Source organism: Cygnus atratus, chromosome 16, assembly GCF_013377495.2.
Source record: "Cygnus atratus isolate AKBS03 ecotype Queensland, Australia chromosome 16, CAtr_DNAZoo_HiC_assembly, whole genome shotgun sequence".
In the NCBI taxonomy this organism is placed as follows: domain Eukaryota; kingdom Metazoa; phylum Chordata; class Aves; order Anseriformes; family Anatidae; genus Cygnus; species Cygnus atratus.
Genome location: NC_066377.1, coordinates 4,702,628 through 4,990,985, shown reverse-complemented (window position 1 = coordinate 4,990,985; position 288,358 = coordinate 4,702,628). Strand labels below are relative to the sequence as shown.

Here is a 288,358-nt window from a genome sequence, read left to right as displayed (position 1 = left end):
TATATCCACCTGTGGATATTTTTCAATGGAAAATATATCTTCAGAAATTATGGACTTTTTTTGATAGAAAGATGCAAGAGTAAGCTTGAAAAAGAGTATCTTTTGCACATCCTGTTCAATAATATAATTTAAAAAGAGAGAGAGGAAATCCCTTACTTGTAACATTATAGATCTTTTTTTGGTTTGACTGAACTTCAGGCAGACTTTCCCCAGGGTGCATAGGTTAAACCGTAACTAGATGACGTTAAATTATATTTTATTGGAAGATGGAAACTAAAAGAAAAACTGCAAAATGAAAAGAACAGTAAAAATGGTTATATGGACTTAGAACAGTGGTGATAGACTTTGAAACAAGAAAGGGAGGTCTTTTTGCCAAAATATATATGATATATTATATAAATATGGATATATTTCATAAATAAATTATTATAGTTATAAAAGTAAATATATCTTTCAGTTACTGCATTTGTATCAGTGTCTTATTTGCTGTACAAATGATTTTGTACATTCATAGAAAATAGATTATTTATTATATGGAAAAACCTCACATATAATTTTCCCATATTTTTTAAAAGGAACCGTATAGCTCTCCCCTCCCCTCTGCCCCAAATAATCAGGCTTTGCTATGAAGAATGCTTAATGCTCATTTATAACCACTAACAGGGTCTTTTTTTTTCTTTCCCTGAATGCATACACCTAGGTCATACAGAAATTTGCCTTCTTTAAAACAGATTTATAGCTCAAAGTCTGAGAACTGAATATGTACCCCTAGCAGTTCATGTAAAAATCAATCCTTCCTGAACACAGCAAAAGAACGAACATGAGAAATAACTGTTGCATCAAACCAGGAAGGGACAAAATTCAAAGGTTACTGCAGATCTATCCAAATTAATCTGTAAAATGCAGCATATAGCCAAACAATGTATGTGATGGGTTCTGGACTGTAACTGCAGTTATTCTGTCTGAGAATAGTTTACGACCACGAGACTATTACCTACTTTTCATATGTTTATGGAAAATTTCACCACTAGCATCCCTCATGTCTCAGGGTGTCAGTCTATTTTTAATGGTATGCATGTTGGACTAATTTGAATTTAAGTTCTCTAAAAATTTCACATAACAATAATATACAACTGATGAATGTTTTAAGTAAGAAAATTTTTAAAATGTGATAAATCAAAATGATTATTTGCAGAAGCTAGAAATAAGTCTTTTCACATGTAACATTAGCATAGCTAGGTGTACTACAGAACTATTCTTCTGGGATATTGTTTTGAGGACACTACTGTATAGCTTTGTAACAACAAATTAGTTCCAGTTCTTACTCTATTCCATGTACAACTGTTTCTATGCAACTTTTCTAATTTTGTCAGCATGGCGTAGCTCTCCTTCTAGTTTCCATTAAAAAAGTGCAATTTTCAGTTGTTAATAGGAATAAGAGCAATAAATGATCAGAGGTCTAGAAAACACTCTAGAAGGGAGGCTTTGAAGAATTTCTTTTGTAAGAAAAACTAAAAAAAAAAAAAAAAGGAGGGGGGGATGTGAACACAGCATCAAACGCACAGGTCTGTGGCAGAGAGGAAAGCAGCATATTGTTCCTACGTTCCTCTAGCAGAAACAGCAAGTGTGGGGCTTACGTTACAGCAAAGCCCATCCAAGTTAAACACAGCAGTAAGAACAGTTAAGTGCCACGGAGACAACGGTCTCATGGAGACAATGGTCTCCATCACCACCTCCACTTCTTATTCCTTGGCTGTGCCCTGTGAAAGGCATAGACTTCGGTGTCAGAGTCAGAGAGGGGTCAAAGCTGCGAGTGTGGAAGGAAGTGCTTTCCTGCAGAGTTAGGTGACTACTCCCTGAGCAGAGTTCATGTTTCCTGTTCATCAGAGTAAATGGCTCCTTGCTTGCTGTGCTGGCTTTTGGGGATACTATTCTTTTGCTTCTAATCTTCCCAAAGATTACACAATGATTGTAAAACCTGGAAGCAAAGTTCTTCAGTAGATCCTTCTCATGTTAAGTTAATACAGGGGTGACTTTAAAAGGAAACTAATTTTTAGTTGACTTCACCAGGAAGTTACCCAATTTTTATTCATAAGAATAGATGAATTAAAATAGGCCATTGATTTATTCATTTCCCTTACTAAGGGTTGTTTGTAACCCACTGAAGTTTATCAGATATGTGGGTGGGAGAAGGTGGTACGTTTTAGAGTTATTTTGTCATGCAGGCAGAAGTAATTTTCTCTTGGCTAAACTGTGACAACTTAAATCATTCCTCATCTGCTTTGTGAATGTGCTAAATGGAATTTACTACATCCTCCAACTATTCATTAAATGCAGCAGAATTGAATTGTTTTTTTCTCCATAATAAAAACCGAGACTGCTGGCATGATGTACCAGCAAAGACTGAATGAAATGCTTTTGACAGTTTTAAAACCTCAAAGAAGTTTGACATAAGTCTTTCTCACAAAACACAGCTGAGTAAAAAAGAGTTTGAAAGAATTTATTTTGCTGCAAGAAAATAATGGAAATATGTTACTACAGTGCATGTAATCTCTTCATAATGACCAAAAGAAACAGTGGCCACAGTTCTGGGATGTGCCACCCAAACCCACCAGATCCACCCAGACAGATACTTTCTAGATACCCAGCACTTGAGCCTGACAGATATTCCTATTGGCAGCATCTAGCATTTTTCACATATATGCAACAGAACAACTAGGCAAAACAAACAAACAAACAAACAAACAAAAACAGCAAAAACACTAATGTGAAAGACTGCAGAGGGAAATCATGAAAATTTGGTTCAAGGTGACTTGAGATGACAAAACTATTTATCTTATAGGAGTAAAATGCAGGCTAATAAGAGTAAGACTGAAAAATGCAACTAGAAGTTATTGTAGAATCATAGAACCATTCAGGTTGGAAAAGACCTCTAAGATCATCTAGTCCAACCGTTAACCTAGTACTAAAGTCCACGACTAAACCACACTACTAAGTTCTACATCTACATGTTTCTTGAAGACCTCCTGCTCCAATGTAGCACAACCCTTTCAGTAAAGAAATTTCTCCTAATATCCAACCTAAACCTGCCCTGGCACAAAGAAACAAAAAGCCATATGAACATTAAATCTTTAAATCCACAATTTGATATCTATTGGAACAGAAATCAAGGAAAATTGTGAAAGATGAGATTGTTTCCAATCTCTGGTTTCACTACTAGAGTTTTGCAGAGGAAAAGACGTAACCTGGAGAGCTTTATAGTACAAGGAAACATCAGAATTGAGAGACTTAAAATATGTTAAGCAAGTTAAACGAAGCATATTGAGCTTTCTGTTTACATTGCATGGTATCTTTCCAAACTTCATTCAAAAGCAAATTTTCAGAAGTATCTCTACTGCCAAGATTTTCAGAAGTGCTTTCTTTAGAAGACAGATGTGCCTTGATTTGCACTCCAAAATTATCGCTATAGCTCAGTAACCAATGCTGATAGCTAGTAGTGTAACTGCGCTTCAAAAAAACTTCTGGGATGAGGTTCAAGTTCTGCCATGAGAAATACTTCACTGAATTCTTGGGCTCTTACTGAGCTCTAGCCTAAGCTGCAGTATCCACATTGCATAAAGTAGTATCCATATTGAACACATTCTCCCTCACCCCCCATACTTCTAGCTTGGTTCTCTCTTTATTTCAATATGCTCCTTATCAATCTTACAACAGTGACCTGGTTCCCAAGTCATGTCCTATATGCACAATGCTTAGAATTCTTAGTCCTTCTTTTTAAAAGGTATCTACTTTTTTTTTTTTTTTTTACCATGTGTTATCATTCAATCATCAGTGAATAGATACCTTGACCCAAACTCCCTGCAGACATCTCTGTCAACATAAATGGAATTGTATTGACTTGCAAGAGCTGAAATTCTGTCCCCTTAACAATAAGTTGATTACAAGTCTACAAGTCTTTGACATTCAAACACCATTTTTCCTATGAATATTTGAAAATTCTATGTGGACAAAGCCATTTAGACAGTAAAGGGCCATTATGTTAAAAAAATGAAATGAGAAGAGATGAGGAAATATCTGAGCAAAAGATGTTTCCTTTTTACTTGTAGTAATGGATATTCCACTGGACAAAAAATCATGTTTAACAACTATTGATTTCTGTTAAAATTGTTTCTCAGAGTGTGATCCAGCTGTCCATTAAGTTAGTGAGAGTTTACGTGTGATTCATGAGCAGCAATTTTACCATACTTGTCCAGGAATTATTTGTTCTATTGCTATCTGCTAGATTGTTTTCATTTTTATTTGCATGGTTCATTTTGAATTTGCTGTCTACTATTTTGTAATGACAATTTTTTTCTCCTAAAGTATTGACTAATCAATTTGGAAATGCTTCATTGTTCACTATGTTTCTCTTTGCGGATCCAGGCCTGGCAATTTATATTGCTCAAGTGAGAGGAGAGCGGTCTTCGGTTACCAGTACAGACCCTTGGCTACGCAAATACTTTCAATGCATATAATAAAAAGGGTTAGAGCCTTTTATTTTTTTGTCTTTAAAATAAATGTGCAAACTATCTCAGCAATAAATATATATATATTGATGGGCTAGATAGGTTTTACCATGGAGACAAACTAAACATATTTTTCACAGGTATGTCATGCTTAAAAATGCACACAGATGACAAGTGGCACTTAAAAAGGTATGGCAAAGTAAATGATGAATCATCTTTGGAGTCAGCTTGGTGCTTAAATTCCCGAGGTGCAGATTTTTAACAATTACTAAGCAGAAAGCAAGATGACATGTGAAGACAAATATATTCCATTGTAGTCTGTAAATCTCATCCTCTAAGCCTGGCCATTAGTAATCTGTACTACTGCATTCCAGAGATCTGTACTTTCAACACTGCAGAAAGCAACCGAGAAAGTACAACAGTTAGGTATGTGCACAATTTGTATCTTAATGTGTTCACAGACTCAGATACTGGAAGAGTCAGTTATAAGATTTCATCCAGAAACATGTAAAAATTGCTGATGAAGTCACAAGCAATTAAGTGTGAATTTTAAGATGAACCATCTCAAAACCATGGATGCTTTTGGTAAAACAGCCTTGGAAAAAACAGCAAAAGAAGAGGAGGATACACTTGCCTACTGCTGGCCTGATCTGGCTATTGAACTTAACAACAGCTACTTGTCATCTATCAACCCAGCTGAGATGTGTTACTGAGGCTTTCTCTAGATGGACTTGAAATACACGCTGTGGTAATTCAGCACATTGGAGCAAGCCAACAGAAGCAAACATGAGTTCATGGAGCAGCAACAGCCACATGTATTAACTCGCAACAAAAATCAAGTTTACATGAACATACAAGCTGAGCCTGAGGCAACTGCGTAGCTGGCCCACTATGCCAGCTCTCCTTTAGATAGGTAGCTCCCAAAAGAGGGATAGGTTTGACATCTGGGAGAAGTACCATCTTCATCTTCCTAATATGAATTGTAAGATATCACCTCCAGGTATCAAAGACTTTCTACAGAATCCTTGTGGTTGTAGCTATTCTGGCAAAGCTCCCTGAGGAAGACAAAGGATATCCTTACAGCAGGAATTTCTCCTGCAAGTGTAGCTACATAATCTCTTCAAAGAACACTAGCAGAACAAGCAAAAAAATGTGTAGTGTCCCCCCCCCCCCCAACTCCTCCCTTTTTAATTCTAGTTGTGTCTGTTTTCAGCACCTTTTATCCTGACAAAAATAAAACAGTTTGTGCACGATGGATGGCCAGCATTTATATTGTTCTGCACTGGATTTTGTGGGTAAGGAATCAGCATTTCTAATTTCAATTAACTAGCAAATGTAGACATATAAGTAGGTACATTAAACTCTTTGAAGTTCCCTCCAGTCAAAATTATCCTATAAACCTGAGTTCAAAAAGATTTCGGCTACTAATAAAGAGAAGGCTAGTAATGACTGAGCCCTGAATATATTGCTCATAGGCAACTGCATAGCCAGTCTCTCCTGAGTACTAAGAATCTCTGAAGAGAACAATAATCCAGTCCTCAGCCAACATTCTGCAAGTGGATCAAAGGAAATACATAAGCAGTGTAAAGCAGGTGTTAAAAACAAAGCCTAGATACTCTTAGAAGATTCCTGGAACTGTGTATATATTCATTCAATTCTGATACTATTAAGATGCAGTTCCCAAAAGATTTTTATTTATTTTTTTTTAAATTTTGTTTCCTTATATCTACCACAGAAGAGAATTCCATTAGTTTCACAAGAATGAAGCCAGTTTACAGCTCCTTTTGGTGCCAGTTTGGACAGTCATGGGTCAGCTAAGGGTCATACTGTGCAGTGTTAAAGACGCTGCAAGTACCAGATTGAGTCTAAGCCTTTGAATTCTTGAATGCAAAACCTTTCTTTATACAAATCTGATCATGAATTAAAACATTCAAAACACTTGTGCCAGACCCTGAAGTTTGTCCTTGATTAATATTTTTTGAGCAGAGTTCCAAAGAAATTGGATAATTTAGCTCTGTATTTGGGGAAGCACAGAAGAAGAAAGCTTAAGGAGAGGAAATCCTGCATTAGATTTCAATAACTCCAGAACCAACAATTCCGTGAAGGAGTCTTGGGGAAAAACAGGCTCAGAAAGTAAACTAATGTGCATAGGGTTCACTTTGTCACTGCATTTAGAAACACCTCAATATTGCAACCCCTTGTTACTAGCACCAGTAATAACGAAACATCCTAGCTGTCCACATCCAACCCATGTTACAGCATCATGTATGATCTTCTTGCATACATTCTCAAGTGCAGCATGCAACGTAGCATTAGGCCAACAGCTCCAACACATGGTTACTTGTGAAGGTGACAGTGGGAGCACTGGGCCCCCTGTCTTAAGATACTCATAAAACTATGCCACCCAAACAAAAGATTCCAGAGGAGAGCTTTTTATTGCAACAACTATTTCATCGATGTTGCAAATGTTTTCTCCTACATATCACAGAGCAAACTCAGTAAACATCATTTGCCAGTCACATGTTGTCTTAATAAATAGTTCTTAAAGCCTTTATTTCCACATATGCAGCATTAAGTAAATTTTTTTTTCTTCAAAAGACACTGCGTGTTTCTAAACTCCTTCTACTATGCCTGCCTCACTGTAAAAAATAAACACCAATTTCAAAACAAACACTGTCTACTGGAAGAAACTTCAGTTCCAATCTCCCCTTTTGTAATTTTCAAGAAATAATGCTAAAGAAAGATCATGCCCTAGCTGGAACAGAAAGGAGTCCAGCATCAGTTGCGTCCACTGCAGGAAGAGTAAATTCAGCACAATCTTTCAACAGCTTTATTGGAAAACAGCTGCCAGCATTTTTGATAAGCGTGTTTTTCTCATCTGGGCTGAATAAGCCGTAACTTTTTTTTTTTAAATGTATTTTTAATGGTGCTTTTATAAAGGGGTTGTCTAACAGTGTGAATAGGAACATTAGCAGTCCAGAAAATTCCTGAGTTAGTCAACTTCTCTTTTTCAAGTTTTCTTCTGTTTCTACTGAAGATAGTTCTCACACTTGGTTTTGTGCTTCATGTGTTTCTCCTACTTCAGATTTCATTGTTTGCAGATTTCATTCATGGATAAACAGCCTTAAGATGTTTATCAATCTTGTTTTTCACTTAAAAAACACAGGAACATTGTACAAAACATCACAACATAACTTTCCTGAAATATTCCTCTGGAAATTTTTCATTTCTCTGTCAAGCATGCATACTTAGTAATTTGTTTGCATCCACTAGATGCTCTTCTTAAAATATTATTTATACCTCGAAGATCTTTACCATCCTCGTCACACTGCTTCACATTTTATATAGCATGCATATTAACTCAATTTCCCATGATTAAACAATTATCTTGCCAAGTAGCCTCAATTGATACGGTGTCAGGACTTGAAATATGTTTTTAAATAATCTACTGTTGTAGACATAGACCCAGCAGAAAGAGATTATGCTTGTTTATTCATGTTTTCTGTTACCAACATCATAGGAATAGTATTAGTAACCACTTATTGTTCCAATTTCTCAAATACAAAACATTTTTTCTGAGCTCTACGGAGAAAAACAATTCTGCTAACTCTCCACTGCTCTATCAACCCTATTTCTAAACAAGCAAAGAGAGACCTTGTTCAAACACAAACTAAACATCACTAAGGCAAGTCTTACATATAATTGAGGTGGGGAGAAAATCCTTAGTGATATCTCTCAAAGTTTACGTATTACAGCAATATGAACACTAAACCATTAATCATATGAAAAAAAGAACTAAAGAAACCTGACATCTTGTGCTTTTAGATAAACTTTTGAATAGATTTGTACACAGATTTTCTGCTTATACCTCACGTATCTATACAATTATATCCCTTTTTCTCCTTAAAGAAACAAACAAAAAACCAAACCAACCAACCAAACAAAAAAATCCAACTTGCATCTTCAGAGGATTTTGGTAGAAACACACAGGTTCTCTTGAATGGTTACAAGAATTGGTGGATGGGATCTAGAGTCATTAAGGGCAAACTTGTGAATGGTCTTTCATTTTCCTGACAACCTGCTTATACCAAACATCTAGGCATTTAAGTGTACCTAAGATTATTAGCTTATTCACCCACTTGTCAGACATTATTATAGAATGGCTTGGGTTGGAAGGGACCTTAAAGATCATCTAGTTCCAACCCTCTGCCGTGGGCAGGGATGCCACCCACTTAGGTTGCTCAGGGCCTCATCCAGCCTGGTCTTGAACACCTCCAGGGATGGGGCATCCACAAATGCAGACATGGTTGTATGCAGCAGGAAGTTTGAAAGTTTTAAACAGACCATTTACCTAAGAGGCAAAAGTTTGCCTTCTATAAAAAAGTCAGTTAAAATGTTTGGAATTCCAAGATGTGGCAAATTAATATAAGATTATCATGTATTACCTAACTAACTAGATTTTTATGCAGTCCTTTACAAATCCTTACAAATAGTAAGTCCTACAAGTCCTTACAAATAGTAAGTGCATCTCAAAATTATAACAAAAACATTTTTTTTTTCATTTACAATTTCACAGAAAATGGCAGTTTAGTCAGCATAAAGGAGGAAGATTATGGTTGAGTGACCCTTGCAAAAAAAAATCCAAGATACATGTTTTCTCTGTAGTGCTATTGAAGCAGCAGTTACCCAAACACCTCACCCTTATAATTGCCCATAAATATGACATGACACTTTCACTGTTTGACCATCTATGTCTTGGCAGTCTTGGTCTATACGTTTATGCAAGGAATGCATCTACATTCTGGCATTTCCTTATTGCAAGGCAGGAAAAGTCCCCCAGGGTTAAATGAAGTTCTTGTGAGAGATGCCTCCCTCTATGTGACAGCAATAGCAGAAGTGTTGTAAGATGTCTGTGCTGTTCCAAAGTGTTTCATTCAAAAGAACAGTTCATGTGAATATAGTTTAATTTCTGCAGTCCATTGTCCCTTTCCTCTGACACCACCACTGCAGGCTAGTGGCAGTCCTGGTTTTGATTATGTAGATTTATTTTTTGTACTCACAGAGAAGTCCATATGGAAATGATTTGTGGTCTTGAATGATCTGATCTGGACTTAATTGATTTAGAGGTTAATCCATGAGTATCTGCAGAACTATCCAAATACTTATGTGAGTTACTTTCTTATGTTGTTACACATCACCTCACACATTCTATAACAAAAGTTTGCATAAAACCAAAACAAGCCTATTAAGACTTGATTTTATATAACAAACTTTTGGTATGCCAGTTACTAGCTGCATTGCCTGACACATCTTTTTCATCCACAGAAATTAATTAAAATGCATGACTTTTCTTGAAAATTCCACTTTTGCAGTAACTCCTGAAGGCTTAAATGCAAAGCTGAAGAGCAGCAAGACAATGTTAAATACTAAAATTACCCTCTAAAAAATACTAAAATTATTATTTAAAAAATCAATATTTAATTAAAAGCTTTTCATTGACGTACAGTTTTGAGACCATTTGAGAGCAGTCTTTAGAACAGGACAATGATGATGACTATCTTCTAGTTTTCTACTAGCAGTGATTATCCACAATTACAGTCATATTATCCAACCCTCAAGGCTTTCCTTATTAGTTTTTGTGGCACACTTTACCCTCAAAATACTCTGTGCTAAACATAAAATCCATTGGAAACAATGGCACTACTCCAGGACTTAATGTTAAAAACCTTTCCTAGTAGACCAAAATACACAGAGGAAAGTAGAAATGGCTGTTTACTAGTGAAAAGTTGCCAGAAGAGAACATACTTAGCTTCCTCAAGGATTGCAAGGATTCTACCACACAGCCTAGGAGAAAATTATTGCGTCATTCTTGCATGCCATAATCTATCCACAGTTCTTAAACAAATTCACAGAACTCAGTACCATCATTTCTGTTTCACCAACAACAAACTGAGGCTGTGAAATAGGTAATGCCTTTCCCAAACTCACCATCTGGAAATAATGCCCTTCCACCCTAAGACTCTGTTCACCTTTGCACGTGTGAGGCTAACAGCATTTTAGGGATCAGAAATATCTATCTTTTAAATATGTAATGTCTTGCAAAATTCAAGCTCCTTTTGCATACAATTCTGTATTTATAGGGAATTTCATGAACACAATTATAAGAGGGAACACTCCACAAATTCTGCCAAAGCTCGGGAAAAATACTGCTCTTGAGAAGTGCATTTTCAGAAGAATAAATGATAGTATGGAATTACTCATCTACAAAAGCAGTCTACCAAGACAAAAGGAAATAGCTGTCCTGAACCATTTTGTTAACTTCCATATCTGAACATTATGTCTGCAAACATTTCTCAGACTTGCAAGTAGTGTGGCAGCGTAGCTACAGCACCTCCACATGGACAGGGATTATGGAAAAACTCAGAAGAAAAAAAGCAAACATTAGTAAAACAGTAACCTGTTTTGGACAGAAGCTTTAGAAAGAAAAAATAATTGTAAGTAGAAACAGCTCTATTTTGCATTAATATTTCCAATGGTGTTAACATAGGATAACCAAGAATTATATCATCTCACTAAAACTCTTGCAGAAGCACAAAATCCTGTTGTGCAGTTTGGAGGGGTGTGAAGTTGGATATAATTTTACAGGTATAGCTGTGTTAGTGCCATCAATACTTTGTATTGGTGCTGTTTAGGGAATATTTTTCCTTATTAGTTTTGTACTTTCTATAGGATAGTATTTATTTGTAAATTTTACCAAAATGAAACAAGAATGCAGTTGGATAAACAAAGTGAAAATAAGTGTTTTGGGTGTGTTTTAAGATGAGAATCAACCTCTCACAAATGCAGTCATGTCCCTGCCCCCTCCCAAACCAAGTCCAAAAATCACACAAAAATTCTCAACGTGCCAAAATAAGAATGACCACTGTTTTGTTGAAGTGACTAGCAAACAACCTTACCCTCACTTTTTTTCAACAAGCCTGTTGCTGCCACTGTATTTTTTTTCTGAAAAAAACAAAAACAAACAAACAAAAAACCCCATCCTCTGGGAGTGACTACTTCACCTGTTCTTCTGAGCCCTGCTCTCATTCTAGCCTTTCTTTAACCATGAAGATTAGGGATGGATGAGAAAAACAGGGAAGTCCTTCCAAGAAAGGGCACAACCTAGGCAAAATTCTGCTTTCCTCCGTAAGGTGCAGGCTTTTGTCCAGATACGAACATTTGTTACCACGACAGACAAAAGCATCAGTTCATTGTAGACTGTGTTTACGGGCATACTGGTAAAGACATCTGGAAAATAATAGTTTAGAAATTACAATTTTGAGCCACAGTGTAGGATTTTTATTGAGTCCTATTATGACTTCCAAGAAGACATCACATGCCCTGCATTGAACTCTAGTTTATTAAAGTCTAAGAATGACCTAAAGGCTGAACACTCCTCAATTTATTACTTAAAAAAAAAAAAGTCTAAGATTCACTTTGGGATTTTTTTTCTTAGCTTTTAGTAGTTACAACAGTTTTTTTTAGTTATTTCCTTATTTCTGCAAGAATCTCAATAAGCCTCCCCACATACCTACCTACATATGCATTCCACATGTGTTTTCTTGCCTTCTCAAATGTGATTACTGCAGTAATTTTTTCCTCTTTCTTTCAAATACAGAGCTATAGGATTACACGTTGCTGCACTTTTAATTAAGATGTAGATACTGATTTGATTGACAGAACCATGACACGGAAACATTTATCAGAAGCCAAGATTAAGATTTTGACTTTTTGCATCAAAGCTGGGAAATGTATATTTAATACCGATCCACCTGGTGCCCATTCTTGGTACTGATCTATCATACCATTCTTGATTTCCCACATATTACCCTCAATCCCTAGATGCTATCCAGATTTAAGCAATTAGTACTGCACAGGGAGATTTCTGCCTGATCTCTTATTCCCATCTGGTGTCCATTAAGCCACAAACCCTGCGTGGCATTAGACAATGTGCTTAGCATAAAGCAAAAGTTGAGGACAAACACCAGGAGTACCTGGTAGCACACTCCTACTTTTGATGTGTTCAGCATCTAAACCTATTTAGGAGGCTTCCTGTGATTACTGCTTCTCTCTTTCCATCCTAGCTGTCATTTTTTATGACACAGTTTACTGCCCCTACTGCTGTGTTTATGCAACCATTTGTGGGATGACATGGTGAAACAGATCAATAGAAGGAAAATCTTTCTAAAGATGTTTTATCATGTGCTGCTCAGTTAGAATTATAAAATAATGTATATTCTGGAGAAAAACTCTAGAGATCACCTGGTACAACTTCATGGCCAGCTTTAAAGTGGAGAACATGTCAAGTTTAGTTTGTTCAGGATCTTGTTCAGTTCAATTTTGAAAATCTCCAGTCTTCCACAACTTCTGTAGGTCTCTGTTCCAGCACCTGAACACCCTCACTGTGAAGACTTTTCTCCTATCTAATCAAAATTGCCCTTGCTGTTACCTGTTTGTTTCTGCTTATCTGTGTGCCCCCATGAAGAACCAGAGGCTATTTTCTGCATATCCAGGCTGCTAGGACAGCTCCCACAGCCTCTGCTCCAGGCTGAACAAATGCAGCTCTCTCACCTCTGTGTGCACTCTAAGTACTTTAGGTCCCCAGCCACACAGCTAGGACTCACTTGAGTTCATCAGCATCCTGTGCTTGGGATTCCACAGCAGGATCCAAGCCTCCAAATATGATCTGTGGTGATCACAGGTGATGAATACAAGGAAAAAACACTTCCTTGGCCCTCTGGCAGTGCTTTTCCAAATGCAGCCCTGCATGCACATAACCTTCAGCTGCATTGGCAGAAATGAAGGAGCAATAAACTTCAAATGTGTAGGGATCCTTAGAATATAAATTTTCACTGAGACTTAACTCAAGACTTATTGAAAAAATAACAGAATCTTTCCTGACTTTACCTGGCACTCATTCAGATCCTTACCAGGGCCAAATCCTGCGTGCCCAAGGGCTTATCTGTATGAACACATTCAACTCAAGATGCATCAAAGCAAAAAAGCACTTTTTAACAGCTCTGATCAAAACACATTCAAATGAACCACCAGATTCTCTTTAGTACAAATCCTACTTCCCCAAACAGGGGTGGATTTTTCCCTAGGGATATTAAAGCGCTGTAGAGAGACTGAAGGGCTTTCCATAGTTCTTTTCGTTGCTACATCTCATAAAACAGATAATTACTGAGCATACCAGAAAGTACAGTATACCTAGTCACATACTGACCTTGGGACAGACACTGGCACATTTGCACCAAAAAAACCTATAGCATTGATAGGTTTGGATAACAGTATGGCTTGCAAGAAGCTGGAAGTAGTTCTTCCTCTTCTGCACTACTGTGTCTATGAATGAAGTTCAACAAGTAAGGAAAGAGCCTGGAACTGTGAAGATTATCAAATATCTTTGCAAATATACCTGTGAGAGCAGAGTGAAAATTTGGAAGCATTCTTCCCATGCTTCTCCACATTTTCTAGCCCAAGAATCAGCTAGTAATTTTGCAAAGTTTCTTGGATTTCTTGTGCTATGGTTCAATACTTGTCTCTTACAATCAAAAATTAAAATAACCTTTAAATTAAATCAGGTTTAAATGTTCCTCTCTGGTTTGCTTGCTTGTATGTGCATGAATATGTGCATACCTGGTTTAAAAAATATTGTCTATGGGATTATTTAACAAAATGTCTGCAGGCAGAGAAAAGCTAGTTCAGTGTGAAGAACAGTAGAAAAAAGGGGAGGGACACAGAAACAGTCCTTGGCTATGTTCAAGCTACTGCAAAAAGAAAGGCAGTAATTGATTTCCATGTTGGTTACTAAAATGGTCTTAAATTATCTGACTTGAATAACATTTGTTGTATTATTGAGGCTTCTCTCTTCTGATCTGCTTATGACTCTGGATACCAATAAGAAAGATTTTAGACTTCGGATAATCACAGGTTTATTAAGTGCAAAGCAGCTTAGTCTAAGAACATTTATACTACTATATTTTTTTAGAAATCTTTCCATCTTCCTTAAAAAGAAAGATGGCTTAGCAATGAGCCGTAAAGTATTAGTATTACCTGTTGTAAGTGGGGTTGACTGTATACAGAAGAACTGATTGGAACTGCCATGATTAAAAAAGCATTTGTCTGGACTTCTGGTTCACATCAGCTTCAGGATGACTCAACTGTGACTTCAGGGGACTGAAATGGTGAAACAGGGAACACCTGAAATAACTGGGCAGTATCTGCTATGTATTGTAATGATGCATTCGCAGAACATCTGCAAGAACAAAGAACAGCACCTCACTGAGGAGCAGGAGAGGCTTTCAGTGTGGTTTAAGTATCCTAAATGTCACACATGGAGGCTAATTTTCACTCATAAGAAAGCTTTACTTGGTAAAGCACATGTAGGTTCCTGGTTGTGTCACGTTAACTCTTCATTCTTGCCCATTTAAGTGTAGCAGAACCTCAAAAATAGCTAAAGTTTTCTGTATGATGGACACACAAAGTTTGCCAGAGTTTTAAGAAAACATCTCTATGTATGTACTGTGTGTTTAAATACTACTTTTGAAACAGAGTAAAGAAAGGAAAAGGGAAGGGCAAGGGGGAGAAGAAAACTCTGTTTTCATTATCCTTGGGTAAGTCACCACCTTACATATCCTGGCTGTACGAATGCCTGTCCTGATAACAGTAATCTAATTGAAACACTTCCCTACATTTTTCCTTCACTATGAGACCTAGCAGAATTTTTCACTGCTTAGGATGCTTCCTTGGTAAGAACTCTGATTTTTGTGCTTCCTCAGAATCTTTGTAATCCACTTGTACTCCTAATTTGTCTACCTAATCTGACATTTTATTATTTCATGGCCATCTGCATATTATGTGTATTCAGTACAAGAAGTTACTGGCCTACAGTATACTTGAAAGGTACAGTTGAAAGCTCAAAAGGAAAATAATCTTTCTTTAATGAGTACCTATTATATGATGCTTTCAAATTTTCTGGTGACAGCTCTTATCTTTTCCGTATATATATTTCTAGTAATTTTTCTCTTATCAATGTATAGAAATGTATCAGCACAGAACTGCTGGACAACCTTTGTGGTAATGACTTATCTTCCATTTTGGTTTTCATAGTGCTTTGATCCTACAGATATACATGTACATGCATATGAGTAGTCCTGTTGAAATCAATAGGAATATTTTCATGAATGAAGTTGTACACGAGCTTGGGTATTTGGAAAATGAAAGCTGGAAGATTCAAGCTGCCCAGAGCAGAAAGCTAAAAATCCATAAACAAATTCTTCAGAGATTGTACATTTCAAAATATAAAGAATGACTTCTAGAATGCAAGACTCAGTTGGAACTGAAATATAAAAGGGTACACAGATATGTAGAAAAGAGCTCTGGGATATTTATATAATTAAGTGAACACTTAGAAGTAATTTAGAATTTTAGTATGTTCACACAAAAATCCTTTCTTTCCCCCATACAAAAAATATATCCAAATTTCAAATATTTTTGTATGCTTCATTAAAAGCTGCTGTTCTCAGCAAAATCCAACAGTGCTCAGGTAAAGCCACATAAGCCCATTACTTCCTTGGCAAAAAGTTCAAAGAGAAGATAGGGTTTATTTCTTAGTTTAAAGTCAGACTATTTCACCTTTCATCTTGAAAAGAGATCGGAAAAAGAGATAAACGTAATCTGCTGAGGATATTTGAGATATTTGTACTCCCCCCCCAGCCACTGCAAGGATGTGTGTTTTCAGAAGCTTCATATATACCTCTGGAGGAAAAAAACACACCTGTATTTGAAGATATTAGAGTAACAGGAATTTCAGAAATTGTTTAAAAAAGTTATTCAGTTCTAGTGATGGCAATCTGTTTTGTGCTATGCAGTTTCTGTTGCTAAGTTCTACTGCAAATAAAATTCATGCTATCTGCGCTGGAACCTGAGTCAGTAATCCACCTCTCAGCACCTCTGGTCCTGCAGAGTACTCCACAGTACAGACAGCTGGAACTGAGGGAAGGACTTGAGAAATCCTCATGCCATTTCCTTCTTCTGCTCACAGAAATTTCCCAGGAGAACATCATGTTATCTACTAAACACTCATGGAGCACTTGAGTGCTGCGAGGAGCTACCACAGCATATTTACGAGCAAGTCCAATCACAGCAAATAATTTTATAGAAATTAAAGAAATTAAACATTTCAGAAACTAAAACAAGATAAGAAAACACAAAAAAATTTGGAGACTCACCCAGACCCAAACAGTGGGTGTGTGGCAATGATTACTTTTCAATACCCAGCAGTTGGGCAGTTTGTAAAGGCATAACAAAGGACAGTTAACAATAGCTCTGTAAGATATCTTTATTACTAGGCAGGGAATCACTTGACCAAAAAGAAAAAAAAAAAAGGCAAATTTTTAAGAATGGGTGACAAAAGTAATAATGTTCAGAACAAGCTTCAAGGGAAAAATAAAATATTTACAAGATTTTAAATTATCAAGATAACTTTAGAAACAAGCAACAGGCCATGCTGTCTGCTGATTTCTGCATATTGGAAGAAATCCACTCAAAATTTTGGAAGAGCAATAAAACCCATAGAATTTCAAAGAAAGTAATTATGTGGAATCTATTGAGTTTTTTTTTTTTTTTAAGAAAGGAAATTTAATAGCAAAAAGTATTTTAGCATCTTGAATAAAGAAGAAATAACTTCCCGAAAAAATTAAATAAAATTAAATGAAAGGTGAGGACATAGGAACATCTTACTTAAAACTTCAGCCCTCTCCTCAGGGGTGTGAAGTTTCTGAGAACATTACAGCAACACATACTGTATGTTTTCCAAATAGCTAAAAGAAAGAATGCTTCCTTCAGGAAATGAAGACATCTGAGATATTAAAAGCACGATGATAACAATAGAAGGGGTCATGTCTTTCAGTATTTCACCCCCAATCAGGAAAGCACAAGGAATGATTTCACTTTGTTCAAAAACACCTAACTTTGCATGAAACTTTAAACTGGATGTGGAGACATGTACGACTGATTGCTCTTTTCAAAATTGCTTTCTCTGAAGTGTTTTGTTTTAAATAACACGTTGCTTTTTTCAGAAACAAGATGTGGGCCATAATGCTGCACAAAATGGAACTGCAGGTGTTGACCGGACCTGCTGCAGAGATCACAGTGAACAACAGAGGATTAGAGCCTAAGGCCTCAAATGGGAACGAGTGCACTACAGAACCGTAGTAGCAGGAGGGGCGATAGCTGGAAGCTTAAATGACACACCCTGAAGACGAAAGTGAGCAGGGTCAGTGACACAATTTCTTTAGGGATTATCACACTACTGATCGATGCTTGTCAGGGGGTAGTGCAGACAGAACGCTAGTTTGGCAATTAAAAGTCACAACACTTGTAAACACTTCTGTCTTGCGATCAGCATACTGCAAACAAAAAGCATGGCAGGAGCCTGCCCTGCATGACCTGGTCCATGAAAAGCAGTTTTATGGGAAATCTTCAAAGCACTATAACCAAATCAGAAAAACTCGATAAAGTTTATCAGTAGACCTTGATAAAGTTTTACTGCCTTGTCACAGGTATTGGCACTATATCGGTTCCAAGCCATCACTCTAACAGGGCTCAGATTTCCTCAACAGATACTTTTCCATAAAAACACTCTTTCCATAACTTGATTGCCATGGTGAACCCTAAAAGGTTGATTAGGTTACAGGTTATGGATGCACTTCCCACCCTTCTATCTAGAACAAACAACTCTGACTATAAAATAGATTTAAATATATATAAAGTGGTAGATGTAGCTGCCAACACTTAATTAATCATTTTTACATTGGAAATGAACCAAACCCATCTGTGTCTGTAACAATACCTGCCCCTCCTAAAACCATAAGACTAGCCATAACTTATAACTAAGAAATACATTCATTAAAAAAGCAATAAGCAGAAATAGTTATGGAAGATTAGCTGTAATATAGTTTAATGATGAAAAAGTACCAATTTATATAACAATCTAAAAGGACTGTAGAAAAGTGTTTTTTTAGTTTTCCAGTGCCTGATGTTGTCATAGAATATGTAAAGTGCAAGGTCTTGCTCTTTCATATTTATCTGATTTTAGATTAATCTACTGAGAATCACTACCAAGCATGAGCACATGAGAAGAGCTAGCTTTGTGCAGATTAATGCGAAATAAAAGGTATTTTCTGGTACTTTGTACCGAAATTACCAAAATGTTTTGACTGGTTATGACTACTTATGCAGGAACGTAGGGTAGTGAGGGTAGCACTGGATGTTTTAGAAACTTCCCACTGGAAGATTAAATACAACCATACATTCTATCAGTCACTCAAGATACAATTATAATTTTTTTAGTCTACTTTATCATGATTTTTTTGCTGTTAATCACTACTATATCCCTAGAGGCAATGAATGACTAGAATTTATGGACTTCAGTGGGACTCCTTGTACTATGCAATGAAAGGAAGGCTCTCAAAATTTACCTCAAGTGTTAAATGCTGCAGAAGTCAAAGTTACTGTTATTTCAATGTCTTTCAGATCAGAATCTGAAAGCTGAAATCTTTGCTTTAATCTTGTATAGGAAAGTCATAGTTTAATGACAATTTTTAGTTATTTTGACCTACACTGATCACCGAAACGCCCAAATATTCTCCTGTGGAGATACCCATGATGTGGGAGGTCTGAATCAATATATTTAATTTAATTCCAGAGATATTCTGTTTTCTAATTCCTCTTCTGCACTCAAGGGGTCCTATTTAATCCAAATGATAGTTTAGGCAAATATCTATCCCTGCAGTTAGGTTCATACATGTGAGAGATGTATATAACAGAACAAACAGATCGTCTCAAATTGCACAGTGGGATTAACTGAAAAATGAGTAATAATGAAATGAAACTTCTGACATGCTGCCATTGGCCAAAATGGCTTTTAAATCCATAGTAGTATTATTATAGTTTATTATTCCAACACACAGAATAAATATCTACAGAGAATTCTCTCCCCCACAGAATTTATGCCTTATGGGTAAGGCATAAATTTCTTATGAATGAGTCCAACTTAAACCAAATGAGAAAGCAGGAAATTAGGGTCAGAAAATTATAATAGGAACAAGAAAAAAGAATGCTGTAATGTAGAGTCCACCTCAATTAAATTGTTTTTACAGATAGTCAAGGAGCATACCACTAAGTTTGAGAGACCAAAAAGTACTTTTATCAGGCTGCTGCATTTCCATCCTGCAACTTCTGGTGCTTTGGGAATCCTAGCTTTGCCAAAGGTTTGGGACTAGTTTATCTGTGAAAGCTGCTGTTCCCAGGGCTACAGGAAAATGATCTCCTTGGCTAACTGCACACATCTCATTTTCTTAATTTTGATATTTTTGGCAACATCTAATACTGCCACCTTCTTTTTTTGACTACTGAAATTAACGTTATCCATTTCAGCTTAACGGCAGTGCAAGGAAAGGAAGAGAATCTGACCAGCAACATAGTGTAGCCTTTTGTTCAAAAGTTATTTATTCTGTGGAAAAATAAGGGCTCAGTCCCATAACCTTTATGTAGCAGGACATTCTGGACTTTTATGTTAGAGTACAGATAATCTCTTCCACTTTAGACAAACAAAAAGAGTATAATAAGAAAAAGAAACACTAGACCGGAATATTAAAAGCTTAGAATACATTATAGTCACTTCCAAAGACTACATATAACCCAAGGCAAAACCATGTTATGCAATGACATCCAGTGACTTTTGTGCATTTAAACAAAATAGGTTTGTTTTACTCTGTGGGAATATTTATGAATGATGGACATGAAACAAGATAGTATTTGGCATACTGATTCGAGGAGAGAATTTACAGGAGTAATCCGACAAACTGTGAAAGTAAGAATCAATGCTAGATAATTGAAGTAGTTCTTCAGTATCTCTGGGAAACCTTGATACAGACTCATTTCACCTTAATCAGAAATGTAGTAATGTCTATACAACATTCAGAATTTTCTCTATCACCTGGAGCACAATCAAAAAAATAAATAAATCAGAGAATTCTTTGTCTTTGAGAATATGAATCTGGATAAAGTGTCTTGCCCAAAAAATTCTCCGTTGTATTTAGCAGTACAAAGAATGGGGGAACCAGTTGGTTTTAGTTGTGTTTAGCTTAAATTAAGCTTCATTTCTTTCATCTTTCCTCTAATCTTACGTGAGGTTAGCAATTAAAAATAAATAAAAAAAATTGAGCTATCTTTCCAACTGAGTCCTAGCAGTTGCTTCTTCCTTCCTGGGTCTCATACCTGGCTTTTAGAGAAAATTTCTCTCTCTCTCTCTTTTTTTTTTTTTTTTTTGTGGTGGAGTAGGTCCGGAAAAGGGATTTTCTACGTGCTTAAGGTCTTTAATTCATTTTTTTTTTTTTGGCCAAGCCTCTTAATTACATTATCTTTGTGTTTAGATTCTCATTTTTCTTTCTCTTTTCTTGAAAAAAAAAATAAAAAATCCTCTCTCAGGACAAATGCTTCATCACTAATGAAATATTCACAATTTATTACCCTGATCTTCTCCCTCCCCCTCAAATCAGGAGACTTCTGACACCTAAAAGAAATACTTTCTTTAAAGTAGACATTTTAAATTATGCCCATGCTCAAATATGCCTGCTGTTTTACCTTCGGCAATCCATAGCTGTGAGAAATCTACCTAGAAAAGACCAGATTTCACAGAACCAATAGCTGGGGGCAGATATTGTGCAAGTTACTCCACAAACCCTGATGCTCTGGGAACTAGCTTTCTAAAGCATTCTGATATTTATTTTTAAATTCTTCCTCCATTAATTTTAATGACAACCCCACTTGCTTACATTCTTCAGGACCTATTCCTCCCCAAAATACTACCATTCTTGCTCTGATGGCTTTCTACAAGGAATGAATGTGACTGTCTCCCAAAGCCTGCATGCTTTGTGATCTGGCTGCTGCTCCTGAGTAGCAGCCTCTATGGCACCCAGCAAACAACACGCTGGTGCTGGGGGACTTTGCATCACTGTGTGCACGCAGCATGGACATAGGCCGTTACCACATGTCCAGCATACATGTCATGCTTCCAAACACACATGGCACACCTTGCCCGCCTTTCTGAATACCTTACTGCCAGGAATCCAGAAAAACAGCCAGCTGTTGGATTCCCCCCGCCCCCTTCCATATTTCCCTAGCATGTCACATATGCTTTCTGTAATACACACGTGCCTTCTGGGTATCTTTGGTGGATGCCAGAGTGCCTTCCTAATTTGTCGCATTATGTAATAGAGGAATTCCTCTATTCATGCTACATCCTAGCCCTAGCTGATAGGTCATACAGCCTCCCTGAATCGTAGGCTTGGGGCCAGGCCCTGTTTGCTTATTGAGTTTTGCAATTTTTGCAGTTCTATAGTCAGCTCATCCCTTTAGGCAGTTCAAACATGTTAAGCTCTGCCTGTCATCAAGCAATTACCTCCAGTGCAGTGAAACAAAGCAGTCTTCAACTATTGCGCTGTGTCTGTGGGAGTAAGTCAGGGGTAAGCTATGGGCGTCTCTTGAAAATGAGCTGCTGCTTGCCAAGTGGGTGCACAGAGGTAGAAGTCAAGTGTGACTGAAAATATAAACACACCTGCAGCAACAGTTCTCCCATTTTATTATCTTTATCAATATTGATCAAAGTTGACAAATTAAAAGAAAATTAAAAGAAAACTTCTTAAGAGATGCAAAATGGGAACCTCACTTTCTGGGAGCATACACTGCAACAGCTGCAGTTTTAGCACACAAAAACATTGGGATGCAAGAGCTGGAAATGTGCAGGGGTGGTAAAGTGAGACAAAGACAGATTTTCTATGGCTTTTCTTAAAGCACACACTAATAGTTGCCACAAGATTATGGGACTGGCCCTGACCCAAAAAAAATCAATGGGTGACATAACAGAGCTAGGATCAGGATTTATACCTCCGTTCACTCCAGCTTCTAAAGTCTAAGTTTAGCTATCTTCACAGGAGAAGTTCCACCAGTTGTAGCAAACATCTAAGGAGACCTTGCTGAACTGGAAGTTGTGCAAGGCTATAGTGCTAGAAAGGAATGAAAAAGTACCACAAACAGCTTGTATATTATGTAATGACTACACACCAAAGTGTTTTGCAACCAATATGCAAATGTGAACTTCAGCACTGCTTTGTCTAATGCTTTGTGAACAACTTCAGTAGAGCACCCACCAGGCCAAACAATGAACAGGGCAGGAGGAGGCTCAGGAGGCTGCAGATGCTCCTATGGAACTTTGCAACTTCATTTCTGTAAAACCTAAAAACTGTTTATATATTTATAGGCTGTTTATATCATGTAATTTACACAAATTGGAATTAACATTTGAACTGAGGCACAGCTTAAACTTCATTCTTGATCTCGATCCTCTAGTAAAATGTTTGGAGTTAAATAATTGGTCTTAGATTCCTGCTAGTCTGCTGTATATGGCTGGATGCCAAGTACAGAAATATCAGAAAATATCACAAAGGAATCTTGCTCTGTCTCTGGCCTGTCTGGCAGCCTCTGCAATCAAAAATCACCGTTGTTTATTTTGTGAATTATGAAACTCAAAATCCAGACCATTTTATTAAATGATCTGGATTAAATTATTAAATATAACCTGAATTTCTTCCTTAAATCCCTGTTCCTCACTGCTTGCTCTTCTTTCCTCTGCATCTTGAACTGAAGTTTGCTGCTTTTCTGATTTTCAACACCAGCACTGAAAGATCTCTCTTCCTACTTCATGTCCTTCAGTGTTGTCCTAATAATGCACCTGCTTCCACTTCATAGATCACAATTTGTATTTTGTTAAATACATTTCATATTGCTGCTACTAATTATTCACATAAACACAAATAAGAGATTTAATGACAGCTTAGTCTTGGCCATTTATCCTCTTCTAATGTGGCTTCTGTATTCCTTGGTGTTCATTCAATGTTTGTTAAAGGAACTTCATGCAACAATCGCAACAATGAACTGGCACACGGGCAAGACTTACCAATGCAGAGTTCTGCTACAGGTACGTGAGGATTATATAAATATAACCTTTGCTACCTTAAGCATTTCCACGGAGAACACAATGAAAATTAGACAAAAATCTATCACACAGCAGTTCCTATTTGTAGATCTGTACTATTCGCTATTTTCTTTCTAAGAAATTTTAACACTTATTTTAAAATCCCATCATAGGATCATAATATGGAGAAGTTACTGCATAACAACATTATTCTCAGGTTCTCCAGTGCCACAATGCCGAGGAATGAGGCAGCTCTCCTGGGCACAGGTGATCAAAGTACAGGGGGTTATGTGGAAGTTACGTGGTGAAATAAACCTGTCCCTCAGCAGCTGGAGGAAAGCCGTCAGTAGGGAGCAGTCACAAAGCGAGCTGCTTGTTAAAGACAACTGTATGTAAGCAAGACAACTAAGACAAACTTTAATCAATGCTCACCACTCGATGCAAACCAATGCAAACCCTCGCAAAACCTACCCAACATTGCCACCTAGCGGGCCGCCCGCCTGCTCCGCCCGCCGGAGGGCGGAGAGAGAGAGCTGATAAAACGGGAAATCTTAACCTAAAATCCACTCATTTTCTAAAGATAAAAATACAATTGTGTTTTTAAAACAGCGTAAGAGAAGTCATTATTGATTCAAACTAGATACATTTCTCAATCTAGTAATATGTTGTTAATAGGAACATAGTCAACAGGAACATTTTTATGAACTAGTGGTACTTCATGGTTTTTGGAAATGTGGTAAGCAGCCCAAAGAATTTTGTGCGTAGTTACAGGTAAATAAACAACCAATAATACTGAGGATATTGAGGATATTTAGGCTGATTTCTTACTTGAGGTCTGCTTCATTCTCCCATGGAAGGTTCCATTAGATGCCGATGCTTATCATCCTTGATGATATATGCTAAAATTGCACCATCCTTTGCTTAACACAAGACAGCCCTACTGTCTGAAGTAAAGGCTACAATAAGGTTGGGGGGTGAAAGGGCAGGGAGAAAAGATTTCTGTAGAAAACCCAAGGAAGAACTCTCAAACACAAATAGAGTAAAAAAATACAGAATTTGGAGCATTTCAAACAAAACCAAAAAACTTCCATTCAATTAGTCAACATTTCCACTTTGAGATTGTCAAAGAGCTTTAGACTTCTATGATTAACCCTAATGTTATGAGGTTGTCAGCCTCACTTTCTTGAGAAAGTAGCCTATCATGGAAGAAATATATGCCATATCTTAATTGTATGGGAATTATCTGGATGCACCTTTTGCTCTGCAAATAGCTTTATTTATTTAAACTGTTACCTTCTATTAGAATTTGGAAGTCTGAACCCTTAATGACACTTTAATGTAACGAAAAATACATCTCCGAATTCTCCATATTGGCTGAAATAAAGTAGACTACGCTACTGGAAAGTTTAAGACAATTTCAAAAACAAACTGCTCAAAATGCCAGAAGTTAATAGCACAGACAATACCAGTTTGTCTGCGAGACAAAATCTTACCAAAGCTTTCATAATTCTTCCACTGCAAAGACTAACCAATAGTAATAATAATATATAAATATTCCAGCCCAGAACTGTGCTAACATTGCTGACCACGACCCATGGGAAAACAAATATTTGTTAGGATGCTTTTTTTTCTCCTAATTTAAGCTGTAACCAGCAATAAACATTTCATATGGAACAGGATGAAGAAAGAACATATTGCTTCACAGTGAGTCCCTGTACAAATCATTATTTAACGTTATGCGTTTTTTTTAAAGAAAGTTTGGATCTTAGTTTTTGAAACAACTTGAGACAATGTTTAGCACAAGTATAAATAGAAGGCTGAGAAATTGATGTTTTCTGCTGTAGAAGAACAGAAAATAGTTTAAAATCTGCAGTGATGTGAGTAGGACAAGGAAAATGACAGACCTATTCCTGTGCATCAAAATATAAACTTCATGTAATTCCATATGAACTTTACACAAAGTGAAGCAGCAACGACTCAAAAAGGAAACTTATACTTCAGAAGTTGAAGTTTTTGCAGCCCTCCTGAATATGTTTCTATTGATTATTTTAAAGTTGTTTTATTGCTTTTGAGTAGGAAAATTAGTTATGTTATATATATGTAATATATATAATATATATAATTATATTGCATATACATACTATACATAAATATTATACTTTATTTCTAGACTTTAATAACAACTTATTAATTTTTCCAATCAATCTTGTATTTTTGCAAGTTAACTCAATTTATCAAAGATTCTTTTAGGCTTACTGATAGATACAACTAGTTACAATATTAGATCATTGCCTTCCATCAAAACAAAACAGTTTCAATATATAGCCCTATCTATATTTAAGAATGTGAAATATATAAACAACCCTCAGAATACCACAGGAATACTCCTTGCCAGATTGTATGATGCTTTTAAGAATAGGATATAAGATAATTTAATTTCTTTAGAACTGGCTTCAGTGCAGATGCAAAGAATACTTTATTTCTGGTTTTGAATCTTTTGCTTGACGGATCACTGAAGAATGAAATAGTAAAGTATAACTACCAGCTGAATAAAAATGAACCACAAATAATTTCACTGAGACTGAATTCTATTTATACTATTTTACTTCAGAGAGGATACCCCCAAGTACCAGATAATGTAAATAAGATTACACAGCCAGATATGAAACACCCACTTTTCCACTTGACCAGGCTATATTTTTGTCACAGTAAAATTCTAATACAAAATGACAAGTTAATCATGTAGCCTAACAAAAAAGCCTACCATTACATATCACCATCTCTGCAGTAAAGGCAAGGTCATTTACTCTTCTCTTCCCAAGAAGAAAAGCTATTTAAAGTCGCATTTTTAGCACCATACTGTGGGAAAGAAAGGATCAAAGAGACAGTAACAACAGAGATTACACACTGCAAGTTGTTTGTTTGCTAGGATTTGATTTGTGCACCTTGTTCACACATTTTTGCCTTCTGAAGACACTGGGCTGCACTGATGCCATACAGGTTTGGCATCTAATTTAAGTTAGTCTTGTACTATGTCTTATGACAGTTCTAAGCTCTATTTCAGGAGGATTGGTTTAGGTAGTGTAAACACCTGATCAGGCATAACAGTAAGAAAGTGAAATGAATGTGCACTGTCACATAAAGGTCAGGCTACAACAGTCTTGGCACACCTTCTCTGCATCAGACCCATGTGAATTGCAATCCCCACAGCCTACACGGACAAGAAGCAATATTAAACTCTGCATCAAATACTGAGAGGCCATCATTTTTGCCTTGCAAATGCATACTTGCTATGTTCTCCCAATAAACATAGATTTTCAATGGCATCATTTGTCCCCCCCCCCTTTTTCTTTTTAGATACTGTAGCTTGACAGGACAGACAGAGAAAAGGGAGCTTTCTGAACCTTCTGAAATTAGGCCAGTAGGAAATGAATGGGAAGCAGAAAATCATAAACTTACTGACAACCGTATACATGTACCATTGTACATGTTATACATGAAGTATATAGTATGGAGTATAAGATGGATACATGTTATACTTCAGAGCTCTAAGCCCATTTTCTAGACTCTCAGCTTTCCCTCAACACTCAAATTTCAATTCCAAACATCAAAATGCAGCACAACACCTTGCTAGATGTTGATTTTTTTTTCATCTCTAGAAGTAAATTTTATTATAAAATATTCTTAAGATTAAGGGAAGGGGAAAAGAAAATTAATTGCTCCCCCTTAGCCACTACTGTGATTACCAAAGCTTGGATGAATTTGGAAACATACCCAACAAGGAAGTACTATGAACATTCTCAGTTAAGCCGGTAACAACTGAAAGCCAATAATAACAGTTAATGATAGAACTTTTTTTACCTCAAGCTTACTTTTCACTGTCTGCTTTGCAGACCGTAATTGCTGACCTTCAGTGTAAGGATGCTGCTGATCCTTATTTTCCAGCGTTCCTGGAAATGGGTATTAAAACCCTGAAGACTTTCCTAAGCCTGTGGCAAAGCTTAATGTCATAGGCAAGAGTAGTTGCTAATGAATTTCCATTTATTCAGTCTCTAAGACAAAAGAGGTACTTAAAACTAATCAAATCAGTTCTCATTTCTGCAGCTCTGCAGAGAAGGGTTTCTGGATTCTGGTGCAAGACAATGCAACAGGAGTCAGCAGCAAGCCCTTCCAGTGACAAAGGCTAACTGCAGAGTACAAGCACGGCTAGTAAGTCAAGGGAAATGATTGCTCCCCCCTACTTGGGGCATGTGAGACTGTGTCTGGGTGTGGAATATTATGTCCAGTTTTGGGACATTCATTGCAAAAAAGAGACCAACAAAGCAGAGACAGCTTAACAGATGCCCTAACAAAGTTAAGGGGCTGGAGCACAGCTTGTACAAAGGCTGAGGGAAGCAGCTTTCTGCAGCCTGGTAAAGAGGCGCAAACTGCATGCTTCACTGCCTAAAGGGTGGGGATACAAAGAAGTTGGGGTTAAACTCTTTTTAGAGGCTGAAAGCAAAAGGACAAGAGACAATAATCAGAGGTTGCAGTAAAGGAAAAAAAATCAGAGCAAAACTGATGCAGCACTGCAACAAGTTGCTCACAGAGCAAGGAATCTGCATCCTTGGAGATTTTTGAAACATAATGGGACATGGTCCTGAGCAACCCGATTTAACTCACAAAATGGCCCCGCTTTGAGCCAGAAGCTCAAAGTCTGGATAACCTCCCCAAATCTCTTCCAGCTTAAATGTTTTTATGGTTCCATGATTTCTAAAAAGGGATTAGATTAAATGAAAATATACATACACAAAGACCTTGAAATGCAGTCATAACATTGCTACTTTTACATTTCAGAGAACTAACAGAGCCAATTAAAACATGCAGCCCTTCATTGGACGCGAACTTAGAATAACCAAGCATACTTCTTTATAGGTAAATAATCACTGAAATTGTTTCAGAACACAATGTATTCTACTATTTTAAGAATACGAAAAGATAGAGCACCAGCACCTAATGCTTTCAGTTTGCTCTGAGCCTTCACTTTCTCTTACTGGTTGGATATCTCTGTAAACTGTCGATAGTCCACAATTTACAAAGGAAATAAACTTCTGAGGACTAAACAAGGTACAACTAGAACAGAACATACTCAACATACAGAATTGTAATGACAATAATTGTAATGACCTTCCATACCACAAAATGGAGAGCAAGTGCACTGCACTTATGATTCAGAGGAATATGAACTAATGCTCTCTTAACCTTTAATATAACTGATGCTAACTATTTTTAAGTGTTATCTTAATGCCACTTCAGAGAAGGAGGATGTTCTTGCAGTTCCATATGCAGATGAGATCATTGCTTCAACACAACAGAGCCTGTCAGGATGGACACACACAGAGGCTCTTGGCCACGCACAAGATATTTCACAGTGTGAGCATATTCCATGTCTTATAACCAGGACTATAGAGCCATTGCAAATACCTACCAGGGAGGCAAACCGGATCCTGTTTCCCACTTCTTTTCCACTAACAATGGCACAATCTGACTGAAATTATATATTGAAAACCTGCAGAGAAGCCTTTCCTTTCTTTACTTTTTCCTATGAGTTTTCAAGGCAAAAAGGACACAGTGTATGATAGAAGTACTACATTAAAGTAGAAGCTATCAGTGTTTTAAGTTTCTGCATAATAAAAAAAATAATAAATTATTCAAGTTAATTTCCTGCTGGTAAATTTAAATTAGAAGTAATCCATGTTTTCGTTAATGTGATGCTGTTTTTGATATAAATTCTTACTTTGTCTAGAAATTACGTTCTTTATCATCTGTCCATTTAACAGATTTACATTCATCAGGCCAATGACCTGCTGAGAATGATATACAGTAAACTCATTAGTTGAGCAGGTTTATTTTTATTATACTTTGGTTTCTAAACTAACAGCATTTTCTCTGCACGAATTAAGTAGCTGAGGTTAGGTAATCAGAACTCAACGGGTTATTGCTGGTATGAAGCACAGGAAATTAGTAAGATTTGGAAGGTTACCATGCCAAAAAGTCACTGCTAATACAAATGTTTCTTCATTCTGGGATATGAAAGTAACACAGTAATTTAGCAGTTATGGTGTAACACATATTTACGGTACTTTCCGCATCTTTTGTGAGAAGCAAAGACTAAAGCAAAGCAAGAACATTTATAAAAATCTTTTAGCTTAGTTTTGTAGATAAACTATTCCAGATACCAGATAACTGGTTTACAGGATAGACAAACACTTAAGGATAAATGTCCCATGCTTCAAGAGAGTTGCTTATGCTAAGAGTTAGGATTTGTATCAGTTTACTCCTGAGACTCCTTTCTTATTTCACAGATGGAAACAATGAACAGAATGTAAAGTAATGGTGAAATGTACCTCACAAAGCCACTGTCATCTCTCAGATGCCTCATCAATTAGCATAAGCCTCCTGGCAGGCCAAACAAAGTGGGGATATTCTACTGTGGGAAGCAGGAGGCGGATAGACACAGACCAGCAGAGAACACAGCAGAAAATGCCAGAGCTAGAAGACACAGTACTGGGAAGGCTGGGAAGGGATGAAACCCCATATTGTTAATTCAAGCAACCTCAACACTGATAAGATTCTTTATTAAAGGGAAGTCATTGTTATAAAAAGTCTAAATATAGGAAAAAAAAAGCAACAAACTTGTGGCTAGCCTTCCACAGGCTCAGCTGAGTAAGATTTAAAAGCAAATGAAAACAAACAACACAGAAGTAAATAAATAATTTGGATTTTACAATACTGCCTAGTACAACCAGAATTTCTAGCACTTGGAATTGCAGGAAGAAGATATACACTTTTAAGGCAACTGAAAACCTTAATATTTATTACTCTAAAACCCTGTAATTTTAAAAGCAAACCTATTTTTTCTGAAAGTCTTGAAAAGTAAATTGTGTTTTCTAATGTATGCTACCTCTCTATTTTCGTCGTCTTTAAAAAAAGAAGAGAATGCACCAATTGTGCTGTTCGTATATATTACCAACCCTAGATTTCTAGGCAATTTAACCAGAATTAATAAAGCAGTAGAGATCTTGAAAAAAATTGCTTTTAAATGTTTGTGGAAACCAGTTTCTACTCACAGATTCCAGAAATTAGTTTTGTGTAAGAAGGAGCACTTAAGAGACTGGTCAGAACGCACAGCATGGAAGGAACCAGAGCAGTAAGAGCTTATTGCCCATCTGCCAGTGGGGACTCCAGGGGGACATGGGGATTGAGTGGGGTTATTTTGTGGGTAACCAAAGAAAACAGGATAGTTTTTTGTAAGGGATGTGAGACACACTTGATAACGACAGGCCAGGGACCTAGGTAATGCCTTTAATGCAGTTAGCACGGGAAAGAACAGGAGTACAAGTGTACAAGAAATTACCACCACTGGTAATACCACCATGTTCAGAACAGTTTCCTGCTCATGTTGACCCTGTTCCAATTGGGATTACAAATTAGATAAATGTCAACAGAAGGAAAATTAATTGTACAGGCAGGAGGTCTACAACACAGAACTGGAGATCTGCAGGAGGAATTAAGATCAGTGACTGATAAGGTGGCCTTCCAGATCTTGTCTGTTCTGAGCAAATAACATTTCAAATGAGGGAAGCCCAAGCTTACACAGTAAGAATAAAATATTTTAATAAATATGCTCTCTGAGCATAGACTTTTCCCATGTCTCATTTAAGATCAAATTAAAGAGCTATTAAATAGAGACTCAACACAGCAAAGAAAATATTTTTCCCATGTCTGGCAAAGTGCTTTGTATCAAAATGTCTCATGCAAAATTTGGTACTATAAAAACAGATGGCATAAGGTGTCTGTAACCCACTGGTGAATGTGATTTACAGACTCCTTTTACAAGTGATATTTAGCAGTCAAGAACTTGCTATAGATACAGGTATGAAATACAAGCTAAGAAATTTATGCCCTTAGAATACAATTTTAGCACATACATTCTGAACTTTACGAACTAAGCTTACTACCTTCAACTGTTCTCCTTTTTCCTACAAAGTTTATTAGGTACATAACAAATTAAATCCTACCTTTACGAATCTCTAGGAAACTGCTGTTTTCCTGTTTTGCATCACAACATTTTATATTTTTTTAAGAGTTCTTGTTGTTTTTATTTTTTTTTATTTTTAAACAGATTTTGAAGAAATAGAACTTGGCTCATGCACTGACAATAAACAAATCAAGACAGTTCTGTGCTTTATCATGTCAGTAAACAAATTACACAAAAAAGGCCAGTTGGGCAATTATAAAAAATACAAAGCCCAACACCGAGAAGTGAGCAGAGTGTAATTTATATGCTGTCATATCATTCATCACAAGAACATTAACCTTTAAACTGTGGCTAAAGAAATTCCAATTTCATTACTCTCTAGGGGATTCACCTTGGTAATACTCTGCACCCCTCTGGGCTTTTCTGTGAAGATGTAGAGGGTCTTCCTTTGATCTCTGTCCTCAGTACCACAGGGAGGGCAACAGCCAACTCATGTTTTATGACTGACTGATGAACATTAAGCTCAAGATAATTCTGGCAACTTGCACTATGGTTTTTAATCCTATTTCTTAACTCTACTTCCTATGACTCACTTCTACCATTCATCTTTGCCTCCCCAGAAGAAAACCTGTAATCACATCTTCTCAGTGGGAAAAAAAAATAAAAAAATAATTTGCTTGAATCTTTGGGCAGGATTTAGCTATTTATGGAGTTGTCGTATCATACCATTATAAATATTTATTGTAATTTAAACATCTACACAGGCCTGCAGTGCTTTGGCAGATGACTAATGCTGCAGAGATGAAGACATGCTGCAGCTCTATCTCCCTTTGAAGAAATTAAACAATTTAATTCCTATCCACATACAAGCTACAGGTAGAAGGAAATTTATTAGCTTGTTTTCACTTTTGTACAACAGACACTTGAAGTCAGTTTATCAAAACTGAGCAGAAGAACTTCACAGAATAAATAAATTTGCCAATTTTATATGAGCATTGCACACTGTTACAATACCCGAGTGCACACATGAAAAGATGTGTCATTGACTAGCCACTTTCTTACATTATGTTGATGGTAGTGAAGACAATTGAATGAGAGTAACACAGACAAACTTCCTCTCTGATTCTGGCTAGTTGCCTCATTTCTGGGTCCATGTGGAAAATAACTTCACAAAGGAGATAGGAGAATACGGCTGGCATGAGGGAGCTTCTTTACTTCACCTTCAGCCTGGTAACAAGCATCCCTTACCAAAGTTGGCATTTCATGTTTAGGAATAAGCAGCTGTCATCAAAACCTGTTTTGACAGCATCAAATGACCACAAGGACTCTTAGCAGTTCCTCAAGGTTGGGTAAATTGGTCCTATAGATAATCTCTCAATTTTTTCAAGTTGGTCAAGGTAATAGTAATTCTGGGAAATGACACAATTGACAAATAACTATTTTAAGATTCCATCATATTAGAACTTTTTTTTTTTTTTAATATTAAGTAGTTTCTTATGACTGAATTTTGTTCTTGATTCATATATTATGTTCTTTATTCATATATTCCAGAATGTATCAGGTCCCAGAAGGATACTGGTATTGCTATCAGGTTTGGAAAGTTTAGCAAATTAAGCTGACTCTCTGGAGATCTTCCAATACAGAAGAGGAAGCAGCAAAAACAAGGGTTGCTGGAAAGTAACTCCTTTAGACAGGTATAGAACAGCATCTTCTTTTTTCTTCCTTGTTTTGGATGGCTATATGGCAAGTACATGCTACACTTATTGGTGTTAATAGGTAGATAGATTCCCAAGATATCTATGATCTCAGAAATACTTATTTGGTCTTCATAACTATATTCTCTGAGAATCTCATAGCTGTTAAAATATTTATCCTCTAATCAGCCTGGGAGGGGACACACAGACTGTCTTCACTGTAACGGAAAGCACAAACTCAAAAGCAGATTTATGCAACCCAGTCTTCTTAATCTTGTGTGTTTTCAGAATACATTACCACTTGACAGCTTGGCATAGAAACACCTACAGCAGTCGTAGCAAAAGCTAAACTTGGGATATTTGCTTGGAGACTGATCTGTTTCATGCCTGCTGTGCAGTCCTGCTTTTGGTCCATTTGTCCACACATGGGCAAAACTTCTGTTAGGACAGTAAGTGTACTTAGGCTTCTTGAGGACTTCTTGACTGGACACAGAAATGAAGATTGCAGGAAAAACTACGTCTAGAGAACAGTTACCTAGTAATTCATTCAGATATACTTGAGCTAGGTGAGGAAGACTAGATCCAACCCTTAGTGTCAACACATAAGCAATACACTATGCACAGTAACTGACTTGCTTAGAGCAAGCTACCATACTATTAATATGCCAGTGCCCTATCCAAGGCAATGCACATTCTGTGCAATTTGCCAAAGTCACACAGAAAGCCACCAAGTTTTGATTTCAGAACCTTAGAAGACTGGAAGAATTATAAACTCTGTTGTACAAATCTTATGGGATTTATATGCTGAATGTAGCATGGCATAGCCTGCTACAATACCAACTGGTGTTTGTAGAAAACAAACAAACAAACAAAACTTCGGTTCCCCTTCCCACCCCCCAGATAAACTTCAGCATTGAATTTTTATTTTATCCCTCTACCCACCCCCCCACCCCGAGGTGGGATTTTACTTGAAAAAAAAACCTGAGTTCCCAAGATCAGGTATGGAGATTCTTTCTTGTTTAAATTTTGTAGTAGTCACAATTTCAGTATAATTAATATGTCAATGAGAATTTCCATTATTTACTGAAACTAAACAGGCCATATGCCTTCACTTAACTTCCATTCAGGGAAATATTAAAACCAGTGAAAGGTTAAACAGGATATTAAAAGTTTTCCCCTTCTCAAACACACAAGGAGTTCAGCCTTTTGATTATGGTAATTAAAGTGACAAAGAACAGCTGAGCTCAACTGAACTAGCCTGGAGTATCCCACTAACGAACAGAAAAGGGAACATCTAATAGAAACCTGGAAGCGAAGCATTGCTTGCTTTCAGAGACAGTCTATTCATTTTCTTCGGAGCTTAATACAGCCCTTCTCACAGTTCGACACTGAAAATATAATCCCAATTAACTGCACATTTGAATCAAATTTAGACTAAAAATTCAAAGGTTGGCAAATCAGCCATCATGTAAGATGCTTCCAAAATGTCACAAACAATTCTCATGACATCAGACAACCAGAAAGCAGAAGCAGTTTGTGTTATGAAGCCAGCCACAAACCATGAAGGTGAACGTCACATGTAATAAGTGTTTTTGAATGACGTTCACTTACAGTGCTTCCTAAACACAACTTTCCATGTCTGAATAGGCTGGAGTAAAATGCTAAATTAATGTACTTGAGCCCAGATCTTAAAACTTAGATCCTGAAACTTTATAGGACTGAAAGGTACAACTTGCTTTAGCTTTATCAGAGATTTTTGTCTCTGAGTGGCAAGAAAACATGAATCTACCTTGCAACAGTACCCGTTGCACTTCCAAGTGCATAGGTGGTGTTACACTATTTTCCCTACTTCATGCAGAGTACGAAGGTTGGGCAGGAAGGAACACAAAAGGGTACAATGAAAACCAGATAGCATAGGCCTGAAGATGACGTGCAGGCAGAAGGAGAGTGAAGTAATTTTTTTAGACAGCATCAGTTACACCCAAATCAAGTTTTTGGAAAGAAAAAAAAACACAAACAAGGCTGTAGGAAAACATTCCTTCTCTATGCTCAGCACAGATGAAACAAATTTTAGAAATGAAAGCATGTCAGCCTCTCTTCAAAAAAAAAAATTGTTCATCTTGTTCACATTAAAATTGCCAGCAAAATTTCTTCTGAATTAAATGAATTTAAGAACTGGCTTTCAAAGAACATGGGTTAAAAATCAGAAGGTAAAATCATGGGTAAAAAATCCCAGGACTATGAGGTTAAAACTGACAGCGATCACTCTGAAAGCACCCTGCAGCAATATACAGCAAAATGAAGCTGCTGGTATGATGAAAACACAACAACAAAACCAAACATAATTACAGAAGATGAAATGGAACAGAGTGATGCTGGACTGAGCAGTGACAATTCCATTCTGACCTGCAGCTGCAAGAGTCTCTCTATACGCATGACAATGTTCCTAGAGCTTCAGGTTCTCTACTGAAACCAATTGTTTTCATATATGTATAACAGGGCAGTGAGGTCTTTGAAGGACTCTAGCTCATTACCTATGAAAAGAGAAAATACCATCTCATTTAGAAGAATCTTATGTCACAATCACTAAGTTTCAAGTTTCTGATTATTTCCTTTCAGCTGGTTGGAAAAAGCTTTGCAAGATTTCTCTACTTACTAACACAGATCTTGGTCTGAACATTTCAGAAAGATCCATAAAATACAGAAATAATCTTAGTTGACACATGAGAAACTTGGAACAGATTTCACTTGCTGTAGTATCATCACAGATCTGTAATCTAATTATACGAATTACACGTTATAGAGCTTCAGCCTCTTGCAAGATCTCCAATATCCAAGTAATCTTAAAGTTACATTCAAATTAAAGAAAATTGATGTATTTGTGCACGAAGACAGCATTAATCTCATAGGTAGTCTAAATTTCAATGCATCTGACAAAAGATTACTGTGTTACTGAACACAGCAACATTGTGATGAAAGGAAAAAAAAAGTCAAATAACTGAGTGGCTACATAGCTTGGGAAGTTATGTAATGAGAGCAGAAAACAAGAATTCAAACCCAAAGAAACACAGGGCAAGAGAAATTGAAAAATTAAAACATTGTAGTGACCAGAGTTATAACAACTTACAGCTGAGGAAATAGCAGAACTAATTTACAGGCAACAGGGGTAACATTTAACTTAGTTATTAAGCATCTTTAAAACAAAAGAAGAATATGATTGTACTGCAGATTGGAAAGTTACACATTATTCTGAAAACATCAATAACCAATAATATCACCAAACAGAATCAAAGTTAATGTATTTCAGGAAACAGGTCATATCATATGATTCTACGATATGTAATGTCTGTAATGTTGAGCAGGAAAAAAAAAAGAAAAAGCATATCAAATTTTTTTTTTTAAGTCTAAAGAAAAATTTGTGGAAGAAACAAGCATTCTGTCTGGATTGATCACAAAGAATTTGTGGCTAGGAACAACCATTTTATTAGTGATATTAATACTGATCAGGCTTCAGAATAATTTTCAAAGGTTTCCTGAAAAAAGAGAAAATTCTATGATTAAAAGAATATAAGAATTTATTACCATTGACAGAGCAAAAATAAATTCCTATTCCACGTTTATAGTAATGAACTCTTACATGTTGTAATGTGGTAAATATGTGACTGTGACAACAGATTTATGTGTAACTGACAGATTTTATAACTTTTCCTCTTCCATAATCACTCTGAATAAAACAGATTTTTGTTTCATGTTTTAGTTAGGGATATATTAAAGGAAAGCACCTTTACATAGAAAAAAGCATTCTTTTTAAACACTGATATTTTATCTAAACAACAGAAAAAATATTGCAAAGCTAAAAAAAAATTACTTTGAGGGGGTAAAATGTTTGAAAATCTCTAGTTGCCTATTTTTTTTTTCTGAAATGTTATAGATTTTCAACTAAAACAGGAAATGCTTTCATGAAAAAATATATATAGTTGAAAATTTAATTGATGGCGTAATAAAGAGACTTCCAAAAGGGTGAATGGAAAAAAAAAAAAAAAAAAACAAACCCAGAAAGATTCTTCCCTTCGCATCCATAGCACAGCATGCTATTTGGCATTCCAGAAGGGATTATGCAATTCTTCTGCAGTTAAACAGCCACGGAATAGATTCTTCTCTCCATTGGATTGGGGCAAACCAGAAGTAGCTCTGCCATCAATTCATTTATAGAAAACACTTAAATGTGTTTTACAAATCAGGCCTCCAGCTGCTATATCTAGTAGCTTGCTTTTGTACTAAATGTAATTATCTAATTATAGTTAGTGCTTTTGTCATCCTTCACTTAGATTTGCTAAGACAACTATAAAAGCTCTAAAAGGCAGAGCAAAATTAAGCCAGAACCAAGAAGAGTTCCTCTGCTGTGACCGATAACCAGAACTTTCTGGGTTTATTTCCTACTGTTTACAGGGAATGGACAAGTGGCCCCAGCTAGCTTGAATTGTTGGAAGGTGTGCTCTGGAAAAGGATGCCAGGCAATTTCAATCCACTGTTTGTCTCTGTGCTGCAGCTCATTCGGCTGGACAGTTGTTTGGATGCCTTCAGTGATTTGTGCTCTCAATATGTATTCATTATCAGATCCATCAAAATGTTCATCTCATTTTCTAGCATGTGTATTTCCCTGGGAACAAGCTGTCTAAATATTTTGTCAGCTTGTACAGAAGCTAGCATGAGAATATGGATTCTTTATTTCCTCCTTAGTCTTAAAGAGAAGGGAAACTGAAGGAGTCAGCAGATGTTTGCATTTTTCCACAGCAGCGTTTTTACATCAAATCACAATTAGTTTATTGTACAACTATATTTTGTTCTTAGCAATTACAACAAATGAAGCTTGGACCGTGGGAAGATGTCATAGCATATAAAACCTTAATAAATACTCAATTACATGTTGTTGTGCAGGAAAGAAAGGAGTGAACCAAACAAAAATAATACCAGCAACCTAACGCAAAATAGAACATGGAGTAATGAGGAACTAATGTTAATTTAAAGAACTAGGAAAAATGCATAACACATACATAATTACATTTGCATAGCAATTCACAAACCAAAAGAATTTGGTTCGGTGATAATTCCAAAGGTCACTGAGACAACAATCTATAATTCAGTTGTATATAACAACATAAATGGGAAAACAGTTGCTCAATTCCATGATCTAAAAGTTTGCACTCCTGTATTTTAGTTCAATCGGACTTGAAGCCAGAAAACTTGTCTATTTGCATATTTAGATCCCATGACTCTTGTGTGAAATCAATTAAGCCAAAATGACTTACCAGGATATCATTGTCCCCAATAAAACACGCACTTATATTTTAAAACAACAAATGCAAAGTTCAAAAGGACTCCTCTGGATATACGAAACAAGTATAGGATTTATGAGAAAATGATGGGAGGAAAATATGTTTATTTAATATCATAGGATGAGTTATTAGCCTGTCAGCTATGCATGTAACACAACTAAATTTAATCAAAAAAAATAGTGCATAGTGTTTTGTTACTTTATAAAAGGCAGCAATGTTGCAGATGATTGAAGAGAGATTTTAAATGAAAAGCAGCAGCTGGAAAAATAACTAATAAAATAGGTAACAGCACACACTGTTCTTGTTAAGGGCTAGTAATCACAACAAATAGCATACTAGGTTACTACCATAACACAAACAAGTTCTACTAGGGTATACGAAGCAATATTTTTGTACTTACATTATTACAGAATACCAATATTTTGTCTTGGAAATAAAAATGTCTAGAAGACAGTATTGGTCATTTGGTGCCTTAAGGAGATCCCGTTAGCTTTAGATGCACAATTACATCTTAGTAGCCAGGAATGCTGGATAAATTTGTAATTTCCATTGTGCTGCTGAGTCAGATTTCCTTCACAATCTGAGACAGAATAGGACGTCGCTCCTGCTCCCCCCTCCTTTAATTAAAAAAGCCAGTGTGAAAAATATAGTTTCAGAAAAATCCAAGTATTTCAGTTTTATTTTGGAAAAAATTAAATAGCCAATTGCCCAAATTCGAACAACTACTTGTGCTTGTCCTAATTCTGGAAGTAGCCTCAACTGTTCCAGAAAAGATAAGGACATTCCACAAAGTCCTCCTAAAGTTAGGCCAAGTGTTATCAGGGAGTATAAAAATCCAGACATCCCCACTTCAACCGTAAGGTGCCAGGGCTATCAAACTTATCAGTCCTTGAAATGCATGGCAGGGAACCAGCAAGTCCCATGAGCTTCCACTTAAGACAGGCTACTTGCTCTTCCATTCCAGCCTTTTGGAGAAGAATTATGGAATATTTACAGTATTCTGGCCGCAAATACTGAAGATCTCTAGTACCTTGCAAGATAATACAAGTTTGACAGACTCATGACTGACGGTTAGATGATGCGTGTTGAAACAGGTACATTTTTGCTTAACTTTGTTTCACCCAACCACTATTCTTCAATTAAATACCCACATATTTGATTTGCAAATTTCCAAGTTGCATATTCAGAATATCATAATCACATTTTTTGCTGTATCAGAAGAATCTTTGTTTCCAATTTTTCCACAGAAATATTTTTGCAGTTTCATATCAGCTCTCACTGAACTAGATTTCCAGTGAGAATCCAATTGGCCCAGTCATTTTCTGGGCAAACACCACTGATGCATTCTTACATTGCAAACCTTAAGAAGATGGCGGCTGCTTCTCACAAAAGAAAATAGATTCTTCAGAGGATTAGGAATTTCCCAGTGGTCACCTTGAACCTGGCTTCTAATTTTGCACATTTAGAGAGCCAGACATCTGCTACTCTCCTGCATCAGTGAATCTCCGCTGGCATTTTAGAGACACCTTACACCCGGACCAGAAATTCTCTAACACTCCCAGCCACCTTGCTCTCTAAATTGCAGTCCTTCTTAAGGAGCCTCTCATCTTTTGCTCTCCTAACTCATGTCACAAAAGGAGGTACAAGTACCTACCATGACACGCACATTCCCCTGCTGATTTAGTAGCATTCGTTCTACAGTTTATCATACTCCACCCAGCAGCCACTTAATTTTGAGTTGGAGGTGTGTGTTTGTTTATTTTCCCATTCCATACAAATTAATAGTAAGTGGAACCTTCATGTAAAAGGTCATTCTGGAAAACTGAACAATAAAAATAAAATAAAGTATTTAAAGAGTAGGATTCGGTATGTAGGACTGATGGTTGAGAAATTCTTAAAGTGAGTCCCTAGCATCCCTTATCAAATTGAATCTTCAGGTATTCAAATGCTAGATTTGTCTGTTTCTTGTATCAAAAGTCCACAATGCTTGGCCAAACATTCATGCATGCTCTTGTCATACAGATTTGTGTTTCCAGTGGTTTTAAGACACGATGTATTCTGGTAAACCTGGACTTTTTCCTCTTTGGGTTTTTATTTTTTGAGTTAGTCGCTTGTCTGTTTTTGGATACTTCCTACGAGAGGGGAATATGTAACAAGCTATAAAATCAGCATTCTTGCACAAGGGGTCCATATTCTTCCTCTAACTCGCACGATCTAGCCAGTAGTGAATAAACAGTCTCCTAAAACATGAGGAAGAAACCTCACAAGTTATGGCTGAAGCATGTTGGACACTTTTCGCATTTTTAATCACCTTTAAACACACTTGGTTGTCAAAAGAACTATCAGCTGATGACTCGTTATTGAAGTACAAGAAGCAGCATGTTGGTCACAAAGACTTTTCTCAGCTAGTTAAGATGCTGCTGACATTGTTCTTTTATCCCCAGTTGCCTACGGGACTTCCTAATCAGAATCTCTTCCCCATCACCCACAACACTAACTAGTCACTCCAGTAACAGCATGTTTGAACTATTTTGCTGAGGTTTAGTTATTGCATTTGAAAACACCTGCATGATACAATTTTCCATTATTATGAAACAAACTGCCTTCTGTGCTTTAGAATACAAAATACATTAAAGAGAGTAGCAGCATTATTTCTCCCATTCTTTGTATCTTATTTTTTAATAAAAAGAACTAAACTGAAGATTTTAGATGATTTTCTACACTATCACTAAACTACAGAAACAAATAGCTTCAGCTCTTTGCCACATTTTCTACATTCTTGGGCCACAATTTGCTAACAGAAACTTCAGGTATCTATACAGCTAGAAAGTATCTGGTGTTGAGACCTTTATTTCCTACTCAAAGTTCTTGATTCAGTTGGAAGGACTGGATGGAGGATAAGACTTGGTTACTTATAACAGAGCTTTTGAGATCAAATGAACGCATCACCTCAATTAACATCTGAAAAAAATTGGCTATAACTTGCTTGGAATCTCTAGTAAAATGACAAAATACATTCTCATGCTTTTTTTCCTAAATAGATGGACATTAACCTCCTCCTCAAAAATTGAAGCAAGACATGGACATACACAGCAAAGCAGTATGTTATACAGATGGTAAGTATGACCAGTAGAAACACTGGTGCTTGGTTTCCTAAGGATGTGTATCATACTGAGGTGCAGCAATATTGATGGGAAGCTTTAAAATTTCACAGACCAGAATAGGATGCAAATATCCTGACTTCCAGTCCAGAGCATGGATAGAATATTATACACTGCATATTTATCTTTGTATGAGTTCATGAGAGGATTATCTCTTACAATTTAAAATGGAACATAAACAAGTGAATATTTAAGAAGTGACATTTCTCTGTTAATCATACCTGTATCATAACTTATTTCAAAAAGTTAGTATATGTATTATTATTGTTAGTATTTAGTATGTATTAAGCATTTTAACTATTACATTTTTTTTTTAAATACATAAGCAGTACATCCATTTGAGACTAACTTTTAAGGTCAGCTGCCTAAGTTTCCTAGATTACTTTAATGAAGACCAGCCAATAGATCCAGGCTCAGGTACAAAGAACATTACGGAACATATACCAGTATATAACAGTCAAGATGTTCCCCTAAGATGCTGTGAAATCCTTATCACACTGAAATGAGGATGAACTTTAGGTATTGACTCCAGCACACTTAAGATTTCAGTGCTCTATTTTCAGCACTACTTCATTCTCATTCTTGTAAGGGAGACAATGGAAACATGAGTCACCCAAGGTTCATACCAAATTATGGGAATCCCTACATAGTTATACCATAGTGGGGAAGGAAAACCAAGAACTTGTGCATCTAATAGTCTGTCTTCCCCTGACCTGCCTGTTCAGTGGCTGGAAATAAGAAAGCACAAACAGTCTGAACACTTCTCCTCTCCATACAGTTTCTGCACTTGTCAGTGCACTGATACGTATGTGCATCTAAAATCTAAACGAGAAGAATTTGGGCATCATTTGCCCCAAAATAAGGCAAGTTTAATGTTCCAAGATTGAAAGGGCAGATTCATACAACACTTTTGGAAACAGATCATTAGCCAATACAAATCCCTGTAGTTTCACAACTGAAAAGTGATGCATTTTTTTTTTCCTCTAAGGCATTTCTTTCTATGATAAAGCAGATAAACCAGTGTCAGGTGGACCTTAGAGGAAGCAGCTGGAATACTCTCCTTCAGTGCTAAAGGCCCAGTCTATACAGTTTCCATACACGTGAAAAAGTGGCTTTCAACCAGATAGAAATAGGCTAGACACCTTAGTTATACTAGAAAACACATGAAAAAATGTATACTTTGAAAAAATACGCAGTGAAGAGGTCTTCGACTGGTTTGAAGGAAGTAGCATCACATTGCAAGTATATAACTTGATAGTGGAAAATAGGGTTAGGTAACCAGACCAAGGCTAAAAAAACAGATGGATTAATTCTTCAGTACTAGCTGTAATTTTGCTAACTTTGAAGTACCAGACAAAGTGTTATAACTTCTCATCTCTCTCTTCCAAGTGGAAAAAAAAAATCCTACTAGTAATCATATTAAAAAATTCCAGTATTACCCTCCACCCCAAAATCTTGTTTCATTCAACAAGAAGTAAGAACTTCACTGTTAATCTTGATATGGATTTTTATTTATAGTTTTTCCTTATGACAGTGAAAAACAAAACTATTTCCTTTCAGGAAAAATACAAGAAATTGGACTGGAAGACACATTTTGGAACAAAATTAGTTTAAAAGACTTGAGACCTCTTAAAATACAATATCCATTCTCTTCCAAAGTGGATTAGTAATATCCTTGGAGACATTTAAGAACTTGAGCCAGAGGCAAGCCATGTTGGGACAGAGAGAACAGACATTAATAAGGAATGTTGCCATCCCACTTCAAATAGAAAATTTTACATGGTGAGAATTCTTTTTTACAATGAAGAGATACAGAAAGATGAGAACTGTGAGCAGACCACCAGTTGAGTAGGGAAATCTTATGGACCAAGCCAGAAGACATGGCTCAAGGGAAAAATACATGGAAGGAAAAATTCTACATGTATCAGAGGACAGAATGAAACCGTTTCTTCATGGGTACCAAGAGGAGGAGAAATGTTGACAAACAGTTCTTTCTAAAAATATTTCCAGTTCAGATAAAGGGTGGTAACCAAGTCCGTGATTTTGCCATTAGCAATTTACAAAACACAATCTAAAATGCCAGTTTTGTTTTATGGTAAAAGTCAAATTAAGAAGTGATGAGCAGAAGCCTTCCTTGGAAAGTAATCTAAGGAGTTTGTCAAATAACAAACAGAAATGCCATGGCTATGTTGACTAAAACAATAATCACACATCCCTTGCTGGTTTATATCTCAGTTATATTTGAGACATTTTCAAACACTTAAATTAGAGTGCATCTTTCAACATTAGTAATTACTTCTGATGCCTATGAAGAGCACAGGCTGCAATTTAATTTTCTGACAGCGTACAAAGTGTTCTACTCCTCCCCACTCCCTAACAAAGCAAAGGAAAGAAATAAGTTCCATTTTGTTTCAGCATCTGTTCCTTTGCAGTCAGGTTGAGAGTCTTTCCAATACAAATCTCTTGACTGCAAAGCAGAATGACACACAAAAATATGAAATTCCATAGATATCATTAGCTTAAGATGCTGGACACATTAGAATAATTGAGCCAGCAAAGAGCAGGAAAACCAAAGTTATAATAAAAAAATCAGTGCAAAATTGAATAATATGTGTATACTAAGTCTCTGTAAGAAGCTCTTCTCATTTGCAAAACAGTTAATAACACTTGCATGATATTCTGAAGAAATGGACTTTTAGAGGTCAGCCTATAATGAACAGCTCAAAACATTCCATAAACCAACACACCCCTACACAATATCCAATTTCAACAGCATTGTATTAAGTCCTTTTTTGATCTCAGCAATGTCTATATGCAGCTGTCTACAATAAAAGTACTCAGGAAGCTCACAAAAAGTGTCAAGATATGTCAAAACCAAATCTATTTTGATAAGACTATGTGACTGGACAATGCTGTGATCAGCCTGAGCTAGAATCTGAAGTTGAGTCTAACATCTAGACTGGCCCAGCTCTGAGTAGGGTTTTGGACCAGATGACCTCCAGAGTCCCTTCCAACCTATATCAATCTAAGACTGTGTCTCAAAAATGATTCACAGAAGCTATTTTGAAAGGATTACATTTCTGTATAATGTCTACAGTGTTCAGAATATTTGAAAACCAGATAATTTATTTAGTTTCCTAAAGACAGTCTCAGAAACCTACCTTCACACACATTTATTTTGACATACTGAGATTGAGCATGTATTTTTTCTACTTTGCTTCTGCTTGCTACTTGATAAAAATTGCCTCTTAACCAAAATAAACCAAGGCCTCAGGCAGTTCTTCTAAAATAAGTTACACAGCATTATTGGGTCATCTTCATATAGAAGCCTTCAAACAGCAAAACTCTGAAGGACCTCTCACTGGATTTCATAAGCCTTCTCTAGTCAAGTGGCTGCTAAATAGAATATGGACAACTTGTTCAATGTAGTTGAAGGAAAGTCAGTTTTCACTGCTATCGAATGAACATTCCAATTCTAAATTTCAATTTTACAGACTCTCAACACAAAATTCAAAACAGTATACAGTTTAGACACCAACAGGCCATACATAAAGGTTTTTTCAAGTTAATTATGAAAAAATATGAAAGGAAAAAATACGAGTGTAATAAATTTATTCTTTTAAGACTACCAATCTGAAAAAAAATAATCAGAAGATACCTCTTCAGATACCTAGGTTAAACTGTATCTCAGTTTTTCCTTATTTTCATCCTGTTTTCTAGTGCCACTTGATCATCATGATCTCAAGTACTGTCACTTTCATGAGATCAGGGAGCCTTGTATATAATACAACATCTACCTTGGATTATGCTTAGAGAAAGCAAGCAATCTTGCTATGCACGAACCATGTGAACGACAGCTTTTTCAATCTACCCTCAAAAAACAAACACAATAACAACTCCAAAACAGTTCCTTCTGTGAGACCTTTCTTCAGAGATGCCAAATTTAAATGCAAATCTTGTCCAATCTTGATATTAGATACCAATTAAAAATGTCTTTAAATATATTCTGTAGATAATCCCTTAAAAGCTAGAACTGTACTCCTACAAATATTTAAATAGACTTTCATTTTACTTATGAGAAAGTCCAGTTAAACAGAATGACCTCTATTTTCATTAAGATGAAACCTGAATAATCAAGAACAGTTTGAATAATTCTAAACTGTCAATGGGGATCAGCTGCCATGAGTTGCTTACATAAGACAACCCAGTAGTTTTTATTTTGAGTTGCTCCAGATAAGACAACCTAATTTAGGTATGATTTCCGCTGCCTTTACTCTTAAAGCCATAATAACAATAAAGACTTGAAAACACAGGCAAGAAAAAATATAAGGCTGCATGAAAACAAATGAATGAGCTACACTGTTCACTGCCTTTTTTAAATTTGACAGAGAGTATCACGCTTTCACAGCTCTACAGGGGTATATACCTTTGAGGAATAACTGGGAAACAGTATTCTGCCAAGTTGTGCTTTTGCTTATATAGTTTGGTTCCTGAACAGCCTACTTTACCATATTCAAGCTTTTTGATTGCAAGAAGGCGCTAAGAATTTATAATCTGAAAATAAGGTTTCTTAAATGAACTGGATACATAAACAAAAAGAACCTCCTCCCTATTTTTTAATATATAAGTAACTTGGCTAAGATTTAAGTATATTGTTATTAAATTTCATTCTGTCCAAATAGAAACCAAACCCAAACATAAAATACTCTTAAAAAGGAATAAAAACAAAAAGACAGCAAGCATTTAGGTGTTTAATCATGCGCATAATCAAAATATGAGAGTAAAAACATCAACCTTAATGAAGTCAAAACATATTAAAAAATTACCACATTTCAAATTCTTTTCCAGCCTTTGTATGCAACTTACTTGGCCCTCACATAAACTCCCCCTGAAGCTTAGCTGTAAGAATGCTCAACGGCATGCACCAGCCATCCCAGAGAGAGCTCTACTCTGTGCAGACTCTTCTGTCAGCAAAGCCAGAGAAATGCAGTTTTGCAGTTAGCACGCTGGCCATATGCTATTCCCTAGCTCTGTCCAGAGTTCTTTTTCAACATATTCTCAAGTTGATTTTACAGGAGACTATTTCCTCCTTTTCTTTCCGATACACATGTACCAGCATGGCATAAAGCAGCCCAGTATAAATATTTAATTGCTGGATCCAGGTGTCACTTGTACCAAACCAAAGAGATGATTACAGGAAGAAATAAAGCTCATCACATTCATGATAGAGCTAAAAACCAGAGCGACCCTCACTTAGAATTACTGTGACATATAATCCCAACCCTGCCTCAGATTTAAAACTTCAGAATTTTCAGCATTTGGTGATGCACTTAGATGAAATGATGGCGTTCACATTTTAGTTTTCACAAAGCCATCCCCAGTTCTTTATAGTGTGAAACAGCTTTCCAGCTTGGTGTGGAATCACTGTCTCAAGACCGCATTATTAAGGAACTGTTTGTTCTCCTTTGCTTTATCCTGAGAATTAGAAGCTATTGAGCCTGCCTGACTATGGCAGGCTCAAGCAAAACCCCTCCCTGCAGACTTGTTCTTCTGCCATACGCTTGTCAGCTCTTCGCTATTGACAACACACGTCTAATCTTCTTGCCAGTGATGTCTGACAGTATAGGATCAGTAGCTCCTGCCTAATGCAGCAGTGTGCTGCCAGAAAACAGGCCTCAGAAGTTCTGCAGAACCCAGGTAACTTTTGTTGCTGATGTCAGATTATACTGTGGTCGGATTATACTGTGTATGAGCCTTTTTAAAAAAATCCATTTTCTTTCAGCAGCACCGGTTACTGACACTACCCAAGCATGCCCACCCTCCAGGGATAATTAGATATTCCCTCAGGTTTGAGGTTGCAAAATTCATTTCTGCCCCCACAGCTGAAATTGCTTTCTTGCTACTACAACAGAATGAGCGCAGATGACAGAGCCACAGTCTGTCCATAGTACTCCTGAAGGATATCACTAAATCTACTTCATACTGAGGATATGGATGAAAAAAAGTCGGGAGAGAAAAGAAGCTTCTAGGAACCAGGCTTGCTTCTGACATTCCTGGGTAAGCTACATCAGTCTACACCAGTGAAAAAAAAATTTACATTTCTTTAAAAACAAGCCAGCTAATCAAGGAAGATTTATGCTTTTAGCATTGTCTTAAGTTTACACTGCCTGATATTTTGCTTTTTGGCTTCTCTCCTTTGGGAGAAATAACCAAATAGGATGAGTGCAGAACACCAGCCAGGCTCTTCTGCTGGTCTTCTCAGGAGCACAGCCCTTTTCTCCCTCAAAAATGTGGGAAAGAGATGGAGAGAGTTGAAAAGGCCCAACAGGTTAAGACATGTTATGCATGCCCCTTTTGCCAAATAATCAGTGGTCAGGTGTAGCATGAAATCTGAGCCTGGGGTAAGAATGGCTATTTGGCAATACTACCAAGAAGCTGAAATATGTCAAGTTTGCACAGCTGTTTGGCCCAAAGTAACTTGTTTACGTGCCCCTAATCAAAGAGGATTGCCAGAGGTCAGTGACAAAGCCCTGTGCCCTTCAGCTAATTGAGCAATTCTTCACTATTTTGTGCCAATATTACAGTTTGAAATGCATTTTCCACAGTTCATCAGCATTACCTGATAAGTTATTTTTAACAGCTTTCCCAGAAAATAATGTAACTAACATGGGTTATTTTCAATTTGCTTTTAAGAAATTTTATAAACTCAGGACATTTGAAGAGCAGCTTTTTACATGGGCAGACAATGATTAGACAAGGGGGAATAGTTTTAAAATAAAGGAGGGAAGATTTAGAATAGATGTCAGGAGGAAATTCTTAACTCAGAGGGTGGGGAGGCACTGGAACAAGTTGCTCAGAGAAGCTGTGGGTGCCCCATCCCTGGAGGTGTTCAAGACCAGGGTGGATGAGGCCCTGGGCAACCTGACCTAGTGGGTGGCATTGCTGCCATGGCAGGGGCTTGAAACTGGATAGTCTTCAACGTCCTTTTCAACCTGAGCCATTCTGTGATTCTATGATTTCAAGAATCTTCATCAGACTGGAGACCATTTTGCTATGGCATTATTTAGAGGAGTTGTTACAGCTTCATCAACAGATGTGTCTTACTTTATGTATACTAAAACATCGTCAAGAGGCTATAAGCTTCCATCATTTTAATTTTAGTCAATATAATTGATATAAAAACAACTGGGAATTCTTGTAATACAAATATTATTGCAATCAGAAATAACTATTTGTATAATATGCCTGATTATCCCTAATTAAAATTCCTAAATAATTTTAAAAAATTATTTTGCATGTAGACCTACAAATTGAAAGACCAGAGATACTCTATGGGACAGACTAGCAGTACAGATGTGTAGTTAACGTAGCATCTGCCTTACTTAACATTTGTTATAGATAAATATTTTGTAGGCCTTCAGTTCATTTGCTATGAGATGCTTCCCATCTCTATTATTTTCTTTCTGCCAAAAAAGATTTTAAAGTAAGGTTCTTATAAAAAGGAAATAACATAGATAAAAAAATTTCTACTTGAGGTATTTGATCTCTTTTCCAACAGACCCAATTGCTGGACAGAGAAGAGAACAAGGAAATACAGAAAATGAGGGTGATGAATATAAAAGTAAACAATTTATCTTTGTGAAAAGTAGGTTTAAATGAAAGTGCTTCATCATCAAGTCTTAAAAATGACCAAGTGAGTAACTGTCTATACAAAACTTACAATACAGCTAAATACTACAGACTGTTTAGGCCCAAGGTCTGGATCAGTTGCCCCAGGTTGTGAACTTCAGTATATTTTGCCTCACAAGGCCAAACCTTCTGCTGCAGAATCTAGGCCCTGGCTACCATACCAGAAAAAAACAACCCTCAATACTGAAGTTTCAGCTACTTGTTTGTTTGGATTTCTCCCACCCCCCAGATTTGTTTAAGCCTCCATATTTTAAATTTTACACCAGAGAGGACTGGAAGAGGTCTAGTCAAAGTCCGTCACCTTTCACTACAGAAACCACATCATATACTAGTATTAAAAAGGAAATCAAGTTTCATATCAGTTTTGTATTTAAACTGTTTTTCCCTGTGTACCATTAGTGTTCAGTTAAGAATCCCACATCAAGAAGGGTAGAAGAGGACTATGCAATTGTAGTGTTTCCCTCCCCTGTACAACACGTGGGTAGTTATCTTTGTGTAACATATCTTGTAGAGTCTTTGCTTGGCCTTTTAGCTTAACTTGTTTACTTCAGGACATGTCCAAACAGCTCATACAAAGCAAAAAATGAGTGTTCTGGAATCTTAGTTTCCAGTTTGCTACTAGATTTTCCCTGATTACAACAACAACAAAAAAAAGAAACTAGATGATAGGAAAGTAATAAATCTTTTAGATCTTAACCTAACCAAATAAGTTGCAGAATTCAGTAAGAAGAACCACCTGTTTGAAACAACCGCTTCAGCAACACATGTTCTTCTGAAAAATATATTTTTAAATAAACAAGATGCCTGAGCTAAGGGAAATGGATCACTTTTGCATGTATTGTCTGAAGGTTTGTTTTTCTGCCAATAAGGATGCTATTTTAGGATAATTGGAGCTGTCTCCGAAGCAGGCATGAAGAGAAATGTGTTGGTAATTTGACCAAATGAACTACAGTTTATATGAAAGCCAGCCAGTTTGAGTAACATCATTTACAAGCATGATAAAACCAGTATTATTTATTTCTTACCTCAAAATCCCTCATTTTTCTGGTTGTAGTCATCCCTTTGACATAACACCCATTCAGTACAACATTTCAACAGGAAGCACAGAAGAGTTGCTTTCTCCTCTAACTTGTCGTGCCAGCTTTGCTATTCACACTTCTCAAATGCTGCTTGCTGGCTACTAATACCTGTGTAATGATCATAAAAGAGGCCTTTGGTAGTTTTTAATTGTACACCTTAGAGGCAGTTGAATTTCTCCTCTCATTCCCACAGTGCCTCAGTGATTGTTTCTCCTTGTATAAGGTTTCTAATACATAATTTTGTTATCAGAATCTGTCAAGAAGAATGACTCATGGGAAGCAAGGTGAGTCTGTTCAACACAACTCTATGAACCAAAGTCTTCAATTGAACTCACAGCACTATGAAGCTTTAACGGACTCCTATAGACTGTTCTCTCTGCTATCACTTTCAATAATACAATTCTATTCCAGGAGTCACAAAATAACAAATGGTTCCTTGGCTGCTTAGTTTGAGTGATGCTATAGCAAAACTTACTTTTGGCTAGTTTTCTTATACATTTTATATAAATTGACGTGAAAAGAATGAAGGAAATGGAGAAACTATAACATTCTAATTTTGTTACTGAAAGTTCAAGCTACAGACCTACTAAATTGTCTAATTCTGCAACTGTGGCTTTTTTTTTTTTTTTAAATAGCATTTTATCTTGCAGTCTTGCTTTAACTCTCTGTAGTGAGAAGCGTTCCTCAACTTGCCATTATACAGGATGACACGTCTTGATGCCAGAACATTTGTTTCTGAGTTTCCACTGAGTTAACATTGGTTTTGGTAAATGTCACATTTGTTGAACATGACCAGCTGTTGTTAAAACAGCACAAGCTGAGTTGATTGACTCCCAGAGTTCCAGAGAGGTGTGATACCATTATTCTGGTCAGCATGGTATCCCATGTGTATCATTTTTTCTCCAAAGACTGGAAAGTGACCTAAGTGGTGGCTAGCCTATGGTATCTTTTGTGCAAGAGGGGAAAAGGTAGCTTTCTCAAGTGATGATCACCTGCCAATAATTCGTTGTTAGTAGGTACAAAACACATATATTAAGAACATTTAGCTAAAAGCCAGCAGTCTCATTCTGTTAGGTATACAAGACATTTAAGTGCTCCAACATTTCTCAGGTGGCAACGGTATGTACATGAGAGCCTTTCATAGTATCAAACCCCAGTTCACATCTCATTTGGGAGGCAGAGTTTTCCAATTTTCAGCTGTTCTGTAGCAGGGCTGCACATGTAGTGATGCTTGCTGAATGACCACTGTACACCAAGGAGATAGAGATCTACGTAACACTTAGCCTGAGTAGGACCAGGCTGTGCTGCATGTACAGCATGGCCTTCAGGCATTTGCTGTGCTGCACAAGTTCCTTGGCTGCAGGATAAACTTAGCCAGCTGACTGTAACTACAGAGCCTGCAGGCAGCTCCTGCTTAGTATCAATGACTACACCACCTCCACAGCCTTGCCTTTATCTAAAGTGCAGCAAGAAGTTTGCTTTGTACAAACATCCTTTGCTTAACATTAGAAATGTTGAATAGAATTGTTTTCTTGTAAGAAAATCCTATAATAGCTCAGATTACCAAAATGGGAAAATGTCTTCTATGAGTAGGTTCACATGGTGCACTTGATGCTACTCAGCTTCCTAGCATATAAAGGGACATGTTATCTGCATTACCATCTCTGTATAGTGTTATAGCATTAGCTCTAATAAATACCATTTTCAGTGATACCTTAGAGCAGCTGAGTGCCTTTCTTACTGGGATCATAATGGACCAGCACCTCCTGGTGCAAAACATGTGTATTTGTAGATATACCTTGCTAAGTAAGGGATCTGAATAACATGGAAAAAAAATCAGTTCCTTTTTGTTCATTATGTTAAAAGATAGCTGGTAGGATTAGAAGTTTTCAGGTAGCTCTGACATATTCCATTGATTAGCCAATACCATACACTCCCTATAATCTGTTCTTGACTATTTTTCTCCTCAGAAAAGCATAATCCCTTCTGCAACAGGACATTCTGGGAAGAGAGGGCTTATTCTCAACATTAATTTAGACCACAAAAGATAACTCAGTATTGAGGAAAACAACCATGTGGTTCACACCAGTTTAAGACTCCAGAACCCTAAAGGGAAATATATAAACATTTTTTTTTTTCAAGTTCAGTTAAGGTTTGGGCTCCAGGTATTTCTAGGTCAATTAATTCCAAGACAAGTTGTCAAGTGTTTTCCTAGACTTTCAATACACTAAGCATAAAAAAGATCTCAGTCTTGATATTCCCAGAAAAGTTCTTGATCCAGAGTCCTAGAAATGCCAGGAAATCTCCTAGAAAGACCCAAATATTCCTGAAAAAGTTGTAAGCTTCAGAACTTCAAGAATGTCTGTGAAAATTCCTAAAAAGTTTCAGGAACTCCTAGAAAAACTAGGAAATTCTTACAAAACTCTCATAATTCCTAAGAAGATTTTTCAACCTGAAATACTGAGAAAGCTTGAGAACCCACCTAGCAGGTTATAAGCATTCTTAGCACAATTATAGACAACATCTCCCACCAAATTCCTAGAATGTCCTGGAGAAGTCTACTAAGCTACAGGAATCCACAGGAATGCTCTACATACAGTAGAGCAGTTCCAGGAATTCCTAGAACTATTTTAAACACCCAAGTTCCTGTAACACCCCAGGGAATTCCTATAAAACTCCAGAATTTCCTAGAAATGTCTAAAGAGTACAGGGATAATTCTTAGAAAGCATGTGAAAAATTTCTAGAGAGCACCAGGGCATTCCCGGAAGGCACCCAAAAAAATTCCTAGGAAAACATTGAGGAAATTCCTGTAAAGCTCCCCATGGGAATTCCTAGAAGTACTTATGCTAAGTCCTAAAAAGCAGGTAGGAAGATTCATAGAAAGCAATCAAAATGCATTTTTTTCTCCCCAATTAGCCATCATTTCTTCTGCTAGCCCCAAGTCCTGAACACTTTATAGATCTTGAGTAAACTCAGGTTGAGCAAAACAAACAAAACCAAAAGCAAGCAAGCAAACAAAACCCAGTATCATCAAAATTTTCAGAGCCCTTCCTGGCCCTAAGCGGCATTACCTACAAAATCCATTAGACATCATTTGGATAGCTATACTATTGGGAAATTAAGGCTAGGTTTAATCTCTCTATATTAATCAACTTTTACATATTTGCTTGCACATCTTAAAACATAAGAGTCAATTGAATTCATCTACAAATTTTAAGAATCATGATGATTCCTTAGTTACAAGTTGTGGAACAGACCATAATTTCGATATTTTCATCTACTTCTGAACATAAGAAATGGTACAGTCAGAAAGCAATAATAACACAAAGTGTATAGACACTGCCTTTTACCTACTGAAGCTAAGCCCACTGAATTCAGAAGAAAAACAATGCAGCATTTTCTCTTTAAATCACCATTTCTAAGAATTTGCTTAGTTGGGGTGGATTCACCCTATTTATGGTTTGCTGAATCATAACAATTTGGGATAAAAGTGGCATTTTCTCTCTCTTTTTTTTTTTTTTTTTTTGAAGAACTAAGCAAAAACGGAACTAGATTGATCAAAGGTTACCTACATAGCATACATCAAAGCACCATTACTCAGTCTCAAAGGAAAAATAGCTCATACATTAATCACTATACTGGTCTTACATTAATTACTATACTGGATATTAATTAATTACTATAGCTAGCGAGATAATAGATCCCTGTGAAAATCTTTACTGGGCAGGAATTGGTGAGGACTTTTAACATCAGCATATCAACATTCAAGAGAAATAATTTCATGTGCAAAATGAAAAGCCAGAGGTGCTAAAACCTCAGCCTAATATACTCTATTTTGTGCAAAACACCAGGATTCTTTTGAAATATGAAAAAAAACATTTAACTTCACGTTTTATTTTTCTGTTTGGCTACCACACCCTACTTTGGAAAAGATGCAATCACATTGTGCCCTCTAGTGGTTTGTCACTCAAAATACTCTGCATATAAAAATATGCAAAGTAATCAAACTATTCAACTGTACCTGTCATCAGCCACGACTAAATGAAAGATCAGCGCCTCTCACCAAGGGGGTCAAACCCAGTACACAGGTAATCCTGTCTGATGGCAACAGCTTGTAGAAGTGAACTAGAAAGTCCATTAGTTAAAATTGAGTTTACATTTTAAGTGCTAATAAAAAGTCAAATATTTCCTGTTTAAATGTGAATAATTTGAGCATTTTAGTATGTCTGCAGACTTTCTGACCCTGAAGCTTTAACAAATCACTGAGAAATGGGTAGTGCCTTAAAGCAAAGATTCAGGTAACACCATGCAGAGAAAAAGGTAACAGTTACATTCATTCTCTTTCTTTGCTCTTAGCATGATCATATTCCTGCATGTTTAATTGTTGCAAACCTGTTTCAGCAACAAAATTCATCGCCTTGTCCAGACACACGAGCTGGTCAGTGGATAACAGGAGAGTCGGGGGTCAGAGTTTGTAAAAATTATCTGTTAAGAAATTATCAAGTCTTGGGAGAGAGATAGCAGTTGTGCTTGCTTCAGTCTTCTGCACAGCCCCAAATCTTGTTCTTCCTTAAGGGCCAAAATTAGCCACTAAAGTGCAAGGATGGATGCGTCTGGAATTACTAAGAACATGTTTAACAAGTCTGATTGTGCTTTAGGATACTAGGTGTCACACTGATAGATATGAAAGCAGAGAACCTTTTGACTCACAAGCTCCAGCTGTGCCGAATTTCTCTCTCATCCTACAAACGGTGGTGCAAGGAGAAAACCATTCTCTTCTCCTCCTCTGTCTAGACTTCTCAGAGGAGACAACCACATTGCAAAATGGGTGCCTGTTTTGGGCTGAAACACTCATAAAACAGGCTGGGACCATCAACCTTTTCTGTCTCCCTGACGTTTTCACGTAGGAGCATCATGTGAAGACAACGCAGGGCCCAGGGAAAAATTCAGTGCATATGTAAAGTTCTGGTTCACTGGGTTGACCTCTCAAGGAAGCTCAGCTCAGCACACAGCCACCAAATGCAGCTGTCTGATACCTGCCCATACAAGTCCCAGCCAACCACAAGCCAAAAAGTAACTGTTAAAATTATTTACTTGAACTTTTTATTTGATGTAGGGATTCCTTTAAAGTAAAAATACATTTAACTGCATTTCCAAACCTGAATAGCCAAAAATTTGTCTCTAAGAATTTCACAGTATACTTCTTGATTGCCAAAAGCACAGCAGATCAGAATACCACAAGTGAAAGGCAAATTCTGGGCACCATACTTTTGATTAGTGTTGAAATACAAAATGTCCCAGACAGCTAACCCACATTCTATTGCAATGCCAAGTCAGAGTGGGAGTTCAGAGAAATGTACTCCGAAAGAAGAAATATCCTGAATTATTCTTAGAGGTGTGCAACACTAAAACACAAACACAGGACTGCTGCTGCTACCAGTTGAATTCTAACCTTGTGATCAAGAAAAAAATGAAATCCAGGAGCACTGCAGTATGATTTCTAATACATACAACTCCATTCTCTTGGCCTTTCAGAAAGCTTTTCTTTATAGCTTTTGGTAACTACGCTTTATTTCTACTTTTCCAGCTACACTGTAAGATTTGTAAGGTAAGATGCAAAAAATCCAAACCAAGCAGCTCTTAGAATAATAGCCTCACATCGTGAACCTGACAAGAAAAAAAAGTGAAGTGGAACAATTAAGTTGGATTATGTATTTTAATAGAGAACAAACAGGATAAATGGAATAAAACCATTAAAAGCCACTTTAAGGAATAAAGTGCTAGTAACTGCAGATAAGATACTCGATTTGATATTATCTCAATGTTCATACTGTCCATTTAGAAAAAGGGCTTCAGAGTATGCTCTTTTACACTTGTTGCTTATAATTACAGAGTTTCAGAAAAAATACTGAACATATGACTTCTATAGGTCTAAAAGTTGCATTTCTTTCTCTGATTCATAAAATTTCAAGAGTGGAAAGGATGAGAACAGCTTCACAAATGTTTCAAATTTGCTAACCAAACAGAGCGGGGAAAAAAAAATCCACTAAAATTTACCTTGTAAGTGACACTGCAGAGTGTAATCCATAATATGTTATAATAACAGAGTCATCCATAATATGTTGGGAAGCCTTGACTGGATTGGCACTGAAGGACCAGTCCTGAAAAAATAAACCACACAAACACAAATTCCAATACAGAACACAGGCTAAAGTAGGAAGATCTATCCACAGTATGGTAAGTACAGCATTTCTGTGGTAACAAGGCCAAAAAATTAGGGTCTGATAACTGCTAGCTATAGCAGACTAGCGATCCAGGATTAAGAAAAAATAAATAAATACAAAGACCTGGCTTCTTTTCTACTCCCTTACAAGAATAAAATGAGGGCAACCAATAGTAAGACATACAAACCACTTGTACAGGCATGAAGACATCCTTTCTCCCCCTTATGGGATAACAACCATTAGTTGTAGTAGCTGTTATTATTTAATATTTAGTAAAAGGGGCAATAATTCTCTTTCTCACTGAAGGTACAGTACGCAAGTCAACATAGAGACAGTAACTTAAGAGTATGTGTTTAATTAAATAAAAGCAATACAGTTGGAGTGGCATGAGTTAACCCTACTGAAGGATTTAGTTTTGAAGGAGAATCTAAGCGTAGACAGCACAAAGCAGAACATGAAGAAGAAGAAAAAAATAGCTTAAATTAGAAGATTCCTTTCAGACCTAGATTTTATTTTTAGGGTACTAATCAATGAGACAAGGAAGAGGCTGTGTGGTGGCTGCAGATACTGAAATAACACAAAAGAAAGAAAGCCTATCAACATATCCACTGAGTGCACCATATTATTGCAAGGACTACCTTTTCTTCTAACCATACTAGGTCCTTGCTCGCTATTATCATCAACACCTTTCACTTACTACTAAGTACTACCAATCACCTTCCTTAGCCTTCAACACCTTCTTAAGAAGCAGAATATTTGATGACATGATCTGCTCTGCAGCTGCTAGTTATCGAGAGATAATAGATCAATTGCTATCAATGGAATGGTAAGCAGCTGACTAGAGGATAGTAAATAAAATGAGCAAAATCAAGGTTCAAAACAAATGCAGTCTAGCGGGCCTTCATGAAATGGGTAACAAACCTGCAGAACTCCTTGCTAAAGTATATTGTGGATGCCAGAAATTTGCAAGGGTTTAGGGGGAAGACCAGGCAAGAATTTGGGACGGATATACACTGAGATGTACTCACCCAGCATGAGAAGATTGAAATAGCTGAGGAGTGTTAGGAAGAAATATCAGATATGCCCACCCATAATATCTGCTTGGTCTGCCTCTGGCAGGACACAGGCCTGGCAGGACTTTGTTCCATCTTGGCAGAGCTATTCTTAGTGTAATTGTCCCAGTGAAAAAAACAAGTGCTTCCACTCACTATTACACTAGAAATATAAGGAAAAAAATAAAAGAAAGACATTGAAAAATTCTGCTGCAGGTGCTACAGTTCTTGCACAATCTGAGACAGGAGTAGAGGGAGATTTCTGAACTCATTTGAATGTCTACAGATGAAGCGAGGTTGCTGCTTGGCTTGTAAAAATTACTGTTCTAATTCAATACATATCTAGGTAATTTGGGACATTTTGAAATGTCTGTCTTTAGAATCCTTGATACAGTAAAAACTCAGTTAAGTCTGCCAGTACTTCTCAACCTCCATCACGATAACTGTAGCAGAGGCCCATAATGGGTTGGGAATCCCGCCGGTACTGTTGTGATACAGAATTGCTTCTGTCATTGATGACTTTCTCAGGACCTCTGAAGTGCTGGTATATAGCAGACTGACTGGAGACTATTATCCTCTACTTGTAGTAACTGACGCATTTCCACAACCATTGGCAATGCTAACACTGCTGTTGTAAAGTGTCAATAAAAAAAATTATACTTTGATATTCATTACTTTAGATGCATTAATAAAGGCTCGATGGCAAAATTAACCTTTAAAAGAATGATGTAATCCTATGGCTCCCTGATAGGGCTGCCAATAATTTCCTGTATACAGTTATGTTTCATAGCGTATTCTCTCTACTCCATCAGATATTTATTCAGCCAAAGAAAGCACAAACCACTGAGGATAAAACCACTACTGAGTGCTTGCGGTATCATCCATTAGCATCATGAGTTTCTTGACAGCACAAAGGACTGCAGACTGCCAATAATAATTAAATAGAGTTCCCCATAGTCTTAAGCAGAGGTCCTCATTGCTTTGAAGAGGAAAATGCAAGTGAAAAATAATAGTAATAATAAACGGACCCAAGCCTGGACCAAGTAACTGTCTTTTACAGAATTGGAAATATCTCCATATACAATATTTATATGACATTTGTGTTGGGCAGAATACACAAGCTGAGACATTCTTACGTTGTCAGCTGGTCTGCTATTCAACAAGTCCAGCTGGAGGCCTACATGAAGATTTAAGATGTACATACTGTATCATTCAGATGCACACATATAACATCTTTACAAATAGAGAAAAAAAATATTTTGACAGGTTCTGTTAAAAATGCATTAATAATCAGATTTTTTGCAACAGTCACAAGACCAAGGGAAAAGAAGACAAAATGTTAAAATAATTCACGTCTTCTGAATGATTTTTGAAGAAGTAAACCTACTGGTATCTTTCCTGACTGATCTGATTAGACTTGCCATTCTCTAAAATAAATTCTGAAATATTTCCACTTTATTTTATCTGGAGAAAAAAATTAAACAAAACAAAACACACAACACCATCCCTCCCCCTAGTCTGTTAGCTCACTAACCAAGGGTATAATTACCTAAATATAAATCCCTCGGGTCATAAAATCCTTAGCTGTAGATGTATGGACATCTTCCTCCAATATGCATGCCTACAAATGAATACTGAGATTTATAAGCCATTCATGTGCATAATTATTTGCATACTTGGCCAATAATAGTGTTCAAGGTCTCTGTATTTTAAATTGGGTTAAATTAAAGCATATTTTTAGACTACACATTAATAATAAAAAACCTAGTTCTGCAACCGGACCTTAGCATTTGAAGGACATACCCTTGCAGAAGCAGTTTATAGGAGAGAGGCCTGAAAATATCTATATGTTCTCTGACGATATTAAATTGATCTTGGGAATTCTTTTCCAGTGCACTTTTTAATAACCAGACCTAGAAGGACACATTTGTATAACAACGAGAGGTGTGCAGTAGGGATAACCTCTAACTGAAAACAATGTGACTCTTAACTTGAAAGGCTTTGCGAACAAGCTCTAAATCCCACTCCATATTCCAGTTTACCCATGTCTCTGCTTTTAGTACCATTCCTTGTATTGTTTTTTGTGTAAACTGGCATCCTTCCCAATTACCTAACATTGCTGTACACTTGCACAGAGGTCACTCAGGTGGTATACAACCCAAATGACTAAAACCTTCTTGTTTACAAACACATTTGTGAGACAAGCATCTGACAATATGTGGATTTTCCGTGTTGCTCTGGCTTCACAATGGATTATGCCAACGGCTTTGAAATGCTGGAAGCAGCTGGGGCTCTTGGCCTTGCAGAATAAATTTCAGAGCCACATCCAATGTCCTTCAAATACATGGGTAGTACTCCCTTAAATCTGCTCCTCCCCACAATATTTCAGAGTGTTTCCTCAACGTATTGGGGAGTGCTAAGCCTGCTTTGTTAGACTGCTACTTTCAGTGTAATTACATGGTAAGAGGACTTTGCCAAAATCCCCATAAATTATTTTTGCACAACAGACCCTGCAGAGCTAGTAATTTGCAACCCCGCCAACTGTGCTCATGCAACTCTTCACATGACCATACAGAAAATCTGATCACTGACATAAGCCACGTTAGAAGTGGTACTAAAGGAAAAGGATTGTTTTTAACCTGGATCTTTTCATTGATTCAGTTTATACCATGGTCCCACAATTATACCGGCACAACTGAGGGAGACAGCAAACTACCCTACACAGATCAAGGACAAGGCAGAAATTCTGAAATTAAATTATTGTTGAAGTCCCCATATCATGTAACTGTTCTCTCAGACTGTTTTAAACAGATGCTCCAGTCTTAGTAAAGATACTTAGTCTGAAAGTGTTCACCTGACTACAGCCTACTGCTGTCCAGAAGCTGAGCTGACAAAGTGCATTTTACAACAGAACTGCACTACAGAGATTCCCATGATTATTTTTTTCTGATTTTCCTTATACCAATGACATAGTCTCCATCTTTGAAGTCATGGAACAGAACATCCAATTAATTCCGTCTGGGGCTAAGTTTTCTGCTTAAAAGTTTACTATTAAAAACAATCCTAGAAAAACAACCACTACCTCTGTCCACCAAATAGTCTTCAAATTGCTAAGAAGCCTGCCCTTCCAAAATTTGCAGCAAGATGGCACCTGTGCCATTAAGAAGCAACATACTAAACTGCAATACTGCAGGCGAGCAGAATGTTTTAAGATTGCCTGCTGCCATGGCAACATTTACAGCTGTCAAAAAAATGGTACTGAAAAAGTAAAAAAGAATTAGCTCATTTTTTGCTGAAGAATGATTTCTCAACATGACTTACTACATCTGCAAAAGAGCAGAAGCACAACCTCTGTAGTAATAATCTTACTGCACATGCATATTTTGCCTAAATGAGGATGGAAAACACTAAATAAGCCCTCACTTTATCTTTTAGAATACAGTAACTTCACCGTGTATTAGTAGGAATGGTATTCAGTCTGTATTTTCCTTAAAAGTAAACTAAAAATTCCAGAAAATTATTTGTAGCTGTCCTCTTTCCCTTCTCAAGTGTTCCCTCAGGAATTGGTTGAGCAGGAAATTGAATGAATGGAGCCATCCTAAAGAATACTCTATCCCAGACACACATAAAACTATGTAGCACACAGGAGTACTCAGACAAGTACAAAAGATCAAGTACCACAGAGACTGAACCACTGCATTCCTCCCCAGGGAAGCTAAAAAGGCAAGTTTAATTCTCTTAAATGAGTCCTGCATGCTGCAGCTCTGCTGCCCCTTCTGCTCCACTGGGTAACACCCGAGTAGGAGAATTGGAACCCGAGTCTGTGACTTCTGAAGAGCCACGTAATACACAACTACCATCTCAAAGGAGATATTGTGCTGCTAATTTGAACCTTGTTTATTAAGAGTTCTGATCAAGTCAATTGTTCATTCTCTCAGCTCCTGACCAATTCTAGACTTCCTGTATGTCCCCCACGAATACACGCCCAAGTTAGCTCCCAGTTATATGAGGTTGTGTCTTCTGTGAGATGCTCACAACTTCTGGCTATTATGGTCTTCATTAGATTTCAGGTCCCCAAGAACTGCAAACTGTGATTTACTGAAGGAAGCTCTGTCACTAGTTTCATCTACCACTGGCCCCCAAAGTATTTTAACTCTGCAACGGCCAAATTTCTTTTGTATTGAGGTCTGTGTGAAGAACCTGTCAAAATCAGGTGTCACACAAGAAATGAAACTGATATAAAAATGACATCAGAACGCCAGTGAAGTAAATGTTGAAACCTCCACTAACATGAGTGGAATCAGAATTCTGTCCTGCAACTAACTCTATGTTAAAGATTCCCCAGCTCTCATCCAAGTAGCACAGAACACCATGCTTCCCTTCCTGCTTCTGCTGACACCTCAAAGATCTTTGCTCTTTGAATTAAGGTGAAAAGGTTATAAATAAAAAATATTCCAGAATTGGTAACAGCAAGGTGGGACCTAATCAGAATACACTGTATAAATACAATAAATCACAAAAAAAAAAGACATCGCTGATAACAGCGCATTCCTGAAAAAAATGGGCTGTGTTGCTTCTACAATAGGAACACTTCCAACAGCAAAACAAGAAGTCTTCTTTCTGCATTTATATTTTCTAATGGAATGCCATTGACTGGCAATGCTGTTAGAGACCGTGAGGTGCCCGCAGGCGTGGTGCCACCTGCCTCTGGCACCTGGTGCCGCGGGGCAGCGGCTGTGCTCCGGGCCCACGGGTGGCTCTGGGGAAAGGTGCTGCAGAGGGGACTCCTGCAGGGAAGGTGGAATGAAGGCAGCAGGAAGGTTCCCTCCCGGGGGAAGAAGCCATTCCTGTCATCCTGGACTGTGGGTGTGATAAGAAGCACATCCCTGGGTTTTCCCACAGGAATGAGTACAGCCTGCTGTCCGAGTGATGCCGGCCATGGCTCTTGGACCGCCCATGTCTGCAGTTTTTCATAGTTTTGGATATCTGAGAAGGACCATGGAATAATTTGAGGATGCAAATGAGAATAATGAGGAACTTCCAGCTGTATTCCTTGAGAAAACTGTGCCTATAAAATAGACCCACAGAAGAGAATATTCATTCCCCAAAGGCAATGCAGAAAGGAAGATTTGGACCTGCCATGGGAGTTGTGCATACTCCCCTTTTACTCAGCTGTTTTGAAGTCTAAAGGGGAGAAAAATGGAAAATGAGACTCATCCCCTCCGAGCTTGAACTGGCAGAAGCTATGCTTCCACATGCATCGCCCCCAGCATCACTGGCCTTGACAGCACTGCGGGGGGTCCTCCCCACCTTCCCCACACAGCTGCCTGCTCCTTGCTCCTTACACACAAGTACTAGGCACAGCAATCACGTCCCTAAAACTCCCCGTGGGCCTTTGTGTGGCACAGATAGGAGTTCCCTCACCAGAGATGTGATGCTGCTGTTACTATTATAAGCTGCGCGGTTTGGAATCAGGGATACAGAGTTCAGAGTATCCCTGGGTACTCTGGGAGTATACAAAGGGAGTATCCCTGGATACTCTGGGAGATACAAAGGGAGTACAGAGCCTCCCTTTGCCATTGCACAGCGGCTTAGAAGGACTATGTGAGAAGAGCTGTTTGTCAAGAAGTCAGGCAGCAGAGCTCAGCGTCTTGCTTCACGTTTTTGCCCGCCTCTTCTTCTCCTTCACTTATAAAATGACAGACAGAGCCCTAGAGCTGTGGAAGAAAGCAAACATGAAAATCAGAAAATCAGATGGGTGATTCCTAGAATAGCTCCTGAGTATCCGAGATTCTAAATGTGAATATGTACGTGAAACAGCCAATAAACAAGTCCCTCAGGATTATTCATTTTTTATTTGCCTTCCATAGTAGCAACTACATCATCATGCTTTGGAGAAGACATCTTTCAAGTCTTTGTGCTGACAAAGTTGTGACTGCAGAATGATACTTCTGTATGCACTCAGTGATGTGCATTTATCTTCTTGACAAATAAAGGCTCAAAATAGGCCCTATGCCCTCTTTACCATGAATGCATTTGAGGAAGAAAAATACACAAACATGAAGTAAATAGAGACAAGAACCTTTTAAGCACTAGAATGCTCCTCTTTGTTGTTAGTATAAGCATACTGAACCACAACAGGCTGGCAAAAAATCTCAAAAACTAGGTTAAGACTCATAAGCCACAGAACAAATGCTTTCTTGTGCTGCATCTAAGAAAACTGCTCTGAGCAAAGCTATTTGTCCCTCGGTCATCAAAATAATTTTGACATGAAAGCTGATGCTGTTGATCCAAACATATTCTGAACTGATTTTTCTAAATAACAGCACAGAAAGATGAGAGCTATCTTCAGTGATCACATACATTCTTGAGATTGCCAACAATGAGGCTGTTTAATATTCTGCTGAATCAAGAGAAACAGTACTGACATGACACCTATTTTTTCCTTCTCTTCAGAGAATTATTTCTTTCTAACACAACTTAGGATTTCTCTCTACATAGCTAGATCATGAAACAGAAGTTCAGCTGTCTAAGAAACAGAAGACTCTAACCATGCCAACCACTTGTATCATTGCATTTCTATAAATTATCAAGGGAAGGCACATCAAGTGCATATGCATTAGTTTGCTTGGAGAATATGCATCAAGCAAAATATGTTTTCCCCTTTGTGTTCCTTATGTGAATATGTCATTTTAAGAAGGTCTTTCTTTCTTTCTTTCTTTCTTTCTTTTTCTTTCTCTCTTTCTCTCTTTTTTCTTTCTTTCTTTTTCTTTCTTTCTTTCTTTCTTTTTCTTTCTCTTTTTCTTTCTTTCTTTCTTCCTTCCTTCCTTTCTTTCTTTTTCAGCTGAATGGACTCCAATTGCAGAAATATCTGCCACTAAGCTAGAAAACTCTCATAACTCTTCATCATAAATATCAAAGGCTAGAGATCCTCTGAGAGGGAAATAAAGATATCAGATCATTGTACTTTCTTGGAAAATGTTGCAAACTTGTTTACCACAAGACCGCTACAGTCAGCAAATAAAAGGAAAATCATGTTACTACTAATAGTTGTTCTGATCCTGCAAATATTTGTGTTTGAGACATTTATGGAATATCACACAGCAAAAGGGAACTTAAGGGCAATTTTTCAAGTGTTAATACCCACAGCTAGAACCAGGCTTAATTTCATTTTAATTTGAGAGGGATTTACAAATCAATATACATACAATATATTAGTTGGTGCTTGCCTTTATCAGCTTTTATTTACTTCTGTGAAAATGCTCTGTTCCTTTTGGCATTGGTCCTTTGATATGAAGAAAACACTTTACCGTCATTTGCAATCATGCATAATTTTTACACAACAGACATTATTTAGCCACAAAGGCTTAAACAATTTAACACAATTCATTTTTTCTTGTACCCCCTCTCCCAAATGTGATGATGGCTCATTTGGAAACAAGGTGGCCTAGGGGCAGCTCTGTCAGCTGGCATGCACAATGCCTAGGATTTATTCCCAGACTGAGCCTCTTGATGCTTGGCTTGGCAGGAATGAGAGACAATGAAATGTTTTAACTAAGTTGAATCAGCAAGGCAGATCCTAGCCTTGTTTGACTGATTTCTACCTGACAATATTTTATGATCCAAGGGGACCCCATCAAGTGCCCTCTACAGAGGCAAGCAGTATGTGCGTTGGTTAAAAAACAAACATCTTGTGTGTTTCTAGAGGTTACTAATGTTATCTCTGAGATATTCTTTCTTGGTTTGAAACTATTTTAATACATTTGTCTTGTACTTATGCCTAAATCTGACGTGGAACTCCATGTTCTACACCAGAAATCAATACGATTCTTCAGTGCAGAAGGAAGGGGCATACAATTAGTACAGACAGAACTTCATAGAATTCACTAGAAACCACCAACATCTTCTAGCATGACCCAAAAGCTACCTAAAGACAAGAAATAAAACTTATGACTTTTTAGGACTAGACAGAAGATTTGGCTTATTATTTGACTATAAGGGGTAGATTTCTATCTTGAGAACTGGACCCAGTACCTGTGTCAGACTGCTCTCTGTATGCACAGAAAAATCTACTGCAAGTCACTTTGAGAGATCATGACTCCCTTTCAAAGTTGAGTCATGGTAACTCAAAAGCTTGGCTCTAGGAGAAAAAGGGTACAAAAACCATTGTAATATCTTTAAACCATCCCTTAAACAAAATGTTCTGGTTTTAATTGTTTATTTGATTCCTTGGGAATGTTTTATAGTGTGATAAAAATGGCTCATTTAGCTGTCCTTTTGGAATTATGATGAGCCATTTAACTCAAAAGGCTTGGAAGAAATTACAATAATTGACATTGAAGATGTGTCAAGATAGCAACATTACGCTCTCAGAAAGTTATCAAATACCCTTGCTGCCTTAATTTACTCCATCACATTAGGATACGGCTTTGATTACATTGCTCTACATGCTACTTTTTCCTTAGGATCTACCTTAAGCAAAGCCGGAGGGGACAGTACTCATTGAACAAGGATCTCATTAATATTTTGCTTTGAATGTTTTATTCAACTTTTTTGTTATCATGAGGTACCAAAGTTCAACTATGCCAGGAGCTTGCCCCAGCCCTGAGCAGACCCACCAGGACAGCTGTCCTGGGGCCTCACCAACCTCAGGGAACACCCAGCCCCAAAACAACTCCCTACAGCAAGGCATGCACTCGGTCAACTTTGAAACTCCTCCAAGACAAAAGGGCAAGGGTGCTTTGTATAATAGACATGACGGATTTTAAGCGTTAAACCAACACCAAACCGCTCCATTTGCCTCGAGCTTCCAGAACTGACTGAAATGAGCGCCCTGGGGCCCTCCTCCCGAGCGGAGGTGCCGTTCAGACCCCAGCCACGGCACTTTCTGAGGCGGAGGGGTGGAAGCTCCCCTCAGGGCGCTCCCCTCAGGGCGGCCACTCCAGCCCGCGTCCAGCTCCCCTCAGGCTGCCCGCGGTTGAGGCGAAGCGAGGCGAGGCGAGGCGAGGCGAGGCGGCCCGCGCGGCCCCTCCCCACATCACGTGCCCCCCGGCGGAGTGGGGCGGGGCGGGGCCGCGCGGCGGCGGCGGCGCGCACCTGCGGCTCCCTCCGCCTTTGTGCGGTGCAGGTGCGGCGCTCCCCCCCCCCTCAACGACCCCCGCCCCGCCGTGACGTCAGCGTGCCGCTCGCGGGGCACGATGGGAGAATCCCGATGCGCGGCGCCTTGAGGCGGCCCCGGCAGCGGCGCTCGGCGGGGGGGGGCAGCCCGGGAGGCGCCGGCGGGGGGCCGGGCCGGCGGCTGGCTGCCCGGCTCATCCCCAGCCCGGCCGGCGGCATGGCCCAGCCGCCCCCCTGAGGCGGCCGGAGCCGCCCCCCGAGCTGCCGGTGCCGGCGGAGGCGCCCTGCCGCGCAGCCCGCTTCGACGGCGCCGGGGAGGATGCTGCCACGGCTGGCCCTGCCCGGCTGACACCCCCCGCCCCGTCCCCCCGTCCCCGTTGTTCCCCCCCCTCCCACCCCATCCCCCGGCCTCCGCCGGCTCCATGAGCGCCTCGGCCCGCCCCTGAGCTCCCCCCGCCCGATGGCCGCGTCGGAAGAAGGCACCGGCTGCTTCCCCCCGCGGGGCAGGTCGCACAGCGACCCCAGCGTCCTCACCGAGCCCGCTGCCGCTGCCGCCGCCGGGGAGCCCGCAGGTAACGGCCCCGCGCCCCCCGCCCCGCTCCGGGCACCGGCAGCCCCCGGGGAGCGGCGGGGCGAGGCGGCCGGCGGGCAGCGGGGCGCTGCGGGGCCGTGGGGCGGGGGGAGCGGGCTGTTGGAGCGGGGTCACCATGGAGATGGGGGAAGCCGAGGCCGACCGAGGGGCTTTCTGCCCCCCGGAGGTAATTTTCGCCTCGCGGGGAGCGGTGTAATCGGCTTAGGGAGCGTGGTCGCGGAGGGGGGGTGCTGGGGGCACACAGCTCAATTGGTGGTCCGTAAAGAGGATATGGTGATGAGAGTGCTTTTTTTTTTTTCCTTAATGATGTTTTCAGCTTAACTTCACTTTGAGGTATAATTGTAAATGTCTGTTGTCGGTGACTCAGTCGTTTCACATTGTCAGAATCTAAGCAGCGATGTCCCCTTCAGAGAGAGGGGGAAAAAAACAACAAATAACAGCATCACTTTAATGTGATGTGATTGCAAGGAAAGGCCCAACAACAAGCTGGAAGGAAAGGCCCAATTCACATTGGGCCACGTGAATAGATCTTCATGCAAGAGCTGGAAGGTTTTGCTGGGAGAAAAGGAGTAATCAACATAGGACACAATGAGTGGAGTGTTGATCATCTCTGCCCATTACAATGAATAGGAAACCTAGGAATGGCTTTGGGATTTGGGTCAGGCACCATCAGCCTGAAAGAGACAGTCCCTGGATGTAGTCTTGGACTGAACTTTAGTTCTGGCCCTTGCCAGGTTACTGAGTAAATAAGATATTCCAGGTTTTTTTGATAAACCGGCTACACTGCTTCCTTCTGAGCCAATGAGAATATTAATATTTAACTATTTTAAGTTATCTCATTTATTTGTTTTCTCAAGTAATTCTGAGCACCTTGCTTTGGAGTGAAATACAAATTAAATTAAGGAAAACAATAGATGATTTATCACTGATGCCCAACTGTTCCGGTACCCTAAGTAAAGGGAACAAAGGACTCTTCTAACGTGAACTGCTCGACTCACTCCCAAAGGGGCGATCTTGCCTGAAAGGAATGTATGTTTCTGCCGTTTGATTTCTGAAAGCAGAAGTGGCTAATGAAAAGAAGATATATGCAATCTCACTTTTAGTCCTCTGTGTTATTTTCTGCTAATCAATTATTTTGACCTTTGTGAAATATACAACAAAGAAAGTACACAACATGTCTGACACGTAGACAAAGATATAAATATTCTACTTTTTGTAAGGAAAAGGGGCTATCAATACTAAGTAGCATTTTTTCCCCCTAATACAGATTTCATCAGATAAGAGTGTCCCATTGCATGGCAGAAGCTATACTAATATGCAAGAAAAGATGTCTTTTATGGTATCATTATATACATACAATACGTGGAGAGAAACAAAAGGTGATAAATGACTGTGGGTTTTGTCCAGGTAGGTATAAATAGTTGGTAGTAGAGTTAGCGTGTTTGGTAAGCTTTTCAGGTTTTCCACATACTAATTTAAATTTGTTTATCAAATAGTATTAAGCACATGTATGTTTCAAACTAATAATAAATTGAACACAAATTACTTATTTAAATAATATTTTACCCATATTGTCAGTAATCACTCTGAGTAATTTAATGCAATCAGCTACTCAAAAACCTGAAACATCATTTATACTACTGTAAGCATTCTATATGCTAAACTGTACAATTGTACTTTATTTTATATGTTATTCTGGAAAACAATTTTGTCATTAGATTATCAACATAATCATCTATAGACTCTCAAGTCAAAAGAAAGTCTTAGGAGCATTAAATGGTAAGAAGTTTGTGTTTATATCCCAATCCTACTCACGGACAAGTCTTGTAGAGAAGTCAGTTTGAACATGTAGGATTCCTTGTTCATTTAATAATGAACATAACGCATAATGAAATGCATAAACAGGCATTTTCATATACAGTTAAACCATAAAGACAAATAAGCTAATAGCAAAACAATAGTAACTGAAGGGTCACTACAGAAACAATTCAACTTCTGTATGGCCTTGGAATAATGCTATATTCTTACCAGAGATTTAGTCTTATTTTGCAACGTTGTTTTGAATGCATGATGAGGTCAAGAATCATTCTGCACCAATTCATTTGGCTACGTCTACCCTATGAAAGGATATCAAGGTTGAAAATGTGGTGGGAGATAAAGCCAACCTATCTCCTAAAGATTTTCCCGGTGTTCATGTTTGTTTGTTTGTTTTAATAGGCATAACTTATATTCTTGAACAGCAGAATTATAGTTTTTTTTTTCTTTTTTAGCCAAGCTTTATCCAGGAGAATTTTCAATGATGCTAAACTGCTAATGTATAGGTGGAAGCATATAGCTCTTAGTGATTTTCATGTGTTAATCTAAGAAAATTCTCTGATGCAATGCTTCATTTTCCTTTCTCTCTCAAAACACCAGCATAACAGTTGCACTGACTGTACAAAGCATGGTTACAAGACTTGCTGGCTGTGTTGCAAGTTCAAAAGCCTTTATCACTGGACAATATAATGTCTTTTTAGGTGATACTGAGCAATATCAACATCAGACTCAAGGAACTTAGGATGAACAGACTGCAGATGGCAAGTGTCAGTTCACCTTCCTATTGTAATCTGGTTAGCTTTCATTTGCAATTATTTGATGAACTGTTGCTTGAGGTCAAATCTCAAAGGGAACTTCCCATGTGAGAAAAAGCTTTTTTTTTTTTTTTTTTTTTTTAAGGACTCGCTCTGCTTCTAGCATGAAATAACTAAGTAACTGGCTGGTTCAAATAGCCTTAGATCTTTTCTATGAAAGGAAATAAGGTAGAAAAAAAATGTGAGAAGTTCTGGACATTCACAATCCTGACCGATGCCAGCAGCAGCTGCAATTACTCCAAGCCTTGAACAATCAAGACTTCATGATAAAGCTTATTATCCACTGTGATTTTCTTTACAAAGCAATCACTGTAGAAATGAAAAGCTATTCTATAACCTTGGTTTACTAGAAGAGATGTAATCTTTACAGACTACAGTGAATTTCATAACATGTAAAAAAAAATTAACACATTACTAACATCTTATTAAATGTTCCTGTAGTAAATAAAATAAACAAGGTGTTCAGTAAGCTAGACTAGAGGCACTTAATAGCTACTTAATAGCTACTTATTCTAAAACAGAAATACAAATTTGCTGATTTAGATTCTTCATATGCAACTTTAATTAAACAGCAGCTCCTCACAGTGACCAATTAAGACACCACAGCCGTGGTCTGAGAAGAAAATATGGACTAAGTTATCTGTGGCAGGCTCCACTGACAAATAGGTAATTTCCTCCAGCATTTAAATGGTACATATAGTTCCTATTCTTAGCATAGGGAATACTGGAAACAGTATGAGAAAGGCAGGAAAGAATCAGTGTTCCTTTGTTTTAATTGAATTAGTAATTCTCTCCTTTAAGATAAAATAATGCACTTCAGCCTGTGATTTAAGCAAACTATTTTATGGCTGGTGAGCAATATTTTATGAGCAAGCCCAGCAAATGTTGGTTTTCATATTTCAGTCTTTACTTAAGCACACTGTCGCATTGAGTGTGCAAGAATTAAAAAGGATACATCCTGAATTTGAGAAACCCACATCAAAATAGTTGTGTCGTGCTTAATTAGAGACTGGACTGTTTTTAAGAAAGTTAATTTAATTTTTTCTTATGTCGTGACTTAATGCCAGATTCACAAAGAAGAATCACAATTACCACCTTAATCTGTAAATCCTCATAGGAGAGATCTCCAAAATCAGAAGCATCTTTCCCTGCTGCCATTAAGACAGCTGTCCAAAATCCCATCATTTTCACTGAGTTCTGGAGAGGGACAGAAAACGCTATTGTATCAGATTCTAGGTGTAAAGATGGAGCTTGCTTGACTGTAAATGGGGTTAGCTCTGAGCTGAAAAACTATTCTAAAAATACCACGTACTTCCATAACTTCAAGGGGAAATTTGGAAGCAGTTATGAAAGCTTAAAACTGATAAAACATTAGCTAAATTCCAATTAAAAAAAAAAAAAAGGTGGTGGAAATTGAGTCAAATGGCAAAGGACAGCAATCACTTAAGAAAACGTAACACCAAGAGGGATATTAATTCCAGTGATCAGAGTTCTGTTTCTTTTCCTTTTCTCTTTCCCTTTTTCCATCTCTCCAGGGAAGGATCCAGAGAGAAAGGAGTGTCTAAAGAGGACAGGGATATGAAATTTGAATCAGATTTGAACATTACCATCTATTTCAGAAACAGTTGCAGGAAACCAAAATATTGCTCTCATTATATCCTTCCAGCAGTCAAAGGGCATAAAAAAGATGGACAGCCTCTTTTGATTCATAGTCATAAGAGAGGGGGCTCCACTGAATGAAGAAGAGCACACTGTGTCAAAGCTACCTGTACTTGAGGAGAGACAACAACTGAGACAATGTGAAAATATTGCCCTATCCCCCTCAATTTTGGGATAATCCATTTTAATTTGTAGAAGCATACGTTGTATTTTGCTCTCCATGTCGCTACTTTTCCTCCCTGACACCATGCGCTTAAAGAATGACTTTTCAGGAGCGGCAATACTGAGATTTTCAGTGGACATTGCCAATGGTCTACCATGGCCTCCATCCCCTCCAGTGCAGGAGCTGTACCAAGGCACGGAGCTGCTCTGGTGCCAGCAGCAGTGTTAGCTCTTGGTAACAGCTGTATTCGCACGAGTTCTAGAATGCTGGTTGGAGAAGAGTGATGGAGGCTTCTCAGCCACTACACTATGCTGTGGGGTGCTTCAAGATCTGTCAAGCTAAAGCTGCTTCAAGATAGCTGTTTCAGATATGTACAACTATTTTGTTGCCAGACACTAATTCCCTTTTTATTTCTTTTGATATCATGTGTAATCAGCAGCACTGAGCACTGAATTAACTCAAGGAGATAAAATTGCATAAAACTTAAAAATCCTTCATTGCTGTTCTTAGTTATCATAATTCAAAAGTTCTGTAGCAGGAACGTTCTTGTATTTTTTTTTTTTAGGATGTTAAGTGACTTGACGTGTTATGTTCCTCTCACGTTGCCTCTGCCTGGGCTGAAGACAGTCATCACCTGTAACCCAGCAGAGCTTCACAGGCACTATAAGGCCATCAGGCATTTAAGTAATGCCTGGGGCAGGTCTTAGGCAATAAAACATCAAGTATAGGAATATTCTGTACTAGGGCTTTTTGTTGTTATTTATTATTATTTTTAAAGCTTTAAGCCAGCCTGGATAGGTTGTTGCTCCCTTCATATGCCTACTGTTGATTCCTCACAACTTTTTAGTGTTGTTTTATGCCAATAAGGATTTTAATTAACACTAATTGCTGACATACTTATTTCTTCAACAACTTTGCTCAGTTTGAGTCTGGTGCATGGCATTAGGGGACTTGTTAGCAACTGGTATGCATAGGAAAAGCTTAGCTTCTCCTCCTGCACCAGGAAACTAAACAGGTAAACTGCGTAATGTTGGAAGCTACTGCCGGGGAAGGTGTGACAACCCCAACACATATTAAAAGTCCAGTATAGTAGGTTTGGGCTGCAGATGTTTGTAAGGAGCAAAGAGAAATGGTGCAACTGGAGTGCAGCCACAAACTGGTGCCAGCTTTTAAAATCTGCTCCAGTGATTTCTTTTTCTGCAAAACTATTCATTCCAGGCCCATAATTCAGGAAAAACAAACAAACAATCAAAAAAACCACACTTGTAATCATGTGTATAAAAAGTGCTTAAGACTTAAGGCAATTAATAGCAGAGTGAGTGTCAGGACAGAAAAAGATGCTGCTCATGCCCTGCCTGTCAGTTGGCTGGTGCTGTCATAGTTTTGCAATCATTCAGATCACTGCAATGTAAATCAGGGACTTGTAGTCTTATCTTTGATACGCTTAGTTGTTGCATAAATTTTCAAATTTGATACTAACACTTGAGCCAGGTCACCTATTAAATGTACTTTGTTCTACCGGAAATATTTTGGTTTCCATTTCATTTTCTTGTATCACCCAGTCTATTCTGTTAATAAAGTTTGTTTGCCTTGCATCGTATTTCTTCTGAAAAAAGAAGTGTGCCAGGTCTCCTACATCCTTTCCCAACAGTACTAATTTATGACCAAAATTAAATAAGCTTGGAAGTAGCTTTGCTCCAGTTTATGACTTTACCATATTTTTCATATATATGAACCTTTGTGATATTTTAAGTTCTCTTACTCAAAGTCAGAATGCTTCTGATCTAATTCAACAAAAGGGTTCCCAACTGAAACTGACTGTTCCACATATATTTAGTTCCTCGCATGATACCATAGGGACTATAATGAGGAACACTCAGCAGAGACTAGAAATGTGCAGATATTAATTTACATTCCAGCTTAATATCCCATTTCCACTGAAATCCAAATTTCATTCCTGTAAGACTCCTTAAAACATTTATTTGTCAATTGTGCAGATTTTTTATGACATAGCACCAGAAAAATCATCACAGTATTTCCAAGTAGTGCAGTGCTAGTTACCCTCTAACAAAGGAGCCATTGTGCTTTCAGGAAGCTCGTTTTCTTTCTTATCAAATCCCCAGTCCCTTACTGATCTCCTCTAACCCCAAGTCCCTGTCATGCAGGGAAGCACAGGACTCCCTCCTTTGCTCTGTCCTGCAGCAGAGCATCTCCTCCTAGCCCAGAGATGCTCCTCCTGGTTACAGAGCCCCAGTGCGCTGCTGCTCTGTTACTCCAGGTGCCTGTTTGCTTTCCTGTTCTCAGTGCTACTAGCAAATCCTTGGGGCACATAAAGGATTGGGTCTCCACTTGAGTATCAGAAGTAGCTTAGGTAGTCTGTCAAATATCAGTGAAAAGCTTTTCACTGATATCTGGTCTAGCAGTTTCTCATATCCTTTGTTTCCCTTGTAGAATTAGAATTTGTTAGTTCTAGAATGTTTTAAATATTCTGTTCTTAGTTACTGGGAATCTGCTCTCATACACCAGAAGGAGCCTTGTTATGTGCATGCAAGTTCCTTCGTCAAAGTCGTGTTTGGTGGCAGCAGCTATACTCCGGCATTAAAAGCAGCAGGGATGACATTGCACACTGCAAACAATGCAGGATTTTTTTTTTAAATTTAATATTGATATCAAACAATGCATTTGCATCTCATTGAAGAAATTTTTAGGTACTAAGTACACAACCATCAAAGCAAGCTGTATGAGGGGAAAAAAGCCTTTTTCAGAGTTGCAGTATCTCTCAAATCACACAGAGAAATATTACTGGTCTCTTCTACACTCAATACAAAAGGCATTTCTTTTTCCCTCCTTAACTCTTCAGATGTTTTTATGTATCACAAAAGAACTATCCCAGATTACAAAAAAAGATTCAGGCTCAGATTCTCCAAACACAGATTTCTGGTCTCAGTAATACCTATGGGCCATAACTGAAATAATGCACCATTGTGCCAGCTGCTGTGCAGCATATAAAGAGAAACTGTTCGGGCTTTAAGTAGTTTTTTCTAATTTGAAAAAGACATAAAACAGTGGAATAAAATAAGTGTTTCTCATATTTTTACACATGGTGAATTGAGATGTAATAAATTTGCCTTCCCTGAGTTTCCGCAGGAAGCCAGTGGCACCACTGGAGGTTGACTCTGGATTTTGTAAGGCCCAGTTCTCATTGTAAGGTTAGAGAGATTTGATTTTTTTTTTTTTAATGTATTTATTTAAAACAGTAGAAACAATAGGCAAGTACATCTTGGAAGTTGGTTGAATTAAGGAAAAACATTCTGAAACAATGTTCTTTGATGCCTAATGTTACACTGGCCACAGGTAAGTCTGGTCTTCTACTTTGAGATTTAGCACAAGAATTTGTATTTGTTAAAAGCCTTCACAAATAGAGTCTTTGTGCTGAATATTGTTTCACCTAGTAGGAGAACAAAGAGAAGCCGTGGGCTTTTTGATGAAAGTTGGAAAGGGATTTTTAATTATGTTTTAGTACATGTCCTTACCCTTTGCAACTAATTGACCTTCTAAAGATATTTTTTGATACTAAGTACAGGTAGCTGGGAACTTGACAGAGAAAAATTTAAATCAGAAAATATCTGCTGTCCACCACTTCCCCTCCCCTTTTCTCCCTGATCAGCTTTGGGCAGGCATGTATAGACCAGTTTTTAATTTAATAAGGATGGAACAACAACAAAAAGGATCAGTGAACAAGCCTCCCTCCACTAAGTTAGGCAGTATGGACACTTGAACAGAATGGAAATGCTATCACCTAGTCTAGAGAGTACTGAAACCTTGTCTTATCTTTCTTTCTTCAACATTAGAAGTTTTAAAACAAAATTAAACTGCAAATTTGATTGCATACAAAAAGTACAAGTACTCAGACTTAATTTGCGCACATAATAAATCGTGCACACAGTTGATTCTCTGTGCAAAGCAGATAAACTCATATGTCTTTCAAATATTAAAGCCTTCACACTTCAGCTATGAATGATGATGATGTTTTAAGATTAGTCAGTCAATTAATGTTTGCACCACACTTGTAAAATGTAATGAGTTACATAATGCTAGGAGTCACGTTTATCTGGAAACTGTTCACTTTATTTTAGTGGGTAGCTAAGTAACTGTTAATCTTTCACAGTCTTCAGGTTTGGAACTCTCTTTCAGGGCTGCCCAATTCATGCTGTAATTAATGGGTTACGCCATTTGTTTATTTATAACATTACGGCACTTTTTAACCAAATTTGTGGCTTTGTATTTTAACATTTAACACCTAGAATTAATTACCCTGGCTTTTCTAAGCAGGTCAGATCTATAAATACCAAAGACTAAGTAAAGCTAAATACGATACCTCCATTTTGTTTCTAAATGTAGCCAGAGTTTATATGCTAATACAATGGATTCTTTGTGCCATTAAATCCCATACTTTTGTTTGGAATTCAAGTTGATTTATGGTATAATGTATACTCAATTTATACATGCCCTAGAGAGCACATCACATAACTACTTGAAGCAGTTCAATAGCTTCATGATTGAGTCTGCATAAATATTTCAGTAAGATGATCTTAATCAAAGAGAAACTTACTGTTTGTAGTAAGGTAATATCCCATTATCACACATGCTTCATGTATGCAAACCTGCAGTTATAACTAAAAACAGTCAAGTCCTTACGCATAAAGCTCTTCTGATTGTTGTATACATATATGTATATGAAGAGACAGTTCACGTGTTAACTTCCTTATTCTAATATATATATATATATATATATATGATCATCCTCAAACCATTCCATCACTGCATAACCAGCAACTGGACATAGATCACTGCACCACGTCAAGCCAGTGAAGCCTTCAGCCTTTTCTGAGGGCTGCTACACCCCTCAGGCCCTGCTGTCTTCCCTATGCCTTGGCCATATTGATCTGTTGTGAATGTCTGTCACGTTTCATCCAGTTGCCCACAGAAGTCTGCATCTTAATCAAACAGCCTGCACCAAGACTGTTTTTTTTTTTCTTTTTTAATCCTTATAAGAATATGAGAAATGCTGTACTGGGTCAGAACAGTGATCCATGCAGTCTAAGGACAGGGTTCTTGACTGTGGCAGTAGAAGATGCTATTCAGTAATGAGGGACAGCACTCTTTCCTAGCCTTGAACTTTGACCCAGGCTGGAAGCAAAGCAAAGGTGGCTGAGTGAACACCCATGAACCCAAAATGAAATATTCATGGTCAGTCTTCTGTATCTGAGTTTGGATAACATGCAGAAGTGCTGATGCTCAGGATGAGTTTGCTCACCATCTAGAACCAGCCCTGCTTCATGGTGAAACTCAGACTAACCATCAGATGAAAGCAGTCTGCCAGAAAGCTCCTTGCTCCTGCACCTACTTTTCAGTCTTTTCATCACGAATGGTATGAATCTGGACAGAATATTTAGACAGAGCAAACCTTCCCAACAGAAAGTATTACCTACTGTTTTACAGAGGAATTATACACTCCTCCCTATTTCCAGGTCTTGCCATGTAAGAGATGTGAAGAGCTTGCTTTGCAAGTAATACCTGTATAGGAATACCTCAGCCTCCAGGGGTAAAATGCTTTTGGTTACACAAGATGGGCAGAGGAGGGGAGACAAGGGACAGAAGCTGATGATTGCAGGTTTAGGACTGGAGTCTGGAAAGTTTCCCACACAATATTTAGTGTGACAGCATTATTTCAGTTGGACCTGGGAACTGTGGTGAGTAGACCGCGAAAGGGAATAGTTAAGGAAGATTTCATCTCAACCAGCACGCATCATGGTCGGCTCTACAATGGCCATGGCTGAACAGCCACTGGAAGACCACTCAATTACTGGAAGCTTTGCACTGACATCTTCCCTGCATTTTGAGCTTGGTAGACTGAGACAGGTGGATTGAGAGCTTTAAATTTTGACCATCCTAATTTGTTTCAGGAGCAGGGAGAAAGTGATGGTAGAAGTGAAAAAAAAGCAGTCAATAAGTGTGCTTGAGTCACCTCAAATGATGGCTCAGAGAAGGGGGGGACATTTCAGGAGCTACTGCAGAAAAAGGAAAAGTTGTACAGACTTTCACTGGCATGCTTTGGGAATCCAAGCTGCTGGGATTGTTTCATGAACTTGGGTCTGAAGGGTAGCCTCCTCTGCAGCTACCTAAATCCTCTGCCTCTTTGGGTTGCTCAGAATGCATAATTAATGTAAGCCTGACTTAACTGGGCTTCTCTGAGATTTATGATTTACAGACAGGACTCTTATAATTGTGTAAACTCTGCATTTATAATGATGGAAGAAAAAAATCCAAACTAGATTTTATTTTTTTTTCTATTCTAGCAGCTATGCAGCTTTCTGGGATTGCAGAAGCTGCAAGGAGAAAGGCATCCACCCCATTCTCAGTTAGACCAGTTCAACTTAACTCCAGCTAAAATGCTTACTTCTGTCACAGAGGCTCATTTGGCTTTGCTCTATTTTACAATGCCTAGCAGCAGAGAATAAGTACTCAGAATACTAGCTATGCAGAGAAAGGTCTAGAAAAGAGAAAATGGAGCCTAGCACTCTACTCCATACAAATTCTCCACTTGTTCACCATGAGCCTAAAATGATCAGTTTCTTGTTTAACTAAAGGAAATTAATGGAAAAATCGGAACTGAGATAAACTACTCATGCCACTTCAGATTTCACATGCGAAATACTTAATTCTGGAGAACCTAGCAATCTGTAACACCGTTTCCTGCAAGTGAGTGAACTTTCTGTCATCTGGCAATCTCCTATTATTTAGGAACACAAGAAGTCCTGAAGAACGTACTATTTTGCTATAAACTACTGATATTAATTCAAAATGGAATGGTGTGATACCAAAAAAATTACATCCTCACTGAAACCATGACTCTGCTAGATCTGTAATAGCAGCAAATATCAGCCACAGCCTGAGGCTAGTTTACTTGAACCCTTGCAGTAGTGGTTAACTTAACAGATGACATGATCAGATGCTTACTTTCTTAAGGCAAACATAGGGTATGTGAACAACAGCTGTCAAGATAGATAGCAAGTAGACTTTTTGGTGTTATGGTGTACATTTTGTGCTGTAATTCAACCAGAAGAATAAACTGAAAGGAAGCCATGTAAAAAGATCATTCCAACAAGCAAAATTATAAAGAAGTGGCCTTCAAAAATCCAGAATATTGCACGTGAATGAAAATGCTTTAAGATGGGTCCTTAACCCGTAATAAAAATGTATCCTGATCTCTCTTCTCTAGTCCAAGAAAGTATTTTGGCATTCTTCTTGTCTAACTGAGTTGAAGCTTTCCTATGATCTCTTGCTCTCTTGTGAGAAGGTATAGCTTGTTGCAACTTTTTCCTAGTTTTCAGTCTGCTTTTTCTACAATTTTCATTTTTCTGCTGTCTAGTCCAAGTTCATTCCATTAGCTAGCACTTCTGCCTTAGAAAATGTGGCAGCCCCCTGCACCTCCTGAATTATTATTCTAGAAATTAGAATATCTAGAATATTATTCTAGAAATAGAATGGGTGGTAGTAATGTAACAGAGAAGCCAAGAAATCCTGCCTTCCTGTGGTTTCAGCATTTCCAGTCCTCAGTTTAACCTTAAACTGTCAAAAAATCTCATTTATGACTTATGACTGAAGCCTCTGCTGTATAATGAAGTGTCAGTCTGGCTGAAAACTATTCCCTTGGGGCTCTCATAGTGTCTCTCTATGTTGATGCCTTGCTGGTAAGCAAAGCTGACCTCACACTGAGGCCTTCCAGGTAATACTTAGTAGGGTCAGTAGTGTCCTTTTTCATGAGCTATATCCTTTGTTGAAAGTTGCCATTAAAGCTCCAAAGTTATTGTGGGTGACATGAGATGAAAAGGGATTAAATAACCCTTATTTCTGAAAGAAGAACCTAGGAGCAAAAAATAGAAGAAGCTGTGTTCAGTAACTTTCTGTTCCATTTATATTTTCCTCACTCTTGCTCTCATAACACTCCTTCTAGGATGTGTTTAGGCTTTATTCCAACACATCAAAGGCCTCTATTTCTTCTATGAACTTATTCACCCTCCCTTCCCCCCCCCCCAAAAAAAAAAAAAAAAATCTATGACATGGGGCATTACTCATCTATCTTATTCAAGAGATGATATTTAATATAATCAGCTCTCTTGTGTCCTGCACCTGCAAAAAATTCATTCTACTTCCCATCTTGGACTTTAATATTTCTCTGTTTCTCTGTCCATTGAGCATTTTAGACATATTTCTCAGTAAATCATTAAAAAAAAATACAGAAAAATGCCAAGAGTTTATGCATTCTGAGGTCATAGTTTCTTTGGCTGCTGTAATGGAGTGATTTGAAAAGAGTTAAGTTATTGAATATGCTCCTAGCAGCAACTATCAAAATATCAGTACAGTGAAATCCACCCTAAATTTTGGAATAAATAGTGTAGGATGATGTTTTCAATCTATCCAAACATACAAATCTCTGAGAAGGAGAATAGAAGGAGGATATACCTTTCTGTATTAACTATATCTATCTATCTGTCTGTCTATATGTTTTTCATCCTATTAAAGGAAATGGAAGCCTACATCTGGTAGGTTTAATTAATTAGTATTTAACACAAGAAATCCCCCTGCAATTTGCCATCAAAGCATTGCAGAAATGTTTTGTAGATCTTGTTAGATGATGTAAACTCTGAGAACAAGAACTACAGAACAGATTAATCTAAATATACATATCCTAGTAGAAAAGAAAGCAGAACTAGGTACCCTAGATTTTCAAAATTGGCTTTGATTTTAGGTGGTTTCTTGAAGAGAAAGGAGAACCTGAGGTATAGCATCAAGTCTTTTCAGAAACACTAGTTTTTAAACACCAGAAAACTTTTTTTTTCTTTTTTTTTTTTTTTCTTTTTTCTGCTCTGTGTTAACGATCTGAGTTTTTGCCTGATAGCATCTATTAAAATGAAATTTTACTGACTTGGAAATACCTCTTCTGACAGAAAGAAACAAATCTAAGCACATCAGAGCCAATGGGAATGCATACAGTTTAGGGATTTTGTTGTTGTTACAGATCATAATATTCTCATAATACAAGAGAGATTACGGAAATATGGCATAGTCTTATTTTGTCTGACATTGTACAGAAAGAAAGACTTAAAGGATTAGTCTTGATAACTTGGCTGTTCCTTTGCAATGTATTGTGATATAATAAGAAATAATGCACTGCATATCCCGAACATAAAAGAGAGCCTCTGGTCAGAATCTCGTTAATGTGAGAAATGATTTAAAGCTAGCTCACAGTCCCAGTTTTCTGTCCCAGAAATGACAACACAAAATGTAGCGCCTCTTATTCTAATACTACATAAGAGTATATCATGCATATGATTAAGATATCATTCAACATTTCCACAACTAATTCCTCAAGATTCACTGCTCTCCATTGTTAGAAACCTGAGGACAATACAAGAAAGTAGGATTAGGTTTTAGGTGGAAGCTGCTACTTTGACAAGGAATGAAACTATCTAGCTACTTTCTTTTCCAAAGTCTGTTGAGAGGGATAGACTAAAGACACAAAGTGGTAGAACTGTTTTTCACTCAAGTAAGCTAAGCACCTAATTTACACATTCATTAGACACAAAGCTGCTCTCCCTGTGCTAACAAATCACCATAATGAAGACTTTACACACCCACACACATTTATACACATGCTGTTGCTCAGCTTGCACCTGCAATGATGGTGAATAGATGTGTAATTGCATATATAAGTTGTTGAAAGCACAGCTACTAGGCAAGGTCTATATAGCTATAGTAAAGCTCCTTTTTTTTTTTTTCTTCATTTTCTGTACATTGCTATGGTTGGCAACTTTTTGGAAGCTGCTTTACCACATAAATCCTGCTCTTCCATTACACAACTCTCAAAGACTTCCAAGGAGCCTGTACCAGCTCTACGGCTGTTGGCATCGAGTTGTGAATGTGTTGGACAACTGGTCCATGGGCTCAAGTCTCTTGCAGAGTCAGGGAGCTGTGAGCCTCCCAGCTCCTCTCTGACTCTGATAAGCTCGGAGCAAGGGCAAGTGCTAGAGAGCCAAAGTTCAAATGTGCTTGGGTGTTACAGCTAACGCAAGTTTTCTAAAAGGGGTCAAAAACTGCTACTAGAAAATTTTCCTGAGAATAATACTATATGCTAAAATCTCCAAAATTTGTCCTGTGTGTGTTGCTAACACCAGTACTGTATTTCTTGGCTTAGAGCTTTCAAGTCAGATACCATGCTAATGTGATAATACCATCTTTAGAAGGGCCACTTCAGAGGCCTGAAGTCTTACCATTTTAAAAATTCACACATTTTCAAAACTTTAAAACCATATTGTGAAAATTTTAATTATACCTTCCCAAAATCACTATTTTGTTCCCTCATTTTCCATGTAACATACATCTGTGCACAAAACAAAAGCACTGAAAACTTGGATGTTTTGTATCCTCCAAAAATAGCACCGAGATTCCTTTGTAGGCATTTTACCCATACAACAAGCCTGATGAGTGACCCAGTGCTCCTGCTCTCCTCTCGTCATTTGGATAGCTTTCAGAAGGTATGACTTCAAAGAACTGCTGCAAAATAGCGTGTCTGGAGTGGTTTTAAGTAGCTGCTTCATTTCATTATTTTTCTGCCCACAACTCACTCTGCCTTCTGAGATACAAAGAAGTCTCCGTCTATTCCACTGCCATCTAAGTCTATTTGAGGTGACAACCTTGTTATTTAGGATTATTTCTCATGACAGATGGGTTATTTACAGCAATTGTTTCCCAAAGACATACATATTATCATTTCCATAAAGTGGCAGCAGCTCTGGAATCGCAAGTATCACAGTGTGTTTGTTTAGCCTTACCCATTTCTCTGCAAACCACCCAATTCAAAGTGGCTTCAATACCAGATTCCAAAACCAGAGATATTTGAATAGCAATGATATTCTTCTCTTTAGAGTCTTGTCTGAAATATAATAGTTCTGACTATAATGGGCATTTGATTTTTTTCCTTCACTGTCCATCGGTTTGTTGGACTGGGGACAATGGGAACTCAGAGTTGCACATATAAACTGGTGCTTTGCTGTGAAACTATTTGCATTATTTAAATATATGGACACTAATCTGTGATCCAGTCTCAGGCCTTGTGCTATGGTATCAACCACATCCATTGAAAATTGATTTGATACACACAATCACTATTTAACTGCAGTATCTCCTAAGAAGGCTATTTTATATAAGTGAAAATAGGAGTGGAATAATATACAGTTTTCTCTAATAAGCAAGCTTATGCCTACTTTACCAACAGGTGCTATGAAGAAGCTATTCTGACTACCCTGTCCTAACAGCATAGGGACATTCTGTATGGTGTTTCATCAGCAATAGCTCTGGTAGTTAGAGTTGGTGTGTGGTCCAGGTCCTGATGGTAGTGGATGGCTTTGGGGTTTGGTTCTTTTCATTGCTATTGTTCTTCAAATCTAATTTTAAAGTATGTAGCTTGATTCTGCTGCACTACAGCTATGGTCAGGCTCTAGGATAAGTTCAAGGACAGGGAGAGTAGCCATCAGGTTTTATTAATTTTTCAGTTTTTACCATTGTTGCTGAGAAACAAATGCAATTGCAGCCATTTTAGATGGGATGATGTAGGAAAAGGAGAGATAAGGAGAGTGTGGGAGCTGTCACCCTTTTAGGTTTATATTTTGGTGTGTTTACCTGTCAGCATATTAGATGAAAAGCACAACCCAAAGGGTAGTCTGGGTTTCCCACATTTCCCTTCTTCATTGCTTACATCACTGAAAGTCCATCAAGCCTGCAGTCACATCCTCAAACTAGTTCCAAGTGGGCTTAGGAGAAGCCAATTTAGAATGCCGGCTTTGGCCCTAATATCCATATATGAGAGGTTAAGGACTGAATTTCAGCCTATGAAGTAGTATAAGAGCAGTTTCTCTAAGACAATTTAGAATGCAGAGCCAGAGATGAAGCATTCTGAGCATCGTAAGAAATGAGAACAAAGGTTTTAAAATCAAGAGGGTTTAAGTTTGGAATAATCTTGTAGAAGTGCTTGGGCAAATCTAGTCCGACAGTCCTTAAGAAATATTAAATAACCACACTCTTTTCCCATTTTTTTCTACCAAAAATTACATTTACCGTTTTAGCACACACTCTTTTTTCCAGAATATCCTTATTCTCCCCTCCTGAAAAGGACTTCAGAAACTCCAACCCCAACCAAAGTTTGGCCCCCCCAAAGGGGAAGAGAGAGGTCGATGTGTCTGTAACTAATTTACTGGTAATGGCTTTTTGCACTTGGATCACAGACAGCATTAAAAAAAGTATACCATAGTATATAAGTGTATGAATATATTACAGAAATTTTCATTTCCATTATAAATTTATATACACATGCATATATGTATATAAAGTGCATATAGATAGTGTGTGCATATTATATATATAAAGTGTGTGTGTGTGTGTATATATACATATATATATAAAGTGTATAACAAAACAGCCAAAGTTTGAAGTGTCTCAAATTACTTCCTGATGATGTGACTAAGCCCTGCTGGGAAGGACAGCTTCACTGCTATTGCATGTGGAATTCTTGTTCTGTAAACAACAGAACTTCAGTCCTTCTGGGAATACTGCTGTCACTTCAAGAAAAAGTACACTTTGCAGTTTGTTAGTTATGATATAACGGTGTTAACTAAACAAGAGATTTAAATAAGTGACCTGGGGAAAGAAGCAGAATTTTTCAGCTATTCATAATTTTGTAGCTGATTTAGCCATTCACCTAAAACTGTGATGCAGAGCAGGTAATTACACATGTTAATGGCAATCACAATAACTATCGGGCATACTTCAGTGGTTCGCATATGCACCCATGGGATTTTTGTGCATACAAATGATTTGTATATTTCAGCATCTGATTTTACCAATTTTCTTCATTGTATGTATAAAACTCTTTTATACATTGCTGCCATGCCTATTTCATTTTGTACAATATTTTATACTAAACATTTCAAACATTTAAGCACACAATTATCATTGATATGTATTTTAACCAAATGATTCTATTTGTAACTGACTGACTGACTGCTTAAACAGATTGGGTGAAAAAGCTTTTTTTTTTTTTTGTTAATCAAGGACTGATTCATAATGTTTTTGTCTAGTTTTATGTTAGATGAAGGGCTGTCATATTTACTAGAAATACAGAAATTTTAGAAATGGAACTTTGAAAAATCCCATTATGTGTCTCTGTGCCCTTTCTTGAGAATTTATCTACCTACTTACTAAAGAGTTGATAGCACAGAGATCAGAATTTGGCCAGACTGCTTTTCCTCCTTTAATTTTTTTCTTTACTTCAATGTTCCTTTGTTATTTTAATTTTAAATTATTATTATTATTAAGACTAAGGAAGTGAAACTACTGAATGACTACCCCACATCCCTGTTCTTTACATTCTGTTTTCAGTTTCCCAACATTCACTTTATTTATCTTGCCACAGTGGACTTAAATGTGGCCAACTCATTGATTCTGAATAGGTTAAAAAAAAGGTTATCTGCATTGGTTAAGAGAGGGAGTGCTTTTTCTGGAGCTGCATACCCACAGGGTGTGATCATCTTCATAGAGCAGAAGAGAACAAAGTCATCTCATACTCATTTACAAATTTTAGTTTCAGTGACACCCACTGTGTTCTGAATGAACCAGAAACTCAGGAGCTGACATTAGGCATATCTACTTTCACTGACTCTTGGTTTGACCACACTTCAGATGTACCAGTTCCTTAGCCAGGTAGTGTTGTCCAAGAGGCCACAGCTGATATGACTCTTTGTTTGATAGGGCAAGGGGATCCAATTGAAATATAGCTTTTTTTGCCCCCGCCCCTTTTTTTTTTTTTTGTGCGTGTCTTCACTTTTGGAAAATTCTGATGAGATTAGCTTTGAGGTATCTGCACAACCCATTTCACCATGAAATTGAAAAAAAAGAAATGGCAAAGAATCCCCTAAACTCAGAGAACCAATGTACATAGGAGGACAATTCAGAAAGTTTGTATCATTTATGAAAAAGAAAGCTGTATCATTTATGTGGTTTGGCAGTTTTATAATGCAGCTAGACTTTTTTTCAGGGAGCCGAATGACTCACTGCAGAAGAGACTGAGCTAATGACGGTTGAAGAGTTCTAATGATGCCTTTTGTGTACAAAGTACAAATCCATTATATTCTGCTCTCATTTTATTAATTAGTCATTCATTACCTAATGCACTATCAATTAAGCCTCTCTGCAGAAATTCTTAGTATTCTCCTGTTTGTTTTATTGATAATAAATATATCAGTCTCTGAGTAAGTGCCTGAATTGTTAGAACAGGTTTAGAGGATACAAAATAGTCTGCTTTACAGCAGATAACATAATTAAAACAACCTCCAGTGGACAGACCAGCTTCCCACAGTAGGCAACCTGAGTGGTCTGGTACAAACTCGTAACAGTTACGGGCCAACCTAAAATCAGTCTCCACGAGTGTCTCAATGCAGTTGTCTCAGAACACCCTGAGTCAGCCTCTGCTGAAGTGAAGCATGTAGTAAAACACAGTAACAATCCATGTTTACTCAAACCGCACATAAATATATTGTAAATAGATAAAATATTAAAATTCTCACAAGATAGGTACAAAATAGTCATGTTAGTCTAAAACAATAAAATGGTTCTATCTATTCTTATTTTGTCTAATTTCCCCTAAAATTTATAGTGGTCTCATTTAATAAAATTAGGCAACATCAGTATGAAGCAAGGTTTGAATAACCAAGCATATGTTTTGCACATATGCAAATAAACTTAATTAAGAGTTGCACTCAATCGAAGAGGGAACTGACATAAGGTATTGGACAAGAACTGCGCCATGCCACTTGTGCTTGGCTGTCGAACTCATGCAATATATATTTTGAACACTTTGCAGAAATAATTTAGCAAGTACAAGTTGATGATAGTGTCAGGAAAACTGTAATTCCATCAAAGGGAATATGCAGATAGTAAGTGAAGGTGCAAATATATTACTCATCAGGAATTACTTGCTCAACTGTATTGGCTTTCATTGCATCCAACTAAAGAGTAAGGGCTGTAAAAAACAAATTTGGGTCACTCTAAAATCTTAATTAGTAACTACTAATCTTCCTAAATGTATTGCCTCCTCAGCCAGTCAAAAAAACAGTTTTGCCTCAAGTTCCCCAGACGATCTTTCTGCAAACCATCATATTGTATTTTATTTAACTGATGTTGACTTGAAACATGAACAAGTTCTGTCTTTCTCAAAAAGTACAGGGATAGCTAGCTAAAAATGAGAATTAGAGGGAAAGCTCTCCTTTTTATAGTCACAGTCTGAATTTCATGCATGGCAGTAGCTCTAAGGCACTGAAGCTATTAGATCATTTTTAGCTCTACCTATTATGTGAGTTGTTTTAAAAGGGTGAAAAAAACTACTCAAATATATTTAAAGATAAAAGCAAAACATGAAACAAAGCATTTTGAATGTATGCCAGCATCTGCATCAATGACATTCATGAGCCAACTGGATTGTAAAATAATCAGACAGAGCCTGAATTCACAGCCTGAACTGGTACAGTGAAAACTGCTGGAGTTAATGTATGCAGTTGTTTAATCTCCATTGTAGTACTGAAAGATGGCAACCATACAGCCCAGCCGCAGTGCTTTGTTGTGTCATTAGTTTACAACAGTTTTTACCAGTCACAACAGTCTAGTGTGAAGGGTGGCTTTACTCAAATAGGGGAGAGTTGTTGTAAGAAAAAGCCAGTCAGTTATATGCAGTATGGCTGGTACCAAACATACTTGGCCACCTGGGATTTGATTTCTAATGGGCTAGATTTTCAGCTGGTGGAAAATGGCTGTCCTCAGTGGAATTGGGATAGTTAACTTAAGCTGAGGATCTGGTGTATTCTCTTTTCTTATCTTTCACTTTCTCCCACATACACCCCCATTATCTCTAAAATCTGTTTTAACTGCTTATACTGGGCAGAGGAGGAGAAGAGAAGCAAGGTAGCTCCTTGTCAGAATAATTGCCTTATTCTCCGTTTGAAGCTAGATGATAGGCCTGTGCACCCTCACATTTAGGAAAACAATCTTGATTTGCTGTTGAAGAACCAGCCCGGAAAAGTCATCCAAATATGTATAATGAAACATAAAGTGAATTGGGTGCATGAAAACCACTAGCCGATTGCATTTGCGGAGGGTCATTGATTCTTAGATCAGTCCTGAGTACTGTGAGTTTGCAAACATCGCAGTGCCTGCTGCAGTTTTTGCGGAGGTCTGGGATAATAAAACATCCTCCTGAAACTAATGCTTGTTAGTACAAGCTTCTGGGCAGTGGACAATACCCAAATCAAATGACAAAGTTCTCTAGCTGCTTATTTTCTTCTCATATACGAGAGACAAATGTTTGCCTAATGAAGAGGTAAAAGGATGGTCTGATTTTTTTTTTCCTGAAGTCTCTACCAGTATTTCAAACAGTTATGCACCTTTTTCTATTACATTTATGATTCCATTTATTTCAATGGGATTTGGGGATGCCTAGCATTTTGCAAGGTTTGGTACCCAGTATATAAGAGAAATGTGGAATTTAGACTTTGGAAACCACTCCAGCTCAGTCTGTGAAACTCAGCGGGAGATAGTCTAAGAAATAACCGCTGCATATTAGCATTCTCCTGTAAGAACTCCTTGAGATCCAATATGATATTTATTTTTTATTAAGCTTTCATACCCTGTGGGTATATGGGTAGTACATATTTTATATATACTGACTATTGTTTTTAGCAAAAGGTGTTTGCTTCAAGAAGCTTCTATAGCATTCTGAGCAATCTATCTTCTCTGTTACAACTTCTGCATTGACTTAGTACACGAATGTTGTCTTCCTGCGATATTTCTTTTACCTAAGTCACACATTTGTGAAACACTAAATGGAAATGTACAGGTACTGTAACGAAGACCAAAGGAATCTGTACCCGAAAAGTCACTTGCTGGCATTATTACTGATATGCAAGAGAGAATGTAAAAATATTTTGGCCTATCCTTTGCATTGCATGATCTTGTACATAAAGACCTTCATTCTGTGGATGGAGGGAAAAGGTGCTAAAACGGATTTATTGGTTAAAAACTACCATTCACTCTATTTTTCTAATATATGGCCACCTGTGTTTTCATGAACAGAAATCACGTGTTGCTGAAGGCAAAGCTGAAAAGGTCTTTTAGTTCCCATTGAAGAAACAGTTGAACTTCCATCTACTTCAAAGAATACCTATATGTACTCCTGGCCATTTTAACGGTTCTCTCTAGTAAATCTGAAGGCTAGAAGATCAGTTGTCATGGGAACTGGCAACAGATGACTCAAAAAAAAAAAAACAAAATTAAATGTTGGCTTGATATCAACAGCTAATCTAGTGCCCTGCCAACTGAAATCACAGTTAACATGAACCATGCCTAACAAGCTGTGATTTGAACAGAGTTGCAGCCAAAGATAGAGTTTCTCACCCCATGAACAGGAGAAAATTTTAAAAATTGAAACTAATGAGGGGACCCAACAAGTCTGGAAACAGTGAAAGCTAAAAAAATATATTGATTATAATTGTTGGGTTAGAGCCTTCAGCAGCTGTAAATCTGAGTTTCTTCTTGACATCAAAATCATGATATCAAATTAATTACCATTCCAAGATCTGTCTTAGCAGTTTCAGAATCCATAAGATTGATTTGCACTGGGACACAATCCAAAAATAATTTCAACTTGTGGTTTTAGCATGTTATCTAGAAAATCCAATTTGTATGCTATGAGTTATTTTGCAAAGGAACATCCTTAGCAATATCATTTTTAGACTTGGAATTTAATTGAATATGTTTTTTCTAAAGAATCACATATAGCTTCTTTTGTTCATTATCAGTAGACTGTAAGGCTTATAGGGATACACTAAGGCCTATAATTCAGAGAACGTGTAAAAATTTGTCTTTTACAGACAGTGATGGAAAATATGGTCTCAGTTAAGAATGATCAACTAATACTTGGCTCCTTCTAGTGACTGTTAAATTAACCCATATGGAGTGTAATAGAAAATAAAGCAGTCTTGAAATATCATAAGTGTGTGTTTAGAGCTTGTTTACATAAATACGGACTATGAAAATCCATGTAGTTTCACTACATGGAAAAGTAAAGTAGATTAATTAAACTTTAGTAACATCTATGTGGATATTCATGTCCAGAATTAAAGTGAGCTCAAGTTAATTTAGCTTTGCTCTTTTCCAAAGTAAATGAACCTAAACTATTTTAATTCTGAGAGTATTCATGCAAATTTAGTGTTGTTTAATTAAGCTACTCCAAGCACACACCATTAGATAATTTGGATTAGTTTTTGTAAGCACTGCCATATAAACAAGCCATTAAATTCATTTAAAGGACAACTTCTAAACTGAAATATCTTTGTGCGCAGTACTGTATCAGACTGGTTATTTAAATAAACATACTTGACTTTTTATTTCGGGATTTCCCGTATGCATTGTTGCCATGTTCTCTCTAGTGCTATTTCATATTCCAAGTTTCCTGCCTTTGGAACATTTTCTAACCCTACTATGATTTTGCTTTCTCAGACTATGTACCAGAATTGCCTACCACCACAACACAACAACCTGTACAACCACTTCAAAGTTTCAGAAGTTTTATACTGTTAGTGCAGTTTTGTTGTCACTGGTGGATTGCCAAAGTCTTGTTCAGAACCCAGGACAAATAGTTATTTCAAAATAAAAGCACTCTTTGGATTGATATGTAATAACTCCAGTAGGACCACATTTGTCTTTTTACATATAGAAAAAGATACATAGGCCTTCTGAGTTCTCATCTCACATGCATCTAGATCAATTTAAGGTGAGGAACACATTCATATCAGTCTAATAAACCAAATGCATCTCCATGTTTCAAGTCCACACTCAAAGGAAATGTAAGTCAGCCAAATCTACACTAAATAAATTCCTACGTTTGTGAAATACTACATACATCTATTTAAGGGAGTGGAAATGTACATCTATCTCAGCCTGCATATGAGGGAGCATAGACACAATCTGTTCCCTATGGCATCCTTCTTCTATGGAAGAAGAAGTTGAGGAGTAGACGAGGAGAAGTGGAAAGCGAAATAGGCCTTTGTTGTAACAATGCAATGCCCTGATTAGTGAGTGCATCGGAGACATTGCAGACATGCTGTGGACTGCTTCTGAAAAAGTAATTTGTGACTGCCCTATCATGAAGCAAAGAGGGAGTTGTGCTAGAATATCATGTCTTCTGAGATTGTGCAATTTATGATCTTTGTTCAACACTGTGCCTAAAGGCACGATTTAGCCCATATTTTGTACATAGGCAATTCAGAGAAAAATAGATGCATGTACAGTTCACAGTTCTGGCTTTTCTTCCACCACATATACAGGTACCTGCACTATGCATTAGTAAAAGCAAAAAATGTTACAAACGTTATCTCACATACACCCATTTGCATTATATTCCCCATAGAATGTTCTATAAAGAATACAGCTGATGAATACATTTTTTTTTTTTGTAAAATCTTCTCTATCAGGATTGCTTATTTCCATGAAGTGTTATACTAATTTAATATTGCTCTCTCTCTCTATTTTTTTGAGAGTTTTGACTTTTTAATGAAGCAAGGTCCTTTTCTATAGGTTGTGTGTAGCCCTGAGCTGACCTTGGTGCTGAATAGTGGAGTGCTCTCTGATACACTCTGATAAATCACTGGTACTTCTAGTGCTGATTGATACAGATAAATGTATGTTTATGAGGATATATATCATGTTGGTATATCTTAGTCTTAGTGTCTGATTAATATAGAGCCTGTCTTAAATTCTTTAGTGATTTTTAAGGAGGCTAATCAAAAGAGACACAAAATAGTAGTCCATGAAAGCGTTGCTGAACAAAAATTCAACAATTCATGACAAGCTGATTTGGATCTATGTACATGCATAAAAATATTAGCCAGTTTTAGTCATCAGAGCAATGAAAATATGCTTTCAAGGCTATGGGCCATGCAATGTACCCTATGACAATAATCAGTTGTATAATGATTTATCACATATATGGAGGACTGAAGTCCATGTTTTCAGAACTGACTACAAACAAAAACTGTTTTCACACTGTGTGCTGTGTATAAATGAAAATGCAACACAGATTGTGAAGTGAAGCTCATACAATGCGAAAAGAGATTGTTGAAAAGCAGGAATGCTTCTTTGTGACATCACTCTTTTCACTATCATTTATGTTGGCTGGTGAAAAATTGGTCATCCATTTTTCAAGTTATCTCTGTGGTGATGAATGTTAGAAGTTACAAGGATCTTATTTTAACTGATGAGAAAAGAAAACCATATCTGATGCGATGCTATATAACATCTGTAAAGCTTCCCTGAAAATTTTATTTCGAGGTCAAACTTGCAACTTCAGTTGCAAATAAAAATGTCATCCCAAGAAGTTAATCAATACCAGCTGTTGATTACAAACAACTGTTCCATTTCTGCTAGTTGTATTTTTTGTACGGTGACAAAATGAACATGGCTTACTATTTCTTGTTTTACAAAAGTTAATGTAGCACTCTAAAAGAGTGGGTGATTTATAGGCTTCTAACTCTTTCCAACTGTGGTCAAGTGGAATTTTCTATTGTGCTTCAGTGTTTCTGCCTGAAGGTTAAAAACATACATTTGGACATCTGTAAAAATATAGGAAATAGTTGATGAATGTGGAATAATTGATGGATATGGACATGTATTTTATCTGTAAAAATCACAGGATGATCCAGGTTGGAAGGGATCTCAGATTATATAGTCCAATCCAAAGGTTCTTTGCAAGATGATCACGTTTCTAGTTTCTTAGAGGATGCTATGGCTGGAAAATAAATTGAATTATGAAGTTATATTGCGACTGCAGAAACAACAAGTGTACAGCATGATTACATTTTTTTAGTCTGTCAAATACCTTAAGGTAAGCTCTTATTCCTGTGAAAATCAGTGACAGTAAATTAAGAAATGCAGTGTTGTGTCTTTCACGTCTTTTGGAGTACTACCTATCTATAATCAACTTAGAATCATTATCCATTTTTCATTCACAGAGTAATAATACTTTGCTGTATAGATAATCACAATAATGGTCAACAGAAATAAATATGATTTAGTGATGTGAGTGAATAATACCGGCAGAACCTTCCCTTTCCATTGATTGCACCCTGATCCTCAAACATAGAATAGTATTTTAGTTTGGTGTTAAAATCAAGTTAGGAAATGCCAGAATTAAAGTTATTGTGGTAAAGCATTAATTCAGCCTCTATATACAGTGTTTAACTGATGAAAAAATCCTTAATTGCAATGTCATATGCTTCTTCCTCTACAGGTAGCTTTTGTGCATCTAACTTCGGGTTCTTTTACACACTTTCATGGTAGCTAACAAGATGTATCAGTGACAGCTTTAAAAAGTGATATTTCCCATCCACTGTATTCATTCATAGGATTGTAACGAGTATTGATAGAAAGCCTTTGAATCATGACATTAGTGCAGCTGGAATACGGGATTTATCATTCTTCACCTATGCAGTTAAGACCAGGCTCTTTGAGTTAAATAGTAGATCAGCATTACACTGAGTGGCTTCTGTTTGAAAAACTAACCATGAAGTGGAGCTAGCAATGGTATACTGTTGAAGTAATCATTTCAGACCTATGTAAAACAGATTTGCTACTATATATTCCCTGTTGGCTAAATCATGACTCTAGAGTCTCGACTGTGCTGGGAATAGGCAGCAGCTATCTCTTTCTGTACCCTAAACAAAAGGTAACTAATCTTCTCTTCCCCCTTACACCCATAGGGTTAACAAAAAGGGTAGCAATGCAAAACCACATATATAAGATATACATACAAACAGAACATATATGTAAATTCTCAGTCCTTCACCAATTCTCTCTTTCCCCTTTGCAGCAATTTCTAGACTTGGACAGGATTTTATACAATCCAGTTGCATAACAACCATTCAGTGAACCATTAAATTGCTTACACGTACAACAAATTTTTGTGACAGATGATAAAAATAAAAAATGACAAAAGGCCTTGCTGTGAAAGCAAAAGGAAATTATTACCACATTTAAAAAAAATCCTAATTAAGGCTGATCAAGAGACACGGAGATAGCATAGCTTTTGAAAATACTGTTTAGGACATTTAAAAGATGCTTCCAGGAATATACTGGAATATCTGATCTCTTTTTTTTTTTTTTTTTTTTTTTTTTTTTACTGACTGCCGCATTATTTCCAAAACAGACTAGGTTACAAATGTTAATTATTGAAATAGGAACAAAGTACTCCAAGCATGTCAAGTGTATTCAAATGAAAAAGGCTTTAAAATCAGAGTTTCTGATTTAAGGAGTAATTGTTTCCAGTCTTTGATTGCAAGGAAGGAAGACAGAAGAAATTCTCTGATAGAAGAAGGAATCAAAATTTATGGATCAAAATTTAATCCGTACACAATTTATGAGTATTTAAGAAATACCAAATAAGTTATAGTCTTAATTTCATTAAAACCTGCTTAACAGGGATTCCTCAATTGCCAATTTTTCTTCAGTGTTCCCAAGTAACTACTGATTCTATTTTGAAGAGTTCTAAAATTAGCACTCAGCATTCTGATATACAGTCAAATTTTCAGTTTTCTTTCTTTCTTTCCTTTTTTTTTTTTTTTTTCCTTGAAAAACTGGAGTCAGAAGTAAAGCACCTTGGATTTTCAAGAGCCAATTTGTCCTTACCCATCCCTGCCAAAATGGGGAAACAAGCTTGGGTTTGGTATGCCGAGTCCATGCTATGTCAACTGTTGCAGTCATGTAGCAAATGGTAGATTTGGCAATTCAACCTCTTTTTAATTGAAAGATACTTAAACAAACTGCACAATGAAACAGTAGAAAATGGAATGTTACCCAGATTCAATAAAAGGGCTCACCATTTCGTGCCAGCAAAGAATACCATATTTTCTAGTTGTAATCAAAGATCTGCAATGTGCTCGTACATAAATTAATGTCTTCTACCACAGAAATACACTGACAGCAGAAATATAGAATATTATATCCACGCAACATCACATGAAACATTTAGGACGCTTTACAAAATCCACATACCTGAAGTATGTTTACTAAAAACAGCTGAACAAAATCTTAGTTCTCCAGTACCTGGAGAACACCAAAGTGTATTAAGGGGGCTCAGATTCTTAAAGAGATATTTTAAAAAGGCATGAATTCAAATAGAGATTATTTATTCCTGCAGTGTAAATTGCCAGAGGCGCTTCGTATATAAAAGTATAAAAATCAGAGTTCTGAGTCTCATGCAAAAAGGTAAAATTGAAGTCTGCGTTAAGTCTCCTGTTAAGGAGGAAAACTTCTAAATTTTTTATGGTAATGGAAAACCTGAATCTGAATTTAATCCATTCTAAGCTTTTTGGTAAGCAAGAATATAAGACGTCAACCTTCTCAGCATGTTGATTCATTTGCTAGCATAGTCCTGTACCAAAAAATTCAACTTGCAATGTTCTCTGCAGTTTGCTTCAAAAACCCACCAGAATTACATGTGGCCAGGACACAATTCCTCCACTGGTTAACTACCAGTTCTTTTGACATAAAGAGTAACAATTTGTATAAGCTTCTAAAACAGGAAAGGTCTCAGTTTTATTTTTCAGCAAAATATTTCAGAAGCTTTTGCTAGATTTCCAAACTTGTGTACCTAAATTTCAAGTAGTCATATGCTTAGCAATGTGGATTTAAAACTCAAAGAAGCAAAGCATGTTTGCACATAAGGCATCTCACTGACAGATGAATCCTATTAACTTTGCTAAGACTATGTACTTAAATTTGAGCATATGTTTGGGAAGTTTGTTGGGTCAGATTTTTTAGTTTAATTCTGCTTAATATTTGTTATTTATATTTGAGAGTGAGCCCTTTGGTTGTCATAGCTTCTTTCCAGAAATTCAGCAAGTAAAAAGAATGAAGCTGTACACAGATTGCTGAAATAGTCATCGTCTTCTTTGTCTTTTTTCTTTAATTCATTTTAAGATATATTTGCCCTTTCCCTTCTACTTTATCTTTCACTTTTCCCCACTTTACCCAGCTGTCCAGTATTCTGACCGCAGCCTTATTTACCCGCCCAAGTTTACATTCAGGAGTCATACAGGGAAAGGCTAGTCTTGCCAGCCATAAGGTGAAGAGTCTTGCAAGATGACTCAACATACTTCTTTCTCTTATGACACAGCACACAAAAATCATTAGACTTGCAGCACATGCCTGAGAGATTATTATAGGGAGACTTGCTGAATAACAATTAGATTAATGGCTAGATGCTGATTGATGCGTCAGGATAATGCTCACTAGGCAAACTGCTACTAAATACAAAAAAAAAAAAAAAAGATTTTTGTTTTCAACTTGTCATTGCATTTCCTTCTCTAAGATCTTTAATCTCTTCTCACATTACAGACATAATTACATAAAAAATAATCAGGAAATCCAGACTTTTCTAAAAGTTTACCTTCTGTATTTTTATACTGGCTCCCTTGCTAGAGAGAATCAGAAACATCTGAAATGCAAAAATTACATTCAGCAAATTCCTTAGCAAGAACATTTATGTATATTTATCGTGTATATATATATATGTATATATACACAAAAATGTTGACCTAAGTTGCCCTTGACATTAATTAAAAGACTGCAAGTGATGTTAACAGTTATTGAAATAGTATTTCATTCAACTTTTTCTTTAAAATGTCCCTCAGAGAGTAGCAGGCTTGTTTATGACTGGAAGTCTGTGTCTCTGTTTTACATATGTTCATTGAATTAAAATAAATCAATCTTACATTATCCATACAATTAGTACACTTTTTTAAAATAGGCAATGTACCTGAGTTGAAATGTATCAGTCAGTCACGGACTGCTTAAAGTATTATGGAAAATCAATGTAAACACTTGTAGAAGATGCATAGGAAAACTCAGTAAGAGGAAAACAAAAGTTAATTTGCATTTAAATGGGCAAAAAGGCCTGATTTAGTTTAAATTTGTAAGAATTTTCTGAAATTTTCTTTAGATTTTCTCCCAGGATTTTGGCAATTCACTAGCCATTTTAAGAGCAAGAGGTATGCCTAGTGCTCAGAGGTGGGCCCGTTTGCCAGAATAGTATTTCAAGAATTACTTGACCTAAAATCTACAGAAGCAGTTACTGCTCAGTTTATTTGAGAGGTATTTTTCTTTAGAACTGAAAAATGATAACTTCAGAACATAGGTTTAATGCCCATCCATCTCTTAAGATGTAACATAATAGTGCTTGTTAGTAGGGACAAGATACTCCTGAGCAGTCAACAAAGAGCTGAAGCAGCTGCAGAATGAGATTTCAGCAGAGAACTCTGAATACTGCCTTATTTGAAAGCGTGGAAGAATTCCTGTGCCTGTGGTTTTGGCTAGGTTTGTACAGACACCTTGCAAGCAACGTCCACCTAAAACAAGCACTGTTCTTCACCTTGATATTTTCTGCATCATCAGCAGAGAATACTTGAACAGAACAGTCATTGTGGTTTTAAGTCTGCTTTCGCCTTCATGTAAGAAAGCCCGTGTTTTTAAATTTAGATGGTAATAATATGTTCCCAGTGACAAAATAATGTACAAAACCATTCTGAGATACAGCTTGCTTCAAGCTGAGAGCAATGCAGCTGTTCACGGAGAGTCATCTCTTCTTGTTTCTTTTAAATCTAGAGCATCTGCCTTTCCAAAACACTTCAATGTTAAGTCTCCCTAATGAAGGCATTTAGGATGGCAGGAAGGAAAGACTGTTTTCCTGCGTTCTGGGAAGTATGGTTAAGACTGGGTGGGGAATAATATGAAATTTAAGTAGTCTAGAAAAAATAGTAAGGGTAAAGCCCAGAGCGGGCTTTCACTACTGTAATTTAAGCTGGAATCTTTTCAAACACTGCTGAAGCAGTTTGCTGACATTGCTGTACGACAAAATTGCCTTGGGAGAAAGGAATCACAGGTTTGGTGTGGGAGCTGACCGAAAGTTAGTGGGGTTAGAGGCACTTTAAAGACCAAAACTCTCCAATGTGTTTGGTTCTGGTGCTAAATAGAGTCTAGAGGTCTCCTCCAGCATTTCCAGTGAAAAACCTATATTGGTTAAACAGTGACTTCCAGCTTCTTCTACAGGAGAAAAAAAAGAGAAACTTCTGTGACAAAGACAAGTTGGTTTGCAGATTTTCATCTGGTTCTTCATTTAGAAAACTGAGCCCAATTCTGAGCATTACGTGGGTTTTCACAGTTGCATACAGTATACTATTAATGATCCGGGCGCCTGTCAGTGAAGGCATGATTTTCATGGTTAAAATAGGAAATGTATTCATCTGTTTTACATAATATAAACAGACCTGGATAGAGCCCAAAGGGTCCATCCTTGTATTTCTATACAACTTGAAAAGAAAAAAAGTGAAGGAGTTTCAAGGCAGAACAGAGGGTGAAAGGAAATAACTGGTTTCTTCCTTGGACTGAGCTGCTGCCTTCTGTGTGCTCCGAGCAAGCAGCAGCCCTCAGAGGTAAGTAACAAGGAATAGAAGAAACGAGTAAAAAAACTGGATAAATACCTACTTTCTGCTACTGATGTCTTATTTTGTTAAACTGATATATCATATTTACTTTGATTTTTAACTGAGGTGGGTGGACATTATCTGCTCCAGCCTTGGGCATTTTTTTTTCTTAGTATTTCTGAGATTCTATATTGAGGGTATGCAGCTATGTTTTAACGTGAAGGAATTAGGATTCCTATGATATTTTGCTTGTGATACAATATCAAGAATGTGTTATCTCTGTGATCATTAGGAATACAGGAGAAAATTCCATCGGATATCTTTTAGCTGACAAACTGGGATTGTTTTTTCGTCGTTTGTGGTCTGAGAAATAATCATACATTTCATAACCATGAATGTATTCCTCCAAAACTAGGAAACATTGATGGTGCTGGCAGATTAATTTCATAACTGTCTATTACACTTGCTTGGTTTCAATATTGAAATATACACTTTTTCAACAGGGAGAGGGATTTATGTGTACAGTTATGTTGCAGAGAACCTGGGGCAGCAGGGAACAGAGGATTTTTCCCACTGCAAGTGCCACAATGCTTTTTAGTTTAGCTGTGTTGGATAGCTGATCCCTTTTCCCCGGCACTGACGGGAAAAATAGTTTTTATGAAAAATCCAGTAGTTTAAGAAAGTTTATTTCTATGAGCTATTTAAATCTGATCAGGTAATCTAACAGTTGCCCACCATGTCTATGATTGCATTTTGCTTCATATTCTGAAGATGCGGAATGTTTTTATGCTACCTAGTACTGAAGATATTGATGTATATTCATTTTCAATTCAATTTCAGTTGGAAATGAATATACATCACAACTGAAAAATCAGTTGAAAAAAGTGTATTTTGTAAAATGTGAATTTTTTCAATAGGGTATGATAAAACACATTGAAGCACTCAGAAGGAGATCCTATTTTATAAATTTGGATGTGCATTACAATTGAAATAAAGTGTCTGGTGAAATTAAATTCACATACTTCAAAAAAAAAAAAGTCAATTCCCTTCCTTTCTCACTCTTCCTACACATTATTCATCTTGTATGTGAAAACCTGTTTGTGGCTTCCACAAAAAAGCAAAGCAAAAAGAAAGCCAAAGATGTTTTAGTTAAATAATGATTATTCTTCAGAATCCTTTTAAAGCACAAAACCAAAATGTTCTCCAGATATGCAGAAAACATCACATACATAGTTTCAGATAATTACATGTTATATACCAGAAAGCCGCTATATTAAGAGCACATTATTAAGATTTTAAAGGCAAGCACTGAAAACCTAGGAAATATCAGAATTACAGTTGCCTATGCAACCATCATTTGGTTCCTTGTGCACATGCATTAAGATGCAGCCTTTAATTGCATGATCACACACATTTTTCTCTAGTGATTATGAAGGCAGAAGTCTTAATGTGTTCAGAAGCTTTCCTGTAGTGCTTATCACTCCAGTACCTCCTCCAAAAAAGCCCTGAGTAGTGTGGGGCTGGTGTGTCCACCTTACATATCTGCAGAGTGCGCAGAGGATCAGACAGACTTCAGAGCTTCTGACTTTGACTGCCTCGCTTGAGATGTACATACCATGATTTTCCAGGATCGTTTCATTAGGCAGCATTTTATATGCCTAAGAACTGTGTCTACTAAATTCTGTTGTGGGTCCTTACCTACCTGAAGATTTGTATGTGAACCACAGTTTCAAGAGGAGCACTCCAATTAAATGACTTACTCCTGTGCCCCAGGGGCAGTCTGGCAGGGGAGGAGAGAGCCCAGTTCTCCGAGGCCACATTTAATAGCCTTACCTAGGAGCTCCGTCTACCTTTCCTCACGGTTCACTGACCCATTCACAACTCCAGCAGCAAAGCCATAATACAGTTTCTCAATGAATGACTATAGACTATCATGTAAGGAACCAAATTAAGATTATGTAGGCAAGAGCATGCATGTACGAGTTCTGGCAAAGACTTCAGAATACAAATTGATACAGCCCCAGACCTTTTGCCAAGTAACATCAGATCAACATCACTATTTCATCAGCAGTATTTCAGCCAGTAGTGCTACTGCAGAGAATAACAGGGTAACTGAAATGAACCCGCAGATTAGAATGAGGATGAAGCCTTTACCAGCACCTATCAGCTATTTTCCAGTACAGGAGCAGTGGTCCAAAATCCTGGCTTCCATCTGAGACTCTGCAAGAATCTGCTCTGAGCTTAACCTTTTTTTCTTTCATTACTTTAAGTCTCTCCAGCTGAGTTTTGTCTCTTTTGAAATTTTGGCTCTAGGTCTATCTTTTCCCCATTCCTAATACTTCACCATTCCCAGGCACAATTTCTTCTCTTAAATCTAAGTCTGAGTCAGAGTTTTATGATACGTGCTTTGAAAGCAAAGCCAATGAAGAGGTTGCTCTGCCTTTAGCCATTTGTTTCCATTCCTCCCTGTAGCTCATCGTCCTGCACTCAGCTTCTTGTCCTTCATTTTGCACACTGAATGGCTTCTGAGGCAATGTTGTAACATGTAGCACTGAAATAACCCAAGTTAAGAATATCCTCTAAAAAATAAGTGAAATTATAAACATTAAAGGGAACTTTCAGTGGTTCTTGGAGGTAGCATCTTATTTAAGTTTGCCTAGATAGAATATTTTAATCTCCCTTTACATGAAAAATATGTTTTTTTGCTGTTACATTTATAGTGCTAGTCAATAGTTTGAATCTCTAACGTAATTCCTAGTAATCCACGTATCTGTAATAACCTTTGGTGGCTATATTGTAAGCATTAAACACGTTATACACATGAACATGCTAAGAAGCTATATTAAGCTTGATATTAAGAGGTGATAAATTATACTTGATTAATTTATTGCTCTCACGTACATGGAAATATTTTGTCCACCTCCAACCCCTTGTGTCTGCTAGAAACCCTGCACTATTTTGAAATTATAAAGAAACCCCGAAGTAACAGAGTGTGATTTCTGTAGTTTTTGGAGGGTTGAACAGGACTTGATTCATAGTAGACTTCATCATGCAATTTCCTTCAGCATGGTTTTGTCATGGTGGCAACTGCCCAATACAACTTCAGCCATGTGACTGGAACACTTTTCCTCACTCCCCTTGGGTGTTAGAAGCAAACAAATCTCAGCTGAGAATGGGTAAAAGGCTTCCAGTTTCACTTCGGCATTTTTCTGTTCTGTGGTTTTGACCTGAACACTTATCAGGCTCTTGTTGTAGAGAGAGTGGAGTGCAAAGCTGTTTGGAGAAAGAAAGCTACTAACCTGGGGAAATAAAAATGGTTTCCTTAATGAATGGACATTATCTCAAATCTGATTAAGCACATAAGGTATGAAAATCCCAAAGGCCCTTGTGGTGAACCAAATTAGATTGCTGTTGGATTTGTAGCGGTCAGTTCGCCTTACTATTGCAGTTTCCTTTTTCTGTTTCTAATCTCTGAAAGCGATGTCTGTGAGAGGTAACTTTTCAATGGTATGACATTTTTCATCCTTTTTTGCACTTTTCACTGAGGCAGCTGGGAAGGAACTGAATGGTGAAAACGCTGTAACTGAAGTATATGAATGACTGCTCTGATTTAGTTAACAGTTCCTAGTGTGAGCTGGGAAAATTTGTTCATTGTTTCCAAGAAGTGAAAATTATGACATAGAAAACTTGAAAATTATGGAATTTTCCATAGAAACTGAAACTTGAAATCCTATTATTATCTTCTTCTAATGTTTATTAAATCACTTTCATTTGATATATATTTTTTACTTCTCACGGAGATATGCCAAGATCAATTCTGAATCTGTTACTGGAGAGGCCTGTGGCAGATCTTCAGTTGGTATAATCAGTAATAGATCAACTGATTTATAAGAACTGTAACAATTTATTATAACACTGGTTATTAATCTGCCCTGAAAAACTTACTCATGAAAACACTTAGTTCTTTGGGGTAAGAAAAACAGCTTTGTGGTTAGAATACCGGACTAAGGAAAGGATCTGTTCTACATCCAGTTCTTCAAAACTTTGGAAAAGTCATTAAAATCTGTGCCTCAGTATGTCTGGTGAAGTTTGACTACCCTTTTTTCTTTTTTTTTTTTTAAAATATATATTTAGATTACAATTTCTTCAGACAGACAGACACTCACTAAAAATAATGTATCAATTATTTGCCTTTTTTCTTTGGTTGACTGGTTTTGTTTTTGTTACAGCTTTTATCTTGGAGTTCTTATAAGGCTACAAAAAAACCTGCTTGCCACTCTTACAAGAATAATTTTTGAAACCTAAGAGGCAAGTCACAGAAAAATTTTTCTTTTGGCATGGCTGCAGAGCCCATGCCTGGAGATAAGCTTGAGCCTTGTACAAATAGAGACTGTTCTGCTGTCAGTAGTGATCACACAATAATCATGTTATGACAGAGATCTAAAACAAGAATGAAGATGTCAGAGGTACCTAGCAGCAAATGTAAATTTAATCTTAAGATAAAAGCCTATCAAATGTACCCAAGTGGTTTATTGCCACAGATGCTAATTAGAAAAAAGTATATTATGCACACAGCCATTTGTTCCAAATGGCTCTTCAGGGAGGGGGTTAAGGAGGAGTTTCTCCTGTGTGGCTTGTTCTTGTTTACAGAGGTTGTTAATATTTGCCTAACCATCTCAGTGAATAAAATGGACTTAAGTACGACCGGAAACTTCTGTTTTCAATGAAAAGAAACTCTTGCAGCATGTCAGGAGCTGAAATTCTCATGGGAGTTGTAAATTATGGATGAGCATCAATAATAGGAGACCAAGTAAGTCCAGCATTCAGGTACTTAATTTCTAGAAAAGGGACTACATAAAAAATCAGGTTATTAGGTAAACTGGAAACCCTAAAATGGACCGTCCAAAAAGCACGATGCCTACAAGCTTTTTTTAAATTGTTAAAAATACACTCCGTTTAAAAACCAGGTGAAATATGTGCCCATAACTCAAGATAAAGCTGTCCTAAAATACCATGACTGGTTAAACGAAAAGTTAAGACGATACTGTAGGAAAAAGGCTGGTATTTAAGATATAAAGTTTACCTGAATGAGGGGAACCACCTTTCAGACTATGCATCTTTCTCATTATCCCTGTTGTCACTGTCAAACAGAGCGGGTTCCAGCCCAGGGATGTGCTGGGAAGATGATTAACTTTGTCAGGGAGCCTTAGCTTATCAAAAGCCAAAGGAACAACACAAAGATCTGTACACTGGTAATGTTACAGTGTCCAACAACAAAAAAAAAATGTTAATTCCACAATAAAACGACCAACTATAAATGTTAGCAGACCGAAAGCCCAAGGGGAGGCTCTGCATGTCAGCTGAGAACAGCCCAACTTTAGTCACTGGGACAAGCATGCAGGGCAGTACAGTTTATACAGCTCCCCGCCACATGTTTATGATTTCAGCTGCTTATATTATAGATTTGCCTTCCCACAAGATCTCTCTGGCTTGCCAAGAAGCCTTTTTGGAAGCCACGCAGCTCGGGGAAGGATGTTGCTAGAGATGACTGCCCCATCGCTATTCCCTGCTCTAACCAGTCGGTCACTGCTAAGCCACGCAGGTCAGGGGAGCGTTACTGCTGGCGTTTCCTACGATCAGAAGGTGCTGCAAAGTCAGCAGCAGGTTCACAACATCCTTTCTGCCTTTTATGCAATGCAAAACCACTAATCCCTGAGAAAGAAGTTCGGGGTACCTCATGCCACAGCAGCTCCTGGGAGCACCTCTTTGCTATTGCCCTGAGCCCCCAGTTGTGTTCTCCTACTCTGTGCCGCTCAGCTCCTAACAGGGCAGAGCGGAGGAGTTCCTCCTCTCCCCTCTATGAGACAGACAGATGTGGTGCTTTCACTTATTGTCACGGCTGTCCGTAATGTACCTGCTCTTCTGTATCCAGATTTCCAGGGAAGCTGTGCAAACAGATGCCTTAGTCCGGTGTATACATACAGCTGTGAAATTATCCCATGGGCACAATTAGGACAATTATGCATGTAAGATGGATAATGACAAAACAAAAATATCTAATTAAATGTGAATTTGCTATTATGCAGGAAGTAGAACTGTATGAACTCATAAATAGTGCACGCAGATCTCCCTTGCTGGATGACACAGGATCACTGCTGTGAAATTTGTGCAAACCTTTGAAACCTCTGCAACATTGGGCATCAGCAGGCAAGCATACGAAGAGATGATGAGAGGAGAAGACAGGTAGCTGTGACAAAAATAGAAGACTGGCCATTATGCTAGAAAGTTGAACATAATCTGCAAGTACAGAAGAACTGACAATGTGACCTGCCATCATTTAGATGGTGTATCACACTCTCTTCTCCAGCCATACTGCCTTCAGACATTTCTGTTTTAACAGATTATCTGACCTTTAAAAATACAAGTGTGGAGAGAGTTGCTAATATCAGGGAGCTTCATTTTGGTCATCTCTGCTTCTAGCTACCTCTTCAAATGTTTAATAGCTGCTTCATTCCTCTTGGCTTCTCTGAAGTGGGAATTTTAATTTATTTATGCTGATGAGGAACTTTTTGATATCCCCTTCCCTTCTTGTCACCATTACAGAGAAGAGGGCAATGATTTTTAAAGGAAGCTTTTTTTATCTAGAACATGCAAAATTAAAAAGATACTGGAAAATGCAGTGTAATTCAGGCCCACAGAACTCTAGAGACCTAGTTAAAGAATACCTGTTAGTGGAATTAATTTTTCATGCTCCACATACACAAAGGAATACATTTCAGGGAATAAATAGGACTGCAGTATAAAACCAGACAATTTTAAAAATAATCTAATGAAATGGTAGAAACTTGACCTACTGAGAGTACTGATTTGTTTAAATATCCCATGATCTGTTAACTGTGCAACAAATGCTCACCTCCACCAGTTGCTCAGTGGCTGAAGAGGAAATACCACGTGTGACTAATCTGAGAGTTACTTGTAATATTTAATGCAGCCAGCCCCATCAACTATTTATTATTTAATCTATTTATTTATAACTTTGCCACTAAGTGTTACTTTAAAACTAAGACCAAGGACAGAATTTGAACACAAACCATGGGTCGCTGTCATTCCATCTTCCCTTGAGACTGCTTGTGCCAGCTTTCTCCAGCTTTTGTGCACCGAAATCCTTCAGATTTACTTCCCTGGTTCTTCCCTGTTCTTCAATTCTTTCTTCAGAAAGTGAACCCTTCTCCCCAGAAAATCTTGAGATTCTCTTAGAAGTCATGTAACTTAAATTAAACCATGGATTATTGAGCCTTTATGACTCACTTTACAAAGCTCTTCTGAATAACCATGTGGGCCAGAAAATTAATTAATTTCTATTGTCTATTTCAAAAATCTATTAATATCAATGTCCTCAGGAAGAAATAAACTCTGTCACTCACAGAGAACTGAACTATCAGACTGCAATGTTATTTTTGCAACACTGAATTTTTCTCTAAAGGTAGATCTCAGTGTATTTTAAGATTGTCAAGGCATGATCACCAAGCACCAAACTACCTTGGTGGTACTTATCTTAGAGCTTTGGAAGATGAACAAATACATTGAACCATCAGAAACTTTTAAGAATGCACATTTCTGATTTTCACTTTTAGAGAGGAATCCTTGAAAATTTGGTCCACATGTTAAAGGTTCAAAACCCGGAGAGCCAGGGAGATCCCAGAATTTCCTATCTCCTCTCCCTTGCCCTTCTTCCACTGGGGGGAAAAAAAATGAAAGGTCAGGGAGGGGACAGAATGTAATTTTCAAGTCAGTGTTAGAACTCAAACACCTGGCAACAATAACACAGGCAAAGGACCCTTTCTCTCCCTGTGCTAGGAAGCCAGAAATCTTCTCCCTTATTTTTAGTGCCAAAGAAATAGGTCTAGGCCAATTTGTGTGGCACAGTACCCTTGAAGACTGCAAGTGCAATGTTACACCTGCACTGCCACTGGACGTCAGCTACAAACAGCTGCACAAAGCAGAGAAAAACAGCAGGATCTTCTAAGCCCTCCCATTCCTCCAGATAATGACAACTTTTCCCAATTTTTCTCATTCCTCTCAGGGTAAGATGGAAGATAGGTAATAATTCCCTTTCAATACAGCGTTTAACAATCATGGGGAAGGAGATAAATGCTATATTCCAGAGAGATTAGCACTGTGAAACCCAATTATAATGAATAAAATGAGACAGCAAGTGCAACAGTCTGCAAATACAGAGAAGCCTTGAGCTGTGTGAATACTGATATTTTACTATGCTGGCAGTTCTGAAAAGTACTTAAAAATTTCAATTTGAAAGAAACTTTCAGCATTTCATACTTTGATAAATTGAAGAAAGATGAAACAAATAGTTTCAAAATAAAAACACAAATCAGAGATTTTGGGGGGTGGAAGGGGAGCGTACTCTTCAACTCAAATGCGACACTGAAAAAATTTCTCCAGAATATTTTTCCAGCTCTAGTTTTTGCATTCTCCACTGGCTTCAATGAATTGATGACATAAGTAAAAAGCCTCTGCAGAGCTGTCAACTATTCTAATTTTATACTAAGTATCACATTTGGAATTTAGGATTATAAAATTCTGGCATTAGGTTAGGAAGTTGCAAAGAATCTTCAGAATTTATTTTAAAAGCTGAATATTTTTTAATCTTCTATTTTGAAGGCAAAATAGAATGCAAATTCAATCCATCAATTGCGTGGCTTTGGATCTCTGACTCATGAGTTTAAATACTTTGAGGTGAAAAAAATGGGTTTGGCCTTCCTTAGAATAGATGTATGCCGTGGACATGCCCTTCTGTTACTATTAAGGCAGGAATCTATACCAAAAGACACACCATATTATTTTCTTCGAAGCATACAATAGCATGGAACTTAACAAGTGCCATTGTAAATGGCAGTTGTTGTTATTTGCATATGTATCAAGATGCAAACATTTATCTGTCATTCTATAACTCCTACAGCACAGTTTGATGCCTTACCCACTGGAGTAATTTTTCTCAGAACAGTTCATTATTCAGTAAAATTCATAATAGGAGGCAAGAAATTCGTGAATAAAATTTAGATTTTAGGGACCATCTGTAAATGAGGGGCTAGTAAATGAATTGCGGTACGGCTGCATTCTGGTCTATGTAGTTCTGGCTTTTCTGTCAGTTGAGAAAGAAATCGGACTGAAAAGCAACCCTAGAAGCAACCCTTCCCCCTACGCAGACAGAGTCCTTTCTGAGAGAAATTTGCATTCCTTAACTGTACACAAATGAACATTGCCGAAGCTTCAAAAATAGAGATTGGAAGATGCTTGTGAAGTTCTCTCAATGAAATATTGAACAGGGGGGTCTAAAAATGAACACTGGTTATCTGAAGTGAATGCCATGGAAAGAAAACTAATATTATTGTAGAAGAGAAAGGAACTGTTTATTTTTTATGTTTCTGCTCATTAAAAGTGTGATTAAATGGAAGGAGGCGAGATGAGATAGACCATGTGTCATGTCTTTCCACTGAAGACATCCAGGCAGTGTCACATCTGACTTCAAAATAAATTCCCCTGTAGCTATGTGTGCTAGCAGGGCTTGATTTTGTTCAATATCATGCTAGAAATTATTACTTTGCCGTGTTTGTATGAAGTAATTACTGGTGCCACTCCATCTGTGCCTTATAACCCTCATTAGCCTCTGCTCTCATTTTCTACAAGGATTAATCTATTTTGAGAAAAATCACGGCAAGAAATTATGCTTGTATAGCAAGGTCTCATTCTGCAAATTGTAAGAACTGTGAAGATGTCCTTCTGTTTGCACTGAATCTAAGGCCACAATGTCAAAGAGAGACGATTAAATGAGTCTGCAAAAAGATGTACATTGGTAGCCCTTGGTTTGCTTGTGTAACTGAGCTGTTACATGTACATAGTCAGAACTAGCCACAAATACAGCCACCATATGATTCATATGTACAGCTGCGGCAGCTATATATCAGATCAGATCTAAAAATGCACATATTTCATGTACAGCTGCACACCACATTAATTAAAAATATTCTTCTGTGACTGTCAGGGCAGTCATTCTACATGCAATTCCAGTTTTTTTTAAAGGGCACATTATCCACATGTGCACCTTCAGCTTGCACTCACTCCAGACAGTGCTGGCCTGGCAGCTCTTGCATTCATTCATGCTCCTTGCAAGATCAGATGCATCACGCTACCGAGCATCTCCGGAACTTCCCAGGCCTATTTCTGCAGTTAGCATTTGCTTGGCTGCAGGGTTTAGCTCAACAAACTAAAAGGCAAAGTGCTGGACCAATATTCAGACATGAAGGTCCTGTTTCCAGCACTGGCTTGAACTAAGAGAGGTCACAATATATGTTGTGCTTCAGCTTTCCTCCTCTGGAAAGCACTTGGCGCTTACTAAAAATGTGTAAGATGTGGTTGTTAAAGTTACATAACCATTGGCAAACAACATACTAATACATGATACTAAGCTATTTCATGTGGGTTTTGTATCATTTAAACACCACAGACCATCCAGGTTAGTTTGCAGAGCAAAATGCTGAAAACTACCTCCTGTCTGTCCCAAGTAAGTGGCTTTGCAGTTGCTGTGCTACAATTTACTTGCTAAGTGCCAAAGTGCGTAGCAGAGAAACAGAGTTGTAGGTTTTTGTTTGTTTGTTTTCTTAAACAGTCTAAACGTAAGTTAAACTTGCCTTTAGGTAGGCTTAGCACACCCTGCAGCCTCCCGGGAACATTTTCAACAAATAAGAAAGTTTACGATTTGAAGCAGGAACATTTGATTTCTTTCAGCTGGCTTGGCCAGTTTTGGCTTAGGAGATGCTCAACTGTCAAAGCTTTACACTTTTAACGTTGACTAAATACTAAGAAGTACTACCCTTCTCCCCTTGCCCTTCTGCCAACTCCAGTAGGGAAAAAAAAAATAATGTTGAATTTGGCTTTGCTGAATTTAGATAGTGATAGTGATCATGCCACTCTAAAATCAAGTCCCAATTGCGCTCTCACTCTGACCTACGTGAGAATATAGAATATCCACCAAATTTGGTGAGGGTGGAACACACATGCATTTGCTGTGCATAAGCAAAAAGTCCAAAGCCAAAACCAAAGAAAAACAAACACGAGGAAAAGGCTGGTCTATTTTGCTCTGAAAATGGAGCATCACCCTTTTGCAGCTGCACAGCATAGGCTACGTCCCCTGAAAATACTCTGCTTGCTGTTCACGCAGCACGTGGCTGCTGTTGAAGGTTGAGGTCACTGAGCAGAAGTGATCTGTACAGACTAGAGCCACCATGCGATGTCTCGTTTTGCTTCTCACCACCAGGCCTCCAGGCCAGGGCAGCAGGCAGAGACGTCCCGTTAGTTTCACGTCACCTTCTGGCACAGGCGGGCTGTCATCGAAGGAGAGGCTGATGGTAACACCAGATCTGCGCACGATTGTTTTGACCAGCAGTACAGGTTTCATCCAGATCAAGCATTGGCAAATGATCATATTTCTGTCTAATCAGCCAGAGCTGTGATGTAGCATGTATGCCAGTTCTGTGCTTTTATGCCAGATTGATGCCAACTGGGAAGACAGACAATGCTTGGTACGGTGTGAAGCCCAAGTGGCACAGGCAAACGGTACCAGATCCAGTAAAAGGCTCGTTGGAACAAAGCTGACGGATCAATATTTTTTGAACACATTGGAAATAGCAGAATGAACTTTTACTTGATCTGCACATCGTATTACTGGGACTGGAAAGTTTTGATCTGACGCTAAATGCCCTAAAACTGGATTTATTGGATACCAGCCCAAGACTTTATGAACCAAGGCATACTTGTTCATGTCTATCTTCTAAGGGCTTGTCTACCTTGTGGGAAAGATGCTGTGTTAGGGTACCTGAGCTGTTGTGTCTACTTTAACGCCATGGAAATACATCTCTCCTTCCATCTAGCACACTATTACTTGGCAGTGCTTCTTAGCTCCCTGGGTTAGAGCCCGTGGCTGTACAAATGCCGCAGCACCCTGCCTCACTTGGGTTACTCAGAGATCTCCAGCACAATGCCTCTCTGTACGTTTTACAAACATCTCTTGTTTCCATTTCCTTATTAAACAGAACAAAGAATGAAATCATAAGATGTTTTATTTTCAGCTTAAGCATTCTGTTCTGGTTTTGGTGGTTTTACTGTGAATTGCATATTATGGGTAACATACCCATGTGTTTTTGCAAGCATGATCTCTCTGAGTGGTCCCTGATGGAAATGCACAAGACACGTAACTCCGGGGCACACTGTGAGAGCAGCACCCAGGCCACGAGGTCAGCATGTGAACAAAATCACTGAGCACCAGCACGTGTCAAAGAAGGCGGGTCTAATGGGGCAGGGCTTGAGCTTTTCAGGATAAAATGCCCTCTTTAAACTCCCAGGGAAGCATTCTGTTCGCTGATTTATTGTGCCAGGAAATCTTAGTCCTATGCCCACACGAAATGTCATCGCAGCCAGTATCAATATCATTCCTCCGCAGGGAGATCATGGGGACAGCCTAGCACCTGCTCTGCTAATCAGGGGCCGGTTAGGTCTTTAGGGTCAGGCTTCACCACCCAGCAGTGTGGGGAAGGCACGCTGCTTCACTAGCCATGCCTCCTCCTCTTCATAAACAAAGATCTACATTTTTTGGAGCTGTCAGTCCAGTCTCTTAAACTTGCTGCCCTCAGCACTAAGAGACAAGATGGGTGGGCTTGTGTGGGGAAAAGGATGGGCTGTGTGGGGAAAGCATGCCCTGGTGATCATTCTGCCTTATTTCCAAATAAACATGTTTTGTTAAACATGAGGCACTATCTGACCTCATCATCCAAAGGCTATACCGATAGCCAGATGTCAGAATCATATTTTCTTTTTTTTGTTCTTTAAAGCTTTTCCCCTGCTTTAAATAGAAGAATTAATTTTTCCACAGAGAAAGGCTCTTCTATTAATAGCACTAGGAGATCATTTCAGCACTTGAAAGGAAAAAATTACTTGAGCTTTTTGCGTGTTTTTTTTTAAATACTTTAAAAAATATTGTAAGTTACTTCATTGTGCAGGCAAGAATGCCCGCCTTCAGAATTTTAATTACTGGGAAAAAATAATAATCTCTAAGTTCAAAAAATAATAGTGAATGAGACTATGTGAAATGGCTGAAAATAAACATCTTCAAACAGTCCGGCCCTATGTGTCAGTTCGCTCTCATGCTTTGATAATCTCATCTCAGTTGCTGAAACAGACTTATACAGATTGCATAGGATGCTTGCAGGTGATTGAAAGGACTTCTGCTTATCTGCTGCAGTGAACTGCCAATAATGGGTGATATTCTGAAGGGCAGCCTCAACCCATATCCTCCCTATAAGGCATAATGGAGAAAATTTGTCCAGTTACACTTCTGTGATCTCACACTCCAAGATCTCTCCTCATTCATTTAAGAAAATGAGAGGAAAACAAGCCTTAGGCTTCTCTGCCTTTTCCAAATAAACTTTGTTATCCTCTTATGTAAAACACTAAGAGAGTAGTCCAAGTGGCAAAGAGCTTTATACACAGCTTCACTTAAAAGCAAAAACATAAAACATGTTTTGTTCTGCAGTCACAGAAATTTCAGTCATTTATTGTAATGAATGGGCGATGTCGAAAGAACATATGGTATTTTTAGCTCTGCTTCATTACCCAATGTGGTAAACCAATCCTGAATACTTGTAATGTCTAAAAGCTTTCTCTGAGAAGAAAGGTTCTTCCTGCATAGTCTTGATTAAAGTCAGACTTGTCATTGTCCAGAGGATCAGCAACTGTACTGGGCAGGAAGAGAAGGCTCTGTGCAGGGCAAGCAGTCAGACTTGTATGAACGGTGAAGTGGTAGCAAAAAAAGAGTTGTTTGTAAAAGCAGAATCGATATAGAGAAGAGGAAAGGTAGCCCAGGGAGAAAGGAAATAGTCTTTGATGGGGAGGTGTAATTTCAGAATGACAAACTGCATCTGACCTTACGTTCAGGCATTTAGGACTGAAGATCTATGTTAGGGACAGATAAACTCAAGCTAGCACGATTAAAACAGGGCATAATAGGCATAAGGCATAATACATGCCTATAAATGCAGTAGAGTGCATAGGCATATTTGATACCAATTTCCCTTGTTACCGTGTTTCACCACATTTTTGTTTTTACTGTTCTGTTTTCTGTATGACTCCATTTGACCTGCCAATGTATTTGGCTTATGCCTGTGTAAGCTGACCTTTCTTTTTTCTTTATTACTGCACTAAATCCTTGACTTGGTTTGATATGATCTGTTCAGTCTAGTCAAGCCAAATTATGAGGGATCTGGCTTATTCTCAATGAAGTGAAGGAATTTCAGAATGAAGAATGGATTTCTGTCCTGAACATCCCCTGCTATTTCTAAATACAGAACCATAGGTAGCTCCAAACAGATTTAGTCTGGATGTAACTCACACTGTACAGGAAGGAGTGGGCATGGAATAGCACAGATCAGCCTGGCAAAGCACTGAACACCTTTCCAGCTCTTATAAGAGCCTGTGGATTTTAGAGTTTCTTGGAACATCCCAGGATCAAATCCAAATTGTGCCTAGACAAGTGAAATTCAATACCATCATTACACAAAACAATCCACAAAGTCAACAGCAGCCTGAAGCCTGTGCAAATACCAAAGAGCTACAGCATACATTTCAAGACAGTGATATGGAAATCTTTAAACATCTTAGTTTTCATTACACTCACAAGTAATCAGTTTTTGGAGCTAAGACATTGGCACTTCCTCTATTAGCACCCGTGTAGGTTTCTTGCACAAAGAAGCTTCCAGGAGATTTTTGTGGATTTTTAGTGGTATGCCCCAAAAGACTCACAGGGTTCCTCAGGAGGAAGCAGATATTATAATACTGAGGGGGGGCATCTCTGTTTCCAGCTCTCCATGACTCATGGGAGCAGCTGAGAACACAGTTAAAATATGAAAGCTGAAAAGAAACTGAGTAGTTATTCCATTTCTCTTCCTCTTAGAAGAACTAAAAAATACATAAATTTAGGTCAGACAGGGTAAAAATATTCCATGTTGTTTTTCCTTCCATGATATTTGGGCTTTGTGAAACTTGTAAGAACAGGCCCATGATATGGTTGAAGAGAACAAGGCTCTTATTTACTTTTTAAATAAAAAACTCATGTTAAAACAGAAATTCAGGTTTTCTCAGAGATCTGGTCCCTTTCAAAAAAAAAAAAAAGAAAAAAAAAGAAGAAGAAGAGAAGGGGAAAGAGTCCAAGTATTCTTGCTGATGAAAGGCAAATCTTAGAGAAATATTCATTAGATGATCCCTCCTCAAAAACATGACCCAAATGAAAATCAAGAGCTGTTAGGAGACCAAAGAACTGCCTAGAACCGTTATACTTAAAAACAAACAAACAAAAAATCAAAACAAAACAACAACAACAAAAAAAACTTGTCTGTACAAAGAAGAGCAACAGAGCTTCCTTCCATGCTTTTAATTTTGGCAGTCAATTTTTGTTCTTTTGCATAGTCACTAACCAGCAAAATAGAATTGTAAGCGTGTTCTCCCGGGACACATCTTAGTATCACAGAATCCCACCAGGATTTTGTTGTTGTTATTTTTTGCTTTACACCATTATATTGTACATGAAGTCTGTAAGTCTGGGACTGGACAAGTCTCACCTGCTCAGACAAAATGTTCAGAACAGGATTTTGATCAGTAACTTCGGTATGTGTGAGAAACATGGCTCCACATCCCCCCCACCAGCCCCTACCACTATGCTCCCTTGGCAAAGCCATGGCAAAATCTATTAGTAGGGAAATCTTGTGCAACTCCGAGTTACTGCAGCCTCCCTGTCTCATCTGCAGGCTGATCTACGGTGAGCAAGACGGTGCCTGATGCATTAGCCACATGGTGACACTTTTGGTGACACGTGGTGACCTTCCAGGCACTCAAAGGCAGATGTGGGAATCCTTTACAAACGCTGCTATCTAACAGGCTTTAAGATATCAAAAAGTCAGTTCTTAGCAGCTACTATTTGTATCTTATTTTAACTCAGTATTCTCTGTATCTACTTTGTGTGCTACCTCTTGCTCTTCTGTTTATTCCAGTTTAAGGTAGTTCTTTCCAAAATGGTGTCAACACCATAGCCTTTAAACATCACAACTGTACATGCTATTGCCTAATTTTCCAAACAGTAACCATCTGCAAACAGATCGTAGAAGTTTATTATGTGGCATTTGCAGTTTCTGTGTAACATTAATTTAAAAGCCGGTGACTTTCAGTACCAACTCACAGGAATTTGCATGAGTGTTTGAGGACTTTGAAGCTCATAATTTAGTAAGAGAAATAACGAATGTCACCCTTCCTCTGGAAAGAAAATATGAGAATTCTTATTTCATCTCTGGAAGGATGGTTGTTTACTTTGTTTGGCATTTTTGCTTTTAATAATAACCTTGTTTCCTTTGCACTTCGTAAGGAAAAAGCTCGTTCTCTGTCAAGTTAAAGGGTCGCAATATTACATTACCTAACAAATACCATTCTTTTTGCAAACCAGAGGATGCTGAGTCCTCAGCACCAGCTCTTCACAAACCACTTCTAACGGACTGCACTGCTTGCTAGTGTGGACCCAGCCAATACAGCACAGTAGCAATGTTTGCTCTGTGTTTGCACATACATGTGTGTCTTTCCAACAACACGATGGATGAGAGGGTTTGTGGTACCCTGCTCTCTTCTGGCTACTGAGTACTGAGTATAATTGCCTCTTTGGAAAATACCAGCAGACAGTAGAAGAACTGGACCTTTAGAACAATGCTCCCCTCAAAGCATTCCCCACACAGATGTCTCATGCTTACAGAACGTTACGTACAGGAGAACCAGGCCTCCTCTAGAATGGGTTTAACCATTCATTCAGGTGATACGGCCTCCTAAGGAGGGTTTCATTGCAATTTACAACCCAACCAAATGCAGAAACTAACTGTTGACAGCTTTATAACAGTTTTACAGGGAGCCAAATTAGATGCAGAATCTTTAGATGAAAGTTGAATTCAGTCATTATACTTGTTTTCTATACTACCTTCCTCTGTGGCTGGTCTGTGTTTTGTCACATTTTTGTCTATGCATTTCTTCTTCCAAATCTCTACCCTATTCTGTACAACAGGCCTAGAGTCGCATCAGAGACTGTTGACTAATGCACATTTTTTTTGCCAAGGGTTGTGAGGAAAGTGAAAGTGCAAAGCAGCAGAAGTGATAAAGGAAAAAAAAAAAAGGCAGCTGCTCTTACATTTCACAAAGCAGAAGGAATGTGTCCTACCTGCACTAGTGACATTAAACAGTCAGAGCACCATCAGAGATCTGTGCTGCATTCAAGAAAGGAAACTATGCATTTAATTATGAGGGCATGAAAGTGCATAGGGCGTGAGGATTTGGTTAGTTCTCTAATGTACAAGTTTGGGGTGGATATAAAAGTGACAGCTGGTTGTATATCTGGCAGGTACAGAATCCCATAGACAGAAGAAACTAAACAGGTTGATTCTGGGGCATGAATCCCAGAAAAAAAAAGCAACACATTGTTACCTTTCAGCATGTATGGTGCTATTACACCGATGACTTCTCATGGCGTAACATCTCCCTCTAAACATAACTTCTATCAGGGAAAAGCGACAGTGAAATGAATTGGACAGTGCCTCTTGGAGACAGCAAAGAGTATGTTTCAGCTTGCACACTCCCCGAGGAAGCTATTAAAAACATCCTTTCAACAAGCTTACAGCCAGAATACAGCTAATTAAACAACTGTAGGTGATGCAACCCTGGTCCTGCAGAGGAGAAAACAGCCTTACTATGTTGAGTTTAGGGCAAAGCCTAATGCAAGTCATTCCTACACTGCCTGGGCTTGGGCTCCCATCGTTCTGCAGAACAGTACCTCTCCAAGAGACTTGGGGAAAAACCCCAGCCCTGGGAATTGCCAGCACCTGTGGTACAAAACCCTCTGCAGATGCAGGATGGATGGACAAGGCTCAGTGTGCAGCCTGGCTCCTGGCCCTCTGCTGGGACGGTGTTCATTTGACTTTATTTGAAAGGATTTTTTGTAAATCTCAGGAGATGCTCTTCTGTTGTTGCCTGAGCAAGTTCTCACTGGGTGGTGTGAAGCATGCAAATGCCAAGCTTCTCCTCTCCAAAGGCAAGTACAGGCTCAGGTAACCGAGTTAACTGTGATTATACAACAATCCTTCATTAAGCTCATTTTCTAACTGTTATTTAATTCTTCCTTATCCAGGTAAAGCATGTTGCGGGTTCCTTTACACAAACACTGAAAAAACTTATTTTGTTAATGAACTGCTAATGTCACACTGTGTGTTGTAAATGATGGGAAGTGCTGCTGGGACTCGACACAATGATCCATAAGCCTGAAAGGCTCCTGATTAATTCTTTGCACCTTGGCTCATACAGCAGTAATGCTGTTAGGTGATATGTCAGCTTCCTGAAGGAACATATTCTGGAAGAAATCACAAATCTCAAGCATATAAAGTGTATTTTTATCTAAGAGATGTAGCTGGAGTTGCCACTTCCCTGCTCTCTTTCCTTTGATAAGCATAATCTGTCTCCCATTGATTTCAGCTAAACCTGGTTCTGAAATCCAAATAGTTTGAAGGGAAGCACAGCATAACAGAATGGAAATAAACCTCCTTGGCAAGCACAGCCCCCTCCTACCACCCACAAATTATGTTTTTTTTCCTCTCCTTCAATTAAAGAAAAATGTTAAATCATAATTTAACATACTAAAGAGCATTGGAAATCAGAGAATAAGGATGCATGGCAAACATTTGAGTTTGAAGTGAAAATGGAAGCTCAGGCTCAGGAGCCCACATGAAAGGTGGAAAGGAAAAAACAGTAACTTATGTTTTCATGTGGGTAAGTGTAAAAACCCAATCAGGATTCACACTCCTTGGCTAAAAGAAAGGTGATACAGCCCAAGAAAAGCCTGTACTCTGTGGAGGCTGAACCCAGAGCTGTTTTGGGTAGGGTGCCCATAAAGGACTCCGCTCCCTTCTGCCACTTCTCTTAGTGTTTTCACCCTGCCTTCAAGTATCTCCATCGGTCTAAAGTCTGCACAAATTTTGTATGTCAGATTTTCCCAAAGGTAACTCAGTGAATGACAAACTTATGTGGCTGAACCTGGCCCACTATCCAGCTGCCTCCTTTCAGGATTAAACTATTGGGGGAGGTGAAATCATGAGCATGTGATTCTGTAACTGATAACAATTCTGAGACCAGAGAGAGAGGAATTTAAGCCAAAGCTATTTGCACTGTTGACCATACATAAACTAGAAATCTGGCCAGGTAAATGTCTGAACTTGCACCTCAGTCCTGTAATTTTCCCTACTTTGTTTTAATATTTTTCTGGTGTAACAAATATGCTGCGTTACAGCAGCAATCTGTATCATGTCAGAAGCTGTGCATCCAGAACGAGCTTATGATTGCATTCAATGCTGTACAACAGGTACCTTGCCTTCTCTAAATAAACAAACCATCATGAACTAGTTTGTCTGTTTAACAAACTATTCAGTGTAAATTTTTTCCAAACCAAAGCAAAACAACATCGAAACATTCACAGCTGTAAATACAACTGAAATCCTTCAAAAATTAAATAAATTTCAGGTTCATCAAAAGCTTTTTTCTCATTTCTAATTCTAATTTCTAATAGTCATTCAAAATTGGAAAAATCAAGACTCTGTATGTTCAAAAAACTGAAATAGAAACTTTCGAACTGGAACATTCCACTGCAGTTTTCTTTCAAAGAGTTCACAAAGAGAGCGTGTCTGCAGAAATGCAGGTGACAGAAAACATTTTTAGCACAAGGAAGAGCTCCATCACAGGAAACATCTAATGAGTGCAATAAAAAAGCTCGTCAGTCTGAATTCTGCTTCTCTGGAACATAACAGAAGTATTCAAAGGCTCTAGACACAAACAATTTGCCCCTGTACTGGAGACTCAATCGTTGTGCTCAGTTCTTCCCGCTTTTAGGATGCTGAACTAAGGAAAAGGGACTTATTCCTGCTGCTAATTCTCTCCCAAAGCTCAGGATAGTCCTTACTTTAAAACCAAGACAATCTCTCTGCCTTCTTCCACCCACAGGTTTCTCTCACTAGATAAGAAGCGTTCTCTGCACAGAGCACCTTTGTAGAGAAGTGCTGTTTCTTGGCTAACATCACAAACGTCTGGGTTGCATGATTCAGGACCGACCAGTAGTAGACGTGAACCCTTTAAAAGCTCAGCTCTCCCCATGACATCCTGCTTAGCATCCTTTATAAAGGGGGACATGAATTCTAGGCAGCACTGGAGTTAGCAGTGGCAAAGGCATGTCTATCACAGATGCTGAAAAGGTCATTTTGATTCCACTCACGGTCTCTACCCTCTGGAGGGGACCAAAGGGAGCCTCTTTTGCCTTTTTTAACTTTGTATCTGGTTGCAAAGATGGATGCAGGAACGATAAAGGGGGGAACATGCAGAGCTGCATCACAAACCAACACATCAGAAAACAGAGCACGCCTGCCTTACAAATTTGCCTGCAGCTCCTCTCTGCTGTGTTATTTTTAAACTGCCTGCAGGTTGCAGATTTTTCAGTGGCCCTTCTCCTAGAAGTGCACACAGGGGATTTAGGAAGGTACAGCTTCCACTACCATGAATAGAAGTTAAAAAATTCCCAGCACATTAAAATTCAGCATCCTTCGTCTTCCCATAAACTTCTTGTTGCAATTTGTGTATTCACAAAAGGACCTCCCAGGTCCCTCCCAGACCCTCTCCGGGGCAAGGTCAGCGTACCCCAGCTCTGCATTCCTGATGTGCCCAGCTGCCACACAGCAGTCTGCAGAGAACAGCCCGCAGTTGCTGTAATCAGCAGCCCAGGCATCATTTGACAGTCCTTTTGGCTTACCAAAAAAAAAAAAAAAAGACAAGAAGTTACTCAACTGACTGAACCCAACGTTCAGGTTCACCCCAGTGCCATCATCTCAGCACCAAGAACATCTACTGTATAAATGAAGGCTGTGTGCAGGTCTGGGGCACTCTCCCATCACACATCCTGGACCCAGACTTCACTGAATTCCTAGTAACCTTGCTCCAGTTCTGCAGGAGTCTGGATGGGACAGAGCCAGGACTTGATATCAGTAAATGGGAGAGTTCCTATGTGCAGGAACACTGCACGATCCACACACAATTCCTATAGAGAAGAGAGTAACGGAAGAGCAGTATTATTACGCTACCCCACCATTTTAAAGAAGAAAGCAATGGAGCATGTTTCAGAAGTGCTGATCAACCACAACTGCTACTGAAGTAGACAGAAGCTGCAGGTGCTCAGACTCTGAGGGGTCAGGCACCGAAGCCAAACATGACAAATATTATGGTTTCTTTCCTTCTTCTGTCTTGCCTGCTTATTCTGCAGCCCAGAGCAGCACTGCAGAGCACTACCCATCGGGTCAGAACCTCTCCCCTTGTCTGATGCGCTGTCTCGGACATCAGACCACTCACACTCCCGGCCAATGTCAGGAGCTGTAGGAATCACCCCAGCTGGCACCATGAGGAACGCTTGCCCAGCCTCATCAGACAGGCGTGTGATAGATGAGGAGTTTGTTTTGGATGCAGAGCTCCAGCACAGGAGCCTTTGCCCTCTGCAGGGTACACCAGGGACTCGCAAGTAATTTCAACAGAAAAAGCCAACAAGCGCCAGTCAGAGCTAATGCTCTGGCCCAACAGGGCTGAACTGTGTCCTTGGGGAACAGCGTGGGACTGACTGGTTTATCTCAGCACTAAGGGCCAAGCCGAGCCTGGCCTCCCCACACTGGGCTGGTGTGCTGGGGGTTAAGCTTGTGCTGACTCAGCCCTGCGTAAGGACCGTCCCTCATCCTTACACGTTACGCAGCTAGTTAAGCTGTTGCTCGTTTCTCCCTGCTGATTTGGAGAGTCCTGACTTGGCTCTTGGCTGTTTATATTTCACAGACATCCTCCATGTAATTGCATGGCCTGGCCCCAGGCTATCAGGCTCTGGGAGAAATAACCGCATTATTCCACAGAACAGTTAGCATAATTAAAATATCGACTGCAGATTAAAAAATGTGCTGAATACTTCACAGAGTGGTTGGAGGGTTGGCAAGTCTTGGCAGCTTGCTGGCTGCAGGAGCTGGCTGGTATTTAGATGCGCCTGCTCCTTCAGCATTCCCTGCTGTACGTGGGAACCGCTTTTTGTGCTGTCAACTTCTCATCTCCCAAGCAGCCAACCCACACCCAAGAAGAAAGGAACTGACTAGAAATGAGGAGCTCCAAGGGCTTTCTTGTGATTCTTATTGCCAGTGAGACCATTTCCTTGTTATTTATGACTTCAGGACATCTGTCTTACTGTGTCTCTATTTTTATTTGTGTCCATCTCTCCAAATGTACAGTGTAGGAACTGCATATGGTGAGAACGTACCAGGTGATAAAACCATTTGCTTAAGAACTGTCTGTACCATCTGAGAAAGCATTAATAAATTTTAAAAGCCAATGAAAACCTCCACCGGAACATTTGTTTTAGCTACTATCTTCTCTTTGGTGATTGATGTGTATTTCATCTGTGACCTGTCTAAGGTATAAATCTTTACATTTCCAGAGCCAGGAGGGCAGAAAGGGATGGAAGAAGCCCCATTTGCAAGGCTGGCAGAAAGCACAGAAGCATTGACCACTGCAGGGCATTTAGGGAATTCTTAGCGCCTTTGCAGTATCTCCCCCTTCTCTTTCCCAGGGGAAGATGTGGGATAACAGACATTGCTAGGGACATGCAGATTTGGGTTTGAATGGCTTCTTGGTTCCATCTAAATCCCCTCCTATCTGGCAAAAATGGTAAGGTGATCTCATGCTACATGTGGATGATACCTAAAACACTTTGCAGACACCTACAACCTGAATGAAATGCAGCAGGATCAGCAACTTGGCAAGGTACTGCTCTAAGTCAGATTCTTCTTTAACCTTCACTTACATGCTTGAGAAATTCCGGCGACAAGAGGAAGCGCTCAAGCAGCAGTGCAGCCTCACAGGCAGACAGGGACGGTGGAGCTTAGGCTGTCCTACGCCACTGAAAAAAACTTCCAGGGCCAAGGCTCTGATTTACAGTCTGATCTACAGCTCTTCTGAGAGGAGCTAATTTTATGAACATTTCCATTCCCACTCAAGGGATGTCACAAGCAATGGCCAAATGTTATTTTCTGAGGCTTCTATTACAGCTTTAAAGTAATCATAATAGCAAATTAATAGCAGATCTTCTCTGCCATTTTCCATTCTCATTGCCATCTCCATAATCAAGAGCAGCTCTACTTCTTCAAAGCTTATTTCTGTGATACTTCTTAGTTTTGAATATACAATTAGGGAAGAAGCATGATATCTTGGCACTCTAACTGTACTCTGTAGGCTACTGCCCTCCCCCTGTGCTAGTTTCTGTTCTCAACTTCTTAATATTGACCTCCAGACTGCTAACCATAAATAGCACCTTGGGTAAACATGATTATTTCAAAAACTAAAAAAGATTTTGATGTACATTTAAAAGCTATTCTAAATTAAACCCAAGATAAACTCTATGAATTTAGAGAATCTTTTGTCTCATTCTGCTACACTGAAAGAGAAATTCACTGAGCATGTACAGTGGGATTGGAAAAAAAAAGTTTCAGCTTTTCTCTGTTCTGGTAGTTCACATGGCCAGGTTTTCAGTTTGCCTCCACTGAATGATTCATCTCTCTTACCAGTATTTTCAAAATTAAATGGAAGAGGAGGAATGTGTTCATTCCCCTGCTGTGTTTAATAATCTCCCCCAAATTGTTTCCTGTTTACTTGGAAATCCCCACCTCCATGCTGTGATTTAAGCATTTTCGCCCTGTTGACTTAAAAACAAAGCCTAGAAGATGCTGTATAGTTTTTATCTTGCAGTCATAAAGCAATTTATGATAAATGTTTCAGAGAGAAATTACTTGGAAACGTGCACATGTTCATAGCTCCACATTGCTTATTTTGACTGATTGTAGGAAAAAATACAAATTGTCATTCAGTTTTTATTCGTGTACCATGTCTGATCACTTATCACAGCTGCTTTTTACCAGTCACTGTACTGGTGCTCAAATACAAACCTCAATAAAGCCACCAGTAACACCACTGATTGAACTGGGCTTCTTTCTTTCATGGTACTGACCAGCACACAATTGTGAATAGTCAGTGTATATTGTTTCACACAAGATTTGTCTATAAGCAAAGCTTTGAGTGTATTTTCAAGACAAAATATTAAAAATACCTAAATTGCTTTTCCAGCTGAAGTATTAGCTGTGAATTCCTGTGGCTTGGCAGGACAAAAGGGAAAGAATTTTCCCCTTAGCTTCCTCAAGGAATACATTTGCACAATAGTTGTAGGATTTTATTTACATAGCACATATCAAACAAACTCTTCTTATAGAACAGCATTAGCTCACACATGTCAGTGTGTTCTGTGCTAGCTTATGTGAAGAGAGTTCATTTAACAGGCAGAAATATCCTGTGCCCTGAGAACAGAAATGGAAGCTGGGAATTCAGAGGAGACCTGAGCTTTCTCACGCTCTCAGCTTTTCATAAAGGTCTAAACTTTTCTAAATGAACATTACATTTATGTGATTAACTGGAGCTTGCGTGGGCCTAATTTGCAGATGTGTTAAATTTCTACTGCTCCTACTAAAGCTCTCAGGAGCACCCAGCTCTCTGTGTTCCAAAAGGCTGTAATGCGCAGTTACACAGCCCTTGGGAGGGAGAGCAACACCGCTCCCTTGGTGAGTCCCAGGCATGGTTAAAGTCAGGGAAGAGAAGGAATAAAGAACAGGGTGTACAAATTAAGCACATCTCCCTCTCTGTGGGCCTGGATAATAGCCTAGAGAGATCGCTGAGGGACAGCAGCAGTGGAGATACTCAAGTACTTGGTATCCAGAGGGGTGCTGTGCAAGGCTGCAACCAGGAGGAAGCGCTGGGCTGGCACAGCAAGGCTGAGTGCCTCTGGCTGGCATTCCTCAGCCTGGCCACTGGCTCCAGCAATACAGTGACAAAGTCTTACGCTGCTTACCTTGGTGACTAACCAAATACGTGTTAGCTGAGGAGCCTCCATTCACCTGCCTATTTTTTTTTTTTTTTTTTTTTTTAAGACCATGCTGAAGCAATCTGTCTAACTGCTGGCTCTCCTCTCTTTTCCCTTCTCAGATGAGATGGAGCAGTCCCCTGCAATGCGTTCTGACTACTTGGTCTCAGGGATTAGAACTCCGCCAGTGAGGAGAAACAGCAAACTGGCAACGCTGGGCAGGATCTTCAAACCGTGGAAGTGGAGGAAAAAGAAGAATGAGAAATTAAAGCAGACCTCTGCAGGTACGATGAGAATGACAGTCTGAAGCTGCAGTAAAGCAAAGCTTAGCTTGGGTGAAATTTCCTTACATAGGAAGCACTAATGATGACCTGACCTAAACCTAATTCAGAAATTCCAGCATGTTAGAAACTAACGGCAGTTAAGGCTAGAAAAAGCCCATATAGGCTGACTTCCTATATAACACAATATAATACATCTAAAAGAAAAGGTCAAAATAAGAGAGTGAAGCACAAGCCTCAATACAGACTGCTTTTCATGGGCTGTCCCTTCTCCAAATAGCCTACATTTATGTCTGCAAGTATCATCACCCCTTTTATTTGGGATGAAGATTATTTAGGTCACAATAACATTATGAAAAGTGACAGGAGGGAGCTACAGCATGTGAAGTTCCTTCCCTCAAGCAGCTGTCTCTGCAGCGGAGGAGCCCAGCACACAGCACTGCGCACTCTCGCTGGTCTCCAGGGATGTTCCAGGAGATCAGTAAGGAGACAAACTCACGTGCTAAGACAGAGTGATGTGATTCCCTCCACTTGCCCAATACCCTGAGGAGTGTCACAGTGAGGGACATCACCTCCTCAGGCAGCTCTAACATCTTGCATCAAACAGCACAAGGACTCTCATACCCCTGTTATTCTGTACTCAGTGTGATTAGGCAGCAGGTTAAATCATAAATCTCAGCTCTACATATGGGTGATTTTACTATTTTAACAAAAGAAAGGGGACAAAACAGGCTGACCAGTCCATGCACCCCCAGAATTTTCTGCAGTTCTTTCCAAGCACACAGTAGTTGAGACCAGAGGGAATTTCCTCATTATAGCTCTCATTGAGATATACAAATATTCTGTTGTTAACTGGTGCTGTGTCATGCTACTACTTCTTGCAGTGCTGGAGAAGAAGATGACAGCACGACAAGGTCGGGATGAACTCATTAAGAAAGGCCTTCTGGAGATGATGGAACAGGGTAAGGAAAAACTTTTTTTTTTTTTTTTAAATCAAATCTTTTTCGGTACAACAGGAAATGGAAATCTTCAAAAGAAGAAAACTAACAATCAAACAAATAAAAGGAAGATCTTAAATCCAAGCACATTAAAGAAAAACTGCTTAATATCAAATTCTTCTGATTCCTCTCTGATGTAATCAGTCCATACAGGTTAATTTTTGATGGTTTATCACCTTGAATGCAACTCCAGCTTCACTGGATTTTTACATGGTGTGAATGCGAGCTGGTACGTATGCAATTCCTCTAAACCTAGCTAAATCTGACTGCCAAGAATGTCAGCTTAAACTGGTGTAAATATAAACTAAAACATACAGATGCATTCAGCATGGAAGCTAATGTGTACAGCCCATGAATCCAAATCTCATTAAATGATACTAATCTGTCGTTTACAGCTGTCCTTCCGGTAAAAAGAAAAGTTTGCGTCAAAGCGTATTGCCATCCCGTGTGCTTGTCATTCGTGTGGAAAAGTGAAGCATTTGGTAGTGGCATTTTAAAGTTTTCCTGAGTACAAATCAGGTTCAGCAGAAGTCACTGAATGAAAGATGATGAAGTGTCAGAAACACGCACAAAGGTCTGTGGTTCTGTATAGCCCTGCTCCAAAGCCCTGGCAGATGCTCAAGGGACACAGAGATCTGAGTGACCATTCTGCAAGACCAAGCAAGCTCCCAACATTATGGACAGCATCCCAATTGCCACTTCCACCTAAACAGAGATTAAAAAAATCCTTCTTTACTTTGAAAACTCTATAGCAGAAAGCACTGTCATGAAGACTGGCCTTTTAAGTTTGACCAATCTGGTAGATAGAAATGATGTTCTTTGAAACTAATAATTGAGTTTCTTTGTATAAAACAAAATCCGTGCCTATAAATAGGCTGTGGGACAATACTCAGTGATGCTATGCTGGAGTGTAACTGTGCAACTGGAGTCAGAAAAAAAGCATTTTAAACAGGATTTTTTTTTTCATTGCAGTAAAGCACTTATATTATTTTATTGGATATATTTTAATATGAGTTTTATGTTCAAGCTACAAAATCTATCAAACCATCAGCTTATTCTAAACTGGAAGATTTTAGAAGGTTCATTTTTAATTCCTGTCCATTGAGCTCTTTCTGTCCCTCATTCTAGACAATTAGTTGTCCTGTCAGCACATCAGCACTACCCAATAGGAAAATACACCCCGTATCTGCTAAAGGCATGGAATTTCCCCATAATCTATGAATTTGAAAGCATGAGTATGTGAGCATTATGAAACAGCAGTAAAATAAAACTTCTATAGAGCACCTTAAACTGTAATAATAATAGTGAGTTGATAAACCTTTTGTATGCATAAAGAACTGGTGGGGAGGAACACAGAGGATGCTAAGTTGCAAGATCATTTTAACAAAATAAAAATAGTTAAAATAAAAGGAACAACGATAAGCTGCATTTTCACAAAGGCAGCTGCAAACAGACTCTCCAGGTTCCTCTGCCTACCTGTCTCCAGTGAAACTGCACAGAGCTCCTGCGAACATCACACCAATTTACAGTACCACCCCGTGCCCAGAAAGGAAAGCATGGCTAACAGTCAGTTGAAGGACATTGCAGCTGCCTGCAAGATATTTTTCTTCACACAGAGTGTTGTGAATCTCCAGGGTTATTTTATTGTATTATCAGTAGAAGCAGCTTATTAACTGGTATCAAAAATTGACCCAAATAATTCTCAGTAAATGATTAGTGCCCTACTTGGACGGAGCTGAAGTGGCAGCAGTTTCACAGTTAAGTCCTCATTTATGTGGTAAGTTGCAGCTGTCAAAGCAGCAATACTATGCTAAAAAGACTACAGTAAATCCTTAAATCCCTCTATTTCATCAGGCTCTACTCCACTTCCAGAGCCCTGGCTCCTGCTCCCTTTCATTAGGGGTCCAAACCGGGACGAAGCTTTAGTCTGAGAAATGTGGAGACCTGCTGCATGTGTTCACAACAGCTGTGCCCTGCTCCAGCTTCACAGTGCAAGGTCTGTCAAGCAGCATTTTGAGCTGGGCTGCGTGGCTCAGAGCAAACCATGAAGCTCGCAGAGAATCTGCCTCAATCTGGGAGCAGCCCAGGGTGAAATTGCACTGTCCGTGCTTTGGTGATGAGTCATCCTAACAGGTTATGTCACCCTTTCTCCTCGCACAACCCCGAAACGCAGCTGCCCAGACATGCTGCGCAGACCAAGGTGCGCAGCCGGGCCCCTTCTGCCCCCCTCTCTGCTCACACAAACATCAAGCTGCCCCTTCAAATCTCCTGGATGTGAAATACGGCTTCACTTGGTTACAGGCTGTAGGGTCTGGCACACTCAATCCCAAATAAATCCCAGCCCTGCTTCTTCTGATTACTGTGCAATTCCCAGGACTATGTGCTGCTTTCCTTACCAGGGGATCTGAGGTCTGTGCTTTCTCCCACTCCCAGACTCTCTCTAAAATCAAGCTGGGAACCACTGCCAATCAAACCAGCACGTCCACTTTGATCTAAGCACAAGTTGCTCCCTTTTGACCGAGACCATCACTGCTGTGAGCCTCAGACGTTCCTCAACAGAGGGCTGTCTTCTGCTTGTCATTACTTCATTAGTCACTGCACTTCCATGGCCGGGATCCGAAGGAGCTCTTGTCTGTCTGCAGCTCTATTGTGGCACAGCTGTCAGCAGCTTGCCTGTCTGAAGGATGCGAGGAACGTGTGAAGCAGAGTTACCTTGAACACATTTAGGGAGCTTCCCCCAACATTTCTCCCCATTGTGAGCACAAAACCACTCAGATGTAGCTGTGCACTGAGAGGTAAGGACTGCCTGTCAAGTAACGCAGGCAGCTGTTAATACACCGATGATTATGTATAGGCTGCCTTCACAATGAGCTGAAATGTAGGCAATGAACTTTTTCCCCCTCCCCTTCCCTGTATCATAGCAACTGTGCTACTGCAGGGGCTATTTTAAGAACAGTAACTTTTCACCAAACGTGATTATGAGGCAGACTGAGTGAGCTCAGCGTACAAAAATACTGCATCCCTTCCGCAGCATCTCTGGGCCAAAACCCGATACCCTTTCCCCAAAAGGGCAATAAATTACTCCACAGATTGTCCAAATTGTATTAAAAAGGGGTAGCTACAAGTGCTAGCTGTTTTAAATCAATGTTCAAGAAACTTGTCATGATATCATTGCAAGAAAACATAGCCCTGTCACGAGCTTCCAGAAAAGAGTGTCTAGGGCTGAGAAATACAAGGGAGGAGGTCAGGGTGGACAGCAGACGTGGCCATCAGCATGGAGCACTGGCTGCAGTGCAAAGTAATTGCTTTGATTTGCCACGGTGGTGTTGATCTTGTAAATTCTGGGAGAGTCGTGCAGTAAAAGGCTAGTTTGTATTCTGAGGAGTCTTGCCGGAATAGGAGAATGCTAGAAAAGCTTCAGTCATCAGGATGCGTACAGCTGCAGGGATCACTGGCACAAAAATCTTTCAGAGTAAGCAAAGGGAGCAGTTTCTAGGTCTGCATGAGGAGGGATTTGAATTTCTGATCAGCTCAATCACACAAAATATGCTTTTTAAAGCTGAGTAACTAATGCTCTGCTCAAACCTACACTTCGGTAGGGAATACTAGCAGCCTTGTCCTCTGTGATGCTCCGGGATTACTGCTGGGGCAGCTGGATGGCAGCATGCTGTGCACGGAGCCTGACACAACTCGGACATGTCAGAGCAACCTGTGCCTGTGCTACACGGGAGCTCTGCTCACGAAAGGAACTGCCTCCTCTCCAGCACGCCAGGTGCTTCCAGAGCACAGTGGCCTTCTTGTACAGGCACAATGGCCATTTGCCTGGCCTGCTGGGTGCCCACAGAAAAAGATGCCTTGTCTAGAAAACAGGGTGTATATTATTGTCCAGATGGGCTGGTGTCCATGGGTTTACATTACAGATGTCAGCACTTTAGAAATCAGGTGCTGCTGTATGACAAATCTCAGTCTCCTAACCACTTACTGAAACTACTTGCAGCTTTGAAACTCTCTCTCCCAGAGAGGATAGCAGGGGGTTTCCGCTTTCACTGCTCGTGGTTTAGTTAAGATTAAATGATTTGGTGTTGCAGATACTGAAGGCAAAGCCTGCACTGGTGATGATGCCACAAGAGCAACGCAGAGTGACCCTCCAGCTCCTGTGTGCCAGGCACTTGACTCTGAAGAGATGCAGCAAGAGAGTACAACAGCAGCCACAGCAAATGTGACCTCCCTTGGTGAGGAGCTGCATTTGGATGAGCTGAAAGAAGATGCAGGTATTGGATAAAAATGTTTTTAAAAATAATAAAATGTTAAAAGATATATTTATGCTGAGCTGCTGCATGAGCAATCATATACACCAGTGGTAGACAGTCTGAGCACCTTGTTCTGCTCAGCTTCCCCATACCAGGTTAGCAATCATTATTTTATAAGTCATTTTTTTGAGACTGCTACCAAACTGAGGGACCACACAAACCTTGGTATAATGGGATTAGTTGGATTATGAGACAATCCAATCTTGGCATGGTGCCCCTTTGGTATTAGCAGTGACTGCTGTGAAGATGAAACAAGCTTCTCTCAAACTTCTGTGCCAAGGCTGAAGTTGCCTGTCGTGGCTCAAGGAGCAACGTCCATGCACAACTTGCACTATCCATCACCCTGCAAATACAAGTGCAGTTCAATGTCACGAGTACAGAAAAACTACACCAAGCTCCTTTCGTGCAAAGCTCATCTGTGAAGCAGTTCAATGGGACCAGAGCAGCCAGGGACAGCCCAGCTTCCTGACAGCCAAGAAGTGCATAGGTCCAAAGATAACGCTTGATCCTAGGCTGTGAGGAGTGCTTGCTGATCTTCCTGCCCATCCACTCTGGCCAATCTTTACGCCTTCCCCAACTGCCTTTTGTTTTCCATCCTATGTGCGCATGCCCCATGCTCTTTAGGGTCCTATTCCCCACCTGCTGGGTCTGGCGGAGTGATGCTGCCCTCACACTGCTTCAGCAGCTCAGAATGGAAGCTGTCCTCTAAAGGATTTTCATTTTCTGTTTTATCCTTTCCCATTTCTTTCTCCAGTCCTTTCCATCCCCATGACTCACTCAATTTTGTTCAGTTTTGCTGTTTTGCTTTTATGTAATATTGCACTTCTGGCCCATTTTTAGCCCCACTCCACTTTACTCTTAATAGATTTGACAACAGAAATGCTTCCCTCTCCCAAAAGGTACTCCCCATGCTCATCACAAAGACTTTTTATAAGCATAGCAACTGCTTTCCATCACCTTTGTTTCAACTATGTATTATCACACTGAGAAATATCCCAAAGCACTATATTTGGCTTCTAGAGATTTATTCTCTCGTGTCTTAAAACAGAGGAAAAATAGACAACTGGACATACACAGTTTCTACTATACATGCCTTTAATGATGTTTCCTTTCTATTTGATCTCTATGGAGTGTTTGGTTTTGTACCACTCTAAAAATTCATCAGGGTAAAACCCACTCATTTCATGTTTCTTGTTCAGTGTTTTAGAACAACCAGATCAAGATCTCGACCAGAATACCTTGGGCACTGCTATTACTAGCAGCGATACTCTCTCCTAGAGTGTTTCATTGAGCAAATTGCTCTCTGAAGTTCTAGTTATCATTGGGACAGACTATCCTGGAAAGATGGCACTAAAAATGCATCATATATTTAACATTATGGCTCTCTAAAAACTAGTACTATAACTTAAAATACACCTCCCACTGCATTCAAAATTGTGTACCGAGGCTTTCCAAATCATCCCAATTTCTTATGTTCCATTCTAATGTTAGTTCTTTTTATTGTCTCCCTGGCATAACCTTTCCTGCCTTCTACATTTCTTTTCCTCCCTCAGAGGTATCATTTCCCAGCTTCCAGAAAAATAACAGCAGGATTACCTTTTCCTGTCTCCCTAGTCTGTGAGACTACTGTTTGTTGGAAGTCCTCCTTCGATGGTGGCTTCTGGCTTTTAAAATAATTTCTGTGCTAATTTGGTAAAATCAGGTGGATAGAGGGATAATCTGATTCAATCTGATTTTACCTTAGGAGTTCGTTGGGTGAGAAGGGACTTCAAAATTGTTGGAGTGTATTGTAAAGTTTGTCATAATGCAGAGCTTATTACAACACCTGTGTCCTTGAGCTCAATCTAGGTCTCCAAGGCAGTAGGTGTCTTTCTACAAGTTTGTACAAATATTTGACCAGCTAGAAACAAAAGGAAGATATTTGCTTCATACCCAATATGCTGTATTTCATCCTGATGATGTGGCATGAAGGTCAGGAGGGGAAGAGAATGGAACAAAAGGGATTATTTGTAGAGCTCACGTTTCATTAATGCAGAAGAAGAACAGCCTAGGCAGAACCAGGGCAGTGTTCCCCACAAAACCCAGCCAATGGGCATGGGGACAGTCCCAAGGGGACGGATCCTACCTACCTGCAAGGCGGTGCTTTGACAAGTGGCTCTCTACGAATAATTAGCTACTCTGCCAAGGAGTCTAGTGCTGAGCCCTTAGAATATGTTCAGCAGGATAACATTCCTACTGCAGTACGAAATCTGTTAATAGGTTTGTGTACTCAAGACTCAGGTCTGCCTCAGACTCTGAGTCAAACGCGCTGTTGTTACCAAAAACAACCACAGGAAAAAATAGAAGCAAACTGTTCTTTGCTGGGACAGTAAAATGGACTTTTTTTTTTTTAGACAACAGCACACAATGACAGTTTGTTTCTGTGATAGCGCTCTCTGAACAGGATGCAGTTCCGAAACAAAAAGATGTTTGCCAGAGGCTGAGCGTGTTTCAGATCCGCCTTCTCTACAGGCAAGGACCCGCTATGGCTGCTCCTCCGCCTCGGTGCTGCGCGGCCCCTCGTGGCACAGGCAGGCCTCCTGATTGCAGTGAAATTACTGCCAGCAGAAAGGATCGCTCAGCTCAGGGGAAAACATCCAAATATGACTAATTTTCCTGTCACACTACTAACATCTACTGGAGCTCTTGATCTTTCTATAATGTAACCTATTAGTGACTTAATTTTTCTCTTCTCCTCTTCCACATTTTCTCTTCTATGCAGCAGGCACAAAAACACAAATTGATGTCAGACTAGAACAAAGCATTTCCCTAGAAATGTATATTTTAAAGAAAATTATTTCTTTTAATAATTTAGGCAACTATCACATAAGACTTTCTTATCAAGCCAAATTTCACGAGAATCCCTCTAATGATGTGTATTTATTCCACTTTCCTGTCTTTCTTGAATGACAAATACTCATTCCTCCACTTCTAGGCGCACTCATTAATCTGTTTGTCAACAAATTAAATGCTATTATCTTGCCAATGCCATTGTTTCCAACTGTCTAAATGCTCTGGTGCCTCCCCATGCACTGTGAACATAAGAATGCTGAGAGAGAGAGCTTGTATTCCAAACAAGACATAAAACTGAGCCAAGAAAAGGTTTGTGATGTGGCAGCTGTGGGTACGCACTTCTGTGAGATTTTCGGAGATGCTCTGGAATGGTTTGGAGGGAAACATACTTTGCTTTGACAATCCAGGCTGCTAAAGGGTGCGGGATTTACCATTTCTCCAGCCCAAACCGTTTGGACACATCACCTGCTGAGGGGAAGATTTAAACATGGATCTCCCCATTTGGAGGAGTGCTCCACCAGCTGGAGCACTACTGGGCCCCTGGTGGTTGGACATGCTGTTTGGGGTGATCTGCCCAAGTCGCTCAAGCCTGTCTGCGGCTCCCATGTACACCAACGCAAATGTTGGTGTGATCTTTGTACACACATGTACAGGGTGTGAAAGTCAAACTGTGAGGCACTGAGCAACTTTAAGCACTGCCAGAGTCAGCTGGTACCTGAGCAGGATTCAAAGGTATTAACCCTGGACCTCGCTAAAATTCCACGCATGCCCTGCTTCAGCTGCTTGCCTTTCTGGATCTGTTCCCCTGTGCCCTCATCACAGCCAGCCCAATTTGACAAACTGCTCGGTGATTCAGCCTGTACTAACTTTAAGAGCTAAGTGCTTTTACCATCTTTCAGGAGACAATCCTGAAATGAGCACTGCTTCGCCATCTCAAATTAAGGCTTTGGTGATTGAATTTTTTCTTAAGTACTTCATCCATTCTCTATTCTGCGCTAGTTGCTGAGATCCACTGGTAAATCTTTTTATGACAGACTTTTCCTGGTTATCAACTTTAGCCTCAGGAAAGGCTCAGCAGTTCTGGAGTCAGGTGCAGTAGGATGCAAGTTGAAGTCATATATTAAATAAGATAAAAACTAAATTGCGAAAATAAATGTGTACAACAATTGGAAAACCAGCTTTCATGTAATGTTACAGGGTTGACAGTCTTTGCCCTATGGCTGTATGTTCCTGGCACTCACTCAGTAACGCTGTGCCATTGCAACTGCACCACTGTAAGAAAATCTGCCATTGCAGTTCTCAAAGGTTGTTTTACCTTGCTGTCCCCGTTATTAAAAAGAGAAAAGGAAAAAAGGCTTAAGGGAAGGAATGGAAAGTAAGAGAGGCTCACCAGTTTTCTCAGGAACATCAAAACTAACATTTCTTCAATATTCTCAAACATTTTATTCTTTACCTGCTTTGGCTAGTTGGCTATTTCACACAATAATTATTTCCAGTAAGGTAAATAAGTGCTTCTAGCTGTGTACCATATGTTCTGTTTTTCTGAATGTTTCTGGCATTGTCTCCTGGCCTATCAGTATTATTAACTTCCCTTTCCATTAATTTTACTCATCTTCTTGCTAGCCAAGAAACCTTCAGCACCCATGGAAGAATTAGAAGATGCCAGTCTGCCAGCATCTGAAGACAGTCCACAAGCCTTACTCATTTCTGAATCCACAGACTCTCCCCAGAAGGGGACAGAAAGAAACCCAGCACAGCTTCCCAGCCCTCCATTGCTCCCAGCTCCACCGCCTAAGGCAATCTCCAAAATCACCAAGAGTGTAACAGGTCAGTCATTACCAGTCAGGGAAGACTTCCCCACCCCTTATGTTTTGTTCACCTACACAGCACAGTATACTATATTTTTTCTTAGATCCTTTTGCAAGCCTGTTGTTGCCTACTGTGAATCAGGCTGGTTGTGGTTGTAGCAAATGATAATGAATTTCATGAACTGAGCGGTTTGGTTGCCTGATAACAACGTGCTGATCTTTGTACTTCAAACATATATACATATTTGGATCTCCCCGAGGATTATTTAGTTTGAGTCTATTGCACTAAACACATGTAAAACAAATCAAACCAACCGCAAACATCTGCTGAATCAGATGCTCATATCGATATGCCATAAAACACAAGGAGATTTAAATGTTTTTATTACCTAGAATCCCGCTGGATAACAGTACAACAGCCACAAGCCAGTTCAACTCGATAGGCTCTGTAGAGGTTTCTGTCTGCAGGTTCTGCTCTCTAGGGTAGGCCTAAACTAAAGCTATGAAATCTGGTCTAATTACACAGAATGCACATAAGTGATACACCTGGCTCCCACAAAGCAATCCTCCATGCCAGTCTTCATTGAATGTTTCAACAACAATTCCTCTGGGCCTGATTTTCTAACATATTGCCAATGTTGCTACATTTTCCAACATTCTGGCACTACAGAAAGGGTGTTAAAGTGAATATGATTTTAGTTCGTTCCAATTTTAGGGCCCCTACATATGGTAAAAGCAGTTAACAGGGTCTTACTGCAAATTAGAATGAAGTCTTGACATCTAAATGCCAAACCTGTTGGGTATTTAGACTTTTAAATGACAGCCATTACCTCAGCCCTGATTTGCATCCCACTGGCACAAATAACAGGGTTTTCGAAGTCACCAGGAAACAAAATATCAGAGGGACACTGATATGACCACTGGAACTCATAGAAAATATCAGTGCTTTCAGTCTTTTAAAGGAACAGGTATTTGTTTCCTATGGAAAACGTCCTTATTTTGACCGTGTTTAGAAGCCATAAGAGCTTAAGCGGGACCTGGATTCAAGACGGTATCATACCAGTGCTTCCTGGGAGCTGTTGTTCAGATTGCCTCACCATTCTCTGCTCTGAGTCAGGCTCTCTCCTGCCTCTTCCATCTTGCAATGTGAACAAGCACAACCAGGACACCCCTTTAACACTTCTCGGCTGATGAGAGAGCCATGCTGTGCTTGAGATTCAGGCCGTTCGGAAAAACTAACCTGTAGAGGGTAACAAGATTACAGAACCACCAGGCACTTTACAGTACCTAAGCACTTCCTCTACCACCCAGGATATTCTAGGTTTTGGTATTTCATCCTCATCTAAATTTTCCACAAAGAACAACTCAGTTTTCTCAATGACTCCAGTAACTATAGACCTTTATTCAATAGTGATTATGTTTATTTATTTTTGTTTGGATGTGGAGGCAGTGGTAAGTTAAAACTAAACAAATACTGTCAGTGAGTGAAAGAGCATACAAATTTATGGGGAGGGAGAAACAAAGAGCTATTATAAAAAGAACAGCAAGACAAAGAGGTTGAAAAGCTCTTCTGTGTTTGGGTTTTTTCCCCCTTAACAATGCTAGAGATGCTGTTAGCAGAGGAGTGAGGAATAAGCCAAGCACCAATTAATCACAGAGAGAGGGGGAACAGGGCAAGGTGCCAAGACATCACTTTGCAAGATTATTCACTGAACAGCTGTTATTAGGATGAATAAGGTGTGATTTAGGGAAACTCTCAATATTGGCCCAAGCTGCAATGAGGACAAAATTGGCCTTTGGCCCATTCCAGGAACAAGCAAATACAAAGATAAAACAAAGTCTCCTCCCTTCCTGCTTTAGGGTTGAGCTGAATCCAGGTTTCTTGCTCTGAGAAAACACTGCAACCCTCTCCCATTGTGCAGAGGGAGAAAGTGATTTAAGAGGTGCTCTTTCATCCTCTCAGGCCACAATTTAAAAGACAACAATTGATCATAGATGTCTTCTATGCATTTCTACAGTAGCACGTAACCAAAACTCCCTTGTATGCTGAGAAAACATCTTTACTGAGCACAGGTTGGCCATCTCCTGGCTGTAGAAACTACCCTGATCACCTCCCGGCTGGGAAGGTGTCTCACTGCCAAGGCACAACACACTGGACACCTAGACACTTGGAGAAATGTTGCTGTTCTTTCAGGCATTTTCAGATTTTAAACAGGGTAACTTTTGGATCAGTTTGACCCCTGCCTGCTTGACCCCTCCCAGATGCATAAAAGAGGGATTAAACTCTGGCCAGTAATCTGGGTTGGATGAAGAGAAATGTGCAAAAATGCCTTCCAAAAATTAAAAATTCATGAGTTAGACTTCTCTTAGAATAAGCAAGGAGATTATACCATAGATGCAAATCTCTTTGCCGAAGGATGCTCTCCTCTCCACCCCACAAATGTGAAAAACAGACCAGTGTTGCTACTCTCAAATTTCTGACGTTTGAATCTGGTTCTGGCTGCAGGAGCTCTCCTCCCACTTGTGCTTTTGCTATTGCCCTCAATAAATTCTGCTCTCCGTTCTCACAGTGAAAATAGTAAACGTTCTGTGAAAACAAGTTTGTACAAGGGCTGTACAGGCTGTATCAGTTTAAATCCCTATTTACAACACTAGGTGGCAACAAGATAAAAGAAATACCCTCTTGTGTGAAGACGTCACATTGGCTTTCTACACCCAGACCGAACTGTTGCAATAAACAGCACCATGCGCCAGAAGGTTGGGCCTGGGTTATATGGAAAATGGGGAAAAAAACTGTAGAACAGAAATACTAATTGGCATCTTTTCAGGCCAAATGTTCAGGTATCTTAAGAAAGGAAAACTATCAAACTTACAATGAGAGAAATGTCCGCTTTGGACTTAGGTGCTAGAGAAATGTATATAACGAAGTCTAATTTCCAGTTAAATGCTTATGCAGCATAAAAACCTGAATCTAGAGGGTAAAAATTATATATTAGCTGGCTCTACCCTTCGTTTTCTCTTCTTAGTGCTCACTACGCCATCTATCATTTGGATTTCATTTGGCAAGTTTTGTTAGGCGAACGTTATACTATAATAATTTTGGCATTTCCTCAACTGGCATATGAAAGACAGAAGTCTAAGCTGCACAGCAATCACAGAGGAGCAGATAATAGACAGTGGTACATTTTGTCCTGACTGAGAACCACAGTGCATAAATTTTAATACTGTCTGCCAGAGGCCAGCAAAGAAAGCACTAGATTGGGAAGCCGCCGCAGCACAGGCTGTTGGCGGTTAGGAGGAACAGCACTGATGATCAAGAATGCAATGATGGGCTGGAAAAAAGAAGAAGCTGCGTGGGAAATGAGAGGGAATGGGGGAAGCATCTATTTTTCTAGATCAAAGATCTAGATCTGTGCAGTATGAGCCTTTTGAATTCAGATGGTTAATCAGCTTAACCAGTTACCTCTTAGCAAGAAGAAAACATCACCATTTTCTTCTGTTCAACAGAAGAATTAGTTTCAGTGCCAGCTCTATGCGCCAAGACACAAGCAGCATTGCATGACCTCTTTACCCTCATGTTTTGACAGCAGGAAGCGACACGGATGACCCAGCCATGAAATCTCCTCCTTCCACTATCCTGAAGAATTATGTAATTGTCGGTTCCTCCCAAATCTCAGGACAAGCTGCTCTCTTCCATTCCTCTGGCCAGAAAAGCTCTGATCCCCACATCAGAGGACAGGTAACAACGCCGACCGGCTCCCCTCACCTGGCTGCTGTCCACCTGCCTTTACCTCCCAGCAGAGTCATTGAAGAACTGCACAGGGCTCTGGCCACCAAACACCGGCAGGACAGGTACTGCAGCCTCTTGGCTATACGGGTGCATGGGGAGAGTCATTCCACTAAATCATTTTTCTTGGTAAACATCCTTCCTCTGTTATTAGCATTTTATCTATCCTACAGCTTGAGTCTGTTTTCTTCTTGATGTCATTACTTTGAACATCTATCCCTGGTTAAAGGGCTTGATTTGGCAATTACTTTAAAGTATGTTCTTCCTTCATAAAGAGGCTACTGCGACATGGAAGGTGGTTTTCAACAGGTAGAATTATTTGATAATCCTTGACCTACTGCAAAGAAACTCTCCCCAGGAGATAACAAGTTGGATAGCTAAGGCAAACAGTGCTGTAAATATGAGTACTACATAGATGAGAAATGCTATTTCACTGTCTCTTGGTTTATACACGAGCATACATGGTATTCATTTTTCTAATACAAATGCTTGTATGGGAGTATGTCGGGTATTTTATCTGGTTTTCATTATAAAATCTCCTCTGTATTAGAAAAGGACAGAGATAACCTTTCCCAACAGAGCTTTGGAGCTAAGTTGGTAACATTTCTCAGCTCCATAGCAGCTATTGTCATGGGGAATAGATTCATACAGTATCATTTCCAGGCCCTGTTAAACCTTTGTCATGATCATAAAATATCAAAATGGTAATATTTTATGCCTTGTATATTTTACATTTTGAGGACATACTGTTTTTTTTTTTTTTTTAAATCAGTACGGTATACCACATGGTTATATATCAACGACATATTAGTCTCTACCTTTCTGTACCTTATTTTTATGACAAAGATAGGAAAGTAGATCCATAATAGACATTATCAACACAGTCTTGAGGATGTTATTCCTTGTTGTCCAATACTGAACTCTCTGCTTTGGCCTTTACGAGCTACAGGCCATTCTGGTCATTTTCCTATAATGATAAGTTCCTACTGTGGCAATAAACCAGTTTTTTGTAAAAACTGGGCTCTGCACCTTCCATCCACAGCTTCCATGGAAGAGAAAGCAAAGGCTCTCCAAAAAAAAGAGTAGATGTCCGTCCATCCAGAACGTCTAGCATGGAGCGCAACAAAGAAAAGGAGAACTCACTGGGTTACAGCAGTGACTCAGAAAATAAGCGGAACTCAGTTAAAGAGTTTGATGAGAACAAAGAAAACATGATCATGAACTCAGAGCTCAAGGAAGACTCTGTTTTTTATCAGGATGAAGAAGTCTTGAATGACTCCATTATTTCTGGTAAGGGAAGTCACTTTATAATATATACTACTGTAGCCTAACGAATGCTCTAAACATGGGAGTGTGGAACAGAAAATATTGAGCAGTGTAAATTCATTCCTCTGTTGTCACATCAGCTTTTCTAAGGAATCTTAGTGAAGATCTGAAATTATGCTTAAGTCATAGGGACTGTAATCATGCCTGTTTGGGTAGGTACTGCATAATAAGATGACACAGAGTTATGCTGAGAAGTCAACGTATCAGTATGCTTTACCCTTTTGGTGACTTATCTACCCTTCGTACCGCTACATAAGAACAGCAGCACTTGCAGACATCTCACTGCACCTTTGTTTTCCAATAGCACTGTATTAAATAAGTAGCTCTTTGAAACCTTTCAAAATTAGAAGATGAGACCATAGTCTTGTTTAAAAATAACCTTACTCTCATGCAGCCTAGAGCTGATAACTCATGTGCGCAAGGTCTTTCCATCAGCGTGCAGTTTTCAGATTTGCCTTTTGCTTGATAGAAAGAACAGTAAACATACAGGAAATTAAATGTCAGGATTCAATTGAATTAAAACAGGAACTTTTGTCAGGAACCTGCAGACCAAGCATGAAAAAGGTGTGAATTTTCAAACCACTTATTGTTGACCTAGCTGAGCTGTCATAAATTGTGTAACAGGCCACAGCCAAGATCCTGCCTGAGATAGCTTGGTCATGGGACACAGTGGCATTGAAGGTGTCTTACTGACAAAAATAAATGAGGGTATTTGCAGATTCACTTTCCACTGAGATAGTGATCAGGAAGGATTTTGTCTCAGGGTGCTGACAATGGATATGGAGAAAAACTAGTTTGGGGCTTTATTTCCTTTTTCTTCCCCCCCTCCCCCCTTCTTCTTGTTTTGGTTTATTTGTTGTTTTTAATTCTGCAACATCAGATATGGGTTTCTGTAGGAGGTGGAATAACAGAACTGGCCACCAGTGGGCCAGTCAGGATGAAAAAGGACCAACTACCAAGTGTTTCCTGGCATGTCTTCCTGAAGGGGGTAACATCACTTCCCTCCTTTCATTTTGTCCAGCAGGTATTATTTTTCAGGAATTAAACCAATTGGTCAGGCATGGGGAACAGCTCCTTAGACTATCAGATCAGCTTAATCCAGATCTCTTGCATTTTTATTTGGTGAAATACCCTAAAGATTAATCAGTGCCTAGTGCATATGGACCATGGGAGTGGCTATAGCATAAGCCTTTTAGAAATCCTAACAACTGGATGAACTGAGCACGGCTTATCCTGTGTGGGTTGTATGCTCTCTGCTCCTCTAATACCACAGCAGGATTTGGGTTAAAGTTGAGGTTTATCAGAAATGATTTGTGGTTCTAATTTCACAAAGTAGTAGACTTTCTAAGTGTGCAGCGGAGCAGCCTGGGAATAGGCAGAGTCCCAAGGAACAGCTTCATTTTACTTTGTTTCAAGCAAAACATTGCATTATTCCACCTCACTTTGAAATACAAGCCTCTACGGAACACACTGAGCTAGCTTAAGTCAATGGCTCCACAACAGCTTCAAAAACTGACTTCCTGCAAAAATGTCCAGTGTTTTATCTGCAAAGCATAAGTTTCAGCTGACCTTCGATGGGATGAGGACAGTAGAAAACGTGCCCTGACCTCATCTGTGCAAATAATCACTGTGACTCTAGCCCTTGTTCTCCCATAATTCAAAGATCAGACCTAGTATGACATGGCAGGTAGTTTTATAACAGCCTCATGGGAGCAGGCTCATACCTCAGCTGTCACTGACAAATAGGAAAATAACCATTTAGGGCACATCTCAAAAAAATAAAAGTAAAATAACATGCACATGTAGATCTTCCTTGTTTCTTTCTAAGGACCTCTGCACAGAGACATTCACATGTGCTGTACGGGGTATACATATTTTGCTTTCAGTGCACCTAAGATGCACTTCAGTGCCTGTAAATCCACTCCACAGCCAGCCAGCACAAGGGCAGTACGTCCAGCATGTTCTGGAGACATCAGACCTACTGTGCATGTGCAGTCTCTCTGCAACAATCTCCTGACATGACCAAGATCCCCTTACTGTCTGTTTAAAATTTGCAGGTGAAATTGAGGGCATATGCAGGGATACCTGGGAATCTGCCAGCCCCAAACCTGTTTCAGGTTGTTTCCTGAAGGAGTTCTGTTGGTTCATGTGCTGTACAGGTTGAGCAATGCAAACACCCATTTTTCACCCACTCCGGTCCTGGTGGTAGCTTGAAAAAGCTCGACAAAGTCCCAGGCCAGTGGCTCAGTGATCCAAATGCTTCTGATGGAGTCATATAGTCATTTAGCAGAAGGCCGTGCGTGGCATCAACCAAATAATTTAACTTCTTTTACCCATGTGTTAAATGTATACCTACTGATTCCCAGAGGGCTGTACAGTTTAATTTAATTAATGTTTAAAGCAGATTTTGAAAACATTAGGTAAGGAAGGTGCTAAACAAGAACACAGCTTTCAGACTTTAAGTAGGGTTTTGTCCCAATTACAGCTTCTAAAAAGTTTAATTTTAGAACACTGCAACTGCAAAGAGACTTGCCTGTGCTCACCCTGGGATACCATATCTACTCTGCCCCCAGCCCTCCCAAGATGTATTCGTGGATATAGATTTCTCCCCTCTGTATACAGAAATTCAAGATCAATAGTGATAACAATGTAGGCCCACAGATCCTAAGCAAATAAAACCCCTACATTTGGAAATGAGAATCTATTTAGGATTTAGTTTCTTGCCAACCTCCAGAGCATACTGTAAAAAAGTAGACTTCAATCCTATTTCAAATGCCAAATAAAAACACCAAATAAATGTCATTTTCTTTAAAAATGAGGTGACCTTTCCTAGAAAAGGTGAAGCATTAAATTAAACAACAAAAAACCCAGCAGCAACAACAAAAAAACTTACCACCTTTAAAGTAAAAAGAAACCAAACCAAAAAACTATGGTGTAACTGCATTACACACCATGCTCCCAAGACTGAGTAAATGCAAGGATGTACTTGCAGTCCCTGAGTACCGTGATTACACTGAACCCCACCTGAGTGGTGCCACTCTGCATGGATTGTTTTCAGACTGCTGAAGTCCTGGACTGGACAACAGAAGGGCCAGTACACAGCAGTAGAGGCCAACAGGAGTCTGGTGTAAATTTGCTTGCCACAGCCTCCCTGTAATATGATTGCTGGAAGACTGCAGCCCTACCAGGATGACTCTGCAGCTCACTGGTTTTGGTAGCATGTCCCTCTTTTTTCCCCCATCATGAGCAACCCACCCCTCAGCAGATACAGTCTTCACCTCACACTTCCAATCTGCACTTGAGAACGAAGACTAATTTCTTTGAAAGCAGTTAAAGCTTACAACCATTTTATTGTGTCTTTCCAAACACAAGGCAAAATGGTTTTTATAAACTCAGAAGTCCAATTTTCACTTGCTTAGCGTGCTTAAGTCTCAAGAGTTACAGAAGAGAGAGAAAAAATCTGAGCTCAAACAATTCCCTGCAGTAAGAGTGAAAGGATGCTTCTAATGTCACCAGAAGGGCAGCAGCAAGGACTCAGCATCCAGCACATTAAAGAGCAGTAAACTCGTAATGAAAGCAGCTTCTGCATGTCCTCCTACGAATAATTCTTTTGTAATGGCAATGTTTTAGATCATCTTTCTTGATGGAAAACATGCATTAGCCCATTTTACAATAAGCACGACAGGTCATGCAATCACAATAAATATTTGTATTGCATTGCCCACATGTCCAATTAACTTGCCATATTCTGCAAATTGCCATAAAACACATCCTTCTCTCTCATTCCTTGGAATATTTTCCCCTACTCTCTTCAGAAGGAAAGGCCCAATGTCAGGAGTAGAGTATTGATTTAAATTTCTGTTATGGCACACTGTCACCTTGGACAGGAAGTAGGTCTAAGCAATGGCTTACATTTAATGTTGTACACAGTGTCTGCTCACAACTCTGATTCGCTACGCCTGAAAAGCACAATGACGTTAAAAAAAAAATATATATATACATATAAAAAAGTACAGTGAGCAAGCAACAACCTTGATTGTTTCAGTTACCACTGCCTGTCGCTGGTTATGCCTGCTGCTCACGCAGAGAAGAAGAGGCATATGTCCTGGCCACCCACCCCAGAGCCATCCCACCCTTCTGCAAAGGAACCACTAAATGATTCAGGAAACAGGGGTTCCTCTGGGCTACAGGGGTGCTCAGAGGGCTGAGGCAAGATGCACAGCCTTTGATTTCTAAACTAGGGATGTGAATCATGTTTCAGCTGCAAATAATTTTCACCTGAGAGCACTGCTTGCTGATAAAGGCAATAAAGATAACAGAGGAGTATGATCCTTCTGCATTTGCAAGCAGTTTTGCATCTGAGCCCTGCTCACAAGCAAAACTGTAGCACTGCTCAAACTAGTGTGTAAAACTGCTAACATAAGGACTAACATAATGCTAACAAAGGCTAACATAAAAGTCGCTGTCTCTCTATATTTTCCCATTCTTGATACATTTTTCATCTCCAGGAACTGTCTTTCTAATAACTTCGTTTTCAATCCATGCCCCAGGTACTTTGCCAAGAAAATGCAAGAAAGAACTGCTGGCAGTAAAGCTACGAAACAGACCGAGTAAGCAGGAGCTGGAAGACAGGAATATTTTCCCAAGGAGGACAGATGAGGAAAGACAGGAAATCCGGCAGCAAATTGAAATGAAGCTCTCAAAGTAAGTGTATCTAAGAATAGGGACAAACCTCCCTTTCCAATGAAATGGCCTCTGAGTATTGTCAGACGAGAAACTGGCACCCACCCGTGAGCCCATTTCCTGCCGTGAATCACAAACCAACACATCCCATTTTCAGCTGTTAATAGTCACATAAAAAAATTTAACTGCTTCTTCTGTATGGAATCCCTTGATTTCAATGTAAAACAAGACAGAAGTCACTGACTGGAGGGGATAAAATTCTGCCAGATTTACCTGCAGCTCCATTGATGTAATTAAGATTGTTGAGGTCCTCCAAGAAGGCTAGTGCTTTAACTTCATAATATAGTTATGTGTTGGTTTTGCCTTGTCAGCACCAGCTGAATTTGAGGACAAAGGCAATTTCTATAGCTGCATACTCTTACTTGAAGAAGGGAAAGCTGCTCTGTGGATTGGTGGCTGTATTTCTGGTTTAAGAAGTAACTTCAGCAGCATTGCCTGTGCATGGGTAAGGTGTTTGTGCAAGCCCAGCTGCGGGGACAGCGGGGATGGTTGGCATGGTCTGGTTTAGATCAGTAACCAGGGCAACAGGGTAGAGCTGTGGGAGAAATAGCATGACTGTGGCAGGCAGCCTAAAGCAAAGATTTATGGTGACTGTGAGGCTCAGATTGCACCATTTGTTTTATGTGCGTGTGGTTTGTTTTTTTTTTTCCCCTTGAAGAGCTACATTTGGATATCTGAAAGCATGAATATTTTAAATGAGACAAAGTGGAGTGCTAAATAATGTGTGCTGTGCCTGCCCACACTGGGACAGCACACACTGCTTGCCGCCAAAACGCTTGGAATCAAATTGAGAAACATGAACAGAAGTTCATTTTTGAGGCTTATTAAATATTAAATATCTCAAGCCTCTCCTGAAAGAAACATTTATTGATATTTAGGCTAGCTTATTCATGCGTATGCATTTGATTAAACTTTACCTCAGGGGACAGGGAATGAGACATGCATATGGATCAAAGCACGAGTCCTTACAGACCAGAGCTTACAGAAGGAAACACACTGCCATCACCACACTTGCCCTCAGCTAGGAAATGAGCTGCTGAACGAATGTAGATGAGAGTTGGGGTAAAGTTCATGATGCCCTGCAATGTTGGAGATGGAGCAATCACCGTCCTCCAGTCTCAGGAGCTGCTGTTCATTCTGTGTAGCATGGTAGCACTTCACATGCAAAGGAGAACGGCGTGGTGCGAGTGACCGCACAAGACAGAGCAGATGACAGTTCCTGTCACAAAAAATATGTACATCCTCTACAAGTAGAAAATACCACATACCAATTTATGTTGAGTTCCAAGAGTTACACCCGGAGCCAGTTATGGATGTGCCACGTTAATAGCCATCATCTTAGGAAAGAAAATAGACCTTGGTCATGGCCTTGCTCATCTAACATTGTGTATTTATTTCACAAAAATATTTCAAGCTGCACTTTGACATTGTTAATTCCAGTATTTTGGCTACTTAATTGCTTATGAAATGTCCTCATAGGTCAGGCACCTAATTTTATGTCTCTAAAACGCACAAAAAAAAAAAAAGGTTTCCATCCCACTGCATCCTTAAAAACCAGTTGGACCATCACAGCATATTCACTGAGTGAGAAGATTCTCTTATAGCCAGCCAGCCACACCTCATGTTGCTGAAATGCCTGGAAGGTCATCTCTCTCTGCAACACAGCCTGCCTTCGCCTAGTGTGAAAGGTCTAATGGAATTGCAGCTTGAGGCTTTATCATTTTCTTTTCATTTCCTATTTAACTTGCTTAATAATGAGCCTGGAGAATTATTTTAAAGGAGTCATAACTCAAGTCAAGTGTCAGTACAAGGATTTTAAAAGGAAGCTACTCTACTGGTGAAAAAAAAGGACTGGCCATCACTAGAAGCCAGGAAATGTACTGTTTATGGATAAACGCAGGAAAGATCTGTCTCTTGCAATCTTACAGAGCAAGCTGTGGTCCAGGCTATTAGTCTCAATGGTAATGTCAAGAGGATGGCTAAAAGCCACCTTTGTTCCAAGGGCTGGAAGACGGGCTTTCATTTAGCTCCTTCCTTCTGGAACATGGCAGGTTCAGCGCATCTTGGGGAACAGACGGTGCAGAGATCGCTGGGATAGCCAGGAATGGCAAAACAGATTGGAAGCAATCTCCCACACAACTTCCAGCACATATGTGCACTGGCAGAGCTCAGCTCTTAACTCATCCACCACAATAGAACGTGACCATGCAGACAAGCTCAGGTGATGGATACATGCAGGAAAATATTTACGCCAGCAAAACCAAGCACGTGTCCACAAAATAACAACAATAAATCCCAAACCTAAAAGTGGGTACTGGTAAAGGCCAAAGAGTCAAGGCACTAGATACATCCCTCTGGAGTTTCTGACTAGTTCTCACTCCCCAAGATCCAGACCACCCCAGAGCCCCCACTCAGAGCACAACCTGGCAGTAGCGTTAAAACATAACCATGCTGGGAAGAATGAAAATCCAGGATGAGATTTTGAGGTCTTCACAGTCATTCATTTAATGGTACCTGTGCAGCTTAATCTCTCTGTAGATGTGGCAACTTGGAAGTTTATAGCTAAGCAACACACCACTGAACACTCAGGTGTGAAGTACTGCCAGGCAGTTGGGACCCAAGAGCTGTGTGTGCTCTCTGTACGATTTTGCCATTACCTATGCAGATTAGAGCACATTGCTGCTGTACTGGCAATGCTTTGATAATAGCGATGGGACTTGCCTGCTGAGATATGAATCTACATGTACCATCAGGCTGCAGACCTATCGTTTCGCACAAGAGAATAGCGTACGGGCAGATTAGAGAGTTGTTATTCAATAGCTGTCTGCATAAGAACAGCAAGTAAACAGGCAGTTGTTTTCAAGATCAATATTTTACAGCTCGTTTGTAGGGATTTGAAAGCCTATAGTGGTCTAGAAAATTGCCTTTCTCACAGCTAACACAGCCTAGCTCTGTAGTCTGGAGGGAAAGCTGTGCTGACGTATATAATGTGCAAAATATACCAAATAACAGTGTCTAAGTAACATAAAAGATGGGGAGACAAAAGAATAGCATTTTCTCAAAACCACCGTATTTTTTTAAGTGGTTCTAGTTGAAATACATTTCAACAGTAGTTGAGAAGCTGGCAAAAAAGCCAACTCTGGTATCACGCTCATGAGTGCTTATGCAACCAAAGCTAAAATGCTTATTTTTCTTTACTGTCCAACCCATTCCTTCTAAAAAAGAGCACAAGGAGTTCTATTAAATCTTTTGGGCCAGATTCTACTTTTACAGCAGTGCAAGTCCACTTACTTCAGACTTACTACTGACTGACAGCACTCAGAGTACGGAATCAAGGATTCATTTATGTGCACTGCTGCTTTTCAAAAGCACATTTCCCATCTCCTGCGCTCCCAAGCCAAATTGGTCTACCACTTGTTGCCGTGGAAACATGCACTTCTCCCTCCGCCTCCATCCAAAATGGCAGTATTCCATTTTCCCCAGATTTCCCTTTCCAGTCATGTTTTCTCTTACTAATTCATGCATCCCCAGTGCCCCAGGCCTCGGCATGTGCCTGCGATATTCTACTGTGCATTAGACAACGGAGATTTGGATACTCTAGCTCCCAACAGGTCTTGTTTCCAATTATTATGTGTTCGGAGTGCAGATAATAAGCCCTCAGTGGAATTCAGTGAATTGAGAGCTCTTTGTGTCAAGAGGCAGGAAAGGCATCTGCAAGTACGATTATTTGCAATAACTGCTTTCTGCCTTATAGACTCACTTTGTTCTGGAAGGGGTTTAAGCTGAGACCTGGAGGAGTAGAATAGTTGCTAGACTGAGGAATGACGCAGGAAAAGGGGTTGTTTAATTAAATTCGGTATCTGACTGTTTAGAAAGTTCATGTTTGAAGTGCCTGGGTGGCTGATACTTCTTGAGCACGCTTTGTCTAACCACAGTTAAAGACACTCCGTTATTACTTAGTGTTTCAATGAAAACATGAATTCTCGGAAAAGATTATACTTGTAATTTTCACTTCATGTTCTGTTTCACCTCCTTGGATATTTGCATAAGTAGACACGACGCATTAAGCGGCACTTAAAAGATTATGGAGATGGGAATTCTGATACAGCAGTGTGGGCATAGAAGGAGTCGGGCAGGAAGAATGACAGTTTCGTGGACTCTGAGAGGAACCAAAACTCAAGCACCTAAAACTGAGCACAATCATATTGAAAATCCTGGCATGGACGAGCAGATGATGCTGGGGCAAGGTTTCATAGCAATATAAATTGAAAAAAGCAGTGGCTTTACTCAGTGCTTCACCACATCTGGGCATCTGTAGTTCTAGTGCTGCCCTGAGGTTCTTTGAAAGGCAAATTAGCTTGCCCAGGAACTGCAGACGTAGCTAGATGCAGACCCTGGTCTGGAGCTCAGCCTCACGTAACAAAGCGTGAAGTTCACAGCGCCTCTGAAGCCAGAACACCAAGCAAACAGCATTTCAGATATGCAACCTAATAGCATAAAGCACGAGAGTCCAGCACGGAGCAGTAATAAAGGGAAACGTTACCTACTGTGCCCTGTTCCCAGGAAGAGCAGGTGCAGTGCCATTTCCTCACAGAAACATCTCAGCACAGCTTTGCTCACTGGAAAGACATCAGCCCTCCAGAGGGAAAGTGGGCTGAATTCACAGGGCTCTGAGGAATATTTCATCTGAATTTGATCAAAGGGGGAGTGAGGTACAAACTACTAGTAGCCCTAATGCAGAAGGCTATCAAGCAGGCACTGAACTTAGCCCAGTTTAGAGACTGGCCTAAATTCACCCAGAGATTTTTGAGTTATTTTTGTTGTGTATTGTTTTTTTTTTCTTTTCTTTTAAAATGAAGCCCTGACTGTGCTTAAACTGCTGCTGGCTGGAGTAGAAATTAGGGAACTGCCCCAATTTCAGATCATAATTTCAGACCGGCTGGGAAGACACGGCACAGATTTATTTCAGAGACAGAAGGGCAGGCACAAAGAAGAGATCGTCTGTCACCGCTAATTAGCTGTGTACAGTTTAATACATGTCCTCCTCATTTGGCAGGAATCATCCAGGTTATCTTGTCACCGATGCTAAAAATAACCCCAGCGAGCTCAGCGTGGGTGTCTGCAGCAGCTTCGGCTCCTCGCACATGACGGGAGCTATATTTAGAGCTGTGCTCCAACTCCGGGGGCGTGCGTGCAAGCCGAGGGAGTCTCCTGCTCTCCCAGCCCTGCAACATCCTGGCAGCAGGCAGGCTGGGGGGATGCTGCTGGAGATTTGCACAGGGATGCTGCTTGTGGCGTGTTTCATGAGGCTGTGCTATTTTATTAACAGCTTGCACGGTACTCAAAGGCTTTTAGACCTGGTGCTGTGTGAGGATTTGGGATTTTTTTCTTCCCATGTTTTCCTCTTTTCCATTATGGACTCAGTTTTTCAGGCTACGGAGAAGTATATAAATACTGGAGGGAAGAGGAGTAGAAAGACTGGGAAAAGACTGGGGGAAATGCAAGCAATGGCTGAGATATTTCAGGACTGTTTCCAGGACTTCGACATTCGGATCCCATAAGCATTAATGTTCCCTGTGTCCTTTCTCAGTCAGGCACTGACACAGCTGGAAATCCTGTTCTGTACCCAGTGACTGGCCTTGCAGTCAAGAGGTGTTTGCTCCCAGAGTTACTTTGGGGCGGTCTTCAAGGATAAAAATCAGGAGGAACGACAAAGCTCAAGTTCTCTTCACGCCTCCAAGCAATGAGTCAGTTTAGCCTCCTGTTTACGGTGCTTTTCAGGTTCAAGGGAGCTGCTGTGCAGCTCAAATGCGTGTGTTAGAAGAGGTTCAAGAATAACTGCACATGACATACCTTAACGACCTTGTCCCTTCTCTTAGGGCTGAAGAGCTCTTGAGAAAGGTAGCCCTTGTTCCCTTTCGTTTATTATACTTGCAAAAATAGAATGAACTTCACCAATGTGAATCCCTGATCAGCAAGTAACAAACCCAGCCCTCTGAGTGTGTGACCATAACAGATCCTCCAGACAGAAACCCTTTAACCAGCGGTGTTTGCTTGCTTCAGTAATGAAGCACAATACACGCACAATTAATTACAGAACACCCTATCAGCCCTAGGCAAGAGCTATGATCTGCAGCTGATCCAAAAGAGCAGTTTAATGTATCAGAGCAGCCCACTCACTGCATGCTTGGCAAAAAATTATTTTAAACACAATAGTTCTTTCATAAAGGGTTGCAACAGTAAGGATTTAGTTTTGTGTTAGTTTTTGATCTGCACGTTGTGCACGACTCAAAGCTGTTCTCAGTGCACGTTCACATCTCTAAGGATTGAGCACGCACCTCCTGTTGAAGACTTTGGGTATTGGTGCAGATGCGGTGAAAAAGCATGGCAGAGAGCAGTTAGTTCTGCCTGGGGACAAGAAAGTTTCACATGACTGGGTCACTGCCAATCAAAGATTTCCTTCTGGGAAGACCAACTCCTTGTACTGCTCTGTTCTAGTTCCCTGACTCCAGTGCTGGGAATTCACAGTCAAACGTGTTTTCCACGGCACTGTGAAGGCAAGGGCAGCAGGTCAGTGCACAGCAGGGAAGGGAAGAGCAGAGCAGCAGGTGTAAACACAGAAGGCAGTATTGAGGGCCTTTTCTGGGACACAGAGTCAATTCCTCGAATTGGTCTTCTAGCATAAGTGGCACATGTAAAACTGGAAAAAAAAAAAACAGTTCAATCTATTACAAGGGAACTTAGTTATATAAGTAAACTTGCAGGAGAACTGCTAAAGCAAGTGTAATTAAATAAGGAATAATATTTTTAGAGAAGAAAATAGTGTGTTTTGCCCTGCCAAACTGCTTACAAATAGCATCATGTGTTTGGGCTCAGATCCCCTCTCAAAAACTAGGCATCAGCATATGCCTGAAGATCTGGGCCCCAGCCCTGTAAAGTGACAGGCAGTCATGGAACAAAATGGAAATCTGCAGAAAGCCAGTAGCGTTCTGTAATGCTTCAACTTACACTAGATTATCATTCAGGTCCTTAAGCTGGTTTGGATCTGCAACACACGTAATTACAGAAAGAAATTGCTTTAATTTAATTTACAGGGCTTAATCAATAGGGACCAAAGTAGGCCGCTCTGGTTGTCCCAGCCATTCATGCTGTCCTATGACAAAAGCCTGGCCAGAACAAGGTGCTGCAGCAGTTATGAGTCAGGTGGCAATGCAGGCATTCGTGGTGGCAGCCCTTGCCATTTGGAGGGATGGTCACTGTGAGATTACTTTGGGTTAGGTTTTTGTCTTAACCTGTTCATAAAATTCAGGAAAAATGCTTTTTGCACTTAATGCCAAGCACTTACTGCAATGCAGTTCAAACAGAAGCAAGATGGGCAGTGCGTATCTGAAAGACTATGAGTTGGTATAAGCAAAATCTAAGCCTGAAGGGGATTTGGCTGCACATTTTTCAGTTTTAATGTACCCAACTTCAGATTTGCCACTTCAGATCATATAAGAACAAAAGAAAAGAGGTTTGCATTGCTCCCCCCATCCCCTTTTCTTTCAAACCTAGCCAACTTTATTTGTAGAGTGGATATAAATGAGTTTCGCCATACCTATTGCTGTGAGCTGCTTACGGAATACCCAAGCAGTTAGAATTTACTTCTCACACAAAATTTGTAGCGTTTTTTAGATAGGAAAAGGGAAAAGAAACTTTCTTTAGGTGTGGAATCACATTTGCAAACACATACCTGCAGGGCCTACAGCGAGCACCACAGCAGCAGCAGGTTCTCACTGATTTATGGGGCTGTGCCGTCAGGTGAGTTATCTGCACCTTTGCACGAAGAATTCAAGCACGTTTCTAGACTTTCTACCAACAACTGGCCAAACCTGTTGGCTCACCAGAACAATCCAAGGAAGCAGCAGTTAATACATTGATGTTGCTAGCCCCCCAAATACAGTTCCTACCATTTCCTTCTCCTGCAGCTCTGAGCACAACTTCTGTGGCCTCATTCATTCAGGATCTTAATTCCTCCCAGGAACAGAGGCTTGGGATTGCCACTTTCACAGGGCAAAACTGGGTCAGTGTAGCACAGTTTCTACCTTTCTGAAATAATCTTAGGGAAGGCTAGGGGGTGAAAAGTAAAGGAAATAAATTTTTAGAAAATAGGCAAAGGGAAGGAGAGGAAACAGGTCAGAACAGAAGGTCTCCGGTTTTAATCAAACATTCCTTAATAAATATTGTACAGCCATATCAATTATTCAAATGTAGTTCTAGCTAAATCTTTTTGATTTTATTGCCTGTGCCCACCTGGCAAGCTGCGGCTATATAATCAGGTCTTGTGGGGGTTTTCCTGGTGAGGTGGTTTTTATTTTTTTGTATACAACTTGGGACCTACTTGGGTCAAACAAAGCTCTGCAGGTTTCCTTTGGTATCTGTTTTTCAAGACGTTAAATAATCCAAGTGGCCAGCACACTTCCTTGACCTCTCCAGACTCAAGACAATTTTTTCCCCTAGAAATCCTTATCTTCTATTTTTTTCCTGTAGCTGTCATGTCACACATCAAAAGGCTGAAAAGGACGCTCAGTCCTTTATCAATCCATGCTCGAGTATTTAGCCAGTGAAGTGAAAAAGAAAACAAATAGCACCCTGTGAGGTTAGGGACCTTCTTCGGCTGAAAACCCACTTCACAGATGGTTATCCAGGCAGCTGGGAAACACACCTAGCACTTTGGTAAACCTGAGTCTTAAATCACATTAGAAACAGGTTTCTTCAGTCCAGTTATTTCAGTGTTGCACAAAAATGTAACAGTTTTGTTTTATTAAAATGGTACAAAGTACTACTGGGCCAAGACACAAACAGCAGAATAAAAACATGAGTGCCTCACTGCTGAAAAATAGCCCTCGAAATCAAGACTGCATGGCTCAAAGATGAGCAGCCACTGCCATTTGCTGGAGATGATTGTATTCATCGAGCAAATCAAAGTCTGAATGAATTAATACTTCATCAGTTTTTCAGCAATGACGTTAAAAAATTAAGAGTGACGATCTGACAGTCTCTCCAGATAGCAGCTGGTCTATTGCAAAGAGACCAGCCTAATTTGAGGGTGTCTGCAAAAGCCATTTTCTGGACAGGCTAAACTACAGCCTTATTACTGTAATTATCACAGGGAGTGGCTACAGTGCTTTCAAATACCACCCAATGGGAAAAACCATCCTTCTTGGGAAAAGATTAAATAGACCAGTACTAATGTCATAAAGAAAGTTGTATTTAGAGACACCATGTAATTACCCTTAAAGACTTTAGCCTATACAACAAAAAGGAAAGAGATAACAATGATAGGTGTGTGGAAATAGCAGCCTTCGTGCCAAGGGTGAGTGGGGCAGGAAGGTTGGGGCGGCAGGGACTCACGAGCAGGCTGGGGGCCCTGGGCTCAAAATTCTAGCAACTGCAGGGGAAAAAAAAATTACAACCATGCCAGAAATGCCTAGAAAATCTGCATGGAGGAGCTTGGTTGCACAAAGAGAAGGCCTTTTCTAGCTTTGATAAGGAGTCACTGCCATCTTACATTGCCCTGCTCTGCTTTATCTAGCAGCCCCTCAGCAGGCAGACAGCAACTCTGAGGAGGTAAAACTGAATCCCTCCCCGAGAACACAGGGAGCCCAAAAGTCTTCTGTCGTAGTCTTGCACTTTGACAGTGAAAGACAGTTCATGTTGTACCCCAACAAAACATAGCAGAAATATGAAAACTAAATGCTCAGGTCATGAAATGTGACACAAGTTCTTACATTATATTCAGCTGAGGAACACCTACTTCAAAAGCTCAGAATTTCCTGGCCTGGCTGCATTTTGCCAGCAATATCTGACTGGATTTATACCATCACCACTAAGCACAGGATCCAAAATGGAACTAAAGAGGGTCCCAGAAGCTTCGAGGAAGAGCACACAGAAGATAACGTTTTAAAGTTCAAATCCTGTCTGCATTTTCTTGTAAGTTAGCTGGTCTGCAATGCTCAGTGTCATGCTTCGTGGCCTGAAGTGACAAGTCATGCTCCTCACACAGCCCAAATTGAAAGACAAACAAAATCAGTAAAGTACCATTTGCTGCAGGAAGTTGATACATCCCTGGAGAAGGTCTGCAAGTCTGTTTTTTCAGACAAGATGTTTTGCCGTAACAGGGATAACCATATAAATCGGCTTTGCAGAGCACTGAGAGAGACAGTGGTGAAATAACAACAAAACTGATGATTATTCCTGTTGTGACCAGAGGACCTGGCCAGGTACCCAGCCACATCTTTGAGCTATCAGTGGAATTTCTCATTACAGTCTGCATGCTGATGGCAGGAACAGTCTGCATTGAAAATGAACAGATAACCTCCGATTTTGAAAAACAGATTAAAATAAAATAAAAGTCAATGTGGTAATGAAATAGGATTTGGAGTGTGTTGTGGGCAAAGGCTGCATGGTTCAGGCCAGCCGTGGTTAATGATAGCAGGACAAGCCATAGGTCTCGCTGTGCTGTAATGCTGGGCTAACAATAGCATGCACGAGAGTAACAGAAACGAGTACAACAGATGGTGACACGCTGTCTGGAGGCAGGGATATCCCATCCGTTTGGAGATGCTGTGTGGGTGAGTGACAGCAGAGAACTAGAAAGTGCTTGTGTTGCCAGGGAGAGAGTTCCCAGAGAGATCCCTGCCATTTGGTGGCAGGTGTGCACTCACACACATGGTCCCAGGAGGGACTGTCTATCCTGGAAGCATTTGCAATTTTAGGAATCGTCATTTTTTTCCCCCCCTTTAGGGATTACACAAAGCCAAGACACCACTGTTTGATTTGATTTACTTCAGTGATTAAGAAAGCTATCCCTCGGCATAAAGCCTGACATTACAACCAGTTTGCACAGCACAACGGTATGCCCCTTCTCCTGTTAGGGCTGGAAGCTGCTGGGTTAGGAGGCTCACTCAGCTCAAAACCACCAGCTCTGGAGTCAACTCTTGCTTTGAGCAACACTTTGCAATGGCCAGTACACCTACAGCTCTTTATCCGCTGCTCCACAGGCTTTGCAGATTGCCTAAGAGTCCCTTATATAAAGATACATGTTAGTGAGAGCAGGGAAATATATTCTGCAGGGCTCGCATTTCTTGGGGAGGTTCTCAGCAGCTTGTATCCCTGGCAAGAACGGCTGTTCTCACATGATTTTGCATTAATTGACAGGGTGGAGGAGAATTTACATATAGTCAGCAGAGGCAGGCTGACAAGTGATGCATACCAACGTTTCTTTGTCTACACTCTGCAAATCCAGCTGTGATTTCTTCCAGTGACCCAAATCCACAGTGGTACATCGCAATCACATCTGTTTATAGTGGCAACTGTTAGTATATAAGTGGACAGTATTGCAGGGTTTTAATACTGGCTGTGCAGCAGTGAACACCCTAGCTGAACTCAGGACATTTCGGGACACTTCCACCCATGTACAATCTCTCTACTTGATGCACTCTGAACGTAGCCTGTGCTACAGTTCAAACTGACACGTCTTCTGTCTTTTTGGCCCCCTGTTCCCGTTCCCTCTGACTGCAGTGACTGAAATTGCATTCCTGGCTGTGTGGGAAGAGGATTCATGAGCCTAGAGATGCCTTATTTCTTACAGGGCTCAGGGATGGCTGGCAATCCAGCCCCAGTCTCTCTGGGGGATATCAAGCAGAGGCATTGTATTAGGCATCATTTATACAGTGAAGTTTAAAAGAAATAATGAAAAAGTGTTTTTTTAAACATATCATTACTCTGTAAGGACCCAGGAGTACATAACTGTCCCACTAGGAATATCAGAAGGTCTTAATAAAATGGCAGGCCCTACTGCTGGGCTAAGACTCGCTTCTGGTCTGCCAGTGAGCAACTTGCAGGCTCCCTGCTGTTTCTCAAGCAGTTGCTATCAGAGTTGATTTTAGCATCACTTCAGCAGGGACAGATGTCTTTATTTAAAATAATATAAAAACTAATACACACATAATGGGATAGAGCTAAACCCCTAGGATTTATTATCATTCCCTTTGTTTGCTTGTCCTCAAACATCAAACCCACAATGTTCTCAATTTGCCTGAGATATGTAATACTGATTTTTTTTTTCCTGGAGGAACACAGGGCTCCAGAGTTTTATTCCTGCTTCAGAGAAAAATATTAAGAAAATGTATTGCTTTGCAATGAAACATTATTCACCATTTTCAGTGACCTGCACAGCGTGACCTAGATCATAGCCAGCATGCAGTTGCAGTCAGAAGACCCTTCAACATACATTTTAATACACACCCTTGAGCCCGCATCAGCCTCCAGCACAGGAGTTGCACTGGGAGCCTGCACCGCTTGTGCTGTAATTTGAAGAGCATGTTCTTTCAGCAGTTTTTCTCGCTGTGCTATTTTTAGCCAGAACGTATTCCCCAAACCCGTTCCTTGCCCAGCTGCAAGGCAAGGCTGAAGCAAGAGCGAGTGGTATTGCTGCTCACACTGACATTGCTATGAAAAGAAATGCTCAAACTACAACCTCAGAGCATGTCGCTGGCTGAATAATCAGCTGTACTTTCATCACCTTAATGACTAAATGTTGTAGTTGTGCTGCAAACAGGACAGAGCCACCACCTAGAAGCTATGTTAAACTGAGTGTGGGGGAGCACATGGAGGGGAGAGAAGGAATCTCCTGCTCTGAAATAACCACCAGCTATTCCATTTACACCAGAACTTAGCCGTGTTGGTTCTTGTTTATTCATAGTTGAGCTGAAAATCCAAACCCATATGTCAGTCCCGGAATGCACCACAACATCCTCTAAGAGTTCTCAGCTGCACATTGAAAGAGGTCTGAAAGCAAAAGCTTCCAGAAGGTGATGGGAGGATGCTCAGCATCTTCACCGAGCCTTGCGGCAGGCCTTTGAACTGAAAGACGGGCTCCGTGCTCCAGCTGCGCTCGGCCTTTCTTCCTCACACCTCCAGTAAAAACTACCAAGCCAAAGGTCAAATGCAGCAGGGCTTTCACAGGTGGTGAACAGTGCTTACCATATCGCCTCCTCCAGCTGAATCCTCTCACTTAATTAGACACTGGCTCTGTTGGTGTATTGCAGCCCACACTGTGCTTATCCTTAAGCAACACCACACAACAGCAAACCTGTCACAAGGATGTGGGTCGCTCAGGGACAAAGGGCAATGGTACCTGGGTCGTGTTACAGCCTCATGCCAGGCAAGCAAGTGGGTTTTATTCTAACTGGCACCCAAACTACTCAGTGCAGGGCTTCTGTCAGAGAAACTGTAATAATAGACACCTATAATTGCCTGGGAGGTGAGGGCCGACATAATTAACTGAACTCTTGCTGACTTGCAAATCCAGACAGAACTGAAAGCCAAATGAGTAAGATACATAATTAAGATGAGATACATGGCCACTACATTCATCTAGCATCTTGTATTGGGTAACCAAAGGCAGTTTTTTTTTTTTTAATATTATTATTTAAAAAAAAAAACAACTCATGAGGGAAAATAGATGCAAATATCAGTCAATTTTAAACCAGTATAGTTTTGGCATGCAACTTGCAGAATTGACCATACCAACTCACCATTTTCATAATGCTCTCAAGCCTCCTACTATCAGAGAATAGCAACTACTTTTATCCTGTTATGGGAAATGCTGGCATGACACTCAGCTAACACTTTTTACGTGCTCCAAAACTGCCTTGGGGTGAAAACAAGTTTCTGTTTCAGTGCCTGCCTTCTAATTTTGTACAGAGCAAAGACTGTAAAAGGCAAGTCCCTCCTACCAAGGATTTACTACTACCCGTAATCGTACATTGCAAGCAGTGCTGCACTGCCACGGTTCAGTGTGTGGGTGACTCAAAGCCCTGGCACATATCCTCTTCACAGTCACTTATAGGAAGGATGAAAATAAACTTCTTGTTGAATTGAACACGATGTTCTGATAATAGAGATGCCAATTTAAGAGACAGAGCCTCTCTCTCCTGACAGGCAGCAGACACAAGCTGCTTCATGAGGTAGTGGCACAGGGCTCTCCTGTTCCTCCGCCCTTTCCTGTTTCCCCGCTGGGCTGGAAATCTACTGTGAGAGGGGACCCAACCCCCCTCCACCCAAGCCTCCCAACTCTTTCTGCAGAAGTACCTGCCGCAAGAGACAATCAATGTGAGTGCTGCCAGCTACAGCTCACTTACTGAAGGCTGGATTGATTGTGCACTTGTCAGTGCAGAGTTCACGGGCACACACACATGTCCAAGTCCATCCTCCTCCTCCCTTTGTCAAAGATTATCAGATACGCATGGCCCTAACTAAAGGCAAGCAGAAGAAAGGATTCCAGAGTGTGTTTTTTGGCTTCAGTTATAAATCTAGAAGAAATTCATTTTTATGACAATTATATCATACAGATACTGTGCAGCAGACACTATCCAGAAATACATTTGGGAAACAAAGAAACACATGAACACATTTAGGGGACATAAGAAACCTCATGAACCAAGAACATAAGCATTATGTAGTGGATTCTGCCAAACACTTGCTAGCACATGCTAGACAGCTGAGATCCTGCAAACTAGCAAGAGGAGTTGGACAGGATGGAGTATTTGAGGTGTGAGAAATCAGCATAACCCCATGTGCACACGGGTGGGCTGCACCTGTTCCCACTTTGTCTTTCATCAGCTGCTTTATGCCCATGCCTGCAAGCACACAGGCAGCGCACCGTACTGCAGCTTTGCAGAGGTGCAGTTCCCACAACGGACAAAGCAGATATTGCTAAGGTTAACTATGAGGACAGAGAACTTAGCAGAGTCTCCTGCTTGTAAGACACATTGATGCATTGCCCATCTGATAGCAGACCCTGGGATTCAAGCGACACGCAAATCCGCAGACTCCTGGGGATTCAGTCACCTGTAACAGCCCAATGCCATCAACCTTGTGTAACGCTGTTGCTAAGACATTCACTTCTTTGAATGTGAAGGAGAATCTGACTGTGTGAAGTAAATATTGATCAGCAACCACAGGCACGTGTGAGAGTTATTGGGCTCAGGAACATGTGACCTTGCTCCAGAGGGGACAAGCAATTAGTGGTTTTCCCCTTGAAAAAGGGTACAGTGCCTGCGCTCACGCACATGTCCAACACGGTAGGGTAATCAGTGGGACCTCAAACCAGACTCTGGCAGGGGAAGGCTTCAGCCTGCTCCACCAGACCAGCCAAGAGAGACTTCCCCACCCATCAGGTTAGTGGGGGCTGTGCTTGTTATCCCCCAGGCAGCCTGTTTTCATAGAATCATTTTGCCACGATTAAGCACTGCACATGTACATCAAGGGAAACAGCCAGACACGCACAGATTCATTGTCCCTCTCAGAGCCAGCATGGAGCATTCATGAACCTCACTAGATTTCCATGTGCACACCGTATGGAGAAAACAAGTGTCCTGAGGCCACGTGTGGACTCCCAGCACCTGGGGTACTCTACCACCAGGAGCACACATGGCAGCACCTGCAGGCTGCTCGCAAGGCCAGCCACAGCTGACTGCACTATCCTGCCACAGCCGGCTCCTCTGCCCTCAGGAGGGGCACTGCACTGAGACATGGGATTAAGCAAGTGTGTACATTTATCCACTTTTCAAGCCCACATAATCCAAGCAATTACTGATGAATACATTCTGAAAACACCTCCCAGAACACCTTCCAAACTTCAAACAGCTGAAGAACACCTGCTGCTTGAAGGTTTATGTTTGTTTTGCATAGAAAAACAATAACACATAAGCTGTTACTTTTTCGAGCTTCAGAAACAGCTGGTCCCACAAGCAACCCGGCACCCCAAACTCATGGAGAAGACTTTACCATTCTTTAGAAGAAAATATTGAGATTTTTGATTCAACACTTCAGTCTAGACTTAGAGTGTTAATGGCACATCTACAGCAAACTCTGCCTGGACCACATCCAAACACTATTTACAAGGAAATGAAATTGGTGCCTCCAGTCCTGCTCAGTTTCCCTGAGGCAGCTGCAGCCACCAGCTGAGGTGGTGTGGATTCACCTTTCCTTACATCTGCTTGTGGCATGCTTTTGTGTAAATCAGGGGGGAAGCAAATTCCTGGAGCTAAGACGAAATGTGGTAGTATTGATGACATTTATATTGTATGGTAACTGGACAAAAACAGGACTTGCCTACAGATTACTTCAGAGTTTTTCAAGAAAGTTTTCAAGACCGTTGCAAAAATGACTGGCTCTATGGAGGCACTCAGAGGAAACGCTTCTGCCTGAGCAGATAATGCAAACAAACCCCAAACCTAGATCTTAATATCTCTCAAAAACACAACAGCATTAATCAGATGCTCTTCTTAGTAACAGAAAACACATAACTAAATTTAATTCAACTAAAAAAAAACTGCTAGTGTGAAGTGACCAAGGTAGTGCACTACATTAATGCTCCCAGTGAAGTTTACAGTTACCTCACAGAGATAAAGCCCTAGCAGGGCCAAAAGTCTCCACATGAAAACAACAGAAAGTGAAAGCACAGGACTCACCCATCGATGTCCATGACTGTATCCATATCTGCATCCACAGCTACAGCCACAACAGTGTTGCAGTGGTGGTGGAGCCTCACCTCAGGCTCTTGCACAGCTCCTGCCCACAGGGCTGTGAGGCAGCATGGTGCCCAGGCTGGGTGTGGGCTAGGCCCAAGGTGGAGCCCTGCAGCCACCCTCACACAGGTGCAGGCAGGTGTTTTGCTGAACCCGGAGGAAACAAGCCAGCACTTTTCCTCAGAATGGCCTGTGTCTCTGTACTTCAAAATCCTCTCTGTGCACAGTTTGTGGAGATCATGCCACTGGGGGTTCAGCTCTTAGCCTTTATGAAGGCCTCTTTGTGTCCAGTACATCATCCTCTGGCTGCAGTACAAAGCCTGCTAATAAGATTATTCTGCTGGAGTTTCCCTTTATTTAAGCACAGGAGATTTGGGCATCCCTTCTCTGGAGTCTTAGTTTCTCTCAGTACCTGCCTTCTGTCCTGTTCCTCTCAGACGAAGGTGAGAAGAGAGGCAGGACGCCATTCCCTAGGCCAGGTAGCCCTGAGGCGTGGTGGTTTCCAAAATGGTGCTGCCTCTCCACAGCGCAGCTCCTGAGAGGAAGGGCACTGAGCTCATCACAAGGGGGACGTACTCTGTTTTTGTCAGTGCTGGGACTTTGTATTTTAACAGTGTGGGAGAAATAAATAAATAAACCTCCAGAACATGGTGTGTGGAACACAGGAGAGTTCACAGAGCCCCACGGTGCCTGATTTACCACAGTGCAGCTCAGTAGAGATGTGTGGCCCCCTTAGCCGGGTTGTGCTCGCAGCAGCTTCCCCTCAGTGTGGTCAGCAGCCCTTGGCGCACACGTCTGGAGTCCTTCACCTCCACCATCTCTCGCCGTTTCCCTTTTGCTTGTGAGCGCAGCGGTGCTGGCCGGGCCCAGCCACTGTGCAGCATAGCTATCATGGTGGAGAAAGCAGACAAAAGGGGTTTTACAGCAAATGGAGGCTTCTTCCATATAGAAAAAATGATATAACAGGTAGAAACAAAAAGTGATGGAAACAGATATCAGTAGTGTATCCACCTTCTTATTTTATCATGATGCTCGATGTATTTGGTCTTTTCACCCAGCTTCCCTGTTAGAACTTTATTTTTAAGAATAGGGCACTTCTGGTTTTGTGGATGTGGTAAAAAAGCTTGAAAGTGTGGTCTACATCTCTGAAAAACTCAAATAAAAATGCAGTGCCCTGTCATGCATATATATTTATATATGTGCATGTGTGTATCTGCACCTTTTACTTTTGTTGTGGGAAAAACTGAGGGTACGCACAGAAATATGTTATCTCTGTGTACCCACCACATATTTATCAAAGTCAAAAAGGAAATAGGGTTTTAAATAATTAACCAACATAAATAAAGTAACAATATATGTAAAACTATACAGAGCATTCAATAGACATATGTATTCTCATACTTATCATGCTTTAATCATTCTGTTAGGCTTTTAATCCCTCAGTTTAAAGGAGGCCTCTGAAATGTAATGTACAGATTCAGGGAGAATCTATAAAACTTACATGGAAGGGTTGTAATTACAAATGGCTTGATAGGCCAGCATGTGATTGGTGCATCAGGTGGACATTTCATTTCCAGATAAACTCTCAAAGTTAGTTACTCTTCCCTGTTTTATATTATAAAATGCACATTAATCTATTTCAAACAAAACTTAGTCAGAGAGGCATCATTTCTGAGACATAGAGGGAAATGAGTGAGGAGGGAGAAACGAAGGAGCAACAGGAATTAAAAATATATGTTTAAATACTTCAGTAGGGCATTTCAGCATCACTCAGCATTTCAGTTTGGGTTATTGCAAATTCCATTGATGGAGTATCTGGCTCATTATTCTGTAAAGAAGAGACTGAGAGAAAATTCTGAGGTGATACAAAGTGTTAGGTAAGAAGAATGAGCATTAGGCTACAGGTGTTTCCAAGTACAAGAGCTCTCCATCTATGTTTTCTGTTGGTGTAAATCTGGTATAGTAGTTGTGATGCATTCTTGTTGCTGAAAATGAGAGCAGAATTTGGCCTTTGCAGTGATCACAAGGAAATTAATTAGAAAAGGATAAGGAGTGACATTCATATTTTGTGCTGTTGATCTGATAGCATACGAATACAGAGCTGATGCTAAAGGTATATTTGGTAAGGCTTACAAAACCAGGAGAAATTAGAATTAGACATTTTTACCTGTTCTTTAACAGTCTGATAACAGTTACTTCATTTTTTCATTTCTTGTGTATTTGATAAAATACAGATCTTGCTATAGCATTTATCATTATTCCTTTATTTTCTGTACACAGCAAAGGGTAATTACTGCAACCGTATTTTGCAGTGTGGTCCCTGCTGTGAGTATTTCTTTGTCTCTGTAACTTCAGTCTCTGGCTTGGTAAAACCTGCCACAGAGGAGACGATGAGAATCCCTGATGTTGCCAGAATGCAGGCCAGAAAGCATCATAAACTGTTTCTGATCTGTTTGCTGGATTATTACTTTAAAGCTAGCAAATGTAGTGTGTGTGTGTCTGCCTAGGGGAGGGGTTCGATTACCTGAGATTCTCTGCAGATATTAGCAGTGTCTTGTGGGGAAATCTCATTTAGTATGCAGAATAAAATCACTGTGGCACTGATCATATGATTTGAAGACTCAATCCCGAAGCAGCACTACTGAAAGGGGAGGTGAAACAGCATAAGACACTCTGTTCAGACAGCATGAGGCTGTGAGCAGCACACGAATATTTTATACAGCAGGCAGGAGGATAGCTGCTGGATTGGTCTATTAAACGTGTAGTCGGGAAACCACAGGAAAGCTTTATTTCTGGCAAGTCTGCATTTTGTCAGGATGCATCACTGCTGTTGCTAGAAAAAAAGGAAGCCTGCTGCTGCGTGAGATTAAAAGGTAGAAGCAGTGATAGCTACAGAAGATCATTGTGAAACTCCTTTGATAACCACCTTAAACACCCCCTCAAGAGTGAATTTAACTGTTGGAGGGCACTGGTTCCAACTGACTGTCTGGAAAGTATGGTGAAAAGGATGCACGTTATGAGGAGGCATTCTACCAACAACAGAGCAAACTAGAGGAGAACTTCTGTCTGCATTGCTGACATTTGGGAAAAATAATACAAGAAAGCATTCTGGTGCTGAGATTCTTGCCTTTTTTTTTTTTTTTCCCCTTGAGTCCTGCAGAAGAATTTTGTATTCCCCCTCTACCCACAAACACAAGGAAAACACCAACCAGAACTCAGAATACTGCAGACTTTCCAAAGAACAAGCATGGTACAAAATGTGATTTTGGTGTTTTTCCGTAGGCGACTCAGCCAAAGACCTGCTGTTGAAGAGCTAGAAAGAAGAAATATACTTAAACGTGAGTATTTTTGTTTTTAGTATTTTATACATATTTGTTGAAACCGATGATTACATTTCTAGAACATATTCTTTTATAGAGAAATTCATTCACTGTGATTATTTTGTGTACCTCAAAGTTTTCATGTTTAACATGTCCTGGGTTTCAAGTATTGCAGAAATCAGAATTTACACTTTGATAAAGGCCTGCAATTTAGTACAGAAAATAGTACCTCATTAAATTTTCAGTTTTCAAATCATTTATATTGTGAATATACTGTTATGGATATCTGAGAGGGGAGTAGCATCCCAGTGTCACACAGTACAATGAGACTTTGGACTGTCATTTTTCAAGACTGCCATGGTAAACTGTACATTGAATACCACCAAGGCTAGAGTGGAATAGACAAAGCATCCTTGCAGAGGTGTGAGGACATTCCCAAAGACAAGACAAAGAAATATCATCTGAGATATTAGAGTTATTAGAGGGACAATGCCAAGCCTATTACAGATGCTGCTACACAGGAATGTTGCTCAACATCTTTCAGATAAACACAAAACAGAAGCTTGCAACTCTTTTCCTAAAGTTTCTGACCCAGGCATCAAACAGATGATGCAACCCTTTCCTTAGATGTATTGGGAATTCTCTAAATTAGGTGAAGAAGGGAAAAGGCTTTGGATTTTTCTCTGCTGTGGTTCTCAGACAGGAGAATGGAAGAGGTCATCTGCTTGAAGAAAAAGTGTATTGCTTCTGTTATTTATATGGTCTATTTAGTGTTGACAGTAAAAACAAGACAAAACCCAACAACAAGAAAACCAGAATGATGTGAAAATGGTTGTCTTCTCATTAAACACAAAACACAAAGTCACATAGAATGTGGCTTATGTCATACAAGCAATCCTGCCTTTGGTATTTAATACATATTTAATTATTAATGTGATTGCAATTAAGTAGAAAAAAAGGTTATCTACATTTTGTTACCTACTATTTGCTGTCTCAGAACTTTCTTAGTAGTTCATACAAAAAGCTTATGCTGTTGCCATTGAAGTTACTGGGGATTTCATTTCAGTTTTAACAAAAAGAAATTCCATAATCAGCTTATATTTTCAGTACTCCTCCAATGCATACATTGTGCATGATTAAATTAGATGCATCTGACACGTGCACACCTAAATGAGAAACAGGATACATACAGGATACAGTCTCTGAAAATGTAAATGGATGAACTTGGCCTAAATTCACCTGTCATCTAAATAAGAGACAAGAAAAAGCATTAACCCAGGATTCTGAAACATGTGGAGCCAGATTTTCAAGAGTCAGTGCCTAAGATCGCCTCTGAATTTTTTTTTTTTCTTTTTTCCCCTAAGGAAGGATCTCTGCTGAAAAAAATCTGTTCCTTTATGTTTACTTTTTGAAGTATGCTGGTTACAACCTTAATCTGGGTTAAACTGACAAGCTTGAATAATAAAAAAGTTTGAATACATTCATATAATGAGCTTACAGAGAGATAAAGCAGAAAGAAGATAAAGCAGAATTAAAGATATTTCCTGAATGCCAGCTGAACATACTGGTCTAGATTTGTATCTCATTTAAAGTGCTTCCAACATGGAGCAAATTGACTTCAGTTCAATTGCTCAGGCTTTGTACAGGTTCACCTGAGATCATAGCCAGCTCTATTTATTTACCTCTTTCATTATATAAAAAGCTAAACATCTTGTAAGAGCTAAGGTCATCACTTGTGTCAATAGTAATCTTAAATGGCTGGACAGATACAACAAATCTAGTCTCAGTTTTGAGTGAATCTGGAAATTAGTAAACTCTCCTTTTATTAATAGGGATATAAATCTTATTATGGACTTTAAAAACACCTGGCTTGGGTCTGACGTGCAAAGCTGTAGCAGTATAAATACCCTTCAGTGAAATCACTACAACCTCCTCCAGCTTGTGTTTGTACAGTTGACTCCTAAGTTTCTTAACGTCTTTGATGTTAATAATACACACTGCTAACAGAAGCAACATTACTCCCAAGCTGCTTTAAGGACTAATAATTCACATTTGTATGGTTCCTTCAAAATGGGAAGCTTATTCCAAGTGCCTAAGTGCAACCACTAAGTCATTTTAAAACAAACCTTAATAAAATTGAAATGAGAGCCTGTTCTTATCACCCTCAGGGAGATGGTTCTGAGATAAAAGTAGTACTTAAAAAGAAAATGTAAAGCCAACACTTTCTTACAATTTTGTTGAACTTCTACTTCCTGTACTTTAACGATACAACATTGCTGGTTTACCACAGAGCATGGCAACCCTATGAACTAAAATCAAGACCCAGGTGTTCACGTGTTCTTCCTGTATTCAGCAGAATGCCATTCACATTCAAGAAGGCAGCATCTCTTAAATCATGCTGTAAAATCCCCACTTCTTTCTTAACACCAGGAATTGTTTCCATGTCACACACAGCTAAGAATTCCCTGAATAACTCGCAGAGCAGCGAAATGAATTACAGAACTGCACATGCCACTTTGTAATTGGGAGCTTCTTTCTACTCAGGTTTACAAAGCCAGCCCTGAGTAATGAGTAGATCTATGTGTAGGCAGAGTGATGCTGATGGGGAAAACCTCTCTGCTTTGTCTCTGTAACAATGCTTGAATTTTGTAATGCCCTTGTTAGCAGTTCCTATCAAATCTCGCTTTATTTTTTCTAAACGAATTATTTCTTGTGTTTTCACATTCAGCATTTTCTTGGAGCTGGGAATAAGCCCAGAGCCTGCGCGAATATCTCATAGAAAGGGGCCACTATGTATGTTTAGTATATTAAAAATTGGAAAGTAATTTTCTGATCAGAAATTCATATTTGTGGTTTTATTTCAGAATTCTCTCAGTGCATCTCACTGACAGTGATATCTTAAAAGGCACTATACCACAGAAAATTCTTTTCTTTTAATAAACACATGTAGATTTGAATATCTACTCTGAAAGGGGTGAATTAAAATGTGGTGAAGCATATTAGTAAATTCTTGCAAGTATCTCTGCATCTTAGAATACACTCTACTTTAAAATTATATTCTCCTTTTAAACATAACTAACTTAAACAGCTGCTTACCCCTGACATGGCACTATTTTTAGTTGTCCTATTCTCTGTTTTAAATTTCTATGCCTTGGCACTGAATTTTAATATAGCACATTATAATATTTTGTATTCATTTGCTTTACATTTCTGCTATAGTCAGTTGTGGCTTTGCACTATTTTACTCTAAGCAGATACGTATGATGGCATTTCAGTGTAATGTAATGTGTGTAAAAGTATGGCAGAATAATTCATTACTAAAATTACCATTTTGGAAACTCATCTGCAGTGCTATTGTCTTTTTAAGGTGTATTAAAAATGATGTGTGTGCCTTATCATTGGAAATATCTAAAGCAAATGGTATAATAAACTTCACAGTGCTATCTAGAGATTCCCAGAATGGTTGAACATTTTTCTCTAGGTCTGCAGCTTTGTTCAGGTCACAGGCTCATGCCTTAATTTAGTAACAGATAGTACTAGAAATAGAAACGCCATTACCTTGTATCCCAAGGCAAAGGATATATTTCACACAATGTTACAGCACTCTGGTCTATTTTTAGACCCAGTGTGTAGGAGTTATCACGGCTTGAATGTTAATAGGCACAACACACAAAAGCTAGCTGGCTTAGGTTAGAATGAAATGCTACAAAAAGGAAACCCGTGAGGATAAAGGGGTTCTAATGTCAGTGGCACATCCTGAATAGCAGAGAAAAAAACACCCAAGTCAAAGATAACTGCTGTGGCAGTGTGACCATCTAAAGGTGTAGCCTGAGAATAAGGTTTTACAGGAAAAAACGTACTTTTCTTGAAGCTCGTGCAATAAGTCTTTTCAGCATCTACAGCAACATAATGGCTCCAGCAATATGGAGAATAAAAATTGATGATTAACTATGGAATATTTTGATTTTCTTTCTAAAGTTTATGCAATCGGAGTTGGTGTGACTGCTGTTGGTTTATTAAATCTCCTTGGAATTGGAGTTTAGAGCACAGGAAAAGCTGACATTGGCACCAGTACCTTGTCCTCACAGAGAGGTAACTATACGTTCTAGTGGAGCAACAGAGAGATGTACTGAACTAACAAAGCAGACAACTAAGGACCAGCTACTAATTTTTCTGTGATATAATTCTTATTGCCTGGAACTTTGGAAACTACTGATCTTCTTCATGAGGAAAATCATCTTTTTTTTAATATTCTCTCTAGAACGAAATGATCAAACAGAACAGGAAGAAAGGAGGGAAATCAAACAGAGACTGACAAGAAAGGTAAAATCTTGTAATACCTTCTATTAGTTTTTAGAAATTTATGAAAGCTAATACAACATCAACCAGTCCTAGAGGTCATTGCTACACAAAACCTCCCTTAATTTAACTCTTCCTCAGCGGTGTCTGAGATTGTGGTATCTAGTATATCAATTATATAAGTACCTACCATGTCTCAGCTATGAGAATTGATAGAATATTTACATTTAAACTTTAAATCAAAAAATGAATACTTGCTTGCACACTGCATATTTTGCAACTATACTGCCAGCAAAGAAGTACTTTATTCCTTGTAGCAATCAGTAGCAGAGCTGGCTTCTTTCTGAGCACCAAGAGTGCTCTCACAATAATTTTCTCTTTGCATTTAAGGTATTCTTAAAATCAGAACTGCAGTAAGAAAAACTGTAACAAACCTTATATTATAATTATATCATAACAAGTTAAGTATGCCTATTTTACCTATTCTAAATTGATGCATTTTATCAATTTAAAGCTTAAAATATATTCTTCTTTTGTCCATTATAAAGCCACTGTGCTGTAGTCGACAACTCCATTTAAACAATTTTTGCTCTCCCAGCAATACTTTGAAGGACATAATATTTTCCTGGACTTTCCAAGAGTTGTGTTTTTTCCATGTTGAATTAGTATTTTTTTTCCATATACATAAGTGCACACTAAGTTGAGAAGCAGAAAATGTTGCACACTTTATTGAAACAGTTGTTATTAATTGGTTTTATTTTACAACACTATTTAATGCAGCTTAATCAGAGACCTACAGTTGATGAATTAAGAGACAGAAAAATCCTGATTCGATTCAGTGATTATGTAGAAGTGGCAAAAGCACAGGACTATGACAGGCGAGCAGATAAACCATGGACAAGACTATCAGCAGCTGATAAGGTACTGACATAATTAAAATATTACTGCTTTCCACTTACTTTGTCTAAAATGCTACATTGGATTTTGCAGACATTTAACCTCTGGGACATTTAACCTCTGTAAATGTTATATGTTTTGCTGTAACCATGTTGGCCAATGCATACTGTCATAAAAATGTTATTTATCCATATAATCAACAGCAATCTGTATAACCTAAATATTCAGCATCTCTACTGGCATAGCATACATTGCCGTGCCCAATACCTATCATTTCTACTTAATGAAACTTCTGTTCTGCTCTGTGAGTCTGGTATTTTACAACACTTATAAATACAAAATTATTTAACTCTCTTTTATTTTCAATTCCTAGGCAGCAATTCGGAAGGAGCTAAATGAATACAAAAGTAATGAAATGGAGGTACATGCATCAAGCAAACATTTGACAAGGTCAGTCTTCCAGCCATCTATTTCCATTGCCTGATAATAGCTAGTCTCTTTGAGTCCTGAATCTATAGACTTTGCTCTTACATGCTGGATGTGGGAACATAGGGAACATAGGGACATTTCTTTTAAAAGGAAATGGAAACATTTCTCATTCCATTCCGAACTTTGCTTTTCTGATTTATATATATACATATATAGTGTACATTAGCATGTACTGAGGAGACCTCCAGACCTCCTTTAGAGTATCACTCAGTTTGAATTTTTTTGCAACTAAGATTCAAAAGCTATGGCAAAAAATTAAATGTAGGGGTATAATATTGAAAACAAACAACCAAAAAAACCCCCCCATGATGTTGTTTAAAGCAGATGAACAACTGAATACTGGAGTGTACTTGAGCGTGCAACCTCATTAACCCAAACACTGTAACTTTCTCATAAACGGGGGAGTAATGCCCGTAATAAAGACTTGTAAATTTTTTGTTACAACAAAAAATTTGTTGTAAGAGATTCAGCCTGTAGATTTCAGTAGTACTTGAATGTTAGTTGCCACTGGAATGTGTGCAACCCCCTCAAAGCACGCTTAATGGCAGGCTAGCAGGAAAATCAAGAGAGAAAACTGGCTTGGACACTTGGGACTGTCCGAATGTGTGGGCCACTGTGCATCAAGTCAATCTTGCACTTGCCTCATCACAACACCGATTACAGGTTCTAGGTCTAAAATGTCATGAAAACACTGGGATTTTCCAAAAGAGAATGACTGTGAGAGAAGCTGATTCTACAGCCATTAAGTTACTTGCAAAAAGACCTTGTCACTTACAGAAAAAACTTAAATAGCAGTCAGTTATTTCCTACAATTTCTGTTACGTCTATTAAGTGAGTCCAGTTGCTCTTAAAAGACAATCTGGGGAGTTGTTGATAGCACAGTGTACTCTTGCCCTGTCTGTAAGCATTCCCAAGGGTGCTTGCTGCTAAAGTAAGTTGCCCAGCTCTGTACCAAGGAGCTTGGGGTGCAGTCTCACATTCTGGAAGGCTCGCTTCTGCAGTGTCTGGGCCTACATTTCTGTATTTTTTTCTGAACGTGAAATGAATCTGATCTTAAGGGAGCTTTGTATGCCCAGTGAAAAGATGATCCAGGCAAATACACTGGAGTCATAAATACAATGTACGTTGATCTAAATGCTACAATTACAGAATTCTAGGCTGTTCATGCCATTGTTAGGGCCCTTCTAACTACAGGGTTCAGGCTCAACGTGTATGGCAAGATAAAAATGCATTGATCGAGTGAGATGGGAAAAGATGGGTGGGCTGCAGTTTAAGGCAGGAATTGAAAGATACCTTCTCTAATTGAGCTACCTGGGGAGTTTAAGTAGATTATAATGATGTATTTTGAAATTTGGTCAGGATATTAGGCGCAATACAGGCTTACAATTTACAATTACTGCTAAAGCATTACAAATGACTGAGACTTTAATTACATATCTCAGCTAAGAGAACAAGCCTACAGAGCAACAGCATATTTATTCCAGACAGAATATAAGACTATCATATATTAATCCAACAGTGTATCTTCATATGTTCCAAAGCATCAGCTCAGAATTGCTTTATTCTTACAAAATAATAATAACATGGCCCAATAAAGAATATTACTGACACTGACAAACAGTGGCCTAATCACTAAAAGAAAAAACAAACAAAAGATACACAGTTCCACACCTATATTTGTGTTTGCACTCCCAAATAATTGGAAACTGGTTTGTCTGGACCTTGAGGAATGTAACTGCACAAGTCATGACATACAAGTGGAAATGCGTCAGTGAAAATTAAGACTTTAAGTTGCTAATAGTTTTCAATACTGTTAATGTACCTTTAAAGAGAATTAGTATATTTTTTAAGTGTTAATCTAAACCACATATTTTTAAAAATGTACTTTTAAAGAATGTTGAAGTAGATTGAAAAAAAATGTTTCCTGTTTCTCCTAGATTTCACAGGCCATAGAAATTTTCTTCTGAGAAGAATCTGTCTACTTTTTGATACTGCTGCTGAACACACATCAGGGAACGTATAAGTCTTTCCCTGAAGTTCAGTCCAGGATACCTTGATGTTTATGCGAAAGGAGGACTCTGCAGATGAAAACTCTGCAGCACTTACATAGAGAAAGAAACACCAGAGATGAACTTCACTCTGAAGCCAGAAGAGTGATGGCCTGTGGAGTGAGATGATCAGCTGAGAAAGACTGAATGAAGTAAAGCTACTTGAAAGAACCTACTACTCTCCTTTACCACATGTTTCAAACTGTTTTGCAGTCTATCATGGTAAAGGAGATGTTGTGCATGTACAGGCTTTACCATTCCAAGGCCTCTGACATAAATGGACATGACACACTGTCATTCAGTATTACGTTGACAAGACATTTTGAACTTACCACAATTAGTTTGTAAAACACTTAAGTTCATGTTCTAAAAACTAATTTAATGTATTATAATTTCATTCCTTTTTTATATAATGTCTAACACAGCTGCAAGCATTTTTGACTCCTGTTACTTTTGTTCTTTAATTAAATGACTACTTATTGCAGGAAATGAACATGTTTCCTAAAGCTGTTTTTTTTTCCCAGGGACAGTTGGGAAGGGAAGAGATTGCAATTATTATGTACCAGATCATATCGCTTCTTTATCGACAGTCTTCAAAAAGATGATTTTAACTAAGATTTCCATCTTATGCAATACCAATGTTTTGTACCAGGTCCTTTGAATGTGCATAACGTGATTGTCATTTACACTAGCTGAAGTTCTGGCCCTCTGAAGAATTACAAGTTCACCGATATTCTCATTAAAAAATTACTAAATTGGATAACCATACATAAACAGTTGATGTAAAAATGTACTTCCATGTTTAGCAAATGAATTAATTTCAATGTTTTTTATTAGTAAAAATGTATATATAGTTCAAGGATTTCTTGATAGTAAGAGGAAAGAAGTTACTTGATGGTAATAACAAAGAGCATTGGTTTAGAAAAATATAAAGCCAGACATTTCTAATAATGCTTGACATCTAGAAGCACCTGAGAATTCTTTTCAAAATACTTCTAGAAGGAGAAAGTTAGAAAATAATATAGGTACCTGGAAAGCATGCTTTAAGAGACAACAAAACGGAGCAAATTCCTAAGAAAAAAACTTATCTGCAAGAGTTTTAAATGACATCCTTTTAGGAAGCCGTTCAGTGTCAAAAAATCTGAAAAAGTAGCTTTGTTGAGATGATCTCCATGAAGCATGAAAATAATCCGGAAAATAAAGGTATGTAAAATTGTTTGTATAGAATACTACTAAATTGCTGCAAGCTGGTGAATAGAATCAGTGCAAACAGTGGATGCAATTTCTGTTCTCTCCGGTGCTCAGTGTGGGGACGCAAGAACAAAAATAGCGTTACATTTTCAGTAAACTAACATTTACAAATGGAAGGTAAGAACATACAGTGAGACAAAATATGTCAGTAAGGGCAATGCTTGAAGAAATTGATCAATCAGGGGAGATATCATGCTTAGGACCAACAAAGTCGGCATTGATAATTTAGCTTGCTCTGTAGCTAGCTGTAATTTTTGTACAACTTTTTAATGTTTGACTTACTTACATATCAGTTGAAGACTTGAATCACTGAATTACTTGATCCAAAGATTTTTTTTTCTATTAATTGCAGTTTTATAACTTGGCTTTTCACAGAAATATGTAACATCGTAACTAGCCTTTTAACATACCTTTAATTATATTTATCAACAATTTTTTATTAATAAAATATTTATTAACAATATGATGTGTAATATACAAAAAGGGTAAAAAGAATTGGGAGGAAAGTTTCTTAGGCAGAAGAACCATTTTTAGCATAGAAACTGTAGATGACCCACTGTTAACTACAAAGTTGGCTAATAATCCATGAAGGTAACACTCCTGTTTAGCACAGACTAGCAGACTTTCCTTGATAACTAAATGTATAAAATACATCAAAATTATGTTTAAAAAATGTAATAAAATATTTTAAGGGTACCTTAGAGCAGTTTTTTTTAATTCCAAACAATGTCTATGAGCTGGATTACTAATGCAATTTAGCCATCTTGTAGTTATGCAGCAACATGTTTAGCTTCTTCCCCATATCCTCAGCTGTCCCCTCATTGCAACCATCCCAGCTTTCTTTTTGCTTCAGTCTGGTAAGAGACAAAACATTGTGACTATTTCGGAGCCACAAATGATCAATGTCAGATAACTGGTGGGCAAATTCACTGAATTTGGTTATATGTGAAATATGTGAAAAATGTGAAATATGGTTAGCTTAGGGAGGCTATTTTCCTTATGCTATTCTTTACCTAGCGAGGAAAAAAAAAACAACAGTCCTGTAGCAAACAATTTCTATCACTTTAGTTGTCTGCTTTGAATGACCTTAAGCTTTCCCATCCACAAACTGAAAAATGAGCAATTTCCTTGTGCTCAGTTTTGCATTTGTTAATATTCTGTCGTGATATGCTTCATATCTGTACCTTTGTTAGATTTGATTGTACCTGCTCAATGTTTTTAGAATTTAATGGAGTGGGGTAACAACTAATAGATGGACAGTACAAGTTCATACTTCTATTTCAGCAAAAGTTTTTATTAAAGATAGCACTTCTTCCCAATATGCACTCAATGTAAGAAATGAATTTGGCTGTATACTGCACTTCTTAAAATCTTGTACAGTTGAGAGAAAATCCTGTTTCAAATAGAGTAGATCACTAAAGGAAATCTTTAACATCTCATGAGGTCCATCTAGTGGATATGACAGTGATCACACCCTTAAAAAAAAATCAGAGGCTCAAAAATTAAAAGAGGACTCCACGCACCTACACAGATGGAATGAATGGACCAAATTATTTTATGGTCATTTCAATACATTTGTTTCCATGAAGAATAGTCTTCTATTTTTAACTTTTAGTTCATAAGAAATATTTCACAACTATTTGTTTACAATAAGCTACTACCCATCAATGATGTAAGTAATAATAAGTAAGTAATTACACCAATTACTCTCCATGCTACTCTCAGCACACATGGGATGGAAATCAGACAGAAAGCATGTGTGCTGTTAAAGACAACCAAGTGTCAAAATAAGAGGTATAATGGTAAAGGCCTGTAAAGCAACTAAGTTGAGGGAAACTGTTACCACAAAGTTGGCCAATACATTATTTTTAGACCATGGTGGTCATAAAATCAGCTACAGAGGGGTGTGTACCCTCTTCAAGGTAGCTCCAGAAGCTGTGAAGTTGTACACGTGCCGTGCTTACTGAGCCCAGGCTCCTGAGATGTTGTGAATCTTAATCTGAAGTCAGTTCCATAGTAACTAGGCAGCTCTGCATATGATGATGTAGGCAACCTCAAAGACAGGCATATTCTATGAGTTATTCTCTACATCTGTTACTTCTTCTTGATGAGCTATAAGTTTTTAATAGCTTTCATTTAAGTTCTGTTAAAAAATGGGAATTAAAGGTATTGTTCTGAGCCTGAAAAAAATACAGTATATATACGCAGGATTGCAGGTTAAAAAGGCTAAAAAGATTGCTAAGGAACTATAAATGCAGAGTACTTTAAGGTTTCTTCTGCATTTATGATGTACAAGTTCTAAGCTAGTATTTCTCTTAAAATTAAACAGAACTTGTAGTCACTATACGGCAACAAAGGAAAAAGGTAAATTATGACTCATTGGTGGTTCTCAGATTACTTAGATTTCAGAAGATGTCCTATGCACATGGAACAGACAATATGAGTATATAGGACATTTCTGAGCTATAGACGCTAGACCCTCTTACAATTGTCCAACACAAAATATTTGCCCAGCAATGTTTTCTGTGACAGAAATGCAAAAAGGTATTGCTACTTTAAAGCAGAATGGTAATGACATCATTTTGTAAAAACAAGACAGACAGTATATATTTTTACTGAAATATTTAATACAAATACCTGCAACATAGTTCAACCATAAATGTTTACAGTCGTTTTCTGGTAGAAACTTCTACTGAAATCAAATATCACAGATGAATAGGACTGAGATTAGCACATGCTATTTGAACCCTAAATAATTTGACTGTATTCTACATCAGACAAAAGAAATATTCTGTACACACAGACCAAAAACATAGATTTTAAGTGAAATTTGATTTCTCTAGAAGTCAGTTAAATAATCTATACAAATGTTAATAAAGACTTCTTCAAAATTGCATATGCTAAAAATCCAAAAATTTACATATTGCATTTTAGCATATTCAGTAAAGTAATTCCAAATCTCTCTAATAAAAGAAGTCTTATTCAAAAGACTTTAATCTTACTAAGGAAAATATACTTTCATTACAATTATTTCCTTAAGTAAAATAAATAAATAAATCTAGTTGTCAAATTTCACATTAAAAATGAGTTCATATTCAGCTTGAATTTCAGGAAAGTGTCTGAAAATATTACTTTAGAATTCTCCGTCTTCTGATAGAAACAATGTCTGCAATCCTCTGCGAACATTAATCAGTTCCTCTTCTTGCTGTACAAAAAGCATTGCAATTATCACACACTTGAAATAAAACTTTTTAAAAAATATTGTAATATTGTAATTCTGGTGCATAGTGTCCTGCTTCTCACATATCTGAAATAAGATACTTTTCCATGTTATCATTCAACATATTAAGACTCAGAAATAAAACAGTATATCCACATATAATAAAACAGTATATCCATATCTACCTGATACTTTCATCACTCACGTAAAAGGCTTAACCTATAAAAATGTCAGTGATACTAGGATTCTAATTCATTTTTATTCTTGATAGGGTAACAAATTACTAAAAATTTTAAACTCTAACGTTCAAACAACTATACTTATATTATCATTAATAAATAAAAAGAAAAGGTAACTTCCTTTACCATTTCTTTAAGAAATTTCTCTTGGAGTCCTTTCATGTCTTCTTTCATAAGATGCATCTATAAAAAGATACTCATACTGAATGTATCCTCTCTGCTTGCAATTAGTAACATTTTCATGATGACAATTACATCCCTAAATGGTTTATAAGTGAGAAATAAAGAGATGTGCATGCATCTACCCGCTTACGGAAAGGGATGTTTGCATCTGAGTTGTTCTTTCTTGGATGATTTACACTAGTAAAAAAAGTCACAGAATACAGTGTAAGCCTTGCAGCAGTTTTCTAGATAACTGCAGACACCTTCTGACAGGTTAAATCTAGCTCTAAAATGCTGAATAGTGTTACATTAAAAGTATTTTATGGCAATAAAAAGCTACCTAGGTTTCATCAATGTAATTGTGAGGATGAGGAATTCTTTGGGGAAAAATAACTCAATACTGGTATCTGTTAGCATAGTGGAAGAAACAAATATGATTAAAACCAGCAAAGAACTGAAAGCTTGTAATACCTGTGAAGTAAAAATATGTTCTTCATAGTCAACAGTATGGAAGATGTTCTTTTCAAATGATGTTTTCAGGATCTGAAATCTAAAGAAATAAAAGGCAATTCAAATAGTTTTGCTACATATGAACATTTCCCAAATATCAAGAGTACATCCCATTATTTTTAGTTTAATAGTACTTAAAAACATTAATAATTATTATTCCTATTGGAGAAAACTTACATTTTTCCAGTACATTTTAATCTCATTTTCTCATTTTAATCTCATTTTCTCATCTACTATCCTTATTTTATGGAAGAGAGCAATTGAGTAAACAACAGTTAGCTGGCCTAACTTAAACCTTGAATTTACAGAAGAAAACAAGTTTCAGAACAGCATTAGTGAAAAGCACTAACCTCTGTTGCTCATTTTTCATGTACATACTTAAAGTCTGCTTCTGTTTTTTCCAAAAGGTCTGGAAAGAAAAATATTAACAAGTAACAGTCAGCAGTTTCTTAACTGAAACTGACTAATATCTATTATGAATAAAATAACCCATAATCACAGCCTCAGCACAGAATCAGTAGGAGTAAAACAGTAACCATAGAGGCTTTTTTTTTTTTTTTAAAAAAAAGTTTAGTTGGCAGGGTAAGGCACTTCAGGAATTCTGTTTTCATGGAAACAATTTTGCCAGAAATCTGTAAACCTATTGTGCCTAAGAGTTTCAAAATGATGGAAAAGAATATCTGTAATGCTTTAATCAGATTTTCCATACATTTAAGTATGATTAAAAGAAAAATAATAATAAAGAAAAGCCTTCAGAGTAAAAAAAAAAAAAAAGCTACTGAAGTCTTGTATTAACATGATTATTTGTATATTGACTTTACAGCAAGTAGCAGGCAACTGACTTGTCTTAGAACACACCGCACACCAGTTTCAAATGCCTACACGCTGTACCTGAAATACAAGCCAGCTGAAAAAAAAGCATACGAAATGGCATACACAGCCTGTTAGAAGTAGTATGAGTAGTTTATTCTAGGAAAAAAAAACACAAACACATAATGGTGATATAGAAATTCTTATAGGACCGCATAAGCCAATCCAGACATTTCAAATTCATTATTTGAATCAACTTTAAGGAAGAACAGAAAAGCTTTTTAAAAATAGAATTAATAATATAAAGATCCTATGAGCAATCTATAGATTTCATAAAAACTCATTTTTCTCCATGATAAAGTAATTAAAATACAAACCAAGAATTCTTTTTCCATGTTTTTCAGGGACTGAGAATCTTTCTCAAAATTTTCAATTTCCTCAAGGATAACTAAATGAAATTTGTCCAGCTGTCTAATCCTACCAAAACAGAATGAGTTACCTTTAGAAGATATTCATTGCATTTTAAGTGCTTTAAAATAAGTATTTTGTTACACACCTGCATTCATGAAGCTGGTAATTCATTGTTGCTAAATGCTGGTGGGCAGCTCTTAATGATTGCTTTGTAAAATGATCCATTTTTTGTGAACGGCTCTGTAAAGATGTTTTAACACTACTTTCAGTTTATTTTCACTTGAAGAAAAAAGTATAGTATGTTTAGTACTGTAATTGTTACTAATACCAATAGTACCGAGTAAAAAATTTTTTTTTTTAAATCTCCTTAAATATTTAAGGAAAAACTTTCTGTTAATGAAATGTTAATAATCATGGGTTTATGTTTTTGATATTTTATTAGAAATACACTATCTGAAAAATAGATTTCCTGAAAATAGATAAAGTACACATGGCGTGAATGCTGTGTGCTTGCAGCTGTCTTAGAGGAACAAATGCATTATTTAGGCTCATGTTTTTCTTTTAGCTAGTAAGTCACATTCATGGTGTTGATAAATTTGAAAAGAACCAAAATGCAGTAGTCTCATTACTTTAGTAACATAGCTTGTTTTAAAATAAGGGACAGGATTAAAAATAAAGCATATCTGGGAAAGAAAATCATTGGAGGGTTAAGTACATAATTGAATCAAAAAAGACTTAAAAAGCAACTTTAATTCTGTGATTTCTTAAAGTTATATGCACTTAGCTATCTTCATGGTTTTTTAAGTAAATTCCACAGTGTAAGACAAAACTATTATTCATATGCACATGTAACCACACAGACAACTAATATTGTATATAAAATGTCTTGCCTCGATTTTCTTAGTAAATTCTTTTTGGAACTTCTGACACATACTGATAGTTGAATAACCAGGTTCCCAGACATCCTCACCCAAAACAGATGGATCATTTACAGATACAGTAGATAAGCTTTCAGACACTGAAGAAATGTTAAAAAAAAAAAAAAAAAAAGAAAAGGGTAATGTCACAATTCAGTGTGAAGAAGTTTGCTATCTGTAGTTATAACCTAGATCAGCTCTTGTTAAATACAGATTAATTGCACCAATTAGATGGCTGGGGCTAGCTTCTATTTTCGGATCAATTTACTCACTTTTTAAATGGAGATAGTTTCTAAATATTTAGCTCTTTTTTATTTTTGTCATTTGTTTTCTTTGAAACTTTTTTTTTTATGGATGTTAACGTTTTTGGTTGAAACTTTAAATTATTATGCTATTTTCAACTTTTGCACAACTATAATCAACTTTCGTTTCATAGTTAACCTCTGTAAGTAACCGTGTCATCCATTTTAAATAATTTTCTAGGCTGCAACTTTGTTCTTCTGCTTCCTTTCTTTTCCTCCTCTTTGCTTGTTTCTACTTCATCAGAATGGCTTTCTGTATCACTCTGGTACCTTCGTTTCAGGAATGTATGTATAGTCGGTCCTTTAATAAACATGAAAGCAATGCTTAACTTTAGGATTATTTAGAACAATGACATTGCAAGATAAAGAAGCGTGTTGTCCCTTTGGATCAAAACTTTAGCAGTATGTTTCTTTGCAGCTCAAGAACCATATAAGAATAATGAGCACTGCATTTATAAAGGGCATGTTCAGTAGTTATAAGCACTTGATGTAAATGACCAGAACTTCAGTGGAATACAGAACTCTTTTTGAACCATGCAAGACTCACTCATTAAAGACATTCACTCTAAGCCCTCTATACTTGATAATACTGTTTTCCCATTTTTTCCCCAGTATCAGCGGGAATGCTTTTTGATCTAACTCTTTCTTAAGAGACCAGCTACCCTTTAGAGTAACTACATGTTGGAACCCACGTTTCAGTTTTTTGGGGGGTACTTAAAGCAGCAGAGAAAATAAGAATAAAAATTGAACAATACTGAAAATATAATAAAAAAGAAAAAAAAAATCAGAGTTGCAACATTTTTCTATGCCAAATAGATGTTTTTCTTAACCGTTCTTAACACACACAAAGTCTGCCGCCTTTAGCGTTTGTACCTGACTCGTGCACAGGGCCATAATGTTCTTGACTCCAAGACTGTACTTTACTTCCACTGGAAATGGATAAAGGAGATGGTTCCTACAAGAAAGGTCATTGATTTATTAGCTTCTACAAGAAAGCACTTTTAGAAGTCTTTGTCAGAAATCCACATTTATGTTGCTTTTCCTTAAACCATGAACGTGAGCACAACTACAGGAAGGAAAAATTAATACATGAATTACTACTAAGTCTCATTACATGAAAGAGAAAAATATTTTTTTTACCATATTAATACATAATGATAGCAATAAGATAAATGCCCAATAAGGTCAGTTTCTTGCAACAGTACACAAACAAAAATTATTTCTCAATGGAGTCACTAGTACTTTTTTCAACAGAAAAAATACTTACAAAAATGGGTTGAAGGTGTAGTTTGTTTTTATTTGTCAATGCTACAAGTTATATCAAGTAATATGTTACTGTTAAAACTGAGAGCACTTTTCCACCCCAAGAATTTCTCCATGACAATGTCATAATTATGTAATCTATAAAAGATCTTTTGTTTATTACTTATTGAAAGTCAAGATGAAAATATTTGCTTTTTTCTTTTTTGAAGATATTAATAATTGGTCTTGTTGGGACCCAATTCTTTAATTGTATCTGTCGGATACACAATTCCTTAAGTTATTTCAAATATATAAAAATTAACAAGTACACATTATATCAAGTGTTTAACATTAAGAAAGATCCATTCCCCTAAAACCTCACCAACTGCAATGTAGATATAATGGATGAAAAGAAGCTGCAGCTCTTTTCTGTAGAGCAACGGATTTATTAACATACCTCTCTTTTATTTTTGATGATAGGTTTAGTGATATCTTGTAGCTTTCCTTCAACAGAAAGTTTATCTGAAAAGCCATGTCTAAAACTCAAATTTTCATTAGCATCACACGTTTCAGATACAGATTCCTTTGTATGTTTTCCACTGACAGTTTTATATGGGGTTACTGGAGTTAAGTTGAGCTACACATAAATAACAAAATCATTATTGAAATGAGATGTACAAGACCATAATACATGTAGCAGCTGAATGGAACATCTTCAGTTAAAATAACTGTAGAGAAACTTTAATATTCTTACCAAAGATGATGCAGTTATAACTGGTGAGAAACTTTTATTTCCAAATGTTAACTTTTTAACAGTCATTTCTGGGGACTGATTTAGACACATGTTTTGAAAATTCTTTTTTTGTGGACAGAGATTATTAGGAGAGATTCCTTTCCCAAAGTTTAATGTTTCCCTGTTTTTTGGTGTTGACTCCTGAAGACCAGGTGATCCTTCACTAGAAATATGCTCTTGAGTAACATCTCTCTCTGATAATCTCTCAGCACCTAGAAAACAGTTACCCAACTGTAAGCGTGAAGAACGATACTAAAAAGGTCCGTTAAAGCCCCAGACTTCCAACTGTCCCTACTCTAGCTATTTACAAGTATCAGATGGGTGAAATTTTATTTTACATATTGGTATAATTCTTACCACATTGAACTTCTGGCATCTTCCACATTACCAGATTAATTCTAACAGCCTACTTTCACTTATGTATTACATAACTATATTATGCTGATGTCAAACAACTGCACAAACCTATACAAGTTGTAATGACATCCTAATATATTTTCTTAAATTATGTGGTATACACGCTGAATTGGGAGATCTCATATTTTAAAAGCATGAATTAAACATAAAATTTTGTTACTGTGATAATCTTCATTTAAGCTCCAACATTTGATATGGTATTTCTATACAAAAAATCAAAATACATACCTCTCATTGTCTCAAGAGATGCTGGACTCTCAGGTAATGACATTTCAATTTCCTTTTCTTCATCAGAGTTCTTTGATTTAATAAACGCTTTATTTACATAGGCTACTACTGTCTTTGTCTCCAAAGATACAGTATTCTGGAGTTTCTTCTGCTGATCACCATCTCTGTTTTCCTCATTCATAGGTTTCTATTAAAATAAGAAGTTTATATAAACACTTCTAAACACATAAGTATATATAAGCATATATATATAGGTAAAGAGTGTATTATCTATGTGCAAAGTTGAACAAACATAAGGTCCAAATAGGAAGATCATTGGAAGTACTTAAATTCACCAGGGTATCTGGTGTTCTAATGTCAATAAGCATTGAATTTGCATAATTCAGCACCTGAATTTCTATTCTAATAAAGTTCTTAACTATTACAGACAAATACTGATGTTCCAGGATTTAATCAATGAAATGTACAGGCTTTTCCTATATATTGAAATGTTATGCTAAAAAGAAATGAAAAAGTTTTATTTAACAATTGTCATTGCTTAATTTACTAAAAACCCTACTTAGATATTCAACAAATGTATTGACATACCTTCTATCAAGTCAGCATTTTCAATTGTATACAGAATAGGCATAGCATTACCTCAAATAACACTCTGGCTTACTAAAGTCTAAGTAAAAAGTAGACCAGAGTCTATTTTGAAAAATAGGGCAGAAGTACATTTTTAAGAATACAGTGCAACTGTATACCTGTACTTTTGATTTCTCCTTCTTAGAGGCACATGCTGAATACTCCCTTTCTGACTCCTCTGAGCTGGAAGGCTCTTTGTAATTTTTTGCTAATGCTGCTTTTCGAGGTCGTTTTGTTCTATAGGTTTGTTCTATCATTTCATCTTGTCTTGAAGCTTGTTTTTTACATTCAGTTTCCTTCAGAATAACAAAAACTTCTCAATTTATATCACAATATTTAATAAGTGATAATAGGAGAGTAAATAGTAGGCTGATTCAATGTTGGTTAATTAGGTACTTTAAGACCTTTTCAGTTTTCATTTATATGGACTAGACATCACCACTAATACCTACATATAGTGATATTTTCATGTTCACAATTTACACTGAGTGCATATGAATACCTTTAAGCTACTAACATTAAATAGATTTGAATGATTAGTGTACAGTCTGAGACACCAAAGAGTGGTTTTGCGGGGCAGGGTAACATGGTGGTTTTTTATTTGTCTTTCAGCTGTAGCTTACAAATATCTACAAGCGTCTTCCATAAACATGCTCATAATCGCTCATAATTCATTACACCCCCAATTTCAATAGGCTTACAATATTTTTCAACTATTATTCTTTACTAACATCAAACATTTTTCTTTTGTTTCAGTACATTACCTATATTCATTTAAAGAAATTACAATCTCAAAGCCATTAAAAAGCAATTAAGCATATTAGCCACATGAAAACCCTCACTGAACAGCTAATGACCTATTCAGTGGAGTAGAGTGTTATTAAGCAGTAAATAGGCATAATCAATGATTAAGAAACAAAACTTAACGTCTTGATGGACAATAATCATTCCAACTCACACCTAGTATTACTCCAGAAATACTTCCTAAATACTGCCTAAAAAATATAGTACCTGAAAACAGCTAACTGCATTTAGAAAATGATTTTGAAATAAGCATGGAGAAATTGCATATATTTATGAAATATAATTTAAAAAGCATTGTTGTAGTGAGTTAAGATATTTAGAATATTAAAAGTCAGGTTGCAAATTTACATTTACCTTTTTCTTTTTTGCTGTTTTGCCTTTAGATGTATCCATCTGGCAAGCAGGTTCAGAGAATTTATCTGCTGTTACCACACAAAGTTAAAAAAAAAAAACAAAAACAGGATCATAATAAAATGTTTAACATTTCAAGGTTTAGCTGTAAAATCATGAAATCACTTTTATGCCTATGAACATGGTTCAGTAAACTGCCTTCAGTGTACTATTTAAAAATCCAAAGTTTTTTCTTGAAAACAACCTCATTGTCTACAATAATTTTCCATATTAAAATACAGACCTTTTGGAAATTAATGTTCCTAAATGATTAGGATAATTAATCTAAAAAGTCCTTATCCTCAGAAACAGGACAACTAAAACTTACCATATATACAAAAAAGCACATTACATGCTGTACAGTTAGTATCTATGGCAAATTTTATTTAAAATACTTAAATATGAAGAAAGTTTCTTACTTTTGCCTGCACTTATTGATTTCCCTAAGTTTTTATTTCTAGTATAATCGATTAACTGGGGTTTAGATTTTGATTCTTGTAGCCAGCTGATGTCTGTCTTGCTGTCATCACCTCTGTATTCTGTGTCTGTGTCACTGAAGAGATGCTTCTTGTCCCGATTGTTTCTAGTCTATAAAAAAAAAGTTCTTCTAAGTTACTCACTTACTTTTAATTTACCTTTCAATTACATACTTGGTATTTAAACACAGGAAGACAAACTGTTTTGTTTCCACAAAGTTCTGAGCCTTACTTTTTTTCCTGCTTTCATTTCAGTGCTAGTTTTAATTTCATCTGGATTCCTTGATTTAAAAAAAAAAAAAAAAAAGAAAAAAGGAAAAGGAAAAAACACCTTTAAACAATAAATCAACATCTAAATCTTTCTGCTATTCATATGATGTATGGATTAAGGATTCAAACAGATGTACCTACTTTTGTTCTCAAATCTATTTTGGAAAGATCTGTTCACCTTAAACCCTGAAGGATATATGTATTTGCTAATGATCAGTAACACTACACTTAGCAGTAAGTCCCTTTGCAAACAGGGCATTAACCAAAAGCTACCCCACTCCGTTCAGGAGGTTAAATCCCTGTAGTATTCCATGAATACTAAGGCTGCTTTCATCATGAAACACAATCTTTAATTGTTATCAGGTTATAGAAAACTTAGATATGTTTTCCAAAGGAAAATGATAAAATAGACTAGGAGATGATAGCAGCTATGTTTACTGCTTGAAAAAACAACAGTCAAGGTACGTCCTGTATGCATTCCCTGGATTGTCATAATGGAATGCTGGGGAATGCAGACAGTACTATACTTGCTTATCCTCAGGAGACTAGGACACAACATAACATCTCTACCCGTTTTTCTTTGGATCTGTATGAATATTCTGTTCCTTAACATGACAGTCTTGGATCTAAAAAAACATAAATAAATGAGAATAAATGATAAATTTCATTCAAGATACAGTTTAAACAAAATTAAACAGGCCATCAGATAACACGGTTAAGGGCTTTTCTGCTCAGTTTTTATACTCAGCAATTAACTGACTATGATTAATTTCTATCTTAGAAATTATTTAAGAACAGAGCTGATAATTAAAACCAACTGGAATTGACTAAAGCTTGCGTATCTCTAGCTGATACATTTGCTTCCAACCACTTGCCTTCCAACCACTACCTTCACCTATTCAGTAGGCTCCTCTTAGCCATAAAAGGCAAAACATTGTCTCTTGTCATCCTTTGCTTTTATTTTAGCTAGATTTTCTCGTTACTCACACAGCTAGGAAAAGATGTCTTTACAGGATGGGATGTTGGAAAGAAGGCAATAATGATTTTTTTTTTTTTAATATCTTTTAATAGATACATAATACTTCCTCCAAACTGTTTCATTCTTAATTCAGGAAAACAATGTTTTAAGTGGCCAGAACCTTATGATAGCATATATCATTATACATTTGAAAGCGACGGAGGTAACTATGTATGTACAAAACAGTGACTTGGCAAATTATTTTTTCCCCACACCTTTCAGTGACACTAATTTGAATTTTTAGATGTTAACTATACTTTCAGTAGGCATAATTTTCATTTGATAGAGCTGCTTTACATTCTATTCATTACATATAAGTTTCAGCTATATTCTTACCCCAAGCTTTATTGTAGGCTCATCAGACCCACTGATGTTAAAGTTGTAGACATCATCCCTGTCAAACAGACATAGAGATCAATTTTGTAAGTACATAAATTAATATTTCTCATAGTTTGATAAGGGTAATTATAAATTTTGTTTGAAAATGTTTTAACTACTTACAAAATATGACCAGCGGTTGTATCAAGGAAAGTAGTAGTTTTCAAGCTTCTATTTTGAACTTTTTCCTAGACATAAATTGGAATTTACTCATGTCAAATTGGGACTACGTCTTTGTACAAACTGTCATTTCACACAACAGGTTTTTCAGCATGAACTTATGGAAAAACCTAGCAACTTCTCAGACTTGCACTTGATTAGCAGTAATGCAATATGGCAAATGTAAAAAAGAGCTAGTAGAACCTAAATCTTTTAGAAGTTATCCTTTAACGATGCTAACTAAACCTCATATCAATTGTTTCCCCCCCCACCCCCCCCAAACATTAGGAGTAGTTTCTGTATCCTAGCTAGATCTTATTTAAGGATTCTGTAGTCTCATTTAGACCAGCTTGATTACTATAGCATTTTAATTGTAAATGTTTAGTATTGTTATGCTCAAAATTAAAGAGTCCATATTATTCACAAGGAAACAGACTCAATTACAGAATATGTAAACAAAAATTAATTGGAGTTTCTCTGGCTAACAGTTGCTCATAAAAATATTATTCCAGAAAACAAAAAAATATATATATAAAGTATGTTTAGATAGTTAACACTCAATGCAGAATTAACACTAACTTCTACAGAGTTGTTTAACATTCACCGATATTTGTAAACTTTCAATTTACATCTACTAGATGCCATCATATATGCACACGTTTGTTAAGAAAAAAAAAAAGGAACAAAATCAGTAACTCAAATTACCTTATTAACACTGAAACAAGATTTACTTAAACACGGTCTGAAAAAATAAGGATACATTTTGTTAGATCCTAAATAGAATATATATGAAAATACTGTTTATACAAATAAAAGCCTTATGTAATACAAATTTAAAGGTATTCAGACATTTAAATAGTAAAACAAGTGGCTAAAAATAGATCAGCTCCCATTCATTTTTGTGCTTTACAAAAGCTACGTACTTAGCAGCTAGGTACACGCTACTACGTACACACCCTGAATGTCTTCCAAGTCACTATCCAAAACATTCAGAAGGTGAAGTAGTCTAACAACTACTCCATTCTCTTGTCATCCAGTTAGTATCAAACTGGAAAGGAAGACATGTAATTATATGTAAAGTACATCTCCATGTATCAGTGCAAGGTAAGACTAGTCTTCCCATTTAAGAATTTGTTAATTTAAACCATCTGACAGCCAACTGTTTCAGGAGAAGAGAACTAGGAACACTTTTGATCATCAGAAAATTGATAAATTAATCCAAATTTGAACCCTGAATGAAGAAGATAAGATGGAGATACCCAGTATTATGCTGTGACCATCAACTATTCCAGCTAAATTCTCTCCAGGGAAAGTTCTGTGAATGAATGAGTGAAAGAACACTGAATGGAATTTCTAACAGCCTTGTTTCAACTAATGCAACTACTTGCCTCCTGCTCTTTCATACCAAGAGGTTTATCAGAAGTGAACAAAAAATTCATGTAAAAGCTGATGTGCAATAACGGTAGATAGAGAAGTAGATTGCAGATAAAGTTCCACGAAAAAGAACAAGCATAAAAGTATATAGTTTACATCATACCTATTGAAACCTGAGGAGTCTCTTGTTTTGCTTTTCTCGCTAGTCTTTTCTTTATATCTGTCACTGATTTTAGTAATTAGTGATTTTGTTGCATCTGTCATTTCTTTAGACTTTTTTTTCTAGAAAAATAAGAGTTGAATATTCAACTTTGAAGCCATCCAACAAAAGGGTAAAGCTGCAACAGAGCCACTGTTTTCCCAGTAATCAAAAGCTTTCTAGATGCTCTAAATAACATTTGTTTGAAAATCGTTTTCCCTTGCATTGTCCATACAGTGGGCCATAAGACATGAGGTTAGCAAATATTTTGTTTTAAATGTTTTGTTTCTGTGTACTGTGTACATTTGAAAGTGAATAAATGAGAATTGCATGTGAAGCAGAAGTGGGCTGCATATTTAAGAACTATTAATAAAAAGCCTGATTTTAAAAAAGAAATTCAGAGTAAGATAATCTTAAACAGGTCACACTGGAAATGAACTGTTAACCGCACATTGATTTGCAACTAATAAAGAATGAATTAAATAATGTAAAAATAAGTTTGAGAGTAAATGAAAGTAAAAATATGACAATTACCTTAATTACTTGTCAAAGAAACGAAGGTAAGAAACTCTCACCGTTTTTGACTGTTTATTATTTGAAGTCTCTTTTCCTGAGAGAACATCAGCTTCTTCTTCCGTATTGCTGTATTTTGTAAAATCAGAATGCAAAGATGTTTCTGACACTCTAGCTGAAAGAAATGTTTTAAATGTTTCAGCAGTAGTTGAAATATTTTTAATTTCTGTATTCAACTGTTTCAGTTCCAAATTATTAATGCTCTTTGACTGTCCACTCAGTATTTTGCAGTTTTCTTCCCTCCTGATTTCAATTCCATTTTGCTGCTGTTTTTCTCTTCTTTTTTTATTTCTTTGTTTATCTGGAGAGGTATTTCCACAAACTGAATAAAAAACATTTTGTTTCACATCTCTTTTGTTAAAAACAGGAACTAATACAGAAAGAAAGCAGAGCCATAGGTTAAAAACTCATCTGAAACATTTTTAACACTAACAATTAACAAAATATGAACATAACCTGAATGGGATGTAGGTCCTGATGTCAGATTTAGTTTTTGCCTGCCACCAGTTGTTATATTCTTCTCAGGAACAGAACACGCTCTTTTTTTCCATGTTCTGTTTTTATCAGAAGAACTTTCCAAAAGACCAGGCAGTCTAATAGAAATGATACCATCATATTATCAGTAAATTTTAGAAAGTGTGTGTGTCTGAACTACAATAAACGTACATCACAACATAGGAAAATAGTGATGGCTTATAGATATCAGCGCATTTTACATTAGCGCTAAGCCTGGTACCATTGTTCAGTTAACCAATGTACTGTTAAATGGCAAACCTTCACAAACAATACACATTTTTAAGTCAGTTTCAAAAAGGCAACAATGCCCGATGGCCATCATTAAACTTGAACCCAGATAACTCTGTGGCGTGTCTACAACAGTTAGAACTTGATGATGTCTGCTGCTTCTTATGGCACAGTTCACCTACTTATATGTAATCCCATGTCATTTTTATTTTACCTTCTGATGTCATCTGAGAGAATTACTCTCCATGGTACTACTAAACATTACTCTTACTCTTAATGAGTATTATTCTCAAAGCAATCAAAGACTAACGAAATGGTGAATCTGTTTAAGACAACAGAATAACCTTTTCGTGAGGTAGAAATAAATAAGTCATAAAACAGCAGTGACTTGGCATTCTTTTCCAATACTTACGGATGTTTGTTGCTTCTCCCTGTTGGCTGAGAATCAGGAACAATATCTAGTGCATCATCTAAACAAGACATTAATTTGTTATCAATCATTTTTGAAAAAAAAAAAAGACAAGATTAAAAAAATTAAAGTAAGGGCTATCAACATTTGTAAAATTACTTGCCTAAAGTTTGCTTTCTGGTGGCCCTATTTTCTGCCTCTTGTATATTTTTTAAAACTTCTTCATTACATATTCCCTACAGGAGAATAACATCCAAAATAAAATACTGTCATAGAACTACAAACAGTAAGACACGTCAAACTTACAGTTCCCCTAATAAAACAGGGAATTATTTTTTCTTTTAAATGAAGTACTGTTCCAATACCTTTTCAGGTAGTTTTGTCTCATCTCTGATTTTTGACTTCCTGGCATTCTGTTCTGTTTCAGAAAATTCATTATCTGGTGTACATCTTTGCCCATTCTAGAAAGTACAATAAATGACATTTACAATCCATAAAAAACAGAACAAAATTTCCCACTAACACTTGAAATATTCTAAACTATACATTCTATATAATAAAGCCTTTTTTTGAAGCATAGCTATATCAAAAACTGCTTCAGAATCCCATTGTTGGGGATTTGACCTGAATCTGACTCAGAAAAACATTCAGAGATAGAAATAAAATAAAAATGTTAGTTTGATGTCTTTGTTAACTGGAAAAGAACCAAAAATACACATACTCAAACTGCAGTTATTCAGTGACACCTATGTAGTTTTGTTAGACTTTAATGGATTCCTGATCACAAATGCTCTAAAACCAATGCTACAAATGCTATAACCTGAAGACATTAACATTTCACAACTGTAGCTGACTGTATTATATGTTCTTTAAGTCTACATCAACATTATGTAACTGCGATTTTATGTATACACTATTGTCACATTATACACAAAGGAAGAACTGTGGTTGCTAGTAGAAGCAAGTTCTGGGGTCAGAACTGGTGACTGAATGCAAGTTTTGGCTATTTTTGTAAGAATTCAATCTGACTTTAGAATGATTAAACCTGAAATCCAGAGGGCAATAATACATTGTGTATGTAACACACTATTTTCTAAAAGTGATTTACTGATTGCAAAACTCTAGCTCTCCAAAATACAAATTAAGAACATATTAGAATACAAATTAATGTTAGTCTGAGTAAGACTTAGCTACAGATGGCATGCATACTCCAGTAGGTTCTTTATAGACATTTTTTGTTCTCGTCTCATTTATTTCATTACTGTTAGACCTTTCAGCAGAGCTCATCATTTTCAAAGGTAATTTAAATCGTCCTTTACAAGGAGTGGCTGAAAGCAAACAAGAGATGTGTTAGAATTCTAGTATTTGATCAATATGTAGAGTGTTGCCCATGATCTCATTTATTGCATATACTTTAAAAAAGCTGAGTAGCATTTATATTAACTCATTATCCATCTTTAATAATTTTATTGATTTCAATTAAGTTATTAAGGAGATTAATGAGCCAGTGGTGGATGTCTGGGGGCAAGCAATGTTTTTACAGCCTGGCTCTAGTAGAAAATGCTTAGTCATCTATTTAATATTTTACCGTAATACATTTTGGTTGGGACAGATAGTGTGGTAAACTGCAAATAAAAAAGCTACAGAATTTCTGTATTGTTCCATTCTAATTAAAATGCTTTCATTTCTATCCTCTGTTCTTTTAATTTGTATGATTGACTAAGGATATTGCTGCATTTGAGATCATTAAGGACAGTAAATTAGATTTGTCAGTCACACTGTTTGGCTACTAGCTTCATCTCCAGCCTCTACTGGCTTTTGTCTTAAAAATCTCTCCCTTTTCTTTAGAAAATATCTATTACAGTAGAACTGTTAGTAGGAAAGTGATGACTCCTATTTGTGATAAAGGAAAGTTTCTTTCTTATCCCTTTCTCTGTAAAAAGTACTTCTGAAGTAAGCATCAGAAGCACTGGGCCTGTGACTCAGACCTTCCAATCCATTGTTTCCTACTTTGCCTCACAAGCTGACTTCTCAGCTTGCTCCAGCACAAACAGCTTACTGACAGCTGCAATAAAACCAATAGGTGGCTTTCAGCTGTTTGGAATACTATTCTGCCTATGGCACAGTAGCAAGTGGCCTACTTTAAAAATTTCAAGTTTAAAGCACCTACTAGGGAGATTTTATGAAGTCTATTACTCATTTCCAGTTCTGCAATGGATTACAGTTCATCCTTGTATTATGTTATCTCAACCAGCCATCTCAAAGACTATTTATAGTTTAGTTTTACCCTGAAAGTACTTGTAAACTTACATGTACTAACAAATAGCAGTGGACTCCGTGTGGGAAATCTTGTAGTTCCAGGAATAAGTACTGATGCTTCAGACACTTTCCTTTTACAAGATGTGGTTATCTTGAGGCACAAAAAAACACTTGGCCATAATACACAGACTTAAGGATGACAACACAAGTTTTTAGAAAATCTATTTCCAAGAGTCTTTGAACACTTTGCTATTGAAATATCAACTGTTCTTGCTACACTCGTCAATGAAACAGATTTTTTTACACAGTTCTTTCCATAAAAAAGTTCACCATAACACTTGAAACTAAAGGTTTTTAACTGAGAGCAGCAATTGTTGTTCCTAAAATAATTCAACAGTACAAGGCCAAATCCTGTCCCTTGTTAACAATCAAAGAAACCAAGATGACTTCCAGGAGTTTCCACAAACCTATCACATAAACCAGCAGAACCTCAGGAACAGGTCTACTGAAGACAACTTCTGACAAGACATGCACTGCATGACTATTGCATGACGAAGAAATGGCAACACGGCTTCATCTTTTTCTCCTAACATATCCGTAGTTATTTCCAGTAGAACCATATACATTTATAGTAGAACCAATACATTTATAACTTCACAATTTTATAGGAAGTATGTAGCAAAAGAAATACCAGGCTTCACAATCCTGCTCCTCCCAGTTTAAACCAGAGAATCAGCTATGCACAGGGACAAGCCCATCAAATTGTGGTTTGGTTAATCAGGACACAGGATTAATCTTGACAACATCAAAGCTTTTTTGTAAACATCTGTGAACACCCAGAGTATAGGACCTGTCTCTAATTAGAGCAAATACTATCGCTGATAAGTCTTCAGAAGCTGTACTTGACTTTTGCATAAGATATCTAAGCGTACCTTCAAAACATTCCTCTCCAAGGAGAATTCTACAAGGATAATGGTCTATTAAAGAATGCTAAAAATTGCTCTTTTTTTTGTTACGTATTTTGAAACTATAACAGTAATGATGACAAACTTTATTGAAAAATCATTTACACAGCTTAGTGAAAAGTCATAGGGAAATCAAAATCTGTATTATACTTCAATTTTAAAATAACAGTTTTTTATATTCTAAAGTATATAAACATTTAAGTTTACTTATTTCTTATGTATTCTTTTCTGTTCTGATACTCCAGCTTACCTTGGAGGAACTACCTTTGCATTTATCTTGGTTGTTGTTTGTGCACAGAGTCCTTTGTGTTCCTGGAAGTTGCTGTGTTTTGTACTTACTGAGTTTCTCCTCTTCTTCAGATTTTTCTTCCAAACATGGTGACAACTGACTTTCTGGTACCAGAACCTAACACACACACACATATATACACACACACACATAAATTACCAAAATTCTATATAAATGCACACATAAATATAAATCCAAAATACTATAACATTTTATAGTTATATATATAAACACACACACAAAGAATTCTTTACCTTGACTAACACCTTCCTCACTATAGATTTTAATGAAGTTTGGAGCTTATATACATACAGTTTGAAAAGTATCCCATCTGTTACTTTACCTAAGAAGAAAGGGTCACCAAATCACAGTTCCAACAAAGAAACTTCTGTATCTATTTGTCTGAAGTATTCAATTTACATATTAATGATTCCTTCCGAAAAGGATACAAATTAGATACAATTCACACTTACTAGAAATCATTTAATTGGTTTCACAGCCATTTTTGCTCATTGGTGTTTTAAAAGTTCTTGCTTTTATGGTGAATGATCATAATTAGCTAATAATCAAGAACAAACAACAAAAAGAAAACAGCCATCTCAGCATACTGAAGTAAAATACCTGGGATCCACTTTCATCAAAGATGACATGCACAGTTGTTTTGGCAACTGACGAAGACTGCTTCTTACTAAATCCCTACAAAGTGAGTAACCATCTATGTAAAATAATCACTTTGCTCACTTTTTTAAAGCAAGAAACAAAAATAAAATAGTTAAGTCTGAAGTAGTGTCTGAAATCAGATTAGAGGGGAAAATAGATTATTGCAAGTTCACAGCAGCTCCGTTCCTCACACATTTCTCAGTCAGGAAGAGTTCTGGGCAAAGTAGTTTGCAACAAGCATAAAAGGAGCAAGCTATGACTGGCTAAAAGTTTTTGATTAAATGAATCAATTCATAAGAGGGTAAGTGAATGGTAATGAGTCATTTCTGATAGACTTCAGTATGTTTAAGCATCTACTTCCTGTGTTTCTGCAAAGTCATATATGCAAAATGTTAACTGTATATGCAAAACTCGACAGTGAATCCTTTACAGCCTCTTCATTTTTGTTGCAATTATTTTTAAATTTATTAGTCAACTTTACTGAAGCTTAACAGATTATGGGAGAAATGCTGTTCTGTAGTGCCAACGTTAATCAGAAACTATCTGTATAAATAGATAATGATACAATAATCACAGTTATAACAACATTTATATGGCAATGAAACATTCATTTCAAATTGAATAAAAACTGTTAGGAAGAGTGTTTAAATCTTACCTTACATTTACTTAATCCATAAACCTTTCCGGTTACATCTTTGATTTCCAAGATAGAATCAAAATATAAAAAAATTCTCTCTCCTTCTTGATTACCCACATTCATTGGGCTTTTTAGATCTATTGTTAATAATTTTTTTGAATCTTTCTCTGGACAAAAACAAAATTGCAAAAAAGTATTTTCATTAGAATTTTGTAGCTCCGTTCATGTAGTATTTGTAAACACATGACACTTATTTGTATGCTTCAGTTAAGCTATTAAGACGCATGTTTTATTTAATTCTGTCTAACCTACAATAGACATTAGTGAAATAATTCAAGATTTAATCCAGTAAAAATATTTATTCTATATATTTACCTGTAGGATTTTTTCTGAAGGTTACTTATTATAGCTGCAGGCAAATTATAGGTATTTACAAAACCATTCTAAGACATTTGAAAGGAAAATTACTAAACATTATTGTTTTATGCTTTATTTTGCATTAAAATATCTGTAAGACATCAGTTTAAAATTATTTTAATTAAATCACACCTGCATGCCTAAAATGCTAATAAGACTGCAGTGCAATTTTACAAAAACAGTACCTGTAATGTTTTCAATGAGAATTTTGCTTTGCTGAGAATTTGAGTCAGTACTTTATTATTAATCAGTTTGAAAATCCAAGTTAGTGTACAACAAAAGATCACATTCATGACTGCTAATACCTTCAAGGTTGTACAGGACTACCTCTTCCTCTGGTATAATGACTGTTTCCCATTGATGATCCTTATATAAAAAAATACATAATTTTGAAAAGAAAACCACATATTACAATTAAATGGAGTACATTGACCAGAAAGCTATTCAGTCAAGATATATTTTCAGTTATAGAAAAATATACTCTGTCAGAAGAAGTGACAATGAACATCAGCTTCATTTACAACAGACAGTAATCTTTCAGAAGATCTTTGCTAGAAATACTCATCTAAACGGTTGAGTTAAAACCACAACTGCCATTTGATTCTATGATAGTAATTTTTAAACGGTGTCTTGCTCACATGTGCTATTATATATTAAATTGTTCACAAACAGTATTGGTCATTACTTTGATTTTTTTTGATCTCAATACATTAAAAAAAGATATAACAATGGCATCAATTTTTACTGGCAACATTTGCCTATTTCTGCATCAAATCATATATATTTATATATATATATATTTTTTTTTTTTCTCTCCACATGCAGATATAATTTCAACATGTTGATGTAGGGAAACAAATTTGATATATTTGAAACCATGTGCATCTACTGCCTTAGAAGAATCAAGTGCGACAGACAAAACTTAGCTTACTGCATTATCTGCTGCCACATAGAAAGATATACTTCTACTACCAATGTTGAAATCAATCCAAAATTCTTCAAGGTTTTCATCTAATGGTATCTGTAGCTGAAAAGAAAAATTAAGATGAAAGAATGAGAGCTAAGAATAATGATTTATACCAGCTAACAGGCTTTGTGTTACAGGTTGACAAACTACAAATACATGGACTTCCATATATATGCCTGAAAAATCTTATTTAATCCTTAGTTCTCTGAACTAGAAGGCAAAGAAATACTTCATCTGCACAAATAAAAGTCTATGGATATGTGATTAAGTCTGCACTTTACCTCATATTTATCAAGAGCTGCTGACAAGCACGGATATGTAAAAACCCTGTAAGAAAAGAGTATTTTGTCAAAGACTAAAATGCTATAAATTTTGCATATCTGAACAAAGCAAATGGATTGCTTTCAGCACAAAACTTATGTACTTTAGAAATTAAGAGATCACAGTAAGCAAAAGAAGTCACTTAGCTGAATGTTCTTTATTTAGTGAACAGTTTCTTCGAACTGACATTATGTTTGTCTTTTCTTCCCAAGTGTAGGAATTACATAAAATTAACATCTATATAGAGAAGATAATACCTGTGGCAATGTGCCAAAAGACAGTATTTCTTTACTAATTAATGCTTTGAAAACAAAACAAAACACAAAAACACCTAACTGTCTACAGTTCCTTGACTTAATACCACAGCAATATTAGTCTTATTTGCTCGTATTATTTTAATTCAGGGTTCACCAAAAACAGTTTTTGTGACAAAAAGGGTACTCCCAATGAGCAGCCATCGACTCCAGAATAGAAAACATATTAGTGTTAAAAAAAAAAATCAGTTTTACCTTCTTTTGTCTCCAAGCATGCCATTCACCTGGTTAAGAAATTTTCTGCAGTCCTATTAAAACAGAGACATTTCTTGAATAAGTGTAAAACAAAAGTCTACCTCTATGGAAACATTTTTCATATGACTTACTGTTTCAAACTCAGAATCTTTAATTCCTTTAAATGCACTGGACACAAAGTCCATGGAAAACCACTGGCATGCCAGTTCCCTTCTTTGTTTCTCTGGTATCATTCTGCATAAAGCTTCTGTAATGGCTACTTGCAGATCATAGTCTACAACAGAATACATTTTGCAGGAATAGTAATTTTAAGCATACTACTGATTTCCAAAAAAAAAAAAAAAAAATTGTATAAGAAACTGATACTGACAGTGCTGAACTTTTACGTATTACACACCACGTTATATCCAGGAATGTAATCCATAAAGGATATATAGATAAAGAATTACAGGAATAAGGATGACTGAACAACTTAGTGTCAAAATAAAATTTCAATCAAACTCTCAGGGAATGTCAAAGCAATGCTAGGCACAAAAGCAAGAGATAAGAAATTTTCAACTTTCACCTGAATGGGGGGAAACCAAAGTAATCCCTGACAGAAGCTACGGTAATACTGAACATGGCTAGCAATTTACTATGCTCAAAGATTGATTTCCTCCTGATCTTTGCTGTTTTAAAACTTATTTGCTAGAGAAGAGGACCAAAAGCTTCAAAAAGTTAGCTATATTCTGCATACATCTGGTACATTCCAGTTTGCAGACTGTTTTCATGCAATATTTTATTCTTCAGAGGACAGTAACTGCAACATTGTGCAGTTTCTAAAGGTATTCTTCTCGATTTTGAAGGGGTCTGCATGTAATTTTTAAGCTCAGTACTAGGTTGTTTATTAACCATGCTCACCTCCAGCATCCAAAATTCTCCTACCCATGTCACTCCTGCAAAAGTAAGCAGTTTTGTCAAATTATGACAGCAAAAAAAAAAAAAAGCATAAAAGTTTACTTAATTACAACCTCTTGACATGTGAGCTGAAACCCTGATTCAGCTGAATTATCAGACTTCAGAGGGGTAGTCTTTGATCTGCATAGGACATACAACTGAAAACAATACTGGGGAATTGAAACACCTGATGTGTATGTTTTTGTTTTTTAAATGCTGTAAAAAGTTTTCCAAACACACAAAGACATTCCTTCCAGTGAGTGATTCACTGTGCTCTACACACATCCTTATAATTAAGAGTGTAATTGTTTAAAGACAACTGGGATGAAACAAAACCTAACTCAGATTGAAAATGAGGCAATTTAGGGTTGTAAGGGGAAAAAAACCCAAAACTATGAGAATACCTGCCCACTGCCATTGGCAACATAACAGCAAATGCAAAAATGAGTTAAACAGGAACTAATCTGTATGCATTATAAACAGTCTTGGTTAAAAAAAAAAAATTAAAAAAATCGAAGATTATTTACATGACAGGCAGCATTTCCTTTGTAGAAAATATTTTTTTCCTCGCATCTCGAGGCATGTTGTCGAGCATTAAATTAAGTTTTCTTACTACCTAAGAACAGTGGAAAAAAAAAAGGAGTTGGATTAAATATTAAGTAAATATTAAGTAAATTGCTGAAGTTTAAATTTTTCTCTACCTGCATTTTGGGCCTACATAAAGTATTTCATATGACTGAAGAAAATAACATGCTTAAGTAACTGCAAAACAAAAAAAATAGTTCTGTTTGACCTTAAATGGCATCTATCTTAATAAAATGACCTCAACTTCCATAACTTACATTACCTCTAATGTGAGTATTGGTTGTTAAAGGGTTATGTTTCTTATTTGCAAGGGGTAAATATAGCAACAAACTTTCAGAGCTAAATTCTCTCTGCAGCTGATTGCTGGCTGCAGTGTACCTCAAATTTGCTTTAAAAAGCCTGTGCTTTTGAGACATAGCCTTTAAAGAAGAAAATTATAAAACAACAACAAACAAACAACAACAACAACAAAAAACTTTTCCTTTCTTTAAAGAGGAAGAAAAACCCCTAAAAAATGATGTTAAGTAAAATAAATACGAGAAATTTGAAGTACTCTAGAAAGGTGTACAAGCTTCCCACAAGTATCTAAAGTATTTATTACATTCTCAAAGATATTTATAGCAACTATATTGCAGTGTCTTGTTTTCTATGCATTTGTACAGCTTTTGCAACAGAATCTTTCTACCACCGTTTTGTAGTTTATTGTCCAAAGCAAAATTTAAGGTCAGTAGCTGAAAGTTGTTAAAAACATAAATGACAACAAACATTCCAGAAAAATATTAAATCATCCTTCTGATATCACAACACTATTCTCTCTTTTTTTTTTTTTGTAGGATTTGTACAGTTAAATTACTATTTTTTCAAAGTTTGTTTAAACACTAAACAGAAAACTGCTGCTTAGAAAAAGGAAACATTTACCTCCTGCTGGACATAAATACTAATTCTTACATCTGCAATGAGGGTACATATTCTCAGAACAAAGTTTTCTAACATTTGCATTTTACCTAATGAAGAGAGAAAAAATAGATTTAAGGTTATCACGTTTTTTAGGGTGCCCCCTCACCCAGCATTTGGAAAAAGATTCTTATTTGCAAGTGTAAACATCGCATGTCTTTCTTTCCATATAGGATTACTGATATATAAAAACAAATGCCTTAAACTTCACAGTGAAGATGGAAGACAGAATAGTACTTCAATTTATAGTAAATATGTCCTTCTATGTTTACATTCCTTTGTATCACATTCTCACTGCACAAGTCCTCTGTGCATGGAGCTCATCATCATACTGTAACTCAGTTCTGAGAGATAATTCTGACCCTGGGATTATGTCTTCCCAAGGACAAGGAAGGAATCATCACTTTGACAGTGACAGCCAAATGGTCTTTCTGCCACTAGTGTTACCTCACTGAAAAGTAAGAGTGATATTCGTGAAAACAATATCCAAAAAGACATACTACTGTGCTATGGAATGCTGTGCCTGTTTAGAAACATGGTTCTTTTCAATAAAGCCTCCACTTAGTTGCCATCACTAAATAGATGTTTTCTTGCTTTATTACAGATACCAGCGAGTTACAAAGAAAACCTGTCTGTACAGAAACCTTAAATTAAACAAAGTTACAGTTGACATTCAAGCTTTTTTTTTTTTTTTAACATGAAAGAGAAACGTGGTTCTTTGTGCACAGAATAGCCCTCTTGAGGATAAGCCCTTTTATCTCAGTTTACTAACTGCAGCATGTAGAACAGTGGAATACTTACATTAGTCATGAAACCTTATTACACATGCACAACTCAGAACTACCTTGACTTTAGATGGCTCCATAAGTAATGAGTTATTTTTACACCGATAATTTTTAGTGTTCTGAAAGAGACATTTTAACTACCATATCTAGAGTATAATTTTTTAAGCTCACCTTCAGGTCTGCTATCATATACAGCCTACAATAAACAAGAAAAAGCACTATAAATATTACAGCATAAAATTCAGGTCACATGTACCTAAAGCAAGTAATCAAAAAACATTTAAGATTTTACAATTATTTCACCCGTAATGAGGAATACAGGAGACCTTTTCTAATACCAACTTGAGTTTCCCAAAAGGATATCTGTTAAATTTCTGGGGATTATTTACCCAATATTTTTTTATGCAGACATTTTTACAAAAAACTCACAGATCTTACAAAACTTGGGTCCTTGGATTACGGATTAGTATACTGCTAATTTTTGGAATAAAAAATTAAACCAAGGGGTCAATTTTTTTGTTCACTAAGAACTTTTTTCTTTTCTTTATGGTAATGAGTAAGAATACAGGCAAAGTATTTATCCACTTGTAACCTATTTTGGAAATAATTGTAACATTAACTTAGAAGGATATTAAGTGGAAAAATGTTTCAATGTCTTTTTGTCACTAAACTACTAATATTTATTTTCACAAATACACACAATGGATTTTATTTGTCAACATATTTTTACCAGCAATATGTTGAAGAAATCTTCAGCCAGAGTTGTAAGGATTTTATTATTTTCATTTCCTCTAAGGACCAAAATTCCTTTTACCTTTTCAAACCAATTAACCATGTAAAGAGAAAATAAAAGCAAACGTATTTTAATTGCATGAAAAAGGACAAGTTTGTAGTATACTTAAGTGAAATTAAACAAACTATACAAAGGTGAAAATAACAACAACAACAACATTTCCAGCCTCCTGAGCACACTTTAGAGTGACTGAAATTTCACACTCAGGTCATTTCAGTCCTGAAATCCGTTACTAAGTCATTTCTGTGGTTTTCTAACACAAAAACTGGAGATCTACTTTTGCAACTGCTGTCACAAAACAAAACAGCCAACAATGGATGGTGGCTGATTGAAAAAGTGTTTGCAGGTGTGAGTAGAAGCATGAAGTTACTGCCACTTTTTTGGGAAACGCAGTTCAGAAGGCAATTGAATAATAGTCACCTTCTGACACTGCCACTAACGTTCTTCAGTGAAATCTCTGATGAAAGCATTAAGGAAGCGGCAGTTTTCTTTTTCCAGTATATTTAACATACTGAGTTACAAATGCTTAAATTATTTAACGTACGCATTTAAATAACAGAAAATAATCAGAATAGGACTATAATCTGTTGAAAGAACAGGTACAATATTATTGTTGTATTCACAAAAAAATTATAAAATTGCATGAGAAAATTATAATTCCTGACTCAAAAACATTATAGTAAGTAATAATATATTGCATAATTTGCCAAACTTCCACTTTAATAGAGCAGTATCATTTTATAAGGACATGGTTGTCTAAAAACATTTTAATATGAGTAATGTTTGTTGTGAAATTGTAAGAAATTCTTAATTCAGAAGGTAATCAAAGCCAAAATTGAATACTAAGCTGTTCAATACTGAAGCATTACTTATGTATGCTTCATTAATATTTTTCAGAAGTTCCCATATGGTTTATGGTTATACTTATCTTTCCAATAAGACCATATTTTATCATTCCTGGGAGCCCATCTTCACCGGCTATGCTGATTTTTTCCCCGCATTTCCAAAGAGAATTTAGTAAAGTTGAAATGGTTTTGAATTCTTGTTTGTCAAGCTCCTGAAATTGAAATTATTATGATGATTTAAGCTTTAGTGTATAGTACTAGATGTTACATTTAATTAGTCAGATGTCTTTGTGTTCTCAAAAGCCACCCTAATTACAGTTCAAATAGAGATTTTGTTCTTAGACTTGATTTCAGTTTTTCAAGTCATCTGCTGGTATAAATCAAGCCAAATGAAAAGAATATTTTTCAGACTATTACAATAGCAGCATAGATTATTCTCATGTAACAATGACACTACCCGACACAGAAGCTTGTCTAGTTTGTTGACAAACTGTTTGCTGCATTTGTGAGAGACATTTTCACACTCTTCTGTTTCCAGATATTGTTCTAACAATTCGAAATCTTTTCTTCTTGTAGCTTCATCAATTAACTTTTCAAACTGTCAAGAGTAAAAAAAAATAGAACGGTATTTATGTATGCTCAGGACTGATCTTGATTTAATAAGGTTTAATGTATGTCTTTCATGTAGTAATCTGCTAGATTCTCAGCAAACACACTGAATCACAAAATCATTAAGTATAAAAATGGAAGTGCAGAACACCATATCTAATATATTAATCATGCAAATAGTTACTTTTTGCAACTTTTCCTTAACTGGGTGTTTTTTTCTTTCCTCATGTTACAAACAAGTGCTTACGTAAGTGCTTATTGTGTTAATGTCCTCTCCTTAGTACATTCAGGAAGTTGCATTTCCAAGTTACCTATTAGTGACTTTAAAAGCTATTAGTACATTGACTACATGTTTCCTGAACTGTTTTGCCTCTCTATTCTTTCTAACGCAATTATAAGCAGATTTCAACATTTTGATCTTAATTATCGTCCCAACTGCTTCAGGTATATCCAATGCATATGAATTATTTTCATCAGTAACAACTTCCAATTCCTGTTGCTCTCCCAACTAACTTCTTAGCACTAACATATGTCAATGGAAAATTTCTTCCTACCACACTTTGCCATACTGCAAATTTTACTTTTATTTAAATACCAAAAGAGGTGCTTAAAGCTAGTAATTAAAACAATCAATGCTCATATTCCGGTCTATAAGCACATACCTGCGTCTCATTCCTGGCTGCCATTTTGGCAATTCATCTACTCAGCTGCATAAGAAGAGAACAATCGTCACTTGACCAAACATGATTCATTGACACAGACTTACTGTAAGTTTTGCAAACATGGTTTCAGTAATTAACGAGTCAGGAATATATTAAATATGAAATTAACTTGGGAGCTAAGGTAAGCGTTCCTTTCATGGGCAAGCAATTGCTTAAAATTAGAAAAGAGGAGAACCAACGCTCAGCTCTAGCAAGGAAGGCAAGGCAGAGGTTCTGCAGCAGACTGTTCCTGACCTAGGAAAGCGCAGCAGGACAGCGGATCGTACCATCACCACTGGATCATCCAGATAGGAAAGTCAATGGCAGAACTCCTGAAGGGCCTCGTTGTAAATGGGTAGATGAAATTATTTAAGAAAAATGTGGTAATGCATATGGGGAAAAAGCTGCCTTAACTATATCAAGTCACGGACTCTGAGATGCCTATTACCAGCAAAACAAAAGAACACCTTGAATTAAGTTTTCTAAGTGTTAGTGTAAAAATCAGAGGCAGACAAAAAGCACTTGTTTTAGATAGAGTTAATACATAACAAACAATATCTTGATGCTTTGTATGTTAATGTGTATCTAGTGATCTACCATGTGCAGTTTTGGTCTCTCCATCCCAGAAGTTATATAGAACTAGACAAAGGGAGTAACAATTAAAACCAGGGGATGACCTCTGTATAAGAAGTAACTGAGTATACATGTCATTTTCGCACTCCTAAGTAATGCTGAAATAACACATACAGGGTAATTTTTTTCCACACTTTTTTCCAGTACATGAATGCACCTTCCTACAGGGCAGCCTTTGCTATCACATCACAATTCTCTTGTCTAGTCAGAGAAGCCAGAGAATCAAGCACAATTCCCCTCACAGGTGCCTCCTCCTCGACGGGGGCGCGGCACCTCGTCCCTCGGAACACCTGGAGTCACCGGCATCTCCCCCCCCCCGAGCCCCGTTACTGAGGGGAAGGCTCCCCACACTGTCCCCGCACCGCCCCCGGCCGCGCTGCGCCCCCCTGGGAGCAGCCGGCGGCGAGGCTGCCGCAAGCAGGCCAGCATGGCGGCCCTCACCTCACCGCCGTCGTGGGGAAAGCCCGCCGTTTCCCGCCGGCCAATCACTCCCAGCCCCACTGTTCGCGAGCCAATCGCCGCCCGCGAGCGAGCCCCCTGCAAGCCAATCGCTGTCGGAGGCGTCCAGCGGGAGGCGGGCTCTTCTTGCCGTGACAGACCAGCGGATAACATCCCGGGCGGCCTCGGCCTAGGGCCACGTTCCAGCGGGTGCTGGTGGCTCTGTGACCCGGGGCTGGGGAGGCGTCAGCCGCGGAGACCTCCTCACGTTCGGCCTTAACCAGGCTGGGGCGAACCATGGAAGCTGTCAGGCTCTCCGCACGAACAGCTGTGAGGGCTCACGCAAACTTTGGGGAATGTTTTTCAAGTCCCACATGCCAGCAGCCCTGTTGAAAACATAGTTCTGTCCTTGCTGAAGCTGCCAAGATAACTTGTGAAAACAAAAATAAAAGCTAAAATACATTATGACTTCACTGAATTCAGTGATCCTTCTGGGGTTAATTCCTTTCAAAGGAATTATTTGGGTCACAGATATGGCAACCACGCTTAAAAAATTGAGAGAAAATAGAAGGAAAACCATCTTTGGAGTAGGAGAGCACTAATCGCAGGAGCCCCTTCTGCCCTGTGGTACCAGGAACACGTACCTTGAGCAGAGGTCTCGAAAATGAAGTGCTAGGCACCAAACCCAGGGCTTGGCACAGCTCCAGGGGCATGCAGAACAGAGAAGGGTCAGAAGCGTTTGTGCCCAAGTTTTAATATCAAATGTCAACTGAAATAGCTGCAGATCTGAGGTCATAAGGAGAAGGCCAAATCGGGAGAGAAGTCAGTCAGTACTAACATTAGACTCCCGGTGACAAATGACTACGCACTCGGACTTGCTGTTCTGGCTTTAGCAGACAGTGCCAGAAAGTGCATGCAACTGATTGCACCGAGCACTGATGATACATTTAAGTACTGTACTTACAGTTGACTATTTGTATATTACTACTACTAGAAGCTGGAATTTATTTATTTTGTAAGATAAATTCAAATACATTTGAGACTAAATGTTAAAATAACACTAACTGCCTGTAAGATGAACCTCATGGTAGGACGCTCACAGCAAAAGCAAAGCCAACCTGTTGAAAAATCAGATCAACAAAATAGTATTGATATTTATATTGCTGGATATTCAGATATGAAAATCTCCGATGAAGGAAAGGAATTAGAATATCTGTCCCTTAAATACTTGTGAACTGTGGCATTGTGCACACATACATGCAAAACACAGACTAAAACAAATTTACACTCTTTTCAAGTGCTATGTTGAAATCAGAGTGCTATCTTTATCCTTTACTGCTCTCTGGTTAGTGTACACTGTGGATACCATATTTATTTGCAGGTTCTGATTAATACTCTATTCTAGTTGGGAAAGTGAAAACAATGAAGGCAGTACTACTAGTTCAGATTCACTCCAGCAGCATAGGAAAAAAACAAAAAATAATAAAGACCAGATAATATAATACCATGTATTTCTACAAGCACCCTTCTTTATGTATTTGTACGCATTATTTATAACACAATCTCTATATAATAAAAAATGACATTGAAATTCTTTAACAACATAAGCATTTCCATGTATTTAATATGATTTGCAATAATGTCTTCCCCCAAGCAACTTTGGCAATGCAATGTTAAAGTTATTAATGCTGATTAAAAAGTAACTGGTAATACATGTGTTTATGTCTTCTAATTAAATGCCTGTGTTTTGCTTTAGAACTAACTTGGCAACAGGTAATTCAGACTTTATCAAATAAATGCTTGGCACTGAGGACAATGCTTTCATGTAGAAGATAAATCAGTTGCTGTAAAGATATAAAGACTCTATGTATATATATTTTCAAGAAGCTAGTGAGTGAAAAGAACATCATTTGAGCTGAGAAGTGTAGCAAGGAAAATTGGAAGAAGAAATGGAAGAAAGAATAACACAACTCTGAGGCACAGAACCGGTTAAGAGGAGTCTAGTTCAATTCGGGAAATGCTATTAGAAGAAAATGCCCCTCTCTTCTTTTCCTTGAGACTTCTTTTCCATATTAGAAACTTATCAGAATAACTGGCAGTGTGCCTTTTTCCAACATTAGGTCTTAAGCCTGCAAGCGCCGTATGCACAGATCTGAGGTTAAATGGCAGCAAATTCCATGTGAGAAGTGGCAGCATGGTCATTTTTCAAGCTATATAGACTAATCACTGTATTTTTTTTAAATATTTTTCATTTTTAGCAATTCTTGAACCCACCTTATTTTCCTAAACTGAGTATGTTGCTTTGTAAGCAACAACTCAGCTCTACGTTGTCCAAAGAACTGTTAAAAAGAGTACCACTGAAAAACAACATAAACTGTGAAAAGCTTTTATTACAATCTCTTGTATTAAAATAGCCATAGTTTTATTACTGTTTTTTATATGAATAAAGCACTTTACAATTGTACAACTCTCCACTAAAAAAAAATGACCTTTTGTCTAACTTATATACTTTATTGACATACTGTGTAATGTACTTTTTTCCAGACAAGACAATCAGGAAAAACAACCCCATTTCATTTACATAAATTCCATGTTTGGTTTTAAAAAACAAAAACAAAACATGCTTGAAAGAACCTTGAAACTGTGGACTTCTGGACATTCATTTATTGTATGACTATAATAAATACAGGTTTTTGAAAGTGCATTACATGACAATAACTCTAGTGAAGAATTCACTTTAACAAAATCCTCATGATAAGGGAAGTGCTCAGTTTGAACACAGTGCAAGCAGTCAAGTCATCCTGAGAACTTATGAAAGTTCAAAAGTTTGCTTTCATTGTAGGTGTATATTACCACTATTTAATGGCTTAATTTTTTTTTTTTTTGTCAACTAGACTTCTTTTGATGTTCACTACTGAATGTGACAGGAAAAAATGAGTGCAAATTTCATGTCATGTAGCAGGACTCAGTACACATGAGTGAATATTTAGCAGCTTAGAAGCTCCCTACAGAAAAATGTTTTTCATATATTGAATTAATCCCGAGATCACGTTCAGTTCCATTAGAAGGTAGGCTTGCTCAACTCATCCAGTAATGACAGACAACTGGGTTAGTAACAGCTGCTGTCAGCTCTTCTCCAGCAGTGCAAGACATGCAAAGAGTTAAAAAAAACACTTGGAACAATACTTTAATATTCAAAATTTGCACTTGCAAATACCATGAGAGGTTGCAGACGGAAGACAATACAAGCCAAATTCACTTTGCTGAGACATTCAGTTCTCACTTCCCTGACACTGGTGTACATGACTTTAACCTTTAAACTGACAGTCTCAGCTTTACATAATCTCCCCCTGCTTGCAATAACACCAAGATTTTGACGTTTGCTAGCATGAAAGATTCTCTCCCAGAAGATGGCAACAGCATATTAATACCAGTAAGCCGAGCGTCACACTGGGCTTCACTAACATCCATTGTAAACTGCTGCTAAATAGCAGGCTCAGCAGAGAAGAAATTTAACTGTGTGCTGGGAGAGAATTCAGTTTTATTACTAATGGGAGAAATACAATAATTGGGAGGTGGGGGTGGGAGTGGAGGCAGGGCAGGGAAAGGGGAGTAATACTTTAAATAGTGCCTTTTATTCAGCACATATGCTTCTGTGTGTACCTGTGTGTGCATGTGCCTGTGTGTTTGTTTTCTTCTTAGCTGACAAACATGTAAAAACTCCATTTCTATGGCCTGTAGCAGTACTCAATAAACTTGAATGGAATTACTTAAGTAAGCAAGTTTCACCAAAGTAAGGATAAGAATTTCAGGTCATGCCAAGAAAGATTCCTCTGCAGTCACTGCAGGAGTTTCACCTCACCTGACACCTGCAGACTCCAGTTAGCATCGTTTGGCACTATCTGCACGAACACTGAGAATTACATGTGGCAGGACTCATCCCGCGGTGTTCTCTGTGCGCTCAGCAGAGCTGATGCAGTTTGGCACACCACAGGTACTCTGCTAACTCTACAGACAACATCCCAACTGACTATACAGAAAGCCTGGGCTGACTAGTTCAGATGTGTTATGTCCTGTGTTGCCGTACGTCATTCAGTCATGCGAAGCCCACCACAGGAGGCACCAAATAGTGCCCCTTCTCACAGAGCTCTCATTTTTTTTTGTGGCATATGAGGAAGACCAGAGTTCCTCAGAGTTCCCTGTATTGATTCTCTACGACACAAGAGTTGCTGCCAGATTAATGGTCACTCCTCTAACTCAGATGCAGAAAATAACGCAGATGGACTGAAAGCACGCAGTACTCTTTCAATCTGCGTAGCTGGCAATCATTGTACAGCCTCACCCTGATCTCAGAAGCGTTCTGCCTGCCTTAATGGATATGAAATACCCAGTGGAGTAGTTGTGTTGATTGTTCAAATGAATTTCAACTTAAGCTTTTGACCTCTCAGTGCTCCAATACAAAATTAAAGAACCACTGGCATTCATTTTCTCTTAAAAGGAAAATGAAAGTTCTTTTATGCAAAATGTTAATAAAGAAATGATGATTTTTACTGTTCCCTACCCACAGATAACCACTGGTAATTGACCATTATAGATACAAGTTAAAAACCCATCGTTAGTGAAAGTAGGGACACTTACTGTAAGAGCAATAATTAGAACTTGACTCTCAGGGGAAAGCCCTTGCAACCCCAACTGAATTCAAGTACTGACAAGTGCCTAGTACTGCTGAAAACGAGACGTTCAAAGTACATCTTGTATTTCTGCTGTTATATTGAATACCTATGTAAGCTATATAAATCAAATGCGTAACCTGTAGACATTTCACTTACTTAGTTTAGAAATCAAAATAGCATGTAATCTGCCACTCCAGTAACAGCAATTACTACCAGAAATTACCAAATTAGAGAATGAAAACAAGCATGATTTGCAAATTCTATCAGTTTTTTTTTAAAACATGTCTCTTACCTACTGAGACAACAGCCAACGAAGCACATTTAATCACCCTAGAAGGCTGACTAAATACCCTAAAACACAGAAAGTAACCTCTAATTCAACAGTTTTGCTTTGAAATCAGTTTCAGAGCTGTACGCATTGGACTGCTGGTATGGAACAAACTATAAATATGCAATTCAAAACAAAGAACAAAATGCAAAATGCCTAAGTTCAAATTAATTTGCATAGGGTTAGTTCCATCCTACAGCATTCCAACACAGTCAGTTCTTAATGGTTTCCAACAGGATTGAGTTTTCCCAGTACTCTGAAATTGCTCCTCAGCAGCTTATAGAACCATCATTCACGACTGGCTCCTTTGAAAGCCAAAGACTAATGGAACTGGGCAGCTTGTTCACTTCAAATCCTGGTTTTGCTAAATAGATAGCACAACGAAGTAACAACATGAAGCTGCCAGACACAAAAGTTTCCTTGGGGATTCTACACTTCCAGAATTACTCAGTGGACATTCTAGACTGATATATACTTGGCTGTGTGCTGATTACATCTGTGATTTTAAAAATAACTTGTGATTTTGATGAATAAGCAGCAATCTAAAATAAGATGCCTGAATACACAGCGTGATTTTCATAGTATAGCTCGTCTGAAAAGCGGCTCTTATAATACTTCCAGCCAGGCAGTTTTGAAAATTTAGGCTATATATATAAACTTTACATGAAGTGCTGCATACGTAGGCAAAAAAGCAATGGGAAATCCTTTACTTACTAGATTATGCCTGTCACCAAGCCTGTTGCCAATCTGAAGCCACACTAGTTCCTCACAGTAAAAGTAGCAAAGTAGGAAGCATCGATTGGGTAGATGGTACATGAGTGTTGCTGTGCTTTCCCTCCTATAGAAGGGAATCTGTGAACACATGTAAATACCATTTTTACTGATAAGTAAAAACATCACTTTACTTTGAAGTTCCTGCTTGGTGTTGCAAGGAACGCAGTCTTGGAGTTCAGCTGGTTTATAACCAGAAGTAGCTGATACGAGCGTTCAAAAAGTACTGCTGCAATGACATTGGGATGCTGGGGAACAACCGGCCGGGATTCTATCACACCGTTCCAATGAGCTGCTTACAGATCCATGTATTAGCTTTTCTTTCGTCTCTCATATTTGCTTCATTTATAGTTACCTGTTTCAAGTAAGAGTATAAGATCAATAGCATTCTTACAGTGCTTTGAGATCTTGAAGTGTAATTGTAACACGAGTGCAAAATTCCTCTAGTTTCCCTTAGTAAGAACAGTTGCACAAGGAAAGGACAATTCCTGTACCACCACCTGGAGGAGAAGCCTACTGGTATGTCATGTGGAAAAGATGAGAACTTCCCCATGAAGACCTGCCTTCATACACTCCGGTAACAATTACTCCTGCTGCCTACAGTCAACAGTGGAGATAAGAAAAGGCACTTTTTTTTTCAAAAAAAAAATCTGAAAAAAAATTAAAAAAAAGGAAAGGGGCTGATTGGACATTTTCCTGTAGGTTTTGCTCATAACAATGTTTTGTTAATTCTCAACCCCAAAACTAATGGAATTATTTAACATGGTTAACAGTCTTAATTAAAAATAAAGTATATAAATACAAGTACTTCCCTACAGTGTCTGCCATGCAAATTATGCATAACTGGAACAATGACCAAACTTGGTGAGATAATACAAACAAAATTAGAAACAAAAACTTAGTAAAGCCACACTGTCCACTTAAAAAAAGACAGTATAAAATAGTAAAACAGATCTGTTAGAAATATTCTATGCAATCTAGAATATGACTAGCAACATAAACTGTCTTGTTTTGATCTCTGCTAAATATCCTGACAGCATCCCTTTGAACCATTCTGCACTGGTTCACACACAAGAGATCATACGAGCTTTCAGCAGATGTAACACTTTAGCCCTTTATACTCTCTGAGAGGTTTAGAACAGTTTGTACAGGTTGTTGGCTACCTGCCTGTCCTGAAACACTGCCACGTTTAGTAGGTTTCAAAGAGGGGACTGTTGCCATAGGAGCACAGAAAGGGCCACCAAAACTCGCAAGGCTGCTCTGCAGCCACTTCCTCTCACTCAGATGAAGTGGATCCAGCTCTCCTCGCATTCTCTAGGCATCTTGAGGGGGTGAGTCCGGCAAGTCAGACTGTAGTTTTTGCCCCTGTTGTTATCCCAATACTCCTGTCCATTGACTTGGTACCTTGCTGCAAACTGGACTACTGAAGACAGCTGGAGGAGGAAAGGAGGCACGGGGAGAAAGAATGTGAAAACATCAACCTGACCCTGCCCACTTTTCTCAGGGATGCTACTGTGCCAATGAGCAGCCACTTCATGGAGACTCTTCCACTGGTTGAAGGTGTACCGCACAGACACCTGCTTCTCAAAAGCAACATTGCGAACTTGGATGGTGCCACTGAGCCCCAGATCTGAACTGGTCACTCGCTCAAGACACACCTGCTGCTCCTGAAGTCGGGTGGAGAAATCCATGCAGTCTGCAGGCTGCTGGAAGTCAGGGACTAAGCACTGCATGGTAAACTCCAAGTCCGAGCTGCTGTACCAGAGGTCTGAGTTTATGGACAGCCTGGAAAGGACATGCAAGGGGATGGATGGATCCTCCCCAGTCTGGAAGACTTTCACTTCGGTGAGCTCTAAGCCCAGAGCATCAGCAAACCTCACCCTGTTCATACGGCTCTGGCACCTGGGAACTTGGCATTGCACCGCTGCTCGCTTCCTCCTTTCAGGCGTTGTAGGCAAAGATCTCGCTCGGCGGCGTATGATGGGCCGTAACGCTGGATCGCAGCTGCTGGAAGCGCTGCTCTGAAGCTGGTTTGTCTGAGGTCCCCCCTTGGACAGGGTGCTGCTCAGCACACACCTGCTGCTGCTGGTGCGCGCTGCCTGGGGCTGCTGCTGCCCTCGTCCCGGTGCTCCCTCAACCCACAGCATGTTCTGGTAGAGATCGGAGAGGTAGCTGGGGTTCCTCCGAGGGCCGCGCACCTCCATCCTGAGCTGATGGTGTTAGCACCCAGCGCTGCCTCCCCGAAGTACGCACCCTGCAGTAACAGTCAGGACGGGGAGGGTTTAAGGCAGTCAGCCTGCCCAGCGCTGCCCTTCTGCGGTAAGGGCAGAGGCCTGGAACCTCTCGCAGCGGCTGGAAGCAAACCAGGGGCTGGCACCGCACGGGGAACACCCGGGCCCTGCGGCCGGTACGCTCGAGGCTGGCGGAGCGGCTCTTCAGGCCGGCAGGAACCTCGAGGCCGTCCCGCTTGGTGCCGGCGAGCCCGGGGCTCCCGCTCAGGCTGTCACGGGGACCCCGCAGCCCCCTCCGGCGGTGCCGGGGCCCGGGGCCGGTTCCCAGTTCCCGGTTCCCCGGCCCCGCCCTCCCAGGGCCGCCTGCGCGGAGCCCCCGTCCCTGCCCCTCCTGCCCCGCCCCGAGCGGGGACGGAGCCACCAGCGGCCGCCCATGGCCGCCCCGCGCACGCGCAATGCCCGCCCGGAGCCGCAGGGGGATGGCGGGGACGCGGCAGGTACCGGGACGGGGCGGGCGGCGGGGGGGCGGTTCGTCAGCGCCGGGCCGCTCCTGGCCGTGCTGGGGCTGCGGGCTGTGCCCAGGGCGGAGCGGGGCCGTCGGCAGCAGCCGTTAAATGGGGCCGTCGGCGGGGATCGGGGCCGCGGGCGGGCGGCGTCGGGGCGCGGAGCGCTGCGGGGATCGGGAGCGGGACCCGCTGAGACCGGCGGCCGGGAGGGAGAGCAGGGACGGCGGATGACGGAATGGCAGTGGGTCAGATAACACACATATACATACACATCGTGTACGTCTGCATCGTGTACGTACACATCGTGTACATACTCATCATGTACATCTACACATAAATCCTATAAATACAAACCATATAAATATAAACCACATAAATACACATCATGTACATATAAACACAAAGCTCAGCGCAGCCAAACTGTGGGTGGGTGAGGAGAGGTATTTTGGTGCAAGTCAGCTGTTCCCCTTCCGAAATCTGTGTCTGTGCAGCTCTGGAAGGGGACTGCGGTTTCTGGAAGATAAAGGACCCCTGCATACACTGCTGGGAGCATTTTTAGTAGGAGTTTATGAGTGCTGGGAGATGTGCTTTTGAATAAGAAAAATATTAAGCATTTGATACGAATTTTGCATATATGAATATACCATGAACGCATTTTGTGGCTCAGAAAAGGACAACTCCGCGCGCACAGGGTGCGGGAGGCTGATCAGCTGTTCCTGTTAAATGGAGAGCAGCGACACCCACCACCATTTGGCTGGTGCTTGGCTGCAGTCGGCACACGTAAGGCCCCGCAGGAAGAACAAAACGAGGAATGTGCTCTAATATGAAAAGCAGCTCTCCTAACGCCGCTGTCCATCAAAATATTTCTCTGTATCTTTACAAACCATCTTTCCAGGACAGGCTTGAACAGTGTGGCCGGCCTGGCATCCCCTCGGTGCTGACTGCAGAAGCCGTGGGGTGACAGCACTGGGCCGGTGGCTGCAGCAGCAAAGCGTGCATTGCTTCTGGCTGGCCGTGCCCCCCAGCATTACTGCGTTATTAGTGCATTGCACTGCAGCGTTAATGGGTAACCCGCTCCCAGCGGGTACACCGTGCTGCTCCACTGCTCTGCTCGCCTCTCGGCACCCAGGGGGATGACTGCTGGGCGCGGATCAACACAAGTGAGATGAATAATGCAGGAATAATATGCAAGCACCCGGGGAGGGGATGGTGCTTTTCAGTGCCATTTGGTAGCTGCTTATTGATTGTTGTACTGCTTTAAAAATAAATCGCATTGGGAGGAATTGCATGTGTTTGTTTATCACATTTCTAGGACATGGTGATTGTTGCATCTGATAAACTGTGTCGTGTGGACGCAAGACTGGAGTCATTTGAAGATTATGTAAAGATAAAGGTGCCGATACCATTTTAGAAGAGTAATAATGGGACCAGGCATTCAAGAACATCCTTTGTTACTGCACAGAAAGACACAGAAAAAGGAAATCCAAATCAATGAAAACCACAAAGGAATGGTAAAGTAAGGAAATTATTTTCTCTCTTTCTAGTTATAGAAATCTCTAAGTACCGTAGAAGAGTTAATAAGCGCATGACTGTACTGTTCAGATTCTCATCCCCCTCTCTGATCCACACCACCACAAATGATCGTGCAGTAGGACCATGCAGGTCACAAAGTGACAGAGGTGACTGTGTCACTGCTGGAGGCACCAGATTCATTTTCGTTCTGCTACAAGCTCTTGAATTGATGAAATAGGGTGGGTTTTTTTTGAACAAAATTAACTACATTGACTTAAAAACTATGAAACTGTGAACAAGATGTCTTGCCTGACATTACCTAAACTGTGGTCAATCTAAATTAGATGGGGGGGCATAATTTTCTTATTCCTGTTCTAAGATGACATTTTAAAACTTTCTTTTGTAAAATTAGTAATATTTCTTGTTTGTAGAACAAACACTATTTTCTGGTTCTTGAATAGCACACTGATTTAATGATGCTGTGCTTACACTGATGTATCTGATTTGGAGTAAAATATATACGTTAGTTTTAAGCTGTCCAGATTGGTAATGCCATTCCTTTTGCTTGCATATGTATTTTTTTCTTTCTAATATTTGTACAACCCCAGTATAAAACAAACTGATGAATCTTTTTGTGCCTCTGTTGTGAATTAGTTTGTAGTAATATCATAATATGCTCCCTGCCCACTTCCACTCATTAACATCATAGGAGTAATCCTTTAAATTTTAAGACTATGCAAATGAGAAAGGCAAGCAAGATTTGATTGTGGTAGCCTTCATACTGTACTTTGTAATTAATTTTGTTAAAGTGCAGTAGGACCATCAGTACCAGGTACTATATAAAATATTAATTAAATACATAATCTCTAATACTTACTATTTATTATCCCCAAAGTAACTTTGGGATCCTCTTACAGAAGACTTTATATAAGGGCTAAGTTCTTTTATCGTATCATCTAATTTAATTATGCATTTTGTTATAATAGTAGCATAGTAATACTATAAAAAACAAAAAGTTAGCATAGCATAGTTCCAGTGAATATTAAGAATAGTTGCAGTCAACTCTCTAAAACTTAATTGTACCGTAAACTTTTATTGTATTTCTATTCTGATGATCATATGTTGCTATTTGTGTGTGATACTCTGTTTAATCCTTGCTAATTACAGTAATGGAAAAAGCCATCCAGGCACCAAAGGACTAAAGAAACCAGTTTCTCATGGGAAACTGACTCCTGGAACATTAGGGAAAAATGTATCAAGTGCCAGTGAAAAGGTAAATCAAACCAGTTCTTTTTTTATAGAAAAAGGGTACCTAGTTTATGTCAGCTTTCACAGTAACATCACATACTTTCGTATCTTTTCAGACTTCCCACGATAGTCAAGACGGCAACCAACCAAGTAGTTTTAAGAAGGGAAGAAACCAACTGGATGACAATGCTCAGTCAAAAAGGTAATTCTGTGCTAAGATTGTTTAATTTGTACACATTTCAAGCAGGTATTTAAATGCTTGTGATGAAATCATGGCTTCATTGTGTTGCCTTTAACTTCCCTAGACTCAGAATTCAGAATTTCTGGGGATAATGAATGTAAGTCATCAATATGGAAACTTACTATACTGCCTTAATAGGTTCTCAGGCAAATTCAGAATAAAATAAAACAAAAAAATTAGTAGTAGGTAGCATTGTTTCTGCTGTCAAATATTGATTTTACCTCATTACTAAGTTTCCATGCCATTTGTAGCTTAATTCATGTAGATCTAGGTCCTTGAAGGAAGTGGCAAGAAATTTGTAACCTGTTGTTCCAAAGACATTAATCATTCTAACAGGATATGATCTTTTTTTTTTTTTTTTTTTAAGGATCACGAGTGTTTGCACATCACTTCCCAGAGTACAAGGATCAAAGAAGAGTCTCCCAGAAACAAGGCAAAGTGAATCTTTACTGCACAGGATCCCTCCTGCCATAAAAGGCAGCACACAAGGTAGCTTCTGTAAGGTTAAAGATGTGCCAGTACCACATTTTTATTGCAGTAAAAAAGAGCAATTGGAAAAGAATCGTGAAGAACATGTTGCTGAAGCTGGTCCATGCTCCTCTAAATGGCAAGGAGCATCTGCAGGTGAAATGTTTCTTGATTTTCAATCGGTACAAATTATTAAAGAAGATGCTGAAGATGATAGTGCCAGTGATCTCTCTGATTCAGAAAGGATTCCCATTCCTCCATCTCCCTGCACACCACCAGAACTCATACTCAGAGCTGAAGAAATTGATCCAGGTTGTTTGGAGCATGTGCCTGATACAGGTTTTAAGGAATCAGAATATTACTACCCAGACTTCCTGCCACCCCCTTTCAACTCATGGGACTTGAAGCAGCTGGCCATCTTTGTTAATGTAGAGGGTAAATCTGAATTTCGACCAAAGCCAACGGGATTTCTTGAGAGGTACATTGATCGCCTTTTGCAGCTGGAATGGCTGCAAATGCAGACTGTACAGAACGAGAAGGTAAAGGCAGCCAAAGCCAGACCACAGACTGCTCCCAGTGCCATACGTACCCTAAAAAGCCCTGGCAAATGCAAAGCATTGTTCAGCCCATTGCCTAACAAGCAATTGGCTCCCCAGGAAAGTGTCACAAAACTCCCTGCATGCTATTCAGGTCACAGGGGAGATCTATACTGTGAAGAAAGTCGACAGTTCTGTTCACATCCAGGTCACTTGAAACTATCTGAGAGAATAGGATACGCAATGTCTTCTCAGAGACAATCTGGTGAAGTAAGAAGTGAACTGAAAAAAACAACTGCAAAGCAACAGCTTCTCAATATTCAGCCACCTGAGAACAATTCTAAAATTCAAAATGTTGGTAATATCAGACCCCCTAGGCAAGCATCAGTAGTCCATGGTTCAGCTGCTCCCATGAAAGGCGTAAAAACATATGCATGTACAAACCCAAAGAAAAATGGCAATGCTAACAATTACGTTCCTTCTAAAAAGCCAACAGGGGACAGGAAAATTAAAACAAATGGCACAAAGCAAACATCACACAAATTGAAATGAAGAAGAATGATTTTTAAATGTTAGAAAAAATGTAAATGTTAAAAACAACATCTTTTTTGATGTTTCTCGACTGCTAGAAAGCATTTGGCCAATGCAGAAGGGTCATGTTTTCTTCATCGCAAGATCCTGAAAAAACATGTTCTTGATGCATGGTTCTAAGTCAGTACTGTTCTTTTCAATACATTTGATCTTAAGCCAGCAAGGCCAGCAGGAAATCTTTTCCCTGAAGGCAAGTGTCTTCCATTAGTCTTTCCTCAAAAATATTTACAATTGCTCAATGAAGATAACACTAGCAGAATATGAAAGCTTAGAGATGTACAAAATGTCCTATTTGCACCAGTTGAACTCCATTGAAATCTGTAGTGTTTCCTCTGCTTACCTTGGTGTATTCGAGAGAATAGGAACTGTGCTCTTTTTCTGTAACAGATGTGCTATTTTGAGACAGGTTTGATGGTGTTCTGTTTTCTGATGGAAAAAGGGCTCAATTGTTTTTATAAAATAATGGAGTAACTATATCTGTACAAAGTCAAGCTCTAATTCTTCATAGAAGATGATAAATCGAGTTTTTTAATGAGTTGGATTTTTATTTTTATTTTGCTAGGAAGAAGAATGGAGATAACGAAATATTTTAATGCAGAAAGGGTTCTTTTAAAGACAAACAATTATTACGGAGCAGACAGCTTCAATAGTGGCAGATTAAGAAAAAGGAATGCATATTTTTATACCCAGAAACCTTCACTGTATTTACAGACAGCATTCCTTCAAGTTAATTTTGTAAACCTTGGTGCTTTTTGTCATTTAGAAGAAATGACCAAATTTCAAACGGCACATGGATATCGATAACTAATGCAAAATGAGAATATTACTAGATACTCTGTGGCCTAATGTCCAGAACTCATAAACTCTTAAAACATAGAAAATAGACTCTTATGGGATGAATTTGAAGGCTATTTTAAGGTCAGTCAAAGATATATTTTGATACAAAAGATACCTATTTTCAATTACCTGAGATGACTATTCCATGGTCCAGTCTACTTTACTTAGCTTGGCTTCTTATTTCAGGGTTTAGTGATGTGGCATGGGGAAATACCCTAGTGAAAGAAATTGTACTTTTTTTTAATGCAGAGTCCCGTCCTTGGACTCTATATTTTGTCTTGTGTCTGTGAGATACAAGAGAACGTGAAAAATAATGCAGTGGATATTCAAGCATCAGTTCAGCTGTTAGCTGGGGACACAATCCCGTTAAAGATGAAGTTCTAGAAAATGTTTTGAACTTTCATTTTAAAATGAAATACTTCCTGAGCACCATTAGCTTCATCCTCAGCCACCTGTCACAGCGAACTGTTTATGAGAAGTGAGCTGAGGTCTGATGGACCAAATTTTACAAGTGGATCCTTCCCATTGTGATATCAAATGAAAAAGTAGCAAATGCTAAAGAATATATTTATGTACATAGTTAAATTGCACTTCTCTGGTTGATCTCATCTTGGTTTTAAGATGCTTAGCTGTTCTATTCTTTCATTGTGCCTACCAGATCTTCAGCTTTGTAAAATTTCAACGCATGGATTTATATGTAGTTTAAAATGAGAGAATATTAATAAATATAGTAATAAATGAGATTATTTTACAGTACATAAAAATAATGCTCAGGAATAGTGTGAGAAATATTTTTAGTGGCTTTTTCCTAGTCTACTGGAGACCAAATGTGAAATTTTAAATTGATAAAGGAAACAAATTTAATGTACAGTATATTTCCATATTCAGTATTTATTCGGATACAGTTCAAATAAATTGTAGTTGCTTGTACGTCATGCTCTATGCAATTAAAGTGGAACTTAATCTGACATGCTCAACGATCAAGTAAATTGGCTGTGTTGGAGGTGTGGTGAAACTTACAGGATGGCATTCAAATACCAGCAACTGCACAGCACTAGCACATTTCAGCCTTTTGGTTTGTTCCAGACTCATCGTGTATTTCAGCTTTTTTAGACGAAAAGATCTTGCATCCACTGCTGGAATTTCAGGCTTTGGCCAAATTCTACACGCCTTCATTAGTCAAGTTTTCCTGATTGGCATTAAGAGTAGTGAAAGTAGGACTGCTCTTGCTAATAAACGCTATTGTAGTGCATGATTTTAGTACCCTGTTTTGGCACACTACTATAAGCACCAAAAGCAAGGTGAGCAGGATCAAGTCAATAATCAGAATGGCAGTTTTTTAAAACAAATTCTCTTAGATGCAGTAATTAATTCAGCATGTTATTATGACACTGAATATTAGTGTATGCTAAATTTTTCTCTGAAATGTGGCTCTATATTGGTGCTTTCCTAGATTACATGGAGAGCATGTAGACACGCATTTTGCATGATCACCTCTTAAAGAATAAATAAATAACTAGTGTTTCAGTCAGCTTTGACTAGAGCAAAGGCGATTGGCACTGAGAATTTTTTTTCTCACAGACCCAGGAATTAGAAAGTTTTGTTTTAATGTAGTGCTTGTGGTCTAATGCACTTTAATCTGTTGCTGGAGACTTTTTAAAAAGTTTAATAGGCAGAGATGGTGATGGCACTGAAAACAAGTCTGAATACTTGTTCATCACTAAGACTAAGCTCCAGCTGTGATCAGGACAAGTAAGTTTGTCTCACATGATAATCACACAATTCTAATTTTTGTTCATTCATTTGATACTTTCAAAATTGATTTCTTTCAAAAACTGTTCTTGCTGTGAGCAGACCTGCAAGTGTTGGATTTCATCTGGCAGCAGTTTTGCTCCTATTTTAAATTGTCTATGTTCTGGGTCTATAGATGAAAAGAGCTCCTTTTATGAAGAGGACTATGGTTTATCTTTCCTTCATTTTCTATTGATGGGTATTTTCTTTAAAAACACTTCTGAATATAACAGAAAAGTTTATTGCATCAAGTACATTACATTCCGAATTTAAATAATTCCACAGCACAGTTTGTGTGGCTGTTTATATTTTTGCACTCTATATAGCAATATGATCCTATATTCACATGTATAGCCTAGCACTGAAGATGCTGAAGAGCAAGTTTACTGTGATTTGAGGTATTTGAATGGAATGTTTTTTGTTTGTTTGTTTGTTTTTTTGCTAGATAATTTTAATGTTCTGTAGTACTACCTACAAAACTAATACACTCAGGTTGCATTTTAAATAGCCAGATCCTACTTCAGTTATACCAATATAAATAAACTTTGAACAACTGTTGTTCTCAAGGAAAAAATAATTTCTCATGAAAAATAATTAAACAGGCCACTGTCTGGAGCCCAGCTTTTGATGTTGGCAATCATTTGTTCTTATTTATTTGAAGATTCTGTGGATATTTTTGCTGGTAATTTCATTGGAAAGTGATCTTGTAATTTAAAGTGTATTTATTATATTAAAAGTGAGATGCTGCTTACTTGTTCCTTAGTTGTATTCTTTTCATCATCCACAAGATGGCACTTTTGAATTTTTCTTTTAGAACATTACTTTGGCATAGAACTGAGCCCTTAGCTCAGTGGTATCTCAGCTGAATTACTGCTGATGGTCAAGCTACCTGGCTGAAAGATACATGATTATTTCTACTCCACGTGGCAGTCACCTCTGTAATGGCTGTGTTAAGGCATCATTTTAGCCTTAAATATCATACTCAATTTTCATAATCCATCATGCTCTTTTTTTAATGCAGTGATCAAAGTGCTTCACATTCTCTGTTATAATCTCCAGGACATGTAGATCATGATCCAGTGCACAGCAAATACATGTAGGTAGATGTTTGCACAGGTGGGGTCTTAGCCACATACTTGTATTGCAAGTGCTCTAGGTGACATTCTCAAGCGTTTCAACATTCTTGCTGTGAAAGTTTTTTAATGTCTAAATCCTCCTATCCTGTGTTGCTATTTAAGCCTTACTTTTTATCCTGTTAACAGTAAATCTCACTTTTATTTAAAATATCGTGGCCTAATTGACACGATCTATTGCTTTTCTTCTCCCAGAAGAAGATCAGTTCTTCCCTAAGTCTTCCTTTCACAACTTCTGCAACCCTAAATTTTCCAGGTCCAAAGAAGTCCCCAGTAAAAGCAGTGCTGATGTGGAATGGAACGTACCTATTGTTTTCATAGGATTCAGGACCTTTCCCATACTCTCTGCCACTCAGTCTTCTTTTTACATGATTTTACAAGACTTTATTTTTCATTTCCTGCTTCTTTATGTAGTTTTACTTAAAATGTATTTTTGTAAGCTGGGTGTGAAGTTCAGCTTCAGGCATACAAGTTCAAACTTGCTTAATGGCTTTTGAGTTTAACAAGACAGTAATGGTTGTATCAGCTTTCAAGTAAACTTCTTGGTTCAAAGTCTGAAGTAATACAACAATAGCACTCCTAGGCATGGCAGATAAACATAACTTGGGGTGCTGAACTGGCACAAGTATACGTAATAGCATTACAGTCACATGCTTGGACTTCTGCAAACGGTGAAGTTACTAGGAAATGATTCCAAGTAATTGTCAATACAGGCTATATGATTGTCAATAACGCCACCACAGCTATTCAGTGTTTTGGTTTCTTTTTTTTTTTCCCTGTAATAAATCACTGAAATAAAGTTCCTAGGAAGGAGTAACTCCACTGCCTGCCAACAGCCTGGTTTATGCCCTCTAGCCTGGCACGTCAAAGAACCGAGTTGCCCAGCGTGCTCCTGCTCAGCCGGGCAGAACACAAGCTGGGATTCATTGCGCTGCCTTCTCATCCCCGAATTTCAGACAGCTTTTTGGGGAAACTCGCTCTGTTCTGCCAAGAACAGCTGCTCTGAGGACATCCCTAAATAACAGGCTTTTCCTGTACCAACAAGGCGCAGTCTGAGGTAGGAAATAGCGTCTGGGGGCGCTGAGCCTGTTGGAAGGCAGGGAGCCCATTGGCAGGGTCAGTCAGCACCTGCCTGCCCTGCTGTGGATTGTGCTCCAGCACCGAGCCAGAGCTCGCCGGGCGTGCCTGGGGACCAGAGTGAGCCCACTGACCCCTGTCACACCTGGGCTGGGCTGGCAGAGCCACGGGAATGTGCTGCTCCCTCCTCCCCACTACGTGCCCCATGGAGCTCCTCGCCGTGCTGCTTCTCCTGCAGGTAGGTGCTGCGCGGGGACGAGGGTGCTGTGCTGCCCTCCAGGGAGTCTGGGGGTCCCACTGCTGCGCTGGGCCCTGCTGCAGTGCCCCCGAGGAAGGGATGATGCTGCCTTGACCCCAGACCCGGGCTCAGGGCTCCTGTGAGGGGGGTTCCAGCTTTCAGTCCTCCTGGTAAGGATATGGGGCCTTCCGTGCCTGGCACAGCGTGCTGGTGCCTGGTGCTGATCCTGCTGGGTTAACGATCCCCTGCAGTAATTCTGTGGCATTTCTGTGAGTGTTTCTGGGGGGTTTGTGGGCCTGAACTCGGTTTGTATTTCTGGCAGCAACTCCACATCTGGTACGGATATGGCAAGGGCCAGAGCCATTGCTGTGCAATGGGCGCATGCGGAAGTGTGGAAGCCGTAAAATACACAACTGAAGCTCCAATAATTAACAGTAGCTACACATAGACAAATAGGAAAGCAGGTTGGCTGGGGGGGGGTCTGGTACAGACCAAATTAACCGAGTCTGGCAGATGTGAACCTGCCCCCAAGCTAATGAATGTGCTCCACAAGTGCCAGATTAAAGCCTTGCTTGCTGTTTCCACACCATGGAGGTTTTCCCCAGGTCATACAACAGCTTTATGGAATAGGTCAAAGGCTTCTCTTGTGAAACCCCATTGCTTGGCAAGTTAATAAGCATGATGACCTTATCGGTATATTGTTTTTTCAGAAACAGGTCAGGAGGTAAAGGCCTGACCTTTGCCTGAGTCGAGGCAGTAAGAGCTTGGTTTCCTATCTTATATGATGCTGGAGTCATCTGATGGGTCGTAAAAAAATCCAAACAAGCTTTCCTGTGAAAGCAGCAAGAGCTGAAAGGAAGGTATACAAGTTACCTGTGAGCTAATGATGACAGTGTAATTTGAGTACTGTCATACTCCCTTGTGGAGTTTAAACAGAAAGCAGTGTTTGAAGCCTGTGCAGGAAGCTTGTGCTTAGAAAAAGGCAAATTCAGCCAATTAGGGTATAGTCCCCATTCTCAATTTATTTCTCTCACCTGGATTGGAGACTTTGGTCCAGTGTTCATCTTCTGGTGCATCAGCTATGTTTGGGACACTTAGAGTAACATAACAGTCTTTGAGAACCTGAAATACTCCCCAGGCTTAACTTTCACCACTAACAGGTTTATGTTGAGTGGATACCAGACAATGTCTAAAAGAGCGTGCAACAGACAGAGACAGAGATGAATATTTTAAAAACTGAGCTACTTGATTTGAGAAAATCCATAGAGATGATACCATGGAGTGTTAGATGCAGTGTTTGTGTATTTCTGGAACTGGCACCACTTGACCGGAGAAATTAGTATCCAAGCTCTCAGGCCAATTGATTTGGAATGAGATGGACTATATTTGTAGAATCTCTACAGGTTTCTAGATTCAGCTACAACTTAATACAATGCTGTCAAAACCAAATCAATGTGTTTCTGTGAAGCACAAGTCCTCCTAGACAACATAACAATGGTTTCTAGCTAACCATACTTCTCACAACGACCTCTCTTTTTAACAAGGTTACTGCCACCAACAGTTTTTCTCATGACGTTGAAAATTTCAGTTTAAGACGAGCTGTCCAAAAGAAGAATACTCAGGTTTGTAGTCAATATTATTTAATAGCAGATACAAAACTGTTAGTGTGTAAACTATGACACTAAATACACTTATTTATCCAACAGCTGATAGATTCTTATCAATTAGACAGTCTACGTCCTTTACGGCGTACGAAAAGGACATGGGTTATCACCACCATTGATGTTACAGAGGAGGAGAAAGGACCATTCCCAAAATATGCTGGACAGGTACAACCGACCTTTTAGTAAAAGTTTACCTTGAACCTCACAGTAAGGTACTCATCAACACAGATTTTTCTATAAAACACCAAAAGCATGAGAGGGTAAGAACTGTGTATTTAACAGCTTTATTTTTTAAAACAAAACAAAACAAAACAAAACAAACTTTGTTCAAAATTGGCTTATTTAAACAGAGTAGTTGGGTAGGATTGTGTGGTGTAGAGGAGAGATTGCTTCTTTTTATGGGAAGCTCCAGGCATACTCAGCAGAAAGAAGAGACTATAGGGTGGGAGAGGTATGAGTCATTGTACAGAGCTGTGTACCTTTACATTGTGCAGAGAGTAGTGATTCCGCAACCCAGAAAACTGTTGAGTTGGCTTACAACAAGCCTACATAATGGTCTCATCTGCAAAGACAAAGTGGGCAGGAAGATAGTTGGTCTAAAGCTTTTTTATTTCTGTTCTGTCTTCCCTACTCACACTGCATTGTGCTGTTTCTCTTTTCAAAAGCTGTTCAACAACAGGTCATTTAATACATCAGTAAAATATTTAATTAGTGGACCTGGGGTAGATGAATCTCCAGAGATTGGATTGTTTTCTATAGAAGATGACGAAAACGGGCATGTGTATGTACATCGTACCATTGACAGAGAAAAGACTCCATCTTTTCAGGTAATATACTTTAAAGAATACCTAAAACTGTTTGCAAATATTAACTGCTTTCTCATGGCCAAATGCTTCACAGGAATGAGGCAGACCAATAAGAATTTTAATTGTGTATTTTCTTATTTGAAACCTGCAAAGATAATTGTCTCAGCAGAGACCTATAGGGAACTTCCACCGTACTACTGATTATAAACTGTCATGACATGTTTGGATTTCAAGTATCAGTACACTTTTGTTCTATCATTTGTCTTACTTGACCTTGGTTATAAGCTAAAAATGAAAAGTTTGTCCTGAAATTCAAAGTGTGTTACAGCTCTTTTTCAAACCCCCAAACTCCTAACTAAGATAATGGAACTAAAAAGTTAGGCATTACAAAAGGAAGGAGCTGCAAAGTCGTATTACAGTAACTTTACATGGGTAAGCATATGTTTCTACTTAAAAAGCAGGAAAGTGTTCATAAGCAGTAAGTGTGATGAAAGAAATGTGATAAGTGTATGAACGAAATACGTGAGTGTGGGTTTGTTTTCCGCTTGAAAAAAAAATTGGTTGTGGTCTCCTTTTGTTTATTCTGTGATGATTTATATAAGCATCTCTGGATTAACTGTACCCACTTCATAGTTACAGTCCTTTTTCTCAGTGCAAAGTCCTGCCTTCCGTACTGAAAAGACAACTTTTGGAGAGTCTTCTATTCCCCCTTACTGGACATCTGGTTGGTCCAGGACACTTTTTGCTTGGTTTTAAAGCAGAAATAAGTGTAGCAAAGGGGACTTCAGAACTTATAATTGAAATGCAGCTAGAGAAAACTGAGTGTACCACTCAATTAAATATTTCAGAGTTGGGAAGCAGCTTTGAAATCATTATTGTGTTTGGCCTCAAGGGTATTTACGTATTTTACATTAAGCAGTCATTTCAAACAATGCAGATCCAGATTTTTTTAACTGATTATTTTAAAGTATTGTTTAAGGTGATGGATGACCATTATACATCTACTACCTTTGAAAAATGAATGAATGTCTTAGCAATGCAAAGCCAAATGCTAGCCAGATATGACTGATGAGGTTTCAAAATTCAAAGTTTCTTGTTCTATTCTGATATGTAAATGAGTTACCGTGTCACTGTTTATCTAGATACGTTTCGATATTGTGCACAGAGAAACTGGTCAGCCTTTGGACCGCCCTTTGTTTTTCAAGATAAACGTAAAAGATGTTAATGATAACGCACCTGAGTTTCCCAAAGAGGAATTCAGCGTTACAATAAGGGAGAACCACAGTGAAGGTAAATGCCATCCAAACAATGGATACTACTGGTTTGTGTATGAATGCTTTCTTAATTCCTTTGTCCTCCTTTTCCTTACCAAATCCATTCTTCTCCATAGGTTTTGCTTAGTCCCTAAACTTACGAGTACTTATTTCCTGTGAAGGGCTACTTCCTCCTTCTTGACTTGTCTGATTGTACGTTAACATAATGTCAGAGACATTCTGGAAAAACTGCTGTGATAATTGCTCATAACTGTAAGCCAAGACTAAGCAGACCAATCTGACCCATGGATCTGAAACCTGTGCGTGCACACTGTGTCACAGAAAAATGCTCAAAGACTTAATCTCTCTCTGTGCTCACAAAGAACAGACATGTAGACACATGGGCATGGTGCTATCTCCTCTGGAGCTGGCCAAGAACTGTCATAAATACTACTGAATGTTTTTGACAAAGTAATTCAGGAGTGTGACAACCCTTTCTATTGTCCAATGATACTGTGGGCAAATTTACCACCCAAATGAGGTGGGGTCGAGTCTTTCTGGGTATAACCATAGCCACAGGAGAAGCTGCAGGTGCTTTTAGGACCTGTGTGTCCAAGAGCCTGTAGATAGGCCTGAGAAACTCCACATCAAGACTAGGCACTTGTATTGATGTCTCGATTCTTCATTCTAGATGAGCCAGTTTTCCAAGTTACTGCCTTGGACAAAGATGAAGGTGGCACTGCTAATTCTCAGGTGTCCTATTCTCTAAGTACGCAAATGCCCCTTCTAGATGGATTCACATTTAACATTGATCCTACCACAGGAACAATACATCTGTCTGGATGCCTGAATTATAAGGTGATGTACATATGGCAGCTTCTTGTAATTTAATGCATGATAAATATTAACTACATATTAACCGGGTATAAGGGGAGGGGCAGTTTCACATCCAGCTTTGTAGCTATGACTGGTAAAATGTGGGAACTGCTTCTGAACTAAGGTGGGAAATTCCTTCTGTTTTTCAGACTGCCAGCACTTTCAAACTTCTGGTGAAAGCCTATGACCAAGGAACTCCCCAGCTGTCATCTACTGCAACAGTGAATGTAGCTATTGAAGATGCAAACAACCATCCCCCTGTATTTACTAGGGATAATGTAAGGAAAAACATTATTACTTTATTTAGCCTTCCTAAATACAGTTCAGTCCTTCAAGATGAGTGCTTAATGCACTCCACAGTAGAAATAGGAACCCTCAGACTCTTTACAGGATCAGGCCAAAGCACTTGCAAATGTACTTTATGTAATGGTATAGTGCTAGAAGAAATACCTCTTTAAAATGTGTATGGTAAGAGAGTACTTGACTACTGACTGTGATAAACTTTGTTAGATTTCCTTGTACAGCACTAGAAGTTTTTTTTCTCACAGCATAACAATGGTGACAGACTAGCTTATTCTAACATATCTGAGAAGCTAAGGTCCTGATTACAATCCATTCTTCATAAAGATCATAAAGTAGCTCCACGTGGTCTGGTGTTGGAACTGTGTCTCAGAATGAGCTAACAGACTTCTCATCTTGGAAATGGAAATAGTGTTTATTTCTTTCCTTTCTGCTCCCAGTACCAGCTACAGATTTCAGCAGGCCGAGAACACTCAGCTGCATTATGGCTCCAAGTGGAAGATGAAGACTCGCCTTACACTCCAGCTTGGAGAGCCAAATACGCAATAATAAAAGGCAATGAGAAGGAACAGTTCACCATTGAGACTGACCCAGACACAAATGAAGGCATTTTGAGTGTTATCAAGGTAATATTTATTGAGCAGACTGGAGGAACTGTAATAGATGAACTACAACATGGCAATGTGATACATGGTCAGTCTGACTATAAGAATAATAGCTCAGCATCTTAACTGTTTCACAGCTGTCCTCTCAGTCCTGGGCATACAGAAGTATGAAAAAATATGACTGCCATATCAAAGATCATAATTGCTAATGAGACTCTTGTCTGGGGTTTTCAGCCTCTCAGCTATAAAGATGACTCTGAGAAGAGACTCATAATTTCTGTAGCAAATGAAGAACCTTTCTTCTCATGTGAAAATGGCATTGTGATGATCTCAAGCCTAGAACCCATGAACACAACTGTGAATATCAAGGTTACAGAGTCACAAAATGTTCCCCAGTTTCATCCTCCTATACTTGTTGTCCAAAAAGAAGATGCGATGAAGCCTGGGAGAGTGTTTAGAAAGTATCTTGCTACATATCCAGATGGTGGGCCAAATAAGATTAGGTAAGTGGAGATGCTTTCATCTCTCAGAATAAGAAATAGCTTAAGAATATAAAGTATTTTTTGAGTTTTATATGGTATATATTCAAATGTGTAAATATACATACACATGCATATTTACAGTTATATAAAGATACACATTAGAGTTGCAGGTTTACTACCAATAATACTGCAGATCCAGATAGCTGGTTCTGTAAGATGCAATTTATAGGCCTTGTCAATCCTTGTTTGCTCAATGTTTCTCTTGTCTTCAGAACAGTTTTGCCTAAAAACAGGTTGCATTGTTTAGATGTCACTTTTGACTACAAAATTTTGATGTTGTAGAAAGGACCAAGGTATGTTTGGCTTTAACAGTAATAATCTGATGTGGAAACAGATACTTTCTGAGCCCCTAAGAACAGATTTGATGGGGCTGTGCAAGGTATATTAGTACTACATGGGGTACTATTGGCTATGCAGAAACCTTCAACCGGTGATAGAGATAGCAAAAGTAAGCATCACTAACAAAAATAGCTACAGAGCTCAAAAGAACAAAGATGCAGCAGAAATGTTCTCTTCTTCAAAATCCATTTAAAGAAATATCCTTCCTTGTAACTTTTTCCTTTCTTTTTAAGATATGAACTATCCCGTGACCCAGCTGGATGGCTGAGTGTAGATGAGAATTCTGGAGTTCTTAGTGTAGTAAAAGAATTTGATCAAGAATCCCCTTATGTGAACAACAGCCTGTACACCATCATCGTCCATGCTATTGGTCATGGTAAGCAGCCAGTCAGAAAATATTCAAGCACAACTGTTTGAGATGAGGTGCATGCTAGATATAAAATGATAGCAAGCCTACGAATTTGAGTGGAGAATGGTTATTCAGAACACCCTAATGTTTAACACTTGTGTCATGTGTGACTATTAGGATACCAGGTGCAGAGCTCCTGCCAATAAATGGCTTTTGTCAATATCCAGTTATAAGTATTTTACTGTTTCTTTTGCTCCTTTCTAGATACTCCACCACAGACTGGTACTGGCACCATCCTGCTTTATTTGTCTGACATTAAAGAGCATATGCCAACGTTAGTGGCTCCTTCTTTAGATGTGTGTGACAAAAAAGAAAGGAGACCTCTCATTATAAAAGCTAAGTCTCCTTTGGTGCATTCACATTCTTGGCCATTTACATTTGAGCTTGCTGAAGACTCTGAAGATGTGAAGAGTACCTGGAAATTAGGAAGGAACTTTGGTGAGTTCTTCTGTCTATGCCCTTCATGAGAAGCCTATTGTCACTTATGTCCCCTCTAGTTATTTCACTATCACTTACTTTATGGTCTGTTACTGGTTAGTCTCAAGGAGACTGAAAGGACATTGAAGAACAGCATTCAAAATCCAAAGTTTCTGCAATTTGGGAGCTACCCAACTGGAAAGTAGCTCTGCAGAAGGGGACCTAGAAGTCCTGATGAACACAAAATTAAACATGAGTCAGCAATATACCCTTGCCACTAAGATGGCTAACAGTATTCTTGGATGCATTACACAAAGTATTGCCAGCAGGTCAAGAGAGGTGATCCTCCCCCACCACTCAGCATTGGTGAAGGCATACGTGGAGTACAGTCTCCAGTTCTGGGCCCCCCAGTATAAGAGAGACATGGACATACTGGAAAGAGTCCAGCGGAGGGCCACCAAGACAATCAATGAACTGGAGCACTTCTCCTATGAGGAGAGGCTGAGAGAGCTGGGACTCTTCAGCCTGGAGAAGAGGAGGCTCAGGGAGAATCTCATCAATGTCTATAAATACATAAAGGGAGGGTGCAAAGACGTCCCAAGCTCTTTTTATTGCTGCTCAATTCCAGGCCAAGAGGCAATGGGCACAAACTCGAATACAGGAGGTTTCATCAGAAAATCAGGAAGCACTTTACTGTGTGGGTGATGGAGCACCAGCACAGGTTGCCCAGAGAGGCTGTGGAGTCTTCCTCCTTGGAGATCTTCAAAAGCCAACTGAACCTGACCCTGGGCAACCTGCTCTGGGTATCCCTGCTTGAGCAGAGGGCATTGGATCAGATAACCTCTAGAGGTCTTTTCCAACCTCAGCTATTCTGTGATTCTTTGAAATAAATTGCTTGTCTTTTTAGTGGAGTCGGTGGAACTTTTAATGTTAAGAAGCCTCCCACAAGGTACCTACGTGGTGCCGTTCATTATTCGGGACAGGCGAGGACTTTCTACAAGGCAGAGTCAGCATATAAGGCTCTGCTTTTGCCCAGATGGGCATGCATGTGAAGATTTACCACAAGGAGCCGTGAGATTTGGAGGTGGTGCCATTGCAATAATACTGACAGCTTTATTACTACTATTGGGTGAGTAACCTCACCAGCCCCCTGTACTGAACCATGAAGATATGTTCGCAACGTAAATTTCATCATTTCCTTTCTTCTTTCAACAGTTTCCAGTATTTTACTTTGTCAGTTTCATGTGCCACAATCTAAAAGCAAAGCTGTTGTTCTACCTCAAGAAGGTGAACAGACTTTTATCAACTATAATGAAGAGAGCAGAAAGCCTTTGTCTCACGTAAGTGCAAAAGCATATATCCATGTGGCTGGAATCCTGAGAATGATGCTTGGTATTAATAATAGTGGGAAAATAATGCAATATAGCTAAATTAGAAATAAGTTTTACTTGCTGGAGATTCCAGCAGTATATGAAAAAATGTTGACACTTCTTTTTTTTTCCCCAACAACTTTCAGTTTGAGACTGACACTTCTTTTCATTAGTTGTTGTCCTAAATATTTGGAAGTGCAATTTCTTCCAAAATTCCTCTCACAGTACCTGAATTGATATGCAGGTAAATAAAACAAGTAAAATAAAACTAAGTAAAATTTTACTTAGTTCTTGGTATAAGTGAAATGGATCCATCATTCTTCAGATATCTGATCAAAAACATGCCAGTCAACATCTTTGACTTAGCATACTGGCTAATCCTGTCCTGTGTGGACAGGATTTAAGAGTTATTTATTTATTTATTTAATTATTTGTTTTCACTGGAAGATGTACTTTTGGGGTTTTGAAGGCTTTTGAGTTTGTTCTGCAGATTTTTGTGCTGTATTCTCTAACTTATGCAACAGACCTCTATTTTTGTTGCAAAGAATGCCTGAAGGAAATTCTGGTCTACATCAGTAAGTGACTGCCACGTGTTCTGGTCATAAGTATGTAATGTTCATCAAGAGATTCTAAAAATAATCTCTGTTTTACAGCAGGCAAAGAAAATGCAAACCAGTTTTTTTACTTACATAGAATCTAATTCCACAGTGCTTAGTCTGTAGTTCGGACCTACGATTACGTATACAAGTAGACATTATAAAGCTCTGAGGTCATGTTTGGTACACTAACAAGGAGGAATTCACTAAATTCAGAGGAAGAAACATATTTAATTACTGGAGATTACAAAAAACACATACATGGTGGCTCCACATATACAGGAAGTGTTTTACATATGCAGAAGAAGAAACAGTCCCTGACCAGGAAAAGCTGCAATCTAACAGAGAAGACAGCACAAGAGAAATGGATGTAACAGAGAGAAAGACAGTTGGATTTATCTGTATCTGAAATAAATATTAGTAGGCAACTTTACACTGGTGAAACCTGAGAAACTGTGTTTATCTTTCAGAGTGGCCTATACACTGGACAAAAGACAGTCCAAGTAAGATACCGTGATCACATCATACAGACAGTAGACAAAATATTGAATCAGGTAAGAAAGCAGATGTTGAGTCCCTCTTTTGTTGAGGTGGCTTGTAAGAATAGGAAAAAAAAGCTTGCAAAACTGAAAAGCTGCTATGGCTTCAGCTACTCTCTCTGGCCACACCTAAAAGCATTACTATTAAAAAAAAAAGGAAAAAAGGAAAAAAGAGAATGTATTGGAAGGAGGAACAGTCAGGACTCTTAGTTGCTGAAGATGACATGTCTCCTAGACTTCTTGCTGCATATACCTGGTCACCCAACAGTTCTTGCAAGGCTGGAGTCTTTCACCTGGAATGAATACGTCAAGACTGGGTGGTGGGGCTAAAATACTTTATATGACCATATCAGGGTTATTAAAGTTTGTTTTCCTGCTATTTCATTTCTGTGGAAGCAGGGAAATCTTAGTTCCTCTTGCCATGTCCCGTCTGGTCATTGAACAGGCCTATTCTCCCCACTTCCTTGCGTCAGACTGCATGCCTCCATGCAGTCATGTTTACTTAGAGTTGTTTGTTCCAAGGCATATTAAAGTCTCCTTCCTGCCTCATTGGCACTTGAGGGGAAGATCAGGCTCTTGTACTTTTCCATCTGAGAGTTTCAGTTCAACTGTTCCTTATCAGAGAGGAACCTATACTATTCACTGTAGCCTCCTGCTTGCCTGTTTGATAACAGTATACTGTGAATCCCTTTAATTTCCGAAAGGGTAGTAGGAGCTTCCATGATGATTTACATTGTTTCTTCCCTTTAGAAATTGTATGACCAAAGTGCACTGGAACCTTATTGGGCAAGCTATGCACCTTGCATATATGCTGAGGAAGGAGAACTGGAGAAAAGTAACTCCTTCCACTCTCTCTCCATGGGCAGTGATGACTTGCCCATAGATTTTTTGAACACTCTAGGACCGAAGTTTTCTGCTTTGGAGGAAATCTGTCAGAAGCGATTTTCGTCATTCAGTTAATCTCAAAAGGCTGTGAGTACTTTATGGTGTTGCGAAGGCAGCAGCGCTGACAAATTCCAAAGAACCCCCCCATCGATGCTTGAAAGTGTTGCACTATATTTGCACCATGAGTACCTGTCTTTTATTCTGCCTGCCTATGCTGTTTGCACGCCTGCAGCCAAGAATATGGCACATGTGGAAGGTACGCTCTACTCTGAAGAGATGATGGAGTGATTTTGTCATATTCTGTGCAGACTTACACAATGAGAAGGCCTATTTGGCTGGCAATTCAAGTGAAAGTTCCATATGGAATTAAACTACTCTTGAACAGCAAAGGCAATTACCACTTAGGCCAGTGATACAGTCCTTTCTCCAGTAGATGGTCTCTTTAAATCCAAAATTATCCATACAGATCTGACCTGATGATAAGATCTTTTCTTTCTACATGATATTGAAACATCTAAGAGAAAGCCCACTTGTACTGTTAGTGTGGCTGTATACTGCATAATAACCTGAGAGGTCTGCACCATCCTTGCCTTTTAGCCTAAAACAGGCACTTATTTAGTGCTTGCGTGCTTGTGCTGGCATCTGGTGGCTCTTGGTATTATTACACCATTGTAAACGATAAGTAGTAAGAAATTAATGGAGGACAAGGTATGGCTATTCCTATCATCGAAATAGAAACCTTCTCTAAATTAGCTACAAGTGACCATGATAAGGAAATCCATGGGTTTCCTCAGGCATCACTGCAAAAACAGATTATATGATAAAGAAAGGATGGTATCGATTTTCCCTACATGGAACGCACAAATGTGTCACTTTTAAATTGCATGGTTTGTACATGTCTGTGTACAATTGGCCCGTGGTCAGTTATAGCATGATGGCTAACAGTGTTACAAAACGTGAATGAGGAAATAACAGCTCAGAAGATAGCATGCTGCCATTAGGTAAGTTATGCATGCAATAAGAGGTGAAAGTCACAGTATTCTGTTCTGTTCCACTTCTGTGCTAAAAGAAAAATGCTCCGCCTGAGGCAAGCACTAAGTCTGGTATCTAAGGAAATGTTCCTCTGTTTCAAAGTTTACTTAAACAGTAAATTATGCTTTTGCTCAGATGTTATTAAATAATAATTCAAGGCTGGAAACTTCAGTCAAGTGTGATTAAAGAATCTGGCTGAATGGCAGGCAGCTAAGTTTTCCTAAATGCCAGCAGCAGGATCTGTTTACACAAAAAATCACTAGTCTGATAAACTGCCCTTAACTTAGAAGTCTGGATGGAAGACTTTAAATCAGCAGCACCACCAACACCACCAACAGCACAATAGCAAGATGATTTTTTTTTTTTTTTACTGCGAACTGTAACCATAGTTGTAAGATTAGAATTGTTTTGATTTGTTATTACTGCTGAAAATTATGCAAGATTAAAAATAATAATCAAAGTGTTCTGTGTGTGTACTGTTCATGTAAACTTGTGTTGGGTCTATAGCACAACAAACACCAAAACTCAAATAATTAAAATAATTTAACAAATAATAAATAATTAAAATATTCATTTTACAGATAAGATACCAATGCACAGAAACTGTAAGTCAGCTCCCATAGTCAAAAAGAGAGAGAGTGGATGAAGACTTTTCAGAAATCTTTTAGCACTATAATCATTGACATATCATTATAGTCATAATTCCTGTCAAGCTTGTCATTTATGCAATTACCTGGACAAAAAATATTCTTCTCTTTACTCATTAACCATTTGCAATCACAAATTCAGTGATGTGACAGTTGAACTCCCACTAATGATCACATTGTTGGTTGATATTTTTATCTATGTTAGCTGTATGTACCATGTAAGTACATAATAATGTAGAGTTCAGCTCATTTGAATGATTATTGTAATATTTTTTACGTCACTATGTGCCCCCTATTTGGAATTAGTAATTTTATGTAACAATACATGATACAAACATGATACAAGTGCCTAAATAACTCCACTCAATCTGCTGAAATCTCTTATTGTCCCAGCTGCCAAAATATGGGCAGATAAACTGTCATGCATCAGCTGGGGTCTCTGGGCGACAACAAAACTCAACAGGATCCAGAAAGTCTAGTGGTGTAGGTCAGTGTGTCAGCTCCATATGAAATTTCTTCTTTCTCCATCTCTAATAAGGTTTGAGTCGATGTTTCTTCTCTAATAAGAGTGAAGGAAACCTAAATTAGTCTAGTAATTGCCCACTGTCTTAAAAGCTAGAAACATCTGCTTGAGACACCAGTGACTTTAGTGGAGTTTGGCAGCAGGGAGGCCCAGTCTGATGAGGTACACATTCATTACTATGTACTACAATCAAAAAGGTTTACTTAGAGGCTTTTAAGAGACACAGTGATTAATAAGTAGTGAAAAGGAGGAGTGAGAGCATTTCTCACATCACAGATTTTTATCAGTCACACATTTGCAGGAAGCTAGTCACTAAACAGCTCTTAATCATGTGAGGCTGGGGTGTATGTCAGCAGACAGAGACATAGGCGACTCAACACACAGTGGATATTATCAGTCAGTCTTTGGGCCCTCAAAATTGCTGTTACCCTGTCTCTGCTGAGGGTGACAGCAAACTACCAGTGGCTGAGGGAGCTTTCAGATGTTCACACGAAGGTTGGTGCGACACATACCCCTGTTCTGCAAGTGCCTTGCAGTAAACCTGGGCTGACAGCCAGGACATCTAGGCAAGGCAACTTGCCTCATTTCTTCCCAAAGCCCCTCTGCTCGTGTTTGGTGCCCCCCAAGGCCAGGCAGACAGCTTACACGTCGCTTACAAAAGGAACTACACAGAATTGCTAGTCCTCTGGGGACAATGCCCGGGCTGGCATCACGGGAGTGCTCTGCACGCAAACAAAAGTATAGAGTACGGATGGTCTGAGCTTATGCTTTGCTTGTACATAATGGCAGAGTGAGTGTATGAAGCCTCTGGTTTGTTCAGGGTTTGCTTTAAACTAAGTACCTTCACGGCTTGCCGTTTCGTAAATGCTGGTGATGGGCTATAGTGTTTCAATTACCTGTTCACAGTGAGAGGTCTAATCATGACGCCTGTGAATCCCCATTACTTCTGGCCCCTGCTGTGCCCAAGTCAGTGGGAGTCCCAGCAGCACAAATGTTTATCTCTGCACAATCTTCATCTCTGTCTTTGTTTTGCCTCATTTATAAAAATCTTGCTTGAAAGTAAATGACACACAATCAGTAAAAGGGAAATGAATCACGCTGGAACTAAACTTCTGCCTCTGAGCTTTAAAGGAAACAACAGAGAATGATCACAGGATGGTCCTACATAGAGTGGATGTCAGCATGTTAGTAATGAAATCTTTTTGTCTCAAAAAGAAAGCATTTCCCCTGTTTGCTATTTCCTCTACTCTGCTGAGCAGTAGCAGATCCCATGGGATCTTTAGGCTGCCACAGAGGAAGTATACGTTTTAATCAAATCTTTCTGTGCCTGTTTGGGGTCATCTTCTCCCTTCTGAAGGACACGTTTGTCCTGGTTAAGGTATCAAAAGAAGTCATTTAAAGGACAAATAAATGACAAGAGTCTTTATAAGCGAAGAGTAAGCCACATGCTGAGTGGGCTATAATTAGTTACTTTCACTAATGCCTTAGGTGTTGTTGTATTTCACAGTCCTAATAATTAAATGCCTAGCAATAGTGTTGGATTAAGAAAAAAAAAATCCCATAGGCCAAGCTGGGGATTTTTCTCAAAGATTTCTGTGAGGAAGCAGGGAACAGATGTTGTAGCACTTCTGGTAGTGGCAAAGTTTCTCAACTCATTTCAAAAGCCACCGTTACCTTTAAAGAAACCAAAAATGGGCATTTTCTTTCTTAGTATGTTATGATGCTGAAGTCTGAGAATAACAAGACATGGCAATAACATTGCCATTCCAATGTGGCTTTCCATCTTCGCCTGTAATTGGATGGGAAAACTGCTGACTGGGAAAAAGTGAGAGAAAGCACAGGCAAATGGATGCTGCACCACCACATCCTTGTGCCATTTCTGCCCTTCACACTCCCATTATTTTACACTTTTCAAAAGTGTTGAGAAGTCTTCAAAATGGAAACCTTAGCTCTCCTGTGCTGACAATGCTAGTGAAATATGGCACATTGGCCTGGATCTGACCTGGATAATTTCTTGATGTCTAGAATAAGATAATGCAGTGTCCAGTGTAATCACTTACCACTAGCCTGCAAGAATCTTTTTTAGGGACTGGTGCATTTCTCAAGAAACGGAAGGCACAAAAATTTGAATATCTAACATTTCAGATGCCCACTTTGTTTTGCTTAACACGCGTGGTAGGAGCCTACTATCTCCAGTTACCTTACGAAGTGTGAAATGAATCTCAGACTCACAAAGTATGTTGTACTCTGAAGGACACATTTCTACATTTCTTCTGCTCTGCCTGTCCCTCCCTCTGAGGATGCTGTAGGAAACCCCAGTTTGCAAGATAACCAGTCTTCACTGGGGAAGATGATGCAAACTGAGGCTACAGAAGACACTGGAGGCTCTTCAGCCTTCTTCCCTGTCCCTTGGAGAGATGTAATTATCCAATGTGAGATTTGGCAAGAGTGATTAAATCAATAAAATAAAATATGATAGCTAAAATTTTCAGAAGCTCATACAAGATCATCTGTTCTTTGCAGGTTCTTCTACCACTTGCATCAGTATAGTAACAGTGTCACACAGCAGAGCCATCGCCAGTAACATGTTAAGCAACATGACCAATATTTATTCCCTCTTTCAACTTACCCCCAAGGGATGGAAGCCCAGTCTTTTGAATAAATGGGGCTTTCACTAGTAAATTATTAGGATAAAACAGTATTTTTTCTTAAAACATGACATCACTAAATATATCGATATTTTTGGGACCGCACTTACAAAGACCTTTTGTTACAATCTACTGATTATTCATAAATGCTGAATATGATACATTATTAATAATTCAGTTTTGCTTTGATCTATATTCTATAAAATAAGAGAGAAAATTACTTCTGGGATGCAATTAGCAAATTGTTCGAAGGCACTGATAATTATTAATGTTTCTTGATAAAAGCTTTTCCTGTGTAAAGATAGTTCTTCAATTATCCAGAAGATGGCATAAGTAGGCCAGTTATGGACCTTCACGTAGCAAAAAGAGAAAACTAGGAAGTCTCTATACTAGTACCTTACTTCAAAACAAATCTCCTTATTAAAATGTATATTTTGACGTGGTCAATGGAGAGGAGTTCCCTTTTTTAAGAGTTCCTTTCCTCATCAGCATCATGCAAGGAATGTACCATTTAATGGCTACAAAGCAGTAGTAAGAAAAAGGAAAATGGGGAGAGTAATATGAAAATCTTAAGCAGACATTTGTGGATTTTTATTTCTTTTTCTTTTTTCTTTCCTTTTTTTTTTTTTTTTTGAAGAGACAGTAACAAAGACTGATAAGACACATATCTATACTTTGTTGTATCTATATGTTTTGTACTCCATGTAGTTCATTACATTGTATTTACTTTTCCAAAGAGTTTTATTCAGATAATTTCTAAGATTATGGGGCATATGGGAGAATCTATTTACACCAGCAAATGACCATTTATGAGCATGAAAAGGGAATTTATGCCTGCAACTGGCCTCAAAAATGTAACTTTTCATATGAGCAATTTACATATTCCAAGATGTATTTTCAGTATTCAAACCTATACATTCCATAAATAGTGAAGATAAAATGCTCTGCACACTGCAGTAATTGATATTTCAAATAAGAAACAAAAGGAGAGAATAGTTTCTCTCCTTTTCTTCAGTGTTTTTAAATGCCTAAATCATGGCTCAAGGAGACATTTTATAGTGTCGAACTATAGTTCTTGATGATACAAGTGTCCTTGAGGTTAGTATGAAATTTACTAACTTGAACTACGCTGTCTGTTCCTCTAAGGTTATTGTCCAAAAGTGAAATGATGGAGAAATGTAATTAAACAAGCAAACCTTCTTGGACCTTGGATCAAATCCTGATCTGGCAGCTGCTGAAAGTGTTCTTGATGGTCACTGAATTTATCTCTTTTTTCGAGCCATTTACTAAGTCCAACACAATGTCATAACTGAAACCGCTCCTTACAAAAGGCCAAGAGCTGGGTTACTAGGGCTGTTGCAAATCAGCTCTGAGATACAATAGTTCAGTTACGTAGGGAGATGTGCACACTGCTGGTAAGGCAAGCATCACATTTCTAAGTTCTGAATTTGGTCCAAGGAAGAGATAAAGGTAAAATGTCTTGGATTATAAGAGATGAGCATATTAATATGCAAGTGAAGAAAAAATATTAAACATACCTATTTCTTTCAGAGCTGTGGGCCACCACTGGATCTTTGTTCCCAATCTCCATTAAACACCAATCAACCGTAGTCTAAATATTGTACGGGCTGTTGTTGTCTTTTACCTCTTTATAACACCTGAAACAAGAGATTTTAGTCTCTAATTAGGGTTCCAAGATGTTTCCAAATAAAAATAGTGGCAGTCAGACACAGAACTACTGCTTGTGCTTTCAAAAAATATTACAACATACTTTGCAGGATTTCTGGGAAAGGATGTTCTTTATCCTGTAATATTCACCTCCTGCACAAAATTTTCTATATAAACAGAGATAGGAATCTCACATTTGGAAAAAAAAAAAGGCATATTTTTGTTTTTAAACATTTTGTTTAAGAAACTTCAGCTATGGTCAGGGCTGCGATAAAACACAAAAACTTCATTTAGCTCAGCGTACCATCTTGCCAAGAATGCTGTTTACATTATTAAAAGTACCATCAACTTATTTAATTGAATTGCATTTAGAAGAGATGTGGAAAAGAACAGAAGATGGTTGTAGAAGCTTTACCAACAAATCTTCCAAAGAACACATTACAAATTTTTATAAGAAAAAGAAAAAACAAAACCAAACCAAAACAAAACAAAAAAACAGCAAAGGTATTAAAGTCAGTAGCACTCACAGCTGTTCCTAGGAAAAAGCCAACATAAAAAAGAGCTTTTAGTGTAGAAACTGGAGTGTATTGCAGATCCTGAAAAGCTGCTGACACAGGCTGTAACTGATGGAAAACCAACAGAACTTGTCATCTCTGCATTATATTACTGACAATATAAAAGGTATTTTCATTTAGAAATTCATTTGAAAGCAGTAGTGACAAGTGAGTTCTTATTTCTGTCTACAGAGGAAAGAATTTCTCACTCCAGTGCCTGATCCTTCTTTCTGTCATGTAATGATAAATCAGGAATGATACTAGGAAAGCCAGTGTGATCAAATGAATCAATGGAGAGGATGGGGTTTTCTTGGCCAGAGCATCCATGGCTGTGACCAGGACATTCTATTTACAGCAGCCATCAATATGTAAGAACTAGAGGTCTTGTTGATGAGAGGATATTGTGGAATGTATATATTTAAAAGGAGACAAACGTAAAGAATTTGGAAAAAAAAAAAAAAAAAAGCTAAACTTTCCCAGTGATGTCAGAAGTTGAAAAAGCTAGCATTGTAAAATCTGTACAGAATGAAGAACCTTGTCAATGTCTTACTCAGACATTCCTAGAAAACATTGTATAAAGCAGTATCTCTTTAAATCCAAACTGGAATTAATAAAAAAAAAAAAAAAAAAAGAATCCTGGAATGACTCTACACTAAAACTGAAAAGGCTTAATGTTGCCTGTTAGCAGAGGACTGTACTGAGGAGGTTGTAAGGTAAACCTAGACATACTTGTATTAGAGAGGTGCTGTGTCTCCAGAGCAATTCCATATATGGAGGAGTACTCAAACTGCAAACTCCCTTTCCAGACACAGTAATGTCTCTGCCAAAGAAAATGAGAACCTTAGTGCAGGAGACAGATCATGTTTGCACCTTGTTACAACAGAGCAAGAAAAGGTAACTGGAGCATGCATCTATTGCGGGAGCAGGGAAGCACTGCCAAGACCAATAATTAAGACATGATCTAAGTTCTCTTGCTTTGAGATCCAGATGGCTTACTCCAAAACAGAGCTAGAGAGCAAGCTACCACTATGGTATGATGGATAATGGGGAAATTGGGCTCAAGTCTGTGATGGAAGCCTAAGTTAATACTGCTGTATACACCTTGTCATGGTATTAAAAATAAGTACTCTCAACACCAGAGGAAAATTAGGAAGTTATGTGTCCCAACAGATTGATTGCTAATCTGCAGCTCTGAAAATCATGCTTCATGAGATTTCCCTATGACCTTGGGTAAGTTTCTTGCAGACAGATTTTTACAAAGTATTAAGCATCTACCTCCACTGGAATTAGTGGAAATTAAATGCCATAAATCTGTCTACTCTGTCTCTCTACTTGTGAAATGGGAACAACAGTCCTTCCTGTCTCAAAGAAATACTTCCAAAGATTATGAAGTGTTCTGACAGGACAGGAATAGGGAGCTTGTAAGTATCCTAAAGAGAAATATGAAGTTTTCCTTAACTGATGATATGCTGATGTACGGAATAAATATATATATATATTATATATTTCCTGCAATACTCAGGTTTATGAGCTAAATGAAAAGAAGGCATGGGTGATATTTTTAATGTGCTAAATAAATATTCAACAGGATATGCATTTTTTAAGCTAAAGATCCAATATTATTTATAGTCGGTGTTTTCATGTAGAGAAACAAGTTATTTCAGAAATGAGGAGGAAAACTGACACCCTGCTATGAAGTTGCTGGATATTTGCTAACAAGACCATGATGAGGGTGAAACAATCATGTACTTGACTTGAACTGAGAGTGTGGGAGTTCAACACCTCTAAAAAAACCCAAGATGTATTTCAGTACCTTGTTGAACTTAAATGGTTAACCTCAGGCTCTCAAATAGTTCATTTAAGATAGCTGGCAAACATCATAGAGTGAGTCATTGACAGAAACAGGCAAAACAAACAAACAAACAAACAGCTCTCCTGATTTAAAATCCCAAGCTTTTGCAATGTAGGTGATTTTAACATGGTGAATTACCATTAGTAGGGATTTTGCCTTATGCTCAAAACACAGACTACATTCTTTCACTTTCTGTATTACTGCTCTCCCACTTGAATACCAGCAGAGGGAAACTGAGACCGATCTTGTTGAAATAGGTGGTACTCCAAAGGCAGTTCAGAATGGCAGAAGGTGGAAATACACAAAGGAACAAGAAGGAAAGACACAATGGGCTAGCTAGTTACTTGACATTTGAATTGTAACAATTATACACCTACTCCTTTCTCATTTTACGGCTCCATTATGCCCTCCTCACAAAGGTAACGTGCCAAACAGAAGCCAGTGGGAGTTCCACCTGAATAGAGAAATTAAGGATTAAATCCCTTGTGCATGCCCTACCAAAAATCTAAACTAAGACATTAATCCCATTGACCTCCTTAATAGCCATTGTGCTCCAAGAATTAAAGCACAAAATGAACACAATGAAATAAAATCTCCAGGCCTTAACTGCAGGCCCACCTTTCCATGAGGTTTTGACAGGGAGTTGTCCTCAACCACTCCTCATCCCAAGCACCCTGCTAACTTACAGTGCAACCTGTAAGTCTCCTCCCCATCAGTTCTCCTTGCATTATGCTTTTCCATTATAACTAGTGTTATGAAAACCATTATAACCATAGCAAACAAGGTGTGCTATTACCTTCTTTCTTTGCCATTGCTTATATGCCATAGCAGAACCTCGAAGAAGATAATGAACAAAGCACCCTACATAGGCTTTTTTGCCAGGAGCTTACAATTAATTTATGGGAGAAGTTATTAATAAGAGTAAAAATTACAATATTATAAATCTAGGCATGAAGAGTAATACTCAATACAAGAAGGTGGGTAGAAAATTTTATCACCATTAATACTTGTATGTGATAATTCTGGTCTCTAGTCCCATTATACCCGGATACTGTGCACACACAGGTAAAATGATGGTCCCAGCCAAGGAAGCTTACTTATTAAGAATAAGTGGTACAACAGCTGTGTATGTTCAGAGATGTGGTAGTACTTGAACAAACATTATCTAAAAATGTGACAAAATCAGTTGTTTTGATAGGCTCTCTCACAGCTTATAGAAGCCTACCCATTCCTAACTTTCCTGTGTACATTTTTACTGAAGGTCTGTATTTGTGGGGACCTCTTCCCAAGAGTGAAGGCCAACAAAAGAGAATCCACAAAAATACTTTCAGGAAATTTTAGTGAGTGGGTAATCGAGCTTTTCATAATGAATTTCCTGAAAAGGAAGTAGGTATGAAGAGGCTTGAAAGTGAATGCAAGCACTTCATTTTAATGAAAACAGGGGTCTATGCATAAAATATGTAATTTTCTTTTTCCAATGGAAATAGAGTCAGTTTACTTTTTACTAAAGCAATGGAAATGTTTCCTTTGATGTTGATGGAAGCAAAACTATTGCCAAAGTTGGGGAGAAATGGGGGCAGATGCAGAAGGAAGGTGAGATTGAACAGAAGGTTTTACTGGAAGAAGGCAAACAACAAGATGTAATTCACAACAACAGGTACTGCATACTTCCCAGTTTTACATTTCAGCTGTCATTGGGTTCATTGGCTCAGATGAAAAAAAAAAAAGATTTTTTTTTAGATTGTTTAGAACCATGCTCTGGGAAATAAGTATATAGTGATTTTACTTAGATTGGAATACTTAGAAAGCCCTCGTAAAATGTACTTCCAAATTTTGATTTCACTTTATCAGGAAGGCTCATGTAAAACCAAAAGCAACACTATCTTTCCTTCCTCCTTGAATGCTTAGAGACTGCTCAGAGTCTGCTCACTGAGTATTGTATACTTTCCATCATTATGTGCCTCTAAAAATGAAAAATAGGTCAAGAAATTGCAAGGTGAATTAGTTAATATATAAACCATTATCAAATTCAAGTGCTATACAACTGAATATCTTCTATTTAATTATGAGGCAGTAGATTCAGTACAATGTGGTGACATTAATCATTACAACACTGAAATTTTGTTACCATGGTGTGTTTTTTTAAAAAGAAACTCTTTTAAGATGTAAATTAACTTTGTCTTAGAATTTCCTTCCTCACACCCTCAGTCAAGCAGTAATCATTATTTACAGGCATTTTGTCAAAAGGATAAGTTGAGCTGCTAGAGCAACTCAGAGACCTTATTAAGTACTCCCATAACACTACTATTGTTATTTTGGTCCTACTGTAAAGGCATTCAATTTCCTCCCTGTTTCTTTGCACCTTTTAACAGACATTTTAGTGGTCAAAATTATGTGCAATGGTAGCTATAAGGTTTAATATCCTTTATCTAACATGAAGAATGGCAAAACAGGCATTTGTCCCTGCCTTTGGCCAACCCAGCTCTCAGGACAGCAAAATATGTCTCTAAGCCCTTCTTGCTCCTTCCTCTAGATCTCACACCAAGTGTAGCTCAGCTAATGAAGGAGAGTCCCTTTTGTGCACATGTAGACATTCATTAGAGTTTGTTTCTGCAAAGTCTACATATAAAGACTGCAAGACAAGCTGGATCTTCACCTAGTACTCCAGATCTCCATCACACCTAACTTCTCGTTTTCTGTCAGAACATGTAACTTGGATTCTTAGAGACAGACAGCAACAATGAGATGATGGACTGGGGTGTTTTCTGGGATCAGACCATTGTCTGTGGAAAAGTAGCTGGGAATAAAATCTGTGAACCCTTGGATCAGGGCAAGGGCAGAGATGCTGAGGAAGCATTTCTGAGCTAGGCTGAAGACCTGCTGACTAAATGTCAGGGAGCAGACAAGAGGGAAAAGTTTTTGGATGTGAGAAGTTAGAGCAGGTTATAACATCTTTTAGGCAGGTAATTGTGAATGTAAATCTGTGGTAAAATCAGTATTCCCACATATATGAAGCCAAATTTTCCACTGGGTTAAATTGTGTGAATTACCCTGATTTTGACCACAAGATAGTTCCTGGAAGGAAGACAAGATGTTGCCTCTGCAAAACAAATATCCTGTTATCGTAAAGGGCAACAATTTTGTGCTTTCTGAACTGAAAGACTATTGTCAATAAGTTATGGTTAGAATAGAGGTTCATAATAGAGCCTGAGGGAGTCAGACACTCAAATGCCACTGAACTTCATAAACAGATGAGTGCTTACATCCTTTAGGCTCCTCTTGTGAATCTGAAATTACAAATCTGGCCTATAAACAGAAAAAAATTATTAGATTGAAAGAAAGGTTTGCAAAAAAGTATGGATCCACCCTAAATCCTTTGTTCATGAGAAGATGATCAATATATATTAGATATACACAGCTCTAATGTGTTTGCTCATCACTTATAAAATCTTCTGATCTTGAACCATTTTCGAATGTTTTTTTGTTTCACAAACTTTTTAAATTTTATTTATGTATATATATCTTATTTTTTAGTTTTTATTGCCAACTATCTAAATCAAAATTCTCTGAAGTAAGAAAAATTATTTCATCCATTCTATGGTCATCGGCTCAGTGTCTAAGGAAGGTTTGTAAACCTATATCTTTTTGCTTACAGGCAAATCCCTCCTTTAGAAGAGCTGCAAAGTTTTTTGTGTAGATATTTTAAGTACATCTTGAGCTTCTAATATCCCATCAGCACGTAATTCAGAGCAAAATGAACTGACTAGAATTTTTTGATTTTAGTTTAACTTCAGCATTTCTGTCTTTTGATCAGAAACACTTTGTCCCATCGTATCCATCAGAAAAGGCATGCCCATCTCCTTTCAGCATGGAGATGCCACTTCACTGTGAAAAATGAACTGCATGCAAATAAAAGTGAATTTGTGTAGCTTCTTTGGTAACAGTTTGTCAAGAATGCCTCTCAGTATTGTTTCCTGAGACAACAGTGCTATTTCTAAGGATGCAAAATGATAGCTGTCTGGCATATTACAGAACCTTAAAGAGACTATTAAAACCAACTTCTCTTAACAGGGTCAAATCTTTTACAACTATTTTTCCAGTATTCATCTTTGCACAGCCAGTTAATGGATTGCCGAACCCCCACAAAGCACATTTTCTGAGAATTATCCATGAAGTTTCTCTTGGTAAGGAGTTTTGACAGGTGCCATATAATCTCTTTTTTCCTGCTTTGGTCCACTGGGATGATTATTATCAAAAATATAACCAGGTTTTATTTTTTTAAATATCAACACTGGCAACTGCTTCAGGACTTTTACTTTCAAATTTTAATCAAGGTTTGACCACTGCATATCTATGGAGATTTTAGCAAAAAAAAAAAACAAAACAGTACTTTAGTACTGGAAGGTGGCATGACCATGGCTTTTAGATTACCTGTAGCTCTTCATCACTACAATAAACATTCTTTAATCATCTCTTTAATAAAATAAATAAATAAAAACACTACAAACATTTGCATGACTGTGTAGGACAGATGATGGGAGAACCATTACTTACCATATTTCCATACACTTGCACAGAAATTTCAGTCTATTTTCTGTCTACCATATGTCAGAATTAAGAGATTAGCTCTGACGAAGAAGCAAGTTTTTGTATTGCTGCAGAATATTCTCTTTGTTTGGGTGGACTCACATTATGAATTCCTGGCAGTTCTGAGGCAGTGAGCGCACAGTAGGTGGCACTCACTGTCTTAAGGAAATAGACAGTACCAGTGCACCTTCAATAAGAAAAAAGAAGGCAGCCTATAAGAAGGCAGCCTACCTTATCACTTGCAAAATTAACAGCTCTGAATAGATAATCACTAACTGTGGATCAATTTAATTAGTGTCCTGTCAACGTGTGCAGTCACCCTTTTGATCTATATCCATATGCATATTTGTGAAGTATCTATCATATGGTTTACAAACCAGGCATTAAAAAAAAAGGAATCAGATGATCTGATTGAGGCTGTGACTGGGCTGGGACGAGGGGTCATCACTCATGTTAAACTTATTAAGCATATATGCTATTGATGTTGCATTATTGCTCAAACATTGGAGTCATTCTCTGCTATGTGTCTCCCCTATCAGAGATACTTGCGATACATTTAGACAACACTGGAATACAAAAGGATAAAAGTGCCTTGTTCAATATAAAGTGAGTGCCATTAAGTAATAATTACTTAACCACACGCTGTTGGAAACCTGTACAGACAACATTTAGCAGTGTAAAAGTCACTTTCTACTATTAATCACTTTTAATTTAAGATACACATACCCTTGTATCTTAGTTATTTTTGCTTGACAACTCATATAATTGCTAGAAAAATGTACCAGAGACTGGCAACAAACCTTAGTTGTTCATGCTTAGCTTGACTTTAAAGGAACCTAATGGAGAAGCTACATGGTATGAAAGTGGATGCACACAATTGTTTTGTACAAAGTTGTGATAGAAACTGACTTTATAAATGTTGCATACAGGATCGGTCAGAAGGAGTTGACAGTGACATTGAAAAGCTAGTATCAATAAAAATAAAGATCAAATCAGTAGGCATAGTTTGATTTAAGAGCAATGTATACATGAAGATAATATTTTTTTCCTATAACACTTTAATGAAAATGTGGATTTTCAAAGGGACTAAATTGTTCCATGCTCCACGTATCAAAATTAATAAGGGCAAAATTCAACCAGCTTTAACTGGATTTAAGAGTGCCACAAGAGCAGCTGGATATCCAGCTTACATGCTGGTGATGAGAATGCTTTTCATGCACTGTATGTATACAACATAACAGTGCAACAAACATTCTTTAAAAATCCTTCAAAAAAACAGAAAAAAAATATACTTGTCCATAGAAATTATTTTAACTTACATCTTACATTGAGAGATAAACTAGTGATGCAAACAAATAGGCTCTCAATGGTCTTTTAAGTAGTTTCTTCACTGGCTAGTAGCCTTGTGCTTCTGTTGCTGACATGCAAGCTATGAAAGCTGAGGGACACGGATTCTCTAAGCTCCCTCCCAAAGAAAAGCTCCTGCAGTACTGGAAGACCTAGTCCTCTCATCACCTATGAAACAATTTTTGAAATGGAAAGGTGAACCAAAGGTACAGTAAGGAGAATGGGTTGAAATGAAGGAGCTGCAAGCTGGCCATCATACAGCACACAGCTTTTCCACATGCATTTGGGAACATCTGTTTGTGACCAAAAAAAACCCCACCAACCCAACCTCAAACCAAAGGGTTGTATTGCTGGGTGAGGAAAGAAAGCCCCTCAGGAGAATATCCGGGTTCTGATGCTTTGTGGAAACCTGATTATACTGTCTGACATTATTGACGTTGACAGCAATTGTAAAGTGAATTTGGAGAGATTAAATGTATAGGGGTATTGTCTGTAATTTTTAATAATCCTCTTCCCTTAGATTCTGAAGAAAAGGAACATGATTGTTGTGGATGTATTAATGGAATCTGCCTGTCAAAATAATGAAATTGAAAAAAGCTTTTATTGGGTATGCATATCATAGAAATGCTAGCATTATATATGTCCCTTGTGCCAAATATGTTACCACAGCAATAAGTGGAGAAGCATCAACAAGAATACAGGATATAATGATGCTTAAAAATCCCACATATATTGACATTGATATAAAACTAACCAGGTCAATGAGCCACATTCCACCTAATAAGCTGTAACATTTTCTATTAGCATTTCATATTTGATTTTTTCTATAAGTATTATTCTAACAGGAAATTATTAACAACTCTGGACTAGCAATTCTAAGTCGTTGCTGTCAGGTGGAGTTACCGTACCCATTTTCTCTCCTTAGCAAGCTTGAGCTTTTGAGGTATTGTATATTATGCAGCTTTTCAGCTTGAGGCTGGTACTTTCCATGTATGATTGGCCAGTCAGATACAAGACAAACAGAAGATGAAATTCAATCAAATAATTGCTAAGGACAGTAGTCAGACAAGTGTATAATAGATTCCGTAACGCAGAAGGTCCATGAGAAGTATAGTGGACACTAAAGTTTGTGGCAGTCAGTAAGGTCATATTATGACAGGAAAATGTGAAATAAATACAAATTTGTTAAAATAGAGATGGCGAATATTTCTTTCCAGCCAGCACTAATGCTTCAGCTGAAGTCTATTATCTCTGGATCTGAAATTCATTGATTGGGAAAGCTGTTGTAAAATGAAGCCAGAAAAGAGTGACAAAAACTGGCAGCAGATGTGGACAAAACATCTGGATTGGTTTTCCAAGGAAAAGAGAAGACTGAGGGAGAGATGAGGATGACAACACTTTTCATATAAGTTGCCACTGAATTGTTCTCCCTGTCTATGGAGACTAAGACAAGTAGTATATCATTTCACTTTCATTAAGGGAAAATGGACAGGGTCCATTTTCTAATGCTAGTATGGGAACAGACTGCTTAAGGATACAGTGGGATCATCATCTTTGAATAATTTAAAACACCTCTGGTATAAATTGTCAAAACATACCTGATCATCCAAAGAGGAAAGTGGACTAGATGACAGGTTCCCAATCTGTATTAATTGCCTGCAATCTGCAAGTGATTTAAAGGAAATGCGGCATCCATGAGCAAAGATGACTTTTTGAGGACCTTAGCTTAAAGAATTTTTTTTCACTGGTGGTAGACTTCATACTGCTACTATTATAACACAGGTTAAGCACATGTTAGGAAACAAGAATATTTGTTAGAGCAGGAAAATGGAAATAGGGATTTTTTTGTTTAGTTTTTGAATTGATTTTTGCAAGTAGTGACTCAACTACTTTCTGTGTTTTAGTGTGCACACATAAACCAGATCACGTATCTGCAGGAAATTTGCATGCCTGAAGATGAAGGATTTCATCTCAGCATATAAAGTATGACACTGCCATCCTATCTTCAGGATTTATGATCTAGTTAGAGAATATATGATCAGGAAATTTTAAACAACAGTGGAAGAAATGAATCTCAGCCATTAAACATCAGGTTAGTAAGTCAAAGTCAGTCTTGGTAAGGTAGGAGATGCTTTTTTCTCATCAGACACTTCTAAGGAAACAAAATCTAAAGTTTGTGCTGCAGCTGTGAATAGATGAATTAAATAGTGTAGTAAAGATGCAGAAATGTTATTGGGTGTGAATACAGGAATGGGGAGGTAACATCTCTTTCATAGTGTATCACGTAGCCCAGAGACTGCTTGGAACAAGAACCTGGGTGAAGCACTCAGTAGTGTTTGCAGGTGGGTTTGTTCAGAGACTCATTTATTTTTCTTTCCCATCAAGAATGATTAATTTCCGTCTCCTAAATGTAAAACAGCTGTTGCTTGTCCTTGTTAATCACATGATGGCAGAGATCAGGGTCTGCAGTCTCTGTGGGCCAAACTGTGAACGTGACTCCTGCTGGTACGTAGTGCTATTCCCGCTGAACCTGAGGAGCTGTGAAAGTCCCTACCATAGAAGCATTGTGCTTGACTGACTCGGGCTTCCAAAGAAGAGAGGATGCACAGGCAAATCCTAAAGCTTTCCATTCAATTAGTGAACACCCCTGCTGCTGGCCATAGGATGGACTACAGCTGGTATCAAAGAGCTAGACTTGGATGTCATTTTGCCATCCGTATACATGTATAACAATTTGTTCTTGTATTTGTGAGTATTTCAGAAACGACTAAAATACTTGAAACGGTTATTCTACCTCAGCCTTGCTTCAGCTGCTGGCAACCATTAGACTGTTTGTCTCTTCTTTGTCGAACTGGCATTGCTGGAAGCAACACCATTGGCATGACAATGATTGACAGGAGACACTGCACTGAGAGGCACTAATTGGGCGAAACAGGAGCAGCAGACCACAGCTCGCTGGGCAGTCTCCAGTAAAGGTGAGGGGGCTTGTAAAGCGACCTGGACTCCCTCCTGACAGGGAAAGAACTAGATGTGAGGGCTGAACAAGAGAGGAAGGAAATGGCTCTGTGATCTGTAACCCTGAGCAGACGCACAAGCTTGTCTTATCGAGTCAGCTGTTTGCCATGGAAGGAAATGATGTGAGTGACTATTCTTTTTGGATTAAAAAATGAGAATTACTGTGGTGCCTGAAAGCATGAGAGAGTTCTTTGCATGCCCTATCATCTGGAACATGCTGCCTTCCTTTCCATCCTCTGTGCTGTCACATTTTTCATATCATGGCTCGGTTCTTACTAGAAAATCTCATGGAACACTTCTTCATTTATCCCTGCATGGACTGCACTTTCTCTTGGAGAGATACTATTCAGATCCCTTTGGCAATTACAGCAGCTGATTAAAAACAGCCAAGATGGTACTTCTTAATCCAGCTGCTTCAATAAATAAATTGACTCTTCATTGCCCAAATGAGTATGAATACACAGAAACAAAGTAAAATAACACCATCATCAAGAACAAGGCTTTGAGAACCTCTGTGCCAACTCATTTTAAACATAAGCTTAAATGCTAGGCTTGATCCTGACCTGGTTGTATGTTCCTGTTATTCTCTCAACATTCATTACAGAAACATGGGCAGGAAGCTCACCCTTGCTGTGGAAACAAAAGGGTGTATAGTACAGGAGAAACGTCATTCTCTAATATTCCCAACCTGATTTTCCTTCTGTATGGCCAAGCTTTACTTCCACATTAGTACTAAAATTTCTCTGTTCACTTCAGATGGTGAACTTTTTTTTTGCAGCTGGTATTATGCCTTTGTGTTTGCTAACAAGGTAGCATGACAGCACACATACACTGTACTGTGAGACATATGCTCTTTTATAAGTACTTGAAGATTTTCAGGAATCTATATTTATTTTTATTTGTAATATCTTTATATGAATATTAAACAGCTGATAAGCTGGTACAACATCTATAACAATTTATGAGACAAAATTTCTGACTTCCAAATGGCTGCCTAATTTTATAAGGCTTACATTAAAATTAGCTACTCTACTCAGTAACTGGAGGTCTTGTCTTCATTATCAGAGCCATCAGACACATTCTGAACGACTTGAAGAATGAAAGATTCCTGTTAATAATTGGTGTTTAGACAATGAAATAAGATGTTTAGTCTTGCCAGTCAAATTTCAAATACCTCATCACAGCTGAAAAACATTAAGGGCAGAAATTCTGTAGAATGCATTTGTGGCTGAGAATGAGGTAGTAACAGAGGGAATAGAATAAAACAAAAACACAACATGCTTTTGGTAGGGGAAAAGATCAAAGGTAAAGGCAGGGCACTTGCTTTTGGAAATCTCTTCAGGAGCAGCATTTCTTGCAGATGCCTGCTGGGTGCCATCTGCTGCTCAGTGCATTTGTATGGTCTGTGCCAGGGAGACTTTCAGGAAATCTTTACAAAAATGTGCAGGTTGCTGATATAACATATCACAAAGTGAAAAGTTTAGTTATTTTGTTTACGCCAACCTTTTCTTTGCATAGATCATGTTTTCCAATGCATTCATAGCACACCTAGCATACTGGAATCTGAGCACTAGCTTGTACCTTAGAATACTTCTGTAGTATGAGTAATTAATGACTGATTACACGTTTTTCTTCACTGACTTTTAAAATGAAACTAATGCTTTTCAAAATGGCCTCAACAATCTTTAGGCTCCTGATAGTTTACAAATGGGAGATACTATGAACAGTAGCTAGATTCAGTGGATTTTCACTGAGCACGAATCTACAGAGAATGTAACATTAAGCAATTTCTGCCTGGTACTGAGGAACCTCTTATCCTAGTGATGGAAGCTTCCTCAAGCTGGTCTCTGGCAGAAAGAAATGATGCAGGATTTATTTACCTAAAATATACTTACTCCACCTCTGTAAGGATAGGGTTTGCTGGGATGTACGGTACTGAGCATCTCACCATCAGAGAAATCACAGGGTCTGATGTGTAGTTTATAGCCACCCTTTAAAAGCAGTGGAACAGACCCATAAGGCTGAGGAAGTTTCCCTTTTAATGACTTACTTGAACAAAAGTTAGTCAGGGCTAAAGAAACCCTGCAAAAGAGATGAGAGCTCAGACTGTTCTTCTGCAGGATTTGGCTCTAGCTGTCCCACTGGCTGTATGTCACCTAGCAAACACCTATCCAGATTCAGATGTAGCAGCTGATGCAGACATCTGAAGGTTGAAAGCTGTTTGAATGCTAGGTAGTTTTCTTGCACAAAGCTTTAGCATCTTAAATATTTTCCTGTTTTTCTCTCTCAGAAAGGAACAACAAGCAATAACAGGAAATTTATCTAAACAGCCACCTACAATACAGTAGAGCCCCTAGTATCTGTCATTCATTTTGAACAGACCTGGCGTAGCCCCTCTGAACCTCATACTTGCAGGGTTTATAACACCTTGTTCCATCTTCAATGAATGCTCTCACTGTGCTCCTTTGCCAGCCTTGTGTTCCCATTTTTCTTGTGCATTTTGGACTTTTTACCAGAGCAGACTAAGTAGAACAGCTGCCTCTACAGAAATCAGATTGATGCACATGATTACATGGACTGTTAACTTTGGTTTAAAAAAATTATTTACCTGCCAACACTTACAGACACCTTCACAAACCACTTGCTGATGACACTTCTGTTCACCTTGGAAAGGACATGAAATGAAGAACACAGTGTGACATTCTTAATAGATTGTCTAGAATTTACCACAGTGCTTGTACTGGATGACTCATGTCATGTCCAACAAATACAACTTTTCTAAGAAACTAGAAAGATTTACTGAGGAACTAAAGTCTATATTACTGTACTATTAAAGAAGTTACATATCTTAATTTGATGATGCTTCTCTCAGTTCCATATACAAAACACAGAAATTTCAGAGAATGTAGCAAAATATCTGCTCTGCAGTGCAAAATCAATTATGAGACAAGTTTTCAACATTTTGTACAACAGTTTAAAAACTAAAATTTTGGCAACTAGTGGGAAATTTTTATTTTATTATGATCTGTTGGTGCACACTTGCATAAGTAGACAGAAATTCTGTCAGCAATTTCAGCAGTGAAAAGAGCCTAGCTGAAGTAGAAAGTATCCGTTTTCACTGGGGAAAGTATCCAGAAGTCTCCAAATCTACTGAGTTACTCTTAACCAATATAGCATCCACTAGCAATTTTGCCTGACTTTGCTGGTGTGTCTTGATGGGGACCGCATATCTGACAGCTTCCCTACACTCTCCAAACCTCCTGCCTAGTCTTAACGGATTTCTGTGGACTTCATTACTACTGCCAATCCCAAGTGTTAGAGATTCCATGAGGAAGGAAGAATAATGAGCTTTAAAAAATGAATTTCAGCTTCTGATTTTTTCACCATATAGATCATATTGTGAAGAATCTCTCTGAAACTGCAAAGAATAGATTTTTTTTTCCCCAGTAAAAGCACATAACCTCCCTCCCCCACTCCCCCATTCATTTGAGGCTTGGGACTAGGGTTAAAAACAAACAAACAAAAAATCATGAGACTCGGTCATAATGAGAGTTGGTGACCCTGGCTATTCTTTTGATGTGGAAGAGTAACGACTCACATGGAAGTCACACATTCACTTGTAAATTATTAGATGCTCTGTAAGCCAACAGGGATGAAAACATTAGTGGCTACCTCAAAAACTTTGTTCTAGTAAGTAACTTAGCAGAAGCTCAAAGATACTGCACCCTAAAATGGCAGCTTCTGCAAAGAACAGCTTCTACGAAGCTGGAGTCACACATTCTAAAAAGGTGGAATTGATGCTTTCCCAATGTGCTTCATTTTTAGCACTATTTTATTTTGATCTTGTAAGGAACAGTTCTATTTATGGAAACTTAGTGATCCTCTAAAAATGGGATGCATTCATTTGCTATCTCAGATAAAATGTGCCATGTTGGAAGATAAATGTCTAGGATCTCTCAAAGAGAAAACAGACAAACAATTGTTTTGCCTTTTGAGAACACTGTTTCTTTGTCATCCAGAGATAGAGCTCTGTGGATCTTTTTAATCCCCATGAAGGATTTTGCAAATATTTGCAAGATGTCAAAAATAATTAGACAAAAGCAGTTTCACCATTTCTGGTATAAATAGTACATACGTTGTAGAGATCAAAGAACTTCGTTGCCTCTCTTGTAAATATAAAAAAAGTTTCTTTGAAGAAAAAAATAGGAAACAATGGTAAAGAAACATGAATGCAATACATTCAGCTATTAAAGAAACTGATTCTATTAAAACTGTGTCAGAAATAGGTCTGGATTAAAGGCAGCTGATCTGAAACACAATGAAGTGCTGAGCTCCTGCAGCTTTATTGTATGCAGTGAGAGCTGCTGGTTCTTAGTAAACATTTAGAATCACTCAAGATTTGTCCACTGGTTCATTTGTTCAGGGTTAATATCACACCATACACTTTGAAATGGTGCTTGCCCCCTTGAAATATTTCAAAAGAAACAGGAATAATAAAAATTACATTTGAGAAAAAATCTGTTTTGGTTATGAATACTATCTACCCTATATGGAACTGAAAAAGAGAAAATTATCTGTTGTGTCTGCCAGCTGACTTTGTACCTTTGTCAGCACTTTATGTCTTGCCTTTCCCATGTTTATGCTGTACAGTTGGATGGATTCCCCCGTTTGTGTAGATCCACTGTATGGAAAACACATGACATAACCCCATTTTAAACAAATATCATCAAATTTTTATTATTGGTACGTACCATTAAAAAAGGCAAAGAAAGTCCAAGAGGATATGAGGAATCTGAAATCCCTTTTGTGCTCTTGTTTTCACCTCTCCCAGTCACTCTCACTCTCCCTAGCCTATCAGTTTGCCACTGGATTACACTTAAATATACCAAAACATGGTTTCTCCTATCCAAAACAATGGTTGCTCCAAAAGCTGATATTACATTTTCAGTTGAGTTTTAATAATTCACGAAAGGAGTGAGACCACACAAAGAAGTGATAAAAACAAAACAAACAAACAAAGAACACATTTTGCACAAAAGAAATATGATGAAAATTAATATGAAATATTAATTAAATATAGTATATATGAAATATAGTATTAACATACTTAATGTCTCTGTTAAGGTATATTGGCTACAAACATGTTGCACTCAGTACATATACCTAGGAAAAAGAAAACCTACATTTCTTTCTCTTCCTGATCCATGTTCATATCTGTGGAAATCAAATGGGAATATTCCCTACTTAAACTAGGTACATACCTAAACATTTTCAGGAACTAGACCTCCAACTAGAAAGAAAAGCAGGTCTTCCTACAGTACATTAAAGCTCTCAGTGGACAACTTTTGTATAACAGTCTTCACCAGCAAAAATATCTTGTTATAAAACATTGAACCACAGAACTTCTCTATCGTCTCTGTACCACTAGTACATCAATATGTATGGTCAGAATTGTGTATTTGCTTTGTCTCCAATGTATGGACTATCCATCACTATTTTTAATGGAACATGATCTCTCATCATCTGACTTCTTTCAAGATGTAAAGTGCAATTTAATTGCTAAGTGTTACTAGAGAATATAGAAGCTTCCAAGTGCCTACAGCACAATATGCTAATTCAGGCACCTCCTATTTAAGTGATGTTAATCACACACACCTCTCAACTTGTCTTCAGTACATGGCTGGAGATATGTCAAATCTGTCAGGATAGTAATTTATTACTACATCTGTTCTACTTACTTTCTATTAAGTCACCTAACACAGCAACCTTATAAAGGCAGAACAGAATCAAAAAAATCACTACTTCACTTTTTAGTATCTATAACAAATGCAAGACCTTTCAAAAGCTTAGTTATTTGAGTAGCAGGGGTCTAACGTCTTTTAAAATACCAGAAAAGATAACAGAAGTGAAGGGCAGAAGAGCAATAGCAAATAAAAATTACATGGATCTCTAAAACCTTAATTAAAAAAGTCAGGAAAGACACTTCCTGTAATACGAGAGGTAACCGAGGCACAAGATGGTGTATTGGTGGAATTGTGTGACAAACCACCGGGACCTCACAGCTTTAATTTTTCTTTTCCTAAAAGTTCACTTACCTGAAACCTTCAAATACACTTTATTGCACTTTGGTTGTATGGCTTGTGTGTGCACAACTGGAGTCTGAGGCTGTATTATGACTCTAGCTACAAAATTCCCAATTCCCAGTGAAGAGATGGACAAAAATGGTGAGTAAAAGAATGAATGGTAAAAAATGCTGATAGTTTTCCAAAGTTCTATACACAACTACTCAACAGCCTGAGAATTGCATTCGCAAATCATTCTTCTATCAGTCCACTTCCAAGAGCAGCCAGCTCTGTATGCCATTTCTCAAAGCGAACAACAATAACAAACTGAGGAAGAGGGTAAGGACAAGGCAGGACAAAGATACTTCCCCAGGACACTCTCCCAGCTTCCAGCAAGGTGATATTCTAGACCTTACTCCCCTGTCACACAGCTGAAATTGGACAATGGACTTACTAGGGGTCCTGAACAGGTATTACACGAATAGAATGCATTAATGTATTTACATCAGCTCTATTTCCTTAAGGATGCCTCATTAAACATATGCAGCTTTAGTAAAGTGGGGAAATAAAAAGTTGTGGATGCTTATTCTGTAAGGGGAGGGGGGGGCGAGGGGGAGGAAGTGATGTTTAGGCAGAAACTGTGACAAAGTATCTGCCCACATCTAGTATAGCTGTAAAAGTTACGTTCTACCTGTAATTAAAAGAAAAAAAAAAGTCAACTTAATGATATGACAGTATCTTAAGAACACAACAGGATTAAACAAAAGCAAGCATACTTGGCAATACATGTAACATTTACAAATGTTTATGGAAAATTCTCATGAGGTGCACATATGCTCATTTCAAGTCTATTCATTTATCCACACCAGGTTATGCCTCATGCTGCACTACTGAATCTGACTTAAGTTCAGGCATGACTGGGAAGTAATTCAGTAATCATGACACTACTGCCCTTAGGTCTGGCATCTTAATTTACCTTGGTGAATTTTTAAATAGTCACGTAGACATTAATTTCCTATTTTGGAATATTATTAAAGCTATAACACTTGGTATTCCCTGTCCCACATTTTCCTCTTGCTCTTACTACTACTTCTGCTCACACTATATTAACATTTAAGTGAAATCCCGTTTCCATTTATGAATAGCATTTAATTTTGAGCTGAGGATGTGACCCTGCACCGAGGAAATCAGTGGCTGGCTCCTGAGGCATAAATACTAAGAAGTCTGAAATGCAGTTCAACAGGTAGCTGATACTATCCAGAAGAAAAGGGAGAATATTGTGATTCTTTCATAATTTGTTCCTTGTCTTTCTCCTTGTGATTCTGTCAGTCCTTTAGCTTTAGCTAGTCCAAGATTTCTCGATCCTTCAGCTAGTGAAGATTCCTAAACCTTTGGATATGAAACAGGATCAGAGAAGGCTTATTTTGGAGGCAGTCTAAATATTATCAATAGAACAAACATGGGACAACACAGGCAAGTATTGGAAGTGGATATTGGATTTTTGGCCACTGGCTGCAGGAGCATAACTCCCTGTGGAGTGAAGGGAACAAATCTTTCAGGTGGCAACTGCAGTACTCTATCCTCTGTGCTGACCATCTGCCCGAAGGAGTACAATCCTCTTCCCCAGTACTAAAGACATTCTTTCTGCATCCTCTGTCAACTTGTAAATTGTTTTAATTTTGCTTGTCAAACTAGTTGTTTTCTTACAAAAACCCCCCTACCACCAGCAATCCACATGCTTTGTTTTACCAACCTGATAAGTCACTCAGTAACAGCAAATCTTTAGTATACTTTTTCATTGATGTCCTATTTCTGGAGCTTGACCTGTTTTGTATGATTATGACAGCCCTGAATAATATACATTTCACTGGCGCTGCAGGGAATTTCTAGCTAAGACTTGTAAATCCTCACTGGGTGAGCGAAGATGTTGCTCTGCTAAAGTAGCAGTCTCTAAAAGATTACGTTTCCATAGTGACATTACCAGTGGACTCTATTAAACCTTTAAAAGTGTCCTTTGGCTACTTGGGCGAGCAAAGAGAAAACTGGAAGTATGTCATGGTAACAATCTGTTCAGATGGGGATGTTCAGCTCTGTTGAATACATATATGATATAATTTGAAAGCTTTAATCTGAACTCCTAAAGAGGTGGCTATGTAAGTACTATGCAGCATCAAAATAATCACAGAGTCAAATTTGAACTCACACCATGGTGTTTGATCCTCCAGGGCACACTGCCCTTCCAGTATGATTTCAAATCCTATAAAGAATCTTTGAAAACAAGCTCCCTGGATCTTTTCCAGCCCTCCCTTTCATATTACAGTTGCTGTAGAACAACTGTAATTTAGCCAAGTCTATGTAGACTTAAAATGTCTTCAGAAACCATCTTGATTTTTGGCAATGAAAGAAAAAAAATGAACCATTTACTTAACCAACTACTGATTGCAGCATTTGGAGTTGTTTTTAGTTCTCACTTTATTCAGTCTATATCTTAGCTGAGGCGAATGTAAAATATAATTGTCTATGCTTTGTCAGAATTGCTAGCACAGGACTTGTCTGTGTGCAATGGTCTCTAGCAGCATGTGATTAACTCAGAACAGCTTTAAAGTTAACCTGTCACCATGGAACATTAAAACTGTACATCAAGGCAAAGTGGGATGGTACAGAACTTGTCAGTAAGAGAACAAGATGGAATAAAGTTTGCACTGTAATTAACACAGTTCATTTAATTGTTAGGGATTATCACTAAAATTTCTAAAGACAGGGATAGTAATGACACAAATAATTAAATGATGCTATCTGCAATATCTTTTACCTACAAGTATCATTCAGTGTAGAATTAATTAATTAGTTAAACCTCACATGAACCACAGTGAAAGAAGGGAAACGTGTTCAAGACCTTTGCTGAAACACAGTGAGCTTATATGGTTGAGATGATTATATGAGGGCTTAGTGGCAAATGTGGTAACAGAAGCCAAATGCCATGGCTCCCAGTCCAACTTTGCTCCAATGAGCAAAGGCCATTTTATTCTTGATAGAGTATTCAAATTTCAACAATCATGACTGTAACAGTGCTGAATATTGACTACGGGATGAAATGCCAAAGCAGATACATCTGTTTGTTTGTTTGTACTGTAGTTTACTACTGCATGTACTGTAGTTCCTCTAAGGTTGAAAGACCTCTGGATTAAGTAAGCCTTACAACTCTTCATTTTATCCTTTGAAATTTCTCTGATTTGGTATATGTAAAACCTCTGAATAGTTTGGCTACGTGGGTGTAATTTTCATATCTTATGGAATATTAAAAATTAAACAGAAGCTTTTCACTGTCTATATCTCTCTCCTGGAACTAGAATCTGCTCCTTTTTTGAATATGACAACTTTAAGGTTTATTTCCAATTCAACTGCTAGTAAAGAGGCAAGACATTTGTCACTCCTCTTATCTCCTAGGGAATTTGTTCAGCAATTTGCAATCAAAATCTTCTCCTTCTAGTCTGTAAGACCATTTTTGATGTTACTGACTGTTATGAAATAGAAAGTAGAGTAGGAATAATATTAGAACATAAAAAAGATTGATGGACAAGGATGGACTCTGCAATATGTGACAGTCAGAAACAGAACTCTTTTCCCATGTCACGGGAAAATATTCTAACTCTCCTAATGCCTCAGTAAGAATAATCATATTCCTACCACAGTTTTATACTCGTCCTTTGAATGTCCTTTGAATACTTCTAATCCTAGGTAGAGTCTCACTGGTAATTAATACACGAGAAGTTTCCATTAAAAAAAAAAAAGTTTCCTAATGTGATTGTTTTAAAGTAACATTAAGTGATATCTCTATTTACTGTCCTCCCATGAATAGTTACCATATGTTGGAGTTAATAGAAACATTGCATCATCTTTTATGAGTGCATCAACTTATCTGCAATTAAGTTTAGATTGTCTAATAAAATTCTGTGACATTTTAGCCTACAGTTTATGTCTCAGTAAAAGGCTCCTCTGAATGTTATTGCCATAAGAATTGATGTAATGACTGAAGATAAACCGTTTTACTTCAGGCTGGACAGATGAATATGTCAGCAGAAAAATAAAACAGGTATTAGATGAATATACAGTCAGTGAGGCAACTGAGACAAGGAACTCTGAATGAGTTTCAGTCAAAACTGCACAATCCAAGAAGTTCCAGAGTTGTTTGCAATAAAAGAAGGAGATCAAGAGTCAGCAATTTTAGCTTTGCGTTACTCCTAATCTATGTAGAGAAAGACAATGAAGGACAAAGAATTTGCTGAAGAAAGACTTAATTCTATTGGCAATTTAATGACTGTTGTGTTCACACCTTTTATTACAGGAAAGGACAGACTAAGCCATTTAATTTAGAGCTCACTGTGAATTCATATGCATTTAGAAGTTTGTTGTCACCCAGAATCTAGTTTCTTGGAAAGTCTTACTACAACCTACCGCAAAGTTACATTAGTCTACTCTTTCCTGAATGTCACACATTATTTATTTAATTTCATTCCCTAGTCTTCAAAATGAAAAGAGAGGATGAAATTGGAGTTCTAGAAAGGCTGATAGACAAGGATGGATTGCAGCCAAAACCTGACTGAAGAAAATGTGTCAATTCTCCATTTAGAACTAAAAGCAACTTTCCAGCTGAGGATTCGTCTTCAAACATGAGCCTAGTTCTTTAATGAAAAAGAGAGCAAAACACACTTTAAAGAACTGTCCTGAGAGACTTTCAAGCACTTAAAATTTGTCACACCATCCTAGATTAACAAATGTTATGGATGAACCTTTTGTTATAAGACAGAATATGTGCAAAATACTCCATGTCTTTTTTAAAGTCTCTCTGAAACTGTTTATGAAGCAAGTTCATGCATTAAAAGTCCTAGTCCTCACCCAGTGGCTTTTTTTTTTTTCTTTAATTTATACAGTAATGTCCAGGAATTCTATCTTGAGGGGAATTAAAAAAACAAAGGCAACCCACTAAAAACAGTTTAGGATCAGTTAAGCTGTGGACATGACCATCTAGATCTCAATTAAAAGGATGAAAAAAAAATCAACATCACGTTGTAAGTCTACATGCAAAAAGCCATGCGCCTATATCAGTGTGAGTCTTCAAATCATGTCACTGTGTTCAGGACTGCTTTGTCTCTAGAAATTGAAATGGCCATGATACAAGCTAACTTTGAGGCAGAATAGATTTGAATCACTCAGGTTACATCATGCCCTATTTTTTTTTTTTTGTAAAGAATCTTATTTCCCTGTTTTCAAGCAAAATGCACATTGTATCATATGTAGAATTTGAGCTTCCCTGTCTGAAATCCAAGAATGCATTTCATGCATTCCTATGCATATCGATGATGTCTAGCAAGTAAAAACAATTTTTTCCACCTAATACATACCTATTATGCTAAATATGGCTGGTATGTTGGGAGCAGTATACAAAGTATATTGTTTCCCTTACTCTAGTATAAAGTTGTGACATAAATTATTAGTTAGTAGCAAATTATTAGTTAGTAAATTATTTATAACATAAACACTGAATATAAAGTTGTGTAAAGTATGACCGCATTTCAAAGATTTAAGCTGTTTTGGTATTTACCAAGTCCCTTTATATGACTTCACTGTAATGTCATGATATATCATGCTATGGCATTTCCTAGAAGCCGGTCATGTCCATGCCACTACCTGACTTTTACAAATACGTACAAATACTAGTCCATCAAAGAGAGTAAAGTAACTCCAACTTTATTGGAATAAGAGTAGTAAGAGGAAACAAAACCACAGCACAATAAAGCCAAAGCACCTTCCAGTGTTTTGTGTGAAAGTTTTTCTAGCATATCATTTCTGATACTGTTACTATGAGAAATACAGACTCCTCTTGAGACACTTTTCAAGAAATGATGGCAAAGTTCAAAAAGATGGACAAAAATAGGTGATATTAAACTTTTTCAATTCCCTTTCTGCTTTTCCACTGCCTGGCAAAAAGAAAACTTCACTGGAGACCACTCGTTGATACCTTCAAATCACACACACACACAAATCATTTGAAAGCTTACATTCCCATGTAGTTTTTACATCGAAAGTAGGTGTAATTTTAAAATATCCATTACTTGAACGAAATGCTGTATTATTATGTGTCCCTGTAGGTAATTTAGTAGATTTATTTTAATAAGACATAATAGGTATTTGAATCAGATACAGACTTTAATAATATTCGTTAACAAAAATGTTTACAAGGTGTAGCCATTTAGAGGGAAGATATATTAGCCATAAAATTAATAGACAGCCCCTTTCCTTCACTTTATTCAATACAGGATGACAAAGAGAGCCTGTGTTTTGTTCCTTATCTGAAATAATCTGTTACTCAACTTGGAATAATGTATCCAAATGATTTTTACACAATGAGCTACATAAGCCTATTGCTAATATTTAAAAGCGATGGATGTAAATGACCCTTCTATATTTCATCCTTTTGCAATATTTATTCAGCAGAAAAGAGATACAAGGTGGGAAATGAACTTTACAAAGTAATTACTTTTGATCTTGATGAAATCTATTCAAAGGACTTCAGGTAAACATCAGCTTGATGGGTGCACTGTGGTTTGCAACAGTTATGCTTCATGCTTAATGGAATTGTGATGTACATTAAAAGTAACAGCTGGTCCAGGGAATTACAAAAAGTATTTAGGAAAAACAATGTGAACCACTCGTAGTCTATCCACTGGAAAATCAGCAAGAGTTGCTTTCAACTTGCTTTTATTTTTGTGGAAGTAAAGAAAGCAACTTGAATCAATAGGAAAAAAAGTCAATGTTGCTTCTAATGCAACAAACTAAACAGATGAGGAATATATGAATTAAAAAGAGAATCAATGTTAGGCATAGATTCCACCAAAAAAGCAGTTACCATGTGCAACACGTTTGTATTTAGCCCCATTATCTTTAAAAGGACAATTTAGAAATATATAACATATGTTCAAGTATTTTGGAGAAGTCCTCTAAAGTTCTAGATGTAATAGTTTTGTAAACAATAAGGAAATTATATTGCTGTTAATATCTCCTGAGCCCCTTCCCAAAAGAAAGAAATGCTGTTGATGTTGAAAATATGATTAGTTCTCACCTTTTCTGAACTCACAGGGTTGAGGATAGGCCCTTTTCACCCCTATTCTTATCAATATTTCCATTAATTTCCATAGCTCTGCTTGCTCATGTGATATCTGATCTTGTTTTAGGAAGAGTTTGGAAAACTTGTCAGATAGATATGGCTAATGGAAAATCATGAATTTTATATAATAGCATCAGCAAAACTCAATTTTTACAAAGAGAACATAATAAATCTACATCAGAGTGACAGTTTGCTCCCTCAAATATCTTCATTTTAGAAGAGAAACCAAAATACCATAAAAATTATTTTTTCATAAGGCCACAAAGAGTATTGCTTTTTATCTATCACGCCCTTGCCACTTCAGTACTGAAATTCTGCACTACACGACTTGGAGTTGGATACCCAGACCATTGTGGTTATGTGCATTGGACTTGAACTCTGAAAGCACATACTGTCTGGTTCCACTGCATCTGTGTCTCAGTGTTCATTGTGCATTTACAGGAGATCTTGTAGCCAAAGGGAAGCACTGGGGACTCACAAGAAAAAGAAGATAAGTGTGCTGTATGTAGGAGGCAGTTCTGGTGATTTTCAGAAAGGAATGTAACTGTCCAGTTCTGAAGCTGGTGCTTAAAAGGAGACCTTGCTGCAGGTACTTTCCCAGGCAGTCCGAAAACAAAACCAAGCCAACCTAGCAGTTCTCTGCTCCTGAAACGATGTAGAGGGCTGCTTCCCCTCCCTTGGCTCCTGGTCACATACTTGGTGAGTTAACTCAGTTCGTTTATCCAACAGAAAATTATACATATATACATTTTTATCCCTTCAGATTATTTTTTCTGGATTAACTCAGTTTAACAAAGGGCACCACAGTCAGTATAAAGGTAGTAATGCAGAAGTATGCGATTGCGAACAAAAATTTGTGATTATTGAGGCTTCTGTTTTTCTTGGCAGCAAGCGGTGGGAGTTTAGTCCTTAGTGTGAAGTCACACCTTTAGTGCGATTCCCATTAGGGACTTATTAGTACTTCTATTAGAAAGCTATTATCTTTGAACCTATGAGGCCTTGTGCCCATCCTACAAGAATCTGACAACGTCGCTACTGGATGCCCACTTTCAGTTGGAAAACACATGTAATGCTGTTGGATGCTGTTTGATAGTACAACAATCCACATGAAGTTGGCTGCATTCTACATATATATAAAAGTCTGAAAAGCACATTTGGATCATCCATAATGAAAAGCACTCTGTAAATGTAAATGATTATAAATTGGTGTTGTTGAATCTGAATAAAATTTACTGTGAACAACAGACTTTACATCTCTTTCACACGCGAAAGTACGTATACATGCAAAGAAAACTGAGCATAATGGAGCATTCCAAGGGGAATAATTAGTGTCAAATAGGAACACAAGAAATTGAAAGCTCCGTATTACAGTGAGCAACATTGGAGAAGTTAGTATGAAATGTTTTATAGGCATATTTTCCTTATTGTACTTTAGCCACACGAAAAAAAGTAGAGTAAATTCAGTTGCAGCAGTATACTTGGTACAGTAGTTTTATGGCTCTAATGATTTTCTTCTCATTTCTTCATAGATAAGCAGCAATAAAGAAAAATTGGTCAATAAAACATTACTCCTTAATATTTTGCACATGCTGCCTACTATAGGTTACATTCTCAGTGTTCCTAAATAAAGATCTTCTCATTTAATGATCTCTGTTATTGGTTGTTATGTGAGGAAACAGAGCTGAGAATTCGAGAATGAAGAGTCTTCCAGATGGAGCTTACACATTAGCATTTAATATTTATGACATGGAAAGGCCACCATACAAAACTTTATACCAGCCGAATGAAAAGTAAATTGAGAAATTAGGGCTTGCTGATGCTCAGTTCCTGCTGTGGATGTTAAAGTCTGGGAAGTGAAAAGTAAAATCTGGGGTATGAGGAAACTGAAAGAGGTTCACAACTGGGGTAAAATTTTTGAAGAATACATTATTTAACAATTTGTGCTGTGCTGGGGTAGGGGCCCCTTCGTGAACTACATTATCACACTAGCTGTTGTAAAAGTGTAGAAAAAAACCACCTATGTCCAAAGAGTCTGCAATCCAAATAGCTGATAAAAGAAAGAAGCAGAGACAGATAGCAAAATTCAAGAAAACAGTAAAACTGTTTTTCAGTATGAAAAGTAGAAGACTATGCTTACTGACTGTCTATATGTTATCTCATATTTTAAATTCTTATTATACAAACACATGAGATTTAAATCATTCCAATGTAATGGTATTGAGTTGCAAGCACAGTTGATGCTCATCCTGTGCCAACACATTATGATTTGCAAAAGGTCACAGATGGGTCTTGAGTATAGACCTCAAATAAAATGTCACTGACATAACAGCATTTGAGAACTGGAGTCTGAAGGAGATGGCCATGGAGGAAAGGCATCAACTTGGAGAGAAGGTAAATGTTCAAAATATCTTGAAGGATAGTTCCGACTATTTTTTTTTTCCTAAAAGCTTGTAGTTTCAAAATACTATACTATCAATCGATTCTACAAAATAAATAAATAAATAAATAAATAAATAAGCAAGCCAGAAGACTCTCTCTGCATATTACTGTGGAAACTGAAGTAGATTAAAAAATAATGGTTCCCAGACAGTGGCTCTCAAAGCAAGGGAATGAATCCTCTTTGGTGGCATGAATGCATCCTGGGAGAGGATCCTGCAGCAGAAGCCTCTGAAAGCCCCTTTTGCTTTTGTCTCTCTCTTCCCTCCTCCTCTCACTCCCTTGACATTTACTTTTCTTTGGCAGGCATGCGAATAGTGTAGCATTTATTTCAAGCCAGCTGGAAAAAAAGGATGGTGGTTTACAAACTCAGATTCTGTTCTAAATTTTCAGCCTCTGTTTCCATTTCCAGATACATCTTTTCTTGCAGTATATTTGCAATTCTGTTGCATCTAATTCTAGTTTTGCTCAAGCGAAGTCTTATAAAAGAAGAAAAAGTGATGGTTTTATATAACTTCTCCTAAGAAGTCCTTTCCTTTGTGTAAAGGATCTGGAATAAGCCAACAAAGTACAACTATTTGTCTCACTCTTACTGAAGTGCTATTTAATTTTGTCCTTATTCACTTGTTTCTTTACACAAAACAGAAAGGTGTGAGTGAGTGGGAAACTGAGGAAGCACATCATATTTGGAAACAGCACTGTTTATTTAGGAGAGAATCTGTAAGTAGTAGCTAGGGTTAATAACAACAACACAATGCAAAATATGCATGTAAGTGATCACTGTGACTGATTGGCAGGTGAGGATTCCCCTCTAATGGTGCATATGTGCCCTTAGTAAAGTCTTATCTATTATGTGAAACGCGCTAGGCTACAAACGATCCCGAAAGGCATTTTATAGTGCTGATATTGATATATCTGTGCTGAGACAATTGCTGATCTTTTGGTCTCTTTTGCTCTTACGGCTTAAGAAGCCTTCCCTCTCTGCCAAAAAGGGTAAGTATCAGTAAGATTTTGTCAGCTTCTCTGTACCAGAAAGACAAATATGCAGCACTGCACATGGAACTTCTCACCTTCATGTCTTCTTCCCACCACAGCAACAGGAAGGGGGCAGTGACTGCAAATCACTGCAGGTGGAGCAGTGACAAGCCCCACAGGATGCACTGTGCAGAAAGGTGTGAGAATGAATGTCACAGTGTGCAAAGAGCCTTTCAGTACTGGAGAGAGCATTCTGACCCAGGGTGTTTTTGATATGCTGTTAAAAGGTGAAAAACCCTATGACAGTGTTTCCCACCAAGCAGTAAATGCACATATTATCAAGTGCATAGGAACATGTAGATGATGCATATTAACTTCTGATGCGAATCATCTATCGATGATCTTAGAGGTCTTTTCCAACCTGAATGATTCCATGATTTTATGCACACAACAGGATGTTCCCAGTGAGGTTCGGGAACATCCTGGGGATCCTCTTTTGATCTAGAGGGAGAAGAAGGAGTGTTTTGGAAACCACCAGGATTGTAAGAGAGTCAGCAGTGGGAAGGAAGGAGGGAAGGAGGAAGGGAGGGAGGGAGGGAGAGACAGAGAGAGAGAGAGGAAGGGGAGATAGAAGGAAGAGAGGGAGGGAAAAAGGAGGAAGGACCATACTGCAAAATTACCTAATAGTTTTGAAATTAATTTGTAATTCCAGAACTGTTCGAATGTTATTGTAAGACAATAAACAGCATTTCCAACTGTTATTTTTATGATTTAGAATGAACTAGGCTAGCTTGATAATCTGGTTTTCTCTATTTGTTGGCTCAGATATTTGCCTTTTTCCATTTAGTATTTTCTTAAACCCAAAGGAAGTTTTTCTTAAACTAAAAAGGTAGGACATATATGTTTTGCCTTTCAGCTAGATTCAGAACTCTTCAAACAAGAAGGAAGAGTTTTCCCTACAGAGTCACTTTTTCAGAAAGGTAACACTTTGAAGGATAAAGAGGTTTTCTCTCTGCTGGGGACATAGCCTTGCAGGTAGAAGCTGCAACGTGTATGTGATCAATCAGAGCACCCCCATGCTGGCCCCCAAAGCAATGTTATTTTAACCTCCCTCTGCTGGACGTTCTGTCTTGAATACTGCTTTGTTCCAGTATCATCAAAATGAGAATATGGCTCTGTGGACATGTAATCCTCTGATACAGATGATTATGGTTATTGCCATTTTCACAATCCACACCAAAGATTACAAAGTTCTGATCATCTGGTTCAAATGTCTGGGAGCGAACTATATCATGAAGCAATTTTAGTAAGTGGAGACATCCCACTAATGCCATCTTCTCTGCTATTTAGACGCCTTTGGAAAACAGTTTGCCATTGTAATGGGTTACCTGGTATGATTATGGAGGAGTTTTGCAAAATCAATCACATCAAATAACCTATTTTATACTGTTGTTGTATTTTGTACCTAAGATGAACTGGATAAACTCTATTCAGAATTGGCTTCAAAATTATATAGCAAATCATAACTTGATTGCAGTCCTCTTTGCCACACCAACACTGTATTGACATCTCCAGGTTACACTGAAGTGTATAGCTCTGAGTACACAAAGCACATCACTTTTTGCAACCGCAGTAGCACAGCGGCTGGCACGTTAAGAGCTCTGGCAAGCACCAATACAGAAACTTTAGTAAGTTAAGGCAGATAAAAAAGTGCTATGATGGCCAAACATAAAGCAGACTTATTTTAAGGTAACTCACGGTTTCCAAAAGATAAAAACAATAATGAACTAATAATAGCTAATACTAACAAATAAACTACTACTAAAAATAAACAGAAAATAATAGTGAAACATTAAGCTGCAGTGCTGCTTCTCTGCAGGTCGTTCTAAATCTATACGTAGTCTCACAGGCCACCTCTTCCCACTTACCTGCCTAGACAAGTTTCTTATCATTTCAACATCCTATTGACACAGTGCTTATCCCCTGTCTTCCGTTTGTCAGCATTTTGCCACATGGTCAGCTCTGAGGTCAGAACAAAGACTAAAGTCTTGAAAATCTGGACCAAACTAGTACTGAGCAAATGTTTGTGACTGGAAATATTTTTTTCCCCAATATTCCATGCCAAGCAAACAAAGTTTTATTTAGGGTCAGTCCAAGCAGAGTTTATTTTTCCCTCAGTTTAGCAGCTGAACTAAAAAAAAAAATAATAGAAAAATCAATTATTCACAGAGCCATAAGAGCCTTGCTTTCCCCACCAGGGAACAGTGTCCCACTAATGATTTTTTTTGGAGTTATTTTGGTTTAATAGTAAAAAGGCTGGATCTGAGTTAAGCCAAGAGCCTTTTGTAAGGTTTGTGTGTCAGCATTACACTGCCTTTATTTTCTCTTCTCTAAAGTCAGATTGTTTGAAGCCTAATACTGTGATCATTTATTTACACATAGCCCAGAAGGAGGCAGTTCTGGTTGTTTAATATGCAATACAGCTTTCTGCAAGTGATTGTCTGTGGGCTGCATATTCCACATTAGACGTATGCTGTAAGTTTATTGTGCAGAAAAGGATGTTGTTTTCAACATGACATTATAATTTTGTAATGAACTAATTTTCGTCTTAACCTACTCATGGATGATCTATTGGTAGTGAATACAACTGTCAGGCCCTTCTGGTCTTTCTAGAGCTACCACAAGAGCATTCAGCACTTTACAAGTCCTGAGACTGCTTTTATGTGAACCACGCCTGTAGAAGAATAAATACTGGAAGAGGAATAATTCTCTTGCTTCTTCCCAAGGAAAAAAAAAAAAAATTTTTTTTTTTCAGAAGCAGAATCATTTGAAGATCAGAAGCTGTGCTGAAACACTTTCAATAATTACATGACCAATATTTTACCCAGTACTTGCTGAAACCAATGGAGCTGCCTTGATTAACTTCATACAGAGCACCAAACCCAAAAGTTAACGCTCAGTTTAGATGAAAAACACCACCACACACTAGGACATGCTGCTGTCACTGACGAATACTGGTGTTGTACACACAAGTGAACACAATTAAGTTTAGCTGCAGGTGTCCCATTCATACCACACAAGTAGTCTTTGCAAGGATATATTTACCTATATTTGAAAATTTCCTTAATTAAGAGAAAAAACAAGTCAGTGAAAACTTCAGTAGTACTTTAGCCACTGAGTGACTATTATGGAGTTGCATGCTCTCTCTGGATTTTGTGGTTGATGTGATTTTTTTTCTTCTTCTTCTTTTTGCAAAAACAAAAATTAGGTTTCTAGCTCTGGTGAGGGTTGTAATTCAAGGGCAGGAGCAGATGGAAGGGTTATTAGGCAAAAAATAAAAAGCTGAATTCTGAATATTATTTCTTTGCCTGTGGGCTATTCTGGGCAGGAGAGCAAGAACTGGGTGATACATGGATTAAGTATCTCTGAGTATCCCTTCTCTTCTATGATAACAAACATTATAAAGATTGTAATGTAGAGCTATGGCAGTTTCATGCAGTCAAATCTAGCAGTCAACAAGCTACCCAGTCTGATTCCACTTCTTTCAGTTTTATACGTGTAAACTTTAGGAAACAAGAATTCAGCCCGTAAGTTAAGAAGCTATCCTGAGAGTAGCTGAAAAAGTGGCTTTGAATTTTTTCACTGTATGTAGGTTAGTGACATAATGCAGGTTTTATTGCTGTATCATTGGTAAGATGTGTTAATTTATCTTGACTCTTTTTTCTGGTGTACTTGTCTTGTGGTATTTCTAAGTGCAAAAATTGTCATAGCTGATGCTCGCTAAATGCAAATTACATGCAAGCTGTTAAAACAGAGCCTAAAGGCACGCATCAGGGTGTTGAAGGTTGTACATGTTTCATTTGGTTTGAAAGAAGGGAGCAATTATGTATAGGATTGATTCAATATATGTAGTACACCTAATACAGCATAACTGGCATTTTATCAGCTATTTCAAGAGTGCATCTCAGTAGTGAAAACAATGTGACTTCTAATCCCAAGTCTCATCTCCCTTCACTGCAGTGCTGAACAAATCCTCTGAACACGATTGTGAACTATATTTTTGCTTGGTGGAGTTCAGCAGCTTCATGCAAATAGGCACTCAAATAATTTGTCTAAATAGCCTAGGAGGCTAATGTGACCATTGAGGTCACAGAGAGACTGGAATATCATAAATTATAAAACAAAAAACACACAAAACAAACACATAAAAAAAACCTTTGGTATTTGTAGGAAGAAAGAGGAATTAATTAACTATTATAGCAGTGCCATAAAAAAGAACTCTTTGCAGTTCTTCATCTTATGTCTATAAGCACACTGGTCATGGATATGTAAGCCTATATAAGCAGGCACACATGCTTACTTTGCATAATTACGTTATCTCTTGGGAAAATTATAATATTCATAAACCACAAGAATAATGGTTTAACTCTGGAATAGGTCAACTCCTTGCTGGATGTAAGAAACTCACTTTTCTCCCACAGTGGCGATGCTGGATGAATCCAATAGCAACTGTGTTACTTGAGATTCAACAAGAAGAGGATGAAGATCACAAATGAGAAACAGTATATTTTAAAATCTGCAATTATTTCTGGAGGTTATGATTTTGAGGTGAAGTTTTACATTAGTCTACATCCAACCAGATGTTATGATTGGCCATCTTTCCCCTTGAAATCCTTGAGTAATTTTTTGCTAGTTCTGGTGCAAAATCATTATTCAGCTTCTCTTTAACCTTTATGATTTCATTTTAATTTCATTAAAAAAACTGTTTTGCTCAGTTTATCACCTCAGCCATGTCATGCCCTCCATCTCTCTTCCATTCATGCCAAACAATTATTTTGACATATATCTGTAGAGGATCTGGTTCATTATCTCCCGAAGAACATCTTTTTCTCAAATGTCAAAACAAAAGTTAGTATGCTCAGCTGTTCCGCAGAAATTTGCAAACTAATGGACCTTTCACTCTAGAAATAAAGGACTGTGATTGACTACTTTAATGTGGTTAGGAGGATGTGGAAAATTGATGAATGAAAGTGATACATCTTTTACCAACAAAGAGTAATGTTGAGAGAATGTAGGGGGAAGTACATAATTAGTTTCAGTTTTCATCAGAGAAGACACTTAGCTTCCAGAAGGTTTGAACTAAAACAATTTGGGTATGTAAAGTTTTCAAAAGGGATTTTTAATGCTTATCTACAGGACAAGTAGTTTGGTGAAGGATGGTTTTCACAATGCATGTTAAGAGTAAAACAAGTTGGATGAATTTTTGCCAGACTTTTTTTCTAAATGTTTCTATTTTCTTGTAAGGGTAAATTATTTTAAATTATATTTACATGCATTCTTATGCTAATGGATTTCAGGAACAGCATCTTTCTAATTTCCCGCTCTGATAAGTCCTTGTCATGGGATCTCCCGCTCATGAAATGAATCATGTTGTATGCTGCTACCAGCGGGCATGAGGTATCATAGCAACAACCGTTAATGTGGAAAATTCAAAAATTCAAACAGAAGAAAGACACTTGATGAGTACTGAAGTGTTATTCTGGAAGACCTCTTAGAAAGCTCCTCAACTATTGAAGTTTAAAAAAAAAAAAAAAAGGATTTCAAAACCACCAGTCTCTCTGTAACAAGAACCTGAACATCAGGAATTTGCCCCAGCACAGAGTAGGGATGTGAGCAAAAGAAGCTTTCCACAGTTGGAGAGCACGCTGCATGTTGGATCCCATATTTCATGAGCCAAATATCAAAATGATCAAATCAATTTTGGGGAACAGATAGCAGAAAGCTGGGTAAAATTTTCTGTCCTTTTCACTGCTCTGAAAACTATGCCCAAGCTCAACCAAGTTCAAAAAGTTTTTGAGCTTTAAGAACAATCCATGTTTCTCCCTCATTTTTTGCTAATCTTTATACCTCATTCTGAAATAAGTTTGTGAACATGTGCTGAAGTACAACCAAAAAAAAAACAAACAAAAAAATTTTTCTGTGTAAACTCTCATCTATGAGGCTAAACAAGTTTTCTTTAAAATTAAAATGTGAGTTCTTCTACATATTTCTTGTAATTGATATATATAAATACTTTGGTTACAGAATGTGTGAGTGCCTAAAGATGGGTTAGGTCTACTGAAGGTCGTTAGACCTACTAGTTAGGCCTAATGAAGTTGAGGTTTATCTATGACAATATGTATATTTTTTTCTCTAAAACTACCCCAAAACTATTTGAACAAGCACTCAAAGGACTTATCCTATCTAGTGTCAAGAGACTGGCAGAGACAGAAATGAGAAGCTTGTCTCCTGTAGTGCAAAATTATAAACAGTAAACCTAATGTCTCTCCATTAATTTTTCTGACTCACTTTGTAGACTTTATATTCCTGATAATTTTGGAGTGCTTCAGAATCCATCCAGTGGTAAGAATGGTAGAAATGGAGGGAATTTATGACTGATGCTGTCAACTAAGTCATCAAGTACAGAGAGAAACACAGTCTTTCCAAGAATCTGGCAGCCATGTCCCATGTCAGAAATGTTTCCATCACTGTTTCACAGCGGTCCAGCAGTAATTAGACAGACTATAGACCACTGCTACAAAATCCAAGAAAATGTAATGAGAAACCCTTCTCACCAGTGCACCATCTGTTCTTTCTGTGCAAGGATATAAAATTGTTTTGTTATTTACATTAAAAAAAATCCAGCAAAGATCCAAATGATGGTGGTTTGTGTTTATTAAGATCTGATGTATCATCAGGGAGATTTTCAGCATAACTAGAATGCAGATGCTCAAAATGTACTTTAGAGGTAGAGAGGCCTATATGGGACCATACTGCACAGAGTAGAGTCATTAATACATTTGCCTGTTTTTTCATTACAACATGCTGGTTAAATAAGCTTGTTTATGATTCATTCCTTTTATTTTTTTTATTTATTTTATTTATTTTTATTTATTTAGTGTGGCTTCTTTCCCAGACATACAAATAGTTTTCAGCTGGTCTACCACGGGTCAATATTGTCAAGAGGCCAAATGTATAATATGGGCATACTGGGAATCCTGCATTCCTAGGACTATTTTTATCAAATTTCTATCCTCTCTAAGATCCCATGATCTCAAGTCTTGAGAATGCCCTGAGTATTAATGAAAAGAGCTGCAGCTCTATTGGCTTAAAAATTCTGCATTAAAGAGAAGAATGGGTCTGTCCCTCATCCCACAGCAAAGTTTAATTTCTCATGGTATTGTCATTTTGATAAAGCAAAATAAACAATGGAATTTTTCTGTTTAAATCCTAAGTCTGAGGAAAGTTATGGCAAATTGAAAGTGAATACAACTTGTTTGTTAACAACTAATGTTTTGAAATAATTTATCATATAAACAATTCCTGGAAAACAAAAGCCACTTATGTGCAGGCAACTTATAAAATGTAACTTGTTTATCTAATAAACTACCCTGGGGCCAACAAGTACATTAACATTGCACAAACTTTCTGACTTATTCATCATCACTATTTATTATTAAAACTTTATCTGCTTCAACTTAGTGAATAGCTGCCTTGGGATACACTGCTCAGAGCAGAAGGAACAAAATAAAGTTTACGCAATTTGCATAATATTGTACAACAGATATTAGCTCAGAACAATATGAATCCCCTGGATCATTTGCACAGCCCCTTTGGTGTTTAATGTTGGTAAATATTTAAATAACAGCAAGCCTATATAATTATGAAGATTCCTCTTCCTAATCTGCACAGATTGTACAAAATGTTGTAAATCATGTCTATTACGTGGTTTTAGCTAGACTAAGAATAGACAGATGATTTAGATACCCTTGTCGCCTTATCTGGGAGTTTTATGATCCATCATTCAAGAATATATTGGCTTACTAGCAGAACGCACACACAGCTGAACACTACACAGTCCATAGATTGCACGTGTAGGCTTAAGATGGGTGAGTACAGCATGCATTAAAAGCTGAGGACTGTTTTCTTTATTGTTCTTTTGTTTTGTTTTGTTTTGTTTTGTTTTTCATTACCACAAATCATATGTAAATCAATGCTATTCTCTTACTGTATACGTTTTGTACTGATGTACAAAGCATTGGACAAAATGGAAATAGAAGAGATTTTTTTTACAGAATTGGGATCACTCTTGGGAAGAGGACATCCCCATGCAATGTCAATCAAATTATTCAGTACTGGGAAACTACTGTTAGCTTCCAGATACACATTAAAGTGCCTAATTCTCAAAACAGCAGAACACTTTGGGATTCATGATGTGCTGAGGAACAGCAGAATTCTTGTAAACCTTAAGATCCTTACTGAGACTTTGATTTTGAAATTCATAGCCTTCATAAATTACATGTTTGCACATTCACTTCCTTTAAAAAATTATTTCCTTCTGTGGTATGTTAATTTAAAGTTCAGTCCCATCCAATACCGAGGAAAGGCAGCTTCCATGAATGTCAACAAAGTTGGGACATTTTCCATGTTATGTAAAATGCTTAGTAACCACAAGGATCAAGTTCAATTTTAAGGTCCTCTGAAGCAGATTAAAGATTACAGTTTATAATCTTCAGTATACACAGTGATGCACATATTTTTGTGTCTATAGATAGTTGAATACACCTCTATTATTGTAATAAACAAAATTACAATCAAACCAAGGTACACACAAATTAATTTTTACAGTGCCAGTGATTCTAAATTTATCCAGACAACACAGCTAATTTGTAATCTTGTTGATAAACTAGCCCAATATCACCCTCTTTTTTTTTTTTTTTTTTTTTTTTTAATTTTGAGTGGTACAAGGTACGGACAATTATTTATAAAACACAACTCTTCTTTTTCAAATCAGTAAGCATCCCATCCCAACAGGCTTATATAAGTCCAGTACACAAACCTGGTTAATCTGCTGCTTCTGTCGTGATCAGGAAAGTCTAAATAAAATTGAGAGAAATAGGTGCTTTGGTGTATCTAACATATGTCACCTTATTCCCTTAAAGACAGGCACTGGGATTTAAATAGTTTTTTGTTTGTTTTCAAATAGACTAAAATGAGTACCTATGCAGTAAATAGAATACCTCACCCTTGAAGAGTGAATATGTTTCTTTCACTCATGAGAAAGGCCTTCATAACTCATTCATACCTGAGGGTCTTGTGAGTTATGGGTCCTTCACACTCTTGAAAGAAACATAATACTCACCCTTCATGGATGACATCTCCTATATGTATTTAAATTGTAAAATTAAAATGTGGAGGTTTGAAGGCATATTCTACACGTAAAACATAAATGCAAGTATAGAATGTTTCCCTCTCATGTTTGAAGAGTCTGTTAGACCTTATGAGAACATGACAGCATGAAATATGATAGTGGAAACCCACATAGGATGTGCTGTATGCAAGACAAGAGAGAAGAAATAAGAAATTAAGTTTTGTATTCACCTATGTCAGCAGGATGCACTGTTATAGTTTTCTTTGCAATGCTTTGGATGTATTTATTTTATACTTTCAAATTATTAATATAATCTGAGAATTTCACCTGAAAGTATCAGCGTCATGTTAGCAAAATGTCCTAATAATTGAGAAATATTTTAAGGGCTAAAAAGGTAGAAACTCATATAGAGGACAGTGAGGGGACATAGCAGAGCAATGAGTACTGCATAGAATTTGTGAATATTATACTGAAAATATCACACAGATGCCTCATTTTGTCGAGACTTGCACCAAATTTCCTCTGTGTTCTACTTTCCTTTTACAGTTAACTTTTACTTAACTATCACATGATACTATTTAAATGCTTAAATGGGCATGCTGTCTTTCAAAATATTTCCTGAAAGTCCTCACAGAAGAAGAAGATAATGAAAGAAACTCATTTTAAGATCATAACACAGATGCTATACAGCCATATCACCACCACCACGTCTGCTTTTCCTGAAGGTTCAAGATTATATGGATGTCAAAAGTATTTATAAGCCATTATTCCTTGGCCCAGCCATTACAACAGTTCCAGGAAAAACAGATACCATTCTGTCCACTAAATACTTGTAAAGGTAGGTGTATTCAGTCAAGGTAATGAATTCATTCTGCTGTGGTCCGTGTCAATGGTTTAACACAGATTGCCACATGGGCAAACCTCACACTACAGCAGGGCTCCAGGCAAGGAGAAGGGGGGGACTGGGCAGAGCTCACTGCCTGAAGCTCTCTGCATAGGCACTGACCCTGTTATTTCATTAGCCCCTAACCTGTAATCTCGTGTGCCTTCATTACCCTGAACAGCTCCACCGATTTCAACTGGCAGAAAAAATAAAATTTGCATGGCAATGAAGCATACGTGTAAGTATATGGAGAGCTGTCCAAATAAATTTTTACTGTCAATAGCATGTATAAATGTTTTATTTTCTCTCTTTTTTTTTTTTTCTGGATATAACTTCAGTGTTCATGCCCCTATACGCATCACTAATCATTGTGATGCGTTTGAAAATACAGTATGTAAATGAATTACTAATGAGCACTTAGACATTTTGGAGTAAAATACGAAGGAAAAATAAGGGGACAGATGTTGTGCAGAAACATTTTAAATAAAGGGACAAAGTGTCACAGTAGAAACAGAACTGTCAGCCTAGAAAGATACAAGATTATAGATGGAGATCAACTGTGAGATGACAAAGACACACATCAGTTAGCATCACGTGGCTGGAACCATACAAAAAGTCATAAGGGAATGGTGAAGTCTGGAAGGAATTCCAGTTCCAAAATAAAACAATTAGAAGGAACAATTAACTCATCCATTTTGAGGAGAGGTCTTGTCAGCACATAGCCTGAGTAACATTAAAATGGTAGCAGTGATTCTAATATTTTAAGGCAGAATGGAATAATTCTGTTTTATTGAGCTCATTACTGCACTTCTCTGTTCCCAACACTTTAATCTGTTACTGGCAGAAAATATTAATGCAATCCTTCAGACAGAAGAAATCAGCATTGTCCTTTCCTAATGCCCTTAAGTCCTCCAAGTTCTCTATACCCACAATAAACTACAGGTCCTGTATTAAGGTTTGGCTACAGGCCTAAAACAAACGGTGTCTGGGTAGTCTCAAGCTGTCACATACAGTTGTGGTCATGAGTCCACATGTACTAGGAATCTGTAAAACAAAACAATAATAAATAGGGGGTGGAGGAGAAAATATGAGAACCCGGATTGCATTTTGCTAGTGTTACTCACTAAGGGAATAGGGCAGCATAAGCTTTTTCCCCACCTCCTTAAAACCAGACAGAAGAGAAAAGATTATATACTATATTCTTCTGCCTTTTCTTTCATTTACAGTGTTTCTAACAGGAGATGAGTCAATGAGGGGCATCTCTTGGTGGTGAGATATGGGCAGAACTAGATGGAACATGAGTGGCCTCATACAGATGAATTAACTCTCTGATCCAATAACCTGTTATTGGTATTGACCGGGAACAAATTGTATTCTCTTTGTATTGTAAAGCAAAAAACAGAGGAGAGATTGTGACCCCAAGGCTCAACATAAAAGATACTAAATGAAGACTAAAGTAGTTGTCTTTGGTTCACCTGATGGGAGGAAAAACAAGAACCTTCTCACTGAAGGGAATAATAATGAAAGGAAGGAGGAGAAATTGAAGCTTTTGAGGAGAAAACTGTTTTATTTTTCCTAGGGCAGCAGGAGGTTAGACGAAGCAGGAACAAGCCCTTCCTTTCTTATTTCCTGGGAAAGAAAGGCTACAAGAATATTCCCTAGACCTTATACAATACATTGTTTTATTGGTGAATGATTGTGATGGACTGATGAGCTAAGATGTTGGAAGATGTTGTTTTTTTTTAAGAAAAAATAAAAAAAAGAAAAGGGGCTGGAACAAGGGGCACTGGAACAGGCTCCCCAGGGAAGTGGTCACAGCACTAAACCTGTTGGAGTTCAAGAAGTGTTTGGACAACACCCTCAGACATATGGTTTGTGTTTTGGATGGTCCTGTTTGGACTCAATGAACCTTGCAGGTCCCTTCCGACTCGGCATAGTCAGTGATTCTACTGTGCTGTGCAAAGGTGTTTAAAATGGAGTCAGATGGACTATGGTAGTATTTACTTTTAAATAGGAAGGCTTTTGGGTTTCAAATTTTTCTAAGTTTTGTAGAAAAGCTTAAAATGCCATGTATTATATAGGAGATCTATTTAACTTTTGGAAATATTTACTACTCAAACAAATTAGCAGAGTTTTCTGTAAACAGGACAAACAGCAAATGTTGCTTTGGCAAGATATAAGAGGAAAATGGTCCAGAAGCATCTTAGCTAGATGTCTCGCACAACAGTTATGGTTTACTGTTCATTAAGACATTTTGCACCTTACGAGAACCTATGGAACATTTGTTTGGCCTCACCTTTTGACTCTTACTCTATGGTTTTACTATATACTCTTTCTGTATGGTCACTGAGACAACACACTTCTCACTAATCTTTCTGACATGCCCTTTCTTGTAATAAAATAAATAGATAAATAAAAACAAACAAAAAATAAATAAATGATGCACTATGACAAATACATATTATTCTTGGATGTAGATTAAAGCAGCTAGAAAAGAGGTATTCCAGAAGAGGAGCTCATGTTAAGCAGTATTCTGTCTGCAAAACTATCAGGAGCAACTTCTTCAAAGACAGAGACAAGTAAGAAATTATGAAGTTTTCTTTCAACGTTGTTTTTTCCAAGTACATTAAATGAGAGGTTAATTGTATCAGCTACCTTCTCTGTGGGAAAAATCTCCCAGATACAGACTCTTTGTTTTTGGCCAGCATATAGCATTCGTATTTTCACACAAGTAAGCCTTTTTAATGTGCAATGCAGGTGATGTTGTAACATTCTTGTAGCTTCCATAGCAAATGTACTCTTTAGTACCATAGTAATTGAATTTAAAGAAAGTGGCTGTCTAGAATCACAAATGTACACCATTTCTAAATGAAGCATATGGTGGGACTTTTCGAGAGTATGCTCGAGGACATACATATAACAATTCATATCAGAATTTTAAAAAATCTGTGTCAGAAGTTCTGAAATAATGTACACACTACAGAAAAAAAATAAAATTTGAAGCTAAGAGAGAGTTAATGCAGATATTTCCATACCCAGAATGATAAAGAAATACAGAGTTATAGGTTCTTTTTTCTGTGACAAATTTTGCTTCATATATCAGTTTTGAAATGATAGTTACTCGCAAACATATACTTAATAACGATTATTGTCATAGAAGTCTGAATTTTATTTGTAAAAATTAGATTTATGTTTGATGACACAGTTTATCAAATAGCAAGGAAAATTAAAATCATACTAGAAGAAAATAACTGAAAAAAAAAACAAACAATTGATCAAACCCTGGTGTTGTAATGAAGGCATTTTGCTTTTCTAATTGAACAGACAAAAATGTTGCTGTTGAAAATCTACAACCATTAAAGAACAGAGATGCCAGGTGTGGCAAGGATGTAAAAAATCATGTCAGTCCAACAATATTTATGGTGGTTTAGCTGTATCTGAATGTGAAAAATAACCCTGGGCTTCCCTTTCACTGTCATCCATGGCTGCATTCTGAAAACACTTGGAAGTGATTTGTTGTGAAAACGACAGGTCTGTTCTTACTGATTGAAAACATCTGGGGAATGCAAAAGTCTCAAGAAGACTAAGAGGTCTGAGAAGCTAAGCTCAGATGAAACTTTGGGCACTTTCATCAGACTTCAGAACAAATGAAAAAAAATCACGAGACTTTTTTTTTTTTTTTTTTTCAATCATCTTACTTTTCTGTAAAAGTCTAAGGGTGAAGTCACATACATCTTCTATCATCTTTAACTGAATTTCCTTGACATATCGTACAATGAAGGGAATGTTGAGTCTGTCCTAGAGATGGCACTGTTGCATTACTGTGATTACTGCTAGTTTGGTAATGGAAAAGTCCTAATTGGGGGGAAAAAGGAAATTAGACTATGTGCTGTCATGTTACAGTAGTTTTAATATTGAAGTTGCTTCGAAGATCAAAATCCCCTCACCTTTTTTCCTGTCAAACTGAGATAACTTTTGGTCTACCTAAACTAAGAAAAAAGGAAAAGATTATATTTGACTGTGTAACAAATTGTGGCATTTTGCGCTTTGAAAAATGAATTTCTTCAAATAATTACCTTAATTTTTATAAGAAGAAAAATTAAATACCAAGGCTCTAGTAACTTTTGTTCTACTGCTTTAGACATTACATTTTATTTTTATGCATGTGTGGGGGTGGGCATAGAAGTGTTACATTCTGGGAGCGATACTGACTGAGCATACTAAATCTGAGACACGGAGGGACACCAGGAGCTTAAGCTTCCCACCTTGGTGGTGTCATTTAGTAGCTGACAGAACAAGATGTAAAGCACTGGAAAATAAAAACATAAAAAACTTCAGCTTTTAAAACTCAGAAATCACAAATTTAAGAGTTTATATTCTCGTTTTGGGAGCTGCCCAGTGTTCCAAAGTGGGAAACTTCTCCTTTTGGAAGTAAGCATCTATTTTGCCAGTAACAAAGCAAAGTTGTGGCTTTACTTGCTCATATGTTATCCAGGTATTCCCATAGTGTGCTCTTCCACCCAACTCATTCATAATCCTTCACAGGCACAAATACACTAAGGAGAAGGCAGAGTTAGAAAGCAGTAGATAATAGAAAACACAAGGGGGTGGGTAGTGGGGCCCAGATCCAAGCTGATTTCTCTGAAAGAGGAAGGATCAAAACTAAACCTCTGCCTCTTGTCTTGCATGAATAAAAGTGACAAAGAATCAGAGAGAGCAGATCATGTGAAATATTGCTTTTGCTTGCTCGTCTGTGGTCAGAAATTGTCTGACCTCGTGGCTTGCTTGTTAGTTGCCTTGATAAATCCGAGTTCATTCACCAAATAGAAGAGATGTGTTCTGGGCATGAACTGATCAGCTCAATTCTCTCAACTCGGCCAAGCTGTCTGCTCAGGTACAGTTGTTTCAATAACTTTCTTTAAATAAAGTCTACTACTGTAGGCTTATATTTAGAAAGGAATTCATTGATGAGGTGTACAGCCAAGTCAAGCATAGAAAACAATTAAAAGTATGGAAATCCTTGGAAGACACTTTTCCTTGCTCAGATATGCTTACTTTTTCTCCTAAATATGACTTAATGGGGGCATTTACAGATTGTTCGCAGTTCTGCTTTGTTACAACTCAATGAACAAAAATTAAATACACGATTAACTGCTCTGCAGCACCAGATCCTCAGTTTCACACTGTTTAAAAGAAATAGTTCCTGTAGAGTCAAGAGACTAGTTAAAGGTTTTCTCAAATTAGAGTTATTAAAAATTTGCTTATAACATCACTGTTGTAGAACTGTACAAGGTTGGTCCAAATAATGCTTAGCATATTTAGTTAACTTATTAAACATACATAGTGTTTTAAAAGTGACAGTTTTGCCAACCAAGGAACAGTTTTATTTTGCCCAAAGAACCTAGGAACTGTGTAAAAATGATTGTATAAAGAAGTACAAACACAAGAAACAGTAGGTTACTGTCATTAAGGCTGAAAAGTATTAAAGAGTAGGCAAGTTTAGGAAAGGAATCTTTGTTTTTTGGCAGCCAAGAGTAACAGGTGACTATTCTGTGACCCTTATCTTATGCTTGTGTTGAAAAGCAACACAACTGCATTGCAGCATCAGATGCGGACTCCTGAAGTCTCTGAAACAGACAGTTGGGCTCTAAAATATAACTTGAACATGATTTTAAATATCTTTTGAGTAGCAAGGAGAAGATATGCTTCCATCATAATAAAATCTGGACTAATATCAAGATCTTTCCAAACGGTGTCCTATCAGAAGAACATGGTCTTGTATGAACAGAAATTCTCTGTGTGATGAAAAATGTTGCTTAGATACTCTTCTTATGAATTGAACAGGGAACGCATGGAAGCATCTACATTAGGAAAGTTTGTGCTCTTTCCTTCATATATATATAGATCAATAAGTACAATGCTTGCATTTTGGGAGAGCTTAGAGCTGAAGTTTCATAACAAATTGTGTAAGATGCTGCAGCTGAAAAGACATTGTCTTTCAAGACAACAGCAGATGAACAGCTTTAAGGTATTCTGTCCCCTCTAACCTGTATGTCTCCTATCTCCCTTAACGCTATAGGCTATTTTGTCCACAAGTGAAAATACAACTAACTTGTTAGTCCCAGGAAGCAAGCAAAATTCAATATTGCACCTGTAAACAGTTATGCATTTCTATAGCAACTAATGTTTGCCCGTGTGGCCAAAGAATTCCCTCTATTATATATATATATATGTAAACAAACAGAGCAGTAGGAGGAAAATCCATTACTGAAGAAATACCCAGTTCCAGGTAGAAAGGTCAAAATTGCTTCTGGGTTCTCAACATGAGATGTACGTACCTTTGGGCAATTCAGCAATCCACTGAAGTGCTCAAACTGCATTTTTTTTGTACCACCCACAGGCTGTTACTTGAAGAACAATATTTTTCAGTCATATAAAGAATGACATTAGAGTTAAATCCAATGGACTGTAATGACCACGTCATTTTTTTCTTATCCTTAATGTTTCAGAGATTCTCAACTGTGTTAGAAACAGAACATTCATTAAAATGTGATAAGGTAACCTGTGAATTTAAACTTTTATGAAATAACACTGAGAACCCCTCATGACCAAAACCCTGTGTGGACACTGCATAAACAGTTCTAGGTTGGTGGTACAAATTATTAATTATGAGCCTCAGCACTTTGGCTGTTATCAATACTGTCCCTGGAATTTAATATGATGCATATTCAAGTTAGTGGAGAATACCAGGGGTGTTTTGCAGAAGCAGTGCAAATGAAAAATAACAGGGAGAACTCTCAGAAGGTTTCCAAGTTGAGTTTAGAATCAGTGCAGATTCAGTCCGAAAATTATGATGCCACAGCAGGTTACTCAATATCTCTAGTCTCATCTGCATTCAGGAAAAAATTGCTAAGTACATAGAACACAAAGCACAAGTCCTGCCAGGTCATGCTAATGATCTGTGTTGCTACTCCTTCCAGTGATCTTGGAATAAGAAGGCAGAGGTCAGGACTGGTGCTGTACATTAGAACTGAAAGTAGATTCATAGCTGAACTAATGATGGTTTGTTATAACATGCTTTATGCAGTTAAAAACACCTTCATGTGCAAGTTGCCATGATGTCTTGCCTGATTTCAGTAGGACTATGAACATACATATACCCTGCAGAATAGTATGGTGTAGCTACAAAAGCAGTATAGTTAAGTAAGTATGGTGTCACCGACACTTCTGTCTTACTGAAGTTGCCATCAAGTACCATGCTTCTGGAGTTTGAGCTAATCTGGAGAACTGTAAAACAGAAACGCTTTGTGCAGCATAAACAACATTTCACAGTTCCACATCATTTTGGAACTAGGAATCCAGAGAAACACAAGTCTTAGCTTCAGTTTTCATGTTAAGCATTGCCATGAATTTGTTAACCAGCCTAAATAGTGTTCAGACATACTGCAGTGACATAACTTCCTTGCAGTCATGCAAATTCTCAGTTCAGTGCAGTTATAGTGTAGATTAGGAAAGGAAAAGACTCCTTTCTGTGCTAAGGAGCTGTACAATCAAAATCCTATGTACTTCATGTACTCAGCACACCTGACAGCTCTATTTGTACCTAAAAACTGATGATAAAGGCAAAATTTGCAATTAACTAGGGTCAAGGATGAAATGTTGGACATTACACTGAAAATAGTTTATAAGCGGGCTATTTTTCAAAGGCAGTCTGACAGTGTTTCAGCAGCAAATACTTTGGACTAGATTTTCAACAGTGCTCAACACTACATATAAGTCCAGTGACAAGGAGTACGCTATGCTGAAATTAATATTTGTACAATTTTAGCATATGATATTCCCTTCTCTAATAAATTATTGTTTTAGATCTAGAAACAGTGAAATAATTCCAATATAATTAAGAACAACTTCAGGACTCCCTAACTTCATGATAAGAAACCACATTACAAATAGCCAATAGACAGAAACAAACAGACAAATTCTTCAGTGAAACAATACACAAATTGTACTCTTAAAAGCTGTTTCCCTGAAGAACTACTTTGTCTATTACTCTGTGCAAATGCCCAACATCTGGATCCATATAAATTGCCATGAAGATTCATCATGCTCTCTTGAAATGTCGCTGTAAGAAACTGCAGTTGTATGAGTTGTCTGGTATGAGATACTGCTACAAATAAATCTGACAAGCAAACAGCTACAGCAAAATGGATTGCATCTGATAGACTGTCAGCTTGCTCAGTAATCTGTGGTCTTTTATGGTGGAAAAGAATGAAAGAACAATTTTTGGGAAACAGTGAGAGAGAGTTGATATAGTCAGTAGTCAGGTACAACAATTTTAAAACACCCCAAGTATTTAGTATACTTTTACCTGCCCAGTCAAACGGTATGATCAATGAATCCTACCAATACTGAGGTCTACGGTTTGAGAACAAATCTGATAGATCTAGGTGTTAGTCTGTGTACCCTGAACTCTATTTTAGAGAATGCTCCAGAGATGTAAAAAACACACTTACTTATGCAAAGTGATACCTAGTATTTTATTTGTGATAACTTTATAAGAATGGTGATTTGAAAATGTACTTTAAAATATTTATTAAACTGATAATGATCTCTGCCGGGGAAAGATTAAACACCAGTATAGAGATGTATGTGTATGAGAATTGTCTTCTCTCCCTTTTTCCAGTAAAATATGACTACAGGTTGATGGGTTTCTTTAACAAAATACACCAAACTGAAAAAGATATTCCTATGCTGGATCAAATGCATCCACTCTGAATTTAAGGAATAAGGATAGCATATCAACTTTAAATTATAATATTAAAGATGCCTTTTAGACTCAATACTGTAATTGTTTCACATATTGTCTTGCTACTGTTCCTTATTGTGCAGGAACAGCAGGGTTCCCCCCTGCAGGTTTGAAGCTACTGCCCTGTTCACAAGTAACAAAATGGTGAGCCGCATTTCAGAAATTATCAGTGCTGTCTGAACTAGTCTTGCTCACAAACCTAGCCTGACAATGTCCTGTGAAACTGTGTTTCTATCCGACATTTCCAGTACTTTTGATTACAGCTGGCCAGAAAGGATAGCAATGTTGTGACTTCATGCTTTCATTTTTAGTTAGGAGTGACAGTGCTGATACATGTAAAATTAAAACAAAATATTTATGTAGAGGCAGTGTGACATATGAAAGAATGCTTTAGCCTGAGATTCAGGAGAGTTTAAATTTGCTTTGGGCTCAGCTATTACTGACCTTCACCCGTGAGTGAAGGCAGTTGCCCTCTATTTCTTCTGACTTGAGATCGTATGATGCTCAAAGCCTGATGTGTTTCTCATTATACCTTGACCTTAGCACAGAAGGCAATAAACTTGGATTAATGATACCATGCAATAAATAAATAATACTTAAATATTGACTCTAATTAATGCATTTAAATTGACTGGTTTGATTAAGCCTAGAAGTCCATTCCAGAATTAGTTTCATAAGCAAATATTCAGACTAGCAATTCTTAAACTGCATGATTTTTAGTCTAAGTCCAAGGTCTAACACCAAGGAAAATAGCATGTATTAAAATGTTTTAAAAGACTTTACATAATAATTCATGATGCTTTGATTTAAAAAATAAATGTTGTATGTGCTCACCTATGTGAAGAAAATATTATGTAAGGGTATGAAATAGGTTATTGGAATATATTGTGCATTTATGCAACACTTCTCTTTACTTCATGATTATGTGTATTTGTTCCTGTGATTACTGTAAATTATTTAAGCACATGTAAGATCAATTCAAAATGTTTAAAGAAAGATCAAGGAAATTCAAACATCTGAGACACTCATAAAAAAATAATAATAAAACAAACCACAACTGGAAACATATGTATCATTATAGAAGATTAACATTTAAAAACAGAGTCTATAAAACCAATATAAATTCATGGTATAAGATTAAAAGTTTTGAGTCTACCTAATTCAGACTAGATCATCATTTAAATATTTTCTCATTGTGTTCTAGCAGTCAAATATTAATTCAATAAGTGCACATCTCTAAGACTATTTAACAAAAAGTTAGAAGAATAATTCCAATGACAGCATATTTTACCAGGTATTTGTTTGTTTACTATAACTGTATGTGTAAAATGAAAAGATATCTCTGCTTTTCAGGCAAACATAGGCCCAGATTTCTAGTCACTGGAATTAATTCTACGTATACATTAGTCTGCCTTGTTTTTGCTTTGGTTCACAAGCAGAAGCCTCTTGCACATTATCCACTTTGAAAGCAAAATATAATATTCTTAAATATTAGAAAATAATACACTTATTTCAGAAGCAGAACGTCAGTCACAAATATTGTCTATTTAACAAGCTGTCTTAAACTTAAGCCTGCTGAACTACTTTGTATCATTTTTCCTGAGAAAACGTCCACTTTTCAGTAAACTGCATAAATCAGATTAATGAAAATATGGAAATAATGAAAAAGTACAGTCCAATTTTACACCATTACACATCTTTTTATGTTACGTCACATAAATAAAAAGGAACTGTAGTGGCTAACATTTGCATCTCTACTGAAAAACCATAATGTCACTTGCCTCCCCTTCACCCCTCTGGAATCAGAGATCAACTTGTCTTTATGAGTGCATTGCATACAAGGCACCATGACATTTTTTTCAGCTGCAAAGCTGTGCAGACCAGGCTGTTTATCTGAGTCTCATGTGCTAATTCCCCATCCTTTCCCTTCCACTACCACTAAAAATTATTTGCTTACAGGGGCTTTGTCTACACTGCAAGTAATTGGGTGTAAAAGGAAAGCATCAGCAGAATGAAGCTGTTGGTGCTGAAGTTTCTTTGTTGAAACTGTCTGTAGTTTGGGTTTTTACTCTGGACTGTATTTAGTCTGATCCCTTGAATGGAAACTTCCTATCAGGCACATAGACCAAAGCTGTCTAGAGGAGCACATGCTGGTTTTGACTCAGTGTCCCCATTAATGGTTGAATGGCATGCGGTACGCTTCAGTAGCAGAGCTTCTGATTTATTTTTCTCAGAAAAGAATCTAATTTGGATATATCAAAACCATTCTGCAACTGACCCAACACATGGCAAGTAGGGACAATGGGGGAATTCATTAAAATACTGCACTGCTGCTATGAACTAATAGGCTAATGGCGATGTGGCCTATTAGTGTGGAATAGATCATTTTTGGGAAGGCTGGGAAATAGCCTGAAATTACATGTTATATATATACCTGAAATTACATGTTATATTGTCAACAGTAGCCAGTTCAATGAAGCAACATATCCAGTGCAAGA

The 288,358-nt window shown here is 38.1% G+C and overlaps 6 protein-coding genes across 12 annotated transcripts in view; 4 read left to right on the top strand and 2 right to left on the bottom strand.

Annotated features, from left to right (window-relative positions):
- EDN3 (endothelin 3) overlaps positions 1 to 4,602 on the top strand; it is a 21,303-nt gene extending 16,701 nt beyond the window's left edge. For 2 of the 3 annotated variants that reach the window (XM_035548337.2, XM_035548336.2), the window contains exon 5: positions 1 to 465. This exon is cut by the window's left edge and continues 947 nt beyond it. The gene's annotated coding sequence lies outside the window, so the exon portion shown is untranslated. Of the gene's footprint in view, positions 466 to 4,422 lie in introns of those variants that run through there. The other variant, XM_035548338.2, reaches the window with a different exon arrangement.
- A 62,530-nt stretch (positions 4,603 to 67,132) lies between these two features.
- On the top strand, positions 67,133 to 171,953 carry PHACTR3 (phosphatase and actin regulator 3). 4 transcript variants are annotated; one of them, XM_050714034.1, is made up of 13 exons: positions 67,133 to 67,525; positions 123,870 to 124,031; positions 124,913 to 124,990; positions 129,115 to 129,297; positions 133,792 to 133,995; positions 137,567 to 137,828; positions 138,806 to 139,053; positions 143,640 to 143,793; positions 163,692 to 163,747; positions 167,991 to 168,052; positions 168,809 to 168,949; positions 169,299 to 169,375; positions 171,352 to 171,953. In XM_050714034.1, exons 1-13 carry the CDS (start codon positions 67,414 to 67,416, stop codon positions 171,365 to 171,367), a joined length of 1,755 nt encoding a protein of 584 aa, XP_050569991.1. In that variant the 5' UTR covers positions 67,133 to 67,413; the 3' UTR covers positions 171,368 to 171,953. The 4 variants fall into 4 exon arrangements, with proteins under 4 accessions (XP_050569991.1, XP_050569990.1, XP_035404275.1 ...); XM_050714033.1 differs by having other exon boundaries at positions 67,414 to 67,525; positions 137,564 to 137,828; XM_035548382.2 differs by lacking the exon at positions 67,133 to 67,525 and adding an exon at positions 97,775 to 98,645 and having other exon boundaries at positions 137,564 to 137,828; positions 171,352 to 171,937.
- Positions 171,954 to 175,838: 3,885 nt separating this feature from the next.
- Positions 175,839 to 202,611, bottom strand: SYCP2 (synaptonemal complex protein 2). The gene is made up of 46 exons (XM_050714081.1): positions 202,579 to 202,611; positions 201,765 to 201,905; positions 201,391 to 201,519; positions 200,400 to 200,504; positions 199,841 to 199,865; positions 198,849 to 198,934; positions 197,873 to 197,961; positions 197,310 to 197,344; positions 196,541 to 196,683; positions 196,410 to 196,462; positions 195,861 to 195,906; positions 195,544 to 195,639; positions 194,918 to 194,978; positions 194,214 to 194,362; positions 193,520 to 193,594; positions 192,860 to 193,015; positions 191,696 to 191,795; positions 190,595 to 190,713; positions 189,751 to 189,846; positions 189,549 to 189,621; positions 189,389 to 189,446; positions 188,688 to 188,825; positions 188,444 to 188,595; positions 188,235 to 188,338; positions 187,624 to 187,742; positions 186,792 to 186,828; positions 186,051 to 186,115; positions 185,886 to 185,943; positions 185,102 to 185,157; positions 184,710 to 184,773; positions 184,494 to 184,535; positions 184,205 to 184,373; positions 183,750 to 183,814; positions 182,711 to 182,887; positions 181,965 to 182,151; positions 181,281 to 181,531; positions 180,984 to 181,163; positions 180,158 to 180,239; positions 179,424 to 179,585; positions 178,956 to 179,083; positions 178,211 to 178,305; positions 178,032 to 178,131; positions 177,195 to 177,253; positions 176,806 to 176,884; positions 176,299 to 176,355; positions 175,839 to 175,918 (listed from the first exon to the last, which is right to left on the bottom strand). Exons 1-46 carry the CDS (start codon positions 202,600 to 202,602, stop codon positions 175,847 to 175,849), a joined length of 4,557 nt encoding a protein of 1,518 aa, XP_050570038.1. The 5' UTR covers positions 202,603 to 202,611; the 3' UTR covers positions 175,839 to 175,846.
- A 2,597-nt stretch (positions 202,612 to 205,208) lies between these two features.
- PPP1R3D (protein phosphatase 1 regulatory subunit 3D) lies at positions 205,209 to 212,036 on the bottom strand. Its single transcript, XM_035548168.2, has one exon. The coding sequence runs from the start codon at positions 211,662 to 211,664 to the stop codon at positions 210,741 to 210,743; it is 924 nt and encodes a 307-aa protein (XP_035404061.1). The 5' UTR covers positions 211,665 to 212,036; the 3' UTR covers positions 205,209 to 210,740.
- Positions 212,037 to 212,084: 48 nt separating this feature from the next.
- Positions 212,085 to 220,172, top strand: FAM217B (family with sequence similarity 217 member B). Of its 2 annotated transcripts, none has more exons than XM_035548171.2 (5): positions 212,085 to 212,188; positions 213,510 to 213,708; positions 214,877 to 214,982; positions 215,074 to 215,159; positions 215,566 to 220,172. In XM_035548171.2, exons 2-5 carry the CDS (start codon positions 213,689 to 213,691, stop codon positions 216,752 to 216,754), a joined length of 1,401 nt encoding a protein of 466 aa, XP_035404064.1. In that variant the 5' UTR covers positions 212,085 to 212,188; positions 213,510 to 213,688; the 3' UTR covers positions 216,755 to 220,172. The 2 variants fall into 2 exon arrangements, with proteins under 2 accessions (XP_035404064.1, XP_035404062.1); XM_035548169.2 differs by having other exon boundaries at positions 213,510 to 213,713.
- A 1,664-nt stretch (positions 220,173 to 221,836) lies between these two features.
- On the top strand, positions 221,837 to 232,545 carry CDH26 (cadherin 26). Its single transcript, XM_035548486.2, has 14 exons — positions 221,837 to 221,869; positions 223,576 to 223,698; positions 224,199 to 224,360; positions 225,482 to 225,629; positions 226,284 to 226,450; positions 226,618 to 226,746; positions 227,209 to 227,394; positions 227,608 to 227,876; positions 228,488 to 228,630; positions 228,868 to 229,101; positions 229,988 to 230,209; positions 230,296 to 230,420; positions 231,517 to 231,600; positions 232,336 to 232,545. Exons 1-14 carry the CDS (start codon positions 221,837 to 221,839, stop codon positions 232,543 to 232,545), a joined length of 2,235 nt encoding a protein of 744 aa, XP_035404379.2.
- Positions 232,546 to 288,358: the final 55,813 nt, after the last annotated feature.

What these genes read in the sequence shown, in the direction of transcription:
- PHACTR3 (XM_050714033.1), top strand. Translation starts at nt 67,414, where the DNA reads ATGGCCGCGTCGGAAGAAGGCACCGGCTGCTTCCCCCCGCGGGGCAGG. An exon ending in ATTGAAATGAAGCTCTCAAA is followed by an intron (nt 143,794 to 163,691) that starts GTAAGTGTATCT and finishes GTTTTTCCGTAG; the next exon opens with GCGACTCAGCCAAAGACCTG. An exon ending in GACTATCAGCAGCTGATAAG is followed by an intron (nt 168,950 to 169,298) that starts GTACTGACATAA and finishes TTCAATTCCTAG; the next exon opens with GCAGCAATTCGGAAGGAGCT.
- SYCP2 (XM_050714081.1), bottom strand. Translation starts at nt 202,602, where the DNA reads ATGGCAGCCAGGAATGAGACGCAG. An exon ending in GTATTTATGTCCAGCAGGAG is followed by an intron (nt 197,962 to 198,848) that starts GTAAATGTTTCC and finishes CACTGTTCTTAG; the next exon opens with GTAGTAAGAAAACTTAATTT. An exon ending in AGTCCTGTACAACCTTGAAG is followed by an intron (nt 194,363 to 194,917) that starts GTATTAGCAGTC and finishes GTTTTTGTCCAG; the next exon opens with AGAAAGATTCAAAAAAATTA.
- PPP1R3D (XM_035548168.2), bottom strand. Translation starts at nt 211,664, where the DNA reads ATGGAGGTGCGCGGCCCTCGGAGGAACCCCAGCTACCTCTCCGATCTC.
- FAM217B (XM_035548169.2), top strand. Translation starts at nt 213,619, where the DNA reads ATGGGACCAGGCATTCAAGAACATCCTTTGTTACTGCACAGAAAGACA. An exon ending in AACCACAAAGGAATGGTAAA is followed by an intron (nt 213,714 to 214,876) that starts GTAAGGAAATTA and finishes TGCTAATTACAG; the next exon opens with TAATGGAAAAAGCCATCCAG. An exon ending in GACAATGCTCAGTCAAAAAG is followed by an intron (nt 215,160 to 215,565) that starts GTAATTCTGTGC and finishes TTTTTTTTTAAG; the next exon opens with GATCACGAGTGTTTGCACAT.
- CDH26 (XM_035548486.2), top strand. Translation starts at nt 221,837, where the DNA reads ATGGAGCTCCTCGCCGTGCTGCTTCTCCTGCAG. An exon ending in CCGTGCTGCTTCTCCTGCAG is followed by an intron (nt 221,870 to 223,575) that starts GTAGGTGCTGCG and finishes TTTATCCAACAG; the next exon opens with CTGATAGATTCTTATCAATT. An exon ending in TAGACAAAATATTGAATCAG is followed by an intron (nt 231,601 to 232,335) that starts GTAAGAAAGCAG and finishes TCTTCCCTTTAG; the next exon opens with AAATTGTATGACCAAAGTGC.